Source organism: Boleophthalmus pectinirostris, unplaced genomic scaffold (genome assembly GCF_026225935.1).
Source record: "Boleophthalmus pectinirostris isolate CB_2022bp ecotype Guang Dong unplaced genomic scaffold, ASM2622593v1 HiC_scaffold_14, whole genome shotgun sequence".
Lineage (NCBI taxonomy): Eukaryota > Metazoa > Chordata > Actinopteri > Gobiiformes > Gobiidae > Boleophthalmus > Boleophthalmus pectinirostris.
The window spans coordinates 7505082-7793439 of record NW_026571047.1 but is presented as its reverse complement, the minus strand read 5'-3'; the positions used below and the strand labels follow the sequence as shown (position 1 = coordinate 7793439).

At 39.7% G+C, this 288358-nt stretch overlaps 3 protein-coding genes across 3 annotated transcripts; 2 read left to right on the top strand and 1 right to left on the bottom strand.

The window, feature by feature from the left end:
- Window positions 1–25340: 25340 nt before the first annotated feature.
- Window positions 25341–51065, top strand: LOC129407905 (uncharacterized). The gene is made up of 4 exons (XM_055150513.1): window positions 25341–25717; window positions 25919–25996; window positions 26267–26369; window positions 50715–51065. Exons 1-4 carry the CDS (start codon window positions 25512–25514, stop codon window positions 51063–51065), a joined length of 738 nt encoding a protein of 245 aa, XP_055006488.1. The 5' UTR covers window positions 25341–25511.
- Window positions 51066–65673: 14608 nt separating this feature from the next.
- Window positions 65674–273170, bottom strand: LOC110173688 (ras-related protein Rab-26). The gene is made up of 9 exons (XM_020939708.2): window positions 272789–273170; window positions 270166–270276; window positions 210170–210211; window positions 199982–200048; window positions 149481–149533; window positions 91437–91502; window positions 85144–85197; window positions 77808–77884; window positions 65674–65787 (listed from the first exon to the last, which is right to left on the bottom strand). The coding sequence occupies exons 1-9, from the start codon at window positions 272969–272971 to the stop codon at window positions 65685–65687; spliced, it is 756 nt and encodes a 251-aa protein (XP_020795367.1). The 5' UTR covers window positions 272972–273170; the 3' UTR covers window positions 65674–65684.
- On the top strand, window positions 113300–121568 carry LOC110173687 (uncharacterized). The gene is made up of 2 exons (XM_020939707.2): window positions 113300–114258; window positions 116161–121568. The coding sequence occupies exons 1-2, from the start codon at window positions 113421–113423 to the stop codon at window positions 116178–116180; spliced, it is 858 nt and encodes a 285-aa protein (XP_020795366.1). The 5' UTR covers window positions 113300–113420; the 3' UTR covers window positions 116181–121568.
- Window positions 273171–288358: the final 15188 nt, after the last annotated feature.

Below are 288358 nucleotides of genomic sequence, written 5' to 3'. Positions count from 1 at the left end.
AATCCTTTGCCATGGATTATACCTGGATGATGGAGGGACTTTACAAACAAACAGGAAAACTGTTAGGAAAAGCTAGGAAAACAGCTATGATCAACTTAACTGTAAAAAATCACCCACCCATCACCCACTTTGTCACTTGTTTTGAAAGACCATTTCCTGTTCATTTTCTTTTTGTTTCATGTGCAGACGAAGAGGAGAAGGAGGGGAAGGAAGAAAAGGGTACTGCATCATCTTGAGATAAGTTTTTGATGAAGACTTGAAGTATGGCTACTTTTCTTGGAGATGCTATGTGAGGTGCTGCCTATTTTCTGCAGAAAAGTGACGATGGATATTCTGTCAGCAACTTTTGGGATGTACTTTGCCAGGTCATGGTTAGTCATTAATGGAATGACAGTTTCGTCAATCTGAAAAAAAGAATAAAGAGAATGTATTAAATCATATAATCAAGCATACAAATGAACACACCAAGGCTTGACATTTGTGGCACCCTGGACATATTTGCTATAAAAAGACACCCCCCTCAATAAATTTTAATTTGGTAATGTTCTGACTATATTTTGGTTCATTTATGTGTGTTACTAATTCTCATTAAACTACTCTAATAATTAAAATACCAAATATAATTAATACCAAGTTAATCCAGTAAGGTGTTCGTAATGCACACTGACCTTTATTGTTTATATTATTGTATATATTAAAGTTTATTAATGTATAACTCTTGTTTATATTGCATATGTAATTTCAAGTGCAGGTGGTACACAGTATTAATAGCAGTATGGGGTTGCTTTTTCTAGGGTTACTTTTGTCTCATTAATATTCACAAATGCACAGATGGTGATCTACAAATAGTCATTGATTTGTACATGTGTTATCCACAAATGCCAATTTAGTATTTGTAACTTGTATTTTTGGTGTTTACAAATAGATGTGTATTTGTAAATATATAGATATTTTTTTTAATTTGCATTTATAAAACTGAAAATTCTGTTTGTAAAATGTGATTCGCATTTGTTACCAGTTACATGAATCCACCCGATTCCCGGTATGACATCATTTTGAGACGCTCAAACTCAAAACAGATCCATAAATACAGACACGTTCTTGACCAGCAGGTGGCAGCAGCTGGCACGTGAAACATTTGACTCTGCTGAAATGGAAGCGTCTCTTGCTAACTTAACGTCACTTAGGCTAATGTTTACCTTTATCAAACGCCTCAACAGCTGAGGACTAAACCAGAACTGAACCAGGACCGAGTGTCTGAACGACCGGAGTTGTGCCCGCGGAAGCGGTGGGTGGACCGGCTCAGAGCTCCGCGCCCCGCGGAGCTAAACGCTACCGTCACCGGAACGCGCTCCGCGGACTCGGGGTCCTCTTTCTCTCTCTCTCGTTCTTTCTTTCAAGTCCTGGACTAATCATTGTGGAGAGAGAGAGAGAGAGAGAGGACGGGGGTCCTGGTTTAGTTTGGTTTAGTCCTGTTTTAGTCTAGTTCAGTTCTGGTTTAGTCCTCAGCTGTTGAGGCGTTTGATAAAGGTAAACATTAGCCTAAGTGAGATAAGTTTGCAAGAGACTCTTCCATTTCACATGTTTCCATTTCGCATGTGTTACACACTGTATCATGGTAATAGCATAACCATGTATAAAGGTATGCATTAAATATATACTCAGGACAATAAATGTAAAGTTTTATCAGGTCCTGACACAAAGTGCCAGTTATTCCAGGAGTGAGGTGCTTAATGCTGAGGACACACTCTACTTATATGTGTGTCAATCAGCACTATTCTTTAAAGTTACTGTATGCAGGATTTATGTGGCTCTGGATGAAATAAATCGAGGGGTTTCTTGTCAAACTGTTGTGACCCTCTTTATTTTTAGTGTATCATTGTCCAGCATAGCGTTAGATTTACGAAATGTTTATTACGTGGTTGTTAGCATATAACTTCATTTCGATGCTAATCGCTACGTCAATGAACAATGCAAAAACAATTCTACATGTGGCAATGATTTCTATCAGGCTCTGGTGTTACTCATGTGTAGTTGAGTGGTTGTTAAGTCTTCAAAACAGTCCTGGTATTTCATAGTTTGTGGTGATAGATGGCTAACGCTAAGATGAAATTGGGGCTAACACTGGGTCTATACAGGTCTATTCGCATTTCATCCAAATCGGTATCTTATATTTTACATGGATGTGTGTTTGGCACTTGTATTGTAGGCTATAGATGTTACGAGATCAATGTTCTGAGGTGGAAAAACAGAGAAACTTACATTTTCATCCTTCAGTGTCTGGATGACTCCCTCCTCTGTGTTACGCTCCCTCAAAAAAGCAGCAGTTGAGCATCCATTGCTACATGAACACACGGTAAACAATTAGGACAATTTTACTGTCACTTTACTCCATAACATTTCCACTATAAGCAAGCAGCATTAGCTCGCTAATATTTAAACTAGCATTTTGTTTAGTTTTTTTATTTAGCTATAGCATGCACACTATGCCACGCTACTACACGATCCTGGATTTTATATAAGCCTACATTTACATAAGCATACATTTGAGTAGGGAACAATATACGTTGTCAAAAATGGGGGGGGGAAACATATAAATAATTATATATCTTACCTTTATTTGTGTCTGCTGAAGTCCGAGGTCCAGCTAGCCATGCAAGAAGGACTTGCCAAATCAACCGAACACCACGCCCTGTTTTGTTTAATTGGCGGCATTTTCTTAATTCGTGGGAACGATTTAGTTAAAATGTGGGAACGATTATAATCAAAACGTGCGAACGATATATCTAAAACGTGCGAAACGATATAGCTAAAACGTGCGAACGATATAGCTAAAACGTGCGAAACGATTTAGCTAAAGTGTGGGAACGAATTATATATTGTGGGAACGAAATAGTAATTTGAGGCCACGATTTAATATCTTTTTTCGCGTACGTGATCGGGATGTCATCGGCGGGCTCCCGTAGTAATGAAATATGATCACACTTGTTGAGTGTCAGACCTTGAGTGAGAGACAAGACTGAGTCCAAACGCGATCGAGTCCGAGACGAGTACTAAGACATGGCGATCTACCCACACGACCTTGGTGATCGACTGGTAGATCGCGATCGACCTATTGAGCACCCCTGCTATAGAGCATATGAAAAGTGAACACTACAGCGCCCCCTGGGATGGACATGAAACATTAACATTATCAGATTTGGACCAAATTTGGGAATTGAATTCTCTGAACGACTAGAAGGAAAAACAAATATTACAGACATGCAGATCTTTTATGGTTGGCCAGCAGGGGGTGCAGAGACTCTTGAAAAAATATTAAAGGTGCACTATGCAATTTATTTGGTGGAGGATGTGCTGGCCTGGGCGGGTTAGTTTAGGTTAGGGGTAAGTTAGGGGTTAGGCTTAGGGTAAGGGCTTGGATAGGGCAACGGTTAGGGTTGGAGCTAAGGTTTGAGTTACTGTTATGGTTAAGGTTGGGGCTAGGCATGCGGTTAGGGTTGGGGTTACGGTTAAGAGTTAAAATACAGAAGGTTAAAGTACAAAAAATGGGTGCAATAGTGCCCCTTTGCAATTTGCCCAAACTTTGCTTGATTTCACTCAAAATGTAGTCGCGGGGGCACACCCTGACCCTGAACAGATTGCTGTAGGTTAGGATTAAGGTTAGAGCTAGGGTTAGGGTTGGAGTTGGGGCTATGATTTGGGTTACGACCAGTTTTAGGATTAAGTTTAGGGTTAAGTTTAGGGTTTGGACTAGCCTTACGGTTGTGGCTAGGGGTTAGAGTCATGCTTGGGGTTTACATTTGTTAGGGTTGGTGTGGGGCGTGGCGTTTGCGGGGCGCAGGGTGTGCGACGGGCGAGGGCCGTCTGTATCCTGAAGCCAAAGCAAGTTGAACCCATAATAATCTACTCTACCTCAGCCTCTGCAGCTCAGTGAGTCAGTCACTCTCACCTTTTGGTTGAAAATCGAACACCTAAACAGGACCATGCACGTTCCTCCTGAAAATGTGTTGTTTAAATCCATTTTGTATTTTTTGTTGAGTTTTCAGACTATCTTAAAACTTTCTTGGCTATGTTTGCTAATGCGTGTATTGTGTCACCATGGTAACTGTTGAACATTTCGCCATTAACATTCCCAACGTGATGTGATTGCAAACTATCAACATCTGCAGGTTTAATCACTGGTATCCCAAGTTCAGTTGAGATTGTAGTACTTTTTATACTGTAAGACTGCAGGCTACACACAGTCCCTTACACTGAAGACTTTGTTGTTTTTGAGCTCTCCAAAAGCAGAGAAGAGTACACAGTGAATCTGTCAGCAGCAGCACGTCACACAAAATCCTGGTACAGCGAGATCCGGCATCATCTGAACCAACATCGCCGTCAAAAACTACTACTTTCTTCAGAACTAAGAGACAGGTCAGAGTTGTGTCAAGGAAAAATACATTCATACAGCGTGTAGACGTGGACGCTAATAGGAAGTATATCATTATTCTATATCAGGAGAAAGTGTTGAAAAAAGTTGTTCCAGGTGAAATGTGACACTTTCATAAAAAGGTCAGTGTTACGTGAGTAAGAGATTAATAGAACGTGCTGACAGACTGATGGACAGAAGCTCAGATACATTTGTGGGTAAGAAGTTCATTCTCTGGAACTAAGCAGAACTAATTTAATTGTAGGAAAATGTAAACGTTAAATAATGGGACAAACTTTTTCCATTAAAAGGTGCACTGTGTAACATTTCTGGTGAAGGGTCCGCCACCTGCGTGTCTCCATGGAGATGTTATTGCTACATCATGGGGATACACTTGGTTATCACAATGGAGACAAGTGACTGGTCAGATCTATGGAGAGGCAAACATGCACATAGTAACACTTCATGTCTTTAAATATGTTTTTGAGTTGTATAACACTTGTAATTGAATACATGCAAGGCAGATAAGTGTACTGCCATATTCAGGCAAAGAAATAACATCTCCATGAAGAAAAGCAAGTAGCCAACCCTTCACCTTAGAAGTTACACAGTGCACCTTTAAAAGTCATCTTTTTCATTCAGCCATGTTTATTTTCTCATGTGATAAAGATGGATAATAATATTAATCTAATTACTTAAATGTCCCTTACCTGATTGTCTTGCCCATTACAGATAGACTGTATAAGCAGCTCTTGAGCTCACAATAGACCTTTTTCACAGTGGCTGGAAGTGTTGCGCTGTAGGACTGCGGAACTTATTCATTACCATAATGTTAGTTTTGCTCAGAAGTTCACTAGTGCGTCGTTGTTGTTCGCCTTTAAACTTTCATCTTTCTTGCCTTGATAGTTAAGAATAAATTCTTCAAGAAAGAATTCATGTCCTTTGTGGACTTTGTTGATTGAAGATTTGGAGATGGGACAGATTCATGAAGCTGATGAAGAATATGCGAAACATTTCCAGAGACATTTTGCCATTGAAAACCATTACGTTCGGAAGTTCCACAACCATACTGGGCAGGACTTCAGACCGTTGTGTAAAAAGTCTGTAAGTCCACTGTTTGCTGTCTGCATAATGCTAAATAAAAAATATTTTATTGTTAGGTCATCAGAAAGTGTATGTTTGCATGCTAGTGACATTAAAATCACAGCAAAATAAACTTATCTTACAAACTCATTGTGGCAAATGATTAGGCTGCTCAGAATGCATCCAGGTACAGCGCTTCTAACATGGAAATAGATGAGCAGTGAAATTAACAAGGGTGACTATAGGTTTAGAGGTGCTTTTTTTTTTTCTTCTTTTAAAAAACTTAAAATGAGTTCCCTGGCCTTATATCTTATAATCTTATCTTATCTTATAAGATAGCCTTGTAGACGTTACACAAACTATGTGGAAGCAAACTCAAACTCCACTGAATGCACCAGATGTCAGATGGAAAAAGCTGCTCAGGGTTAAAGACACTAAAAGTACTGGTGGATTTTGCATGTCTAGTCCACAGTTTGAAGGATGAGTTTAGTTTAGCTCATGCTTTATTTGTTAGAGCCAGAAGGCACGATGCATAAAAAGACCAGTCCTGTACAAAGTCGAGGCAGGACTGGAGCAGGGGCGGAGGGCCACAGACAGTCATGACCAGACATTGGGCTAAAAGCTGTTTTAAACTACCACATTGAGGGAGGATAACCTGCAAGCTGAGAAATAGGCAACACTGATTTCTTAAAACCTTGCCAGACGATATGGTGACATGGAAACACACCATCAATATTTAAAGTTGCATTGTGTAACTTTTCTCCACCAAATGCTTTTCTCTGTGAAGATGTTATTGCTTTGTCTGAAATGTTTCACAGTATGGTATTAAACCTTTCTATCTTCATGGAGACCAAACCAGACCAAGTTACAGGTCAGATCTGTGGAGAGGCGACCTCGCTCACAGAACACCTGTTATTTTTTAGCTATAAAACCACCTGTAATTGAATAAATGTAAAGTAGAATTGTTTAATGTCATACTGTGGAGTGTGGAACATTCCAGGTAGAGAAAAGACATATCCATAGAAACAAGAAGGTGAAACCCTCCACCAGAAAAGTTACATAATGCACCTTTAAAGTTACAGTATGTAGCCTGCACTTTACTGTTCTGCATTACACCACTACAACTGAACCTGTGTTGCCTTCACCTGCAGAAAGTTTCTCTCATTCTCAGTATATAAACAGAATAGGCCTCATGTAAAAGCTCAGAACCTCCAGAATTCCCTCCCTGAGCTGCAGAGGCTGCACTAGCACTGACTCAGGATTGTCTGGATGTGCGGGTGTTTAGGTAGTGACCATTCAGATCCAAATAAACAACTGGATTTCAGCACTGAAACTTGTCCATCTTGCCCAGTGTTTTGTAATTAAGAACAGCATTACATCAGTAACAGCTATATTTGATTTGAACAGGTTTACCTGGTGATATCTGTTTGTGAAATTTAACATCTAAATCTTCCATACTGTCCCTTTAAAAATGAGTATTATGCAAAATGTATTGTTTTTAGCATTTTATCATGTTATAACATTCCCTCATCTAAAACATGCCAGAAGAAGTTTTAGATGTCATCTGTGCATGTTTGAGTAATTTAGCAATCTTTCCTGGACACTATTTGAATCCTCCTTAAGATTCTACCCAATGCTCCACCCACAAGTCGACATCTCCCACGCTCCCACATGACAATTCTCCATAAATATACAAAACACATAATGATTCAAAACTAAACACCAGGGGTCACCGTACTTTTTTCTCTGGGGGCCACATCATCGCTTCTGACTGTGATGGGGGTCGGGGTCAGGTAGGTGTATAACAGAATTGTATGACCCTCACAATGCAGATTATATTCTTTGAAAACTGCCACACTTTCTTTACATATCAGACAAACTGCACTGTCCTTACACTGAACAAAAAAATAACTGGTCGTCCACTCTTCTCTGAAAACTCTGCACTCTCTGTCAACTTTTCGTACTTTAACACTAGACATTTTGTAAATATGTCATATCATTATTTAAATATAATACTTCATATAAATATAATTTTTTAATTAGAAAAAAATCAACAAAATACAAGGTGCAGATATGGTATTATTAGCCAAAAAGTAATTTTAAAAAATAGGCCATGACAACTTTTGAGGATTGCTTCATCACTGAAACGAATTACTGTATCACCGTATCACCATATTGGAAACGATTTGCGTCCAGACATGTCGTTTCTGCGTCCGCAGTCCTTCCCTATCCATGCAGCTTTGAGCATATTTGTTTACATTTTACAGAAAAGAAACTTAAAACCACATGGCTAATTTGCATAAACTAAGCGCTCAAAACAGCTCACAATTGTGCACTGATGTGGTTCAGCTTTTGTTTTTTATTAAAAAGAACACGACTCAGTGGATTATCTGTGTTCTTTCTGTGACAGAGGAGTGTTCTGCTGATGGTGAGTCTGTTCTGTGCTTCTGTCATGTTGGAGATGGTTCATGTTAAACTTTTCAGAGATTATATGTCTGCAGGTCATACACAGAGACCGTATATATGAATGGACATATATTCTAGCCTCTTAGCATTTTGGTGGTGAATTACTTTGCGGTGCATAGACCTACATCAGTGTATCAGCGTTTTCAGGCGTCCACTCAGTGCCGGATCAGATCTGTACTCAGATGAATTCGTGGGAGCTGGCGGCACCAGATCATTCCGTCTCTGGAGCTGTTTTCAGTCGGATTAGTGTGGACGAACACTGCATCCACAACGAAAACAATATGAATACATACTAGAGTGGACGGGGCCATAGAATCAGTTCAAGTGGTGGAGGGCTGGGGGGGCGGTCACAGGGGCATGGAGAGCTGTAGTTAGTTTGATGATCCCGGATGTACACATTAAACAACCTGACAAACGTGATGCAATGTGCGGTAGTTTCATTAGCAGGATGCACTTTGATTGTGTTGTCATAGAGCTCTGAAGGTGGAGTGACTTACAGCAAAGGAAATTAGAACTTAACTTAAAACTTAGCTTAACTTATCTTAAAAATGTAAGTGAAACATGTTAATCCGTTGTTTTTGGTGAATTTCAAAACAACAAAGGTAACATGGTGATCAAGATATTTTAAGTGTAAGCAGTTAATACCTCATAAAAATAAAATACCTTCTCTTTTACGCTATTTTCTGATCTCCTATCATGTTGTTTCCTCATCGCAAACAAACTCGGAGTTGTGTTTTGTTTCATTCACACAATTTTAACACATAAATACCCTGTTCTTTGTAATGTAAGAGGCAGGTAACAGCAAAATACCATGGATAAAACCTCACAGTCAGTCAATTTGGCCTAACATAGGATCTTTTGATTAAAAAATTATGATATAGTCCTATGAATATTGGGCCCAAACAGTCAAATAAATCATCTGAATCATCATCATCTTAAAAATTCCTCACTCACTGGACCATCCCTGTTTCGAAATTGATGTATCGTCATGACCTCGGTGATCCTCCGTAACCTGAGTCAGTCTGGATTACCTGGTAAGAACACGCAAACCTGTTAACCTACTGAGCGGCCCAGTGGTGATTCATGTGTCCATCCAGAGTTGAATATAAAGCACGCGTCTGGTGGAGTTTCCAGCTGGGGCCCCATTGCATCATGGGAGAGTCGGGTTAGGGATCACTGAGTTGAAAGCACTTGACGAGACGCTGACCCGGGGGCATGCGTGCTTCTGTCCCTGCCTCATCTGTTGCTTTTTGAATATGGCCAACATGAACCCTGGTGCCCTGTGGCTGCCTCACGTATACATGTCCCTGTAGGTGAAAGAATTTTGACACTCAACTGTGTGTATGTTGTTTCAGTGATTGCATAGTTTACGGTTACTAAGTTGCGTTTTGCTTTGTATTTTTATCAATTTTAGTGCAAACTATGTAAATTTGCTGTTGACAGATCTACCCTCCAGTTCTCCAGATGCAACCCCACCTTTGACTGACTCCCCTTTAGTCCTCGAGATGCAACCCCACCTTCAACTGACTATTTTTTTGTCCTCCAGATGCAACCCAACCTTTGACTGACTCCCTTTTAGTCCTCCAGACACCACCCCTCCTCTTCTCTCACTCTCCTCTTTAGCCCTCCAGGCCTCACTCCTTCTCCCCTCTCACTCTCCCCTTTAGTTCTCCAGATGCAACCCCACCTATGACTGACTTTCCCCTTTAGCCCCCCTCCTCTTTTCTCCTCTTTATTACTCCAGGCCTCACGCCTCCTCCCTCTCCCTTTTAGTCTTTCAGACCCCGCCCCTCCTCCTTTCTCACTATCCTCTTTAGTCCTTGAGACCTCACTCCTAGTCTGCAACCCCATGTTCGACTGACTCTCCCTTTTAGTCATTCAGAGTCTGCCCCTCCTCTTCTCGCAGTCTCTTCTTTAGTCCTCCAGACCTCACTCTTTTTCCCACTCACTCTCCCCTTTAGTCCCCCAGATGCCACCCTTCTCTTCCATCACTCTCCCCTCTTTCCCCTCAGTCCAGACCCCCCTTTTCTTTCCTCTCACTCTCCCCTTTAGTCCTCCAGACCCCACTCCTCCTCACTCTCACACTCCCTTTGATTCCCCACATCGCACTTCCTTTCCTCTCACTCTCCCCTTTAGTCCTCCAGACCTTGCCTTTCCTCTCCTTCACTCTCCCTTTCATTCGTCACATCACACTTACTTTGTCCTCAGTCTCCCCTTTAGTCCTCCAGACCCTGTACCTCTTTCTCCTCAGCTTTACTCCTCTAGACCCTGTCTCTCTTTCTCCTCACTCTCCCCTTTAGTCCCTTAGACGTCACCCTTCCTTTCCTCTCACTCTCACCTTTATTCCTTCAAACAATGTCCCACTTTCTCCTTACTCTCCCCTTAAATCCTACAGACCGCATCTCTCTTTCTCCTCACTCTCCCATTTAGTCCTCCATACCCTGTTCTTCCTTTCCTCTCACTCTTCCCTTTATTCCTCCAAACCACATCCCTCTTTCTCCTCACTGTCCCCTTTAATCCTCCAGACTGCATCCCTCTTTCTCCTCACTCTCCCCTTTAGTCCCTTAGACCCCACCCTTCCTTTCCTCTCACTCTCCCCTTTATTCCTCCAAACCGTGTCCCTCTTTATCATCACTTTCCCCTTTAATCCTCCAACCCGCGTCCCTCTTCCTTGTCACTTTCCCCTTTAATCCTCCAGACCGCATCCCTCTTTCTCCTCACACCCCCCTTTAGTCCCTTAGACCCCGCCCTTCCTTTCCTCTCACTCTTCCCTTTATTCCTCCAAACCGTGTCCCTCTTTATTGTCACTTTCCCCTTTAATCCTCCAACCCGCGTCCCTCTTCCTCCTCACTTTACCCTGTCCTTCCTTTCCCCTCACTCTCCCATTTAGTCCTCTAGACCGCAATTCTCCTTCTACTCACTCTCCCCTTTAGCCCACCAGACCCCACCCTCCCTTTACTCTCACCCAAAAACATAGTGGAGTAGAAAGTACAGATACCTTCTCTCAAAAGTAGCGAAGTAAAAGTATTAGTAAAAGTACTTCTTTACATTCCATCACAGCTCGTTTCCTTCCCAAGAGCTTCTCTCACAATATATTTGCGCTAGAACAAAACCAACTTTCTTTTATTACGTGAAAAAAAAGAAACGCGTACAGACACTTAAAGGTAAATCATAACTTAGCGTTTGAATTACAGCAACACACACAAAGGATTTCATGTATGCAACAAGAATCCATGCAGAAGTACGTGTTCGGGGAGGGTGACTCAGAGTCTAAGTGACTTGTGGAAAGACATAAAATGGCAGGTGGAGAAAAGGAACGCCGCATGAATAGAGGCTCCCGTCAAAGAAGAGTTCACTGTAATTATCTCCATTTGTCTGATTGCTGGATTGACAAACAGGACATTGGTAGGTACCTGTGCAGCGGTTGCCATGGCCACCGTCTATATTTACGGCCGAGGTCTGAGCCGGGAGCGATGCGGGCTGCCCACGGGGTTAGCTGCCGATGCGTCTGTGCGAGGACCTACGTGACACATCCGCGAAGGAAACAAGGAAACAACACGGCAAAACTATTCGGAATATTTGAAACAGTTTGCAGTGGTCCAAAATGATTCCTCGCTTACCTGATGCATTCTGAACATCCTATTCACCATGATGAGTTTATAGGTGCTTTTCATAACTTTCACAAACCTAAGCCGAGTTTGACGTCACGGTAATGCTAAAAACTAGTATGCTAAGTGCGCACTTCCACAATATCGGACAATAATTCAGTCCAAAGTTATTCTTCACTTCCCTTATGCATTGCGAGCATTCTACTGCATTTTTCGGACTTTTCATGGTTTGGATGGTCCTGTGACTTACTCCGGTGCAACTTATATGTTAAAATTCAAATTTTCACACTGACAGCCATGAGAGGGCGCTCTAGGCTTGTGTACTCCTGTACCACTGTCACTTCTGCTACACTCTACTGCACATGTCGGCTGCAGAAGAAAGAGAGAGAGCCACTGTCCTGTCTGGTGTCATGTCAGCCTGTCGCACATTACATCTGTATGACTGACCATTTAAAGTTTAAACAAACATAAAGACAAGATTCAGAAAGGCGGGAATAATTCTAACTGGAACTGATGCTGAGTCTGACGACAGCTACACAGAAGAGGAAGCGACGCTCTGTTTACTTCCAGAGGTCACAGAGTTGCTCAGAAGTGACACTGAGGATGAAGAATTGAATATATTTAGTGATTTGGAGTGAGATGAAGAGTTTGGTAAACTTGTTCTGTTCTGTTGTTTATGCTGTAGTTATCTGAAGAACTGTTCATATGTGACATTAACAGTCTGTTGTTTAATTCAGTTCAAGTTTATTTATATAGCACATTTAGAACAACTTCAGCTGACCAAAGTGCTTCACATACAAGTCAACATAACAGAAGAAACAGTCACATATACATATATACAGATAACAAGTGAAAACTACAATAAAAACACCAAGATAACCTGACTAGCTCGTACTAAATGCCAGGGAGAAGAGGTGAGTTTTCAGTCTAGTCTTAAACTGTATTACAGACTGAGAGGATCTGACAGGAGGAGGAAGGTTGTTCCACAGTCCGGGCGCTGCCACAGAAAAGCCTCTGTCACCTCTCGTCTTGAGCCGAGTTTTGGGCGCGACCAACAGGAGCTGGTCAGCTGATCTCAGGGCTCTGGGCGGATACAGGGCTGCAGTAACTCCCTCAAATAGACTGGACCCATAGAGTGTAAACATTTGAAAACAATAACATTTGAAATTGCACACTATATGAGACAGGGAGCCAGTGTTGGGGAGTAACGGATTACATGTAACGGAGTTACGTAATCAGAGTACAAATTATGAGTAACTGTATTCAGTTACAGATACTGTTTCAATGAGTGGTAATCAGATTACAGTTTGTTGAAATAAATGGATTACATGACGGTATTTTCTTGTTTTCACTTTTTTTTTTCTCCACGGTATTACACGGTATTTGAACCAGGTCTAAACCAGGTCTAAAACCAGGTCTAAAACTAGGTCTAAACTAGGTCTAAACCAGGACTAAAACAGGTCTAAAACAGGATTTAACAGGACTAAATCATGCTGCATGGACTGTGTCTCCTCCTCTTCTATCAATAATATTTTTAATTTGGTTCAGTAAAGTCTGTTTTTTTAATTTTCTTTTATCAGACAAAACATCTTATGTGAAGATTTCCTAGTCTTTGCTTCTCTACAGCAAATCAAGTAATCCAATGTATTCAGATTACGTTACTCACTTTAAGTAATTTAATGGATTATGTTACAAACTACATTTTGGGGTATGTAATCTGTAATCTGTAGGGGAATACATTTTAAAAGTAACCTTCCCAACTCTGCAGGTCACACAGAACAGGTGTGATGTGTTCACGTTGCTTAGTATTTGTCAGCGGACGAGCTGCAGAGTTCTGGACATGTTGTAAGTGTTGCAGGGAGCCCTGATCTAACTCTACATACAAAGAATTGCAATAGTCCAGGCGTGACGTTACGAAAGCGTTCTCTCTGTTCTATTGTTATTACTAGAACTTGACTTTCAAGATTAAATGTCAGTTCCTGGTTTCTGATTTTATAAAATAAATTTCCCTCAAAAAGTGTGACTTATATATGTTTTTTCTTCTCCATTACGCATTTTTTTGGCTGGTGCGACTTATACTCCGGAGCGACTTATAATCTGAAAAATACAGTAATTATTCACCACGATGAGTCTTAAGTGTTTTTCACATCTTTCAGAGACCAAAGGGGTGAATAAAAAGTGGTGTAGAGTTTGAGAAGATGAAGAACTGCGTCATGATCATCCAACCTCTCCACAGAATATCCCTCTGTAATACGCTTAATAAATGTAGGCATATTTTCACATCAAAGAAGCAGTGAGAGCGCACTGTGCTGGAGAAGCGCCGGTGATTGTGTCCATGAAAATATAATAGGATGATTTTATTGTAGATCCACCATTGTATCTGATCAGATGAGCAAAGCCTGTCGCCAACACGAAGAAAAGCATCCCACTCAAAGCTGTCAATTTCCCTGACATTTTGGCATGATTTAGATATTCCTCCCGGACGACTTTTTTGGGTCCCAAAAGGAGGTCATGTCCGGGAAAAAGAGGACATCTGGTCACCTTTATTTAGATTCTAGATAATTCCAGTGGGTTAACACATTCCCACACTCACTTTGAACCATTTGAAACTAATCTCAACCTCTCTCTTATTAGTTTTGAGATAAAATTTGTTATAAAATTGTAAATAAGTGTAAAAAGATCCAGTCTCTTTGAAAGGAGCTGATCCAAAACATTCGGATTCAAAGAAAGAGCCGAAAGTGCCATCATTACATTTTACCTGCATGACTCCAGGGAAATAAAAATGCATCAACCTTACTTAAAAATATTTCTGTGTATAGATGACTTTTTTTATTTCTACGCTGGAATAAACCATTAGCGATGAGTTTAAACGAGGATGCATTTTGTTTTTCAGATAGACACGGCTTTAAAACTTCAAATCATGCTGACTAGAAAGAAATACTCCAAACACATTAGTGAACTATATGTACTCCCAACGCACTCGCTACCTCCTATCCATCCTTATTTTTATCTTTTAGTAAAAAAAAACGACACATTTCTATTTTTTCCCGCACAGATTTTAGCTTTCACGTTGAGTTCACATGGGGACTTTATACCTTTGGCTAATATTCACACCGGCTGACCCCAGTTCGCCTCTTGTGTAATGCTCGGATACTGTGAAATTGTGGATATGCATGAACCCGAAGACCAGATCGACGGCTGATATAGTCCGTTTTAATGGCTTTAATTTCACAGTCATTCCAGGACACCATCATTTCTACCTCAGCTCTTGGACTTTTACAGCCCAGGACCATAGCTGAACCAGGTGTCGTTTTGGGGTTAAGAATGACGCACAAACGATATAATTATACTGAAGAGCTTGTTGTTTTCCACTAAGCAAAAGTTTCTCGCTGTGTTCAGATAAAGCAAATTAAAAGATAGTTTTTCGGAAAGGTTCATTTGCAATTACAGAAACAGAATGACAAAGGAGTTCTTTTTACTTTAGAGCCCGAGTCATGGTCCATATTTGCTTTTGTGTTCTTTCTTTGATTTTTTTATTTATTTTTTATTCAATTTGCAACATACAGACATTAGACAGGACAGGACAATACAACGAGTACAATACGCGATACAAACGCATACAATGCCACAGCAGATGAGGTGTAAAGTGTGTGTTTGTGCGTGTGTATAGAGGGATTATCAGACTACGTCATTTCCCGCTCGCGTCTCCTGCAGTCCTGCCTCTTATCATGTCAGTGTCTTGTAGGATTTCAGCAGATTCCAGGCTCTTCCCAAGCACATCCGCTGCACTGATAAACAAATAACATGTGTCAGAGTGTGTATGTGTGAGCAAGAGTGTGAGTAAATATAAATGACTAATCTGTGTATATTAAGACATAGATTTTAACAGTATATATAGTCGTGACTTAGACTCGAGTCAGACTTGAGTCACTATACAGACTTGACTTGATAAAATGGACAAAGACTTGGGACTCGACTTGGAATTGAAGGTCAGTGACTTGGGGCTTGGCTCAGACTTGAGGCCTGTGATCTGAAAAGACTTGATGCTTCTCCTAAAAAAATATATGTTTTTAGAAAATACTTTTTACAGTTGGTACATGCAGTGTTTAAATTTTTAAAGGAACAAACTGAAACATGTCCCTCCCACTTCTCTATTTGTTACTATGGCAACAGTAACTGAAGTACTGGAATATGGTATCCTCAAATTTACTACAGTGATATACAATACAATACAGTACAATACAGTACAATACAGTAATATACAGTACAATACAGTACAGTACAATACAGTGATACAGTAATATACAGTAATATACAGTACAGTACAATACAGTAATATACAGTAATATACAGTACAGTACAATACAGTAATATACAGTACAATACAGTAAAACATAGAACATGATTCTTCCATTTCAGTGCAGACAAAAAACCTGTTAGTTATGACTTTTGAATCTGAATTCTTTCTATTCTGACCGTAATGATTCACACTAAGATTTTGTCAAGACATTTAAAAAGGAAAAAATAGCATTTCTACAACTCTTACATAAATACTCATATATAAATACATTGTGACTTTTTAAGTGCAATGTAGTTTAAAATTCATTTGGTACTTTGGTTTAAAGACTTGAAATGACTCGAAACTCAAAGCAGACAACTTGGACTTACAGGACAGTGGCTCAAGACTCAACTTGGACTTGCCTGACTTTGACTTAGAACTTGACTTTAGGTCAAAGACTTGAGACTTACTTGAGACTTACAAAACAACAACTTGGTCCCACCTCTAGTAATGAGTTGTTCGGATTAGTGTTTAAGGGTGTTTTCACACCGACAGCAGTTGATGCACACCAAACGTTCCACTTAAACCAAAAGCTCTTACTTCGGTTGGTTTTCGTAGGTGTGAAAGCATCGATCACACTCAGATCTGCACGAAATCAAGCAAACCGAGACGTCAAAAAAGGGGTCATCCTGGTACATTGACTCTGCACCAGATGCCAAACTCTAGTCTAGTCCGTCTGGTGAAAACTCAAATTCTGGTCCAAATCATAAACAGTAGGTTCAAACAAACTATACGATATGCAACATGGGAGGGCCAAATTGAGCTCACCAACCTCCCCACCCTCGGTTCTCAATTTCCACCGTGTCCCAGTTAAGTGGTGTGACGGGAGCCAGGGAACAGGCAGCACCGTCGTTACACCACGGAGGAAATCCACAGGAAGGCCACTGGGCGAGACAGCCTCAGTGTCCCCAAGTCACGTGCAGTCGAACCCGCAGTGAGCAGGAGCCTTGAATAAACGCAGGTGTGAACCGGACCACACTGGAGACTATATGCTACATAATAACAATTTTATTGCCTGGCTTGGACCAAAAAATCAAACTAGCGGTGTGAAAGCGCCCTGTGCTTCCCAATACACGTGTGCCCAAAAAGCCTTACCTTAAATGACAGAGTAAAAATAAAAATGTCCTCAGTTTGTAGGGTATGTGTGCCTAGCTTTGTGAAGTGCATTAAAACAGTGTTGTGCATTAAAAACGAGAGCTTTGGGGCTCATGAGAAGTGGAATAGGTCCTTGTTTTCTTTTCTTTCCTTTTTTATTGATTTATGATTAGTCCAATGAAGTTCATTTGGTCTTCCGATAATTGATGTTATTAGGTTCTTTTTTCAGACCATAGGTTTGTTTTCATACCTGACAGTCTGGACTGCTCCCTGCGGTCTTCCTCAGAGTGGTCACGTGATGTTGCTGTGACGTGTTCAGTCAGCTGATTTAAACAGGTTTTGGCGCTGTCTTCCTACCGGTGGTGGCAGGACGACAGCGCCATCTGCAGTCCGACTTCCTCAAGACAGTATCCCAGGTGTGTGAGAATAAAAAAGCCCCCTCGTCCCGGTTTATAGTCCCGTGGGCATGTTTCCGTATTTCGATTGCCTCTTTAATCCAGCGAAGATGTGTGTTTTCCTCTGTCCCGTGGAAACTGTCAGGTATGAAAACAAACCTATGGTCTGAAAAAAGAACCTAATAACATATGATTTATTATTGTTTTATTTGTTGATCCATAAACTTTAATTGTTATTGCATTAATTTTATTATTATTTTATATATATTTTTTGTAATTCATTTGTTTATGTATTTTATGCGGTTTACCAGGTTTATTATTATTCCTCCTCCCATCCCTGTCAGCTCCCCAAGAGCAACAAATCATTATTATGATCATAACTCCTATGGAAATATATGTTATATGTATATGAGATAATATCATATCTAGGGAGAAAAGGGAAAAAAAAAAGAAAAAAAAAGGAAGCTGTGTGAGGGAAGTTTATGGTTCTATCTTCGTTAGTTTGGAGAAATAACATGAGTGGAGTTCAGACAATGACTGATTTGCAGTATTTTGGAGAGATTCTGTTGAGATATGATTCATGAGTATTTTTCCCAATGTGCAATGCTTAAAGGTTGTATGGAGGATTTTTTTTGGGTTTCAAATTGTCAATGATAGCATTATAGAGATGCAGTAGCCTTGTAATTATGATGACCAAAAAAAAGAGAATAAAAATTCATCAACTCTGGACGTGGTGGGGCTAAACATTTGCCAATAGATAACGACACTGCCTCGTTATCTGTTAGCTGACAGGCTGTCAATCAATCTCCCTACGTTTCTAGTGTAACTGACTTGCCTGCGCGCCGCCGGTACGTGGTTTACGTACGACTGTCACGCAGTCCACAGACGCAAGACGCACAGACGCTGTTTACTCCACCAACGCAACAGTTCTTAGCGGCTTTTTTTGACCTATATCTTCCTCGCAGTTCAGCACAAAGTTTGTTGCAATGGCGACAAGAATCCAGGAGCAGTTAGCCGCAAAAGAAAGTCCGTTTTTGAGGTCGCTGAAAGAAGAAGACAAGGGGAAAAGCAGCGAAGCCAAACTAAGGTGATTCTTGAAGATTCATTCCAGCGATGGCGCGACTGAAGCAGACGCAGGGTCTAAAGACTGACGCATTGGTCACCAAATTACTCCTGGACAGGTCACTTCTGCTTATTATGAAAACGTACTTTATTTCCAAGAGCTAGACAAACGTTTTTCAGGACACGAAAGCGATATCCTATGTCTGAAAACGTAATTTTCAAGGCAAAGAAAGAGTCCGCTTGCTGCTGCGTGTTGTAGCTAGTTCATTCGCACTGAATCTCCGCGCAACCTTCTCTGCACCCCTTTCCCTGTCCCCGCTGCCCGATCCGCTCTTCCCCCTGCTCCTCACTTCTCCGGGCACGGAATCTCCGCGCACCGCTCTCCTCTCTCCTCTCCCTGCTCCCTGCTCCGCTCTTCTCCCTGCTCCTCACTTCTCGTCCGCGCACGAAATGTCCGCACACCCGCTCCCCCCGCTCCTCACTTCTCCGTCTTGCCTAACCAACACTGTAGTTAGTTGTTTACAAGTCATGTGCAGCACCGGCTGTAAACAAACCTGTTTCTGGCGTAAGGAGGAGGGAGGAGGCGTTTCTACGTAGGGAGCTGTAGGGAGGGGGGGGTGGTTTCACGCATGCGCAACATTTGAAAAAGGACAAACAGTCGCTGGATTTCTTCGTTCCTTGGAAAATCCTCTATACAACCTTTAAGTGCTTTTGTGTTCTTAAAAATATGTGTTTTTTGTTTTTTTCATTCAAGCTTTCAATCACCTCACATATCCGGTCTTATGTGGAACGATTTCTCACTGCAGTTCTCGTCATGCTCAAGAGTTCAGTTAGTGGCTTATTCTAACATACATAACAAAAGGTTTTAGATGTCGTCCATGCATATTTGAGTAATTTAGTGATCTCTCCCAGGTCCTATTCGAACCCTTCTCACAGTTAGCTGCGAAATTCTGTCCAGTGATTTGCCCACAAGCTTACATCACCCACGCTCCCACACAACATTCTCCAGAAATATACAAAAAAATGACACAAAACGACTTCACAAACCTGATTCGATGTGCAGTAGTTTCATTAGCAGGATGCAAGAATAAGGTTGACCAGACGTCCCAATGGACCCAGGACAGTCACAGCTTTGAGGCCTGTGTCCCCTGTCCCAGCAGATTTATCCAAAACCACTGATTTGTCCCAGTTTTACAGAGAAATGCACCAGATGTCTCTATTTTTTTTACCAATCTGGTACACGCCAACAATAAAACAGAGAATATATTTTCATTTGTTTAGCTAAAATACAGAAAACTGTGCTTGAAAATAACCATAAAGCAAAAGCATGTACAGAATGGGCAATGTTACGCACTCTTTTCTCAACATTATTTATGTTCCCAGCAGTCTCCCACCCAAGTACCAGACACAGACTTTAAACGAACTTTATTGATTCACAAGGGAAATGGACTTGGACACAGCAGCTTACACACATCACATTATATTACAGTAAACAGTAAGAATAAATTCGAGATAAGTAGCAACAATAGAACGAAACTGGTGTCAAAAGGCAAAATTATATTGAATTATAGAAATGTGCGTACATGTACTTGTAAATAGAAATAAATTAATAAAAATATATGTTACATAAGGGTGAGTTGTACAGTTGTAGGGAGTATTATCTGTTACATTAGTGTGAGTTTTTAAACAGTTGTAGAAAGTATTATTTATGACATAACAGTGAGTTGTTGTACAGTTGTAGGGAGTATTATCTGCTACATAAGGATGAGTTGTTGTACAGTTGTAGGGAGTATTATCTGTTCCATAATGATGAGTTGTTGTATAGTTGTAAGGAGTATTATCTGTTACGTAATGTTGAGTTATTCCGTTGTAGGGAATATTATCTGCTACATTAGGATGAGTTGTTGAACAATTGTTATCTGTTACATAAGAGTAAGCAGTTGTACAGTTGTAGGGAGTATTATCTGTTACATAAGGGTGAGTTGTTGTACAGTTGTAGGGAGTATTATCTGTTACATAAGGGTGGGTTGTACAGTTAGGAGTATTATTGTTACATAAGGTGAGTTGTTGTACAGTTGTAGGGAGTATTATCTGTTACATAAGGTGAGTGTTGTACAGTTGTAGGGAGTATTATCTGTTACATAAGGTGAGTTGTTGTACAGTTGTAGGGAGTATTATCTGTTACATAAGGGTGAGTTGTTGTACAGTTGTAGGGAGTATTATCTGCTACATAAGGGTGAGTTGTTGTACAGTTGTAGGGAGTATTTTCTGCTCAGTAAGGGTGAGGTATTTTACAGTTGTAGGGAGTATTACCTGCTACATAAGGGTTAGTTGTTGCACAGTTGTAGGGAATATTATCTGTTACATAAGGATGGGTTGTTGTACAGATGTAAGGAGTATTATCTGCTACATAAGGGTGAGTTATTGCACAGTTGTAGGGAGTATTATATATATTCTAACAGCAGATCTATATCACAAAAAATAAACAATATACAGTATATTCCATCTGTGTTTTGTTTTGTTTTTATTGCAGGCGTTTCTTAAAAAGCTGTGGCCCTTCCAGGATATTTCTCAAGAGGCCATAAAACCGAATTTGACTGAGCACATAAAAACATGACGTACAAATCTTGGCACCCAAACCTGCTGATGACGGCCGTCTGGTGCAGGTCTGAACATTGTGACCCAAGGGTGCCCATCTGCTGCCTCATCGTAAAGGTGCACAGAGTAAATTTTTGGGTGGAGGGTCCGTCACTGTGGAGATGTTGTTGCATTACCTGGAATTTTTCACATTACGACATTCAACTTATCTGTTTCCATGGAGACAAGCGCCAAGCCAGTTTACAGGTCCGGTTTGTGGAGAGGCGCATGCATACAGCACAATGCATATTTTTCAGGGTATTGTTTTACTTTGGTACATTTCAAGGAAAGCAATCTCCAACCAGGTGCTGGACTCGTACCAGAAAAGTTACACAGTGAACCTTTAACTATTCTGTACAAGTCATGACTGGAACCATGGCTAAAGTTAGACTAAGCATAGCCTCGGGAATATGACTCATGCAGCAGAATACACCACTCGCTCAAACTTGGACTAATCAGGAGTTTTCACTAAGTCCCTCATGGGTTTTCAACTTTTTTAACGAAGTTCGAAGGAATTCCTCAGAAACATTTGTGAATTCTGTGTAAATGTTGTGAATACAGGACATACAGATAAACTGGTGTTTGTAGGTCGTTTTATGGACTTCGTTAGAATGGCGAACTTGACCTCAGTGAGAGTTTTAAGTGGAACGCTAAAGCAGGATTTCTTTAAAGGTTCTGTAATTACACAAAAACAACTCTTGTGAACTTTAAGTCATGTTATAATGTTACTTCCTCAGAACCATATCTGGAGTTGTGTTTGTTTCATTCACACGAGCAATGCATCTCCAAAATGCAAAATGCTCTGCTCCACCTTGTGACGTGATGTGGTCATACAAGTGTTTTTAAACTCCATACACCTTCATTCTTTCAATAATTTGGATTATTTATTTTCTTTCTTTCTTTTCTTTCTTCTTTTTTTTTCTTTTTTATAATTTTATTTGCAAACTACTTACATTACAGAACCAAACTCTAGGTAGCTCTTAAGTCTTAAAAAGGTCTTAAATTTCATGTTCCTGAATTAAGGCCTTAAAAAGTCTTAAATTCTGTTGTCGAAGTCTTATTTTTTTTCCAAAGATCTTAAATTTCATTAGCCTATTTTTTTTTTTTGTATACTCAACCAGGCTGCAGTGCAATGTTAAATGGAGGGAGGAAAAACAAACAATGTGAAATCACATAACCTGAATGAACGTATGCTCAAACAATACTTAGTTTGTCTTGTTAGAATGTTATAAATGATTTTTTGGCCATTTTACAAGCAATGCATACTATTATAATGAGTTCTGAATGAGATTTTATAGTAAAAGTATGTTTTTGTTGTTTAAAGCAGTGAGTATTGGTCACTATTAGAATTGGATCTGGTATTTTTTGCCTGCATAATGGCTGTGATATTGGTCTTAATTTTCATTTAAGTGGTCGTAAAAAGGTCTTTAAAACGTCTTCAATTTGGGGTAGTCAAACCTGGGGATACCGTGCAAACAACATACAAGATACAAGACAAACATTACGATCGAAAATGACAGACAAATAAGGACAAAGGTGACAGGAGCTGGTGACAGTGTGGACATTATGTGTGTGTGTGTGTGTGTGCACAGGGAGTGTAGTGTAGACAGGCTATTCAGATGATTTACTGCTGACCTGTATTATTACTATTTAATTTGAGTATTAAAGTAAGTTAAGTATGTAATGGAGTATTGTCTCAGATCCCCACTCAAGTACAAGGAGCAGGCCGAGCCACGCCCACGCCCTCCATGGCAGATGCGGGGGCCACCCCCTAGGGTCTTGCACGTGACCACCTGCCAACCAGGCCAGCTATCCTCTTGACTAACCTCCTTTGGATGACTTCATATCTGGTATAGCCAATCTCTACTGGTCTAAAGTTAAAAGGTAAAGCTGCTAACTTGAAAACTACTACTACATGACATCAAAAATTGGAACAGAGCTTTTTGAGCTTTGGAGATGTACAAACTAATGATAAATCTTCACTCAAACGTGTGAATGAAACAAAACACAACTCCAGGTCTGTTTTTGAGGAGGTAACATTATATCATGGCTTAAAGCTCACAAGAGTCCATTTCGTGACAATAATAATAATAAAAAACATGTTCTTTTCCAGATGACTGCTAAAATGCTGACTGTTCAAAACAGTTCCCTAGAAAAGGTTTCCATTTGCTTTTGTAAGTGTCTTCTAGAGAAACTGCTGATTGGCACTGAGCAAATATTGGTGCAGGATTCACGTGAGATTTAACTAGGCAGAAACAATCACATGACGCTGTATATGGTGCACCTCCACTCTGCTCTACTTAGTGGTGTGTTTTGATTTTGCTTTAGGCCACTTTGAAAGGATTATTTTACTTAAAGGTCATGTGTTACACAAAATTAAGTCTTGTGGGCTCTAAGTCATTACACCTTGTGATGTCATGTAGTGGTCGTTTTCAAGTTAACAGCTAGCTTTCACCTTTTGTTCAGTACAGACGTGCATTTCCAGGGCTAAAATTATCCAAATGATTCTAGTATAGAGTTGGTTGTACACATTTTTGTCCATGTCATTGAGCAAAACCGGTCAAAATGAGACCATTGTGCGTTGTCTGCATCTAATTACTGTCTGCCTGTCTGTTTTATTGTTTTGAGGATCAGGATATACGCTGTTTGCATGCTAATTGTTACCAGAAAAAAAAGAAAAAAAAAACGCTTATAAAGTCATTGCAGTGAATAATTAGGAAGCTATGTGTTAAAGGCCTTTTTTCTGATGTTATAATGTTGTTTCCTTATCACAAACGCACAAACCATGCATTTAGACCGAGTTCTTCAAACAGAAAATACTCTCTTCCACCTTGTGATGTCATGCGGTAATACAGGAAGTGCTCCGTTGTGTTTTTAAACTCCATACACCTTCTCTAGAGTCATTTATGATTTGAATGGCGGCGTGTGCAGACGTAGCGGCCTCTTTCTCTTCCAATAGTGCAGTGTTTTGTTTGTCTGAATGTTTTTCTCGTCAATCTACGCTTGAATATCAGTACAGTTGACAGGCGCTGTTAGAGATTCAGAAAAGCAAAATCTGCAATGACGCTGGAAGAACTTGGATTACTTCGGCGGTCTGCTGCTACTACTTCTGCACCGGACTCGCCTGCCACCCCCAGGAAGGAGGCATTGGAAGCGATGCGCGAGGACAAGGAAGAAAGGTAAACGTGGAGGTATCTGGGCGAGACTAGCGGCTAATCCAACTCGCCCAGCCATACCATCTACCCTCCTGGCTAACGTAAGATCACTAGACAAATGGATCACATTCGACTGCTAAGATTGATTAGGTTCTTTTTTCAGACCAAGAGTTTGTTTTCATACCTGACAGTTTGGACTGCTCACTGCGCTTTTCCTCAGAGTGGTCACGTGATGCTGCTGTGACGTGTCATCTGATTTAAACAGGTTTTGGCGCTGTCTTCCTACTGGTGGAGGCCACCTGCAGTCCGACTTCCTCAGGAAAGAATCACAGGTGTTTGAGAGTTTAACCTGATAAGGATTTGACGGCCCGCCGGCATATGAATCTCCGTCATCCACACTAACAATATACATATCAAATTAAAGCTACGAGTCTCGTCTTTTTGAATATCCAAATCATTTTCCACAGTAACCACAACAGCACTGACAAGACAGCCGTTTTACAGAAAAGCACGTGCAAAGGATTTGGACTGTTCTTACCTTTTGAGGGCTCTCATTCTGTCAAACATCCACATATCCCCAGAAAGTTGGTCTCATTTGGTCCGTACAGGTCCAGAGAATATAATCCAGTGAAGAAAATATGTCCACAAAATGAATTAGTTCCTCTATGCCGGAAAGTATTCCAAAGTATTCCAAACGTGAAAAGTGATCCGTCACTTTTTTTTGCATTTCTTCTGGCGATTTCAGGGCTAAGATATTTACTGAGCACGATAACGCTACTGTCTATGCTAAACGAAAGAGTTAGCATTTAATTGGCACTTTGGTCAGCCAATAGAGTGCAAGTTTTCGGTTACTAAAGCCCCACATCGCCAATCAGTGGTACAGAACTCAGAAAGTTTACTCCCCACTTCCCCTCGTGCACAATCACCCAAACTTGATTACAGGTGCGGAGTGATATTTTCCCTTACAGTCAACGAGCCAATGAACACAATGACATATCACAAGCCATGGTTTTCTGTATACCTGCGCCGCGTGGATCATGCGTACCGCCGGCACAAACACAAAGGGACTGTGTGCGTAAAGCGTGCGTCTTTTACGCAGCCAATGGTTACGCGTTACGCACTAGTGACGCTTTACCTAATAGCCAATGGGCAGTCAAAAAAAGAGTTTATATATACAGTTTGAGGTGTTTACTGTACACAGTACATCAGTACAGTATAGTACAGTATAGTACAGTACATACTCCAGTACATACTCCGTGCATGTTGGTGCTTTGCCTTTGTTTCGAAGTTATGGCTAAACGAACAGAGAAGACGCGGTTTTCAGCCTTGGAAGCTGCGGAAATATGTACGAGAAGGCTGAGTGACACCTCGGACCAGGAGCTGTCGGAACCGGAGAGCGATGTGTCCGCGGTGGACTCAGTGGAAGAAGAAATGTTTTTTGAGGGATTGGATGCCATTTTGGATCGGTAAGTGTATTTATTTTCCCGCTATAAATATAAATGTAAAATATTGTAAAATGTAATAAAATATCAGATACCTAAACAGCATTTATGTACACCGCCCAGAGTAAAACAAGTATACACATAATAAATGGTGAAACAATAAGTTGCAGCATCTTATAATATGGCATACATAGTGGCAAATAAACACTATTCTTTCTTTTACAGGCAAAATGACTCTGACCCTGATTGGGAACCAGACACTGAAGTTTTGGCTGAGGTGCATGTGGAAATTGATGACCCTGAGTAAGTTACTTTATTTGATCAATAAATGCAATGTATTTTGAGTGCATTTGTTACAGTATGAGACTATTTCAGGTGTATACAATGTTGGAATGAAGTTGCAAGGTGTAAATATGTTGTGAATGTTTGTGGGGGAGGGAGGCAAGTGTAAGTAGTGGTTGAATATTATACAGTAGTAGAATAATAGTGTCTGTAGAGCAATCTGTATAGTAGCATTTACTGTTTACAAATCATTTATAGTATTATAATATGTTTTTGTTGTTTTCATTTTAGACTGACTTCAGTGCCTGCAGCCGAACCAGAGCCGGGCCCTTCCTCAAAGATTCCCCGGGTTGAGAAAACAGCAAAAAGAGGCAGAGGACGGAGTTTGAAGTGTGTTTGTTTACAGTTTGAAATGTGTTTGTTTACAGTTTGCATTGTTATACATTTGTAAATATACATTTATTTTGACCCATAACCTTGTTTTGACTATATTTATATATATAATATACATTTTATATTGTGTTTTGATATGCTATATATATTTCATAAGGAATAGAGCAGCTTGGTGTGTAGATAAAGATTCCTCTAAGTGTAAGCTTTCAGTAGAGCCCTCATTGATGTTTGTGGGTTGAAGCATTCAAAAGTTATTGCATTTTTTTCCAAACGTTCTCCAAATGTCTCCATTTGGAGAGGTTTGGATAGGTTTGGATAAATTTGGATAAAGCAAAAGTCCCTCTGGAAAACGCCTAAATATACTAGCAATAAAAGTAGTCTAAAATCCTCATTTGTATAGATATTCTCATCAAATTTGAAATGTAAGAGGTCAACATGGTTTTCAATAGAAATATAGAGTGTTTCAGTCCCCAGCTACCTCCTGCAGCTTTCTACACCTTAATTTTAACAAAAAAATTTGGGCGAGGATGAGAAAAATAATTTTTTAGGTGTGTGCCAAAGTGTATAAATACCTACCAGACATACTTAGAGTGATTCTTACACCTGTGGGTGAAACTATTGGGTGTTACCTTACAAAAAAAAACCAAACTTGTGTATATGCAACTGAGGGTTCACTCATGGCAATCATTTTAGTTTGGAGAGGTCAGAACAAGAGTGATTTCACAAAAATGGCCTGGAATTCTAAGAGTTTTAAAAAAAAAACTCGTCCTGGTTTATAGTCCCATGGGCAAGTTTCCTTATTTTGATTGCCTCTTTAATCCAGCGTTTGTTTGTTTTGCTCCGTCCCAGTTCATACTGTGGTTCAATCTTTTACGAGTATGAAAACAAACTCTTGGTCTGAAAAAAGAACCTAATAACATAAAATATCTGAAGACCAAATGAACCTCATTGGACTGCTAAGATTGAACTTAAACTTGATTTAGATACATTCAGTCCTGGAATTGCCAATCTCTATTAAACTTGAGTGATTCATGACATCACAAGGTGGAACAGAGCATTCTGTGCTTTGGACACATAGACAGGCTAATCACAAAGAGTTTCTCAAACGTGTGAATGAAGTAAAACACAACTCCAGGTCTGTTTTTAATGGGGTAAAAACATTATAACATGACTTAAAGCTCACAAGAATCAATGTAGTATAAAATAGGACCTTTAAAAAAAATTGGGAATACCCTTGGATCTCTGCAAACAATTTGAAATGAACTAACTCTATTTTTCACATTTTAAAATATAAAGCAATAAAATCTCATGGTGCAGTGTTTGTACTTTGTTTACGTGCCCATCTCTACTCCGACGTCTGAGTGTGTTATTATCATTTTTAATAGCCTCCTCATACATGTATTCATCAGACGCACATCAAAACAAACTCACGCTTTTCATATTTCATTATTAACACGACTCGCGGAGCTGAATAATCTAGTCCAATTGTTACAACCTCGTATCTGTTTGAATGTAAACAGAGCCCGGACACATGTGGCGTAAGCGAGACGGGGCTATGCCGGCGCTTTGTTGACGCTGGCTCTTTGTTGACGCTCGAGAGGAGGCTTATCTTAATGGGACCACATACCAGGCGGGCAGCTCGTGTCCATAACACAGAAGGTCCGTGCGCGCTCCTCGTGCACGCTCCCAGACCAAAACATCAACATTGGCACGTGAGATGGCGGGTTCACGCGGGTACGGTCAGGTAGATCGAATGCCAGGCAAGATAAAATAGATGAAATAGATACAGCATGTGTTTCCAATGTTGATCTATGGCTAATTACGGAAATTGGTCAGGGGTGGTTAGGGTCATTTACCGTAATTTTACTGTTCAAATCAAAACAATGATGGCCACACTGGAACCAATAATATTTGCAGTTCACCTGAGATCACCTTCTGTTATATCCAAAAATCAATAAACTTTAATTGTTGGTCGTTTTTTAGTGGGAAATACACACTTGAACTCTACATGACTCTTTGGGGAATTTCCCTTATTGATCCTGTAATCGAGTAAAACAGGCTGGCACACGTACATGGGTAATAAAGGTGGGCGTCGGGGTGGCCTGGCTCAGCTGGTAGTGTTTGTCCAAAGATACAAACCAGGAAGACGTTTGGACACATGCGATGACAACTTCCGTGTAGTTCCCGACACTGGGCTCGCCGACCGACTGATAAAACCCACTGAAGTAAATATGATCAGCGGTAAAATGAAGACTGCAGACGTATGTGCTGTTTGGAATCATCTCGAATTTGGTGCCTCATCTCTTCTAATCGCATGTACCCAGTGCGTCAGTCGGAGTTGTTTGTCAGTGGGGAAATGATGAAAACTGAGGTATGGTTGTAATGGTTGATTAGCCGAACATAACAGAACTCTTCAATGACATAGAGATGGAAAAAACTGGGACATTTTCTTTTTTTTCCCTAAATTTTGTCAGACTTACTACCGTGAACAGAAGGGTCAGCCCTGTGTTCCCTCATTTCTAAGATTTTTCTCAAAATGAAACTCTAATTCAAGCCATTTTTATTGCTCTACTGCATTTAAAGCTTCAGGTGCATTTAAACCTCAGGTCCTCTGCACATCTTACATCTGTAGTCAACTGCTGCTGGATAATAGGTTAGGTGTAATCAACGACCAAATTGGGAGAAATGGGGATAAAATTTGATGAAAATTAATGATAAAGGAAATGTGGAAACATAGGACCAAAAAAATAATAATAAAAACTTAGAAATGAGGGAACATAGGGCTCGCTCCTGAACAGAGCCCTCCGGAAGTTGTCGTCACATCTTTCCAAACGTCTTCCTGGTTTGTGATGTAAGCGTGACTAGAGACTATAAAAACAATTGAAAATACATTTTGAACATTTCTAAACAAATTAATTTGTATTTGTTAAATTACAGGTGTTTTTATTTCTCAGTTACCGCACTACCACAGAAATAAGGTATTATTTCTGTGAGCAGGTCTACTTCCCCATTGATCTGACCTGTAACTTGGCCTGGTGATGTGGCTTGCTTGTAAAATGAAAGGGACAGTCCGGAATTTTGGACCTCAATTCCTAGTGAGCCAGAGTGTTGGAGACGTGTGGAGACACTTTTTGAAATATTCATCCAGTCCTTGTATTTGCAGAGGTCACTGGTGCTAGGCTAGTGCATGTCAATGGCCATAGTTATCCTGCCACTAAAAACAGTCTTATCCACTCCACAAAACACCCGAAGCAAATCTATTATTAATCCAGACTGTCCATGTAATTATCTGTATTGATACAATACTGTTTGAAATAAAACTAACCTTGCATCACATGAATCATTGCATGTTGAGGAACTATTTTCATGTATCAGTCACTGCCAAGCTTTTCTTCAGGAAGTACAACACGCTGCTGCTTCTCAGACATAAATCCTTCAAATGCAAGGTTGGTTTTACTTCTAAAATTATTCTATCGACACAGATATTTACATCAATAGTCTGACATAATAATGGATTTTCTTCGGGTGCACTAGTCTAGCACCAGTGACCTCTGCAAATACAAGGACTGGATGGAATATTTTAAAAAGTGTCTCCACACGTCTCCAACACTCTGGCTCACTAGGAAATGAGGTTCTATGTCCAAAATTCTGGACTGTTACTTTAAATGTCATACTGTAGAACATTCCAGGAAAAATTAGAAAAGTTATATAGTGCACCTGTAAGGCTTTGTCTGGCATTAAATGTAACCATCGTGCATATACATAATAACATGGGTTTTTATTAGGGCTGTAACAATATCCAAGTCTCACGGTACAATATCATCATGGTATGAACCTCACAGTACGATATTTATTGAGATATCGTGGGACAGCTCACGATATGGTGGGGAGTATGGAGTAAGAAAGCTGTCAAAAATATTTGTGCACATAAAATAGAAATCCGTGCGTATTTGGGAAATCTGTGCATATTTGGCTGTAGTTGGTCATAAAATAAATATTTGTAAACTCTCAAATGAGTCCAGTCGTACATAAAATATATTGTGTGTATTTTATCCATCAGAATACGAATTGAAAAATTACGACGTCAAGAATTACAATCACGAAATGAAAATTTACGATTACGCTTTCATCAGTACGACTACGAATTCACAGACGGAACTTTACTGTCAAAAATACGTCATCACTTCACAGACATTATTCATCGAGCAGAAGAAACATCGATCAAGATCAAGACTGCGCAGCTCAAGTTTGTAGCAGAGGGTAAAAACACAGAGTAATAGCACAAGAAGCTACAACAGCGACCAACACATGGGTTAATTAAAATCTATTGTAAAAATGTCTTGAATTCGGGAACCGAACGCTGCTGTATAATATTGTGTAGAAACACCTCCTATGAATGGGAAATTGCACCTATATGTTAGATAACATAGTGGAGCCAGTTGGCTAACATCCGACGTAACGTTCTCCCAGGGCTAATTAGCAAATATCAGGTTCTCTGTAGGTTTAGATTAAAACATTCACGGCTACAGCCACAGCGAGCATCAGTCAGTCTTCACTTCAGCTGCATTTCAGACAATGGGTTATACATGAGTTATAATGGGTTATAATGAGCAAATCCATCCACCTCACGGTGACGTTAAACTTACCGGTAAATACTGTAAACATACCAAGGTGTTGCCTGTAAACACGAACATTAATTGTTGCTGGAAGCTGCATTAAACTGTAATGTGTAACATTTCATTGGCTGTGACGTCTGTAACCAGGACAGTTTGGTAGTGTTTGGTGTAAACTGGGACATTTCAGCGTCCGGAGGAACTTTTGGTGGCATTTCATGCGAGAAATGCAGCTGAAGTGAAGACTGACTGATGCTCGCTGTGGCTGTAGCCGTGAATGTTTTAATCTAAATCTACAGAGAACCTGATATTTGCTAATTAGCCCTGGGAGAACGTTACGTCTGATGTTGCCAACTGGCTCCACTATGTTTTCTAACATATAGGTGCAATTTCCCATTCATAGGAGGTGTTTCTACACAATATTATACAGCAGCGTTCAGTTGCCGAATTCAAGACATTTTTACAATAGATTTTAATGAACCCACTTGTTGGTCGCTGTTGTAGCTTCTTGTGCTATTACTCTGTTTTTACCCCCTCTGCTACAAACTTGAGCTGCGCAGTCTTGAGCTTGATCGATGTTTCTTCTGCTCGATGAATAATGTCTGTGAAGTGATGACGTATTTTTGACAGTAAAGTTCCGTCTGTGAATTCGTAGTCGTACTGATGAAAGCGTAATCGTAAATTTTCATTTCGTGATTGTAATTCTTGACGTCGTAATTTTTCAATTCGTATTCTGATGGATAAAATACACACAATATATTTTATGTACGACTGGACTCATTTGAGAGTTTACAAATATTTATTTTATGACCAACTACAGCCAAATATGCACGGATTTCTATTTTATGCGCACAAATATTTTTGACAGCTTTCTTACTCCATAGGGGAGGCTCATGATATTATACATAATAACAAGACTGACATAAAATCCTTTGAGCAGTCATTTGGTCCAACATTTATCATATTCTAAGGATGTAACAATATCCAAATCTCACAGTACGATATTATCACAGTATGCAGCTCAAGGTATGATATTTATTGCGATATTTTGAAGAGGCTAATAATTAAAGATGGGACACTTTTTGCTTTTAAAATACCTTGACAAGATTTTGGTGTTAATTATTTCCGTCATAATCCCAAGAATTCAAGTAAAAAACATATTTCTTCATGTTGTCTGTGCTGAAATGAATCATGGGATATGTAGTTCCCGATGTTCATTAACTGTTACTACTATAAAAGCATGCATTTAAGCAAAGGAACTTGTGATTCAATATTGTGACAGCCCACGATATTATTGTGAGACTTTTGACGGTACAACATCACAATATTTTGGTTATTGTTACATCCCTAGCTTTTATTGATTAGTGTAGTTCTGGTTTAGTCCCATGTTTAGTCATATTTTATTCTTAAGTAGGGTAGAGCACCAGGTCCTGTTACTGGTGTCTTGATCTGAACAGAATAATATATACCTAAATTTAATGACTGTCCTATATTACACAAAAATGTACTCATGTGAGCTTTAAGTCATGTTGCTATGTCCTCAAAAACATACTTAGAGTTGTGTTTTGTTTCACTCACACGCTCGAGTAATCCTTTATTATTAGTCTGTTCACATTTCCAAAACTCAAAATGTTCTGTTCCACGCACTGTTTAAACCCGCCCTGGAGACTGTGACTTACTGTGTGGAGGTGTTTAACTCCTGGAGAGGAGAAACAAGGTTCTGTGAGGGCAGTACAAACAGGTTTAGACCTAGTCCATTTTGATGTGATGTGAACAAAACCGTAAACAAGGCCTGATGTTTACCTTGAAGCTAATGAAAAACCATTCATATCTATCACTTGCACTTCATTGAATACAGCAGGTCTTAGGCTACGATCAGACTGCAGCCTGAAGTGACTCCAATCCGATTTTTTTCCACCCCTATGCGACCTGTATCTGATCTTTTAATGATCTGATGTTTTTTCAAATGCAACCCAGGCCACTTGGATATGTGCTCCTAAAACCGATACATATCCGATCTTTTGACATGCGACTTCAGTCTGAACGGCCAGGTCGCATTCATCCCACCTACACGTCAATCTTGGAGTCTAGTCAATGGAGGGAAAGCGAGGTTAGATAGTTTATTAATATCTGGGAGGATTGCTGTATTCAAGCCAAATTGGAGGAGTCTTATCGGAACCGAGCGGTTTCTGAAAGGATTGCCAAAGAAATGTCCGAGCGCGGCTGCAGACTGTCCTGGCTCCAATGTCAACAAAAAACAAAGAGCCTGCGAGCCAAATACAAGGAGGCTAAAGACTCAAACAAACGAAGCGGCAGTGGACGTGTAATCTGTCCATTTTACCAAGAACTGGGCCGTATTTTGGGAAGCAAGCCCAGCGTCTTTAGGCGACTTCGTAAACACTGAGCACCCTCGCTGTGTGTGATGTCATCGTGTCCTCCCATGCACACGCGGGACACTTTTGGGGAGTTTAAAGTTCACACTGGAGATCACACATGAGTCACATTTAACTGGAAATGTGAACGACCTTGCAAAAAAATCGATTCCACCAAAAAAATCCAAACTGAGCATCAAGCCCTGCAGTCTAGCCTTATTGTATTCTTGATCTAACTGAATAAAATACATTTACATTTTTCTAATAGGACAAGACTGTTGTGAGCAAAACACTACTGCATCTTAATCAGCGTGCTCTCGAGAGAAACAATGCCTCCGTGTGTAATCTGGCGTAACCAAAACATCACGACTCACGGTGAAGGCCCATCTATCCATCTGGTGGCTCCCCGTCCCCACAGACCATCTCCACAACTCGTCTGACATTCAAATGAGAACGCGAGCGATTGTTGAATTGTAAATCACAACATTAAGTGGAGCGCTAAGTACCACTCGAAATATGCTAAATCGATGGATGTACTTACTGCAGCGTGTCTTTTCAAAACATGGAGAAGAAAACACCAGTGAAAGTACTAATGAGCAGTGTTGGGAAGGTCACTTTTAAAATGTATTCCCCTACAGATTACAGATTACATACCCCAAAATGTAGTTTGTAACATAATCCATGAAGTTATTTAAAGTGAGTAATGTAATCTGAATACTTTGGATTACTTGGTTTGTTGTAGGGAAGCAAAGATGAGGATGGTTTAGTCCTGGTTTAGACCTGGTTTTAGACCTGTTTTAGATCTGGTTTAGATCTAGTTTAGACCTGATTTTAGTCCTGGTTTAGATCTAGTTCAGTCCTGGTTTTAGTCCTGGTTTAGACCTGGTTTAGATCTAGTTTAGACCTGGTTTTAGTCCTGGTTTAGTAATGGTTTAGACCTGGTTTAGATCTAGTTTAGTCCTGGTTTTAGTCCTGGTTTAGACCTGGTTTAGATCTAGTTTAGACCTGGTTTTAGTCCTGGTTTAGATCTAGTTTAGTCCTGGTTTTAGTCCTGGTTTAGACCTGGTTTAGATCTAGTTTAGACCTGGTTTAGTCCTGGTTTAGACCTGGTTTAGATCTAGTTTAGTCCTGGTTTTAGTCCTGGTTTAGACCTGGTTTAGATCTAGTTTAGTCCTGGTTTAGTCCTGGTTTTAGTCCTGGTTTAGACCTGGTTTAGATCTAGTTTAGACCTGGTTTTAGTCCTGGTTTAGTCCTGGTTTAGACCTGGTTTAGATCTAGTTTAGTCCTGGTTTTAGTCCTGGTTTAGACCTGGTTTAGATCTAGTTTAGTCCTGGTTTTAGTCCTGGTTTAGACCTGGTTTAGATCTAGTTTATCCTGGTTTTAATCCTGGTTTAGTCCTGGTTTAGATCTAGTTTAGTCCTGGTTTAGACCTGGTTTAGATCTAGTTTAGTCCTGGTTTTAGTCCTGGTTTAGACCTGGTTTAGTCCTGGTTTAGATCTAGTTTAGTTTCCTGCAATGAGTGGAATTACCGGGAAAAAAAAGAAAAAAGAAAAGAAAAGAGCAATTTAGCCCAAAATGTGAAAACAGGAAAATACCTGCCATGTAATCCATTTATTTCAACAAAGTAACTGTAATCCAATTACCACTCACTGAAACAGTAACTGTAGCTGAATACAGTTACTCATAATTTGTACTCTGATTACGTAACTCCAGTACATGTAATCTGTTACTCCCCAACACTGCTAATGAGCTAAAATGAAATTGTCTTATGATTCCAGTGAGAAGAAAAAAAAAGAAATTGGGAAGAGAAGAAAAATGTGTGTTTCTTAAAGCTTGACTCGCTCTCATAGAAACACATGACAAGTCTCTAGTTAATCCTGGCATATTTATTTTGCAATGATGATTAAAGGGCTTATACTACGCTATTTTCTGATCTGTGTTATAATGTCCTCATCACAAACATGCCTGGAGTTGTGTTTTGTTTCATTCACTCATGTTTAACACACAAATCCTGCATATTTAGACTGAGACATTCACTTTGTCATGTCATGTGGTACAGGGTGGCCCAAAAAATTTGACAATAATTTTGCAGGCCTGTAATTTTGGCAGTTCTTGTTGAAATAACCTCAAATTTTCACAGAATGTATAAAAACAGAGCAAGATTCTATAGTCAATGTTTTATTTATTTATTTATGTTATTTTTTGACTGTTTGTCCTTTTTCAAATGTTGCGCATGCGTGAAACCACCCCCCTCCCCCACAGCTCCCTACGTAGAAACGCCTCCTCCCGCCTCCTCCTTACGCCAGAAACAGGTTTGTTTACAGCCGGTGCGCTGCACATGACTTGTAAACAACTAACTACAGTGTTGGTTAGGCAAGGTGGAGAAGTGAGGAGCGGGGGAGCGGGTGTGCGGACATTTCGTTCGCGGACGAGAAGTGAGGAGCAGGGAGAAGAGCGGAGCAGGGAGAGGGGAGAGGAGAGGGAGCGGTGCGCGGAGATTCCGTGCCCGGAGAAGTGAGGAGCAGGGGGAAGAGCGGAATCGGGCAGCGGGGACAGAAGCAGGAAAGGGGTGCAGAGAAGGTGCGCGGAGATTCAGTGCGAATGAACTAGCTACAACACGCAGCAGCAAGCGGACTCTTTCTTTGCCTTGAAAATGACGTTTTCAGACATAGGATATCGCTTTCGTGTCCTGAAAAACGTTTGACTAGCTCTTGGAAATAAAGTACGTTTTCATAATAAGCAGAAGTTTCCTGTCCAGGAGTAATTTGGCGACCAATGCGTCAGTCTTTAGACCCTGCGTCTGCTTCAGTCGCGCCATCGCTGGAATGAATCTTCAAGAATCACCTTAGTTTGGCTTCGCTGCTTTTCCCCTTGTCTTCTTCTTTCAGCAATCTCAAAAACGGACTTTCTTTTGCGGCGAACTGCTCCTGGATTCTTGTCGCCATTGCAACAAACTTTGTGCTAACTGCGAGGAAGATATAGATCAAAAAAAGACCCTAAGAACTGTTGCGTTGGTGGAGTAAACAGCGTCTGTGCGGCTTGCGTCTGTGGACTGCGTGATGTACGTAAACCACGTACCGGCGGCGCGCAGGCAAGTCAGTTACGCTAGAAACATAGGGAGATTGATTGACAGCCTGTCAGCTAACAGATAACGAGGCAGTGTCGTTATCTATTGGCAAATGTTTAGCCCCACCACGTCCAGAGTTGATAAATTTTTATTCTCTTTTTTTGGTCATCATAATTACAAGGCTACTGCATCTCTATAATGCTATCACTGACAATTTGAAACAAAAAAAAATCCTCCATACATCCTTTAAGGGCTGGCAACCATTTTGTATACTGTGGTCCGAGGCAGGAAAGGTGATCTGATGGGGATTTTTTTTCCCGAAATGTTATTTAGAAATGGAAGATGCTTTTGGACATCGGCCATCGGAGTGTGCTGTGCATTTTTTATTTTTATTTAGCTGTTTTCAGGTTGAGCCATGCCGTTCACTAGCCAGGCTGGTACAACCTAGTGCCTTCTCCTCTCAGTTTCATTTCTCTCTAGTGACTAGGTCAGGAATCGGAATACACTAGACGGTTTGCAAGAACTCCGGAAGTTGTAGACGGCGCACCGGCCAATCAGCGAAGAGCTGTTAAGAAACAACGTCAAACTCAAGCGCCTGTCTGGGTCCCTTTTGTGGAACAGCACAACAGCAAACAAAGCGGTCGAGATGAATGTAGATGAAGGAAGCGTTCTGTGTTGGTAACGATTCCTGAGATTGAGGATTTAAAGCTGGAACAAAGAGAATGTTTGGTGAATTTTATCAAGGGGAAAGATGTTATACCTACATCACGACCAAATAGCAGCGATTGGTTAAATAAAAAAGTACCCACCTATCCTCGAGCGAACGAATCCTATTGCTGCGAGGTCAGACGGTTTCCACAAAGTGAAAACGACTGATGAATCAGGCTAGGAGTTTACTCCCAAAGAGAAGTCATTTTGCATCTTGGAATATGCTCGCACAGTCACCCAAGTCTGTGCAGCGTGATTTCAATGCAAAATTTGGAAAAACGTCTCCAACTGGCAAACAAAGTCCCATAATAAACATGATCTTCAACACCTAAACTGTTCAATTTCACTGAGCTAGACTTAGTTTTCAAGATAACTGCTTTTAAAATGATGTCAAATTTTTTGGGACACCCTGTACAAGAAGAGCTCCACTGTGTTTTTAAACTCCATACACTTTCACTGGAATCATTTGGACGATTTCAGACCTGGAATTGCCGATCTCTACTGAACTAAAGATAAAAAGTAGCTGTTAATTTGAAAACTGTCACAAACTGAGCATTTTTAACTTTGGAGATACACGGACTAATAATGAAGAGTTACTCAAGTGTGTGAATGAAACAAAACACAACTCCAGGTCTGTTTTTGAGGAGATAACAAGATTATAACACAACTTAGAGCTCACGTTGTAGAGTAATTGTTATGTCTCAGGATAAGACAACTCACTCATAATGTTAAGTGAGGAAAGGCATCTGACCTACAAACCCGTATCGACCTGACAAACCTCAGCAAGACTCCACAACATGTTTACATCAAATATAGCTACAAAGGCTCCGTAACCCACTCTGTATATATATAGTATGTCTTGCAAACTGACCCGCGTGTGATGGATCTCTGTATTGTCCACAGTTACTGTAAAGCCCATAATAAAATCAAGGCTATAATGATTCTCTGTGTGTCACCGGCTCATGGGTGAGTGAGTCAGTGTGTACACAGACGCAGAGACAGTCCACAACAAACCCAGAAAGAAGAACAAAGCTCTACTCATTCTCATCAGAGTCTAGGTCTAAAAATACTACTGCTCCAGGCCAGTACAGGAGCAAGTGCAGGCAAGCGGTGGATGAAGTACTCAGTTTTGTTACTTAAGGAAAAGTACGTATACAAATATATAGAAGTATTGTATGAAAAAATCTACTTAAAACTACTTTAAACATTGTGTAGCATTTCTGGTGGAGGGTTTGTCCAATGCTTTTCTCCATGGATATGTTGTTCCTTTGTCTGGAATGTTTCATAGTATGAGATTAAACCTTTCTATCTTCATGGAGACCAAACTAGGCCAAAGTTACAGGTCAGATCTGTGGAGAGGTGACTTTGCTCACAGTCAGAATGCTTTTCTAAGTATTTTTGAGCTATAAACCCAGTTGTGCTTAAATAAATGTAAAGTAAGTAAGTAGTTTATATAGGGCTTTTCACAGACATATGTCACAAAGACGCTTTACAGAGCATTTATAGATTCATTATTGTTTTTTCTCCACACCCGGTGATGGTAAACTATCACTGTAGCCACAGCTGCCCTGGGGCACACTGACGGAAGCGCGGCTGCCATTCCAATCGGTACCATTGGTCCCTCCGACCACCACCATCACTCACGCACACACCACTTTCATACTAGGCAATGTGGGTGAAGTGCCATGCCTAAGGACACAACAACAGTTTTTTGTGACTGGCGCCCCACTGTGGCACCTGATTTTCCCAGTGGTCTCCCATCCAAGTACTAACCAGGCCAGACATTGCTTGTCTTGGATTTGAAGGGATCAGGCTTTGACAAGTTGGTATGGCTGTAAAGTAGAGCTGTTTTAATGTAAAAAAAAAAAAAAAATATATATATATATATATATATATATATATATATATATATATATATAATAATAAAAACATATATAACTGAGAGAGTGTGTCCAAATTACATCTTCCACTCATATCTTATACTACTGTCCACTCCTCCTGACAGCTTATACTTCAAAATACAATAAAATGGGAAAACAGTATTTTGCTTTAGTGCCAAACAAAAAAACAGATTTTGACCTCTATTTCCAATATTTAATTTAAAGTTTATGTCAAATAACACCAATTTTATTCTCTCTGGTTTATTTGTCCTGGAAGTTCTGCTGCTAGATGGACTAACCTGAAAAAATTTTGCAATTTTGTGGACAATCAAGGTCTGTGTACCATTCCTTCTTTTGAATTTCAATAAAGAATGAAAAACAATAAAATGGGAAAATAGTTTGTTATTTCATTATTTTGCCTTAGTGTCAAACAAAAAATTTATTTCGAGCTCTATTTCCAATATTTAATCTAAAATGTATTTCAACAGGCAGTCACCGTGCCTATTTCAATTTTGATATTGTATTCTCTCTGGTTTATTTGTCCTGGAAGTTCTGCTCTTGAAGGACTTACCTGAAAAACTGTTGCAATTCTGTGGACAATCAAGGTCCGTGTGCCATTCTTTCTTCTGAATTTCAATTAAGAACGAAAAACAATCAAATGGGAAAATAGTTTGTTATTTCATTATTTAGTTTTAGTGTCAAGCAAAAAACAGATTTCGACCTCTATTTCCAATATTTAATCTAAAATGTATTTCAAATAATACCAATCAAAATACAGTCGACGTGCCTATTTCAATTTTGATATTTTATTCTCTCTGGTTTATTTGCCCTGGAAGTTCTGCTGCTGAAGGACTAACCTGAAAAATCGTTGCAGTTTTGTAGAGAAACATGAAACACCATTTGTTCTTTTGAATTTCAATTAAGAACCAAGAACAGTAAAATGGGAAAAGAGATTGTTATTTAATTTTTCTGCTTTAGTGTCAAAAAAAAAAAAAAAAAAAAGAAAAGAAAAGAAAAGAAAACTCAATTTGACCTCTATTTCCAATATTTAATTTGCAATTCAGTTCAGCTAACACCACTCTAAAAATACTCTCGGTGACTATTGTAATTTGGATATTTCAATCTCTCTGATTTATATGAAGTTCTGCTGCTTGAAGGACTTAACTGAAAAATCGTTGCAGTTTTGTGAACAAAGATGTCCTCTTCTTTTATAGCGACGCGTTTACTTTCACGTCCTAGAAAGTAACTGTTGAACTCCATGACGAGAAACAAGAATCAGCGAGGCGATAAACTTTGTTCACTTGACATCATAGAACTATAATAGAAATATTTTTTTCTTATAGATCCATGGTTGAAACTGTAGCAGAACTTTCAGGGCAAATATACAAGAGAGAGTAAGAGTAAGGAATAATGATTGAAAACATTGAAATTCAAAAGAACGAACGGTACACAGACCAAGGACTTACCTGATAAATCGTTGCAGTTTTGTGGGCAAACATGTCGTCTTCTTTTATAGCGACACGTTTACTTGTGCATCTTAGAAAGTCATTGTTGAACTCCATGAAACAGGAGGCAGCGAGGATATCAATCAATCAATCAATCAAACTTTATTTATAAAGCGCTTTTCATACAAAAACGTAACACAAAGTGCTTTACAGTGATTAAAAACAATCCCACATTTCCATCCACCCACCCACTTATCCAACCCCACACCTGCCCAACTCCACACAACCAAACAACCCAGACACACACACCCACTCGCACACATACGCACACACACAAGCACACACGCACGCACGCGCACACACACACACACACACACACACACACGCACGCGCGCACACACACCCTAAGATAGTAAAATACATAAAATCCCCTATAGTAAAATGTGAGGCTGAATACAGGCAAACCAGTTGAGAAAGCACCATCAGAGGAGCCGTCTACACCAGGAGCAGAGAGACGTCCACCACCACCAGGAACCACCACCGGAGCCAGGGGAGAGATGAAGCCTAAGCACCAACTCTCCACCAGGAGCCCACGGGACAGAACCCGGCAGCCACAGCCGACCTCCGCTCCCGATGCAGAGGGCTCCTACAGAGGAAACACTGGAAATCCTAAAAAATATGCCTAAAATAAATAAATATACTAAAATGTGTAGAATAGAAACAGGTAAAAGTATAAGAATTTAATCAAAAGCTAAGCTAAAAAAGTGGGTCTTGAGCCTGCTCTTAAAAACATGAACGTTCTCTGCAGCCCTGAGCTCCTCCGGCAGGCAGTTCCATAGACGGGGACCATAATACTGAAAAGACGCCTCTCCGTGAGTGTGTGTCCTGACTTTGGGAATGAGCAGGAGCCTGCTGCCGGAGGAGCGCAGGGTCCGCGAGGGTTCGTAGGGTAAAAGCAGTTCTGAAAGATAAGAAGGCCCAAGACCATTAAGACATTTAAAAACCAGTAAAAGAACTTTAAAATCGATCCTGAAACACACAGGGAGCCAATGCAGTGATTTTAAAACCGGTGTAATGTGGTCCCGCCCTCTGGTCCTCGTCAGGACACGTGCTGCTGAATTTTGTAATAATTGCAAACCCGAAATACTCTTTTTGGGAAGACCAGAGAGCAGGGCATTACAGTAGTCTATTCGACTGGTGATAAAAGCATGCATCAGCGTCTCTGTGTTGGCCAGAGAGAGAATGAGGCGGACTCTGGCTATGTTTTATATAAACTTCTTTGTTCAGTTGAAAGTATAAACTTTAAAATAAATATTGGAAATAAAGGTTGAAATCTGTTTTGTTTTTTTTTGGTTTGACACTAAAACGGAATAATGAAATAATAACCTGTTTTCCTATTTTATTGATTTTCATTCTTAACTGAAATTCAAAAAAACAATTTTGTGAGCAAACATGTCCTCTTCTTTTATAGTGACACGTTTCCTATGTTCAGACTGCAGGGCTTAATGCTCAATTTGGATTTTTTTGCGAAATCCGATGTTTTTGCGAGGTCGTTCACATTTCCAATTAAATGCGACTTGTATGTGATCTCCAGTGTGAACATTAAACGGTCCAAAAGTGTCCCACATGCGCACTGGAAAACACGATGACGTCAACCGCAGTGAGCGTGCTCTGTGTTTACGGAAGTTGTCCAAACATGGACGTGAGCATTGAGCACCTGGAGATTTTAAAGTTCCTCTCGTACCGGAGCCAGAACATGAACAACTTACTTGTTTTAAGGAGGAGATTGAGAAGGAGAAGGACGAAGTTTTTGGCCTGTGGTGTTTTGTGGGGCAGTGGCAGCGACGTCCGTTGAAAGGAACGTGTGGATGTGGAGATGTAACCAAGAGCGGTGAGTGGTGATGTGCTTCGCTTCAGTGACACGGAGTTCATTAACAATTTTCACCTACTTCAGTGCAGAATAGTGACGTGTTTGTGGCTTGTTGATAACGTGTAGGTGGATGAATGCACTTTGGCCATTCAGACTGAAGTCGCGTGTCAAAAGATTGGATATGTATCGGTTTTAGGAGCACATATCCAAGTGTCCTGGGTCACATTTGAAAAATGGGTAAAAATGTGTCGTTCGGACTGTCATTAAAAGATCAGATACAGGAGCATAGGGGCCATTTGGGTCACTTCAGGCTGCAGTCTGAACGTAGCCTTAGAAAGTAATTGTTGAACTCCATGAAACAAGGAGCAGTGAGGCAATAAACTCTTCAGTTGAATATATAAACTTTAAATTGCATATTGGAAATAGAGGTTGAAATCTGTTTTTTTGTTTGACACTAAAACGGAAAAATGAAATAAACTGTTTTCCATTTTGTTGCTTTTCATTATTAACTGAAATTCAAAAGAACTAATGGTACACGGGCTTACACCAAACTGAAGAATGGGTGAAATGCAAAAAACAAATCTTTCCTTCTCAAACATGACTTCCAGATTTGTGAATAACCAACAGCACCACCCCAAAACACCGTCCATTCATGAGACCCGCAGCTCACAGTCGCTCACAATCCCCACTGCCCGGCAACTGTGAAAGGCGCGCACACACAGCCCACCACTCTATGGCGGGGCATCAGGGTTAAGGTGCCCTCAGCTCGGGCTAATGACACTCACACAGAGCAACAGATGGTGCGAGTGGAGTCATATGAGGCCCTCCACTGTCAGACAGCTCTCTATAGCCTGCATTGTTTACTTATTCACACCATCACACACACTTACACATGTTCAGACCCCGGGAGAGCACCGCAGTTCAGCCATACTCCTCCTTTTTTCCATCGGCCATTTGTTTAACAACATGAAGGATCGAGGCATGAGGGCCATTAGCGGGGAAGCTGGCGGGGTTGGGGTTTAGATGAGGTGCGTGGTTGGGGGTTGGTCTCTAAAGCAGGTGAATCTGACAAAGTGTATTTTAGAAAAAGATGCGCTTACTCTTTTTGGCTGGGAGTCCGTCGACTGCTTATCTCCATGGGCAAAAAATATTTATTTTTCAGTCCTGTTCAAAAAAGTAGTGATGTAGAAAGTACAGATGCCTGCTCTCAAATGTAGTGAAGTAAAAGTAAAAAATATCCACTGCAAAATGTACTTAAAGGTGCACTATGTAACTTCTATTTTGGAGGGTCTGCTACTTGTTTTTCTTCATGAAGACGTCATTGCTTTGTCTGGAATGTTTCACAGTATGGCATTAAACCTTTCTATCTTCAAGGAGACCAAACAAGGCCCAAGTTACAGGTCAGATCTGTGGCGAGGCGACCCCACTCCCTCAGAAGGTATTTTTGAGCTATAAAACCACCTGTAATTGAATAAATGTAAGGTAGAGCTGTTTAATGTCACACTGTGGAACATTCCAGGCAGAGCAATGGCATCTCCATAGAAACAAGCAAGTGACCAACCAGACTATTGTCATCTAGTGCCTCTGCTCAATTTCATTTCTCTCCAGAGACTAGGTCAGGAATCAGAATACACTAGACCAGGGGTGGGAAAACTACGGCCCTTTCAACCATTTAATCCGGCCGCCGAACTTGAATAAATTACAATAATAAAGCTTGTTGATGTTTTATTTTTCCTGCATTTCCGGCATTTCCCAGTAGATGGCACACTATATATACATTGAGGCTTTATGGGAAAGTAACAGGAGTCATTTTCGGGTGGCGTAGTCGGACCATGAGTGAGGTAGAAGTGTTCAAGACGTAAGGCTGCACTGTTTCCATTTTGAGTTGGTTTACAGTAAAGCCAAAAGACTTATAGACGGTGTTTTACAACTCTTAACACATGGAACGTCTTACAGGTCTGGTTATATTGCTTGCATAGGTGTTTACACGTGTAATCTCGGGGCGTGAGCTTTGTTACTCAACGAGATCTAAGCGCTTAGGACTCATGCTCGCTTGTGGTGTGCAGTGGAGCAGACCTCATTCACTTTTCACGTATTCTGAAACTTACGCATCCAAAAGTTGCAGAGCGTAGTGCAGAATACGTTGTACATAGGAGGGTTTCAGTCACGTGATTACGATGACGCGCGAATTTCAGGTGGAGGGCAGGAAGTGAAGACAAACACGGCTCTGGAGAACACAGATATGGAGAACAGTTCTTATTGTAAGGATTTAGAGCCAGTAGCAAGGCAAAAGTACAAGCAGTTAGTTGACAAATATATTGGACGTGACCCCATCTTATTGAAAATGAGAGAATTTTCGACCGAAGTAAAAGATTTGCCGACAATCGAGGCAGAGGATATCACGAACTATCTAGTTCTCCAGACATCGTTCTACACCAGACAACAGATGAAGGCGTACAAAAGTTTGGAGGCATAGAACTTTTTTTGTCAGTGGATGGGTCCTCAACCTTGGTGCAAAACGCCTAAATGATGATTATTGTTTGGTCTTCGCCACGGTGAGTGTTTCTCTTATTTTATGTGTATAGACTGTTATAGAAAAACTGCAGTGTATTGGCAGTAACCTGTCTATCCAAACTATTTAATGTCAACAAACGTCGTTAGCCGTTAGTCCTTAATGATTCGTTTATGTTTAGGTAATATACAAAAAACAATTTAGCTTTGTAACAAACCTTTGTCAAAGTGGTCACTGCAGACACGAGCATTTGCGGATTCTGCTCCTCCTGACACCACAAACAGGCTTTGTGTACCTATTCACAGCTTTTTAACACGTCACCTGTCCGGCCCTTCAAGTTATGTGGCCCCGAGCTTTTCTAGACCTGATGGACCCTTGCCATCATGCAGAGGTCATGTCTCACTCTGGACACTAGGATGCTCAGTGTGTTGAATCCTCCTGACTGTGTTTCATACTCTGGAACAGTGAGCGAATTCAAGGAGCTCCTGTGAGCAAACTTGCAAATTTCCCTTTTGAATGAGAGGGGGATGGAAGGGTTTAAAACGATTTTCCAACGGTCATAAGACTCTTGTTTTAATTGCAATTTTTGTATTTATTAAAGGAAAGAAGAAAAAAAGTGCGAGTTCAGGCACCAGCCAATCAGCAAAGAGCCAGACATTCTGTGTTGGCAACGATTCCCGAGATCGAGGATTTAAAGCCGGAACAAAGAGAATGTTTGGTGAATTTTATCAAGGGGAAAGACGTTATTATCCTTCTTCTTATGGGATTCTGCACATTACATACATCACGACTAAACAGCAGCGATTGGTTAAATTAAAAAAAGTACCCGCCGATTCAAATGCTGCGAGGTCAGACAGTTTCCACAAAGTGAAACCGGCTGATGAATCAGACTAGCAGGTGACAGACCCCCAACCAAAAAGTTACATAGTGCACCTTTTAAATGTATCCATCTTGCATTTACACAGTAACTTTTCATAAAAACTGTGAGTGGGCTCGCCTCGCCACAGATCTGACATGTAACTCGGCCCTATGGCGTCACCTGCTGTCTCTGTACAGATAAATAAGTGTCATGCCGTACTGTGGAACATTCCAGGCGACATTTCCAGGGAGAGAAGCAGGAAAATAACACAGTGCTCTTTTAAATTTGAGGTGTCGGTACTTTACTGAAACGTGCACTGTCTAACTTTTCTGGAGGAGGGTCCGTCGCTGGCTTGTTTCCATGGAGATATCACTGTTTTGCCTTGGCACAGTATGGAAATAAACATGGTAATCACAATGGAGATAGGTCAATGGTCAGATCTATGGAGAAGCGAGCCTGCACGTGTTACAAATTCATGTTTTTTAAGATATTTTTGAGCTATAAAACACCTGTAATTGAACAAATGCATGGAGATATGTTTAATGCCCTACTGTGGAACATTCTAGACAAAGAAATAACAGCTTCATGGAGACAAGCAAGTACCAGACCCTCCGAAATAGAAGTTACAGAACACAGTGCACCTTTAAGTACATTTTAGAGTGGATACTTTTTACTTTTACTTTTACATTTGAGAGCAGGTATCCGTACATTCAACTGTACTGCATTTTTGAAAAGAACTGAAAAGTAAAAGCGTTTTTAATTATAATTTGAGACCTGTTGAAAAGAAAAACATCTAGAAAAAATGGCTGAGTCACTTGATTTGTTTGTTTTCTTGAACCAAATTCAGCACGACTCTTCATCAAGTTGAAACTTTATTAGATCTCAAAATCTGTGCTAAATATTTTTACTTTTTACTCTTTAAGTACATTTTTAAACAAGTACTTTGATACTTTTACTGAACTTTTTCATGTGATACTTTTGCTTTTACATAACCAAACTGAGTACTTCTTAGATCACTGCTGTTATCCAACCGAAAGCACTTCTCTGTTCAGGTTTTTACGAGGAACAGTGCACTTAGCAACAGGGTAAAAATAGAGAACAATGTTATTTCAAAAATAAACCAATTACCTGACCAACTTGTAAATGTACTGTAAGTTAATGTTTTGGTAATTTCACTACAAATGGAAAAGTTTAGAGCGTAAAAAAACCCACGTACGTGTTCAGTTTAAATATAGCAAACGTTAATAAACGTAATACATGAAGTAGTGCAAATAAATAGTCAATTGGAGCCAGAGTTGATGGAGCCAGATTTGTATGCCCATTTATATTTACAGCCTATGGTCTAAACTATGGCCCGGGGTCCAAATCCGGCCCAATGACCAATCTTTTTCTGGCCCCAAATAAATGTAAACAAGACTTTCTTACTGCGAGTTTAAAAAATATGTTCATTTGTAAACCAAATTTGAAACATTTAGTGTCAGATCCACTCACTGACAGGTTGGCGGTGTGATTCCAGTTCCTGCAGATGGTGAATGGTGTTGTTGTTGTGTACTTGGGCAAGACACTTAACCCACCTCACCCCAAATGTCTGGTGGATTTGTGGTTTTGTGACGTAAAGTGTTGTATAAATGCGACAATTTACCGTTAAATTTCATGATAATGACAGTGTATTTAACTTAAACTCTTTATTTTCAAGTAAATTAGGTCAAATTGTGCATTAAACATCTCAAATAAATGCAATTAAAGGAGGCTTATTATGCAAAATCCACTTTCTACCATGTTATAACGTTGTTCACTCATCAAACTACATCTTTAAAGAGGTTTTATAACTCATCCATGCGTTTGAGTCATTTAGTGATCTCTACCGGGCTCTATTCAAACTCTTCTTATGGTTCACTCTAAGATTCTGTCCAATGCTCCACCCACAAGCCCACATCACCCACGTAAGCACATGACAATTCTCATTAAATATACAAAAACATGATACAAAACTGTACACTACAACTTCACAAACCTGATGCGATGTGCGGTTGTTTCATTAGTGGGATGCACGCTGATTGTGTTGTGATATTGAATTGAATTAAAAAATAAAAAAAAAAGCCAAATGAAATCAATTGTGTTGACACTACAAAATATAACTTATTTTGTTTTGGGTTGCATTGTTCACATTTATTTTGGGGCCCCTGTTTGAAAAGTTTGAATGATTCTCTGCACTGACCCCAGTCTAAGGCCCCTGCATCGTCCTTCTGTTTTGTCTGTGTTTCCATAAGGGCCCTTGATTAAGAACGTTTGGACTCATCTGGTCGATCACGTCTTAGCTTTAACAGTGGTGCTTTGTTGCCCCCTGATGGCACTGTAACATACTGCAGCTAAAAAGTCTATACAAACCTAAAGAGTAGACAATCGCACACAATCAAAGACTATGCAAATACTAAACAGATATTTTATAGTGTGCTTTGCAAAAAAGTGCAAAAGTCCTATTCAGCTGTTACTATTGACCGTTACTATAACTTCTGTAACTTGGATAGTAACAAATAAAATGCACATTTTCCAACTCTTTCTGCAGGATTCTTGTTAATTTTAGCAGTGATGGAACATAAGAAAGTACAAGTAGTAAAGTACTATAATTAAGTAGTATTTTTAGGTATCTATACTTTTTTATTTTTACTTTACTACATTTGAAAGCAGGTATCTGTACATTTTACTCCATTACATTTTTGAACTGGACTGAAAAGTAAAAAGTACTTTTGCATGATTTTAGGATTATTTTACAATGTTTGTGGTAATGTCCTGACAAATTAAAAACACTTATATAGAAATACTTTACTCTTATGTACTTACACAACAATTTTTACTCTTAAAGAACACTTTTAAAAGGGACTTAAACAGGTATCAGATCTGTGGAGAGTTGAACCCGCTCACAGTCAGATTGCCTGTTTTTCTTGGTATTTTTGAGCTATAAAACCACCTGCAATTTAATAAATGTAAAGTAGAGCTGTTTAATGTCATATTGTGGAACATTCCAGGCAGAGTCATGGTAAATCCATAGAAATAAGCAGGTGACCGACCCCCAACCAAAAAGTTGTATAGAGCACTATCTTGGATTTGAACAATAGCACAGGTTTTTATTGACTTAAAAACTTTTACTACAAGTGTCTATGTAGAGATAAATAAGTGTAATGTCGTACTGTGGAACATTCCGGGTTTCATAGAGATGTGGAGATATAACTGTTTTGCTTTGCCACAGTATGGAAATGATTTTGGTAATCACAATGGAGACAGGGCAATGGTCAGATCTATGGAAAAGCAAGCCTGCACATGGTAAGAATTCATGTTTTTAAGGTATTTTTGAGCTATAAAACACCTGTAACCTGTAACATATCCATCTTGCATTCTTACTGTGAGTGGGGTCGCCTCTCCACAGGTCTGACATGTTACTTACAAAGAGAAATTTGTGGGCTTCGTTATGGATTGAAAAGCTAAATGTCAGTAGTATTTGTACCTGATTCCATTATAACTACTGTCTAAACTTCAGGGTTCTCCTTTGTGACTATCACACAGGTTTAAACTTTACAGGAGGGAGGATGGGGTCCACTATCTGCTTGTCTCCATGGAGATGTTGTTGCTTTGTCTGGAATATTCTCTTGTGGCATTAAACACATCCATCTTGCCTTTACTCAATAACATGTTTTTTATTGACCTAAAAACTTCATTCTTACTGTGAGTGGGCTCGCCTCTCCACAGATCTGACATGTAACTTGGCCCTGTGGTGTCACCTGCTGTTCCTGTAATGCCATACTGTGGAACATTCCTGGCAGTGTCTTCAAGCAGGTGACAGACCCTCCTCCAGAAGTTACACAGAACACCTTTAAATAGACTTTTTCTTGTGATACTTTTACTTCTACTCAAGTAACTTTTTACCTTTGTGTGTGTACTTTTACTTAAGTAACAAAGTTGAGTCCTTCATCCACCACTGTTTTTTAGATATATATCAGTGAGCGCTGTGCAAACAGGAAGTCGGGCTTCACAGCATTCACACACTGGAGTGATGGTGCTGTCAAAAACAAGCACCAATAAATAATTCAAGAGTTATAATTTCCTGGTCTTTTGACGCAAACGACTATGACTATGACTCTGGTAAAAACATACAATTTAGTTTGGAGGTTGACGCAAAAGCCTGCATTATCACGCGGAGAACTTGAAATATCTCAAAACTTAGGGCTGGAAAGTAACTGATTACAAATACTCACATTGTCATTGAGTAGATTTTTTGCTCTTTTTAAAAAAAAGTTTTTTAAATATGTGCTTGTAATTGAGTATAATTCTAGTCATGTAATTGTACAAGTTCAGGGAATATCCTAAAATGTTTCTGTAAGAGTGTTAATAAGTCGGGATGGGTGATATATCGGTTGCAACATTAGTATTGACCAATAATGATATGAAGTACTTATATTCAATACAAGGGGTGTAACGATATTTAAGTCTCACGATACGATATCATCATGGTATGAACCTCATGATATGATATTTATAGCGATATCGTGGGAAAACGCACAATATGGGGGAGGCTCACGATTAGGGATGTAACAATATCCAAATCTTACGGTACGATATTTCCACAATATACATCTCACGGTACGATATTTATTGCGAAATTTTGTGGAGGTTAATATGCTCCTTTTTTCTTGACAAGACTTAATCCAAAGAACTAAGACTTTCAAGTGCTTAGAATTGTTATTTCTTCTTGTAGTTTACACTGAAATGGAGCGAAGGATCATGGTCTATGTAGTTACCTCTGTTTTTTTTTTATCTAATGCTGCACCATAACTCTTAATTTATGCAAAGAGACTTGTAATTCGATATATTGTGATGGTCCACGATATTATTGTGAGACGATATAATATCACGGTATTTCAGTTATTGTTACATCCCTATTCAGTACTTTTTTTTCTTTTCTTTTGTGCTGTCCCTGTCCTCGAGTGTCCTTTTTAAACAGATTAATGACTCAAAATGGACATAGAAGAGCATTATCCGGCTGTATGTTTACACGAACATCATCAGCACGCTGAGGCCAGACGTCTTGCTGGTCTCAGAGAGCACCAAAAACATCGTAATCATGGAGCTGACAGAGCCGTGGGAGGAACGCTTGGAAGAGGCCCCTGAAAGAAAGAGGTCCAAGTATGAACAGCTGACATCGACTGCCGAGCTCAGGCCTGGAAGGCAAAATGTATGCCCATCGAGGTTGGCTGCAGAGGATTTGTGGGCCACTCACTCCACAGAGCCCTCACTCAATGCATCGGGCATAGCAGGAACAGCAAGGGCCAGAGACATCAAAAACACTATCAAAGGAGCCGAGAAAGCGTTGAGATGATTCTGGATCCATGGGGGCAAGTGGGTGGTACATGAACACAAGTCGAGGCCTGATCAGCCGGAGCTGGGTCGTCTGGGCGAGGGTGTCTGATGTTGAAAGACCCGAAACACCCGATGATCACTGATGATGTGTTCAGGTTTATCTCTAGAAAACATATTTAAGAACTGGAACACATGATTTTATATGCCAGGTTTTACAAAAGTGAAAATTTTAAGTAACTATCACAAATTATTAACATTTACAAAGAGAAATTTGTGGGCCTTGTCACTGACTGAAACACCAAATGTCAGTAGTACTTGTAAGTGAACCCATTATTATAACTGTACTTTACACGGTGTAAACTTCAGGGATCTTTTTTTATCACTATCACACAAGTTTGAACTTTACAGGAGAGAAGATTGGGACAGATAAGGGGGTCAGACGATGAGGTAGACAATGAGGTGAGATCATTGGGGTTCAGAGAAAGATGATAGGGTCAGAGGATGCAGTAAAATGATGGGCTCAGAGGATGGGGTCAGGTGATGTGTTCAGGTGATGGGGTCAAAGGATGTGGTGGGCTGATGGGATAAGAGGATAGGGTCAGATGATGGAGGTCAGATGATGGAGGTCAGAGGATAGGGTCAGATGATGGAGGTCAAAGGATGGAGGTCAGATGATGGAGGTCAGAGGATGGGGTCAGCTGATGGAGGTAAAAGGATGGAGGTCAGATCATGGAGGTCAGAGGATAGGGTCAGATGATGGAGGTCAGATGATGGGGTCAGAGTATGGAGGTCAGATGATGAGGCCAGATAATGTAGTGAGAGGATGGGGTCAAAGGATGAGGTAAGATGATGGAGGTCAGAGCCTGTGGTCAGAGGATGGAGGTCAGAAAATGAGGTCAGATAATGTAGTGAGAGGATGGGGTCAGATGATGGAGGTCAGAGAATGAGGTCAGATAATGTAGTCAGAGAATGGGGTCAGAAGATGAGGTCAGATGATGGAGGTCAGATGATGGGGTCAAATGATGGAGGTCAGAGGACAGGGTCAGCTGATGGAGGTCAGATGACGGAGGTCAGATGATGAGGTCAGATAATGTAGACAGAGGACAGGGCCAGAGGATTAGGTCAGATGATGGAGGTCAGAGGATGTGGTCAGATTATGGAGGTTAGAGGATGGAGGTCGGAGAATGAGGTCAGATGATGGAGGACGGAATGGGGTCAGAGGATGAGGTCAGATAATGTAGTCAGAGGATGGGGTCAGAGGGTAGGGTCAGAGGATGGGGTCAGATGAGAGTGTCAAATGATGGGGGACAGAGGATAGGGTCAGGTAATGGAGATCAGAGGATGGGGGTCAGAGGGTAGGGTCGGAGGATGGGGGTCAGATGATGGGGTCAGAGGATGATCTTAATTGATGGGGTCAGACAATGGAGGTCAAAGGATGTGGTTGAATTATGCGGTCAGAAGATTTGGTCAGATGATGGAGGTCAGATGATTTGGTCAGAGGATTTGGTTGGCTCAGGGGGAAAGAGGATGTGGTCAGATAACGTGGTCATAGGATGGGGTTAGAGAATATGGCGAGATGATTGGGGACCAGAACATGGGGTCAGAGGTCAGGGAGGGTCAGAGGAGCAGAAGGACAGAAGGGGAAAATGTGTGCGGTTATCGTCCGGTTGCCCGGGCGACGTGTTGTGAAGACTTAGGAATAACTATTAGTCACAGAATGAGTCACAGACTGCGTTTATGCATGTCCATGTGTTTTCCACTGACACACAGGACACAGGGATGAGGAGGGAGGGAGAGAGAACGATAGAGGAGGGAGGGAGAGATAGAGCGGTAGAGAAACAGTGTTAAAGACAGAGAAAGAGAGAGACATTGTGTTAGAGAGAAAGGAAGGGAGACTAGGGTAGAGAGTGAGATTGAGAGGAGTAGAGAAAAAAGTTACAGAAAGGAAGGTAGACAAACAGTGAGAGAGAAAGAGAGAGAGATTGAAAGTGAGGGGGTAGTGAGAGATGGAGAGAGGTGGAGAGAGGTAAAGAAACTGTTAGAATGTGAGAGAGAGAGGGAAAGAAACATTGAGAGGGAGAGAAATAGTGTTAAAGAGAAAGAGAGTGGGAGAGAAAGAAAGACAGAGTGACAGAGAAGGAGATAAAGAAAAGACGAGAGGAAGAGAGAGAGTGAAAGAAAGAGGGGGAGAAGGGGGAAAGAGAAATATTGAAATAAGGAGAGAGGTAGAGAAATAGTGTTACTGTGAGAGAGTAAGAAAGAAAGAAAGATAGAGAGAAGAGGGGTAGAGAAACAATGAGAGTGAAAGAAACATTGAGAGGGAGAGAAATAGTGTTAGAGAGAGAGAGTGGAGAAAGAGAGAGAGTGGGAGAGAAAGAAAGACCGAGAGAGAAGGGAGTAAAGAAACAATGAGAGGGAGCGAGAGGGAGAAAGAGTGTTAGAGAGAAAGAGAGAAAATAGACAGAGAGAAGAAGAAGAAGCAATGAGAGAGAAAGAAACACTGAGAGGGAGAAAGAGGGAGAGAAATAGTATTGGACAGAGAGAGAGTGAGAGAGGGAAGGGAGTAAAGAAACAACGAGAGAGAGGGAGAAAAATCTGGAGAGTGAGAGTGAGAAAGAGAGTGAAGGGGGTAAGGAAACAACGAGAGGGAGAGAGAGAGATTGAAAGAAAAAAGAGAGAAGGAGAAGGGGCAAGAGAATTGTTGAAAGAAGGAAAGAGGTAGAGAAATGTTGTTACATGGGGGAGGGAGTGAGAAAGAAAGAGAGAGAGAAGGGGGAAGAGAAATAATGAGAGGGAAAGAAACATTGAGAGGGAGAGAGTGTTGGAGAGAAAGAGAGACAGTGTGAGAAAAAGAAATAGTCTTAAGAGAGTCTTAATAGTCTTGAGAGAGAGAGAGTGACACAAAGAGAGACATAAGGAGAAAGGGGAGAGAAATATTGCAGAGAGTGAGAGAGAAAAAAATAAATAGAGAGAGAGAATGGCGATAGAGAAACAATAAGAAGAAAAGAACCATTGAGAGGGAGAGAAATAGTGTTGGAGAGAAAAAGAGAGTGGGAGAGAAAGAAAGAGAGTGAAAGAAAGAGAGAGAGAGGAGGGGGGGGGTATTGAAAGATGGAGAGAGGTACAAAAATGGTGTTAGAGAGAGAGAGAGAAATCCAGAGAGAGAAGGGGGTAGAGAAACAATGAGAGGGAAAGAGAGGGATAGAAATAGTGTTAGAGAGAGAGAGAGTTAGAAAGAAAAACAGACAGAGAGAAGGGGGTAAAGAAACGACAAGAGGGAGTTTTAAATGAAGAAGGAGAAGGGGAAAGAGAAATATTAAACGATAGAGAGAGGTAGAAAAATAGTATTACGGAGAGAGAGAAAAAGAGAGAGAAGGAGGTAGAGAGAGAGAGAGAGAGAGAGTGGGGGAGGCTGGGTCAGGACAGAGAGAGACAGATCATCATAACCGACACAGTGTAACCTTCTCTTCAGCGTCAGCCAATCATTTGTCATTTTACTAACAGAGGTCAACTTAACCCTTCATCCAGAGGGCGTCCGAGTTAATAGGCTGTTATTGTTCGGCCTCCGTCCCTGATTTAAGCACTTTCCAATCAGCCACCACAGCTTTTCCTGTTTTTTCCGCTGCTTTAATTTCCATTTAATTACCTTGACACGCTGTCCACACGGGCAAATATTCTCTAGTTACGAACACAACTGGCAACGGCGATTTGAATAACTTATGTCATGTTCAAAAACTCAAAGACCTCTGAATCACAGGCTCCATCAAAGTCGTTTTTTGGATGAAGCTGTAGCTCTAGCTTCTCCTTCAACTCACACCTCTCTTCTCACGTCTCACATCTTTGCTGCTGCTCTCGTTTGTCCAGAGACACAATAAGAACTTTTGCTTTGCTCAGACTCATGGTTTACACTGATTTTTACTGAGTTTTCGTCCGCTCTTCTTCTCAGCTCACTCCGACACAAAGGTGCACGACGCAAGTTTTCAGGTAGAGGGTCCGCTACCTTCTTGTCTCCATGGAGATTCCGTCAGTCTTCCGGGTAGAATCCTAACCCTAGCCCTTGCAAGAACCTCAGAAGTTGTAGACTGTGCACTGGCCAATCAGTGAAGAGCTGTGAAGTCATGATGTCAAACTCATCACGTCCCTTTTGTGGTACATCACAACAGTAAACAAAGCGGTCGAGATAGACGAAGACAGACATTCTGTGTTGGCAACGATTCCCGGGATCGAGGATTTAAAGCCGGCGCAAAGAGAATGTTTGGTGAATTTTATCAAGGGGAAAGACGTTATTGCCCTTCTTCCTACAGGATTTGGAGCATTACATACATCACGACCAAATAGCAGCGTTTGGTTAAATAAAAAAGTACCCGCCTACCTTCATGCAAACAAATCCTAATGCTGCGAGGTCAGACGGTTTCCACGAAGTGAAACCGGCTGATGAATCAGGCTAGTCGAATCCATGGCAAAAGAAAAAATTTCAATTTGTCAACTGGACAAATGTTTATTTTGGTGGAGTATATGTCACAGCTCATCCAAGCTGCTTTTTCAGTTCTGGTCTGACACTGGTGGATACTGCCTTATATCTGCCTGCAGGGAGGAGCTATCTACACTGAAACTACTCTGAAACTAACACACCTACTTGTTTATAGTTTTTGTTAGTTAGCTAGGCCTATTGAACTTGCACTGGGTGTGGGGTCATATTTGCAGAATCATTCAGGGCCATAAAGGCAGCTTTCACACCTCTGGGTCTGACCTGGCTGTCCCTATTGTTTTAATTTAGGTTTTTACATTTTACATTTTTACAACTCCACCCTCAAATCTAAACCGAAATAGCTATATATGAGCCACAAAATGTATTTGACCAAAATAAACTTTTGTGCAGTTGACAAATTGAATTTCTTCTTTTGCCAGAGTATAACATTAAACAGCTCTTACTGGTCCAATGAGTTCCCAGTGAGGTTCCAATAATTTATGTTATTAGGTTTTTTTCAGACCAGGAGTTTATTTTCATACCTGACAGCTTGGACTGCTCACTAGCAGTCTTCCTCAGAGTCACATGATGTTGTCGTGACGTGTCTGGTTAGCTGATTTATACAGGTTTTGGCGCTGTCTTTCTACCGGCGGAGGCAGGACGACAGCGCCATCTGCAGTCCAACTTCTTCAAGTATCCCAGGAGCAAACATCTCAGCAAACTTCGTTGCTGGATTTAAGAGGCAATCGAAATACGGAAACATGCCCACAGGACTATAAACCGGGACGAGGGGGCTTTTTTACTCTCACACACCTGGGAAACTGTCCTGAGGAAGTCGGACTGCAGATGGCGCTGTCGTCCTGCCTCCACCGGTAGGAAGACAACACCAAAACATGTTTAAATCATCTGACCGAACACGTCACAGCAACATCACGTGACCACTGTGAGGAAGACCACAGTGAGCAGTCCAAACTGTCAGGTCTGAAAACAAACTCTTGGTCTGAAAAAAGAACCTAATAACATAGTTCTACCTTACATTTATTGTATTTATTGTATAAATAACTGGTATCTGTATCGACATCTGCAATAATGTAACTACTCTGCTCCGTTATCTGGTTTGTAGTAAAAGCAGGTCGTGAATAAGTATGTACTAAATTCATATTAGATCATTTAGGTTAAAATGACCAAAACTGGCCCTACATCTACTACAAATTCGGCCAACATTTTTTATGGATCCTAAACAATCAGTATCGGCATCAGCAAAACATAACAACAAAAACATATCAATCAACCTCTGGGGTAAACAGACATTTGTGAAAGTTCTAAAATCTCACGGGGCCTTTGTCTCATCTTTATGCATTGCTTGCGCTTGCTTACGTGTGCACTTCACTGCTCCTCACCTGTCCTGATCCACCTCTGATCTTCTGTGTTTCCCGTGGTGGATCTTCAGCGCGTGAGGAGGAGTGTGGAGGTTCAGAGGGTTCATGGATCAGACGGGCTCAAAGCTCAGCGCGCTCAAACAGAAACTGATGCACTCGGGTCAAAGTGTTGTTCTCTCGTGTGGAATAGTGTTATCAGACCTGTTTCTCTGTTCCAGCCCTCCAGCTCAAACGTGTCTGCTTTGATACCGACAAAATGATGGAGAGTGTTCAGTGAAAGAGGAGGTATTACTCCTCTCTGGGGTATTAACTGCAAACACAAACCATATTTAGATCACTGTGTTCATTTTTATTGTTTTTGAAAATGCCACATTTGCCAAAAAAACAAACAAAACAAAATAAAACTGTGTATTAGCATGTTTGATAAGTTTCATTTTCATTTTGAATACTCTGAGCAGTGGTGGAGTTATCAGTTTGGGGGCCCTAGGAGAACTTGATCCTCACTGTAATGCACAGGGTTTTTTTTATTTTGCTTTTTGAAATATATTTATTGTTTTTCCCCACTGTTCTTTAGACATGCACATCTCTATTTATTTATTTATTTATGAATTTATTTATTATATCTATATTATTATATCTCTATTTATTATTAATTATGGTGGAATGGAAACTTGTCTTATTAGTTCAGTTGCCTACTAGATAACCAGAACTGAAAGTAGTTTAAATTTTTTTTCTAGTACAATTACATTTTTGTTTACATCCATTAAATATGATGATTTTTTTTTTTCTTCATATGATTATTTAAAAGTAAACTACTCTCATTTAATGAAATTGCTCTGAGGCCTCGGACATTAGTGGCACTGAGGGGAAATTGTTTAGGGGCCCCTTCAGGTTTGGGGGCCATAGGCAGCTACATACTTTTGCCTAATGGTAGCGCCGCCTCTGACTCTGAGTCTCCTCTCCCTTTGCTCAGTTACTCCCCCATCAGAGCGCTATCACATTACAAACGGTGTGGATACTGCACATGGCATCATGTTGCTGTGTACAGGTTTGTATTATGTTTTTGTATATATATGGAGGAATTGTCATGTGGGATTATGGGTGATGTAGGCTTGTGGGCGGAGCACTGGACAGAATCTTACAAGTAATCGTAAGGAGGGTCAAGGAGAGATCACAAAATTACTCAAACATGTAAATGCATGTTTTTGATGAGTGAACTGTAACATGGTAAAGAGCTTAAAAATGTTTCAAAACTCATTCAAAACAAGATGACAACTCTTGTGCATTTTTACTTTGCAGGATTTATTTGTTATCACTCTCCATTTGAATACTCAGGGTCACCTCTCCACAGATCTGATTTGTAACTTTGCTTGACTTTGCTCCATGGAAATAGACATACTTAAAGCCATGGTGGAACATTGTAAAGCAATAACATCTCCATGGAGACAAGCAGGTAGTGGACTCTCTACCACCAATGAACCTTTCATTTCTTGAATGAACTAATGCATTTCCTCACATGCCACTATATATTTGGAACTATAAAATGGACTTTTATAAACAGAGCATTCATAAACATTGAAGGCAAATTGGATTTAGTGTCTTGCCCATAGACACAACCACATTATGCCTTAATGTGGAAGCATGGATTAAACTGCTGACTTTTGATAAATGGGCAAACACTCTAACCATGTATATAATAATAATAATAATAATAATATTTATTATTATTACTATATTAGTAGTATATTAGTCTAATCCAGTCTGAAAAATTAAATTATCAACTTATTTTTTTTGTATATAAATCATAAATATATACTGAATGTACTAAAATGTTATATTGAATGCATTGACTACATCTCCATTCTAGTCAAATGATGTTGTAATACAAGCTTATCACCACATGATGGAGCTATAGATCCACTGGTTTACCTCACAGTCTCTTATTGAGGACAGAATAGCACGTTCCAATATAGACTCTTTATTGAGAACAGTTAGCAGATACATTGCAAATAGTTTATAAGATGTAATACATAGATTACAGCAGACGGTTCAAGACTTCAATCTGAAAACATGAGGCGACCAAAAATACAGTAACATCAAATAACCATCGTGTGCAGTACATTCAACTCATTATGAAGTCATTTGGTATTAGAAATAAGTAACATTAAAAACATATTTCTTACGATTTATAGCAAAGTAACATGTCATTTACTCGCACATGCTGGTATCTTCTGCTATTCCCGTGCACCCACCTCCTTTAAAGTGGGACTAAACACTTAGCTCCGCCCACAATCGCATTTCAAATAAAGCTGCTGAACGGATTAAAGAGGAGAGTGAGGGGGGAAGAGGGGGTGTAAGGAACAGTGTGATTGGTCGAGCAGGAATCCACACTTCAAGCTCCGCCCCTGCAGCCCGACGTTTGTGATCAGAAACCCCTGGCTGTAATCAGGGCAGTCTTGTGTGATGTCAAGTAGTACTTCAAATTACATTGGCAATTGGAGACAGTGTCTACCTTGACTTTTTGATTGTTTTTGACTGGAAAGCTGCAAAATTGACCTACATTACAAGAAAACTGCCACAGAAAAATGACAATAGACAATCTTTGCAATCAGAACCACTTGGCCGTAATCAGGGCAGTCATGTGTAATGTCACATAGTACTTGAAATTACCCTGGCAATTTGGGATGGTGCACTCTCTCACTTTTTAACTGTTTTTGACTAGAAAGCTGCAACATTGACCTACTTTACACTATTGCCAGAGAAAAATGACAATAATGTTTGCAATCAAAAACACGTGGACATAATCAGGGCAGTTGTGTGTGACGTTACGTAGTACGTGAAATTACAGTGGCTATAGGAGACAGCGCTCACTCTCATTTTTGACTCTTTTTGACTTGAAAGCTGCAACATTGACCTACTTTACACTACTGTCAGAGAAAAATGACAACAATGTTTGTAATCAAAAACACTTGGCCGTAATCAGGCCAGTCATGTGTCATGTCACATAGTACTTAAAATTACACTGGCAAGTTGAGACAGCGCCTACTTTGACTTTTGGATTGTTTTTGATTAGAAAGCTGCAAACTGACCTACTTCACACTAAAACTGCCAGAGAAATATGACAGTTGACAATGTTTGTAATCAGAAACACTTGGCCGTAATTAGGGCAGTCATGTGTGATGTCACGTAGTACTTGGAATTTCAGTAGTAATTGGAGACAGCGTGCACTTTCACTTTTTTACAGTTTTTGACTAGAAAGCTGCAAAATTTACCTACTTTACGCTAGCGCCAAAGAAAAATTACAATAATGTTTGTAATCAAAAACACTTGGCTGTAATCAGGGCAGTCATGTGTGATGTCACGTAGTACTTGAAATTATAGCAGCTATAGGAGACAGCACCCATTTTCACTTTTTGACTGTTTTTGACTAGAAAGCTGCAAAATTTGCCTACCTTACCCTAAAACTGAAAAATCACAGTAGACAATGTTTGTAATCAGAAACACTTGGTCATAATCAGGGAAATGCTGCTTGATGTCACATAGTACTTGAAATTGGAGTGGCCAGTGGAGGCAGCTTGCAATGTTTTTGTCCGTTTTTGACAAGAAAGCTGGAAATTGACCACAACTGGCAAAGAAAATTGACAACACAAACACCAAATACACAGTTACGTAGCAAAACAGCTGATTTAGTCTTTAGTTCTGCTTTAAATTGGCACTAAACACCTAACTCCTCCCACTACCACATTTCAAATAGAGCTGCTAAACTGGGCAGTACCTGGAGGACTAAAGGGGAGAGTGAGACTGATTGGTCTAACAGGTATCCAAACGTCAAACTCCGCCCCTGCAGCTCAGTGTTTGCAATCAGAAACACCGGAGCAGTCTTGCGTGATGTCACATAGTACTTGAAATACCACGAACCACAAGAGGCAGCACACACCGACGGTTTTTGAAAACAAAGCTGTAAATTGGCTTATACTTATACACAAATTTGCCAAAAAATATTAGGAACAAAGCTATTAAAACACCATTCACAGTTAAGTAGCAAAAACAGTTGATTTTGTGTTTAGTTCCACTTTAAATTCCGCAGAGATGGATTACAGCTCGTATGTAAGTGATCATTAAAGGCGTCTACAAGTCTAAACAAAAAAAAGAATTCCACGAAATACACAAACTCTCAAGTCTGCATTCTGCATTAGATTGTAAAAGAACAACTGCTTGCATATCTGCTTTGTCGTTGTTAAAAATATTTCAGGAGAATTTCATGTGTGTGTGTGTGTGTGTGTAAAAACATGTAATAATACAAAACGAATAGTCCTCTCTGAGCTCCGATGGCTTTTGAACACAACTGCTTTTGTGGAAATATAGTTGTGCTGTGTGTAGTCCTCTCTCCCACAAATTGAGTTGGTTATTTTTTGCTTTTTGACACAGCGTAACATAACAGACCGTGGCCTTCACTTGGTGCTATGGAACTTTTCTGGTGAAAGGTTCTGCCGCCTCCTCGTTTCCATGGAAATGTTATTGTATTGCTTGAAATGTTACTCAGTACGCTATTAAACGAGATGCGTTTAATAGAAATATTTCAATTTCAGGACTTCTATTGCCAAAAAAAAAATTAAAATGCCTGTATAGTGTGAGCACTGTTGCCACTCCACAGATCTTGGCTTGATGGTGTCACCTTCTTGTCTCCTTAAAGCTACACTCCCAGTCAAAAGTTTGGACGCACCCTCACATTTGATGTTTTTTTGTCTGCACTTTTACTGCTTTCTACATTTTGCTGTAAACACACAGAGAAAACATCAAATATATGAAGTAAGATATGTGAAATTATGTAGCAAAAAAGTTAAACAACTCCACTATTTTTTTAATTTTATATTCAAATCCTCTAAGTAGCCACACTTTCCTTTATTGAAAAATATTAGTTATTTTGCTTTTTTCTTTACTACAGAAGTCTTCAACATGGGAGGTACTGCAGGGGAGTCGCGAAATATTTGGTTGATGAAGATTTTTTTTAAATTATCTATATATTTTTTGAAAGTTGAGGATGAACTGGTTTTCAGTGGGTTCTGGCTGTGTGCTCCTTCATCATGTCTGTCTCTTTCTCATCATTCTCTCGTCTATCGCTTCGTCAAACTGTAAACACGTCGTTAAGAGTTCCATTACAGCTTTACTTTTACACGCAGCGGAACTTAAGCTCCAAACGTACTACCGTGCATCGGGAAGGGGTAGGCAACTTCATTCCCCGGGCGCATTAACCAGGCTCCGGAGTCTGCACTCCGCAGTCAGCCTCCTCTCTGTCCACTATCAGGAGAGAGGGGGAGTCGTGTCTTTCCTCTCGCTCCTCAGCTCAGAATGACCGGAAAAGTTCAGTGTCATATATCAAACTCTTGTCCATGTGCGCTGTGGCTCTTCTCTCATTTAATCAGATTGTTTAAAACGTCATACTCAGAGCCCTTTTCCCGTGATGTCGTTCCATTGCTCTGGTCTTCTCAGAGTCAACGCGAGTGTACAGAGCTCAGCTTAAGATTCAAACCTGAATTAGTTTTGGTCAGACTCAGGCTAATTTCTGTCATGGAAGGAGTTGAGACTTAAACTGGAGATGGAGCTAGTTTCAGCTCAAGATTTTAGGATAAGTTTAGACTTGTTACGCGACTTCGATGGAAAGCCCCCAGTACTGAATGTACAATAACAGAGTAGTTCTGTTTATACACAACACTAGGCCCAATTTAATATAATACAACACAATTGTATGCCACATATATAGAAGGGGGTCCCTGCTCCAGCTCTCCATAAATTTGGGGGTCCCTGGCCTGAAAAACATTGCAGACCCCTGTTTTACTGCATAATTCCATATATCTTACTTCAAATGTGATGTCTTCAGTATGTTTCTAAAATGCAGACAGTAGTAAAAATAAAGAGAAATGGGTTAATGCGTTCGATGCTGCTTGCGGTTTTAATTGTCTTTTTTCCCTTTTTTCCCAGTAAGTGGACCATGTGTGTCTGACTGACTAATCCACCTGTCAATCACACCCATCTGAACTCAAGGAGATTCAACCAGTGACAAGACTCACATATTTGTAAAGAATTGAAGAAATGTCTATTCTCGATCCCGGGCGATGGAGGCGATGGACTCTCCAGCAGAAAAGTTACACAGTGCACCTTTAAGTCAAACTAAACTCATTGAAACACACAGTATAGAGTATAAAAGGACACTATATCATATTTCATAGACGCATGGTGTAATATCATAATCACAAATACAGCAAATGTCTATCTATAAACAAGACTGTGAGCCTTGAAGAGCGCACAGATGAGCTGCAAGATTCTCTCTGTACAAACGAGTCCTATACTTCAACATAAATAACATTATATAACACTTTAATAAGACAAAGATTCAGAGCACAAAATTAGTATGGAGGTGAACACTCTGTACATGATAGAGGAGTTAAGAGCTGTGCAGGCCGTTCACACACACGACGCCGAGCTGTGTGGACATGCACCTGTATGCACGAGCGTGGACACACAGATTACATTCACATTTGCAGAAGGAAGGTGGGTCTGAAATAAAGAAGACAACAGTGTTCTGTGTCCACCAGCTGCACAGGCTTCAGTCATATACAGTGTGTAGAGGCAAAAACACTTGAGTTTAGGGAGCACGTATCAATGGCTGACTATAACAGGCATAAAACGTAGTCATAATGTTGTTGTTGATAAAGTACATACTGTAGTAATGTTCTTTATTCTGTAGTGAGTGTATGATAATATATACAACTTTAATCATTTTTTTTTTGCATCATATGGATAATATTGGGCATTGTCTTAACTGTTACCGAGACAATACATGAAGAACCAATAACTAACAGACCAGGTACCACTTAGTTATGGATGTGGTCCCTAAACGTAAGTGTTTGTGTGATGTTATTTTTTAAATCTGTGTCCAGTTGGTTTGATTTCAACCTTTTTTTTGCGCTGGATCCCATCAGGTCTGCTGAGGGATTATACAGACGTGTGTGTATATTAGGGATGCACCAATACCAGCTTAACACCACGTGCATGTACTCATCAATATGGTGCCGATATCAAGAACCGATCCCACTTAACTGCACCACTTCTAGAGCCAGGACTCTCCTCTGAGCTGAGCAGTGAGGTGTGGACAATAAAGAGTGCGCATGAACTGTTCTGCACATTAAGCATTAAGCAATGATCATCACATTAGATATTTCACAGGAACATTTGGGACTCCAAATGTTTTCAGAGTTCACCAATAATAGCAACGCTAATGGAGTATCTAGTATCTGAAGAGGATCTACGCTTTGATGAAGGTATTAAAAGGCATAATGTACAGGTCAAAGGGCCTGGGTAGGTAGCACTCCCAGAGTCCCAGAGAGTCCCAGAGAGACTTTCAGAGTTAGTTTGGAGTGTGTATTCTGTAAAGAAAAAGTAGTAAATCACAATCATAATAGGTTTTATTGCCACTCTTAGTGAGTAAAATTCATACACTACAAATTTCCCTCAGCATTATGGTTCATAAAACAATGAATATTATAGTAAATGGAAAGTATGATAATAAAAGAAGGGCATGCAAACAATAAGGTTTAAAACAGCTCCACAAATAAGGTGAAAAAGTGGGTCGTATTATAAAAATCCAATTAAATGAATTAGATTCACGACTGTATTAATAGCCCTATAAAAATAATGCCTGGTATCGGTACTCAATATCGATGAGTATTCAAAAGTAAGCACTTGTACTCCTCAGTTTGGGAAAAGTGGTATTGGTGCATCCCTAGTAAATATTTCCTAGACCTTGTATACCGCTTTTTGAAACATACCATATTTTTCAGACTAGAAGTCACACTTTTTTCATGGTTTGAGTAATCCTGCGACATATATTAAAATTTTCACACTGACAGCCGCGAGAGGCTCTGGTCTTGTGTGTCAGTATCTGCTGCTCCTATTACTCCTGCACCACTGTCACTTTGCCCTCTTCTGCACATGTCTCCTGCAGAAAGAGCCTCTGTCCTGCTGCAAGTAGTCAAATATTCAACCGAAAACGGTAGTCGAGCAGCAGAAAAAAGTTTGGAGTGAGCGAAAAACTTGAGAGGGACTGACGGAAAGCGGGGATGGAGAACACAGCTTCATGGTAACCGGGAGGGTGCACCATGCAACTTTCCTGGAAGTCAGTGAATGGATTGACAAAGCATCCACTTCAATGACAACCAAAACCATCCTCTCGGGATTCAGAAAGGCCCAGAATAATTCTAACTGGAACTGATGCTGAGTCTGATGACAGGTAAGGAAGAGGAAAAGTTCAATGGATTTAGTGATTTGGAGTGAGATGGAGAGTTTGGTAAAATTGTTCTGTTCTGTTGTTTATGTTATAGTTTATCTGAAGAACTGTTCATATGTGACGTTAACAGTCTGTTGTTCTCTGTTCTGTTGTTATTACTAGAACTTGACTTTCGAGATGAAATGTCTGTTCCTGGCCTCTGATTTTATAAAATAAATTTCCCCCCATTTCACCGACTTATAGTCCGATGCAACTTATATATGTTTTTTTTCTTCTTCATTACACATTTTTTTGGCTGGTGTGACTTATACTCGGGAGCGACTTATAGTCCAAAAAATACGGTAATCTTCAGTTTCCATACTGAGTCTAACCACAGTTCTTATAGCCAGGTGAATCTTGTGCTGTGCGTATGTGATCCCTCTCCCTCATACACGCACATGTAGTAGTATATACAGACAGGTGGGTGCTGGGTGGTGGGTGGTGGGTGCTGGGTGGTGTGGGAGTTGCCTACGAGCGACAGCACCCCACCGTCCTCATCTCCCGGTCCACGTACTGCTGCAGCTGGAACTTGGGCTCGTCAGGCTCCTTCATGGTCCTGTGCTTCAGCTCCCTGCACACACACACACACACACACACACAAACACACAGACACACAAACACACACAAAAACACAAGCTTCACAACAGCTCTTTGCCATGGCGATGAAGTTGACTCAGAAAGCCCTTGATTTGCATATTCATAACTATTTGGCAGAACTAATGCGTAATAGTTTGCGCTGGAAAGGGGACGGATGTTTTGTGCTATTAACGTGTTCAGAGCTGACAGTTTTTAGAGCAAAACACTCACGAAAAGAGCTCACGGCAACAGTAAGAAGGAAATTCTATTCCAATCATCAACACATTGTCCGCTGTTAGACTCATATTAAGTGAAATCATTTGACAGACTCAAACTTGCATGTCATAAGCTTAAAGTGCTTATGACAGATTAGACGAGCCATAATTATAATTATATTTAAGATTTGACTCATAATTGCACCTAGTTTTCTCGATTTCATGGTGGAGATGTTATTGCATGTCTGGAATGTTACACAGTATGGCATTAAACCTTTCTATCTTCATAGAGAGCAAACCAGACCAAGTTACAAGTCAGATCTGTGGACCAAGCTCACAGTCAGAATCTTTGTTTTTCTTGGTATTTTTGAGCTATAAATCATCTGTAACTGAACAAATGAAAGGTAGAACTGTTTAATGTCACACTGTGGAACATTCCAGGCAGAGTAATGACATCGCCATAGAAAAAAGCAGGCTTATATTACTGTTTTGTCAAATTAAATTCATTCAAGTTCATTCATAGTGTCCTAAATCCTACTGAAGTATACATTTGAAACATTTGACATTGCATAAGTCTGTGCTGGGTGTTGCGTTTGCTCGTTTCCATGGTGCGTCTCGAGTGTTCACGTGGTGTTTGAGCGTTGATGCCCTAGCTGAAAAATCTGAACTTTTGTCAAAATTTGCATCACATCTACCTGAATATACCCTATGTACGTATAAAACTGAAAATATAACTCAAAAAAGAATAATGTGCAGCGCAAGATGTCCAACGCTCAGAACAGAAGTCTTCGTGAAGATGTGAGACAGTCTCTACTTTGACAATGTTTAAATCCAGACTCAAAATAGTTCTGCTTAGCTGCATGTGATAATGATGATACGACACTCTTCTTTTTTACTGTTAATTTTATGATACTTATGTTTAGATTGGTTTGTATTGTGATTTTAATGTCATTCTTATTTGGTAAAGAATTACTTTGACTCTGAATTGTGCTATTCAGATAAATTTGAACTTAAACAGTGCACTCTAGGAAGGTTCAAACCAACGACCTCGCAGTTGTGGTCACAAGTTTGAACGCAAACCATAGACTAACCCGCTAGCTGTTGCGTTTCAAATTGGAAGTGAGCATTGGTGCGCTTCAGGCTCCATCGAATCTGGCTCCAATTGACTTTACGTTTAAAAAAATCTCTGTTACCCCTCTCTCTGTAACTGCTGCTCGTCATTTTAAAATTCTTCATTCTTAAAATGTTCGTATTAACCCGCTCTACATGATCCTGGTGTTCTCATTTCGCTATTTTGTCCATAATTTAATTCCGATTCCTAGTACTCGGCTCTAAATCTGCCTCTATAACTGCTAGCTAGGGATGTAAAAATAACCGAAATATCGCGATATTACATTGTCAAAAGTCTCACAATAATATCATGGGCTGACAATATAATGAACTACAAGTTTCTTTGCTTAAATGCATGGTTTTATAGAAGCAACAGCTTATAAACATTGGAAACTACATATCCCATGATTCATTTCAGTCAAGACAACATGAAGAGGTATGTTTTTTATGTGAATTCTTGGGATTATGATGGAAATAATTCACGCCAAAATCTTGTCAAAGCATTTTAAAAACAACACATTTACAGTTATATTAGCCTTTTCAAAATATCGCAATAAATGCCATACTGTGAGATGCATATTGTGATAATATCGTACTGTGAGATTTGGATATTGTTACATCCCTACTGCTAACCTTATTGAGCTTTATTAGGCTGGAGCCGAATGCTATGGGTGACGTCACACTCCCTTAAGGCCGCCACACACTGCAGAGTTTTTCAGTCTTAAACGATTTTTATACATGCAAAACTCCACACCCCATACATAAGGAGAATCTTTTGAGATTTTAAATATCCAATCACAAAGACTGCAGCGGGATATTGACTGCAGACAACAGGATATAAAGTTGTAAGTGCACATCGCGGCAGCTGTTTCCTGTCTAGAGTAAAATTACTCACTTTGAGACTCTTAAGTGTTCTAAAGATCAGAGCACTGCACTTCTAGATTAGCACTGTTGGGCAAGTTACTTTGAAACTGTAATGCGTTATTTATTACCTATTACTGTCATTTCAAAGTAATTCGTTACATTACAATATTACTGCATTTAAAATGTAAGGCATTACATTACTATTGCATTACTTTAAGTTACTCTCACCAAAATAACTTTTGCGCTGTATATGGACTGAACCAGGTCTAAACCAGGACTAAACCAGAAGTGAACTAGGACTAAACCAGAACTGAACTAGGACTAAAACAGGACTCACTGTCAGGACGGGCTCGAAGGTGACGCAGGAGAAAGGAGCGGCTCTGCTCCGCACCTCACGGAGGTAAGAGCGTCTGTCACCCGATCGCTCTTTATGGACACCCTGCTGCTCGGGCTCGCTGCCCTGATTTCAGCAACTATTTGCAGGTACCCGAGCCGGTGCAAGAGTCTGTTACAGCGCGTAACTTCTACCTTCCTTCAGCGTGTCCAGAAGTCCAACTTTCTGTGTGATGGTTACATCTTCCTCTGCCTTTTGGGTGCGAGTGCAGGAGCCTTTGTCGGTGCAGAATGTTTCGTCGACGTTGTGGGTTTCGTCAGGGAGAAAACTTGCAACCGTACAGCACTTCAGAATCACACTGCTAGAGATTGAACATGTATTTAAATTTGGCAGCTGAACACATTCTGTACTGTACAGGAGACAGGAGTCCCTTGGCCAGTCAGGACGCAGCAGGAGGAATGCAATACGCATTCATACAATGTGAAAAAAGGGCATACAAAATTGCACAAAAACCCCCCAAAAAACTGCGAAACAGCGAGACCGCGAAAAGTGAACTGCGATAGAGGGCGGGACGAGTGTAAACCAGGTCTAAACCAAAACTGACCCAGGTCTAAACCAGGTCTAAACAGCGTGGAGTTCTTTGTCAGTCCTTCCTTTTTACCTGAAGGTCTATGAGGGCGCATCACCGCTGCTGATATCAAGGTGATTTTAGCGAATTTGTATGAAGAAAAACCCACCACTTCAATCCAGGTTAAAAAAAAAACATTGTAACGCGCGTTACTCACATTTGTACCTAGTAAAATATTGCAATTTTTTCCCCTGTAATGCCTTACATTACTGCGTTACAGCAAAAAGTAATGCATTACTGTAATTCGTTACTTTTATAACGCGTTACTCCCAACACTGTAGATTAGATACAAGACAAAATTGTGTTATTATTATTTGTGAAATGTGGTGCAATGTTTCAGATATATGATATTTAAAGGGCCCATCTCATGCAAAATAACTCTTTTCACATTGTATCTTCTGCACATACACAAGCACAGTTTGGGTTTTGGAACATCCATTACACAATAGTTATGAAATCTTACTGATTTCTTGGAGGCGTCACAGACCAGGAACTATGAAAGGTCAGCTATTGGTTCATCCCCCGCCCGTCCTGAGAAAGCACAGGCTCCGCCCTCCAAACATGACGTAGGCTCTAAGTGAGCCGCCCTTCCTCCGCCCATCTCAGGGAGGGAGGGGGAGACAGGCGTGCACCCTGATAGCGGTAGGAATAAACTTTTATTCATCATGGCAATACAGCGCGTTATGTGTCGGACCCGGAATCAGACGAGGACTTGGGGGAGCACGAAGCTCAAGCACAGAGTCAACATCAGCTGAACATTACTGATTGGTAAAGCATTAATATTAACTTATTATATCGTGTACACTGCAGTGTAGAACAATGAGTTTATGCTGTCGCTTTTGTTTAGGTGTTCATGTGGGAATTGTCAGCAGATGTGGGGCGGAGGCGGTGAAGCAGGGGGCAGGTGCGAGGCGCTTTCTGCTACATCAAACGCGTCATTGGTGTATCTGCCGCATTATCTTTGTAGCAGCTTTAGTTCGTAGTCACGTGGGAGGGTGACAGAAATACGCTGCAATTTGTTAAAAAAAAAACGCAGAATCAATCTAAAAACCACTTCGGCGACATATACAAGGCCCACACATCACTCTAAGAAGGTAGAAAGCTCTGAAAAGTTGATTTTGCATGAGATGGGCCCTTTAATGCACAGAAGGTTGGCGATAAAGTACACAGCGCTGCGTGGATGTAAATACACACATGTGAGGAGCTACTCTCACCTTTTTCCCTTTAAAGAATGTGTTAAACTTGATTAATAGCGCTGTTTTGTGTTTTTGGTGTCATTTGCGGGGGACAAATTCTATGGATAATATCGATAAGACGCTGCAGTTTAACTTTACAACTTTGCGAGAGGTGAGTACTCTCTGCGTCTGTCACTCCTCTGCCCCTCACGTTCTGTTTTATTGGCTGTTGCTGATGTTTGGTCGTTTCGATTTATAGACTGAGATCTGACAGTACAGCTCAGAGTCACAGTGACACCACACACGAGGAGCGCAGCGGCTTCAAAATCACATCCGAGGACACAAAGTCGGGTCACGGCTCCCTGAACTCCGGGAAAAGCAAATCGCTGCATAAATTGGGCCGTATGTATTCCCCTGTAGCGCGTGACGGCCTTTAGTCCACTTCTTTATTCAGTCTATGATGCTTCCACGCCGCACCGCTGTTGCCTCACAAAGGGTATTCGTTTTCATTTTTAACCGTATTGCAAATATACGTTGAATTCTTTTTGCCGTGAGCCTGACTGCAGGGTGGATCATGGACGATTGCTCTAAGTTATGTCTCAATAAAACTCTGAAGCTAATATTAAGCTCATTAACTATTGAGATAACGGTAGCCAGATTTAAAATGTCTAGCTTATGAATGTATAATTAATGACGGCCGCCCAAAACTTCTAATTATCAGCTTTGGCTCACACTTACTTCAAACTCTTCTAGAAGTTTTGAAAATGCCAGGAGGGACTAAAATGCTATGAATTTACAAAAGATTTCCCAGCGTGTCCGTAAATTATACCGCCACCGTATTGATGAAACTGCACAGGATAATTAGGTTACGTCTGTCCTTGGGGGAACGCATTGATGTGCTGTTATTTCCAAGTGATATTAATTAGCAGAAGCAAGCCAAAAAAATAAAGTAAAGTGACTAAAATGGTCAAAACAAAAAGAAAAACGGTCTGATTTCTAACATTCGTGGAGCGTTCAAATCCAGTCTGTCTTTCTATTCTTGGAAACAGCGCACAGTGCCAGCAGCCTGTAGCCATAATGAGCTATAAATGGAGAAATGGGCCCACGCACTGTCCAATACTTCGCAGCTAGGTGAGATACACAGATACTACGCCGTCATTTAAAGAGCCCATGTCACGCTGTTTTCTGTGTTATAATGTTTCCTCTGCAAAAACAGACCTGGAGCTGTGTTTTGTTTTACTCACAAATGTTAAATTAACGCACAAATCCTGCATATTTAGGCTGAGTTCTTCTCTCAAAACGGAAAACAATCTGTTCTAATCTGGGTCAAATCTGTGTTTTTAACCCTTGCGCACCGTTTTAAAAAATTATTACACCTGTGGTCCTTTGAGACAAAAATGTACATTGAAAAAGAATACAGCAATATTTTTATGCAGTACAGATTTTTGTCCAACTTTTTAACATCAATGTCTTTATTTACTTCTGCTCTAATCAGGCATACCAAATATTATGTCATATTTTGAAGTTTTAACCCTTTAACTGCGAGCCAAAGATGTTCATTTTGTTTTCTTGTGTACTTTTTTTTTTTTACTTATTAAGGACAACAGACTATAACATTTTAAAAATACAACAATCGACATTTAACAATTACAATAATCAGCATATAACAAAGGACAAAAAAAACAACAAATGCAAAACAACAACAACAACAAAAAGCCCCCATTTCCCCTCCAACCACACACACCAACACAAATTTGGCTAAATTAAACAAAAGTAATATGGTAGTGCAACATAAACACACCTTAAAGGTGTAAAGGGTAAAGGTGTAAAAGGCCACCTTACACTGGCATACTGCAGCCAATTCATAACTGAAATTCCTTTTCTCTCTTTTTCTTCCTTTTTCTTTTTTTAACCCCTCTCCCATCCAAAAAATGTCCCTATACTTATATATAATATCCCTATACTAATATTATTCTTGCTATGTACTTGTAACTTCTTGGGTTCTTTTAAAGACATTACAGTAAAGTGTATTTTCCTTGTTTACATGTTTCGTCTGCTTGCTGCAAGCCATCTTCAGAACTGTCACCGGTGTTGGTGGAGATGTGTCACACCACATATCCACATTATGGATTGGGGCGGGGCTCGGGTCATTGGATCGGAAAACAAGCTAAAACGCTGGATCAGGGAGGAGAGTGAAATCAAGTAACGAGGGCACGGACAGCATTAACCGTGATGACGGTGTGTTCGTCCTTTCACACATCTGGGACACCCTCCTCCAGAGAACACCGGGCGACGGGAGGCGTGGTCAGTCAGAGCGACATGTCAGGTCCATCAGGCTGACCACACCTACAGGAAGTAACGACAACTGAAAAAAGACACGTCACCACCAACACCGGTGACAGTTCAGAAGATGGCTTGCAGCTAACAGCCAAAACATGTCAACAAGGTAAATACACTTTACTGTATTGTTTTTAAATGCCATTTTTGACAGCAAAAGTCTAAAACTTTTGTACATGAAAAAAATTAAAGAAATTGATTATTTCTGTATTTTTCAAATCATTTTAATTTGTGTGTATTGGGATTATCAAAGGTTGGGGATGTCATAAAATAGTGCCAACACTGATTTTTACATTCTTTTAGTTTTTGCACAAACTCAAATAGTTACACCTGTGGTCCTTCATGACAAAAATCGAAAAAGAAAACCACAATGTTTTTTGCGGTACAGATTTGTGTGCAACTTTTTAATATCATTGTCTTCATTTACTTCTGCCCTAATCATACAAACCAAATACAAATGTCTTTCTATTGATATAACCTTGCAAAGAAGATACACAGTAAAAAGAAAAATATCAAAAAATTCAAAAAGACAATAAAATTAAACATTTTGAAGGGTTTTCAACACCAAAGAATGAAAAATAAATCAAAAAGTAAAAATACACAGGCAAAGTTATGCCAGTAAAAAAAGTCATTTTGAACAGAAGTCAATGGGACAAAAATCTACCGAAGGACCACAGGTGTGACTATTTTGATTCTAGACTGTTCAGTTAATGTGATCTTGAAATAAAACACAGAAATTAAAAATACATCACAAAATACACAAACTGGCCAATTTTGCTATTTGGTGTAATACAGCCAAAATTATGCAAAAAAGAAAAGTTGAGATGTACAAAAATGTACCTAAAGGGTGTTGGAGGTTTAAAAGTACACTATGTAACTTTTCTGGTGAACGGTCTGTCACCTGGCGTTTTCATGACTTTCTGATGAATATTCCACAATATGGCATTACACTTATTTACACGAGGGTCAGGAGAGTTACAGGAGAGGCAAGTCCACTCACCGAAAGACATTTGTGAAATGTGTAGTTGAATAAATGCTAAAGTTTAATGCCATATTGTTGAACATTCCTGGTTAAACAATAGAAAAAATGGATTGCTCTACCAGAAAAGTTACACAGTGCACCTTTAAAAATCACAGACCTTCACTAGAATCATTTGGTTCTTTTCAGCCTTGGAATTGCCAAGGATAGAAAGTAGCTGTTTACTCGAAAAGGTCTGTTTGTGATGAGAAAACAAAGTTCTAACTAAGTTATAATGTTGTTTCCTCATCAAAAACATATCTGGAGTTTTGTTTTGTTCAATTCACACATGTTTAGTACACAAGAACAAATGAAAAACACTGTTCCACCTTGTGATGTCATGTGGTCATACAGGAAGTGCTCCAATATATTTTTAATCTCTATACTAGAGATCGACTGATGTGTTTTTTTCATAGTTGATGCTGATGCCAGTTGTTAAGAATCCATAGAAATCGATGACTAATAAACTCTACTGATGCAAGTATTCAGTCAAAGCTTTATATCGGTCAACCAAAATATCGGCCAATCTTTATTCCACACACCTTCACTAGAATCACTGGGATTATTTTAACACTAGAATTTCCAATTTCTACTAAACTAAAGGTAAGAAGGTAGCTGTTAACTTGAAAACTACCGCTTCATGACATCACAAGGTGGAACGGCGCATTTTACGCTTTGGAGATGTAGACAAACTAATAATAAAGGGTTACTCAAACATGTGAATGAAACAAAACAACTCCAGCTCTGTTTTTGATGTGGAAACAACCTTCGAACATGGTTTCAAAGGCCCATATTACACTATTTTCTGATCTGTTATAATGTTGTTTCTTCATCATTAAACATAAGAGTTATGTTTTGTTTCATTTACTCACAAACTCATATTTAGTCTGAGTTCTTCACTCAAACCAAAAACACTCTGTTCCACCTTGTGATGTCATGTGGTCATACAGGAAGTGCTCAAGTGTGCTTTTAAACTGATTTCGGGCAGCAGTAGCTCAGTTGATAGAGCGTTTGTCCACTGATCTGAATGGTTGAATGGTCAGATCCACTCACCCACAGGTTGGCGATGCAATTCCAGCTCCCACAGATGAATGCCGTCGTTGTGTCCTTGGGCAAGACACTTAACCCACCTTGTCTGCGTACGCTGGTGCATGAATGTGTGTGTGAATGGGTGAGTAGTTCCTTGTTGGTGGAAAAGTGCTGAATAAAAATGTGATCATGACTATTTGTGAACATTCCAGCTCAGGAATTTCCCATCTCTACTTGAACACTACCCCTTCATGACATCACAAGTTGAAACGGTGCACTATGAGCTTTGGAGATGTAAACAGACTAACAATAATAAAGGATTAGTCAAACGTGTGTGAATGAAACAAAACACAACTCTAGGTGTGTTTTTGATGATGCAACAACATTCTAACATGACTTAAAGCTCACATGAGTCCATTTTGCGTAACATAGACCCTTTAAATAGCAAGAAAACCAACATAACGGCCCACAGGAGAAACTTGGAACCTCCTGCTGTAATGTGGAAAACTAATGCGGTTTAATTTTGTTTTCTTTTATCTTCAAGTTACCATCTGGAATAGCATATGCAAATGGATATGTGTGTCCCCTAAGAGAAAAAATACAGCTACTTTAATGGTGTAAACTGCATTTGCATCTCCTTTCATCTAGTAAATGTGCCCTAATGCGTCCACTCGGCTTTACTTTTTCATCAGAGCATCATTTTCCATCATCTTTCAGGAAGAGAAACAGGAGACTTTTCACTTCTGGAACGCAGTGTTCTGAAGTCAGTTTGGGTTGCTTTATCTGAGTGATCATGGCGTCATTTAGAAGTATAGACGAGGAGTAGAAGTGTTAAAGTTATGATGAGTTTTTGGAATTTTGATGATGCACAAGGATATTTAAAGTCCTATATTGTGCAAAATTTACTCTGAAATGAAGGGCTGAAATGATCCATATGATTCTAGTGAAGTTTCAAAGCACAGTGAAGCACTTCCTGCATGACCACATGACATCACAAGGATCAGAGTGTTTACTATTTGAGAGAAGAACTCTAAATTAGCAGGAATAAACACGTGTGAATGAAACAAAACACAACTCCAGGTCTGTTTATGATGAGGAAACTCTAGTGATGGGCAAATGAGACGGATCTCAGGAGCACGTCTCGTTCTTTCTGAAACAAATTGCTCTGAAGCACTGCCTCGGAGCTCGTCTCGCAGCAGCCGCTCACGTGACCAAAGTGTCCAAGTGTCGGTCCCTCCCCCTACTGCTTCGCTCTGCGTGTCAATCGCTTCAGTGTATCGAAGCTTTTCATTGGCTCAGCGAATGTTCCGCTCTGCGATTGGTTCAGAGTGCTTCAGAGTGTTCAGCGCACTTCTGTGGTTTAACGAGCGCTAAACTGCTACTGTATAAAAGACGCACCAATATTTCTTACAAATGTTGGGTAGTGAGGAGTATTGTGTGACGTTAGTGGTGATTTTGGCGACTTTTGGCATTTGTTTCATTTTCGATGGCATCTACAAGTGGAAAAAAGCGATCCATGGTTTGGGATCACTTTGATCTAATTCCACCTAACAAGGTCACACCTATTCTCTTATTTAGGCAAGGCAAGTTTATTTGTATAGCACAATTCGTACACAAAGTAATTCAAAGTGCTTTACAGAATAAGAAATACATTAAAATCATAATAAAAACAAATCAAAACATAAATAATCATAAAGATTAAAATTAAAAAAGAGAGACATAGCATTTACAGCAGCTATTTATGTTGCTCTTTACATATTATTTTAAATCATCATTATTATTGTTGTTGTTAGTTAATAAGTTGTTAATAAGTATTGTCTTATTGTTAAATTTGTCCACTAGAGGTCAGTGTTTCTCCGAGGCCTCAGACACGTCGAACCATTTGAGACAATATTGCGACTGAGGTGTGAATGCTTCACGAGGCTCCATTCACCCGTCACTAGGAAACTCCATTCTAACATAGATCATAAAATAGCACAATATGGGCCCTTGAGTAGTGATGACATGATATAAAGAAATGCAATATTTATCTAAAAAGAATGAATACACTACAATGGTACTATTTCCTCTAACTGTTGTATATTGTGAAAGAAATGGTTTTGCAGCATTAGGGATATTGTGGTTATGATATTAAATAAGTCTCTGTTTTGTGTTGGGATTCTGTCACTGCTCACAGGTATTATCATCAGCAACCAATATAAACAACTATTCAGATGTTCAAATCTGGATTTTGTTGAGGGCCATGGACTGTGAGCTGGATGGGTGCTGGACGCTCTATTACATTTATGTGAAAAATAAAATACAAAAAGCTTTACCAACATTGTTCTGCCAAATAGCCAATCCTGCACTGAGCCAGAATAAAGCAGTTAACAAAGGGAGAAATATGCTTTTAGTATTGGAGAAAGTGGCCTTGGCCCTTGGGCTGTTGAATAGGTCTGGCACGTTGTAAAAGCAGAGCTTAATTACAAAATCAGACTGTTGTATACAGTCAATACTGAATTATGAAACATTTTATTGACCATGAACCCAGAAGAAAAAGTTTCTCTGCATTAGGGCTATTGCGAATATGATAACACATACTTCTGTTTGTTTAAAAAGCATCATATTTCTGTTCTGATTGTGTGGCTGTGACAGGTTTTCTTATGAGGAGATAAACAGTGTGTGTGAAACATGTCTAACCTATCATTTTCACCTGTGTCCAACAGAACGTGCAGGCCTCACACGCTGTGCACTGCCCACTATTGGATGAGAGTGCAGACGGCTCCTTGATTACAGACTGTGGTGCAAATTGATGTTTACACAAACACACAGATTGCTTTTTCCATCGTGTTCTATGATTCTTTTGTAATGGCTCAATACTGGTTATCTTCCTCAGTCAGATGAATTCTCTGTGTGTTCACCGACTTACATCATCCTCTTCAACCTTTCACACTGAGAAAAACATCCTTTTTTTGTTTTTGTTTTTTTTTCCATACATGGAACAAGTTTGAACTTAAGACCTCACCAACTCAAGTGTGGTTGTGTAACATTGCAACAAGTGACATAACTTCCCCTCCTTATAAGCCTTTCTTTTTGGTTTCTGTCCAAACTGACATATTTTAAGTGTACTTGTTTCCTGCACAGCGTGAACCCAACCTCTCCAAAACTCGACACAAGTTCTCGCTCCTGTTTTTGCTCCTGTACAGCTTTCTTTACTGTGCTCCTGCCTGTGCCTGCCTGTGCTCCTGCCTGTGCCCCTGCCTGTGCCCCTGCCTGTGCCCCTGCCTGTGCACCTGCCTGTTCTCCTGTTGTAGTGTGTGACTCACCTGGCCACAGCAGTGAAGGCCAGCTCCACGTTGAGTCCAGATTTAGCACTCGTCTCCATGAAGGGCACTCCAAACTCCTGCACACACACACACACACACACACACACACACAAATACATTAACACACACATACAGAAACACACACAAACATCTGTTAGAGCGGTGCAGGTGCGTGTTGGCGTCAAGGCCTGGCAACTCTTCTCTTGTGGAGAATAGAAAAGAGCGCACAGACAGACACGGTAATGTTTCAAAGGAGGAAATATAAGGAAAAAGAATGAGCATGCTTGCTGAACAACTCAAATGGATGTTTATCTGCGAATAAAAGGTAAACAAATAAATAAAAAAAAGTTCTTGGTCAGTTAAAGTCATGTCCTGTCAATTGTTTAGTCGACTAAAAAGGTGGTGCAACAAAAGCTCTCAAAACTATCGCTTATCTCTATGCATCTGGTACAAATTATAGTGTAAATAACATAAAAAAAGATACATGGACTAATACACACTTTGACAACTAATAAATAAATAAATTAATCTTTAATTAACTAAAGCCCTACAGCACTACTGCACAACTTTGGTTAAAACACACAAAAACAGCATAGGTAGTTTTACTTTGTACATTAATGCTATAAAGTAAAGTCCCTATAAACTATTTCAAATGCATAACAGAACATTTTCAATTAGCCTAAGGTTAAACCAATGAAGCTTTTAAGATGCTGAATACCACAATAAAGTGTTCATTTAAAGGTATTCTGACAGTATGAAAAAAACTAAACAAAACAGTAGTGACCCAGCAGCTTATTGAGATGATCTTTTTAACTTTTGAATCACATCTCTCTAACTTTAGCACGTCTGGCCACAAATGTAAAGATTTGGACGTCCCAAGCACGATGGGAGATCTCTTTGACTTAAAGGTCCCATATTACCAGGGATGTAGCGATATCAAAATTTCTCAATTCAATATTTTCACGATAAGCACCTCTCGGTACGATATTCATTGCGACATTTAGTGGAGGTTGACTGAATTGTGAATATACTACTTTTTCCTTTAAAGATGACTTGGCAAGTCTTTAATTCTGTCATAACCCAAAGAATTAAGATTTAAAAGTGCTTAATAACAGTTATTTGAGTTGGAGGATGTGTCTGGGGTGAGGGAAGTCTGGGAGTCCCTGCTTAGACTGATGCCCCCCGCGACCCGGCCCCGGATAAGAGGAAGAAAATGGATGGATGGAAATTGGACTGAAACAGAGCAAAGGATCATGGTCTATGACTATGTAATTCAATCCGTGTATTATTCATTGTTCAAAATAAAATCAAAAATAAGAAAATGTAAAAACAACAATTTTCTTCATTATTTGTCTCCAAAACCAAAGTGAAAAAAAAAAAAGGACAATGATTTATTCTTTCAGTCAATGATTCATTCTTTCAGTTTTCGATTTTGTGTTTAAATGAATAATGGAAAAAACAGATACGGACTGAACCAGGACTAAAACAAGACTAAACCAGGACTAAACCAGGTCTAAACCAGGACTGAAACAGGACTAAACCAGGACTGAACCAGGACTGAACCAGGACTAAACCAGGACTAAACCAGGTCTAAACCAGGACTAAACCAGGTCTAAACCAGGACTGGACCAGGACTGAACCAGGACTAAACCAGGTCTAAACCAGGTCTAAACCAGGACTAAACCAGGACTGAACCAGGACTGAACCAGGTCTAAACCAGGACTGAACCAGGACTGAACCAGGACTAAACCAGGACTAAACCAGGTCTAAACCAGGACTAAACCAGGACTAACCAGGACTGAACCAGGACTGAACCAGGTCTAAACCAGGACTGAACCAGGTCTAAACCAGGACTGAACCAGGTCTAAACCAGGTCTAAACCAGGACTGAACCAGGACTGAACCAGGACTAAACCAGGTCTAAACCAGGACTAAACCAGGACTGAACCAGGTCTAAACCAGGACTGAATCAGGTCTAAACCAGGACTAAACCAGGACTGAACCAAGTCTAAACCAGGTCTAAACCAGGAAGGACTAAACCAGGACTGAACCAATACTGAACCATGTCTAAACCAGGTCTAAACCAGGACTAAACGAGGACTGAACCAGGTCTAAGCCAGGACTGAACCAGGACTGTCAGGATGGGCCCGGAGGTGTGCCTGCGTAGAGGGTCTCAGGACTCAGACCAAGACCAGACCAGGACTGGGACTGAAATCAGTTTAGTCCTGGTAGCCATGATTTAGACCTGGTTCAGTCCCGGTTCAGTCCGTATGCTGCACAAAAGTCCAGCATCGCACTTTGAGTCACGGAAACGCGAAACTGACCTTATCCATTTTTTCCATTATTCATTTAAACACTTTTTTTTTTAATTTTGGTTTTAGAGACAAATAATGAAAATATATATTTTTTTTTTTTTCCTTTTCTTATTTTCCCCTGCTTTTCTTCTAGCTATTGCCGCACCATAACTATGAATTTAAGCAAAGAAACTTGAGATTTGATATACTGTGATGGCCCACGATATTACTGAGACTTTTGATGATACGATATCATCATCATCATCATCATCTATCTTCAGATCTATGTCCTAATGTTGTTTCTTCATCACAAACATATCTGGAGTAGGGATGGGCATTCGATGAAATGTTCTTAATCGATCGTCGGAAGAATTAACGATCGATTATCGATTAATCATTAACGTTTTCATATTAAAATGATCATCATTATTATTACTATCTGCACTACTAATCTGCATAAATAAATTCAACTTTACGACATATAAACCGTAACGACTCTAGAGCCACATCAGCCCGTTTGACATTATAATGTGTTTAATTCAGTTTTGCGCAACTCTCACAGAAACGAAACTTAAAACCACATCGCTAATTTGCATAAACTCAGCGAAGATAAAACTACAGCTCTTGTGTCGCTGATGTGGTTCAGTTTCTGTCGGAGATTAAAAGACATGACTCAGTGGAATACAGGTTAGTGTGACCAGATTTGCGTTTGTCAAAACCAGGACACTGTACGGGGGGAGGGAGGTGGGGACTCGTCATCGACACATTGAGCGACTCTCACCTGGCAAAACTTTTTCCCACTGGACACTGAAACATATGTGCTGCTTTATACACTGTGCACATGGACTCACACTTGTCCCGAACGCAACGGAAAGCGTGGAATTTCTTGTACAAATCATCGTTAAATACACATTTGTGCTTCGGTACGTTGCAGACTGACCAAATGTTTGTGTCTCGCTCCTTCTGAGTGCAGAGAGACACATGTACCGACCCTGTCTGGTCAAGCTACGTACAGCAACCTACATTTGGTTTAATGCTAGTATTGCACCTGTGAGCCTATAAATGTTTTGGTTAAATGGTTAAATGTTAAAAATGAGTTAAGAATAAGACTGCGCAACCTTCTGAATCCATAAGAGCCACTTGAAAAGGCTACATTTGCATCTGAGAAGAGAGACAGCCATCTTTAATGCGCTAAGTGGTACATCTAGGCATTGACAGTCATTCACGCTCAAAAGGCCTGTTTTCTAAGGGGATGTTATTTGAAATAGTTAAGCAACTGTTGGTAGATGTGAAGCGCGTGTCTGCTTATTTCTTCATGGTGTAACATAATTAGCTGGACAAAGAGCTGTGCATAGAAAACCATGATTGCAGGTGAATTAAAAACCTAACCACCCTATTATTGCAGAGTTAATGACTTTATAGAACTTTCTCTAATAGAATGTATCCCTTCAGCAGTTAGACCTGGTTTAATTATGGTTTCTATTCAAATATATCAGCGGGACAATCACGATATTTAGCAAATGTGACTTTTTTGAGGTTTTAATCACGTAATACCAATGTCCCCTTGTCAAAATCATACCTGGAGTTGTTGTTATTATTATAATTATTTTTTTTATTATTTAATTCACACGTTTCATTAATCCATTAAACCAAAGTCATCTTCTCTGAGCACTCAAGAATAAATAAAATACATTTATTTAAGTTTATATTTTGCCAAGATTGTTGCGTCGCAGGTAAAAATATGGACTTATCCTATTGTGCTTGTGTCTGCTAGAAAGTTATAATCTGTGACCGTGGTCCCCAACCTTTTTGCGTCACAGACAATAAAAGCTTTGATTGGTTTTATATCCGGCAATATTTTGCGGACTGAAGGGGGTTGGGGGGGCGTATGGGAGGAGGTGCAGTGCGTTGTCCGTGTGGCATGAAGTCCTGGCTAAATCCTGTTTTAGTTCTGGTTTAGACCTGGTTTAGTCCTGGTTTAGACCTGGTTTAGTCCTGGTTTAGACCTGGCTTAATCCTGGTTTTTGTTCTGGTTTAGACCTGGTTTAGTCCTGGTTTTTGTTCTGGTTTAGAGGAGCGGTCCGGATGGGGGGATATTCCACGCAGCGCATGGGACGGCGGGGACGGTCCACGTGGCGTATGGGGAAACAACCCATGGCCTGGTACCGGTCCCTGGCCCGGGGGTTGGGGACCCCTGATTTATGACACCCCTCAAAACTAACCATTTCACGCAATAAAAAGTTTGGGACCTAAAATAAATAGCTCCACATAATGCTAGTGTTTATTTATTTTTTCATTTGTACCAAAATGACAACATGATGTTGCCGAGTCCTGTGCATATCACAGAATAAAAAATAAAACTGAAGAACAAAGTACAGAGTAGTGGAAGTGGAAGTGATTAAAGATGCCCAAACACGCACAAATCACTCCAAATACAACTTAGGGTGAGTAAATGGCGAGGGGAAACAACTATAACATGGTAAAAAGATTTGAAAAGTTTTGCAGAATAGGTCTAAGCCCATAAACCAGCACCAGACTCGTCCTGTGGTCAGACTGTGTTCACAACTAATGCACGACTCTATTAGCACAGCTGTCATGTTGTCTGATATATTCATGAGTTTATATTGTCATTGTTCATTCATTTATATGCGTGATTGGAAATTAAGGTACAGTTTATAACATTGTTTCCCAAAGACTGGGTCGTGACCCTCAGGTGGGTTGCAAGAGTTTTTTTGGGGGGGGAGCACAACACTCATATCAAGCGCATATCACTCAGGCAAAAATAAAATATCCTCATTAATGTTCAAAAATGATCAAATCCACCTTTATTTTGTGATTTACGAATAATGTCTATTGTTTTGGGTCGCAAAGGTTTGTGACTTTTAAAATATGGGGAAAAAAAGTCTGGGAAACACTGGTTTATAAAGGGTGTTTTCCAAACGTAGACAGTATTTTAAATGACTGAACTGTCTGAAATGAAGTGTATGTATAGTGAGTGTGCTGGCATATACTCATGTACTTTTGTGTGATTGTTGCTGTACTTTTCCATTTCACATCAACCTGCCGAGGGACTGAAAATGGAAATTAGTCACGTATGTGCTGTCCCTTTACAAATAAATAAGAAAGAAATATTGTGTATGTCACTTAAATATGTCACTTATAAATGTAGCTGCTGCAGAGTCTTTAGGTTGGAACCGTAATTTTTTTTGTGAAAAGTAGGCAGATATTTAAAATTTATTGCTGGGTTACAGATGACATCACAACATTCTATTGGCCAATATTAATTAAAACAAATGTTAAAATGTAGAACTATGTTGTAACACAGTGAATTCTTGGGTTTAATCACTCATTCAAAATATCAGGATTAACATTTGTGCACTTACATTTTGGATATTTCATGGCAAAGTCTAATGTAATCAAGAGGGAAATCTGGCCCTTGCCCCCATTTTGGAGTAGCCAGGCTGACGTCACCTAGTCCCTCCGCTCAATTTTATTTCTCTCCAGGGACTAAGTCAAGAATCAGAATACACTAGACTGTTTGCAAGAACCCCGGAAGCTGTAGACCGCGCACCAGCCAATCGGCGAAGAGCTAAACCAACCTGAGTTGTGATAGCAGACTGCATAACCTATCCTCCTTTGGACTTCCTTTGTCAAATACAAACTTCACATTTTTTATTACACCTTTAAATCGCAAGTTCATCTCGCAGAAACGACAATGATCCTTGACAGACACGTTCACTCTCTGCTTTGTTTGTCTGTTTGTTTTGTTGTGCTGACCATTACTTGGACACCACTGAGTGTTCCAGCTCCTTATATAGGTCACTACCAAATAGCAGCAATTGGTTTAATAAAAAAAGTACCCACCGACCATCGAGCGAACGAATCCTAATGCTGCGAGGTCAGACGGTTTCCATGAAGTGAAACCGGCTGATTAATCAGACTAATTTTGGAGTATACCATCTGTGGTGGCTACCTCTGCCCCCAGTATAATTTCATTTCATTTACATTCAGTTAATTACATTACACATAATTTAATTCCTTTATTTAGACTTATATTCTAATTTGAGTGCACACATTTTAGTTAATATAAGTCTGATTTACTTACACTTGTTCTTTTTGGGGTTTTTTGAGCACCGGACGGAGACGGAGGACCCTTGGAAGAGACCATCGTGACTCAACAAGAAGGGGAGGATCACTATTTAGTTAGTTTTATTAAGTTAGTTTGTGTTGAGGTCACTTTATTATCACTATTTTTTGTCTTATAATTATTTCTTTTTTTGTTACTTTGATTAAGTTAGTAGTTTAGTTAATTATTTGGTGTAATTCCTCCCTCTTGTGTTCAGCTTTAGTTGGTCCTCAGGTATTTAAACACCTCTGTTTCTTTGTCTGATTGGTTTAGTTTTGTTCTGTTCAGTTTGATTTGAGTTTCCCCAATTGGGCCTGGCTTTTTTGTTAATAATTTGCCTAATTTGAGCCTTTGTTAAATTATATCTTTTTTTGACTTTATTCAATTTACACTTATTTTTATACCTTGTCTTTGGCTTTCTGTTTGGTCCACTACACCATCATCACATTCTTGAATCTGAAAACCACCCGTACTTCTGTCAGCTCCTTATCATCCACACTGACACATGTAACATTATTTTACATTATGAAATAAACAAACAAAAAAAATGACATGACATGAAGTAGACCTCTGTCACAGGATTCTAATTCTGTTTGCTCTGTCACTTCTCCTTCTGTGTCTACGACTTGACAGCTGTTGTTCTTCCCAAACGCCCGTGTTCAGATTGACTCCGAACACGCCTCTCGGAGCACATCCAAGCGAAGCGGCTTGGAAAATTGAGTTAGCAACCCTTCCTCCCCTACTCGCTCCCCCTCCGCTGTCACTTACTCCAAAAACAATAACACAACCCCCCCCCGCGCATGCATAATTACGCTGCGCTAATCAAGACAACAGCGAGGGCTCGGCGGCGCGTGCGGGAGCATCGTAAATCGGCTGCGTTTTCCGTCACTTTGCATGTAAAAGGATGTTTGCATCACCTTGGCCAGCCTCTCGCCCTCCTCCCTCTTCACGGCTCTGTGCGACGAGTCAGCCTGCAACACACAAGAATATGCTGTTATTGTGTACAGATATATGACCTTTGGGAATGCACAGGTGTGGGGTGTGTGCGTATTCTGACATGCGGCCGCTGCTTTAGACTGTTTTTCTAGTATAAAGCCATAAATAGGGTCCATTGTCAGTCCAGTGTTCCTTAGGGAGCGCTGAAAAAAGGGATATCACAGCTGTTTTCACACATTTAAAAGATGTTTTTTGAAGTAAATCCATAAATCCTAACCTCATCCTGGTCTTAACCTTAATCAGAATCTCAAAACCATGCAGGCCCCAGTCTTAAAAGGCCCATATTGTGTGATTTTCTTGTTCATGTTCTAATGTTGTTTGCTCATAAAAAAAAATAAAAAAAAACATACCTGGAGTTGTGTTTTGTTTCATTCATGTTTAACACATACATCATGAATATTTTGTCTGTATTCTTCTCTCAAATAAAAACATGCTGTTCGTCCTTGTGATGTCATATGGTAATACATGACGTGCTTCACTGTGTTTTTAAACTCCATACACCTTCACTACAAGCACTTGGATGATTTCAGACCTGAAATTGCCAGTCTCTACTGAACTAAAGTTAAAACGTGCTGTTATAAATACCACTTCATGGCATCAATACATGGAACAGAGCATTTTGAGCTTTGGAGATATATACAGATTAAAAATACAGGATTAGTCAAACATGCATGAATGAAACAAAACACAGCTCTGGTATGTTTTTGAGGAGGTCACAACATTCTAATATGACTTATAGCTCACGTGAGTTGTATCTTTAAGAAACTGCTGATATAATATACACTTCGATACATCAGCCACCATATGTATCTCGATATAGTGAGATTTTCAATTCGGTGTATTCGTTGTATTTAAATCGATGCAGTTCAATACAAAATAATGTCTAAATCATGGCTGTGATACTTAGGCTACATTCAGACTGCAGCTTGAAGTGACCCAAATCCAATTTTTTTGCCCCTATGCAACTTATATCTGATCTTTGAATGACAGTGATGGTAAACTACTATTGTAGCCACAGCTACCCTGGGGCAGACCGATGAAAGTGAGGCTGCTGATCTGTGCCATTGGTCCCTCCAACCACCACCATCACTCACGCACACTCCACTTTCATACTAGACAATGTGGGTGAAGTGTCTTGCACAACCACAGTTTTTGTGACTGCTGACCGGCACCTGATTTTCCCAGTGTCTCCCATCCAAGTACTAACCAGGCCCGGCCCTGCTTCACTTCTGAAATCTGACGGGATCAGGCTTTGACAAGTCAGTATGGCCACACACTGGCTTGTCAAATGATTGCCAAAGAAATGGCCAAGCGCGGCTACAGGTGGTCCTGGCTCTATTGTCAACAAAAAAAAAAAAGAGCCTGCGAGCCAAATACAAGGAGGCTAAAGACGCCAAGAACACTTTGTGTGCCAAGTGAATATGAAACACGCCCATTTTACTCATCAAACAAATGTCAAATGTTGTTGCATAAATGAGTGTCCTTCCACCAATCAAGCAACAAAACTGTAGCACTGTAACTAATTGCAGTAAATAATGTAAATAAGTTAGTAAAATATACCAAAAAATATTCTTGGCGATATAGCAGCCCACAATAATGATACTGTGTCATCACAATAAACAATACGATATATCGATATTTTACCCCAGTTATTGCTCAAAAAGGCCCTAAACTTAACCTGTGTTTCAGATGACATCAAAACATTCTATAGGTCAATGAAATTTAATACAATTGGGGAATAGCTAAAATTTATATTGTTAAAATGCAGATTTGTGTTGTAATGCAGCAGGTTCTTGGGTCTAGGCACTAATACAAATGATCAGGTTCAGCATTTGTGCATTTACCTTTTGGATAATTGATGGCAAAGTACACTCTATATCTCTAGACTCCCTCCTCCCTCGCTCATAAACGCACCTCACTTAACATTTTATAACTTTACAGAATACAGAAATATTATTACACCTCACCTGGAACACATTAAAACAGGAAAAATGCCAATAATATTAAAAGTCTCCTCACTTCACTGGGTAATACAGATACATGTAGTACACTGGCTTTGGAGATCATCACATTTTAGAATCTGAAAACCACCGATTGATACTTTGCAGTGACGTCATGCTGGGGAGTCCTACGTGTATCTTTAATGGTGGAATGTTCAGCAGTTACCAAGGTGACAAAACACACAATAGCAAAGACTATCAAAAAAGTTTTAAGATAGTCTGAAAACACACAGAAAAAACACAAAATGGATTTCATCAACGCATTTTCAAGAGTCTGTGATCAATACGAGCGTTCATGGTCCTGTTTAGGAGTTTGATTTTCAACAAAAAGGTGAGAGTGACTAACTGAAAAACTGTTTGTGGCTGTTATTTTATGTGTGAGCGTCTTTTTAACAGCACAAATCATCTCGCCTGTTGTAGTTCCAAACAGGTCGGCTTTTTCTGCTCAGATTGTGTTCAAATAAAGCTCACATTGAAGTCTGACTCGAGTAACAGAGCTTTCCCCAGGGAATGTTGATGTCAGTTGTATTAATTGTCAGCGAGGTTATCTTAAGAAATCTCTCCTACACAAGTCTACAGAAAAACTCACAGAACTAAAGTAAATCAGGTTAACCAATTAGGGGTTTTAAAATTCATATTTTCGTATACCTAGTGCCTCCACTCAGTTCCATTACTCTCCAGCGACTAGGTCAGGAGTCGCAATTCACTAGGTGTTTTGCAAATCCCCCGGAAGTGCAAGTATGGGCACTAGGAATGGGCATTTGATTAAATTTTCTTAATCAATTGTCGGGAGAATTAACGATTGATTATCGATTAATCATTAACGTTTTTATATTAAAATTTATCATCATTATTATTACTATCTGCACTACTAATCTGCATAAATAAATTCAACTTTAAGACATATAAACCGTAACCACTCTAGAGCCACATCAGCCTGTTTGAGATTATAATGTGTTTAATTCAGTTTCAACTCTCATAGAAACAAAACTTAAAACCACATGGCTAATTTGCATAAACTAAGCGAAGAAAAAAAAAAACAGCTCTTGTGCTCTGATGCGGTCAACTTTTGCCGGATTAAAGAACATGACTCAGTGAAATAGAGGTTAGTGTGACCATATTTGCGTTTGTCAAAACCAGGACACTGTAAGGAGGGACATTGCACTACTCTCACCTGGCAAAGCTTTTTCCCACTGGACACCGAAACATATGTGCTGCTTTGTGCACATGGCCTCACACTTGTCCTGACCGGAACGGAAAGTGTGGAATTTCTTGTACAAGTCATCGTTAAATGTGCATTTGCGCTTCGACACAGGCTGACTGACTGTTTGTGTCTGCTCGCTCCTTCTGAGTGCAGAGAGCTACATGTACAAACCCGTTTGTCCCCGGACATGGACGTTTGGTCACCCTACGCTACGCACAGCAACCTACATTCGGTTTGTTGATTAAAATGAATGAAATCGATGAAATTCTTAATGATCAATTACCGATTAATCGACTAATCAGCCAATCAGTGAAGAGTCATATATTCAGTATTGTCAACGATTCCCGGGATCGAGGATTTAAAGCCAGAACAAAGAGAATGTTCTGTGAATTTTATCAAAAGGAAAGATGTTATTGCTCTTCTTCCTACGGGATTTGAAAAAAGCTTAATATACCAGTTAGCCCCGTTAGCACTGCATTACATACATCATGACGAAATAGCAGCGACGGTTAAAATTTTAAAAAGTACCCGTCTACTGTCGAGCGAACGAATCCTAATGCTGCGAGGTCAGACAGTTTCCACGAAGTGAAACCGGCTGATGAATCAGGCTAGTGTTTTGACCCGTGTTATACATTTTTAGTGTGACCACGCCAAAAACATTTCCCCTTCTAGTTGACTTTATATATCTGTCATGAGAAAGAACTTCCTCTTGGGGATAAAAAAAACAAAACAAGCTATTCTGGAGCTGTTCCATATTCTATAGTTGGCTCAGTGATGTGTCCTGCCCGAGACCTTTTCACATACAAGGTTGTGGGCTAGATGTCTTTGTTACTTATGACGCACGATATTTCTCTGTAACAAATGTTGAAGGTCTATATAACTGTGTCATATGTGTTTTCATGTGTGGCTGAATGTTTATTTTTACAGTTTATTTTTATATTCACCAAGGCCCTCATTTTACATTTCATACATATATATATTTGTGTCCCCAGATATGTCAGCATCATAAAATCAACTGGAATGTTTCACGGTATGGCATTAAAACTTTTTATCTTCATGGAGACCAAACCAGACCAAGCTACAGGTGAGGCGACCCCGCTCACAGTCAAAATGTTTGTTTTTCTAAGTATTTTTGAGCTATAAAACGACCTGTAATTGAATAAATGTAAAGTAGAGCTGTTTAATGTGGGACACTGGGATGCAGGGACACGAGGAAACAGGGACGCATGGACACATTCACACAGGGGCACAGGGTCACAGGGACACGAGGGACACAAGTCACAGGGAAACAGGGACACAAGTCACAGGGACACGGAGTCACAGGGACACGGAGTCACAGGGACACGGAGTCACAGGGTCACAGGGACATAAGGACACAGGGACACATTGGGTACAGGGACACAGGGACACAAGTCACAGGGTCACGGGGTTACAGGGGCACAGAGACACATCGTCACAGGGGCACAGGGGCACAGGGTCACAGGGACACAGAGACACAGGGGCACAGGGTCACAGGGTCACAGGGGCAGAGTAACAGAGTAACAGGGTCACAGGGACACAGAGACACAGAGACACAGGGACACAGGGACACGGGCTCACAGGGACACGGGGTCACAGGGGCACAGGGTCACAGGGGCAGAGTAACAGAGTAACAGGGTCACAGGGACACAGAGACACAGAGACACAGGGACACAGGGACACGGGCTCACAGGGACACGGGGTCACAGAGACATAGGGACACAGGGGCAGAGTAACAGGGTCACAGGGGCACAGGGACACAGGGACACAGGGGCACAGGGGCACAGGGGCACAGGGGCACAGGGACACAGGGGCACAGGGGCACAGGGGCAGAGTAACAGGGACACAGGGGCACAGGGACAGAGGGACACAGGGTCACAGGGGCACAGGGTCACAGGGACACAGGGACACAGGGGCACAGGGGCACAGGGGCAGAGTAACAGGGTCACAGGGACACAGGGGCACATGGGCAGAGTAACAGGGTCACAGGGTCACAGGGGCACAGGTACATAAGGTCACAGGGTCACAGAGACACAGGGGCACAGGGGCACATGGCCACACGGACAGAGGGTCACAGAGTATCAGGGACACAGTGACGCAGAGACCCAGGGAAACAGAGACACAGAGTCTCTGGGCCTCTGGGACACAGGGACACAGGGGCACAGAGTAACAAGGACACAGAATAATAGGGACACAGGGACACAAAGTAATAGGTACACAGGTACACAGGTGCACAGGGACACAGAGACACAGAGCCTCTGGGCCACAGGGCCACAGGGCCACAGGGCCACAGGGCCACAGGGTCACTGGGACACTGGGACACTGGGACACAGGGCGATGCAGCGCTGATGTTGTGAAATCAGTGAAATCAATTGAAATGTTTGGTCTGTGTTTAATATCATAGTTTGTTTTCATTCATTAAAGATTTTCCTCAGTGGCCAATGGGTTCAATATGACAATAGTATCACCAAATACATTCTTTTTTCAGTTTTGACTATTTTCTGTAGTTTGCAGAACATTTTTAGTGGAGAAGAGAAAAAAAGTACTATTTTGGTCACTGTTGATTATAATGATATATGGTCTTTTGGTTCTCCAGTCACTTATTGTCCAATCACAAAACAGAAAAAGTCTCACACGAGTCTCTCATTTGTGTTGCCAGTTTCAGTGCTGTAATCCAGTAGGTTTAAACTTAAAATGCTTCTCTGATCTGAACTCCCTAAACCTCAGAACCTCCAGATAATCATGAGACAGTGCTACTTTCACATGAGGCCTCTCCTTAAACGGAGACAGATATTGTATTGTCAGGTTCAGTTGTGTACCTTTTTAAACCAGTTAGACAGCAGGTCACATGGGTGTTGTTTTTTTATGTCTCACGACGCACGTTGAGCTACTCCACCATTAAATAATAACAAGAGATGCCATTTTGACATCTGACCAGTGAACAGAGCTCTTCAAAAAATGAATTTAATGTCACCGTGACATGTCCTCTCACCTTGTTCCCCAGAAGCATGACCACCACATCTTGCTGGGCGTACTCGTGGATTTCTGTGAGCCACGCCTGGAGCCCGCCATCCACGCCAGCCCCGAGACGGATTAGAAGAGATGGATGGAACAAAGAGAAGAAAGAAAGAGAGAGAAAGCAGAGTCATTTAGTGTGCACCCATTTGATTTGAGCGGAGCCTGGTGCTTTGTGCTCCTCTCCTCTTCACCTTTCACTGCTGCTCTATCTGTCTTGAGCCAATTAAAGGCCCCGGCACTCTCTCCCTCTCTCTGCTACCTCCGCTGGATCAAAAGAGGGTACAGTCTCTGGAGGCCAAACGCACAAACACACAAACAAACACACAAGAGTCATAGGAGACGCTCTGGCCATCCTCAGTCCTTAATGATGAGTGGTGACAATAGCAGTACTCAAGGAAAGTACACGATAATTCCAGCTGGGGAAGTACACATTCTACGATACAAGCGCCCGACAGCTGACTTCATTTAAAGGTGCATTGGGTAACTTGCCGTCAAATGCGTCAAATGCTTTTCTCCGTGGAGATTTTGTTGCTTCGTCTGGAATGTTTCACAGCATGGCATCAAAGCTTTCTGTTTTTCATGAGACCAAACCAGACCACGTTACAGGTTAGATCTGTTGAGAGGCGACCGCACTCACAGTCAGAATGTTGTTTTTCTAGGTATTTTTGAGCTATAAAACCACCTGTAATTGAATAAATGTAATGCAGAGCTGTTTAATGTCACACTGTGGAACATTCCAATCAGAGCAATGACATATCCATGGACAGAAGCAACAGAAAAGTTACATAGTGCACCGTTAAGATAATTTAAAGGTCTAGAAAGCAGTTATTAAAAGACATGCAAACTGCAGTTATGACGTTTGTAATCAGAGGGACCAGGGTCAGAAAGAAGAGTGATTCCAAAAACTTAGAAGCTAGTGTAATATTAGATCTATCCATCCATCTGTATATGAGTATAGTATAGATCAACAATGTTTTGTGATGTATGCGGCATTACAGTTGATACTGCATGATACAGAAATGTGAAATTAAAATTAATATAACTGACTCTTGCAATTTTCCACCAAAAAGTCTTACAAATTAAAGTTTTACAAGTACAAATAATTGCAAGAAATGTATTCAGATTTTTTTTATTGTTCCTAGTACTAAAAATAATGACAAAATTTATAGTGTGCTTTTTTCAGATCTATGTTATAATGTTGTTTTCTCATCGCAAACAGACCTGGAGTTGTGTTTTGTTTCATTCACATGCATATTTAGTAAGAAGTTGCCAATACAATACAAGCCTTGATACATAGGCCACAGTATAATACATATATTAATACAGTGAGCTTTCGATTTGATACAATTTATTTCAAATCGATTCAATTCAATAAAAAATAATGTCTAAATCATGACTGACACTAAAAGTCTTTGGTTAAACCACTTCTTGTGTAAAGTTGATATAAAACACACCCATTTTAATCACCAAAACAGTGAATGTGTCAAATGTGTTGCATGAATGAGTTTCCTTCCTCTAAACTAGGCATGTCCAAACTATGGCCCGGGGGCCAAATGCGGCCCTCAGACAATTTTTTTCTTGGCCCTCAGACTTCCAGGTGAAATGGCCCAAATTACCTTACATCAAATATTTTTTATTTTTTTTTTTTACTGCAAGTTTTCTGAAAATCTACCTTGCTAAAAGCTAATATTTAATATTTAGTGTGTGATTTTAAGGATCTTAGCATGAATAAAGACTGATGGTTTGTTCTAATGTGTTAAACATGCACAAATTTCATTTATTCACTGTACTGAGCTCCAGTCTACGGCCCTCTGCTTCATCTGTGTTTAGATATGTGGCCCTTGATGAAAAAAGTTTGAACACCCCTGCTCTAAATAAACAACAATACTGTAGCACTGTGACAAAATAATTTAGTAACATATAAAAAAAAATACTCATGGCGACATATCGATACAGAAGCCCACGATATTTATACTGTATCATCACATTAAACGATACAATATATGTCTACTGATATTGTCATATTTTTGCACACCCCTAATATTTATGGTGAGTTCTTTTCTCAAATGGAAAATGCTCAACTCCACCTTGTGATGTCATGCAGTAATACAGAAAGTGCTCCACTGTGTTTTTAAACTCCATACACCTTCATTAGTATCATTTGGATCATTTCAGCTGTGGCATTTCCAATCTCTACTAAACAAAAGCTAAAAATGTACGGTAGATGTTAACTTGAAAATGACCACTACATGACATCATAAAGTGGAACACTCAAACATGTGAAAGAAACAAAATACAACTCCAGTTCTGTTTTTGAGGAGGTAACAACATTCTAACATGACTTAAAGCTCACAAGAGTAAATTTTGAGTGATATAGGATCTTTGAAAGACTATAAATATAGTCTATAGAACAAATTATAGGCTTTGTTAGCAGCCAGATTTGAAAAACCTCTCACAAACGCCAAAATCGCTCCACTCTTAGGTCAAACATCATTACTAAAATATCAAAAGCAGGAACTGTTCTCTTCAAAGGATGTTCCAACCTGGCTTTGGACTGAAAAAAGTCTTATGAAACACTCCCATTTAACATGCTCTTTGTAGACAAAAGTTCAGCGCCTTCGCAGTCCTTAAAAGTTCAAGGAAGTTTGCGAGAGATGAACCGAACGAGGACACAGTGACCAATCACAGGCTCAGTGCAGCTGGCAATCGTCGCCGAGAGACTGAGGGAGAATGGGGAGGTGCAATGACCCAAGATACAAAAGTGAAAGGGTGTAATTTCAGTGGAGGTCTACACTGCTTTGGAATAGCTGGTTCTGCTTTCAGGTGTAGTGTTGTCACGATACTAAAGGTTCAAACTCGATACTCAATAATGATACAGATACTGCAATGATAATAATAATAATCATTTTAAAAACACTCTTTCTTTAGACTATAGAACAGGATTTCAACATTAAAGAAGAACTATGTAATGTATTGGTTGGGGGTCCATCACCTGCTTGTTTCTATGGATATTAGGGCTGGGTGATATGGAGCAAAACATATATCTCGATAAACGATATATATCTCGATATATGTACAGGAAAAAAAACAAAAATCTCGAAACTACTGCAAAAAAAATATGCCAAATTCCAATTCTTTTTCTAGAGGTAGGCAGTTCATGTAGAAACAAAGTGCTTCTGCGACATTTAAAAAAATCCCTGTATACAAAAATAATAATTTAACTCTAAAATAAAGGAAGAAATAATACATATTGCCTTCTTGTCATTCAAAAATAAAACAACTCAACTCAAGCTCATCTTTCCATTAACCATTAACCATTGTTAACTGTACAATAACCAGAACCATGAGCTCCTTTAGCAGAGGAAGTTCGGGAGGTTCCTTATTTGAATAGATCCATGCTCCTCACCAGTGTAATGAGCTGTGAGGTCTCCCACAATCCACTGCCTATCAAACCAAACATTTCCACACACTATTGTACAAGTTCTACACTGCAGCAGATTATTAATTTAAATCTTCTACATAAATAAACTTTACATTACTAAACTTTACAACATATAAACATCACCACTATAGAACAACACCAGCCCGTTTGACATTATAATGTGTTTAATGCAGCTTTGTGCACATTTGTTTACATTTTACACAAACAAAACTTAAAACCACATGGCTTATTTGCATAAACTGTAAGTGCTGAAAAAAAACAACAAAAAAACAGCTCTTTCCTTGTGCGCTGATGCGGTTCAGCTTCAGTCGGACTACAGGGCACGACTCAGTGGAATATGAGTGTTCTCTCTGTAACAGAGGGTGTGCTGCTGGTGGTGAGTCTGTAAATGGTGGAAAAGGTTTGTGGTGCTAGAAGCTTTTGATTGGCACCAGCTTTTAGCATTCAGGGCAGTAGAAAGAAGTGAATAAGACACACGTGAGGGGAGGGGTCACAAAATCAAAGAGGCGGGGGCGAGCGAGCGCAGCAAAGAGAAGTCAAACGAGCAAAGTGGCGAAATCAGAATTAACTATCAGCAATATATTGATATATACAATATGTCAGAATCTATTCCGTGTTCAAAAAATATCTAAATATATATTTAAAATATTGAGATATCGATCACCCCTATGTCTGTGCTCTGCCTGGAATGTTCCACAGTATGACATTAAACAGCTCTACTTTACATTTATAATATTATAAGTGGTTTTAAGGCTCAAAAATAACTAGAAAAACAGGCATTCTGACTGTGAGTAGGGACGCCTCTCCACAGATCTGACCTTGTAACTTAGTCTGGTTTGATCTCCATGAAGATACAGCTCAAGATCATTCTAAAACTATTCAGGAATGCGTCATCTTTAGGCTTTTGGTCTTTTTGGTGCTAAATGTGTTTAAAGAGCCAGTATTACACACTATTTTCTGATCTATGTTGTTTCCTCATCATAAACATACCAGGAATCATGTTTTGTTTCATTCACATATGTTTAACACATGAATCCTGCATATTTAAAGTTCTTCTCTCTGAAAACACTCTATTTGACCTTGTGATGTCATGCGGTAATACAGGAAGTGCTCCATTGTGTTCCACTCAGCCCTGGAATTTCCAATCTCCGCTGAACTAAAGATAAAAGTTAGCTGTTAACTTGAAAACTACTGCTTCATGACATCACCAGGTGGAACACAGCATTTTGAGCTTTGGAGATGTAAACAGACTAATAATGCAGGATTACTCAAAATAAATAAAACAAAACTCCAGGTACGTTTTTGATGAAGTAACAACAGTCTAACACGTCTTAAAGCTCACAAGAGTCTGTTTTGCATAATATAAGACTTTTAAGATGTACTTTTGTCATACCTGTTTCGCAATTTTCTTCATTTTTCTTTATTTTTTTAGCTTCTTGTATCCTTAACCAACCCAAAGTGACTACACAGCCAATCTGCCATTAACAGCTACTTGTGTGAAATAAAAGACTAAAACAATACAGCATTGACTGAAGCAGCTCCACAATGAAAACAACAGTGTGACTATTAAGATTTGTGAAGGCTTTTTGTGCTTGGCAATGTTCCTTTAAAGCAGCTCTCATCGTTGGTTGTATAAGCCCGCCAAAGTGCTCTCCATCCTGCTATTTTTAAGTATCCATGGCTGTAGACTAGAAGAGTATAACAGAAACGCTCTATAATTGTTATGTTGTAATGATGAACTGTACATAATGCAGCGTACAAGCATTTACATTACAGCAAAGCCTCTGTTCTGCTTTTAGTTAATTATGTTTGATCATTGAAATGTCCATGTCATTGTAAATACATTGTGGATATCTTGTGGTATGTTAGTACTGTGTTAATTGTGATTTTTGAAGTAAGCATTGTCACTGTGATTAGATCTGTGATTTAGAATTAAGGCTGCCACATGCTACAGGATTTTTCTGTCTTAAATGATTTTTAAACAGGCAACAAAAGCACACACCACAGACACAAGGAGAATCTTATGAGATTTAAAATCTCCAAGCAAAGACTGCAGCAGGATATGTCTGCGGACCACAGGATATTAAGTCGTAAGTGCACATTATGTCAGCTGTTTCCTGTCCAGAGTAAAACCACTCGCTTTGAGACTCTTAAGTGTTCAAAAGATCAGAGCTCTGCACTTCTAGGTTAGATACAAGTCAAAACTCTGTTATTATTATTTGTGAAATGTCTGCAGCTTCACCTTGATCCATGCGCTGTGTGGATATAAACAGACACACTCAGGAACTACTCTCACATTTTTAACTTTTAAAGAATACTGCAAACTGGATAAATACTGTGGTTTTGTGGATTGGCTGTCATTTGTGACCATACCAGCTTGTCAAAGCCTGATCTCGTCAAATCTCAGAAGCTCAGCAGGGCCTAGACTGAGTAGTACTTGGATGGGAGACCACTGGGAAAATCAGGTGCCACAGTGGGGCGCCAGTCACAAAAACTGTTGTTGTGTCCTTAGGCAAGACACTTCACCCACATTGCCTAGTGAATAAAGTGGAGTGTGTGAGTGATGGTGGTGGTCAGAGGGGCTGATAGCACAGATTAACAGTCTCGCTTTTGTCATAGTTTTGTATAGTAGTGTACCACCACTGAGTGTGGAGTGAATGAATAATGAACTGTAAAGCCCTTTGGGTATCTTGAAAGGTGTTATATAAATGCAATGATTAATTAGAAATTAATTATTTAAGGAGAACAATCTCTATGGATAATCCAGATGAGATGCTGCAGTTTAAATGTACAACTTTTACAAGTGGTGAGTAATAATGTCTTCTATTTATTTTCGCTGTTTCCTGAGCTCTGTTTTATTGTCTGTTGCCATGGCGTTGCTGATGTTTGCTGATAACGATCGATCACACACAATGATTAAAGGGTATAATTATACAGTATTATATTATGCTATTTTCTGATCTATATTATAATGTTACCTCATTAAAAACATACCTTGGAGCAGTTTTTTGTTTCATCACATGTTTATTTAGGTTGTGTTCTTCTCTCAAACAGAAAACACTCCACCTTGTGATGTCATGTGTTAATACAGGAAGTGCTCCACTGTGTTTTTAAACTCCATGTACATCTTTACTAGAATCATTTGGATCATTTTAGACATGGAATTGCCAATGTCTTCTGAACAAAAGATAAAAGGTAGTTTTTAACTTTCAGGACATCACAAGGTGGAACAGAGCATTTTGAGCTTTGGCGATATAAACAGACTAATAATAAAGTATTACTCAAATATGTGTGAATGAAACAAAACACAGCTCCGAGTCTGTTTTTAGGACTTAGTCTAACTTAAATCTCACAAGAGACAGTGGTTTTAGAACAAAAAATTACCCTTACAGGAAAATGTAAAAATGGGTAAGATACAAACCCGAGGCTGAATATATTAAAAGTCCTTTATTACATGAAGGGACGCCAGTGCATTTCGACCAGCAAGATGGTCTTCATCAGGGCAAAGTATTAAAAAGAAGACACACCGGGTGTCAATAATTACAATCAATCACATGACAACATCACATGACATCATCACATGACAGCAGGAAAAAGACAACAAGCAAACCCCAAAACAAGAAAAGGTTGGCCAACCATCTCATAAGAGACAATTTTGTGTTAATTAGCAGGGGTCCCCAATCCCTAGGCTAGGGACCGGTATTGGGCCACGAAAGTGTGAACCCCCCCTATACACCATGTGGACCCCCCCACTCCCAAATACAGTGCAGACCTAAACCAGGTTTAAACCAGGTCTAAACCAGGACTAAACCACGTCTAAACCACGTCTAAACCAGGTCTAAACCAGCTCTAAACCAGGTCTAAACCAGGTCTAAACCAGGTCTAACCCAGGTCTAAAACAAGACTAAAACAGGATTTAGCCAGGACTTAACCATGCCGCATGGACCGTTACCCCTCCCGTACACCACAGAACTAAACCAGAACTAAAACCAGGACTAAACCAGGTTTAAACCAGGACCAAAACAAGTTTAAAACAAGATTTAGCCAGGACTTAACCATGCTGAGCGAACATGAGCTGTTGAAGAGTTTATGAACTCACAAAAATTGTGAAAATTCATCTTACTGGTGAAAAAATTTCAAAAATGTTTCAGCCTTAGATGTGAGTGATAATCTCAGAAGCAATAGCCTATGTGAAATGTTTTTCATTTGACACCTGTGTACTTTATAGACTAATAGAGACAAATTTCATGCATATATTTTGAGAAGGTTACATTTTATTTCCATTAAAATGAGAATCTGTATTGGAAAAGAATTTGTATTAAGAAAGTGTGAAGGATTTGCCGCTCTGCAAGGTTGAGTCAATATTCACGGGAGTGGAGAAATGTGTGCATTTGAAAATGAGCGATGGCCTTGGAATGAGATTTTCACCCAAAGTTGAGTCGTTTGGTTGAGTTTATTTCTTTTTTGTTTGGCTAGTAAATTAGGGCTCATCATTAAACATTAAACTGTGATCTGATCCCCATGGCAACATGCTATTTTGGTCAAACTGTCACGTAATATATCAGTGTTTTTCTTCGCCGACTGGTCAGCCAAACACAATAGTCGAGGTACACGGTAGGGTTGTCAAAAATATTGAAAATTAGATACTTGTTTCAATATCGTGTAGTATCAAAACTAGATACTCATTTGAGTAACATTTGAGAGTAAAAAAGTCACACTCACAGGACAGAAATTTAAACAGAACCTTTCCTGAATGTCTTTAGAATGATCTTGAGCTGTATCAGAACAAGTGAGAATAGAAAAGAAAGTCCTATGATTTCATTTGTTAGACCAAAGTTGAATCATGATAAAACTGAAATTGTGATCTTGGCTTTAAAAAACAGTGATATTATTTTTTGCATTAATCACATATACTGTAGTCTGGAGTTCTCAAAACATACTGTATGACAAGTTAGCCACATAGACTGTATATATACATGGACATAGATACCCTGTTAGCCGCTGCTTTCCAAATAGGGCGTGCTTCCGGCTCCATCAGTTCACTTAATATTGAAAAAACGTTGCCCCTCTCTCTGTAACTGCTGATGTCAGGTTCATCATTTTGGCCTTAAAACTGTTTATATTACCCCGGTCTACACGATCCTGGTGTTTTTATTTCACTATTTTATGACATAGTGGTAAATCAAGAGATGAACATTAATAACAGACAAATCAGGTGCAGGCTGCTCCTGCTAGGAGTAATGCTGTCAATCACATTTGATTGACGGCATTACTCCCATCTGCCAAACTAACAGCCTCACTCCTGTATGGCTCTTTGGTTGCTAGGATACTCGTGGTCAAAATTCCAAATATGAAACCCTGGCTCCAAATTTGCCCCTGCAACTACCAGCTCCAGTGAGCTTCATTGGACTGAAGCCGGACGCTATGGATGACGCCGCACTCCCATCCTCCACTTCTTTATACAGTCAATGGTTAGCCAGCGTAAACACAGTACATCTACCGTTCAATTTATCTTCAACCAAAAGAACTCCATTGGAACAACAACTAAAGACTAGGTACAATAAACTCAAATATATCAGAATATACCTGTGACCGAAATCAATCAACTCATTAACTTGATAAACAACATTTTTAGTTGAACAGTTCAATATTACGCAACACTGACTCCTGTGTAGGGGTGTTCAAAGATACTGAAATAGTGATATATCGTATTGTTTAATGTTATGATACAGTGGGCTGCTGTACCAATATATCGCCAAGAGTATTTTTTGGTATAGGTTCCTAAATTATTTACTTACAATGCTACAGTTTTGTAGCTTGTTTAGAGGAAGGAAACTCGTTTATGCAACACAATTGACATTTTCACTGTTTTAAGGATTAAAATGTTTGTGTTTCATATGAACTTTGTACAAGAAGTGGTAAAGACTTTTAGCATCACAGACATGATTTAGCCTTTATTTTTCGATTTGAAATATATTGTATCAAATCGAAAGTGCACTGTATCGAGATATGTATCATATCATGACCTATGTATCGAGATATGTATCGTATCATGACCTATGTATCGAGATATGTATCGTATCGTGACCTATGTATCGAGATATGTATCGTATCGTGACCTATGTATCGAGGTATGTATCGTATCGTGACCTATGTATCGAGATATGTATCGTATCGTGACCTATGTATCGAGATATGTATCGTATCGTGACCTATGTATCGAGGTATGTATCGTATCGTGGCCTATGTATCGAGGTATGTATCGTATCGTGACCTATGTATCGAGATATGTATCGTATCGTGGCCTATGTATCGAGTATGTATCGTATCGTGTGGCTATGTATCGAGGTATGTATCGTATCGTGGCCTATGTATCGAGGTATGTATCGTATCGTGGCCTATGTATGGAGGTATGTATCGTATCGTGGCCTATGTATGGAGGTATGTATCGTATCGTGACCTATGTATCGAGGTATGTATCGTATCGTGGCCTATGTATGGAGGTATGTATCGTATCGTGGCCTATGTATGGTATGTATCGTATCGTGGCCTATGTATGGAGGTATGTATCGTATCGTGGCCTATGTATCGAGGTATGTATCGTATCGTGGCCTATGTATCGAGGTATGTATCGTATCGTGGCCTATGTATGAGGTATGTATCGTATCATGACCTATGTATCGAGGTATGTATCGTATCATGACCAATGTATCGAGGTATGTATCGTATCATGACCAATGTATCGAGATATGTATCATATCGTGGCCTATGTATCGAGGTATGTATCGTAGGTGAAGGTGTATAGAGTTTAAAAACACTTTCTGTATTAACACATGACATCACAAGGTGGAGCAGAACGTTTTCTATTTGAGAGAAAAACTCGTAAATTGTCTTTGATGAGGGACCAGCATTATAACATACTGAAGATCAGAAAACAGTGCAATAGAGACCCTTGAAATTCTGTTCTGTTGTCAGGGAATTAACATCAGGCATCTGACGTCAAAATGCTAATGAGACTTCTGAACCTCATTAGTGTGTTAATCATCTATATTATCTTGTATTCTGTTGTGGCAGTCGTTGCGTTAAAGAATGTTGTTTATTCCCGGCTCGTGCTTTCAATTTTCAGAAGAGAAAGTGTGGCTAATTTTACTGTTGGCAAGAGAATAACTTATCTTTAATTTGTTTGCGAGATCTTAATTAAAGTAAAACAAAATAAAAGACTGGAATGCTTTTGATTCCATGTGTTGTTCTGTAATAATCTGAAAGTTAGAATCGAGTAAATGAAAAACAAACTTCTAGACTCCTAATCAGTTCAGACTTTGTCATCAGCATTTGCTAACTGCAGGCCCTGCTCTGTCTGAAGTTCTGTTACTGTAGTTTTAACACGATCTGACCAAAAATGACTAACTTAGCTGGAAGTACAACTAGTGAGCTGCTTTTGTGCTGTTAAACAAAAGTCTCTCACACATAAAATAACTTTCACAAGCTACTCTAGCATTAACCAACAGTTTTTCATTTAGTCACTCTCACCTTGTAGTTGAAAATCAAACACCTAAACAAAACAGCGAATGCTCGTATTGATGAAAATGTGTTGTTTAAATTCATTGTGTATTGTTTTTTGAGGTTTCAGACTATCTAAATACTTTTTTGGCTGTGTTTGCATTGTGTCTAAGGTGAAAAGATGTCCCTATTTACCTGGGACTGTCACAGTTTTGAGCCCTGTGTCCCCTGTCCCAGCAGATTTATATAAAACCAGTGATTTGTCCCAGTTTTATACAAGAAATGTCCTTATTTTTGCCCCATTTGACACCTGCCAACAGTAAAGAGAGGCATAAATTGTCGTTTGTTTAGGTAAAATGCAGTAAAGTTGCTTAAAACTGGCCAAAACACAAAGAAAATGTGATTATACTGACAGGATGCAGTTTTAGTTGTAAAATTGCATCCCAGTATTTGTACCTATGAGCATCCATCTCCACAAACCTGACTTTTATTTGGCCTTCTCCTGCTTGCTTCCACTGAAATGTTGTTCCATTGGCTATAATTTTTCACAGTATGGCATAAAATGTTAACCAGGCTGGTGCCACCTAGTGCCTCCCCTCAATTTCATTTCTCTTCAGCGACTAAGTCAGGAATCACAATACACTAGACGGTTTGCAAAAACCCTGAAAGTGTGAGTTTGGGCATCAGCCAATCAGTGAAGAGCCATATAATCTGTGTTGGCAACGATTCCCGAGATCGAGGATTCAAAGCCGGAACAAAGAGAATGTTTGGTGAATTTTATGAAGGGGAAAGACGTTATTGCCCTTCTTCCTATGGGATTTGGGAAAAGCAGTTAGCCTTGTTAGCGGCACATTACACATGTCACAACTAAATAGCAGAGATTGGTTAAATGATAAAAAGTACCCGCCTACCATCGAGCAAACAAACTGTGAACGAACACTGCGAGGTCAGACGGTTTCTACGAAGTGAAACAGGCTAATAAAATGTATAAATCATCATGGAGAGTGTTTTAAAATATGGCTTTACTAGTATTTTTTTCAGGAAATCATGCAGGTGACATGTCACCTCTAGATAGTTACGTAGTGTTACATTATTTTGGGGGGAAAAGTGATTTAATTTTTAAAATCTGGTCCTTAATTGTGTCTCCATGGTAACTGCCGAACATTCCACTATCCACGTTATTCTGCCCCGCCCACTTTTGTCTCTAACCAGTCCTTTAGTTTATTAGTTTATTTATTTAATGAGACAGGGACTGTGCACAATCTACATGAACCTTAACAGGAGAGATGCATTGTTCCAGGTTGTAGCACCAGTGCTCATTTCCACGTGTGGTCTTTGGGCAGGTTCATTGATTGATTGTATTTAATTGACCTTATCTATCAGCTATTCTTCCTGGAGACCTGTGTAGCATGTTTTAGGTCCTAAACTGAGCTTTTTTTATGGTGGCACTTCCGGTTAATCAGGAATCCCATTCATGTGAGTGGGGAATGTGGGAAGCAAGTTAAATTTAATAGACTTACTTTCATGATACACGTACGATTCATTGGCGGTGTGTTGTCGTTTTGGTACAAATGAAAAAATAAATAAATCGTCTAATCACTAACATGATCTGCAACTACCCATTGGAGGGGCCAAAAACTACACAGCTCTTTGTTGTGATGACATTTCCAACTTTTTACAGTTTCTTTTAGATAAATTTAATGGTGCACTGAGTAACTTTCCAGGTGGAGAGGCCGCTACAATGGAGATGTTGTTTCTTTGCCTGGAATTTTTCACAATATGATATAAAAGGGACAGTCCGGAATTTTGGACGTAGGACCTCATTTCCTAGTTAGTCTAAAATATTATATTTAAATATTCCATCCAGTCCTTGTATTTGCAGAGGTCGCTGGTGCGAGGCTAGTGCATGTCAATGACCATAGTTATCCTGCCACTGAAAACAGTCTTACCCACTCCACAAAACACCCGAAGCAAATCTATTATTACACCAGACTGTCAATGGGAATGTCTGTGTTTATAGAATAATTTTAGAAAAAAACAACCTTGCAGTGAGTTGTACTTCCTAATAGAAAGCTTGGCAGCGGCGGACTGATATATGAGAAAATAGTCCCTCAACATGCAAGGTTAGTTTTATTTCAAACATTATTCTATCAACACAGACATTTACATCGACAGTTTGGTGTAATAACAGATTTGTTTCGGGTGTTTTGTGGAGTGGGTAAGACTGTTTTTAGTGACAGGCTAACTATGGCCATTGACATGCGCTAGCCTAGCACCAGCATTGTCTGCAAATACAAGGACTGGATATAAATAAATAAAAAATAAAAAAATCTCCATCCAGTCTCCAACACTCTGGCTAACTAGGAAATAAGACTCTCTGTCCAAAATTCCGAACTGTCCCTTTAAACACATCTATTTCCATGGAAACAAGCACTAAGTCTATTTATAGCTCAGATTTGTGGAGAGATGGACTGCATACAGTAGAATACATATTTTTTGAGGTATTGTTTTGTTGTAAAATAAACACCTATATTTAAATAATAAGCAAGTTTAATGCCGTACATTCCAGGGAAAGCAGATCTCGAACACAACCAGGTGCTGGACTCTTACAAGAAAAGTTACATAGAGTAGTTCTATAGAGCAGACACAAGGACAATACGTCTTCTTTAAATAAAATAGTACACCTGTCGAACCTTCCATATGTACTCTAAGGTTGCTTTTATGTTTTTGGTCGTATTTTACCACAAGGTCAATGCAATGCTTGGCACACAGTTTGTCCTGACCGCTGAGTGCCTACTGCCTACAGGAGAAATATAGTCACCATAAAAGCTAAGTCGTGATGACCGGCTGAGCGCGGAGCTGCTGTTAACATTTCAAGCATCAATAAGCATGTATCGACTGTCTGCGACTTGTAACTCCCCACAGCTAAATATCCTTCAGCGGTATTGAACAGCGGGACAAAGGTCAGCTCTGTGCGCACGTATCCAGGTTACGCTTAAACGTGCATTGTGTAACTTTTTGGTTGGGGGTCCGGCACCTGCTTGTTCCACAGTATAATGTTAAACAGCTCTACCTTACTTTTATTCAGTTGCAGGTGGTTTTATACTTTAAAAATACCTAGAAAAACTGGAAACAGATATGACCTGTAACCATGAAGATAGAAAGGTTTGATATCACACTGGTCACGTTTACATGATGTTTTTGAATTCCGAATTAAATGTTCAGAATTAAATAGTTCTAAATTTAAATATTCTCCTTCAAGTTTACATGGAAGTAATAATTCCGAATTGAGGTTTACATGGAAAACACTTTAAATCATCTTTATTTAATTCCGCTCAATGTCTGGGGGTCGGGAAGGGCTCTGATTAGACAGGGACACAAATGTATTTACGTCGACCAGAAGAAAACACACACACACTAATTCGATGGAAAATGGCTCCAGAGATCGTGCCGCCAGCTCCCATGGATTAATCTGAGTATGGCACTGATCCGGCACTGTGTCGATGCATTGACATAAGAGCTCTAGTTGTTCCTGATTTGCTGGGTTCATGGCATCAAACATACGGGAAACAGAAAAGCTAGAACAGACTCACCATCAGCAGAACACCCCACTGTCACAGAAAGCACACATATAATCCATTGAGTCGTGTCCTTTTCAAGTCTGACAGAAGCTGAACACAAGGGGCAAGCTGTTTTTTTTAAGTCCTTAGTTCATGCAAATGAGCCATGTAGTTTTAAGTTTTGTTTCTGTAAAACGTAAACAAATATACTCAAAACAGTGTGGATAGGGAAGGCTTGCGGACACAGAAACGACATATCTGAACGCAAATAGTTTTCGATACGGTGATACAGTGATTCGTTTCAGTGTAAACGTAACCTTAGTATCACAGCCACGATTTGGCCATTATTTTTTTATTGAACCATATCGAATCAATTTGAAATATATCGTATCACATTGAAAGCTCCCTGTATCGAGATATGTATCATATCATGGCCTATGTATCGAGGTATGTATCATGTTGACAGTTGCCAATGCAGTACATACTTCAATATCATTTGCTGACACAGTGCACTTTCGATTCAATATGATTCAATACGATATATTTCAAATCGATTCAATATGTAATCGAATCAGTAAAAAAACAAAGGCTAAATCATGGCTGTGATACTGAAAGTCTTAATTAAACCACTAAGTTTGTGCAAAGCTAATATTAAAAACATTCTTATTTATCAGCTGGTTTCACTTCGTGGAATCCGTCTGAGCTCGCTGCATAAGGATTCGGTCACTCGAAGGTTGGCAGGTACTTTTTAAATTTAACCAATCGCTGCTATTTGGTCGTGACGTATGTAATGCGCTGCTAACGGGGCCAACTGGTATATTAAGATTTTCTCAAATCCTGTAGGAAGAAGGGCAATAACGTCTTCACCCTTGATAAAATTCACCAAATATTCTCTTTGTTCCGGCTTAAAATCCTCAATCTCAGGAATCATTGGTAACACAATGTATGGTTCTTCACTGATTGGCTGGTGCTCGGACTCGCACTTCGGGGTTCTTGCAAATCACCTAGAGTATTCTGATTTCTGACCTAGTTGCTGGAGAGAAATGAAATTGAGCAGAGGCATTAGGTGGCACCAGCCTGGCTATGAAAAACACCCTTTTTACTCATCAAAACAGTGAAAACATTAAATGTACTGCATAAGCAAGTCAACTTTCTCCAAACAAGTAACACAACTGTAGTTCTTTCACAAAATTATTTAGTAAAATATATAAAAAAAAATACTCTTGGCAATGTATCGATACAGCAGCCCAGGATAACAACACTTTACCATCCAATTTATTGATTTTTGCAGACTCCTAGATGTCATAAGTCAATACTACATGACCCAAAGTAGCACAATATGTCCCCTTTAAATTCAGTCAAACCCACTTGAATTAGCGTTAATCCCTCTTTTCGCCTGCAGATTTACACTTCCCCTGGCCTATCCCGTGGGCTTTACGCTGCTTCATTACACACAGATTAATGTAACGGCCTCACCTAGCAGCCTGCGTCTCCACAACACAGCGCTCTGCCAATTACCACCAGCCTTGAAAGCTCCTGCGCTCTGTGGGTGGATTACGGCGAAGTGAGAGGAGCGGAGAAAGTAAGTGATGGAACTTCAAAAGACTGGTGCAGCGTGTGGGCAGGGCACGCGTAGGCTTCACACGTGCTACGCTCCGTCACCCTGAACATGCTAGTGCTGCTTTCGCTTTTATCTGACTAATGAGGAAGAGGAGGAGAGATACAAAGGTCCTGAGTTAAAAGCAGTGGGGTCAGCTGGATCGTGTTAGGCCAGGTGGTTTTTTTGGGACTTTTTTGAGTTGCGCCAGGGTGAAAAAGTGAATCGAAACGGACTGAGGTGATCGGTTGTGGAGTATGGCAGTATTTTAGTCAGTATTTTTGGTTAGGGTCCGTCACCTGCTTGTTTCTGTGGAGATGTCATTGCTCTACCTGGAATTTTCTAAAATATGTCATTAAACAGCTCCACCTCATGTTCAGATGGTTTTATAGCTCAAAAATACCTAGAAAAACAGACGTTCTGACTGTGAGCGAGGTTGTGGTGTTGCCTCTCCACAGATCTGACCTGTAACTTGGTCTGGTTTGGTCGCCATGAAGATAAAAAGGTTAAATACCATACATGAAACATTCCGGACAAAACAATAACATCTCCATGGAGAAAAGAAATCGACAGACCCTCCACCAGAAAAGTTACACAATGCACCTTTAAAGCAGTACTTTTTAATGCAAGTTTTTGAAAATCGACCTTGATAAAGCCAAAATCAAATATGTTGTGTATCCCATTGAGGATCTAAGCATGAATAAAGATCTAATGGCTTATTTTAACCCTTTATAAATACCGTATTTTTTTGGACTATAAGTCGGTCTGGCATATAAGTCACACCAGCCAAAAAATACATAATGAAGAAAAAAAAAACCATATATTAGTCACACTGGACTATAAGTCACACTTTTTGTGAGGAAATCTATTCTAAAAAATCAGAGATCAGGAACTGACATTTCATCTTGAAAGACAAGTTATATTAATAACAATAGAAGAGAGAACAACAGACTAATGTTAATGTCACATAAGAACAGTTCTTCAGATAAACTATAACATAAACAACAGAACAGAACAAGTTTAACAAACTCTCCATCTCACTCCAAATCACTAAGTCCATTCAATTCTTCATCCTCGGTGTCACTTCTGAGCAAATCCACAACCTCCAGAGGTAAAATAAGTGCCTCTTTCTCTTCTGTGTAGCTGTCGTCAGACTCAGCATCAGTTCCAGTTGGAATTATTCCGGCCTTTCTGGATGAACAGGATGGTTTCAGTCGTCACTGAAGTCCAGGCTTTCGCTACTTGCAGTTAGTAATCTGCAAAATATGATTTTCTTTTTGGGGGCATTTGTGTTCAGTCTTCTCATTTGTCTTTATGAGTTTGTTTAAATCTTAAATTTTCAGTGGTACAGAAGTAATGGTTCGACTGACATGATACAGACAGGACAGAGGCAAGTGACAGTGGTACAGGAGTAAAAGGAGCAACAAACACTGGCACAGAAGCCTAGAGCACCCGCTCACCCTGAGAGCTTGAAAATTTTCATATACAAGACGCAGGACCACCCAGACCATGAATAAAAGTGCGACTCATAGTCCAAAAAATATGGTATGCATATTTTGATTATTCGCTGTATTGAGCCCCAGTCTGGCCCTCGATTTGCCCTCGGCTTTGTCTGTGTTTTGATACGTAGCATTTGATGAAAAATGTTTGGAGACCCCTGCTTTACAAGAATTATTTGGATTCTGAATTGAAAAGCCACCTTTAAAGTGGAACTAAACATTAAAACCACTTTCTTTGTCACTAAACCATACATGCTTTTAAAAGTATTGTCTGCTGTCTCTTGCCTTTTTATCCATTTTAGTATAAACTAGGTCAATTTGCATCTTTCTGTTCAAAAACATATTGGTGGTTTGCAGATTCTAGAAAGTGATGCTGGCATACTCTCAGATGGGGGGCAAGAGCCAGTTTTTCCTATTGATTACTTTGTACTTTGTGATGAAATATCCAAAATGTTAATCCAGGTATTTTCAATAATTGACTAAACCCAAGAACTCACCGCATCTTTTTGCATTTTAACAATTTTAATTAGTATTGTCCGAGAGAATGCTGTGATGTCTGAAACCATTGAAGATAGAAACTACTACTACTACTTCTACTACTAGTCTGTTTTAGCATTATCTACAGTTCCTAGTCATATTTGACAACTTTAATGCAGACTACAGTAGGTCAATTTGCAGCTTTCCGGTCAAAAACACCTAAATCTACGTTTGTGCTGCTTTTGGTGGCCTATGCAAAGTAGTTGGTGACATCACAAATGACTGCCCTGATTACAAACAACTGGCTGCAGGGGCAGAATTGAGTAAATATTAGAACAATCACGGTGTAGCTCCAACCCTCAAAACCCTCAGTTGGTTTTTAGTCCTATTTAGCAGCTCTGTTTGAAATGTTGCTCTGGGCGGAGTTTAAATGTTCGGTCGGAGAATGCCGTGATGTCATTCGAAATCCTGCAATAAAACTGCAATTTCAAGTACTATGTGACATCACATACAGCAAGGTGTTTTTGATATTAACACCTGACTGCAGGGGCTGAGTCTGAAGTACGAATGCCTCTTAGGTTACGTTTACACTGAAACGAATCACTGTATCACCCTATCAGAAACGATTTGCATCCAGACACGTCATTTCTGTGTCCACAAGTCTTCCCTATCCACACAACGTTGCACATATTTGTTTACATTTTACAGAAACATAACTTAAAACCACATGGCTCATTTGCATAAACTAAGAGCTCAAAAAACTACTCGCCCCTTGTGCCCTGACATCATCGACTTCTGTCGGACTTTAGGAGATGACTCAGTGGAATATATATGTTCTTTTTGTGACAGAAGCACAGAACAGACTCACCATCAGCAGAACACCCTTCTATCGTGTTGGAGGTGGTTCATGTTAAACTTTTCAGAGATTATACGCCTGCAGGTCATACGCATAGACCTATAGAACTATACTTCACCCTGGAACGCTAGTAAGTTGAAGCAGCTGACTTCGAGCCGAGGAAGATGGCAACCGTAACAGTCTTTTCGTGGACTGTGTACTAGCAGTTCTAGAAGTAGTTCTAGCTATGCTATTTCCTGTTTCTCTCTGGTTTGTTTAAACTGTTTTCCACAATAGCGTCACATGACCAATGTCACAAACCCAGCGAATCAGGAAGGCGCAAGTCACAGTGACGTGGTCCAATAAGGACGGCAAATAGAGCTCCTACATCAGTGTATCAGGGTTTTCAGGCGTCCACACAGTGCCGGATCAGATCTGTACTCCGATGAATTCGTGGGAGTTGGCGGCACCAGATCGTTCCATCTCTGGAGCTGTTTTCCATCGGATTAGTGTGGACAAACACTGCAACGAAAACGAACTAGTGTGGATGGGGACTTAGACCAATCACAGTGTTTCTTATAACTCTAGACCCCGTGCCCTCCTCCTCCCTCACTCCCCTTTAGTCCTCCAGGCCCCGCCCAGTTTAGCAGCTGTATTTGAAATGTGATTGTAGGCGGAGTTAAGCGTTTAGTCTCACTTTATATAATAATAGCACCGTGCTTATTTTTTTATTTTTTATTTTTTGTCTAAGTAACTGATTACAACAAATTTATACTTTTATTGTCTATCTGGTATGATGAAGATTGGTTTAACACTGAGACTATGAATAAAAAATAAAAAATAAATAACCATGTTTTTCTAACTAAAAAAAAACAAAAAAACCACTATTAAATTAATTGTACCACTGTGATTCTAATACTCCACCCACTAATTGAAATATGTGTTTGTCTGTTTTTTATATATATACTTATTTCTCAACCTCTTCTGTGCGTGAGCTTTCTTGCTTTTGTTTCATCGGTAAAACCTTGGGAGAGAAAACATGCTGAGAAATACAAGAAAAAAGAAAAAAAAACAGCTGCTTTTTAAGATGCTTTTGAAGGAAACTGCTAGAAGAAAAACAGAGAGTCATCAGTGCAACTTTGTGCAGCTCTGAGCATTTAAGTGTACATCGAGCTTGTTTTTGTGTGAGTGTTTAAGAGAAGCACTATATCTGACCAGAATTAAGGAAGTTGTGGTTTTGAGGGCAGAGGGGTGGTGGAGGATTCCGAGAAAGAAAACACAGTGTCACACAGTTTTTGGTACTTTAAAGAGGCACTGTGTAACTTTGCTGGTGGAGGATCCATCAAATGCTTATTTTTATTTTAAATTTTTTGTTATTGCTTTGTCTGGAATGTTTCACAGTACGGCATTAAACCTTTCTATCTTCAGGGAGACCAAACCAGACCAAGTTACAGGTCAGATCTGTGGAGAGGCGACCCCGCTCACAGTCAGAATGTCTGTTTTTCTAGTTTTTTTTAGCTTTAAAACCACCTGTAATTGAATAAATGTAAGGCAGAACTGTTTAATGTCATACAGTGGAACATATCAGGCAGAACAATGACATCACCATAGAAACAAGCAGGTGACGGACCCCCACCTGCTTGTTTTACTGCAATAGTACTGCAGTACTGCAATATTTAAGTAGATGTTTTTTGTTTTGTTTTTTTTGGTCTCACTTACCATTTACGTCAGATGCACAGTAAAAGATAAAACAAAAAAAAAACAACTAAAGAATATGTGTGCCATTTGAGCTTACAGCTTTTAAAAGTCCTGAATTAGCTTTAGTTGCATTGGGTAACTGGGTCCATCACCTACTTGTTGAGATGTCATTGCTCTGTCTGGTATGTTATAAGACCAATATGCAATATGACATTAAACAGCTCTACTTTACATTTATTCATTGACAGGTGGTTTTATAGCAGAAAAATACCTGGAAAAACAGACATTGTGACTGTGAGTGGGGTCGCCTCGCCATAGAACTGACCTGTAACTCGGTCTGTTTTGGTATGCTTTCTGTGCACTATTTTTATGCTTTCTGTATTGTTCATTGCTGCTTGTGCAGCACTTTGTAAACCTTGTTTTAAACGAATATTGCATCAGCCAATATTGCGATATTGATACTTTTGCAATGTATTATGCAGCCCTATTGTCAACAACAACTGGAGCATTAACATTTGAGAGAAGACTGAAATCTGAACTGATAAACCGATCCAAGAATCCAATGTATTTCAGAACATGTTTGTAGAGGTGTGCTTTATAAATAAAGATTTATTATGATGATGGTAATGATGATCATTAACATCTCATCTCATCATTACCATACTGTGAAACATTCTGCACAAACCAATAACATCTCCATGGAAACAAGCATTTGACAAACCCTCCACCAGAAAAGTTACACAATGCACATTTAAGCCATGTTATAATGTTAATGTTTGTTACATTCAGACATATTTGTGTGAACTTGTTTTTAGTCGAATTCACCAAAGCTCAAAATGCTCTGTTCTACCTTGTGATGTCATGATGTGCTGGTGTTCAAGTTAACAGCTCCTTTTACCTTGAATCCAAATGATTCTAGTAGAGATGTGTGGAGTTTAAAAACACAGCAGAGCCCTTTTTGTAGTATTACCACGTGACATCACAAGGTGGTACAGAGTATTTTCTGTTTGAGAGCAAAACGCAGCAGGGTTTGAGTTAAAAATGTGTGTCCAGGTCTGTTTCTGATATGGAAACAGCAGAAAAAAGTAACATGGGCCCTTTAAGCATATGACTACTATTCAACAACATCGCACAAAACACCATTGTTGTCATGGTTACTAAAGCAACACTTGCGAAATCTAACAAGAAATGTTGCAAATAAAAGTCAGTCAGGGGTTTAGTTCCTCATATTAAAACTGCCAACTGTCATTCTCTTTCTGCAGTCCTCCAACTCAGAAGCACTTCACCTCTTGGCTTTTAAAAGAACTGAACATAGATTTTTATTAATTGTTCAATCGCTCGAAGATCTCGATGGAAAAATCCAAAACCAATCGTACAGGAAGAGGAGAGGATGCACGACCACATTCTAAACAACGGCCTCTTTCAGACATGGGATTGTATAGCCAGAGTTCTCATGATCATCAGTGGTCCACAGACTTCGTCCAGCCTTCAACTTCTGCTGTTATAACTGTGAAGAAAAATAAAAGCCAGCCCGAACCTCCAAAGCGAAGCATCTCTCTGCCAAGACCTCAAACTGCCATAAGGTCAACCAGCAAATGCTACTCATGTCCAGTTTTCGAGATAACACCCCAGATCGTCCCTCCATTTCCAATCATCACAGCTCGTCCGTCCGCGCCTCTCATCCAGACCTCCACGATTACAGGTCCTGACCCCCTCGGCTGGAAGATCCGACGCAAACCTGGCAACGAATCATCGCAACCTCGAGCTGGTCGGCTTTCGCTTCAGATCCCTCTTTCAGATATGTACCGCGAACGAGAATACCAAGGCCGTTCTAACCCCAATTTCCTCGAGTACGAAGGCGGAAAAACATCTCGACATCTGAGACACAACTCGGACTCTTTGGCTTTTCTTAGATCGTCCGGAACTGCTTTGCCGGTGACCAAAGAGGACTTGGGTACAGTTGAATTGCGTCCTACTAATAGTACATCCTTTTCTGTTGCCGCGTTCGGGGAGAACGTAGAGAAGTCTGAGCAAATGACCAAACAACCTCCGCCGGTTCCAGTGAAAACCGAAGTTGCAGTCCAGCTAGCAAAATTGCTCGCTTTTTCACAAGAGATATCGAACTGTTCAGAGTATGCACCATCGAGAACAATGCAGATGACCAACGAGGAAATGTGCATGCAAGAAGGTAAGAACTATAGACTCTGTATAAATGGAGATTGCCAACCTGCTAGATTCTAAATAGGAAGTGAGCATGGGCACACTTCCGGCTCCATCGACTCTAATTGATTTAACATTGAAAAATTATCGCTGTCTCTGTGATTTTCTGATCTGTTCTAATGTTGTTTCCTCATCACAAACAGACCTGGAGTTGTGTTTTGTTTCATTCACATGTTTAACACACAAACTCAAACTGAAAATGTTCTCTTCCACCTTGTGATGTCATGTGGAAGTGTGTTCATAAACTCTCTTTAAACTCATACATCTGCACTAGAATCATTTGGAGAATTTCAGCCCTGGAATTGTCAGTCTCTCCTGAACAAAAGGTAAAAGGAGCTGTTAACTTAAAAACACCGTTTCATCAGGGGTGTAGTGGGCGTGGTACTCGGGGGTACGCCGTCCACCCACTTCTCCTGACGTGAGATTTAAAAAATAAAATAAAATAAAAAATAACAAATATAAAATAGATTCAACTTAAATGTCAAAGTGGAGCTACTGCCAATGGTGAAAACAACCTGCATAAGCTCATGATATCTGCACGACTGTTCTATAGTGACCTGAGACATGAGGGACCAGGACTGAACCAGGACTAAACCAGGAGGACCCAATCCCACTTTGCAGACACCCTCCTCTGCGAGGTCGGGGTTCTCTCTCTCTCAAGCCCAAGATTAGTCCTGGTTTAGACCTGGTTTAGTCCTAGTATAGTGCTGGTGTAGTCTTGGTGTCGTCCTGGATCAGTCCTGGTTCAGTTGTAGTTTAGTCCTGTTTCAGTCCCGGTTCAGTCCTGGTTTAGTCCTCCTAGTTTAGTCCTGGTTCAGTTCTGGTTTCGTCCTAGTTTAGTCCTGGTTCAGTCCTGGTTTAGTCCTGCTTTAGTCCTGGTTCAATTCTGGGTCAGTCCTGATTTAGTCCTGGTTCAGTTCTGGTTTAGTCCTCCTGGTTTAATCCTCGTTCAGTCCTGATTTTAGTCCTGGTTCAGTCCTGGTTTAGACCTCCTGGTTTAGTCCTGGTTCAGTTCTGGGTCAGTCCTGATTTAGTCCTGATTCAGTCCTGGTTCAGTCCTGGTTTAGTCCTGTTTAATCCTCATTCAGTCCTGGTTTAGTCCTGATTCAGTCCTGGCTTAGTCCAATTTTAGTCCTGGTTCAGTTCTGGGTCAGTCCTGATTTAGTTCTGGTTTAGTCCTGGTTCAGTTCTGGTTTAGTCCTCCTGGTTTAATCCTGGTTCAGTCCTGATTTAGTTCTGGTTCAGTCCTGGTTTAGCCCTGGTTTAGTCCTGATTCAGTCCTGGTTTAGTCCTATTTTAGTCCTGGTTGAGTTCTGGTTTAGTTCTGTTTTAGTCCTGGTTCAGTCCGGGTTTAGTCCTGGTTCAGTTCTGCTTTAGTCCTGGTTTAGACCTGTTTTAGTCCTGGTTCATGTGTTGTAGTCTATGATTTAAGTTCTGTAGGTGATTATAAACAGAGTTAATGTTAATAACATGACTCCACATGTTCCCCCCACTTAAAAAATCCCCATTACACCACTGCATTTCATGACATCACAAGGTGGAACTGAGCATTTTGAACGTGTGAATGAAACAAAACCCAATTCCAGGTATGTTTTTGATGAAGTAACAAGATTATAACACGGCTTAAAGCTCATGAGAGTCAATTTAGATATAAAACGTTCATATTAACTCGCTTTTGATATTTTGCCCGTAAATAAATTCAAACTCCAATAGTCCACTTCTTTATACAGTCTGTGCTAGGAACACACTTTATTTTCCAATTGTCTCGAAGCTAATTTGCGGTTTTGCTGCGGAGTTGATTGATTGAGCGGAGTTGGTAGGTGGGCTTTCATTGTGTCAGTCAATGGTAACAAGATTAACTGTGTTTCAGAGTTTGAAGAGAGGCGGTGACAGGGAGACGGCTGCTACTCACTCCCCGCGCCGAGAAGACCAAAAGTGGGTTTGACAGATTGTAGGCCTGCCAAAGATACACCTGGCTCTCGATTGTGATTTGAGTTCCAGAATAAAGCAGTAGGTGCAGATGTTGTTTTTCTTTTTCTATCATTTTGTGGCTATGAATCTGCACATTTCCAGACGTTTCGTGGATTAAAATACACACTGTTTGCTTTGTGTCTGATAAAATTGTACTGTTTTCTAAATGTACATAACTATAACGTAACTAATATTTTATCTTTTGTTAAAGGAACTCTATGAAGAATGTGCTCTTACAGTTTTAAAAAAGGTATACAACAGTCACAACCATTTTTTTTTCAAGATATGCCTCATGTGAAAGCTCATAACCTCCAGAATTTCCTCAATTTCTGGCTCCATCGACTTTCTATTGAAAAACTGTCACCCCTCTCTCTGTAACTGCTGCTGTCAGGCTTTTTCAGGCTCGTAAAATGTTTGTATTAAACCGCTCTACGTGATCCTGTTTTTTTTTTTTTTTTTTATATATTGTGTCAGTAAATCAGGATCTGAGGGTTAAAAGACGTGGTCATTTCAACAGGCTCACTACTGATTGGCTCTTTGGTTGCTATGGTACTCCTGTCGGAATACCGACAACCTCGGTGAGCTTCATTTGACTGGAGCTAAACATCATGGGCAGGGGTGTAGTGGGCGTGGTACTCGGGGGTACGCCGTCCACCCACTTCTCCTGATGTGAGATATAAAAAAATAACACATATAAAATAACCAACTTAAATGTCAAACCGGAGATACTGTCAACGGAGAAAACAACCTGCATAGGCTCATGATGTCTGCAGTAAAAGTGACCTGAGACATGAGGGAACCAGGGCTGAACCAGGTCTAAACATGGACTAAACCAGGACTGAACCAGGACTAAACGAGAACTAAACCAGGTCTAAATCAGCACTGAACCAGGTCTAAACCAGGATTGAACCAGGACTAAACCAAGATTAAACTGGGACTAAACCAGGACTAAACCAGGATTAAAACAGGACTAAACCAAGACTGAACCAGGTCTAAACTAGGAATAAACCACAACTGAACCAGGACTGAACTAGGTCTAAACCAGGACTGAACCAAGTCTAAACTAGGACTACACCAGGACTAAACTGAGGACTGAACCCAGGACTAAACCAGGACTAAAGTAGGACTAAACCAGGACTAAACCAGTATTAAACCAGGACTGAACCAGGACTGAACCAGGACTAAACTGAGAACTGAACCCCAGGACTAAACTAGAAAAGCACTCAGAGAGCGCAGACCTCCGCCAAGGACTACCCCCATTTTTTATATAAATTGCGATAAAATCAGTCTTCTGGATCAGATCTGGATCAGCCTTTGGAATATGAAAGAGGATCCCATTGTCCATCCCTGAGTCAAATTTCATGGGGTTTGGTCAATAATTAACCAAGATATTGAGAAACAAAATTTTTGGCCCCATTTACCACAATGTTAATTCAAATTTAAAAGTGATCCAGAATCCAGGATTTCTTCCAGATCACCCTCAAAATGAAATTAGTTCTTCCTTTTCACATTTCCAACAAATCCTGAAAATTTCATCAAAATTGGTCCATAACTTTTTGAGTTATGTTGCTAACAGACAAACAAACAAACAAACAGACAAACGCCGGCAAAAACATAACCTCCTTGGCGGAGGTAACCAGGTCTAAACATGGACTAAACCAGGCCTGAACCAGGACTAAACGAGAACTAAACCAGGTCTAAATCAGCACTGAACCAGGTCTAAACCAGGATTGAACCAGGTCTAAACCAGGAATAAACCAGAACTGAACCAGGACTGAGTGTCGGTACGCGTAGACCGTCAGGTGACCGCAGGTGAAAGGACTGGTGCAGAGAACCTCAAGCCCGACTGTGGGCTTGAGGTTCTCTCTCTCGCTCCAAGTCCAAGATTAATCCTGGTTTAGTCCTGGTTTAGTTCTGGTTTAGACTAGGCCTGTAACGATAATCAATAAATCAACCTGGAACAGTCTTCCTGAACATGTGAGACAGACTCTTCTGTGACGCTGTTTAAATCCAGGCTCAAAACATTTCTGTTGACTGTGCATATAACTGAAACATTCTGCACTCTTCTCTCCAATTTATGTGTCTCTTTTTTAATTTTAATCTTCATGATTATTTATGTTTTGATTTGTTTTTATTATGATTTTAATGTATTTCTTATTCTGTAAAGCACTTTGAATTACTTTGTGTACGAATTGTGCTATACAAATAAACTTGCCTTGCCTTGCCAATTAATCATATGATAACTTTTAACGAGCTTGATAACTTTTTTTTTTTTAAATTTGTTTGTTTTCCTCGCTCTCAAAGAGAGTGAATGTTAGAAGGCTTCTCTGGCTCTCTGACTCCTTTTGTTTAACAAGTGTAATGACGTTTGAACCAACGTGCGCTGTGTTTATCATCACGCCGCTGTCAGAGTGACAAAACAGTTCATCTCCGTGTGCCAAAACAAGTCACGATGCCGAATCAACACTGACGAGTGGGACACGTCTCAACAGCCACGTGCGTCAAATGCAGTGAGCGCAATGCAAACGACGAGAAGAAATGTCTCAAACCGCAGCAGCCCATAAACCCAAACCCGAAGCGACACAACTAGCCCCGCCCCCGGACAGTGGTTCCCTCATAGCAAAACAGCATCCTGTGTCGCGGGTTAATACGAACATTTACAATGACCAAATGACGAGGCAACAGCAGCAACCATAAAGAGAGTGGCCATTATGTACCAATCTAAGTCAATCACTAAAATCACTTTTAAGGACAATTTTGTTACAGAGACTTAATAATCCATTTTATTTACTGCTTTGGTTGTATTTGTTTCAGCAATGGTTTATTCAAGTGCAGTTTTGTTAACAAGTCCTCGCTGTAAGCCAGACTACATCAGGCGAGTCCTATGTTAACAAGTCTGTTTTATTTAGGTCTGTTGTTTTTGGTTGTTTTACAGTTCTTGTGTTAAATGTTCTTAAGAAAGTAAGGTTTATTGATCTTTGAAAGGGTGTGTTTGCATTTTTATTCCATGGTTATTATAATAATAATAATTATTATAATAATTGAAATTGGTCTCAAAATGTCATCATGATCGTTTATCGCAATAAATTCTTGGTCAATTAATCGTCCAGCAAAATCTGTTATCGTTACAGGCCTAGTTTAGACCTGGTTTAGATCTGGTTCAGTCCTAGTTCAGTTCTGGTTTAGACCTGGTTTAGTTCTGGTGTAGTTCTCGTTTAGACCTGGTTTAGTCCTGATTTAGACCTGGTTTAGTCCTGGCTCAGTCCTAGTTCAGTTCTGTTTTAGTCCCAGTTCAATCCTGTTTTAGTCCTCCTGGTTCAGTCCTGGTTTAATCCTAGTTCAGTCCTGGTTTTGTCCCGGTTTAGTCTTGGTTCAGTTCTGGTTTAGTCCTGGTTCAAGTCCCGGTTTAGTCCTGTTTTATTCCTTCTGGTTTAGTCATGGTTTAGACCTGGTTTAGTCCTGGTTTAGTCCTGGTTCAGTCCTTGTTCATGTGTTCTATGATTTATGTTCTGTAGATGATTAAGAATGGCGTTAATGTTAATAACATGATTCCACATTATTTTGAGTAAAATAAATAATAATAAACATGAAATATTACCGATTTTGACTGAGCTGGCACCTTTACATTCACTTTGTCCACTTCCAGAATTGGAACTTGTCACTAGAGATAAATAAAGTGATAAAAATGAGTGATTGACTAGTTTATATGATCAGTTAAAGCTACATTTGATTTGAACATGTTTACTTTGTATATAGGTCATACAGGTCAAAATGTCACATCCTGTTCCTTTAAGCTGCATGGAGTCCAACATTTTGCCAGATTTGATCACGTGCCAGTCTCAAACCTCAAGACAGCACACAAGACAAAGTGTACAATCGGAGAAGAGCAGCTGCTTTGAGGGTGGATGTGTTATGATTATCACAAAGTCCACATGGTGTCTTTAAAGCAATGACAGCAAGGACATATCTGCAATTAGCCACAAAGGGAGACCACAAAAGAGAATGAATATGAGACAGATTCTCCATTATGCTCAGTACAAAAGAACGGCATTGGACTTCATGTTTTTACTTTTTGGGTTAGAGAAGTACTTCTATGTTATACTGCTATATCTGTATTGTTATCTTAAAGGTGCGTTGTGTGTGTGTTGTGTTGTGTGTTGTGTTGTTTCTATGGAGATGTCATTGCTCTGCTTGGAATGTTTCACAGTATGACAGCTCTACCTTACATTTATTCAATTCCAGGTGGTTTTATGGCTCTAAAATACCAAGAAAAACAGGAATTATGACTCTGATCTGACCTCTAACCTCTAACTTGGGCCCCATCCACACTAGTACATATTCGAGTTGTTTTCGTTGTGGATGCAGTGTTCGTCCACTCTAATTTGATTGAAAACGGCTCCAGAGATGGAACGATCTGGTGCCGCCAGCCCCAACGAATTTGTTTGTGTACAGATCTGATCTGGCACTGTGTGGACGTAGCTATTTCAGTGCCAAAACGTTAAGAAGCTAGAATATATGTCCATTCATATATACGGTCTGTGTGTATGACCTGCAGACGTATAATCTCTGAAAAGTTTAACATGAACCATCTCCAACGCAATAGAAGAACAGAACAGACTCACCATTAGCAGAACACCCCTCTGTCACAGAAAGAACACATATAATCCACCGAGTCGTGTCCTTTAGTCCAACAGAAACTGAACCACATCAGCGCACAATAGCGAGCTGTTTTTTGAGTGCTTAGTTTATGCAAATTAGCCATGCAGTTTTAAGTTTCGTTTCTGTAAATCATAAACAAATATGTTCAAAGTTGTGTGGATAGGGAAGGCTTGCCGACACAGAAACGAGTCAGTCCTACTCTGAGCCGCCATGCTCATCTTAAAATCCAGTCTTACTCTAAGTAACAACTCATTGTCGGTCCGCAAAAAGACTGTTTTTACACTTGCCATCTCCCTCGGCTCAAAATCAGCTGCTGCAACTTCAGACTTCCTTGTTTTTACCGCTCACGTGACGTCGGGATGTTGTGACGACGTGACACCAGCCTATCACGTGACTAGCGTTTCAGGTGGTTTTGCGTTACTGTGTGGACAGGAAACGCTTTGATTGCGAACACAGAAACGACAAGTCTGGACGCGTTTCCGATACACTGATACGGTGATACACGGATTCATTTTAGTGTAAACAGGGTCTTGGTCTGATTTGGTTTTCATGAAGATAGAAAGGCCAAGCTTAATGCCATACTGTGAAACATTCCAGACAAAGTAATAATGTCTCCATAAAGAAAAGTATTTGACGAAGTTACACAGTGCACCTTTAATACATACTTTCTAGGTAATCTTGTTGTATATTTTACTTTTATTGTGAATTTCTTTCACTGAAAATGACAATAAAGCCTTTTCTGACTCCTACTTTTAATTAATTTTAATTAATCTTTTCAGATAATTATTAAAAATATTCAGCATCAGTTGTTTGTGCCTTCTGAAAATGAGCTTTCCTAAAAACTGAAGTGTAAGGCTGATTCATGGCTACAGTGAATCAACCTGCCACTGGACACCCACAGTGGGAAAACTTTGGAATGACCCAAAGACAGAAACAAAACCAGCTGCAGCAGATGAACTTTAAAGGTGCATTGTGTAGCTTTTCTGGTGGTGGGTCTGTCAAACGCTTTGAGATGTTATTGCTTTGTCTGGGATGTTTCACAGTGTGACAAGTTAGTTCAGCTACAGGGACATCAAAGACACAGACATACAACAACATACAGGGGTGATATGCGGTCAATTATTAGCCTCATTCATCAGAAGGTTTCATTTTGTGGAAACCGTCTGCATTAGGATTTGTTCGCTCAACGGTAGGCAGGTACTTTTTGCATTTAACCAATCGCTCCAATCCTCGTGACATATGTATCGGGGCTATCTGGTATATTAAGCTTTTCTCAAATCCCGTAGGAAGAATTGCAATAACGTCTTTCCCCTTGATAAAATTCACCAAACATTCTCTTTGTTCCGGCTTTAAATCCTCGATCTCGGGAATCGTTGCCAACACAGAATGTATGACTCTTCGCTGATTGGCTGGTGCCCGAACTCGCACTTCTGAGGTTTTTGTGAACCGTCTAGTGTATTCTGATTCCTGACTCAGTCGCTGGAGAGAAATGAAATTGAACAGAGGTACTAGGTGTGTGAGGGTTTCTCCCTGCTCCTCCTTTCCCTGCTCCCTCCCTCTGTATATCCTTACCTTGTTTGGCATTTCCTGGGCGGGCCCCAGTCATGCACCTGCTGAGCTCCACTCCTGTTCTTCATCAAGTAATCATCTCCTACAATAAAAGACCTGCTGACCTGCTCTCCAGTGCCAGATCGTTCCGTCATCCCAGTGCACTTCGTTTGGAGCCAGCCTCATCCCGTTGCCACCAGTTTCTGTAAGCCTCCGGTCAGCCTCCATCTCCAGCCAACCCGGACCCGTCGTGCCTCCCCTGGAATCTAACCCCCCGCCAAGACTATTTTTGTGAATAAAATACTTTTTTTCCCTCTGCATATTTGGGTCCGACCAGTGATTCCTTAACAAGGTGGCGCCAGCCTGGCTAGTGAATTATACAGGGGAGCAAAAAAAAAAAAAAAAACAGAAAGAAAAACAGCAACAAAACCAGACAAGACCACAAAACCAAGTACACTTAACCAAATAAGAGGAGTTGTAACATAAGATGCAGGGGAGAGTGGTACTGTTAGAAGTATTTCCTATAGCTATTGTATGTTTTAATAGCTTTTTTGTTTTTGACCTGCTTTATTGTTTGGAAATATTGTTGTATTTCATTATTATAATGGTGCCCATGTGGTTTATTTTGAGTCCATTTTGTTTTGTGTATATGATATTTGGCCAGCATGATCAGAGTCTTAATGAGGAAACAGAGATCTTTAGGGATGGAGGAGCTGCTGAAAAACAGCAGGACGTCACTTCCCGGGAGGCTGATCACATGTTTTGGTTTGGATGAGCTGCTGTACGTTGGTCCAGATGTTTCTGCTGCGTGTACAATGGTGGAACAGGTGAGTGATTGTTTCAATTTTGTTTTGACAGAAATCAAAGCTGTAATCAATATCTAATTTGAATCTTTCTAAGGTCTTTTTGACTGACTTATTTGACCAAGTTACAAGTTACAGGTCAGATCTGTGGAGAGGCAACCCTGCTCACAGTCAGTCAGAATACCAGTTTTTCTAGGTATTTTTGAGCTATAAAAACATCTGTTATATAATAAATGTAAGGTAGAGCTGTTTAATGTCTTAATACTGTGGAACATTCCAGGCAGAGCAATAACATATCCATAGAAACAAGCAGGTGACGGACCCCCAACCAGAAAGTTACATAGTGCACCTTTAGTGTGGTCTATCAGTGCTTACCTATAAATAAATGAAAGTAAATGATAAAATTCCATGTCTGAGCAGTATATTATTCACAACTAGAAGTGCAAGACTTCCACTTTACTATTAATAGGACTCTTAACCCAGAGTTACAATTTATTGCAGTTGTACAACTTGTATAATTCAATCCAAGATAATCCTGAGTGAGCCCAAATAATCCCCCAGATTTAACAACTATCAAAACACACAAAACTTTCTCAGACGCTTAAAGAAACACTAAAGAGTCTGAAACTTATTTTTTCCCTTGTATTTGAGCTAAATGTGTCTTGTGTAAGCTGATTTTGAGGTCAAAACAAGTGTACTGTGGGCCGTCTGCGACTAATTAGAAAGAAATGAATTAAGATGCTGGAAATGCACAAGGTAAATGAGGAATCTTCAGACTTTTGGACCACTGCAAATGTTTAAAATGAACTAGTTTTGTTTTTGTTAAATGGTCACATTATTATACAGTGCTTTTTCACCTTCAAGGCACTCAAAGCACTTTACATCAAGGTATTCTCATCCTATTCAAACACGCACTCATACACCAGTGTACACAGACATTGGGGGCACAAGGAGTTAAGTGTACAATGGCAGCATTCATCTGTGGGACCAGGAAGTGCATCGCAGTGGATGTGACCACTCAACTGATGTTTTTGTGTCAAGAGCAGGATTCCAAAGCAACCTTCAGATCAGTGGACAAACAAACACCAACTGAGCCAGAGTCCTGCACGGGTCCATTTTTTGGAGACCCGCACCTGTGCAGTACAGCAGCGCGCCAGCCCGTTAACCCATGATTATATCAAAATTAAACCAGACGCGTTAAGATTCCACCCGTTACCCGCCCGTGCCTGTGATAAATCACACACGAATTACAATCATTCTAACTGAAGCATCCATCAGAATACGGATTGAAAAGTTACGACTTCAAGAATTACAATCACGAAAGACTAAAACAAGATTAAACTAGGACTAAACCAGGGCTAAATCACGACTAAGTGTCAGGACGGGCTCGGAGGCGCACCGGCGTAGACCGTCAGGTGACCACAGGTGAAAGGAGCTCCGACTGCTCCACGAGCTCAGGGTTCCTCTCTCTTAAGTCCAGAATAAGTCCTGGTTTAGTCCTCCTGGTTTAGTCCTCAATTAAGTCCTGGTTCAGTCCTGGTTCAGTCCTCAATTCAGTCCTGCTTTAGTCCTGGTTTAGACCTGGTTTAGTCCCAGATCAGTTCTAATTTAGACCTGGTCCAGTCCTGGTTCAGCTCTGGTTTAGTCCTGGTCTAGGTCTGGTTTAGTCCTCCTGGTTCAGTCCTCAATCCAGTCCTGGTTCAGTCCTGGTTCAGTCCTCAGTGCAGTCCACATATGGTGCAAAAGTTTGTCATCTTCGGTGGCTGATTGTCAAATAACAATCAGCGACAGCTATTTTGGTGAGAGTAACTTGAAAGTACTGCAGTAGTCATGTACTGCCTTACATTTTAAATACAGTAATATTGATATGTAACAAATTACTTGTGAAATGACAGTAACAAGTCATAAATACCACATTACAGTTTTGAAGTAACTTGCCCAACAGATCAGATTTTCACAACAAAATTCAGATAACAGTGCAAAGCTGACCAAAGTCTGATAAATGAGCCCATTCTCAACCACGAACTCATAGTGTGGCCCAAACTATAGAAGTAAATGCCTGACAGAGCACTCCACTTAAGTCCAGTGACTAATAAGTGAAAGTGGAAGCCCGAGCAGAAGCCTGTAGAGACTAAATGAGACGCTTGGATAGCCCTGTCTGAGGAATGAGACTGAAACGAAACAGAGGAGAGAGCGAGACAGTTTCATCTTTCAAAGTGAGCCGAGGAGAGGGGGGGACGGCAGACTCCTATTAGCCCGAGTAAATTAAAAGTGTAGAGGTGTGAATGAGAAGATCTTGGTTTGTGGCCGGCTGAGAATGGAGTGATAATACTTAATAACGTTTCTAAATAGGAATGAAAAGGAGCGTGCTTCTACCTTTGAGTGAAATTGTTAAAGAAAAAAAATAGGACTCTTTTGTTTGCTGTGTTTGTTATTCACACAAAAAATGTTGTTACAAATGAATTTTAATTTGAAAGATTTTGTCTCTCTGTGAAGTATACGCTACGGCTTATATATAAAAGGCCCATATCACGCTATTTTCTTATCAGTTATAATGTTGTTACCGCTTCAAAATAACATGTTTCAATAATCCAGCATTATTCATCTATCTGTATGTCCAAAGCTCAAAGTGCTCTGTTTTATCTTGTGATGTCATGAAGCAGTATTTTCAAGTTAACAGCGACATTTTATTTTTAGTTCCATAGAGATTGGCAATTTCAGAGTTGAAATGAACCAAATGATTCTAGTGATGGTGTATGGAGTTTAAAAACACAGTGGAGCACTTCCTGTATCACCAACAACATGACAAGGTGGAAGACAATGTTTTCAGTTTGAGAGAAGAACGTGAGAAGAATATGCAGGATTTGTCTGAAACAAAACACAACTCCAGGTGCCCTGACAAAGACCATTTTGGTGGGCGAAACGCGCTGGTGTCCGTCCATGTACTGTATTTTTCGGACTATAAGTTTTTTCATGGTTTGGGTGAAAATTTGAATATATAAGTCGCACTGGAGTATAATTTATACTACAGTGCGACTTATATATTAAAATTTTCACCCTGAGAGGCTCTAGTCTTGTGTCTGTCTCTAGTCTCTGCTGCTGTTCCTCCTGTACCACTGTCACTCGCTCTACTGCACATGTCTACTGCAGAAAGAGCATCTGTCCTGTCTGTATGATGTCAGTCGATCGCACCGTTACTTCTGTACCACTGAAAATTTAAATAAACTTATAAAGACGACTGAGAAGACTGAACACAAATGACAAAGAACACAGATTACAAACTGCAAGTAGCGAAATATGCAGCTGGAAATGGTAATCGAGCAGCAGAAAGAAAGTTTGGAGTGAGTGAGAAACTTGTGACACCGGGAGGATGCACCATGAATCTTTCCTGGACGTCACTGGATGGATGGACAAAGCCTGGACTTCAGTGACACCGAAACCATCCTGTTAAGATTCAGAAAGGCCAGAATAATTCTAACTGGAACTGATGCTGAGTCTGACGACAGCGACACAGAAGAGGAAGTGGAGTTCTGGATGAAAGATGAAGAATTTAATGGATTTAGTGATTTGGAGTGAGATGGAGAGTTTGGTAAAGTTGTTCAGTTCTGTTGTTTATGCTATAGTTATCTGAAGAACTGTTCATATGTTACTTTAACAGCCTGTTGTTCTCTGTTCTGTTGTTGTTACTAGAACTTGACTTTCAACATGAAATGTCTGTTCCTGGTCTCTGATTTTATAAAATAAATTTCCCCCAAAAAGTTACAGTCCGGTGCGACTTATGTTTTTTCTTCTTCATTTCGCATTTTTTAAAATATTTTCAGTCGATGTGCCTTGGGTTTGTACCTTTCCCATTTTTACATTTTCCAATAACAGCTACATTCTGTTGAAATTTCAAAATTTAACCCACCTGTACTGCTACTGCAACTTTTTTATGACCCATTGAAGCGCTCTACCTCGTCTTTTCGTAGCTCTTCACAACTCCAGGTCTGTTTGTGATGAGGAAACTACATTATAGATCAGAAAAATACACCATATGGGCCCTTTAACACACAAATCCTGCTTATTTAGTTCTTCTCTCAAACAGAACCCTGTGATGTTCAAAGTTCAAAGTCATCTTTATTGTCAATTCTTCACACGTATTCATGAATCAAAATTATATTTCTCTCTATCCCATGAGTAATAAATAAATAACAAAGGATAAATAGTGTCAGTGTAGTAATAAAGAAAGTGCTCCACTGTGTTACGCCTTCACTGGAATCATTTAGATCATTTCAATCCTGGAATTGCCAATCTCTTCTGAACTAAAGGTAAAGTAAAAAGTAACTGTTCACTTGCAAACTACTGCTTCATGACATCACAAGGTGGAACAGAGCATTTCGAGCTTTGGAGATGTAGACAGACTAATAATAAAAGGATTACGGCATCACAACATGGCTTAAAGCTCACAAGAATGCCAATGTGATTATGTGGGGCCACTGTAAGATTACGTATTTGCTAATTCAGATGCAGATGTCTTTTTTAATCCCACCAGAGGCAATTCATTAAAAAAACAACAACACAGTAACAGCTAACCAGACACAGTGGAGCAAGACTGAACAAAGAGGAGCTCCAAGGTCAGTGAAGCACAAAATAGAATACATTACATTTGCAAAGAATTTCTGTTTGAAATGGAAGTAGGAATAAAATATTTCAAATAAATAATATATTGTTTTTTGAATCAGGAACAAAATGGCAAAGGTAGTAAATTCACTTTTTAAATGATGATTCTGTGAGCTTATTTTGATGATGACATTGGCTCTTTTAAAAATGTGTGCACTGCAAAAGGAAGTCAGTCTGCTGCACTTCTGTGACTTTAGAACAGACTTTAACCTGGAGTCGTGTTTTGTTTCATTCACATGTTTAACACACAAACCCTTAATATTTATGGCCTGTTTACACGAGAACGCTTGCGGGTAAAAACAACAAAATATTTTATCGGAAGTGCCTTTTGTTTAGACAATGACGGTGTTTTTGGGGTTTAAAATTGCAAAAATCTGAAATCACCCTCCAGAGTGGAAAAGTTGAAAACGCTCCGCCGTAGTGTTTCCGTCTACACTGCCCAAGACACAAACTCTGGTCAGATCTGTTCACGTTGCGTACGCGTTTACGTCACATACATACAGTACACAGAAACAAACATGTCGGATCATTTCCATTCGTCAGACCTTCAAGCTGCTCTAATAAACTTACAGGAGGCTCCCAACAAATGTACAGAATCTGCAGAGATACTATTAGGGAACAGAGAAGGATCTGCAATCACCTCTGTCAAATTCTGGATGCACCAGTTGGTCGCAGGCGAGTCAGACGGATATGGACGAGACCTGGAGAACCAGTCGATGGTGGGACAACTTTGTGAATGAGGAGCTGATGAACATGTGTGGCGTGAAAACTTCCGTTTGTACTTAAAGCAACAAGGGCGTCTTTGGACAAACATACCCAGTCGAATTCCACACACTTTTGCGTCACCATATGCACGCAGATTTCCTCCTGAAAATACTCATTTAAAAGCTGAATATAAAGTGAATACACAACAGCACTTTTGCATCTTCTGTTAAGACCATCATCATATAAATGTAGCTTTAACCTGAGTTCTTCTCACAAACAAAAGATTTTGTCACTAAAGGTGCTATATTATTCAAAATGGACTTGTGCGCTTTAAGCCATGTTAGAATGTTGTTACTTCTTCAAATACATACATGGAGTTGTGTGTTTGATTAACCCTTTTTTTTTGGTCTGTCTACATCTCCAAAGCTCAAAATCCTCTGTTCCTCCTTGTGATGTCATGAAGAAGTAGTTTAGTTAACAGATACTTTTTACCTTATCATAATAATTCTAGTGAAGGTGTGTGGCATTTAAAACACAGTGGAGCACTTCCTGCATTACCGCATGACATCACAAGGTGGAGTGTTTTCAGTTTGGGAGAAGAACTCAGCCTAAATATGCAGGATTTCTGCATTAAACCTAAGTGAAGGAAACAAAACAAAAGTCCAGGTCTGTTTGTGATGAAGAAACATTATAACGTATATCAGAAAATAGCGTAAGATGGACCCTTTAATGGGAAAAAGTACTTCCAACTACTTATTACTACTTTTTAGGTTCTTTTTTCAGACAAAGAGTTTGTTTTCATACCTGACAGTTTGGACTGCTCCCTGCGGTCTTCCTCAGAGTGGTCACGTGATGTTGCTGTGACATGTCCGGTCAGCTGATTTAAACAGGTTTTGGCGCTGTCTTCCTACCAGATGAGGCAGGACGACAGCGCCATCTGCAGTCCGACTTCCTCAGGACAGTATCCCTGGTGCGTGAGAGTAAAACAGCTCCCTCGTCCCGATTTCTAGTCCCGTGGGCACGTTTCTGTATTTCGATTGCCTCTTTAATCCAGCGACGGTGTTTGTTGTCCTCTGTTCTGATCATGTTTGCTCCGTCTCAGTCCAGAAAGTGGTTCTCTTTCACAGTGTCAGAAATGGCCGATTTGAGTTGTTCCTGTTCTACTTTGCGTTTTGTTGCTCGTGTGCACGCCTTTGCTGTTTCCTTCTCGCATTCTGTTCTATGTTCCTTTTTTGTGTCGTGAATGCACTCCCTGTTTCCCCGATGTATGTTTTATTGCAGGACACGTAGGATATTTCGTAAACTAGTATTCTTATTTATTTATTATTATTCAATGATTTTTCTACTACGATTAATTATTACTCATTATTCATTATTATTATTACTACACTGTATGTTGATTGTCTTTGCTTTTTGAATTATGGTGTTTTGGGTATACTGTTTCTTTACGACCTGTCACCCTTGGGTGCTTGCCACACCCTGTTTAAGATGGCCACCTGAGCTCTCATTCTGTTTACCTGATAATGGCCTAGTGCCGAAACGTTGCAATGTTTGTCCTAATAAATCTCACAATTTGCAAGTAAGATGGTGTGCAAGATTTTTCTCTGTGTTCTTGGGCTGCTCCCTCTCCTCCAACGCACCCGTCTCAAGTAATTGGTGTGCGAAGTTCTCATCCTTTTGTAAACTAGTACTCGGAAACTGTCAGCTATGAAAACAAACTCTTGGTCTGAATAAGAACCTAATAACATAAATTATCGGAAGACCAAATGAACCTCGTTGGACTAGTAATTCCAACTTCCTATGTGGTGATACTAGATAAAAGAATCACTAGAACTTCAACCAAAAGACAAACTGCCACTCAGTGCTTTGATACACTGCAGGAAACTGAAAATTGAAACATCATTCGAATTAATAAAAAGCCGACCTTATTGGGCAATTTGAATATTTGACTGAAAAATCAGAAGCGAGGCACAGGCATTATGTAAATGAAAGTGGTAAACAAGCTGAGAGCCCGAGAGTAATTTGGTGTCATTAATTTTTTTTGTCTGGCTAAAGCAAAGACCTTGTAGAACAATCGTCTCCCTCCATTCAAATGTTCTGTTTGTTTATCTCACAGCCTTTTATTCTGCAGCCGCCCCATTAGGAAAATTGGCTTGGAGAGCTTTTCGATGGGAATCCAAAAGTGTGTGAGGACGATATCGCTGTATCACAGTTGTGTGTTGTTCCAGATGTTAGATGTTCAGTAAACGTGTCATGATACTAACATTTCAAACCCGATTTCGATACTACTATTTGTACACTATGCAACTTTTCATCCAGAATTTTTCATTTCTCTATTTTGTCCCTAAATCAAGATATGAACATGAATAATGGACCAATCAGATGACTTCATTCCCCGAGGTGGTGTCATCTCGTTTTGAATGACATTTACATCAGGGGTGTTCAAACTTTTTTCATCAAGGGCCACATATCTGAACACAGAAGAAAGCAGAGGACCGATCGAGGACCGCAGACTGGTGCTCAATACAGTGAATAACTAAAATATGTGCATGTTTAAACACGTTACAATGAACCATCAGTCTTTATTCATGCTGAGATCGTTAAAACCACACACCAAATATTAAAAATTATCTTTATCAAGGTAGATTTTCACAAAACTTGCAGTAAAAAGTAGAGCCCGACCGATATGGATTTTGTTATGGCCGATATAAAACCGATATTATGGGAGTTGAAGCTGCCGATAGCCGATATAATCACCGATATATTTAGTGATGTAAAAATTCACTGTAAATCTTGAATTGATTAAAAAACTTAGGTTTGGCTCTAGTGAATTCTAAATTGGGTTTATTTAGGCAACATTTATTGTTATTTTGACTCTTTACATCATATTTACATACAGTAGATTGGCCTAATGGCATTTTTGCATCACATTCTAGCTACTAGTGATGGGTATTCCAGTTTTTTTTTTTTTTTTGGAGAACCGGCTCTTTTGGCTCGACTCACTAAAGCAGCTGGCTCTTTCGGCTCCCAGGCGACTCTTGAGATTGTTTTGTTGCAAGCAGGACTAAACCAGAACTGAACCAGGACTGAGTGACGGGACTCGGTTTCTATCTCTCTCCTGCACTCGAGCCCAAGTTTAGTCCTGGTTTATTCATTTTATGCTGAACTGCAGCCAAATATGCACTTTTTTTTTTTTTTTATCCTATGCACACGCAGATTTCAGAAAGTTTTGTTTTCAGAGGCTGCTGCTGTCAAACTACGGGTCTACATGTGGCATGAAGAGAAAAAGTGAGAAAAAGAGAAAACACGGCTCCCTATAAGAAACATGCTCCCGTTGTTCGCTCTAAGAGCCGCTTCGATCGCGACCGACCCATAACTCCTAGCTAGTAAACTATCGCTATTAGCCTTTAGCCGTAAATGCTGCGCACCGCGGTAGTTAATTATATGCATAAATGTGGATCATTTACACATGTATTCACAGCTCATTTACATATCAGTGCTGGTCCAGTAACAAATATACGGCCAATGTAAACACTTTACAATAGACCAATAGAAAACAGCCTGTTTATGTGCGGGAGCTACAGCAGCTAATCGCTAACAAAACCTTAACTAGCTTCAAAGTCGATGTATTTCCAACACTCACCGCTCACACAGGCTCCTCCTCACATCACAAGTCTGCACTAATAAATGTCCTTTTAATCCAGACTCAAACCGATTGTCCGAAAAAGAAAATAATCTCAATGTTGCGCACGGCTGCGGGTGTAAACAAACACACGCGAGTGAAGTGACGTCACTCTGGTGGTGTGTTCAGGGACAGTACGGACACAGACAAATTAGACTGCAGATAAATACTGATGCGGAGTCACATATTAGGACATTTATCTGTCTGTAAATTGGATTAAATGAACATAATGTAGAGAGTCTAAGCTTTATAACGAGGTATAACATGCCCACGTGAAATATCGGCCCCTATCAGCAAGCATATCGGCAGATAGCCGATATGTCTCCAGGTGCCCGTATTAGCCGATAGTATTGGCCAGCCGATATATCGGTCGGGCTCTAGTAAAAAGTTCATTTTTAATTGATGCAGGGTAATTTGGGTCAATTCACTTGGAAGCCTGAGAGCCAAGAAAAATTGGTCTGAGGGGAGCATTTGGACATGCCTGATTTACATTTATCCAGTGACAGCACGACTTTTCCACGATATTAACAAGCGGATCAAGGCATTTAATAAAACTATCACTGGACCCCTGTCATTCTGTTTGTGGGTTTAACTGTGTTGGTTGACTGTTCGTCAAGGAGTGTATCTAACAAATTTAACTTGTTAAGACAACTTTTTTACAGTGTTGTAGTTTTTATTTTGTTTTGTGTCCGGTTTTTCCGCTAAGTAAAATAAATAAAATATGGTACTATGACGGTACTTGATTTATTAGTTGAATAACCTGTTCGGATGTGTAGTGGTATAATTTCCAATGTATGAGTGTGTTTTAATCCAGCGACGGTGTTTGTTTTCCTCTGTCCCAGTGATGTTTGTTATGTCCTAGTCCATAATGTTGTTCTCTCTTTTAAAGTGGTCACAAATGGCCGATTTGAGTTGCTCCTGTTCTGCTTTGTGTTTTGTTGCTCGTGCTTCGCCTTCGCTGTTTCCTTCTCGCATTCGGTCCTATGTTCCTTTTTTCGTGTCCTGAACGCCCTCCCTGTTTCCCCGATGTATGTTTTATTGCAGGATATGTCGTAAACTAGAACTCGAGGCTGTCAGGTATGAAAACAAACTCTTCATTTGAAAAAATAACTGAAAATTAATAACCCGAATGGGCGTGTAGTAGTAGAATTACCAATGTAACTACCACATCTGTATTCAGATGAAAAAAACAAAAAAAACACCGAACTACTGCGGTCCGAGCAGAAGAGAAGTTGCTGCTCTCCAGTGAGAAAGACAGGCACATTTAGCAAGCCTTAATCATGATTGGCTCTTGTGGTTGCTATAATACTCATGGGCGGATTTCCAAATATGGAGCCTGACTCCAAATTCACTCCTGTAAAGATTGGCAGGGAGTTTCATTTAAGTGGAACTGAACGGTGCAGGTGAGGTCACACTCGCTTAGTCCACTTCTTTATACACTCTCTGTTTCTACCTTACATTTATTCAGTTACAGGTGATTTTACAGCTCAAACATACTTAGAAAAACAAACATTCTGACTGTGAGCGGGGTCGCCTCTCCACAGATCTGACCTGTAACTTCCTCTGGCTTGGTCTCCATGAAGATAGAAAGGTCAAATACCATACTGTGAAACATTTCAGTATGGAAAAACAGAACATCTCCATGGAGAAAAGCATTCGACAGACCCTTCACCAGAAAATTTACACAATGCACCTTTAAATCACATTGTCTAAAACACGAAAAAAGTCTTAACTTCGAAAACTGTGGTGTCCAGTGGGAGCTGACGCCGACATAAATATCATCACAACAGTCAGCAACTCCGGAGGACAGCTGCAGATCAGATTTGTTTTTCATTTGTACCAAAATGACAACGCGACACTGCAGAATCCTACACATATCACTGATTAAGAAAATAAAATCGGAGAAAGAAGTAAGTACAGAGCAGTGGGTGTGTACCAGCGGTGGGGAAACGAGGGTTGATCGTCAAAACAGCATCTTAAAAATAAGTGATTAAAGTGACTCAAACATGCACAAATCACTCCAAATACAAGTTCAGGTGAGTAAAAGGTGAGGGGGAAACAACTATAACATTTTCAGCTCAACATAATAGTGTTTGTTTATTACACCATGTGGTTTTACACTAGTTCTGAGAAAACTCACAATGCAGTCCCACTTCCTCAGGACAGTATCCCAAGTGTGTGAGAGTAAAAAAAAAAAACAACCTCATCCTGGTTTATAGTCCCGTTGGCGCGTTTCCCTATTTCGATTGCCTCTTTAATCCAGCGACGATGTTTGTTTTCCTCTGTCCCGATGACGTTTGCTAAGTCCCAGTTCTTAATGTGGTTTTCTCTTTTATAGTGGTCAAATTTGAGTTGAGTTTTGCTTTGTGTTTTGTTGCTCGTGTTTCGCCTTCGCTGTTTCCTTCTCGCATTCTGTCCTATGTTCCTTTTTTCATGTACTGAATGCCTTCCCTGTTTCAGTTATATATGTTTTATTGCAGGACACGCAGGATATTTTATAAACTAGTATTCGAAACGGTCAGGTATGAAAACAAACTCTTGGTCTGAAAAAAGAATAATATAAATTATCAGAAGACCAAATGAACCTCGTTGGACTAGTAATTCCAACTTCCTATGTGGTGATAAAAGAAGATAAAAGAATCACTAGAACTTCAACCAAAAGGGAAACTGCACTTATTTTCAAAATGGCATCTTGAAAATAAGTGATTAAAGTGACTCAAACATGCACAAATCACTCCAAATACAACTTCAGGTTATGCCAGACGTACACTGTGCAATATTTTCGGTCGTGTCACTCAGCCCCAGCTTAAACTGTACGACCAAATCGCAGGGTTTAAAGTTCACAGCTCGCGAATCATGTTCTCACACTATATGAACCGATGCTCAGATGCGACCTGCCTGCGCACACTGTACGTTCACATAACGACCGGAGTTGTTGTTCCAGAAGTAGAAAACCACGAAGAAGAAAACCACGGAATTAGAAAATCACAGGCGTGCAGAGACACAATGCTGATCCAGGCAAAAAACAGACCTTGGCAGTATGTGCCATTCTCAAGCCCAAAAAGAAGAGGCGACGAATATGGTCAAAGAAATGGCTGTGTAGATGTGGGCAGTACAGGTTGTCAGTTCTTCAAAAGGAACTGGTGGAAAGTAGTATCAAGTTTTTCACCAAACTCCTGTTCTGTGTTGCTTGATTAGCTGCACCTCCATGTTCTGTGTCCAAAACACTCACCGGCTCCATCGTCCTCCACAACCTCTTATCCTCATTCCACTTCTGTGTCCGCACATGTGCAGTCTGGCAGATACTGGCAAATCGGCTCGTGGAACTACTTCAACAGAGCAAAACCCTCACGAGAGGCGACTGGATTTCAAACAAAATCAAAGTTTGCCGATCAGGAGCTGGTCGTGAGGTATTAATTGGTTCTCATTACCTCATGTTTACAACACGAAGCACGACACACAATGAAGACAAAACTCGGCCCGATCCCCAAAACAGTCACACAGGTGAAAAATCGTCTCAAAAAGTGTCAAAAATCACACAGTGTACGCCCGGCTTTAGTAAAAGGTGAGGGGAAACAACTGTAACATTTGCTTTTATGGCCCATATTGTAATTTTCAGCGCAACATAATAGTGTTTGTTTATTACACCATGTGGTTTTACACTAGCTCTGAGGAAACTCACGATGAAACGGTTCAGGAAAGGTCCATTTTTATCCAGTTGTGATTTCTATTCAGTATCGATACTTGCTTAAATGAGTAACTAGTTTCAATACTTGTTCTGGCATTTATCACTCTTTGATTTTTGACAACTCAAGTTCAGTATTTTTCGCTATTTCACCTCTTAGATTGAAAATGTTTTATTAAAAGTTGGTCATTTATATTTTAATACCTTGCAAACGGGTGAAACAGAACTTTTCTTGTATTTCGCTTCTGAAATTAATCTGAATGATATGAATATTTCTGTGAATGATAAATGGTTAAATAAATTCATAGAGATTCTGGCAGCCTTGGAAGTGTTGACTCATGAGTAGAGAATGAGCTTCTAGAATGTTCAGCGCGTTCAGAAAAATGTTGAAACTTATCACTTTTATCGAATGCTGTATGCTTTGGCACAAACTCAGATATTGATTGTTCAGATTTTGTGTACTTTTTATGTAAATTTTTTACTGCAGAACATTTCTTCTTCAGTGCATTGTGTAACTTTTTTCAGTTTTTCAGCATTCTAACACGACTTCAAGCTCGCAAAAGTCAATTCTGAATAATACGGGCCCTTTAAAGGAGATTTATGCTTCCGCCTCAGTACTCATGTTTCTCGAATTCCCTCATGGGGCCTTTCATTTCTCCGCCATGAGCCCCTGACACGCCGACTTCATCCCCATTGATTTTTGCTTGACTGTGGACGGATGCTGTAACGGGACAACGCCAGGCTCCAGTGAGAATCCTTTAGTGATGTTATGATTTAAAGATTTTTCGTGGTCTGGGGTCTGGTGATCGATAAAAGAGACCGCTGTGAGCACGTCTGTACATCCGGGTGTCACTGCACATTCATCCTCATCTTTTTACGCACATGGAAATCAGTACTTAGAGAGCATCTGTTTGGTGTCTTATTAAAGTGCTCATATGACGCTATTTTCTGATGTGTTATAATGTGGTTTCCTCATCGCAAACCGACCTGATAATATTTCATTTAATCCGCTTGCCTCTACAGAGTTTTTTGAGGCATTGTAATACATGCATCGCGAATTTCGGTTTTCCAGTCATCGCGCAATGCATACTGGGAAGGATCCTCAGAAAAAGTGATTTTCCAGTGGGATGCGTCTATTGTCAAAGCCGGTCTTTTCAAGTCTTTTGAACCATAGGTGAAGGCGATGAGCAGTATTGATACACAGGAAGGATGAAAAAGGTAAGCTCTGGCTGCCTAAGAAATCATCCCGAGTTTGCGGCGAACATTTTGTATGTGGAGCGCCAACAAACAAAATTCCTGATTCCTCCCTCAACCTTAGTTACGGATTTAAAAAGTCAACGCCAAAGCGAAAGGCACCAGCTGTTCTCCAAGAAACACCTTCCACTGCAAAACGACCAAGACGTGATGTTGCTGTAAAGTCAGTAGAACAAGAAAGTGCCAGCTCGGCCTGTTCGTCTTCTGTACCTCTCGCTTAACAAACGGGATCCCGCTTTAGATGTAGCTCCACATACAAAATATTCGCTGCAAACTCTGGATAATTTCTTAGGCAAGCAAAGTTTACCTTTTTCGTCCTTCCTGTGGATCAATCCGGCCCATCGCCTTCGCCTTTCACTATTTTTCAATTCCGTTGGGAAGGGAAACAGTTTGAACAGTGGTTTGCGGTCACACAGATCTGATTCCCTTTTGCAGTTATGGAGTTTGCAAACTTCCGAAGCTTGTTTTCCGGTGTTAGGACATCCAACAACCACACAATTGCGATGTCTGAATCCCATAAATAAAATATGACAATGTCAGAACCAGAAACAAAAGTGATATGGTTCAAAAGACTAGAAAAGATCAGCTTTGTCAATAGACGCATCCCACTGGGAAATCAAACATGGCGGTTTGATGCTCACTTTTTCGGAAAATCCTTCCCAGTATGCATTGTGCGATGACCGGAAGTCCGAAATTCGCGATGCATGTATTTCAACAGCTGTTTTTTCATAATGTATATCCCCCCATATTGACATAAAAGAGCCCTTAAAATAGCACCAACACACACCAAACTTTACATTATTGTTAGGAATGTAATGATATCCAAATCTCTCAGTACGATATTATCACAATATGCATCTCACGGTACGATATTTATTGCAATATTTTGAAGAGGCTAATATAATTGTAGATATTGTTGACACTTTTTTGCTTTTAAAATACCCTGACAAGATTTTGGTGTGAATTATTTCCGCCATAATCCCAAGAATACAAGTAAAAAACATATCTTTTCATGTTGTCTGCACTGAAATTAATCATGGGATATGTAGTTCCCTATGTTTATTATTATCTGTTGCTACTATAAAACCATGCATTTAAGCAAAGGAACTTGTAATTTGATATACTGTGACAGTCCATGATATTATTGTGAGACTTTTGATGATTCGATATCACGATATTTCGGTTATTGTTGCATCCCTAATTATTGTACTTAACAAGATTTTGACAAAATGAACTGGGGTATTTTTTAAAAAACATCTAATTCTAAATTTCATGCATTTAAGTTTTAACTTTTCAGGCAGTTTTTCAGTCAGATCTAGTGTTACGACCCAGCTCTGCTAGGGACAGGGAAGTAACAAAAATAAAACCAAGCTGTAAAATGGAATAAATTAAATAATGTTTAATTAACAGGAGTGTAAAAGGTAAAGTAACAAATACTAAAATATACACAAAAAAACCTAAACTAAGAAACAGAACAACAGAATAAACTGAGTTTTGTGCCACAAAAGGGGTCACGCAGGCTTACACAAAAGGAGTGGTTAACAAAGGGACACACACAAAACCAAAACACAAGTTCCCCAAATTAAACCACATAAGACCACAAACAGAATCGAGTGACCAAATCAAAAAAAAGGCACAAAACAGAACTAAACTAAACTACACATAAAATGGCATACTGGCCACCAAGGCCAGCAGCCCCGATCAGGTGCAGGCAATCTTCTTAAATAGGGGGATGTGGCTGCAGGTGAGGTGGGCGTCAACATCCCCCACCAATCACAAACCAGGGCTCCCACAGCAGGAATCAAGGAGAATCATTTAGAACAAACAAAGCAAATACATTATCCAAAATCCCCTCTGCATATTTTATTAAACCTGGCTCCATCTATTTTAGAAATTCAGGTAAATTTGAGACATTTTTATGGTAGATGGTCACATTTTCCTACAGCGCTTTTCCACCTTCAAGGCACTCAAAGAACTTTTCAACAAGAAACCACTCAACCATTCACACACACATTCATACACCAGTGTACACAGACACTTCAGGCGAGGCGGTTAAGTGTCTGGTCCAAGGACACAACAACAGTATTCATCTGTGGGAGCTGGAATCGCACGGCCAACCTGTGGGTCACTCAACCAATCATGTTTATGTCAAGAGCGGGATTCAAACCGGCAACCTTCAGATCAGTGGACAAACACTCCAACACTAACAAAGCCACTGTCACCCCATTTTACTTATAAAACGCCTTATTTCTATACGAAAACACAACAGGATTATTAAAAAAAAGTGTTATTTAAAAGTGAAAAAATAGCACCCTCAAATGGCCGATGTCCAAAAGCTTTTTTATTTTTGAATAATGCTTCGTCAGATTATTTTTCTTGCTTTGTTTCACAGTATAGAAAATGGTTGCCAGCCCAGGAGCTCATGAGTGCATTTTTTCACTTTTAAATTGCTGCTCCTTGCATTTGCACCTCTACAAGTACTTTGGTGCGCGTTTTCTCTTTCATTGAAATATATATTTATAATTTATAACTCTACAGGAGAAGTTTCAAATTGACTTATCTTAATATAAAGGTGCACTGTATAACAAACGCTTTTCTCTATGGAGATGATACTGCTTTGTCTGGAATGTTTCACAGTATGCCATTAAATCTTTCTGTTTGCATGGAGACCAAACCAGACAGAGTTACAGGTCAGATCTGTGGAGAAGCAACCCCGCTCACAGTCAGAATGTCGTTTCTCTAGGTATTTTTGAGCTAGACAACCAACTGTAATTGAATAGATGTAAAGTAGAGCTGTTTAATGTCATACTGTGGAACATTCCAGGCAGAAAAGTGACAAACCAAAAATTTGCATAGTGCATTTTGAAGATTTTTTCCTCTTCACCTGCTGTGTCTCGCCTTAAGCACAGAGCTGAGGTGGTTTTCTTGTAAATCCTGCGTCTTCAGGGGATTTGAATGTTGTTTACCTGTTTGCAGCATAATGATGTTTCCATATTCAGGTCTTGATTAGTATCATTGTTCCATGAAAGTACTTGCAGTGCAGGTAGAATAATAATATAGTGAAACAATAGGATTTCAAGATGCTGAAGGAGCCATAAGATCGTGCTGAGAGTGTATCAGGACTAATGCTAAATACATGTTTCACATTATACAAGAAACACACGGAGCTGACTGTGTGCTATTATGGAATCTGTCTGCTTTCACTGGTGGCATGCCGTTGAGGTTAAAGACTATAACATTCATTTAAATGTACTAAATAAATGTGGAGTTGTTGTTATTGTCAGTGGAGATGATCTCTCAGGGAGATCAGTCGAGTCACCACGCCCTCTGTCACACCTCCAGTCAGACTCACACAGGACTGTGTATGTGTAATCACATTCATTTATTTCAGTGACGCATGTGAAACTAAAGAGCTCATTAATCATAGATCATCAGAATTCTCTCACCTCAGATGAGCAGTTTAGTGCTTTGCTCAGTGATTCTGCATACATCTGCCATGTTTTTCACTCCCCTGTCATTTTTTTCCCTTCCTATTTTTTCCTCATAAACAGCCTTATTTGTTTTGATACGGATCGTGTCCCTGATTAACTAATCCACCTGTCAATCACGCCCATCTGATCTCTGGGAGATTCACTGGTGACTAGACTCAAATCTTTGCAAAGCTTTAGAGAAGTGTGTATTCTGGATTCCAGGCAAATGTTGTATAATTTATACATTTGTCTGAAAATATAATTGAAGGTAATGTGAAACACTGCGTAACAAAAAGGGGTTAAGATTAAAAATGAACTTGTGTAATAGAGACGTGTGTTTTGAGTTGAGTTTTGAGTTGACTCGGGCTCCCTCTCCCTCTGCAGCTGCTGTCAGCCTCAGGGTGGGCGCCTAATGGATTCACAGTGGACTACACTTCCCATGTGTCCACAGGGCCAGCCTCAGGGGCTACGTGACTATGTATAACTGTTTTATTTTCAGTTTGTCTGCAGGTTTCAAAACACCCCCTCATATGTATGAGGTGGAACAGCAGAGCAAATAGGAACAGGCCATGTTATTGGACTTGTTGGCTCTCAGGAGAGAAGCAGAAGCACAGTGTGAAAGTGACACATGATGTGAGCGTGCTGTGTGTGGACAGCCCACAGGCTGCGGGTCTAACCTCATCAGCATATGAATGGAGAGGTGCCTCCTGTGGAGCTGAGGAGAATTACAGCTGATGTGAAGTGGTCCAAGCTGCAGTCAGACACTGCTGTGATGGACAGCTCAGTCACAGGGAGCTGGCTATTAGCGCAGACAGCCAACTGGACTGGCAAAAAATATCAAATACTCATGATCCACAGGTGTCAGAGTGTAACAATATAGCAGTCAAAAGCACATTTCTTTTTCAGATTTTCTTAACCGGTTATGTGCTGTGAGACCTGCAGACATAATGAAGTACATAAAGTAAAAAAATAATACTCCAATGTTAATACGTTGTTTTGGATGTATATAGTATTTTCACAAGGTAACATAATGATCTAAATATGTTATGTGTTAGCAATTAATACCCCATAGAAAAAAACTAAGCAAAAAGACAAGCTAAATATACACAGTGAGACTAATGAGCAGAACAAATGAGAGCAGCTTTTGCGTCGGTGAGTCACGGGTTGAGCCTTGGTGGAGTGAACAGCAGGTGTGACCTTTGGCCTCTTGGCGGGGTCCACTGCCCACACTGTCCGTCCACGCGCTGGTACCGTCCGCCCGGCCCCCCCTGTGAGCGGGCATCTGGTGCTAATCCGCGCGACCGACCAATGAAGTCAAGAGGAGAGCGAGCACCTGGTGCACAATACACGATCTCCACGGTGACGCACGCCGAGGCTTTTAGCAGGTACACGGCAACTAGCAAAGACATGGAATCATTGTTGGAAGCTAAAATGCTGCTTATTACATTGCACTTGCTCAAGAGCTAAAGGGCCTATATTACACAAAAAGGACTCTCATGAGCTTTAAGCCATGTTAGAATCTTGTTACCTCCTCAAAAACAAACCCGGAGTTGTGTTTTGTTTTATTCAGACATTTTTGAGCAAGCTTTTATTACTCGTCTGTCTACATCTCCAAAGCTCAAAATGCTAGTGTTGTAGTCAATACCGCACTGATCGAGGCCAAGACCTGTCCGAGACCACAGGATCCCAAGACCGGGTCAAGACCAAGACTTTTAAAGGCAGAGGCCAAGACAAGACCAAGACCAAGACCACAGCCCATCGAGACCACATCAAGAGACCATCTTTGTAATTTTCGACATTTATTTTTATTTTACAGTTATTTTGGCACATATTTATCCATGTTTTTATAAATCTATCTCCATTTTATCTGATAGATGTTAATTTAAGCTTAAAATATGCCAAGCAAACTGTTCTGCACTTAAACACTTTGCGCTCCTTTTTTCAACCCTCACCCACAGTTTGAGAACCCCTTCTTTAAGAGAATTTCCACTGGCACTTTACAGAAAACTGTGAAGAAGGTCAAGAAAGTGGATAGCATTTTTAAACCTACCTTGAGTTACATTCTCTTACTGGTTTTGCAGTGTGATTTAGCCCCTGCACATTTACCAAACCAAACGCACGTCATGATAAATACAGACATGTTTGTACACTTTTATTAGGCAAACTTCAACCACATCTTGGTAGGCCTGCTTTGCATGGACACTGTAACATAAATTTAGATTCGTTTTAGCTTTGTGTTTCGTCTTGCCCTTCTGATCAGTGCACATTGAGGAGGGAGACTGCGTGTGCTGTACGCAGGGAGGAGTGAGAACGTGAAAAGGTGAGGAGGGGCGAGTCAGATGAACAGGTAGGATGTTTTAAAAAGTGTAACCTGCCCTGTGATATATGCTGGTACACAAGGGCACAAATTGTAGTGGACAAGACGCGCCGGGGACACATGTGGTGACGTGCCACGCAGTGTCCGCGGGCTCTAGATGAGCACACAGAAGCCTCGCACACTCCCGCACAATGGTACAAGTTTATTGCCGATAGCAGCAGCCGTAATGAAATACACACTCACTGAGAGACAGGCCTTGAGTCCGGAACAAGACCGAGTCTAAATGTTGTCGAGCCCGAGACGAGACCAGGACTGTGTTTTGTTGCCAGTCTTGAGACCTAAACTGGTCTCGAGTACTACGACAGTTTTCAAGTTACCTTTTTGCCTTCTGTTCAGTACAGATTGTCAATTCCAGAGCTGAAATTGTCCAAAAATGTCCAGATAATTCTAGTGAAGATGTGTGGAGTTTAAAAACAGTAGTAAGAGTAGTACGTCCTGTATTTCCACATAACATCACACGGTGGAACAGAGTTTTCCGTTTGAGAGAAGAGCTCAGCCTAAATATGCAGGAGTTATGTCTTAAAGAAGACATTTTGTGCTTGTGTCTGCTGTATAATTATAATCCATGACACCCGTGGTTCATTGTGTTATAATTTGCACATTTTTAAATCTCAAAATTCATCTAAAACGACTTAACAAAAGAAACAAGAGGAGAACAATGGGAGTTGATAGACAATATGGCGTCTTGAAAATAAGTGATTAAAAATTGCCCAAACATGCACGAAACCCTCCAAATACAACATCGAGAGAGTAACTGGTGCGGAGAAACAACTATAACAGTCAACTTTGCAGAATAGATTTGCTTTAAACATGTGTGAATGAAACAAATACAACTCCAGAGGAAACAACATTAGAACATAGATCAGAAAATAGAATAAAATGGACTCTTTAAATTGGCATGCAAGCTCTACCGGTAAGTTGTGCCAGTAATGCTAGCTTTCAGACTCGTCTAAGACTTTTAATCACAACCATCTGACGAACAGAGAATCACCAAATGGACCATGAAGCTGGAGCCAGACAATTAAATAAAGCCTAGACGGTACTTCTGTTTCTACTGTTTACTTACCACACAAGCTGGGCTGGATTTGTGGCTCGCTAACAAATGCGCACTTTGTTCAGGATCACGCGATATCGAGGCAGTAGTACAAATAAGTCTACCATGTGCTCACGTCAAGCCTTTTTATTGATACTTTGGGGTGGCATCATGCTGGTGGTGTTCTACATGTATCTCTTTAATGGGATGTTCAGCAGTTACCATGGAGACACAGCACACTAAAACATAAAAAAATAAATAAATACGAAATGGGTCTAAGCAGCACATTTTCAGGAGCTTGTGAACAATTCAAGCGTTCGTGGTTCTGTTTAGGAGTTTGATTTTCTACAAATAGTTGAGACTGACTAATTGAAAAAATGTTTGCGAGCTTGTTACTGTCATTTTCCAGATTCAGAACCAAGGCCATGGAGCGAAGCATCGGTGTGAAAGAAGATCATTTATAGACTAGTCTTGACAAAGATATATAAAAAAATAATCACGTACAATCCAGTGGAATTTGTATGTGTGAAAGGAAGGAAAGTTGTTGTGCATAATAGTGAAGATTTCTGTTTGCAGTTGATTTATAATCGTAGCTGAACTGAAATGTACTGATTTGAAATGTTTTAAAGTGACTATCGGTGTTGATGTATTGTCTGGAAAAGGGAAAAGGGGGCAGATAACACAAGATGACTCTTCTTTCTGCTCCATTTCATTCATTTCAACATGTTTGATGTTGTGACACTGTTAATGTCTTTTTATACTTTATGAATGAAATTTTATGTGTGAGAAATTAAATGTGTTTTATCAGCACTCATCGGCTCGCCTGCTGTAGTTCCAACTAAGTCTCAGTGGACTACGTTTATATGATGACGGTCTGAACAGAAGATGCAAAAGTGGCGTAGCGCCTTCACTTTTTTTTCCCACGTTTAGACAAGTGTTTTTGATAGGAAATCTGCGTGCATACGGTGACGCAAAAATTGTGTGGAATTTAATTGTGTATGCATGCCAGGCGGCTAGGTGTTGACACTAGGTGGTGATGTATGTGACGTAAATGTGTACATGATGTGAGCAGATCTGACCAGAGTTTTGCATCTTGGGCAGTGTAGACGGAAACTTTTCCACTCTGGAGGGTGGATTTTTGTGTTTTTAAGCCCCAAAAATCGCCGTCATCGTCTAAACAAAAGGCACTTCCGATAAAACAGTTTGTCACTTTTACCCGCAAGACTTGGCCCTCAGACTTGAACTTAGCAGCCACATCAAATCAATAACAACTGCAGGATTTTACCATCTAAAAATATAGCAAAAATCACAGCTGCACTGTCTAAAGCAGACTTGGAGAGACTTATCCATGTGTTTGTCTCCAGTTGATTAGATACTGTAATGGTCTGCTCATTAGCCTGTCCAAACGAGCTGTGAGACGCTGCAGTACATCCAGAACGCTGCAGCTCAGGTCCTGACTCGAATCAGGAAGTCCTGTGCTCAGGTCTCTGCACTGCCCCCTGTGGTTCAGAGAATAGACTTTAAAGCGGCTCTGCTTGTACAAGTTTCTCCATGGCCCAGCACTAAAGTACATCTGTGACATGTTAGTGCCATTTTAACCATCTCACACTCTGAGGAGCTCAGGGGCCGACCTCCTGCTGGTGCCCAGAGTCAGGACTAAACACGGGGAGTCAGCGTTTCAGATTCATGCAGCTAAAACCTGGAACAGCCTGGACATGTGAGACAGACTCTACTTTACTCTGTTTAAGTCCGGGCTTACGGCATACGACTGAAAGGTTTTCATTCTGCACTCTTCTCTCTCTTTCAATGCCTCTCTCTCTTTTTTATTTTATGGTGATTGATGATGATGTTTTGATTTGTTTGTATTGTGATTTTAATGTATTTCTTATTCTGTAAAGCACTTTGAATTACTTTGTGTATGAATTGTGCTATACAAATAAACTTGCCTTGCCTTGCTTAGGTCAGCTCTTTCTGGCCAGTATTAAAATAAAGCTCAGATTAAAGCCTAATAAAAATTCTGACAGAGTAGTGCCTTAAGTTAGCATCACACCTCCAGGAAATATTGACGACATCAGCCACAAAGTATCAACTGCAACACATTCGACATTTAAATGCAAAACATTCATAGTCAAAGGCAAAAAGTCAAAAAGTGCTGCGGTTAGACTTCTAATAAATTTTTATTTTTTTTGCAGAGTCTGACTGTGAGTAGGCCTGTAACGATAACAGATTTTGCTGGACGATTAACTGACCAAGAATTTATTCCGATAAATGATAATTGACATTTTGAGACCAATTTCAACTAATATAATGACAATGGAATAAAAATGCAAATACATCCTCTCAATGATCAATAAACCTTACTTTCTAAAGAACATATAACAAAGAAAGTGTAAGACAACCAAAAACAACAGGCCTAAATAAAACAGACTTAACATAGGACTAGCCTAATGTACTCTGATTTACAGCAAGGACTTGTTAAGAAAAATGCAGTTGAGTAAACCATTTCTGAACCAAATACAACCAAAACATTAAATAAAATGTATTATTAAGTCTCTGTAACAAAATTGTCCTTAAAAGTGATTTTAGTCACTGACTTACATTGGAATATTGTGTCTCGTCTCTCTGTGGCTGCTGCTGTGAGACTCGTCATTTTGGTCATTTAAGTGTTCGTTTTAACCCGCAACACAGGATCTTATTTTACTATGAGGGAGCCTCTGTCCTGTCTGGTATTGTGTCGGTGTCTTGTGGGATTTCAGTGGATTTCGGGCTCTCCCGGGGGCTAGGCTAGTTCTGTCGCTCGGGTTTGGGTTTATCGGCTGTTCGGGTTTGAGACATTTCTTCTCATTGTTTGCGTTTTGCTCGCTGCATTTGACGTATGTGGCTGTTGAGATGTGTCCCGCTTACCACTGTTGATTCGGCATTGTGACGTGTTTTGACACATGGAAATGAACAGTTCTGTCTCTCTGACAGCGGCGCTTGTGTTGCGGCTTCATGTTAAACAACACAGACAGAGACGATTTCTGCTCTCAGGCCACGCATGTTGATACACACAGTGTACATTGGTTCAAGCGTCATTACGCTTGTTAAACGAGTCAGAGAGCGATAGATGCCTTCTTGAAAGTGAGAGAGAGAGGGAGGAAAACAAACAAGCATGCAAATAGAATTTAGTGTGGGCAGAAAAGTTATCGAGCTTGTTAAAAGTTCTCATACGATTAACTGATTTACTGATTATCGTTACAGGCCTAACTGTTGCCTGATCTGTAATTTGGACTGGTTTGGTTTCCATGAAGATAGAACCCGTTAATACCATACTGTGAAACATTCCAAAAGCAAAGCAATAACATCTCCATGGAGAAAAGCATCTGGAGAAAAGTTAGACGATGCCCATAAAGTCTGTCTGATCTCGCAGTAGCCGTGTAAATTCAGTTCTATATATTATACGATTATTTTCAGATTATCTTTCTTTTTTCTAGTGGTAGTGGGTGGTACAAAAACACAGTCTTCCTCTGGGTTCAGTTGACAAAGGTCCAGCAGAGTTCGCAGACTTTGAAGGCTATATATTCTTTGTGATGATGTTCTTTGATTCTAAACGGCTCCATAATCAAAGGAACCAGGATGGAGCGAAAATGTAAGGAAAATGACAGTGGGAGCGGAGCGAGCTTTAAAGATACAGGCCGAGTGGGGAAAATGAGGAAAATGAGCTCCTATCTTCTATATTCACATTATCTCGCTTCTCATATGTCCACTTCATTTACACACTGATGGTTTCCAGGGAATAGGAGCAAGTTTAGGAAAATATTACACATCAACAGAACGAATACTAGAACAAGTACTCAGTTTTGTTACTCAAGTAAAAGTACGAATACTATAGCCAAAAAAAAAAAAAAAAAAAAAAGAGTCACATGAAAAAATCTACTATTGAAGTACCAATTTAAAAATATGCTTAAAGAGTAAAAAGTAAAAGTATTTTGCACAGATTTTGAATCAAACAAAGCTTCAAATGTAGTGATTCTGATACAGATTTGTGCTGCATTTTGTTCAATGGAAACAACTAAACTGTTTTTTTTCTACCTGTTTTTATTTGCTCAAACTGTGAACATGTTTAAAATAAGACATCAGCCTTTTCAGCAGGACTCAGACTATTATAGAAAAAATACTTTTACTTTTCAGTAGGGATGGGCATGATTAGTCAACTAATTGATAATTGATCATTAAGAATTTAGTTGATCACGTTCTTTTTTAATCGACAAACTGAATATAGGTTGTTGTTTGTAGTGTAGCGTAAGGAAACGAGGCTGCGTTTGACAGGGCGAAAACACTGGAGTCGCGGCCTCACAGTCGTCACGTTTGGGCTCTGGCTCCTTGGAGATCACTGCACCACTCAGTGAGTGTGTTTACAGCACATTAGTGTCCCGGGTATGATCGGGTTTTTTGGAGTATCCCGGTTTTGTCATGGTGCATGTACACGCAGTATCCCAGTTACTGCAACATAAAGTTCATAGAGTGCAAAATGTGTCCAAAAGACAAACACTCTTCAGTCTTTTCATCACAACAGTAATCAACAGTATCCAAATCAAATCAACAGTAGCCAAAATAAATAAAGTGACCAACATAAATAAAGTGAATGAAATGACAGTTAAATAAAGAGCTGCACTAAACTTGCACACGTCTGATCTCTGAAAACATGAATCATCTCCAACACGACACACACAGAACACTCACTCATATTCCAGTCATGTCCTTTAGTCTGACAGAAGCTGAACCGCATCAGGGCACAAGGAAAGAGCTGTTTTTTTTCAGGCTTACAGTTTATCCAAATGAGCCATGTAGTTTTAAGTTTTGCTTCTGTAAGATGTAAACAAATGTGTCAAAGCTGCATTAAACACATTATAATCTCAAACAGGCTGATGTGGCTCTAGAGTGTTTATGGTTTATATGTTGTAAAGTTGAGTTTACTTATGCAGATCAGTAATAATAATAATGATGATGAGAATTTTAATATAAAAACGTTAATGATTAATCAAAAATCAATCGTTAATTATCCCAACGATCGATTAAGAAACTTTAATCTAATTATTTTATGCAGAACTTTAATGGTGATTGAAGTACTGCTTTTTGGAACTACAGCTTCTCATCAGCTCTTAACTCTTTCCTCCAAGCCAACGGGAAATAATCAATCTCACAAGATCATTTTTCTTATGTGTGCTCAATCCTGTGGCAGTTTTGTCTCACGAGATCTTGTGATACGAGAATTTGTCTCCTCCCTAATCACGATATATTGATATTCTGGCACACCGCTATCAGTAAATGAGTTTAATATCAAATACTGTAAAAAGAGTCTTACCCGGATGTTGTCAAAAGATCTTTTGTTGGTGACGTCGTACAGCAGGAGGAGAGCTGGGGGCACAAACAAAGCTCAAGTTAGGGCTGGATCATATGGACAAAAGATCATAGCACAATTTTCTTAGAATCACAAACAAACAATTTCGATTTTCTACATTTTAGTTTTTATTTGTCTCATTAAAAGCATATACTAATGGCTTTCAATAACTTCAACATAAACAATGCAGACTTCTAAACATTCCCGTTGTTAAAAAAATAAATAAATAAATGTAACAGAGAAAAAAGTGATTTAATTGGATGTAATTTCCCCCAAATTATGTCACTTTATTCCACGGCAAACACACCGACAGTCACTTTTTAGCACAAACATTCAAGAGGGTTACATTTAAGCAGTTATCTGTTTGTATTAAAGCGTTCAAATAAAGCTTTGTGTGTTCTCTTTAGGCAGCACGTCAACCAAAATAAAGTCCAAATATCGTTACTTGGCCAGCCAGAACCAACACGCTTTGACAAAACTTTACAAAAACTGATTTCGAACGCTGTGGCTGACAGGTGGATTAACCAATCAGAAAGACACATACTCCGTTCACATGGCTGCTTACACAAAAAGGAATGAGGAACAGTGCAGATTTTTACTGAGTCATCAATCAAAGCTCCCAACTATGACTTATTTCACGTAAAAGAAGTTACATTTCTGGTTCTGAACGTTACAACATTTTTGAGAGGAGATGTCTTCTGCATTTGAGGGACACGTGAGACAAATGAGCGGCTGTGGTTTGATGGTTTCATGTTTGGATGTGTTTGGAGGTTTTTCACGCTCTATTGCGGTTCCAGTCCCTTCTGGATTCAAACAGAACGTAGAAGGGACTGGCAGGTCAGGCAGCAAATACTGGGCTGCTCCAAACCACATGCTTTTACAGGTCGAGTATTGGCTTTGGACACCTCGATTTAAAAGACCCAAACTGACACTAACGAATCTCCATCTTGATTAAATAAGCATTAAACAACGAGGAGCCGTGTGTTATGGAGTCGTTCCTCCGCGGCGTGCGTTAAAACTGCACAGCATGTGTCTCCAAGTTCTTTAATGTGCTTAAATCACAGCTACAAACTGAAATGTTTCCCCATGAATCTGAAAAAGCTTTTCACTGCCTATAATGCTGCATTCTATTGAATGTTGTTAGTGGATAAATTCGAGTCATTTCTCCCGACATCTGTTGTAAATACGTTCCATTGCAGAAGTTGGGGAAACTATGGATGCCTGAGGAAGTTTAATGTGACATCACTAGTTCCTGCTAATATATAGAGAATATATTAGGTGTCGGCAACTCAGTTATGGCAGTTTGACTTTTACATGTTCAGAAAAAAACTTGTCTACTGTCAAATGATGTGTAAGAAAGTCTAAATGTCACTACAAAGTTTTCAGAACACACTTTCTCTTAGGGGTGGGCGATATCTCGATATTTTTAATATATTCGAGATTTTTTTTAACTTGATATGGATTCTGACATATCGTATATATATCAATATAATGCTTATATTCAATTCTGATTTCGCCGCTTCGCTTGTTTGTCTTCTCTGTCGTCGCGTCCGCGCACCCCCACCTCCCTGATTTTGCTGCTTGTGTCTCATTCACTCGTGGAAAAACTTCTAGCACCATGAACCTTTTCCATCATTTATAGACAAGACCATCAGCAGCACATCCTCTGTCACAGAGAGAACACTCATATTCCACTGAGTCGTGATCTTTAGTCCGACAGAAGCTGAACCGCATTAGCGGCATGAGGAGTGCACTGTTTATGCAAATTAGCCATGCTTCTTTTAAGTTTTGTTTCTGTAAAGCGTAAACACACGTGCGCAAAGCTGCATTAAACACATTATAATCTCAAATGGGCTGATGTGTCTCTATAGTCGTTATGCTTTATATGTTGTAAAGTTTAGTAATGTAAAATTGATTTATGGAGAAGATTTTAATTAATAATCTGCTGCAGTGTCACTTGTACAATAGTGTTTGGAAATCCATTGGGTTTGATCTGCAGTGGATTGTGGGAGACCTCACAGCTCCTTACTGCTGGATAGGAACATGGGTCTGTTAAAATAAGGAACCTCCCGAGCTTCCTCTGCTAAAGGAGCTCAAGGTTCTCATCATATGGTTAACAAAGTTGATGTAAAGATGAGTTTGAGTTGAGTTGTTTTATTTATGAATGAAAAGAAGGCAATATGTATTATTTCTTTTATTTTACAGTTCAATTATTATTTATGTAATCAATCAATTTTTTGTAATCTTAAATGTGGCAGAAGCACTTAGTTCCTACATGAACTGCCAAACTCTTGCAGTTCACTTTGTGGAATTTGGCATATTTCTTTTTGCAGTAGTTTTTGGGGAGTTACTTTTCTTGTACAGATATCGAAATATATATTGTATATCGAGATATAACAATATATATCGAGATATATTTTTTGCTCCATAACGCCCAACCCTACTTTCTCTACACATACACAACTTAACATATCAACGTGATGAAAAGACAATTCCTCCCATTTACTGCATGTGCTGACATTTTTGACTGTGACGTAAATTCAACGGACTCGGTCTGCACTGAACTATCCCGAATTTGTGTTTCAGAACCCAGATTTGATAGGCCTTTTCATCGGAATGGCGGCATCGAAAAATGACGGAATGGGAGCATGTAAGGTGTCCGAATGGCAGCATCAACAAGTGTCGCAATGGGGATCTGCCGGGGTGGCGGTATGTCGGATGAAGGGTTGTATCCCACTTTCAAGGTGAACTGATGGTTTTCCCCGAGTCTTGAGCACAACAGAATGCTGCATTAATCTCAGATATTAGTTATTTCAGTGTTTAAATGAAGCTACATTCTACTCCAGGCTGTTGTGGCGATGGCAGCAGAACGGTGATGTGCAAAAGCATTAAACAACGAGGAGCAGTGAGTTAAAACTGCATAACACACAGCTCCAAGTTGGATAATGTGCTCATACCACAACTCCAAGCTGAAATGTCTCACTTGGAAATGTGAAACGTCTGTCCACTGTCTGTAAATGTCCAAAATATCAGTTACCGTATTTTCCGGGCTGTTAGACGCGCTCTTAAGCCTCTAACCCCATCAAAAAACAACAGCGCGCCCCACAATCCAGAGCACCCTATACACGAATCCACTCCATGACTTCAGTAAAATACAAAGCCGCACCACCCGCAGCGCACGCAAACACACACGGAGCAGACAGCGAGCGTGCAGGAAACACACCCGGAGCCACACTCATCACTCCACACCGACGAGCAACAAACCGAAAAAGCGAGTCCAATGTGCCGCTTCTAGACACAACTGAACGACTGAGTCACTGCGAACACGCCGACAATCCAGCGGTCCCAGACAGCACCCTCCCTACACGCCACAACTGAACAAAGCCCAGAGTCACCGTGAACGCCAAACAAACAAAGTCCCACTGACCCAACTGTTGTGTTTCGTTTAAAGTCCGGTGAGGTTTATATGTGCGTCTTATAATCCAGAGCGCCTAATAGCCCGGAAAATACGGTATTTCAATGTTTTAAATGATGCTAGTTACCACATTCTTCGCACAGCAGTTAGCCATTGGAATTCACAGTGACCGTGGCATGCAGCATACTTAGTGGAAATTTGATGGAGCTCTCAAGGATACTGTCATTTCCTGAGTCATTAGTGCTGTCTTTCAATGGCCAGGCTTTGACAACAAAATGGAAAAAGAAAAAAAAAAACATAGTCCATTACTTTGATATTTTTGCAACATTAAACGTGTCCTTGGAAATGTTATTGCTTTGTCTAGAATGTTCCACAGTACTGATCAAATATATCTATCATGAGAAAGACAAGCAGGTTACAGCACTATGCTACATGACAGGTCAGATCTGTGAAGAGTCGCCCCTATTCACAGAATTAATGATTGTATTTTTGAGAAAGTCATACCATGGAAACAAGCAAATGATGGATCCTACTCCAGAAAAGTTGCACAGTGCACTTTTTAACTAACTGTCTGAACTAAATGTTGTATTTCTCATGTACAAGAATCAGAAAGAGAAGAAAGAGGACGATCAAAGAAGGCAAAACAGAAGTGTGGATAGAACGTCCTTGACACGTAGAAGAATAAAGTCTAAGGCGATGATGAATCATTGTGAGCACAAAGAAGAGGTTTTGTCCGGCACAGTTCTTGTAGCAGCGGTTTACAGAATGGACTCGTGAATCATCTCCCTTTGAGTCTGTGATAAAGGTGTAACAGGAAGTACATGAGAAGAACGAACGGATCATTGGTAACGCCGTTAAAGGTACATTGTGCAACTTTTCTAGTGGAGAGGCGACCCCGCTCACAGTCAGAATGTCTCTTTTTCTCGCCATGTTTGAGCTATAAAACCACCAGTAATTGAATAAATGTACGGTAAGGTAGAGCTATTTAATTAGATACTGCGGAACATTCCAGGCTGAGCAATGATGTATCCAAAGAAACAAGCAGGTGACCAACCAAAAAAGTATACAGTGCACGTTTAATGATCATAAAACATTTGTACATTTATTGTAGCTTATGAATTTATTGATTTCCATAACAATTCTTATTTATTATTATTATATCAATTTATTATTATTTCTTTATACGCTTGGGAGTGAGAAACATAATTTTGATTCTTCATGTTTCGTATGAAGAACTGACAATAAACTTTTTTTAACAGAATTTTTGAATTTGTAATTAAACACTTATGAATGTTTTATAAGTTACCGTATTTCTTGGACTATAAGGCGCACCAGATTATAAGGCACAATATCAATAATGTTGAATTCTCTAGTCTGTTTTCATACATAAGGTGCACTGGATTATAAGGCGCATTAAGCAAAACAAACAGACGACACTTAAGATTGATCCCTTAGCCCAGGCGTCCACGATCCATTGGCAGATTGTGGCGTGCCTCCCTGTCTTAGTGAATGTGTATTATGGCTGGATAATTTAAGGTGTTTTTTTTTTCCTACGAGGAAGACTCAAATATACTTTGAGTAATAATGTGTTAATTGCAGCTTTGTGCACATTTGTTTTACGTTTTACAGAAACAAAACTTAAAACCGCATGGCTCATTTGCATAAACTATAACCACTGGAAAAAAACGGACTAAAGGACAAGACTCAGTGAACTGTGAGTGTTCTTTCTGTGACAGAGGATGTGCTGCTGATGGTGAGTTTGTGCTGTGCATATATCGTGTTGCAGATGGTACAAAAACATTTTGATAGTTTTTTGAGTGTTGTGTACCACATAACCAAGCACAACCAGAAGTAATACATAAGGCGCACTGTCAATTTTATTTTGTATAGTTTTGTGATGTATGACTTCTCCAAAACTGCCTTATTTTCCCCAAGTATTTTTAGAATTTGATAATATTTTAGATTGTTACAGATCCTTTATGGCCTTATATTTATTTCAGTTTTACAAAGCACATCCAAATAGTCTTTTAAACCTTTAAGATGACTTTTATGCTAACCTTTGCAGTCATTTGTTTACCCATTTGTCCTAAAACATTTATGCATGTTATAGGACAAACATTTTCGAGAGAAAATTAAAGGATTTAAATTTTCTCTCGATTTTTGAGAAAATTAAAGGATTTTAAGTGTGCCCTATAATCCGAAAAATACGGTAGCAATAATGCTTTTTGTCCAAAGTCATACATTTTTATTAAACACTTTAGAAATTCGCAAAAAGGATTTCTCTTGTTGTTTCCATGTTCTACAGATATTCTCAATGACATTAATGTACTGTGGATGGAATATTCTATATAAAGCCTAAGATCACGTTTTATAATTGCACTTATCTGTTTTAACACTTTTTAATGGGTATTTTTTGTCATTCTTACTTAATGGCTGAATTACCGAATCATTTTGTACAGACATCGTACTCCTGCCACTACTGTCACTGGTAAATGGAGAAGTTATGATTACGTCTGAGTATGGCTGAGGATACATTTACCGAGGTGAAAGACGAAAATGGAAGAAAGTGGAGGAAGAAGGCAGGAATACTTTTTTTTTTTTTGCTTTTTAAGAGATCCTATATTACGAAAAATTGCCTCTTGGGAGCTTTTAGCCACGTTAGAACATTGTTACATCAAGTCATCAAGTTCTCCGCTGTGATTTCAGCCCTGGAACTGTCAATCTCGACTGAACAAAAAGGTAAAAAGTAGCTGTTAACTTGAAAACTATCGCTTCAACAGAGCGTTTTGAGCGTCGAAGATGTAGACAGACTAATAACAAAGCATTACTCAAACATGTGTGAATACAAGAAAACACAACTCCGGGTCTGTTTTCGGGGACGTAACAACATTCTAACACGTCTTAAAGCTCACAAGAGTCTGTTTTGTGTCATCTAGGACCTTTAAGATGCTGATTGTGACATCTGTTCCCCTTTCTTTTTGTGTGTTTGCGCTTTTGCTCTCATCTTTCTGTTTAAAACACCAAGGCCATGTAAACATATTGGCTGTATAATTAAATGAGGAAATTTAAACTCCATTAGTCACCCAAAGTCCTTGCGTCTGCTCGGAGTGATTCACACAAGCTGTAATCACAGGCGACACCGGCTACTTGACGCACAATATAATAACGAAAGTAAAAAAAACGCACTGTGTAATTTTTCTGGTGAAGGGTCCGTCACCTGCTTGTCTCCATGGAAATATTACTGTTTTGTTTTGCCACAGTATGGAAATAAACTTAGTAATCATAATGGGGACAGGTTAATGGTCAGATCTATGGAGAAGCAAGCCTGCATACCCACATGTTAAAAAAATGGGAAAAAAAATATAAGAATTTACCACTATCTTTGTAGTAAATCTTTATATAAGGTTAATATGTGCCATGTGTGGTTTACTCCTTAAAGTGTCCCCCTTTTGCATTTTTCTCATACAACTATATTATGAAAAACTAGTATAAAGTGAACATTTTGCATGACATTTACAGGTAATGTGCATGATAAACTACATTTTTCTTTGTATGTTCCATGTAATGTTTGTATTCTTTAATTATATGTTGCAGAAAAAATAATCAGTCTGAAGGGGAATTTGAAGGCATGTGAAAAAAACATAAGTGTATAGCTGTTTTTTTGAATATTACACACACACAGACAAACACACCCCGTGATAATTTTCTTTCTCACTCTCATATACACACAACACAGCAATCAAGTTTAAAGAAACAATCATCATTTCATTTGTTTTTCTATGTTTCTGTGGTAAAAATGACCTTTGTCCAACACCTGTAAGGATATTATATGTGGGATTAGTGTCATATTCAGCCCTTGCAGGTTACAAAGTTTTATATGTTTCATGCTGCACATATTTACCAAAGATCTTGTAACTGTTTTCACTGTCATATACAAATCTTTTAGGATTCAGATAAAACATGTTAAAATGGTATATGATTTGTCTATACCTTTTCCATATGGGCATGGTAAGAATTCATGTTTTTTAAGGTATTTTTGAGCTATAAAACACCTGCAGTTGAACAAATGCAAGGCGATATGTTTAATGCTCTACTGTGGAACATTCCAGGCAAAGAAATAACATCTCCATGGCAAGTAGTGAACCCTCCACCACAGAAGTTAGATCTTTTAAAAGTGCATTGTGTAACTTTTTTGGTGAATGGTCTGTCAAATACTTTTCTCCACGGAGAGTGAAATCTTTAAAAAACATGGCATTCAATATCACTTCTACGCAGATGATTGCCACATTTACCTGACACTTAAAAAACTTGCTTCTGCCCCCCTGACGCCTCTCCTTGATCATCTTAGTGATGTCAAGGATTGGTTGGCCCGCAACTTTTTAAGGCTAAATGAGGGCAAAACAGATGTCACTGTGTTTGACAAAGAAGTGAATGTGGTTGTAAAATCTGGCTTTTTTCATTTGCGGCTTTTATCTAAAATTAAACCTTTTTTTATCTTTTAAATCATTTGAACCAAGGGTGTGTTATTAATAGAATTTTGATTGCGATTTAAATTTGTGTGTCAAATGATCTCAAAACTCATATAATCGAGTTGGAACGATTTAGGGTGCACTCACACTAGGACTTTAGATCAGCACCAAAGCACGGATCTCCCCGTAAAGTGTGGTACATTTGTCCAGTGTGAGCACAATCAAACCCGGTACGGTTAGGACTTTGGCCTGATTGGAGGAGATGGGCCAAAGTTCAGCACGAATGCTCATGTATGCACACACGACTTTACAAGCCCTGTGTGTGCTGATGTCACTCATATGATCAAAACAGTGAATAAAGTCGGCTCTAAAACACACTGTGAATCCGTGCTGACCTTCAAAAAGGACTACAAAAGTTTTGCAGCTTCATCTCCTTCTGTCTTCACTCCTCGCGCTGTTTTTATTTCCATAAACTCACAGAGAAGTGTTTATCGCAGCAGGACTCAATCTGCCTCATTATTTCATCGATATTTCTGCAGCTGGACTTACTTTCTCCGCTAAAGTGTTAGCTCTGCTGCGCCACGCAAAACAAAAACAGCGTTGTGTTATGACATCATCAGCCGTGGCCGGGTGCATTTCTGCAGGTGTAAGTGTGAGATACATATTTGTAGCCTATATTTATTTTCAATTTGAAAGGTTTGCATAAAATATCAATAACAAAGTGTTTTGTTTTGTTTTTTAAAATGAGAAATATCTCATAAATGCATCATGTAACTAAAAAATAATTATTTGAATAATTGTGATTTCAATATTGATCAAAATAATGGTGATAATGATTTTTTTCCATAATCGAGCAGAACTAATTTGAACAGCTCACACACACTTTTATCTCCTCTCAATTAGACGACTGTAATGCACTTTTCTCTGGCATCAGTCACCACGAACTTTCTCGCTTAAAGGTGCACATTACCCCGATTTCAGCATCATTCCACTGGCTCTGAGTTCGTTTTATAGTTGATTTTAAGATTGTATTGTTTGTTTTTAAAGCTTTGAATGGACTGGCCCCACAGTACGTCTTGGACCTACTCCAAATTTACACCCCCATGGGTGATCTGAGGTCTGAGGACCATATTTAGGCTCATGGTGCCTAAGACGAGACTTAAAACCAGGGAGGCCAGGGCCTTCTCTGTGGTCGGCCCCAAATTCTGGAACACTCTGCCCCCCCACGTCCCAACAGTGTTTTAAGTCTCATCTTAAGACCCACTTTTATTGTCTTGCTTTTAACACTGCATGAGTTGTGTGGTCCTGTGTCTTCATTTATTTTACTTATTTACTGCTATTTTATGATTTTTATGGTTTTGCATTTATTTGATATGACTAGTTTTATTGTTTTAGGACAGGACAAATGATAACATTTTAGCAATTTACCTTTTCTTGTCTTCATTTTATGCTCTCTGTGCAGCACTTTGGAAACTGCTCTTGTTATGTAAAATGTGTAATAGAAATAAAGTGGATTTGAATTTGGAAGGAGATGTTATTGCTTTGTGTGGAATGTTTTACACTATGGTATTAAAACTATCTATCATCATGGAGACCAAACTAGGCCCAGTTACAGGTCAGGTCTCTGCAGAGGCGACGCCGCTCACAGTCAGAATATCTGTTTTGTCTTGGCATTTTTGAGCTTTAAAACTACCTGTAACTGAATAAATGTAAGGTAGAGCTGTTTAATGTCATACTGTGGAACATTCCAGGCAGAGCAATGACATATCCGTAGAAACAAGAAGGTGACAGACCCCCAACCGAAAAGTTCCACAGTGCACCTTGAAGATTTTTGCCTATTCACCCGCAGTGTCTCAAAGTTCCAAAATTTGACTCCGGTATTTTCGCTGATGCCTAGATTTTGGCAGACGGCGTATTTCGTAACTTTTCAAACTCAATTGTAGAAGCGCTGAGCCATCATGCTAATTATCCAAATGTTTCTGTTAGCCCTGACAACACCAGCACGCAGGAGTGTTGTAATTAGCTTTACAGTGCTAGGAGAATCACCTCAGGTATTTTTAGCCCACATCGAGGCTGGCCATTAGAAAGATAATTAAACCTGCGTTGACAATTCCAAGTCATTTTCTCAGCTGGACCTAACGTCAACTAATAACCTAAAGCTAATTATGAGCGCATAGTCAATCTCTGTAATTATTATCTTTCATATTTCATTTTGCCCGACTTTTCTGGTGGAGGATCTGTCAAATGCTTTTCTCCATGATTAAGTTATTACTTCACAGGGTGGCTTTCAACCTTTCTATCGTCATGGAGACCAAACTAGACCAAATTACAAGTTACAGGTCAGATTTGTGGAGCGGCAACCCCACCTACAGTCAGAATTCCAGTTTTTCATGTATTTTTGAGCTATAAAACCACCTGTATTTAGTCGTAGTACAGTATTTTTCAGCCCACCGGATTATAAAGTGCAATATCAATAATGTTGAATTCTCTCATCTATTTTCATACATAAGGTTTGGATTATAAGGAGCATTAAGCAAAACAAACAGATGACACTTGAGACTGATCCCTTAGCCCAGGCATCCATGATCCATTGGCAAACAAGTTTCGTCCGGCGTTGTCTCCCTGTCTTGGTGAATGTGTATTATGAATGTGAATGTGGGTGGATAATTTACAGTAAGTTTGTTTTTTTATTTTCTACAATTAGGACTCAAATATACAATAAGCAATATTGTGTTTAATGCAGCTTTGTGCACATTTGTTTACGTGTTACAGAAGCGAAACTTAAAACCACATGGCTCATTTACATAAACTATAAGCGCTGAAAAAACAGCTTGCTTTTTGAGATTTTTGAGCACCGTGTACCACATAAAATCGGGTCGAGGCCAGTAAGTACAACCAGAATTATTACATAAGGTGCACCGGATTATAACTGTTGATTGTTTGAGAAAATTAAAGGATTTTAATGTGCCTTATAGCCTGAAAAATACAGTAGTTTATGCGGTCATTTTGCAGCACTACAAAACAAAACAGACTACAACCCCATGGATCATGACCAAAAGGGTTTAGGCTGAAGTAAAACGTACTTCTAATGCCTAACTCTGTCAAACAATGACAGTATTCCAAGAAAGAAAGCAGCGTATGAACAGCAAGTCTGCACTTACGAGTTACTATACAGTATATAAGAGTCAAAATATAAATTAAAAGAAACAAAACTGAATGCATTATTAATTTATTCCAGAGCTCTATATCTTTCAAAATGCTTTATACTCTTTTTAAAAGGCTTCTACCGTGTTAGACTTTTTTTTTTAATTGTTTGTTCCATATACTAACCCCCCCAACAGAAATACAATCACTTTTTTTCTTAGTTCTTACAACATTCAAGGTAAAGCAGTGACATATCCATAGAAACAAGCAAGTGATGGACCTCCAATCTATGTTATAATGTTGTTTCTTCATCACAGACAGACCTGGAGTTGTGTTTTGTTTCATTCGCACATGTTTAACACACAAACCCTGCATATTTAGGCTCAAACTGAAAGCACTCTGTTCCGCCTTGTGATGTCATATGTCAATACAGGAAGTTCTCCCAAGTGTTTTTAAACTCCACACACCTTCACTAAAATCATTTGGATCATTTCAACACTAGAATCGCCAGTCTCCACTGGACAAAAGGTCTGGGAACCTGCCTATGTTCCCTCATTTCTAAGTTTTTTTTTTTATTTTTCTTTCCAAAATTAGGTACTATGTTCCCACATTTCCTTTATCATCAATTTGCATCAGTTTTTATCCCCATTTCACCCAATTTGATCGTCAACTACACCTAACCTATTCTCCAGCAGCAGTTGACTAGAGATGTAATGTAGAGATCATGGTGCAAAGACTCTAGGTTGAAGTTACTCTGAATCATCTGAATCATCCTTTAAATGCAATAGAAAAATAAAAATGACTTGAGATTCATTTTGAGAAAGAATCTTAGAAATAAGGAAACATAGGACTGGGGGAACATAGGGTTGATCACAAAGGTCTAATGTAGCTGTTAACTTAAAAACTACTGTTACATGACATCACAAGGTGGACCAGAGCATTTTGAGATCTAGATACACTGAAAACACAACTCCAGGTCTGTTTTTGAGAAGGTAACAACATTTCAACATGGCTTAAATCTCACAAGAGTCAATTTTGCATAATGTAAAACCTTTAAAAGAAACTGTCACGATAACACTAGAGATGTGGTCGATATTTGCACTTTTTAGCAAATTAGTTATTGGCCTTAAATCTCCAGCAGGGGGCCGATATTGCCTCCTTAAAGAATTTGTATCATGCTTTATTTGAACACTTAAAGATGCATTGCGTAACTGTACTGGTAGAGGATTCACCACCTGCTTGTACGGGCTGGTTCTACTTCAGTATGGCCAAGTTACAGGTCAGATCTGTGAAAAGACGACCCCAGTAACAGTAAGAACGCATGTTTCTATGATATTAAAGACTAGTTACTAAAATGTTTATACTGTGTAACATTCCAGGCAAACTAGTAATATCTCCATGGAGACAAGTGACAGACAAGAGAAAAAATAAATAAAAATCAGTCGATCTCTAGGCAACACATTTTGACGCATGATATGTTGTTGAAGAAAATATAGATGATAAATGACACTGAAACTAAATTACATCAGTGACACAATGACCCTCAAGCAATATTATACATAAAAAAAATATTCTAAATGCAAAATACGGATACAAAAACACAAACTACAATAAATACACGGTAGAATGAACCACTTTAGAAGTCATTTTATAACTATAATGAGTCACAGATGAGTCATTATTTATTCAACCTGCTCCAGCTCAAATCAAACCACAGAAGCCGAAGGTTGGAGGTGCAATCCCAGCTCCCACAGATGAATGCTGTTGTTGGACAATCCAATCCAATCCAACTTTATTTGTATCGCACCTTTTACCAACACAAAGTCTCTAAATTGCTGCACAGAGTAGGCTCAATATAAATAAATGTATGTAAAAAATATGCAAGTCAATAAAAAACATAAAAAAATACTAAAATTACCAAAATATAACAAATAAAATAAATGAAAAACAGTTAGAGGACCACACAATTCTCACGCCATGGTAAAAGCCAGTGAGTAAAGGTGTGTTTTTAACCGAGACTACAAAGAATCGACTGAAGGAACGGTTTTAATGTGAACAGAGCGTTCCAAAAATTGGGGCCAACCACAGAAAAGGCCCGGTCACCCCAAGGTCCCTCCGGCTTTTGAGTCTCGACGACAAGCTGGACCTGGACCTCAGACCTCAAAGCGTGCGAAGGAGTGTACGAACAATGAGGTCTGAGATGTACCTTAGGGCCAGTCCATGAAATGCTTTAAAAACAAACAATAAGATCTATAAATTCAGCTTTAAAATGAATTTGGAGCCAGTGCAGTGAGGATAAAATAGATGTGATGCGTTCTTTACGACATGTGCAGGTTAAAAAACGTGCTGAAGAATTTTTTAAGTGTGACAGGTTTGCTTGGCTGACACTGGTGTACAAAGCATTACAGTAGTCACGACATGTAGAGATAAAAGCATGGATCTATGTTGCCCTCAGTGTCACCGGCGTATGAGTGTGTCTTGGATGTAAAGAGCTTTGAAGAGGGAATAGCGCCGTATAAATATGTGACCATTTACTGCTGTACGTATTGAACGGCAAGTCGATATAGTAAATGGTCACATTTTTATGTAGCGCTTTTCCTCCTTCAAGGCACTCAAAGCTCTTTACATCAAGGAAACCCTCACCCGTTTACACACACATTCACACACCAGTTTACGCAGACACTGGCGGTGAGGTGGGTTAAGCGTCTTTCCTAAGGACTACGGTTGGGCAGTTGATGATGTTTACAGTTAATGATCGTGATGGATGATGATAAATGTAACAAATTTAACAGTTTATTTTATTCAATTGTAATACTATATACCCTTTTCTACTTAAAATGTATAATTTCATTATTTTACTAACCTAATTACTCATCCGAGGTTTTGGTACGTAAGGGAAAAAAGGCTTCCATTTAAGAGTTGGTACAGTGGTGCAGCAGTTGGTTGTTAACAAAGGCACTACTTCTGACTGACATATGCTTAAGGTTACGTTTACACTGAAACAAATCACCATATCATCGTATCGGAAATGATTTGTGTCCAGATACATCGTTCCTGTGTCCGCAATCAAAGCCTTCCCTCCACACAGTAACACCAAACTGCCTGAAACACTAGTCACATGACTAGGCTGGCATCATGTCATCACAACCTCACGACGTCATGTGGGTGATTAAAAACAAGGAAGTGGAGCACCGTGTCTGAAGTTGCAGCAGTCGATTTCAAGCCAAGGAAGATGGCAAGCGTAAACGGTCTTTTCGTGGACCGACGACGAGGTTTGTTTAAACTGTTTTCCGCAAAAGCGTCACATGAACCAATGTCACGAACCCAGCAAATCAGGAAGGCGCAAGTCACAGTGACGTGGTCCAACTAGAGCTCCTATGTCAGCGTATCAAAGTTTTCAGGCGTCCACACAGTGCCGGATCAGATCTGTACTCAGATGAATTTGTGGGAGCTGGCGGCACCAGATCGTTCTGTCTTTGGAGCCGTTTTCCATCAGATTAGTGTGGACGAACACTGCACCCATAACAACTCGAATATGTACCAATGTGGATGGGGCCTAGGTTTCATTTTTGTTTCTTGTATTCGACACTTTATATCAGAGGCAGCGCATGACGCACATGCTCTTATTTTGATGAATAACTTTACGCGGACTTGTTTGGATACATCTTCATGCACACACGCTCCATGCTGGATATATTTACCAATGAGGAGCATGATTTTGGCAAAGTTTTGGTTGATATTACCTGTTTGGCTTAAAATTTGACACGGACACTGCAGCCTGTGACTGGATGTGGATTTATTATTACACACTTTGGTTCTGAGACATTGTAAAGGCCCCGCACTGAAGGCTGGATGTTTTCGGGTGGATATAAGTTTCACCCTACACGTTGTTTCTTCAGCTCTTCTGTTTTACCAGTAAGATGACACACTGCACTTTGTTTGGACACCTGTGGCATCGGAACAACCCTACGAAAGATACAATAACAACATTCATCTGTAGGAGCCGGTACCTGGACCTGAGCGCTCTACCAATGTGAACAGTGAGAGCAAGATTCGAACCGCCAACAAACACTCTGCTACTGTCGTCCCACTGTCGCCCCGAGAGTAATTATCGTGACAGGCCTAGTAGCAGCTTTTCTAGTTTGGGATGAAGTTCATAGCTTGTTTATTTCCTCCAGACAAGTCAGTGAAGGGTGCTTAATGAGTAGTAATCACTGCCAGTGCTTCTGCTTTTGTCACCCAGAGAACATTAAGAAGAAGTGAGGAAGTGTGGAGAGACAGAGGGAGTTAGATGTTAGTCCATCAGCCAGCGTGCCAAGCTCTTCTCATACAATTATAGCCACAAAGATCCAAGACAGTGGACTGTGAAATGAAGCTAAATCAAGTTTGTGGCTTGGTGAACGGGAAGAGTGAGATTGTATTGGAGTTTTATGTCTGTCTAAAAGTTAAGTTTAAATTTACCCCTCTGTTTATGCAGATTCTGTACTTTTTTTTTGGTTTGCATAGGGACGGTGGGGACATGTCACAACCAATATAATGGGGAAGACAAAATAGTCCCTACCAGTGACCACTTTGCCCTGACGAAGACCTTCTTGCTGGTCGAAACGTGTTGGCATGCCTCGGGTTTGTACCTTGCCTATTTTTATATTTTCCAGTAAGGGCATCTTTCTGTTTCTAGTCCCTACCAGTATTTGCCATTTCATTTTAATAAACAAAAATATACATTTATTCAGATATGTCACTGGCTGCAACAGAGCGATGTCATTAGTGGAGCCAGGAGCCTAAACTGGGGAAGCGGCAGGACAGGGTCAGCGGCTGAAGATGTCAGCTTGAGCAGGCGTGAGTGAAGACCCTGCGCACCAAACTTTGAAAAACCTTTACTTCATCTTCAATTAAACTTGCCTTATAATGAGTCGCCGCGAAAAAAGAGCGAATATCACCACAAGTGCACTTCCCAAACTGAGCCGTACTCGTGCCCTGTTGAGCAGCCCGACTCTACTGACAATATTCCATGGAAAAATGTACACAATACAAATCACAAATATCTCATCACCAACAAGCAAAGGGAAATCTGACACAAACTTCTACATCGCTGTTATCCACTAAACAATCATCTTAGAAGAGCAATGAACACAAACTTTACATTTTGCAAACTGAACAATGAAACCACCTCTCACTTATTTTGGACCTGCCCAGACTCTGTGTGTTTTTGGAAAGAATTCATCAAACATATACCCAACTTCTTATCCCATGTTATTGTTTCTTATAAAGATGTGCTGTTTGGTTTTTGCACTGTGCATCAGACGAAAAATTAACAATATTATATAATTAACCTGTTAATGGAGTAACCTATCAGTTGGTTTCATGGGGGGTGTACTGTTGACACATTTAATACTTTGTGATCAAATTGATTGCCGCCCTCTAGTGGACGCCTTTGGTTTTGAGTTTGTTTTTCTGCTGCATGTGCTCACTTTCAAGCGTGATCGGTTCGCAGTGCAGTCTGACAGAATATGTCTCTGTTTTCGGCTTTGGGGCATCTTTGTCTATAAGTTCGGCTTGTTTTGTGTTGTAATATTGTTTTCTTGTATTGTTATATATATCTTAATGTTGGAACAGTAGTTTCGACACATTCACGGTGTTGCCTATTGCTAGTTTCTGTTGCTAGCTCTGTTCTGTAGTGGGGCTTTTATTTTGCTGTAACATGTACAATTTGTTAATACACATTTTTTGTGTGTTTTGGTACAGTTTTACAAAAAAAAAAAGATAAAGAGACAAATGTGGGAATAAACGTCATTAACGACAAATCTTCTCCATATGGTCGTGTGGACTCTCTTTTGTACGTTCGCTACCTGTCCAGCCCTGGTAGTAACACCATCGTGAGGACAGGGGGGTTTAGTTGATAATGTCCACACCAAAGCTGAGACCAAACCTACGCCCTTGGGTTGTGCGTTTAAAGATGCACTGTGCAACTTGTGCAACTGGAGGGTCCATCAAATGCTTTTCTCCGTGGAACTGTTAGTGCTTGGTTAGAAACGTTTCATAGTGTGGATTTAAATATTTCTATCTTCATGGAGACCAAACTAGACCAAGTTACAGGTCAGATCTGTGGGGAGGCGACCTCGCTCAGTCAGAATGCATGTATTTTTTTGAGCTATAAAAACACCTGTAATTGAATAAATGGAAGGCAGAGCCGTTTAATGTCAAACTGTGAAACATTTGAAGCAGAGCAAGGACATACCCATAGAAACAAGCAGGAGGCAGACCCCTAAAAAGTTACATAATACACCTAAGTACAATTTTGGCTGGAGAACTTTTAATTACGATTGCCGTTCATTCAAGAGGATAAGCATCCACTGTGCCGAATATAAAAGCCAACTCTGTTGCCAGAAAACCCAATGGTGAGGCGAGGAGTGAAGTTAGGAGGTGTGAATGGGCTCATTATTTTTCCTTGGTTAAAGCCTCCGAAATAATGTGTCATATTGCAGAAATCAGGTGGTGAGGAGAGACTCTGCACGACTGAGTTTAAACTTCTGAAAAAGCCAAAAAGTTACACCAAAAATAAATTCTAGTTAAGCATGAACCCTATTACCCTTCACACTAGAAGATTTGTCCAGTTTAAAAGAGGTGGTCAAAATAAGCAAACTGCAAAAACGGCAATCATTTAAAGATCCTACATTACACAAAATGGACTCTTGTGAGCTTTAAGTCATGTTAGAATGTTGTTACCTCCTCAAAAACAAACCTGGAGTTTTGTTTTGTTTCATTCACACATGTTTGAGTAATCCTTTATTATTAGTCTGTCTACATCTACATCTCATTTATCAGTAGATATTGGCAATTCCAGGGCTGCGATCATCCAAATCTCTACCTTTCTAAACACAGAAGTTTCCTCCAGTATTGGTTTTACTTGTGTATTTTTTTAACATGTTGTCAGCCACATCAATTATCTTTAAATATTTCTTAATTTTAGCACAACTTGGCAGAACCTTCATAGAGATAAAACTGGACAGGAAGGCAAGGCAAGTTTATTTGTCCAGCACAATTCATACACAAAGTAATTCAAAGTGCTTTACAGAATAAGAAATGCATTAAAACCATAATAAAAACAAATCAAAACATAAATAATCATCATAAAATAAAAAAGAGAGACATTAAATGAGAAAGAAGAGTGTGGAATGAAAACCTTGCAGTCATATGCAGCTGAACAGAACTGTTTTGAGCCTGGATTTAAACAGAGTCAAAGTAGAGTCTGTCTCACATGTTCAGACTGTTCCAGGTTTTAGTTGCATGAATCTGAAACTCTGACTCCCCGTGTTTAGTCCTGACTCTGGGCACCAGCAGGAGGCCGGTCCCTGAGCTCCTCAGAGTGCGAGATGGTTCATGTGGCACTAAAATGTCAGAGATGTACTTTAATGCTGGGCCATGGAGAGACTTGTACACAAGCAGAGCCACAGGGGTCAGTGCAGAGACCTGAGCACAGGACTTATGTGCTCGTACGTCCTGGTTCGAGTCAGGACCCGAGTTGCAGTGTTCTGGATGTTCTGCAGCGTCTCAGAGTTCGTTTGGAGAGGCCAGTGAGAGGCCATTACAGTATCTAACCTACTGGAGATAAATGCATAGATAAGTCTTTCCAAGTCTGCTTTAGACAGTAAACCTTTGATTTTTGCTGTTTTTTTAGATGGTAAAAGGCTGTAGAGATTATTGATTTGACGTGACTCTTAAAGTTCAAGTCTGAGTCCATTATTACCCAGAGATTTCCTGCCTGATTTGAAGGTTTTATAGAGAGAAACTGGAGGTGACTGCTGACACTGTCTCTTTGTCTCTGTGGGCCAAACACTATGACTTGTGTCTTGTCTGAGTTTAGCTGGAGAAAGTTGTTTTGCATCCACACACTGATCTGATGGATGCAGTGGCAGATCGAGTCCACTGGTCCATAGTCCCCATAGTCCCCTGATGCTAATAGTGAGGTTTCTGGTGGCTGTTCTGCACAGAGCCTATTCTATTGTCAACATAGAAAGTGTTCATTAGTTCATTCTGGTTTCAGAATCAGTATTGAGTATCTAGAGTCTAGAGAGAGAGTCTATTTTTAGCCCTATAAAGCCATTTGTATCATATTTGATACACAACATTCTGAGATCTCTGCCCACCCACATAATCAATATTTTTTCCTGAAAAACCTGTTGTATATAAGTAAATACTGCTGTCCCTAGTGAGCTTTCCATGGTTGTCAGTAAATAACAGGCTCAGAGGAGACATTTTCAAAATGGCCTCGTTGGTGGGCGTGACTTTCTCCGTTTTTGGAGGAACAACCTGGCAAATTTTGAAACGTTTAGTGTAAGAATTGCCTACATATTGTTAGTGATTCTCCAATATGAACATTTACTTTCTTAGATTAACCTATGAAGTCTTCATATTTTTATTTTAAGTTTGTAGGAAAATCTAGTTAAAATTGTATGTATCAAATTTGATACAGCAGGTATTTTTGATTATGTACCTCATCCATTGCTATAATGCATTTTATTTGTTTCATAACTAAGATGTCACCTTAAAAAATATATTTTCAATTGTTATGATTATTATTATTGCATAATGTTGGAATTTTGATCTTTACAGGACTTGTATATAAATGAAAGGTGCAATGGTCTGTTTGGTGTAACTGTCCTGTCTCTTCAATTTTCACACACAAAATCACTAATAAGCTATATTTTACTGGTTCAGAGGATATAAAGGATTCACTCATTTATTTTTTTAACATATATTTATAATAATTTCACACACATGTATGGTGGGAAATGTAATGTACATATGTGCTTGAACAACGACTGAAACAGTTTTTTCGCCTACCACATGGCAAAATAAAATTTAAATTATTATTATTTTTTATTATTATTATTTTGTTCAAAGGTCCAATAATGAGTTAAATATAAAAAAAATCTGAATTTTCTGTCAATTATTTCATGTGTCAGGCTTTATAAGGTTAGTATCGAAATCGAATTTGAAATGTTTGTATGTTGACAGCACTACTACAAACCACAGACAGGTGAATGGTTTCCAGAGAGCACTCATTATGGCTACACTTAATGCTTTTATCATCCACTTCATTAGCATAACAACATTTACCACAAGGCTAAGTACACGTGACCCCTGTAATTAGCTGCATACTGATACACTAACTCTATTACCTCTGTCCCACCTTGAGCGCGTACACACTTTTGAACCGTGATGGAGCGATGTCAGGCCCAAAGAGCATTCCCATCCATCATTTCTGAGACACTAATCACACATGCATCAATAATTACACACTGACCTTGTGAGAATAAACAGCATCAACAGATAATGCGACACACAAGTACACGGTATTAAGTGTAGAGCATCATGAAGATAAGTTATTACTGGTGGCATTTAGATGTGGCATGATATTGTGATAAATATTGTAATTTTGACAATGGATAAAGCGATAATTCCGTTTTGTATGATGATTGTTTATGCGGCACATTTGGTTCCGTACAGTAATATTCACCATTGGGTCGTAGAAAAACAGCAGCACAGAATTTAAATGAACACTGAGCAGCTACAATAAGCACTTATGACTTATTAATGGTGCAATATATTCACCACACCCATTTCAATATTACATTATTTCAAGTACAAATGTTAGACACAGAGTTCAGCTTCAGTGTGGATAACTTTTTTAGCCCGAGATGATCTTTGAGGGCCACTTATAAAAATCAGGAAACTATTGTGTTACTTTTTTTTCTGATTATACTTCTCTTTGCTTCTTTTTGTAGAGTGGTTTTGTTGTGGTGTGACACTTGTGGTCAGTGCCTTCGAAGCTGCACATGTCAGACCACGTGCTCATACTGTTATAACAATAATAATAATAATGCCTTACACTTAATAATGTGATGTGCTTTTAGAGCCTTCTCGAAGCCCCTCGGTGGTGGTAAGTGAGCAATCTGCCTCTCTAACCAACACTCACACACACATTGTTTTCATCCTAGGCAATGCGGGTGAAGTGTCTTGGCTAAGGACACAAAGACAGAACTTGGCCTGAGCAGGAATCGATCCTTTGAGCCACAGTCGCCCCAACTAACTAAGCATTTATTAAGAGAAAAGGCTCTGGCATCTATTCCGCTGGGAGAAAAGACAATCGAAATCGACAATCGTCCGAAAAGAGAATCCACTGGCACCGCTGTAAGTGTTCAGTGTGCGGTCTGAACTCCTCTGGTTACTTTGAATTATTTTAAATCAGGAGTTTCCAACCTTTTTCCTCGGTTGAGCAACCTTTACAAAAAGAAAATTCCAGAGAGCTACTAATTTTAGCGGTCACAGGAAATAAAGTGTACATAAGAGCCATGGCAAGACATAGATGGGGTACATTTCGATAAAACATAAACCATTATTTATTTATGAATGATAGATTTACAATAATAGACATTTAATCCATCAAATTTTGAGTTATTCAGGACAATATGTCCTTGGTGAGCTACTTGGAAGGTTGTGGAGAGCTACTGGTAGCTCCCGAGCTACAGGTTGGAGACCCCTGTTCTACATATTTGTAGCCACTCCCCCACGCTCAGTCTAAATCCGTGTTTAGACGACCAGTCAACAATTATTTCCACTGTACATACAGTGGATGTACAGTGGAAAAAATACAAAAACACATTTTAACCAATAAAGGTTGAATATTCTGACTGAAGGTTTCTAGATACAGATATTTTAAAATTTTAAATTTTGTGTTCTTTTTTAGGATGTTTGATTAAATAATGTCCCTGTTCAGTGTTTCCCATACATAGACCAATCTGTGATGCAGCACAGGATGAAAACCGGCAGCAACAAATGGATTCCGCCTCTTTTTTTTTTTCAACGCCTGTCATTCTTGCTCACACACACAGAGAGAGAAACAGTCGGTGGACCAGGGTGCCCGCAAAGTGCGATTGGGCGACGGCTGCCCCTAGCCCCATGTGGCATGGAGCTCTGTGCCAGTCCTTTCACCTAACCTACGCGGGCGCACCTCCAGACCCGTTCAAACACACAGAACTGTAACGAAGCCCGGCACGGTCCTGGGATAGCCTGGCCCGAGCTCCCCCTAGTACAATAAATGGGCCAGAACCCCAAGGAGGTCTCTTATGGTCAGACACTTGAGTTATTTTTCAGAAAGCCATGTAAAATGAGTTGTTCTTGCATGCAAGCTATGCACCAGATAGACTCATGCTTTTTCAGTATTTCATCCAGGTGCCTTGTTGTACCTTTAGTAGTTTCTCATGTCTAATTATAGTATTTTATTTGTTTAATTTGTGTTGTTATATAATTGTTAAATGATTTTGTTTTACCAAAAAAGTAAAATACAAGAACAAGTTAATATTCGTTGAGCTAGGTCTTAGGAGTTAAGTATCTGAAATAAAAGCCTCAAGATTTAGTTGGGTTTATTTGCAATTCATTCCTTGAATCTCAAAGAATCTAAAGTTCAGGTAAAAACTAAACTTTAACATGAATTTTGTTAAGTAATTCTCAACTTAAAACTTAAAATACAGGTCTTCCTCTAACATAATTTGTATGAGCAACTGTACTGGCGCCTTACAGTCCGACAGAGGTTGATTAAAATTATGTTATGATTAATTTTTGCAGCCCTACTCACAATCTCATGATACTACTATATGATGTGAATGTCATATTGTGTTTATAGACAGTAAGAGTTAATAGTATACTGGGCAACAAAAAAGAAGTTTGTGCTGGTAATCATATTAACTTTTATGCCACAGATTAAACCTTCTGGGCGTAATTCGTTTAGAAGTGGCGCTTACGGCCATAAATAAATTGGGAACATTTCAAATCTTTAAGAGCGGCGCGGTCTGTCACTGTAGCTCCATTAGTGCCTGGGACTTGAAAAGCAAGACGTTGTGATGTGCTCGCTCTGACATCGTGCTAATGAGAAGCGATGCAGGGAATTTCTGCCATTTTCTGCCTAATGATTTTTACTTATTTTTACTTCATCCCTCCCGAAGCCACGGTACCGCCACAGATGTAGCGCGCGACGAAATGAGCGCGAGCCTCTGAAATAGCCACGGGCTTCTTTTCATTCTGTCAGCATCATCATTATCTTGACACTCCGAGCAGCAGTTATCATTTAGAACTCCACTCGGCGCTAAGCTGGGCCCATTTGGAGGTGTCCATTCTGAGGACGGCCCGATCGATATAAACGGTTACGGAACTTATTCTCCGTCGATCTTTTAAACCATCGGGAGATTAACTGGTGCGGCTGGTGGAATGCGATAAAAGGGTGGATACCTGCTGGGAATTGATTCTTTGCGGTGACGTCGTGCTGGGGGCGTGTACTGTATCGCTAATGAAGGAATTGTTAGGCGTTACCATGGTGACACAATGCACAAAATTTCAAAACGCTGTAAAAAAAAGCAGTGGAACGTAAAAGTCATAAAGTAATGAATTTAACCCATTTTTGTACATCTCAACGTTTCTTTTTTGCATAATTTTGGCTATAATGCACCAAATAGCACCAAAATTGTCCAGTTTGTGTATTTTGTGATGTATTTTTAATTTCTGTGTTTTTTTCAAGATCACATTAACTGAACAGTCTAGAATCAAAATACTCACACCCGTGGTCCTTCAGTAGATTTTTGTCCCATTGACTTCCGTTCAAAATGGCTTTGTTTACTGGCATAACTTTGCCAGTATATTTTCTTTTTTAATTTATTTTTCATTCTTTGATGTTGGAAAACTTTCAATTTTTATTTTATTTTTTTTGTGCTGTGTCTTTTTGAATTTTTATTTATTTCTTTATTTTACTGTGTATCTTCCATTACATGGTTTTATCAGTAGAAAGACATTTATACATATGAGTCCACACGGAAGGCCAGAGACAGATATTTGAGTTTAAAATAATCTGGATGTGTTCTAGAGGAGCCCCCAGCCTCTGATAATCCCACCACAAACAAATGAAAATTACTTGAAAGATATAGAAAAAAAATATTTTTTTTTTTTCCCATGCGCATAACTTGATACTTTTGTTGTCAAAAAACGGCATTTAAGGGATTAAACTTCCAAAATATGATATAATATTTGGTATGTATGATTAGAGCAGAGGTAAATGAAGACACTGATATAAAAAAAAAACTCTATACTGTGTAAAAAATATTGTGGTATTCTTTTCCAGTGTACATTTTTGTCACCAAGAACCATGGGTGTGATTATTTTAAAGGGCTGTACGAGGGTTAAGTATCTGTACTTTACGTAAAGGTTCACTATATAACTTTTTGGTTGGGGATCCGTCATGTGCTTGTCTCTATGGAGATGTCATTGCACCTCCTAGAATGTTCCACAGTATGACATTAAACACCTCTATCTTACATTTGTTCAATTACAGATGGTTTTATAGCTCAATGTTACCTATGAAACAGGCATTCTGACTGAGCAGAGTCACCTCTCCACAGATCTGACCTGTAACTTGGTCTGGTTGGTCTCCATGAGGATAGAAAGGTTGAATGCCATAACATGAAACATTTCAGATAAAATCAATAACATCTCCACGGAGAAAAGCATTTGACGGTCCCTCCACCCGAAAAGTTACACAATGCATCTTTAAGTAGATTTTAAAGTGGATACTTTTTTACTTTTTCTGTACTTTCTACTCAACTACATTTTTAAACAAGACTGAGAGGTAAAAGTTTTTTTTTTTTTTTTATTATAGTTTAAAACCTGCTGAAAAGGCTGGGGGGTTTATGTGTAATGCATCTGTAGTGTGAGCAAACAAAAACATAAAAAGGCAAATAATTAGAGAAAACTATTCATTCAATAATTTCTTTTGAACAAAATTCTGCACAGCATTTTTTTTTAATCAACTTTTTTTTTTTTCAATTTGAAGCTTTATTAGAACTCAAAATCTGTGCATAATACTTTTCTTTTTGCTCTTTAAGTACATTTTTAAACAGGTACTTTAACTTAAGTAGATTTTCATGTGATACTTCTATCTGAATACTTTTTTGCTCTAGTATCTGCACTTTTACTTAAGTAACAAAGTTAGTACTTCTTCCAACACTGCAAAAAAGATATAAGATAAGATCTGAAAACTCAAGAAAAAAATACAAAATGGATTTGAACAAGACATTTTCAGGAACCTGTGATCAATACGAGCGTTCATGGTCCTGTTCAAGTTTATGATCAAAAAAGGTAAGAGTGACTGTAATTTTATATGTGAGAGAGGGAAGTGAAAGGTGAACGTGGTGAATTTGAATGTGCTAAAGTAATGGAAAACAAGAAAAGGATGGTAATGGAACCTGACTCACACATGTCAGTTCTGTGCACGTGAAATGTTCAGAATCATCATGAGGTGGTGAAGTCTTTACACCAAGAACTTGTTGAAGTGAAATCTGTTCAATTAACGCACGGTGGAAGGGTGATTTTCGACTCTATTCACGCTTACATCACAAACCAGGAAGACGTTTGGAAACATGCGATGACAACTCCTGGCAGACTCTGTTCGTGGTACTAAGTCTGACAAACTCTAGGATGTGAAAAGGATAAAACGTCCCAGTTTTTTTCATCTCCATGTCATTGTAGTGTTCTATTATGTTCGGCTAGACAACAATTACAACCACACCTCAGTTTTCATCATTTCCCCGCTGACACACAACTCCGAGCGCACTGGGTACATGCGATTAGAAAAGATGAGGTGCCAAATTCAAGATGATTCCAAATAATCACTTTGCCGCTGATCACATTTACTTCAATGAGTTTTGTCAGAGTCGGTCGGCGAGCCCAGTGTCGGGAACTACACCGGAAGTTGTCATTGCGTATTTCCAAACGTCTTCCTGGTTTGTGACGTAAGTGTGAATAAATCCTATAGGCGAGTTTCATTGTTGACAAAAGCGCGCGTTGCATGCTGGGAATTATTTTGGTCGGCAGCAATAAACACTAATTCAACATGATGGACGGAGCGAGAAAGCACGTAAAGGGTATTGATCCCGGTTATTTATCCACTCTAACGGCAGAGGACCGAAGATGATTTGACCAGGAATTGGGCATAAGCATCGACGGAGCCAAATCACCCTTTTCAACCCCTACAAAAGGTGGACCAAACCAAATTTCTGGTCGGAATCACCAATTACCTGGACAAATATTCACTTTGGCGATATCCACAATGACTTGGTGGAAACTCCTGGGCCATTCACAGCAGAAAAGATGAAAGTCTACAAGAGTCTCGATGCGTTGTTGAACTTGTTGGAGTCCACGGTTTGTTAGGATCTTCTACGTTTGCTCTGCGGATGTTTGAAAGCCGTTTAATTCACCGTTAGAGATTCTTTTCACTCAGAATACGAAAAAGACATTTTCCTTCTTCCGTGCTTCTATTTGTGCATCCGATAATGCAGCAGGAATTTACCATTATCGGGGATAAATACGTGTTTGACCGCTACCGTGTTTCTTGCCTCTGACCAAAATATTTCCCAGCATGCAACGCAGGCTTTTAATAACAATGATGTCAGCTGAAACTCGCTTATTGAGAGCTCTTCAATGACAGTGGAGATTGAGCATTTCAGCATGAATTGTGTTAAATGTTTTGCATGTGATTGCAATGAGAGATATTTGGGCTTCATCAGTCGAGTCTCAGTTTCATTTGAGGTAGTGGATGTTTGTGAAATTCCTCAATCGTCCAGGTACGATCCATAGCAAAAGAGAAATTCAGCTCTGTCTGGACAAAAGTTTTTGATTGAATGAAAAAAACTTTTGCCCAGTTGACTGAATTGAATTTCTCCTTGGGGTGGATGTCCAGATTTAGAGATGGGAAAAAGGAACTGATTGCGTGTGAGTTCTCAGGAGAGCCCCCAGAGCGAGTCTTATTGGACTATGTTATTTATCGAGTGTGTCCTTTTGAACAGGCCCCTCTCGGGTGTTTTGTTTGTCATGAATATGGACATGTGTTGTCAGTGTGTAAAAGAGAAATGATCTGTGCCACATGGGGAAGAGAAAAGTGTGATAAAGCTTGTGAGATGGGAATTGTTATTGTTGGATGTCTACACTGCCCACAGAGAATCCAGGGAGACAGAGTATCTCAGATCTCTAATGAGGACAAGATATCTCATGCTGATGTGGGTAAAAGAGAAGATATGTGATGTTCTACAACCAAAGCAAGCTTCCGATCAAGGTGTAGAATTTTTGTTACTTTGGACAAAAGGAATATTCTTGCCTTAATTTCGATTGATATAAACTGTACATTTATCCTCAAAGCAAGGTAGTCTTAAAAGTCTTAAAGGTGTTGAATTTAACTTTTTTTTTTTTTTATTAAGGCCTTAAAAAGTCTTAAATTATGTTGTCTAAGTCTTATTTTTTTCACAAAGGTCAGGTTAAATTTCATTAGCCTATTTCTGTACACTCAACCAGGCTGCAGTGCAATGTTAAACAGAGGGAGGAAAAAAAGAAAACAACATGAAATCATGTAACATGAATGAACGTCTAAGTTGGAGTATGTACAAACAATTGCTTTGGTTTCAAGCACCGGCGGCAATGAGTAAACAATCAGTAAAGTGGAGGAAGACGTTGGATGGATCATGGGGAAGTGTAGGTTTAATCCACAGTGGCTCTTAGGCTACGTTCAGACTGCAGGGCTTAATGCTCAATTCTGAATTTTGTGAGATCCGATTTTTTTGCGAGGTCATTCACATTTCCAATTAAATGCGACTTGTATGTGATTTCCAGTGTGAACATTAAACGGCCTGAAAGTGTCCTGCATGCACACTGGAGGACACAATGACGTCAACCGCAGTGAGCGTGCTCTTTGTTTACCAAAGTGGTCCAAACATGCACGCGAGCATTGATCACCTGGAGATTTTAAAGTTCCTCTCGTACCAGAGCCAGAACATGAACAACTTACTTGTTTTAAGGAGGAGATTGAGAAGGAGAAGGACGAGGTTTTTGGTCGTGGTGTTTTGTGGGGCAGTGGTAGCGACGTCCGTTGAAAGGAACGTGTGGATGTGGAGACGGAGCCAAGAGTGGTGAGTGGTGATGTGCTTCACTTCAGTGACATGGAGTTCATTAAAAATTTTCGCCTACTTCAGCGCAGAATAGTGACGTTTGTGGCTTGTTGATAATGTGTAGGTCGGATGAATGCGCTTTGACCGTTCAGACTGAAGTCGAATGTCAAAAGATCAGATATGTATCGTTTCAGGAGCACATATCCAAGTGTCCTGGGTCACATTTGAAAAAATCAGATCTCAGTCGTTCAGCCTGTCATTAAAAGATCAGATACAGGTCACATAGGGGCCAAAAAATTGGATTTGGGTCACTTCAGGCTGCAGTCTGAACGTAGCCTTAGATTCTAGATAAAGTACCGTAGTTGGTTGGTCATTATTAGATTTGGATCTGGAGTTTTTCACCCGCATAATGGGTGCGATGTTGGTCTTAATTTTCATTTAAGTAGTCTTAAAAAAGTCTTCAATTTGGGGTAGTCAAACCTGAGGATACCCTGTCAAAGAGCAGTATGAGTGGATCAAAATGGGTTTGAATGCGGCTAAAAGGTTCCTTAATATGAGCCACATTTCTAGGGAGTCAGTCATTACTTACTGTAACGACTGAATCCCACTTTTATTTTCTGGCTTTTATAAAGACCCACTTTTATTCTCTGGTTTTTAACACCGCGTGAGTTGTGTGGTCCTCTGTGTTTTTTATTTATTTTTATGTGTTTTTATTGGTTGTACTGATTTAATTTATTTATTGTTTTTTTCATTTCTATGCTATGATTTTGTTTTTATTTAATTTTACAGTTTTTATTTTATTTTACAGTTTTTTATTATTTTAAGACTACTATTATTTTAGTAGTTTATTTTATCATTTTATTATTGTTGTTATTTTTATGTATTTGTGCAGCACTTTGGAAACTGTTTGTGAAATGTGCTATAGAAATAAAGTGGATTGGATTAGATTGAATAGGGAAGACCTTGAAGTGCCAGTGGAGGAAAAATATGCAGATGAGATGGAATAACTGGACACTTACTACGCCAAATGTCATGATGATTTATAAGTGAGCCCATTTTTATTGTTACTGAAGACTTTACACTTACAAAGAAGCAACACAAAATAGACAGTGGCCACATTTAATCACCTGAACTGTAGAGGGCGAACAAAGATATCCAGGAACAAAGACATGCCAGATATCAAGAAGAACGAGACTTTTTAAGAGCACAAATCATCTCCAATTAAACCAGCTCTTTCTGCTCAGATTCTGTTAAAACAAAACTCAGCATCACACCTCTAGGGAACGTTGATGACATCAGCTGTAAAATAATATAAACTTTTACGGAACCGAAGACAGAACTTGGTCGATGTTTAACAGGTGCGGCTGGAGCGGTGTGATAAAGGGGTCGATACCTGCTGAGAATATTGACAGTGATACCCGGGCTTCATTAGAATGGAGGGATGGGATGTCTGAACACATGAAAGAGGGCTTAAAATACCTCTGAATGTGACCTTGGAGCATGTGTTCACTATGCAGACAGCTGGTGCCATGTGCGAAGACAACACAACAAGAAGATAATAATGACTGACGCTTGAGCAACATTAAAATTAAACATGTCTCACAAAACACTTGCTGTATTTGATTTTTTACCGTCTTAAAATGTGAAAAACAGAACTAGTATTTATAATTGAATAGGGGTGAAACGATATCCAAGTCTCACAATACGATATTGTCACAGTACGATATTTATTGCGATATCATGGAAAAGCTCACGATATGGTGGGGAAGATTACGATTAGGGATGCAACAATATTCAAATCCCTCGGTACAATATTTTCACGATATACATCTCACGGTTCGATATTAATTGCGATATTTTGTGAAGGCTAAAGAGCTTAAACTGTTAATATGCTACTTTTTTTTATCTTAAAATGCCTTGACAAGACTTAATCCAAAGAACTAAGACTTAAAACTGTTATTTCTTCTTGTAGTTTACACTGAAATGGAGCAAAGGATCATGGTCTATGTAGTTCCCCCTGTTTTTTTTTAAGCTATTACTGCATCATAACTCTTATTTTAAGCAAAGATATTTCTAAATTTGATATATTGTGATGGTCAATACAATATCACAATATTTCGGTTGTTGTTACATCCCTTTAATTACTGAAGTGTTCCAAAGTTATTCCTCACTGATCTTATAAATTTCGATAGCCAAGCTGACGCCACCTAGTGCCTCTGCTCAGTTTAATTTCTCTCCAGCAACTAGGTCAGGAATCAAAATACAATAGACGGTTCACAAAAACCTGGGAAGTGCAAGTTCGGGCATCGGCGAAGAGTCATATATTCAGTGTTGTCAACGATTCCCGAGATCAAGGATTTAAAACCGGAACAAAGAGAATGTTTGGTGAATTTTATCAAGGGGTAAGACGTTATTGCCCTTCTTCCTACGGGGATTTGGGAAAAGCTTAATATACTAGTTAGCCCCGTTAGCGGTGCATTATAAAAAAAGTACCTGCCTACCGTCAAGCGAACCAAATCTAAGGCTGCGAGGTCAGACGGTTTGTACAAGGTGAAACGAAGTAAAACCAGCTGATTCATCATTGCAGACCTACACACTATCAATATTCTTAGAGCTACTTTTACTGTATAAATTGGAAAGCAGTTACTTGTGGCTGTCCAATTAATGATGATAAAAAGAGCTGTCTCCTAAACTTACACAGCGAAATGGATTCACGCTATATCCATGAGGTCACAAACTCACGAGAAGTCATCTTGGCGTGTGCCCGCTGTACGGTTAATTGGGCGAGCAGACTGAACACGCAGCATTGAGGTTTGTGCGGAAGCCAAAGGCGAATCACTCAAGCGAACCAAAACAAACATGGTGACGTCAACAGCCTATTTTAGAGTCAGTTTGGACTGTGTAGTTTGTGAAAAAACATGCAGGAGGTAAGAGCTTTGTGCATTTGTGGACAAGGATGACGTCTGTGCTTTTCTCTCAACTGGAGGTAACAAAAGTTTGGTCGAAGTGCCACAACAGGCAAAAATCAGAGTGATAATGAGGCCAGTGCAGATTTTTGCCATTCAGGTAATGGTAACAACAAGCATGCTAACCGTGCACTTCCTGATGACTGAACAATACACTTAATAATGCAGACAGTACACAGCTGACATATGAGCTGATTATATATCTGTCGTGGGCAAATTGTTTGAATTACATGGAACTGTCACTCATCAAAACTGACCTTTTTTTTCTGAGCCAAATGTGAAAAAAAAAAGATCATGTACACTCTTGAGTCAGTTTGATCTTTATAATGAAGAGATAATTAAGTAATAAGTGTAATATTAAAAAAAGAGAAGTTTAAACTTCTATTAGCCCTTTTCACGTTCACTTTCCACTCTAGAAAAACACTGGCCCCACCGCTGATGCTGATTGCAACCGGAGTCAAGTACAGCCCCAATCACTGACCGACCAAAACAACCAACCCGGACGTTGTGTGGTACTTCTGCTGCAATCAGTTCAAGCTCCCTCAGCTGAACAGGACTGGCATCTAGGCTTGGCTATTACAGCTAGTCTCAAGATGAAAAAACATATAGAAAATGAATGCACGATTGTAAACAAATACAGTGCACTGACAGTTAAAATGGATAGAGCTACATCAAGATTAGTTATGATATGAAAGATGTAAGTAAAATAGTCAGTTTTACTTTCAGAGACTAAGATTAATGAGATGCAATGCAGAAAGACAGATGCATAACAGCGATATTGTCATGGTTCATGTCTGTAGTGGTTGTATTTGGTGTTTTATTTTGACATTTGTTTTGTCTGCTTGTAATTTTTAGTTTTACTTCCTGTCTTGATTGTTTGCCCCGCCCTAATGTGTCTCACCTGTGTGTCATTCATGTGTGTGCATATTTACCCTGTGTACTCCCCTGCCTGTTGTTGGTTCATTGTCATTATGACTCTCACGTCTGTTTTGGATTTGTGTTTGTTCATTAAACAACTTTGGAAATGCAGTTTTGCATTTTGGGTCCTACTTCTGCTCCAGACGTGACAGATATTGGCAGCAGGTCTAATGAGGTTTATGGTTTGTCCACTTCTTTTGGAAATTCGACAGATTCTATGGGAAATTTAGAAGTTTTGTTATTTTATATGACAAGGACAATAAAGGAACTGAATTGAAGTTTCACACCAATAGCACAACGGCAACCACTGCATTACCATTTCTACAACTTAAAGGTGCACTATGCACCTTTTCTGCACATGGTTGTGTCCATGGAGATATGCTATGGAGATTATTTTCCATGGAATGTACCACAGTATGATATTAAATGTGCTTATTATTCAATTATAGTTTTTTTATTTTTTTATTTTTTTTATTTATTTTTTGCAATATAGCAATACCTTGAAAAATACGCATTCTACTGTAAGTGGCCCTCTCTCCACAAATCTGACCTGTAAATTGGCTTGTTGCTTGTCTCCATGTAAACAGACGATAGGGTAAAAAAATCCAGGCAAAGCAAAAAGATCTCCATGGTGGCAGACCCTCCACACAGAAAGTTGCACAGTACACCTTTAACTTAAAACCTCTCACTGGTATCTATTAGTGCTCAAACCAATAGAAAATAACATTTCAATTTTGCACTTGATTTCAATACTAAGGAGTAGACTCGATATTCAATACTGAATCCGATACCACAATGATAATTAAAAACACTCTTTATTTCGAAAATACAATTTTCAACCATAGGCTGTAAATGGACATAGCTAACGGTGCATTCCAAATAGGAAGTTTGCATGTGGCTCCTTCTGACTCTGGCTCCACATTAGAATACTGTGGCCCCTCTCTCTCTAACTGCTGCAGTGAACCTCAAGTCAGGCTGGGGCCACTTAGTGCCTCTGCTCAATTTCATTTCTCTTCAGCGACTAGGTCAAGAATCAGAATACACTAGACAGTTTGCAAGAACCCCAGAAGTTGTAGACCGCACACCGGCCAATCAGTCAGGAGCTGTGAAGCCATGACGTCAAACTCAAGCATACGTCTGGGTAAGTAAACTGTAAACAATGTGGTCAAGATGGATGTAAACGAAGCCAGACATTCTGTGTTGGCAACGATTCCTGAGGTAGAGGATTTACAGCTGGAACAAAGAGAATATTTGGTGAATTTTATCAAGAGGAAATACATTATTGCCCTTCTTCCTACGGGATTTAGCACATTGCATATGTCAGAGCAAATAGCAGCGATTGGTTAAATTTTAAAAAGTACCCGTCTACCATCGAGCAAACAAATCCTGATGCTGCGAGGTCAGACGGTTTCTACAAAGTGAAAGTGGCTGATGAATCAGGCTAGTGAACCTCATGATTATCATCTTAAAATGTTCATATTAACCCGCTCTACATGATCCTGGTGTTTTTATTTTGCTATTTGTCCATTAAAAGCTTGGCTCCAAATTCACCCTTGTAACCATTAGCACTGTAAGCTTCATTTGAGTGGAGTCGAACGCTGTGGGTGACGTCGCACTCGCTTAGTCCACTTCTTTATACAGTCTAAAATTGTAATACTCCATTATATTACCATGTGGCCTTATATCTGTGTACCCTCAGTCATCCAGGAATGTTCCATAGTGGTTCATGGGTGTATACTAGATCTAGGTGGTCTGGTATTTACATTTTTAGTACTCTGAAAAGCACAATTTTATTAAAAAGTTTCTTAAGTAAATGTAACTGAGCACTGCCCACGTCTGTCTAACAAATAAATATGACAAGAATGCTTTCCGAAGGTTTCAAAATGATGAAAATTTAAATTGTTGCTGTGGCTACAGTTAAGACACAACATCGTATCTTTTCAATGGTAAACAGCTCTGAAAATGTCACAAATAACAGGAAGCTGAAGCCCACAAAAGAGGCAATCTGCACAGTCAGGAGTGTATCTTTGCTGCCCTTTTCAGCTCCTCTACAGGGTAAGGCCTATTACAGCAAACCGAAGCCATCACAGAGACTGACTTTGAATAGAAAAGGACAGAAGAATCATTCTATAGGGCCTACCTTAGCTCCGTATATATTGGCTTCATACTTTACTGCACATCTATTACCAGAGAGCATTCTATTCTATATTCTATGCATTCATTCCAGTTGATACTTTGCAGTGACATAACGCTTTGGAGGTTCTACACGTGTGCCTATGCTAGAGGTTCAGGAGATGGGTGCGTTGTGTAACTCTTTCCGGTGGAGCGTCCGTCAAATGCTTTTCTCCGCAGGGATCTTAGTGCTTTGTCTGGAAGGTTTCACAGTATGGTATTAAACTTTTCTAATCTTAATGGGGACCAAACCAGAGCAAGTTACAGGTCAGATTTGTGGAGAGGCAAAATTCCTGTATTTGTGAGCTATAAAACCACCTGTAATCGAGTAAATTTAAGGTAGAACTGTTTAATGTATAAAGCTGCGATCGTGTATCCATCTGTCTCCCACTTGGATCTCGGATATGCCATCACATGCGCGTTTCAACCGTTTTATTATGTTTTGTGTGTCCGACTTGAAAAACATGGACTCTAACCGGAAAACTGTTGTTGCTTTCAGTGTAAATAGTATAATTCAGTATATTAGTGAAGTGTAAGTGTTGGTGTCGATCATTTTGGCACGTTAGATAGCAGGAAATGAGCTAAAAACATGAGCGAAACAGACTACCAAAACCATAGATAGTGATCCCCACTTGTAGATCGGGAACAACCAGTAACTCTCCACCCCCTTTCAAGTAGCTTGCCAAGACGTCTCTGAATTATATGCAGTGTGCTGAATAACACAATTTTGGTTAATTAAATGGCTATTACCGTTGTAAATGTATAATTTTGTTGCCTAACTTTGTGCAGTAATAAATGGTTTAGGTTTTTAAAGTATCAAACTGTATCCCATCTAAGGCCGTGGTTCTTGTATATACTCAGTTTCCCGCGACCGCTAAAATGAGTAGCTCTCTGGTGTTTTTGTTTTGTAAAGGTAGCTCAGTGGAGGAAAAAGGTTGGAAACCCCTGCAGTAAGGTATTGCAGTAATACTATCATACCCATAGGCAGTGATCCGGACGCAGTAAGGCATTGCAGAAATATGAGTGACTGAAATAGTTAGGTATTGCAGAAATGCGAGTGACTGAAATTGTCATTTAAACCACCAAAGCTTCCAAACACAATGAAAATAGTGCATACAAGTGAAGTGAAGTGACAAGGTGACACTGAGCGCAGCCTTCTTGGATTCTATCTCGGAATCCTTGCTCGGTCTCCTCTGAGTTCTTCTGAGTTCCGCCGTTCGAGGAAAAAGAGCGTGTCAGTGCATGTCCCTCTTCTTCACTTCTTCACGTGGCGTCTCTTCTTCACTTTTTATTCTGCGTTCAGACGAGAGTTTTCGGGAGGAAATCTGCATGCATATGGTGACGCAAAAGTGTGTGAAATTCGATTGGCTATGCATGCCAGGTTTCTGTGTACTGTATGTATGTGACGTAAATGCGTACGTAACGTGAGCAGATCTGACCAGAGTTTTGCGTCTTGGGCAGTGTAGATGGAAACACTACAGCAGAGCGGATTCAACTTTTCCACTCTGGAGGGTGGTTTCAGATTTTTGCGTTTTTAAGCCCCAAAAACACTGTCACCGTCTAAACGAAAGGCACTTCTGATAAAAGATTTTGTCGTTTTTACCCACAAACGTTCTCGTGTAAACAGGCCCTTAGACAGAGCTGTGCCTACAGTTAGCATCACATGCCCAGGGAATGTTGATGACATCAGTTGTAAAGTTTGAAAAACAACAGCTTGAAAAACATGCAAAAACTGTGAAATCATGTTCTCTTATTAACAGAAATTGGTCAGACTGGAGTTTCTTTTTGGCGCATACATGATATGTTCAAATCCAGAAATAAAGTGTTCTTATTACTGCTGGAACACACTTGACAGTCTGGGCTTTTTTAACTTGAATCACCCCACTCTTTCTGTAAGCTGACTTCACTTGAACTTTCCTGTCATTTTCTTTTCTACCTCGGTTTGCAAAGGGATTGTCTACATGATTTTCTTAATTAGGCGTTTCTCTTATGAAAGATAATAACACGAAAGCTCATTTTTACTCTCGTCAAGCTGTAATGGAACAGGATGTTGCCTGCGCTTTTACTGTTTTATAAAAGGTACAAACACGACTGAACCTGGGTTGCCAGTGTTTAACCTGCAGATAGAGAACAAATCCAAGTCTGTCTCATTCACAGTATATGGACAGGCTACAGGTGCTGGGGTTTAGATAGTGACCATTCAGATCAGAGAGAAGCATTTTAGGTTTAAACCAACTGATTTCAGCTTTGAAATTGGCAACACAAATGAGAGACTGATGTGAGGCTCATTCTGCTTTCAGATTGGATTGAGTTGAGAACCAAAACACCAAACTATAACAATCTTTTTTTCATTTGTTCATTTATTTTTTGAAATAAAACCAAAAATAAGAAAAACTATTTTCTTCATTATTTGTCTCCAAAACCAAAATGAAAAAAAAAAAAACAGATGATGATTCATTTTTTCAGTTTTTGATTTTGTGTTTAAATGAAGAATGGAAAAAAACGGATAACGGATGTTTCCCGTTTCTGTGACTTAAACTGCAATGCCAGACTGAACCAGGACTGAACCAGGACTAATACAGGTCTAAACCAGGTCTAAACCAGGTCTAAACCAGGACTAAACCAGGTCTAAACCAGGTCTAAACCAGGACTAAACCAGGTCTAAACCAGGTCTAAACCAGGACTAAACAGGTCTAAACCAGGTCTAAACCAGGACTAAACCAGGTCTAAACCAGGACTAAACCAGGACTAAACCAGGTCTAAACCAGGTCTAAACCAGGTCTAAACCAGTCTCAGTTCTGGTTTCAGTCCTGGTCTGGTCCCGCTCTCAGTTCTGATCACCCAACAGTCTATGCGGGCACACCTCCGGGCATGTCTGTATGCGGCGTAAAAGTCCGGTATCGCAGTTTAAGTCACAGAAACGGGGGAAAGGCAGTTATTCATTTTTTTCATTATTCATTTAAACACAAAATCAAAAGACAAGTCGTTATCCATTTTTTCCATTTTTCACATAATGAAGAAAATATTAGTTTGGTTTTTTTTGTTTTTATTTTGAAAAACAAATAAACAAATGAACTATTGTGTTACAGCTGTAGTGTAAAATTGACTCTTGAGCTTTAAGTCATGTTATAATGTTTCCTCTTCAAAAACAGAGCTGGAGTTGTGTTTTGTTTCATTCACACATGTTTGAGTAACCCTTTGTTATTAGTCTGTCTACATTTTTCCCCTGGTGAAAAGACTTATTTATTTTAGTGTGCAATAAACTTGTCCTGAAACAAGAACTGCAGACAAAACATTGGTTTAAATTTATAGTACAACCTTCCAGGCAAACATACAGATTTTGTGGCAATAGTTCAGTTGGAAAGCTAACCCATCAGTATATATTCAAGTTTAGACAGAAAATAGTACAAACAGCTCAGATCAAAACACCGGGTGAGGGAATGCATGTTATAAAATGCATATTTCAAAAAAACAACACCATATATTTTCTGTGACATAAGTTTTGGATAAATGAAAGAGATCCAAATTAAAATTGATGCAAGTTTCAACATCTCCAAAACTCAAAATGCTCTGTTCTACCTTGTGATGTCATGAAGTGGTCATTCTCAAGTTGACAGCTACCTTTTTTGCTTTAGTTCAGTAATTGCCTAGCCAGTTTGGCGCCACCTAGTGCCTCTGCTCAATTTCATTTCTGTAAAGCGACTGGGTCAGGAATAAAATAATCTAAATCAAAATATACTAGACGGTTTGCAAGAATCCCGGAAGTTGTAGACCGCACACCAGCCAATCAGTTAAGAGCTGCGAAGCCATGACGTCAAACTCAAGCACCTGTCTGAACAGCACAACAGTAAACAAAGCGTCGAGATCGATGTAGACGAAGCCATACATTCTGTGTTGGCAACCATTCCCAAGATCGAGGATTTCAAGCCAGAACAAAGAGAATGTTTGGTGAATTTTATCAAGAGGAAAGACATTATTGCCCTTCTTCCTACGGGATTTGGCTCATTACATATGTCACGACCAAATAGCAGCGGTTGGTTAAATAAAAAAAGTACCCACCTACCGTCGAGCAAATAAATCCTAATTCTGCAAGGTCAAGTTCCAGGTCTGAAATGATCCAAATGATTCTAGTGAAGGTGTATGCAATTAAAAACACAGTGGAGCACTTCCTGTATTACCACATGACATCACAACAGAGTGTATTTGAGAGAACTCATCCTAAATATGCAGGGTCTGTGTGATGAACATTTGTGAATGAAACAAAACAAAAATAGTTTAAGATGTGTGTTGTAAAATCATAATATCACATAAGGTTCCTTCTAATATTGTCCGGGCCATGATAAAAGACTAAAAGCTTTATAGTGGATAAATTGCAAAGCAGTTACTTACGGTTGTCCAATTAGTGCCAGAGATAAAAAGAGCTGTTTCTACCCTGGGGTGTAAGATTTTTCAGAAAGACCTTTAATCTTTCCAGTTCGATCATTTCTGAGAAGTGACATTGGTAATAGTATGAATTTCATCACTAAAAGCCTGTGTCTCTGGAGAGCTGTTAAATCTTGCTGAATCCCATCTCCCTTTTCTGTAATTACACTGTCCTCCATGTTCAGTTAGCCTCATTCATGTATGTAGACTCAGAGTGTGTAGTCCTGGATAGACTACTCATTTCTGTTCTAGTCTATTCTTCATCCGGTGAAGTATTTACATCGTAGTAAAGGTCCTGGATTATGTTTCTGTAACCTGCTCTCCTCTGTCTAATTTAAATATGGATTTATTTTAGCACAACTCAGCTAATTCCTAATAAATAATGAATGGAGCAGGAAGTGTGGCGCCGTATTTTTTTGGCTGAAATGAAAGTTGCCAGGCGGCAGCTTGAAGAGGGCCTACTGTATAGTTTAGTTTAGCAAAGTGTGCAACCATGACTGGGCACTGTATGTCAAGAGACAGATGTGTATACAATCATATGTACTATCAGTCAAAATGTAGTATTACCGTATTTTTCGGACTATAAATTCCACTGGATTATAAGGTGTATTATATATAATATTAAATTCTATCGTCTATTTTCATACATAAGGAGCACCGGATTATAAAATGCATTAAGCAAAACAAACGGACGACACTTGAGACTGATCCCTTAGTCCAGGCATCTACGATCCATTGGCAGATCATGGTGTAATTTGCCAGGCGTTGCCTCTCTGTCTTGGCGAATGTGGATTATGAATGTGAATGTGGGTGGATCATTGGCCCGGCGAGGGGTATTGTTCTTGCTCGGTTTCTTATAATTCTTATTTTTTTTCCTTGCAAACAATCGCGATTTTGAGGGCCTGAACGTCGACAAAAAGTCCCCAAACCGGGGTCCAGATCGACCGGTCCGGTGAAAACCAGGACTGGTGGAGCCGAATCGTCCGGATCACGACAGAAGGGCGACCCAACGAGCATGCTCTGAACCACTGGAATTATTTTTAAGAAGAATAAACGTTTACATGATCGAAGAATAAATTAATTCAGCTTCAAAATCGGAATAAACCACCCACCCACTTCGGAAGTAAGTTTAATTTCAAATAATAATTTTCATTAAGAATTAAGTGTTTACATGGTCTTTTTAAAGTGGAGTTAAATAATTTTTATTAGAAATTAAAGCTCTCATATAAACGTGGCAATGTGGTAACTAATGAATCTGAAACGACACATTGAAATCAGGTTTAGGGTCTCGTGGGACGGCCCAGATCCGCTCGGGGTAAGAGTTGGTCCTCATGCTGCCTATTGGAGACCCAGGTCATATATTATATAGCAGGCTCAAGCACAATGGCTCTTCTTTAAATCCGGTCTCTTTTTCCACCTTGGTCCCCTGGTCTTATCACGCCTCCGGTCCGGCTCTGTTCGGGGTAAATGACATACGCTCTGCTCCAGCGAGGAGGGGGTGTGAAAGGATCAGAATGCTACCTGTTATCGGAGCCTTCACGGGGGCCCTGGCTCCAGATGGATGGGGCAGATTGCAGGGAGCGGGTGCAGCCAGATGCTTATGTGCTCTGATTGTGTGCATCTCTGTGGTCTCATTAAAGGCCTAATGACCGCAGCAGTGACCCAGGCCAGCCGTGAATAAAACAAACACATGGCAGAGTTTGGGGACTGCCACGGTTCCTTTGCTGCTCCTGTATTTTTGCACTTTTTACACTTTTTAGTGAGAGATCAACTGTCTTTTCATGGCAATGGAGAGACCGGTATTTTTAATCAAGTGTAGCTGATGTTCAATAAGCTTTGTCAATATTCTGAGGCAGATATATAGGGCCATTTTTAATTTACTATATGCGATGTAATTAGGGATCCGATCCAGCTTTTTCACATCTGAAACAAATTCCAATAGTAAGGATTTAAGTATCTGCAAACAGTATTTATGTCCTTTAAACAAAAATAAAATACAACTAAGCTGATCCTTATGTGTTATGTAACTGTTATTTATCGCTCACAGCTTTAAGTAAATAAAAATTCAAACATCCTGAGACTTTCTAAGCCGACTAAAACCTCTAAATCAAGGGTGGGCACTTATTTTTTCCATGGGATTACATGAAACACAGAAAATATTGTGGAGGATTGGGCCAAAATGTCTAAATCAATTCTGCATAATATTAATTGTATTTCTTTATAAAAAGCAGTAAGTATCATTGTTTTGACGAGCTAATAAGAGTTTATGTTATGACTAAGCAATGAAAAAGTGAGGTTACCTTACAAAAAATGTAATTAAAATAAAAGCAGTGCAGCTTTAGTCCATGCATGAGATAAAATGATAAAATATTTTATTTTGTAATTCCAAATTAGGTTAAATGGGCTGGTCAGACTGATCTGGGAGCTGTACAATGTCCAGGTCTGTTCTAAAAAGTCAAATTACATACCGTGTTTTTTTGGACTACAATTAACACTTTTCATGATTTGGGTGGTACTGTGACTTCAGCAAGAGGGTGCTCTGGGCTTGTGTGCCAGTATCTGCTACTCCTATTCCTCTTGTAACACTGTCACTGTCTACTGCGCATGTCTCCTGCAGAAAGAGCCTCTGTTCTGTCTGTATCATGTCAGTCGATCACACCATTACTTCTGTATCACTGACAATTTTACATTTAAACAAACTTATAAAGACGACTAAGACTGAACACAAATGCCCCCAAAAAGAAAACCATATTTTGCAGATTACAAACTGCAAGTCGCGAAATCTGCAAACGATATGCATCTGAAAATGGTAATTGAGCAGCAGAAAGAAAGTCTGGGGAGAAACTTGTGACACCAGGAGGATGCACCATGCAACTTTCCTGGAAGTCACTGGATGGATGGACAAAGCCTGGACTTCAGTGACACCGAAACCATCCTGTCAGGATTCAGAAAGACCAGAATAATTGTAACTGGAACTGATGCTGAGTCTGACGACAGCGACACAGAAGAGGAAGCGGCGCACTGTTTACTTCTGGAGGTGATGGAGTTACTCAGAAGTCACACTAAGGATGAAGGATTTAATGGATTTAGTGATTTGGAGTGAGATGGAGAGTTTGGTAAACTTGTTCTGTTCTGTTGTTTATGCTATAGTTTATCTGAAGAACTGTTCATATGTGACATTAACAGTCTGTTGTTCTCTCTTCTATTGTTTTAACTAGAACTTGTCTTTCAAGATGAAATGTTGGTTCCCTCAAAAAGTGTGACTTACAGTTTAGTGCAACTTATGTTTTTTTTTTTCTTCATCATTACGCATTTTTTTGACTGGTGCGACTCTGGAACAACTTATAGTCCGAAAAATACAGTCAATTTATAAGTCCAACCAGGATATCGGCTGAACTGATATTTGGAAGCCAATATCCTATAACAGTATTGGATCGGTGCATCCCTATATGTAATAACTATAACTCAGTTTACTACAGGACAATACTGTACATGTACTGTACTGTACAGTGGGGTGTCAGTGGCAAAAACTGTTGTTGTGTCTTTAAACAAGGCACTTCACCCATATGGCCAGGTATGAATATGGTGTGTGTGAATGTTGATGGTTTCAGTGTGTCCCAGGGCAGCTGTGGCTACAACATTAGTTTACCACCACAGGGCGACATGGACTGAATAAACAATGCACCAAATTGTAAAGTGACTTTGAGCATCTGGGAAAGCGCTATACAAGACTAATGGAGTATTATTATTGGCCTGGCATGGTAATTGCCTGAAATCGACTTCTCACTCAATACATGATCGATATATCATTTTGGGAGGTCAAGTTTTTACCTCCATTATGCAAAATCAACCATCAGCTTTATCTATCCATTCTATTTTTATCCCCATGCCACTGACGACATCATCTGAAAGAATGACACCAGGCTTTTCAACGTTCAACAATATCAAAAATTTGAAGCTCAGTGAGAGAAAAGACAGGAAAAAAAAAAAAAAACTAGAATGTTGTTACTGTACCTGCAGACTACAGCTCTGACACCTCTTTCAAACTATTTTTATCCATGGCAAAATACAGACCTCATTTCTTTTAATTCAAAAGTTAGCCAAGAAATTTTTATATTACCACAACAGTCGTTAGCTGATAATGAGGTCGTAACGCCGCAGACATTTGTACTACTCTACTGACAGCGTTGTGTGAGATTTTATGTACATTGTTAAGTTTTAATTGTTGTTTATCCTGACTTTGATTGTGTAATTTCCAATTTCTGTTCTTGAACTTGAACACTGTAATTCCCCACTGTGGGACAAATCAAGGTTATGTTTTCTGGAACAGTACAGATAACTTAAGATGTATTTTTGTTGCTACCCTCAAAAGAGATGTTTTTTCAAAGTCACACAGTTGCAGTCGTGCTGTGTGGGTTTAAAGTAGTGACTGACAGTGGATAAACACAACCTGAAGAGTGAGAGCAAGAGAGGACTTACAGAAATGACTAATGTTGTGTATATTTGTACTTTTATATTCATTTGTTAAACAGACTGGAGACCTTTCTACTCTATGACAAATACAAGCGGGCTACTCACCTGACAGTTTCATTAGAAGTAAAGAATGCTTCGGTTTAGCACTGTGTCCTTACTGGATTAACAGTGGATGGTGACAGAATACTGCCGTGGCGCAAAGAAAGTGAAAAGGTAATGGGAATGTCAGTGTCAGTGGAAGATAAAGGCTGGCAAGGAATGATTTATGCTCCTATATCATACTATATTTCAAGCTCTGTGAATGCTCACCTTTGCATAGGTATTTTATATTCTAAAGAAGACATCTTGTGCTTGTGTCTGGAATATAGTTATATTCTAGGATACTTGTGGATGCTTATGTTATCATTTGCACATTTTTAATCACAATATTCATCTAAAAGACTTAATAAAAGAAATGAGCCAGTCGACATCCGCTTTAGAAAACTAAACACCACAACGAGAGGGTAAATGAGAAAAGGAAACACCTATAACATGGTTAAAAGCTCAGAAAAGACAATTTTATATATTGTATTTTTTGGACTGAAGAAAAAACATAATAAGTCACACCGAACTATAAGATGCACTTTTTGGGGGAAATGACATTTCATCTTGAAAGGCAAGCTACAGTAACAACAATAGAAGAGAGAACAACAGACTGTTAATGTCACATATGAACAGTTCTTCAGATAAACTATAACATAAACAACAGAACAGAACAAGTTTACCAAACTCTCCATCTTACTCCAAATCACTAAATCCATTGAATTCTTCATCCTCGGTGTCACTTCTGAGCAACTCTGTGACCTCCGGAGGTAAACGGAGCCCCTCTTCCTCTTCCTTAGCTCTCATCAGACTCAGCACCAGTTCCAGTATGAATTATTCAAGTTTCTTGCTCACTCCAAACTTTATTTCTGCTGCTTGATTACCGTTTTCAGCTGCATATTTCACTTCTTGCAGCAGGACACATGCAGGAGACATGCGCAGTACTGTGAAGTGACAGTGGTACAGGAGTAATAGGAGTAGCAGATCCTATCACACAAGCCTAGAGCGCCCTCTCGCGGTTGTCAGTGTGAACATTTTAATATATAAGTAGCACTGAAGTATAAGTCATAGGACAACCCAAACCATAAAAAAGGGCAACTTACATATTCCGAAAAATACGGTAATAGGTCTGTTTTAAAAATGATGAATAAATAGAAAATATCTTCTGGAAGAGGTGGGACTTGCAAGTCACGACTTGGACTCAAGTCAGACTTGAGTCACTACTTTTAGGACTTGAAACTTGACTTGATAAAATGGACGAAGATTTGGGACTTTACTTGGACTTTAACCCTCTCAGGCTCAAATTAAATTTTATTAACAGGAAAAAATCTGATATTTTGGGGAAAAAGATCATATGGGGTAGTAATATACAATCCTGACTTTTTGTTTGAGAGACCTTCACGTGTAGTGTGTTCTGGATTGTTTCAGATTTGCAGCATTGGTGCAGTGTGGTAAATTAACACTGAAGACTGAAAATTATATGAACACTAACTTTATGTGTATATCACTTTTAATAACAATGAAAACATAAAGCACAGTGTAACAGCTTTACAGTGGCAGAACAACATCACTTTTTTGTGTGGTTCTCCAACAAACAATTTTTATTCTTTGTAAACAACAAAAGTACTTTGCACTTCTGGCAGGCCGTTTGTGTGGAGCCGTTCTTACACAGTCTGCATCGTCCACGTTTATCAGCATGGATGTGAAAAAAGGCTCCTGAGTAAAAAAAAAGCTCATAAAATATGGATTTGGAGTAAGTAGGCAATTGGCATTTAGCTGTTGCAAATTTGCAACACCTGCCTGGAGAGGGTTAAGGTCAGTGAATTGGGACTTGACTTGGACTTGAGGCCTATGACTTGAGGAGACTTGAGATGCACTTTTAAATCTGAATTCTTTCTGTCTAATTTTCTACAACCCTTATATACTCTACAAATGCTCATATACAAATATACTATGATTTTGAGGAATCAAAATTATGAAGTACAATTTATCTTAAAAGTCAAATAAATTGCTAAAATCTAAGCTATATTTGGTACTTTGGTTTTAAGACTTGAAATGACTTGAAGCTCAAAGCAGACAACTTGGACTTGACTTGGACTTGACTTGGACTTTTGGGCCAGTGACTCAAGATGCGACTTGAATTTGCCTGTATTTGATTTGGGGCTTGACTCGGACTTGAGGTCAAAGACTTGAGACATACTTGAGCCTTGTCAAACAAAGACTTGGTCCCACCTCTGTGCTCTGGGATGCTGGTTTTGGGTCTTTGAAGTAATAGTACACAACAACCCCATTCTCTATGAAACACAGAAACCGACACCAGTGTAGAAACAGAGGACGTGGTTGTGTACTACTGCAACAAATGGAATGGAATTTTACCAACACAGAACCAACTACGTTTAAGTGAAATAGACCAGTATTCATGAGCAAAAGAGTTTCTTGTCTTAAGCCTAGCAGTCAATATTAAACTTCCTTCATGTCAGTCGATGGACATGTTCGGAGACAGCTGTGCTCTGTCTGGATCTTCTGCCCTGGCCGCCTGTCATCTTCACTCTGCTTTATTTAACAGTTTGTAACAGATGGAGAACGCTGTGAAGAATGGACTCTGACTCTGGACTCATTTAACAGGGAAGAGCTAAACACAAACACTGGGTAAGTTTCCAAGAAGTCTTCATTTCATTCTTCATTCATTTTCAGTTTTTTGGCAAACATCAATATTTACAACATGAAGTGCATATTTACAAGAGAGACGAACATTAAGTGGATATACAAAAGAGAGGGAAATGCAAGACAACTTTGTAGTTATGTACTAGTCAAAGTAAGTGGGAATCATGGAAAAAAAAAAAGTCAAATCTCATTGTATTCAAATTTTTTATCCTGGTCCCCGTCCTTGTTCACTGCTTGATTTTTGCCTGTTTTCGAGCTCTGGGATTGTGGAATGAATCTAGCTGAGGGAGATTACATCGCCTTCTGGCTCATCACCAAAAAAAAAAAAAAAAAAAAAAAGGCAGAATTTGATGGGGGAGTCCAGAGAGGTGACCAGGCACAGGGCTGTGACAGAGGCCCATATGGAGAGCACTGTGAAAGTCTGTTAGACCCAATAGACACATGCTCTATAAAACTCCTCATACATTTTTTTGGATCACGGAGTAATATGTTTATAGGAAATAATTTTTTTAAAATATATAACTTACAGTCAAGGAGGAATTAGAATTTTTTGTTGCATTATCAGAGTAATAATATTCTAAAACTGTAGATTTTTTGTTTTTACGAGTGCACTTGACTGTAGGATTTGGTCTTCCAGAAGAACATTTTCAGTTAAGAAAAAGTTTAGTGAATGCAAAAAATGTTCGTAAGACGGCCTTGAGTACAAATTTGTTCATAATGTTGTGATAATGTTGTTTGCTCATCACAAACATATCTGGAGTTGTGTTTTGTTTCATTCAAACACAAACCCTGCATATTTAGGTTCTTCTCTAAGACACTTTATTCCACCTTGTGATGTCATGTGGTAGTACAGGAATTGCTCCACTGTGTTTTCAAACGCCAATCTCTACTGAACTAAAGGCAAAAGATAATTGTTAAAATGAAAACTACCACTTCATGAGGTCACCAGATGGAACAGAGCATTTCTGAGCTTTGGAAATATAGACAGACTAATAAAAAAGGATTATTGTATTTTTCAGACTAAGACGCACTTTGTTTCATGGGTTTGGGTGTTTCCTGCGACTTATACTCCGGTGCGACTTATACATTAAAATTTTCACACTGATAGCCACAAGAGGCTCGAGTCTTGTGTGTCAGTATCTGCTGCTACTATTAGTCCTGTACCACTCTCACTTCACTCTACTGCGCATGTCTCCAGCAGAAAGAGCTGCTGTCTTGCTGCAAGTAGTGAAATATTGAGCTGAAAATGGTAATCGAGCAGCAGAAAGTTTAGAGTGAGCGAGAAACTTGTGAGGGACTGGCGGAAAGCGGGGATGGAGAACAAAGCTTCACGGCAACCAGGAGGGTGTGCCATGTAACTTTCCTGGAAGTCACTGGATGGCTCAAAGCACGGACTTTAGTGACAACCGAAACCATCCTGTCGGGATTCAGAAAGGCCGGAATAATTCTAACTGGAACTGATGCAGAGTCTGATGACAGCTACACAGAAGAGGAAGCGGCGCTCCGTTTACCTCCGGAGGTCCTGGAGTTGCTCAGAAGTGACACCGAGGATGAAGAATTGAATGGATTTAGTGATTTGGAGTGAGATGGAGAGTTTGGTAAACTTGTTCTGTTCTGTTGTTTATGTTATAGTTTATCTGAAGAACTGTTCATATGTGACATTAACAGTCTGTTGTTCTCTGTTCTGTTGGTATTACTAGAACTTGACTTTCAAGATGAAATGTCAGTTCCTGGTCTCTGTTTTTGTCAAATAAATTTCCTCCAAAAAGTGCGACTTATACTCCTGAGCGACTTACAGTCCAAAAAATACAGTACTCAAACAAATAAAACACAACTCTAGGTATGCTTTTGAGGAGGTAACAACACTGCAACAAGGCTTATATCTCACAAGTCAACTGCAAAGGGCAAATAAGATAACCTAACCTTAAAATTGTGTCTAGAATTTGAGTATTGCAGTATTTTAGTACACTGATAATTGCTGTGACTGCTGCTACCTGTACTTTCATTCTGCTGAGTTAGTAGCAGCTCCACACTCTCTGGGGCATCACACAGCACATAATGGGCAGGATTGTGACCTTAAGTAACAATGCTAACAACCAATAGGGAATACTGCACAAGGTATACACATATCTACGGAAAGGAAACAAGTATTCAGCAGTTGCACAATTGACACTTTGCACTGACATCTCACTGGGGGATTCTACATGTGTCTCTGTGATAAAACGTTCAACAGGGTGACACAATGCACACATTCGCAAACGCTGGCGAAAAAGTTTTAAGATAGTCTGACAACTCAAGAAAAAAAATACAATATGGACGTAAATAAACACATCATTTCAGAAGCCTGTGACCAATACAAGTGTTTATGACCCTGTTTAGGAGTTTGATAGAAATTTGTTTAACAGCACAAATCAGCTCATCTGTTGTAGTAAGTCAGTTCTTTTTTATCAAATTGTGTTAAAATATGGTAAAGCTCAGATTAAAGTTTAATTTGAGTAACAGATCTTCAGGCAGAGCAGTGCCTTAAGTTTACCAGATTTTCGTCCACCTTCGGTTTGGGGTGGTTGGTTATAATAAAACTGTGAAACAAGTCTGTAATTAAAGAAAACTGTTTAGCACTTGGCCCATTCATGACAAATATGAGTCTGTATAGTCACATTTTCTTTGTGTTTTGGTCATTTCTAAACATCGAAACAAATTAAAATGTATGGCCCTCTTTACTGTTGGCACGGATCAAATTGGTCAAAACAGTTTGTGCAGATTCATTCTCCACTGTCCCTTCAGAACGCCCCACTGTGTGATGTTCCACCCACTGTCCTGCTCATTCTGTCCTCCCGATGTCAACTTAATTGATTATTATTTATCTTGAAATGCATTAATCTCAGTTATCTTAAATATTTTAAACAGTATTTAATTCCATTCAGATCCTCTTACAGATTACGTCATGTAGATCAGATATTTTTTTGTTATCCCCAAGAGTCAAAAAACAAATAGGAAAACACTCATATAAATATAAAGCTCTCTGATTAAAACAATCTTCCCACATCAATTCACACATTAACTTCTGTCCCTTCATTTAAAAATGCTCTGGTGCAATACTTACATAACCTGTGGAATTGTTTGTGATCATCTTGTTGAATTTTGTTGTTCACCTTGTTGTATTTTGTGACTATATTTGAACTCTGTCTTAGTTTTGTTGTTCAAATTTGATTTATTACGTGTCTAACTGTCAAGTGTGTGTGAGTGTGTGTGTGGTTGTGTAGATGTTGTTTTGTTTTTTTCTGTGTTTTTTTGAAAACGGGATGGCGACACATCTCCAGGGCTTGTCCTCCAAATAAATAAATACATAAACAAATAAATAAATAAAACTAGGGACACCTGGGGTATTTCTTGTATAAAACTGGGATAAATCTCAGGTTTTGGATAAATCTGCTGGGACATCGGACACAGGGCTTAAAACTGGGACTGTCCCGAGTAAATAGGGACGTCTGGTCACTCTACTCTAGTTAGCATCCAGGCAGGTTCATGTTCTCCCTAACAGCCAATGGGGAATTCTGTGTAAGTTATACAGACATCTAGACAAGACCTAGCCTGATTCATCAGCCGGTTTTACTTTGTTTTACTTCATTTCACTTCGTACAAACCATCTGACCTCACAGCATTAAGATTCGTTTGATAGTAGGCGGGTACTTTTTATCCATTTAACCAATCGCTGCTATTTGGTCGTGACATATGTAATGCGCCGCTAACTGGTATATTAAGCTTTTCCCAAACCCCATAGGAAGAAGGGCAATAACGTCTTTCTCCTTGATAAAATTCACCAAACATTCTCTTTGTTCCGGCTTTAAATCCTCGATCTCGGGAATCATTGTCAACACAGATTGGCTGGTGCTCAAACTCGCACTTCTGGGGTTTTTGCGAACCGTCTAGTGCATTTTGATTCCTGACCTAGTTGCTGGAGAGAAATTAAACTGAGCGGAGGCACTAGGTGGGGTCAGCCTGGCTAGACAATATCAGGCTGACTCACTTAGTTTGGCTAAGTGACTGACTAATCATAAAGGATTTCCAGGGTTCCCACTCTTTTTCACTGATAAAATTTAAAAACTTTTCCATGACTTTTTCATGACCTAAAGTGAATTTTCCATGACTTTACGGCACCAACATGTGTAGAACTGATCAGAATTTTAGGGCTAAATCTGAAATGTGAACCCTTCCCACTCACCTTATGGTTTGAGATTATAGTTTTTTAACATTCATAATCCTGTCTGTGCATTTATTATCATCTCTTCTAAACAAAAGGCACAGATGTTCAGAAATAAACAATAGCCTCATGAGAACTTGTAGCTGCGTGAAAGAGATACTAAAATTGGATGACTTTTCAAGGCCTAGAACATGACATTTTCAGTTTCCATGACTTTTCCAGGATTTCCATGACTGTGGGATCTCTGAGTTTCTCAAACACATGTGAATGAAACAAACCACAACACCAGGCATGTTTTTGAGGGGTTCACAGCATTATAACATGACTTACAGCTCACAAGAGTCAATTTTGCGTAATATAGCATCATTAAAGTCAAACACGCATCAGACAGAACAGTGCCTACAGCTAGCACCACACCCCCGGTAACGTTGAAGACACCAGCTGCAAAGTGCCAACAGCAAAACTCAACTGCTGACTCACGGGTTCGGTTGCATCATGCACCGTTTCAAAATGCCGGTCACGTTCAAACTAGATTAAAGATAAACCGTGCGGCCTTACCGTGAGCGTCTCGGTAGTAGGCATGGGTGACGCTGCGGAATCGCTCCTGTCCGGCCGTGTCCCAGATCTGTAACACAATCACAAGACACAATTACATACAGAAAACAGCACATCTAAAAGGGCACTATGTCGCTTTTCGTTTAGGGGTCCGTCACCTGCTTCTTTCTATGGATATGTCATTGCTCTGCCTTGGTGTCAACAAAATCTCCATAAAGGAAAGTAACTGACGGACCCTCCACCAGAAAAGTTACACGATGCGTCTTTAATTATTGCATACTAATGACTTCCAGACACGTTGAAATGGAGAACGCTCATAATTATACAGAGAAAGCAACGGTGGTCTAAAGTAATTACAAAAAACATCATTAAGAGTGTAATAAAACAGAAAGCTATTAGCGAGCTGGTGTTCGTCATGCCAGGAAGTGTTGGAAGAATTACTCTGTTTTTTTTTACTTATGGGTCTGGTCAAGCGGTAATGGAGGGAAACGGGCAGATTTTTTACATTCAAATAGCTCTTATTCAGAAACTAGAGGGACTATTGAAATAAGTAAAGTATCAGAATGTAGGAAAGAGTTACACTTCAACAGGGTCAAGTTAAACCTGTGATATTCTTTCAAGTTGCTGACAAAAAATTTTAAAACTCATGTCGGTAACAGAGGGAATGAAATATGCAGCACTTTTTGGTGATAACTCTTGGTTCTCACTTACATATCCTTAACAAACTGGTTTGAATATTTGCTTCATATAGTTTTCTACCATATGGTACAAGATTAGGTCAGTCCTTCCAAGCAAATTTTTATCATTTTAAATACTTTTTTCATGTACCTTCATCAACAGTTCAAAGATGGAATAACACAAGATATGATGAAATACATCCATTTATTTACATGATTTGCAGGTCTTTGAAATTTGGGAAATAATTTTTGTTCCATGTTTCATACATGGTCTGTTTAAAACATATGTAATTTTAGAACCAAAAATGGTACAGAAAAAAGGTCAACAGTTTCATAAACTAGAGTACATATGTATCTGTTCAATACATTTTTATATCAGATGCATTAACTTGAATTTTTGGCCTTGTTGTTTACTTCTGCTTGACCGGGCAATTAAGTAAAAATACAGATACTGAAGCAAAAATATACTCCAGTTTAAATCTCCTCAAGTAAAAAGTCTAAATATTTTGTGATTTTGATGAAGGTTTGTGCTGAATTTTGTCCAAAAGAAACAATAGAATTTGCAATTGTTTTCTTCCTAGCTCTTTTTATTTGTATATTTTTCTTTGCTCAAACTATGAACTTGATCCAAAAAATAAAAAATAAAAACTGCAGGCTTTACATCAGGTGTCACACAATAATAAAAATCATGTTCAAAATATGGTGGAGTAGAAAATACACATTCATGGTGTCAAATGCAGTGAAATAAAACAAAAAAGTACCCACTTTAAAATGTATTTAAGTAAAATACAGATGCCTACATTTTTTACTTAAGTACAGTTCTCTGTTGCTTTTACTTCATTCAGGGTGACCAAATGTCCCTGTTTACCCAAGACAGTCCCAGTTTTGAGTCCCGTGTCCCCTGTCCCATCAGATTTATCCAAAATCAGTGATTTGTCCCAGTTTTATACAAGAAATGTCCCAGTGTAAAGGTAATTACATGGCATTTGATTCCACTTGTCATTGCTCTTATGAGGCTAATGCAGTTTGGTTGAATAGTGTTCTTTTGTGATGACCAGTAGTGATAAGTGCCCCAGCACCGAGAGCATGTTGCCAGTTCAGAGATGGGCACGAGGTGGGTCACTGATGTTAGATGTGTCAGTGTACTTTTCTGGGCTATTAGACGCGCTCTTAAGCCTCCAACCCCATCAAAAAATGACAGCGCACCTACAATCCAGAGCGCCCTATACACAAATCCACTCGGGTGTCCCAGCACGACTTCAGTAAACTACAAAGCCGCACCACCCGCAGCGCACGCAAACACACACGGAGCAGACAGCGACCGCGCAGTGAAACACACCCACAGACACACTCATCACTCCATGCCGACGAGGAATGGAACGGAGGAACAAACCGAAAACGCGAGTGCAATGTGCCACTTCTAGACACAACTGAACAACTGAGTCACTGCGAACACGCCGACAATCCGTTGGTCCCAGACAGCATCCTCCCTACACGCCACAACTGAACAAAGCCCAGAGTCACCGTGAACGCCAAAAACAAAGTCCCACTGAGCCATCCAACTGTTGTGTTTCTTTTAAAGTCCGGTGCGGTTTATTTGTGAAAAAATTTCGAAAATAGACCATTCAATGACAGTGCGCCTTATAATCCAGAGCGCCTAATAGCCCGGAAAATACGGTAAATTGTGTATTTCTGTTTAATTATTCATTATTTGATCATAGCCTAATTGTAAATCTTATTTACGTCATTTCGAACATTTCTGAACTAATATTATACTATATATATTGTACAAGGTATGAGTTATTACACAGTAATGGATTTTTAGAGTTGTCAGAAGCTAACTTTTAGATGCTCATGTGACTTGCTCTCCTTGTAGAGCTGCTCACTGTGTTGAGCCGAGATATCCTGACCTGTCCTGAGTACATATTTTGTTTCATGCAGATTAAAACCACAAAAGACAGCACCGTGTTCTGGCCATTTGTTCACAACACAGATAAACTATACGACAGTCAAAGGGAAACACAGACACGGGTTATTCCTGCAACCAAGATGGGCTTTTGCACGGCCAAGTTCAGCGCGGTTACACCAGGTGTCCCTATTTTTAACCAATTTAATCCCTGTCAGCAATAAAGAGAGGCATAAATTGTCATTTGTTTAGGTAAAATACAGAAAAGCTGCTTAAAAACGACCAAAACACAAAGAAAATGTGACTATACTGACTCACATTAGTGCCGAGTGCTTAACAATTTTCCTTAAAGGTTGTATGGAGGATTTTTTTGTTTCAAATTGTCAATGATAGCATTATAGAGGTGCAGTAGCCTTGTAATTATGATGACCAAAAAAAAGAGAATAAAAATTCATCAACTCTGGACGTGGTGGGGCTAAACATTTGCCAATAGATAACGACACTGCCTCGTTATCTGTGAGCTGACAGGCTGTCAATCAATCTCCCTACGTTTCTAGTGTAACTGACTTGCCTGCGCGCCGCCGGTACGTGGTTTACGTACGCCTGTCACGCAGTCCACAGACGCAAGACGCACAGACGCTGTTTACTCCACCAACGCAACAGTTCTTAGCGGCTTTTTTGATCTATATCTTCCTCGCAGTTAGCACAAAGTTTGTTGCAATGGCAGACAAGAATCCAGGAGCAGTTAGCCGCAAAAGAAAGTCCGTTTTTGAGATTGCTGAAAGAAGAAGACAAGGGGAAATGCAGCGAAGCCAAACTAAGGTGATTCTTGAAGATTCATTCCAGCGATGGGCGCAACTGCAAGCGAAGGGTCTAAAGACTGATGCACTGGTCGCCAAATTACTCCTGGACAGGTCACTTCTGCTTATTATGAAAACGTACTTTATTTCTAGACAAACGTTTTTCAGGACACGAATGTGATATCCTATGTCTGAAAACGTAATTTTCAATGCAAAGAAAGAGTCCGCTTGCTGCTGCGTGTTGTAGTAGTAGCTTCATTCGCACGGAATCTCCGCGCACCCTAGTTGTTTACAAGTCATTTGCAGCGATGAGTACTTGTTTTCTAGAAACAAACCTGTTTCTGGCGTAAGGAGGAGGAGGGAGGAGGCGTTTCTACGTAGGGAGCTGTAGGGGAGGGGGGGTGGTTTCACGCATGCGCAACATTTGAAAAACAACAAACAGTCGCTGGATTTCTCATTCCTTGGAAAATCAACACTCAATCAATCAACAATACAACCTTTAATTATGCACTCGTTTGACAATTTTATTATTACCAACCACCACAAACTGAGAGTGTCCCAGATTTTTAAAATCTGGTCACTCTAACTTTGTTACATTCTGCCAATGATGCTGAAGTTATTACGCTCAGTATTGTGATCTAAAGTTTGCAGCAGAGGTGGGGCCAAGTCGTTGTTCTCCAAGTCTCAAGTAAGTCTCAAGTCTTTGACCTCAAGTCAGAGTCAAGTCCCAAGTCAAATACAGGCAAGTTCAAGTTGAGTCCCAAGTCACTGGCCCATAAGTCCAAGTCAAGTCCAAGTCGTCTACTTTGAGTGTCAAGTCATTTCAAGTTTTTAAACCAAAGAACCAAAATATAGCTTAGATTTTTGCAATTTATATGAATTTTAAACTAAACTGTACTTAAAAGGTCATGGTATGTGTATTTATATAAGAGTTGTAGCAATGTTAATTTTTCCTTTTTATTTTTTTTCCATTTTATAAAAATAGTGACTCAAGTCTGACCAAGCCATGACTTGCAAGTCCACAACATTGGTTTGTAGCAAGAGGTGTACCTTATTTTTTCCCATTTCGTTTTATAGACTCTATTTATTATATCATTAATACTTGCTGCTTGGGGTGTTCTACATGTATCTCTAATGGTGGAATGTTTAGTGTTACTAGAGGTTTTAAGATCCAAGTCTGAAAGCTGAAGAAACAAAACAAAATGGATTTAAGCAACACATTTTCAGGAGTCTGATCAATACGAGCGTTCATCGTCCTGTTTAGGAGTTCGATTTTCTTGTTGTAGTTCCAGCTAAGCCAGTTCGTTATGTTCAAACAAAGCTCAAAGATTAAAGTCTAAAAGAGCTTTTAATAGAGCTGTGCCTTCAGTATCAACAACATTCTGAATTGTCCAGAGTTTAAAATGAAGGTGGATTGCTGAAACGGTCTTCTAATTACGTAACAGATTGCAGAGGTTTAGACATGGTTTATTTTTGTTTATCTCTGAACACACTGGGGCCTATTCTTGTGCATTTTCTGTAGTTAATCACATTCAAAAGGGGCGCTCCCTCTAGTGTCTTCACTCAGGCAGAGCTGCCCTAATTGACTGATAGAGATTAACGGAGGCCTCATTAAGTCATCGACGGAGCCTGGACCCCCCTCTCACTGCAGAAGGTTATGAAGACGTATGGGAGACTGATGCACCATGGGAACGCAGTGTCAGGGATTCGGTTAAGGGCCCATATTACTCTATTTTCTGATGTATGTTATAATGTTATTTCCTGATCACAAACAGACCTGGAGTTGTGTTTTGTTTCATTCACGCATGTTTAAAGATGCATTGTGTAACTTTACTCCATCAAATGCTTTCCATGGAGATGTTATTGCTTCGTCTGGAATATTTCACAGTAGAGGTCTACACATTTGAGTCCCGCGCCTGCCCGCTCCCGCAAAAAATTTTAATTTTCAGTCCTGCTCCCGACTGCATTTGCATTATTTTGCCCCGTGCCCGCCCACAAGTCCCGCAGGATGGGAACCTTTGCTTTCTTAAACTCTATCAACCACAGAGAGGCGAAAGAAATTGGGCTGCCCAGCGCGGTGGGCGATCCAGCGGCATGGTTAAGTCCTGGCTAAATCCTGCTTTAGTCCTGGTTTTAGAGCTGTTTTTAGACCTGGTTTAGACCTTAGTCCTGGTTTGAGTCCTGGTTTTGTTGCGCAGGCAGCACGACGTACGGAAGGAGGGACTATTCGCCCGCTGTACAGGACGCGGGGGAACTGTTCACGCGCTGTACGGAAGGAACGAGTGTCCTCGCGGTGTAAGGGACGGGTGGGTCAGTCTGCGCGGCGTACGGGAAAGGGAGACGGTCTGCTGCTTAAAATGTTTTTATTAATGCCAAATAAAATCTCCAGCACAAATTATGCATGATATTCTTACATTCACCTTTTTTATATTTTACTTTATACTCATATTTAGTTTGCGGGACTGCAGTTTATCATCCCTCCCACCCACTCCCACGTTGTTTAGCCCTACTCCCGCCCGCACCCGCAGCGAGCTTTCAAAATGTGTCCCGCGTCACTCTATTTCACAGTATGGTATTAAGCCTTTCTATCATCGTGGAGAATAAACCAGCCCAAGTTACAGGTCAGATCTCACAGTAAGAATGCCTGTTTTTTTCAATCTTTTTTTGAGCTGTAACTGAATAAACGTAAGCTAGACGTAGTTTAATGTCATACTGTGGAACATTCTGAGCAGAGCAGTGAAATATCCATAGAAACAAGCAAGTGATGAACTCCCAACCTGCTGCTATAAAGTTATAATCTCTGACACCTGTGGATCATTATGTTATCATTTGCACATTTTAAATCTTAATATTCATCTTAAACGACTTAATAAAAGAAATAAGTCCGCCGGGTTCCACGTTAAGGCCTGTTCATACTTCATAAGAACATAACTTGGTGATGTTTCCCTGTGTCTGATGAAGGAGTCCAGCCACTGCAGGGAGGTATATCGCGAGGGGATTTCTTTTCGTCCTGCCGCCTGACCACTCTTTTTTTTTTTTTTGGTGACCTGCGCGTATCGAGGCTCGCTTCATTTAGGGGAGGAGCTGAAAATGATGACGTCCGAAGCCTCGCTGCCCGGCTGTACCACGTGACTGATTCAGGAAATGGTTCGGATTTTGCTGCGATTTCTATTTTCATCATTTTGTTGGGAAGGTGACTTTTAAAATGTATTCCCCTACAGATTACAGATTACAGACCTCAAAATGTAGTTTGTAACCTAATCCATTAAATTACTTAAAGTGAGTAACGTAATCTGAATACTTTGGATTACTTGATATTGTCATGCTTTGTAAAACTACATGAATGCACCAACCACTTCCTGAAAATTCTTGTTTGTTCTCTGTTGAGCCCAAGTCTCCATGAACAGACTTTTGTTTACTGTAGAGAAGCAAAGACTAGAATCTTAACATAAGATGTTTTGTTTTATCTGCTAAAAGAAAATAAAAAGTCCAGTCTTTCCTTAACCAGATAAAAAATATTATTGATAGAGAAATGATTTTTATATGAGAAATTAGAAATTTATATGAGTATGTCCACCTACTGTTAGGTCTCATACTCTTTAGACCTGGTTTAGTCCTAGATTAGTTCTGGTTTAGTTCTGGTTTAGTCCTGGTTTTAGTTCTGGTTTTAGTCCTGGTTTAGCCCAAAATGTGAAAACAGGAAAATACCGTCCTGTAATCCATTTATTTCAACAAAGTAACATGAACTTGTGTGCAAATAGAAATAAGTCAATTTTTCTTGAAAAATCCTGCACTCGGCTCCACTTTTCTCATTTTTGACATTTTGTTGATGAGGGTGTCACGGTCAACAGTCAAAACGATCGTCCTTTAAGAGCGTTTGGAAAGAGACAAGTCTTCATTTGTGCTGCTCTGGTGGGAGGGGCCACGTACAGAGACGCTGGAGACGCTGCTGTGATAAACACCACAGAAAATTACCAAGATTTTAATAGAAAATATAATTAAAATATTTTAGTAGAAAATCAGCCGAGGGCCAGATTAAAGGACTTGGAGGGCCGGATCTGGTCCCCGGGCCTTATGTTTGACACTTGTGTTTTAGGGTTTTTATGTATATAGTTGGTGGTTTTAATAGTTATCTGGGTTTTGGGTTGTTTTATGGAGGTTTAGGTTATGATTTTAAGCTAATGATAATTTTACCATCCCTATTTTAGCAATAGTAGTTTTATCCAATCAGTAAGACCAGCATAAAAGGCGCCTCCAAACTAGTGATGGTGAGATGAAGCCCCATGAAGCACTGAAGCGTTCCAGCCATTTGCTCGACTCTTGAGCCAATGCTTCAAGGTGCTTTATTTGCTCCACTGCGCCATCAAGTGTCCCAAAAAATGTATAACAGGCAGAGTGAAAATAGAACAATCAACATGATCATCGAGGTTCTGATGGAAAGATTTATACTGAGTAAATGAACGATGAAATATATGTACTATGTACTATGTAAATATATATACTTTATGTCTGTGCTTATGCCACAATAAAGACGGCAAGATAGGGTCATTTTATTCATTTTTATTTAAAAAATATCAATTTCTCCACAGTATTTGCACTCAGACGGTTTCTTTTTTACGGAGAATTTCCCCTGCTTTAAAAAAATAAATAAATAAATAAAAATCTCAAATAGAATGCACCAAACTCGCAATAACCCAAAACCACAAAATGTTTTGGGGGAATCCGTTGCGTTTCACTTGCCGCTGTTTCGAATCGCGAACCACTTCCTGAAGCGATCACGTGGTAGAGCCGGGCAGCGAGGCTTCGGATGTCATCATTTTTGGCACCTCCCCCAAATGAAACAAGCCTCGATACTCGCTTCGCGGAAACACCCCCTTCTTTACTCGACACAGGCCTCGAAGCCTCGGCACATCTCATAACATCACTCCTCCAAACATCAGTCTGGGTTCTGCTGCTGGAGAGGAAACTGCTGCCTGCCTCCATTTTGCACCCTGCACTTTTTTTGCACTTGCACTTTTTGTAATCATTGGAAAACAAAAAGTAAACCGTGGACCACTGCTTCCTGTCTGTGTCTGGATTTTTTTTAACCTTACTCACTGAACCCCAAGCCGCTCACGGTCAACCTACGTCACAGGCGTCTTTATAATCATTGAATGTCATGTCGTATAGAGAGTATTTTCTCACCATTGAGCTGTGACTCAAAACTATCCTTTTTTTTTTTCTTGCTCCACACCGGCAAAGAAGCAGATAAACCTCGGCCACGTAAATAACCGATGAGTGGGAAGATCTCGCACAGCACTCCCCAAAAGTTCTGCTCAGCTGAGATGTCGAGAACAAGCCGCAAGAATTACCCAACAGGAGCTGACCCAACAAAATGACGTCATTTGGTTCGTCATTTTATCCAGCCCTGGGTGCAAGTTCTTATGTAGTATGAATAGGCGAGTTTCATTGTTGACAAAAGCGCGCGTTGCATGCTGGGAATTATTTTGGTCGGGGGCAATAAACACTAATTCAACATGACGGACGGAGCGAGAAAGCACGTAAAGGGTATTGATCCCGGTTATTTATCCACTCTAACGGCAGAGGACCCAAGACCATTTGACCAGAAATTGGTCATAAGCATCGACGGAGCCAAATCACCCTTTTCAACCCCTACAAAAGGTGGACCAAACCAAATTTCTGGTCAAAATCGCCAACTACCTGGCTAAATATTCACATCGGCGATATCCACAATGACTTGGTGGAAACTCCTGGGCCATTCACAGCAGAAAAGATGAAAACCTCCAAGAGTCTCGATGTGTTGTTGAACTTGTTGGAGTCCACGGTTTGTTAGGATCTTCTACGTTTGCTCTGCGAATGTTTGAAAGCCATTTAATTCACGTTAGCGGTTCTTTTCACTCAGAATACGAAAAAGACATTTTCCTTCTTCCGTGCTTCTATTTGTGCATCCGATAATGCAGCAGGAATTTACCATTATCGGGGATAAATACACGAGGTGACGCACTGTGTTTGACGCTATCGTGTTTCTTGCCTCCGACCAAAATATTTCCCAGCATGCAACGCGGGCTTTTAATAACAATGACGTCAGCTGAAACTCGCCTATAGGCCTTTAGAAAACTGTGGTGCCCAGTGGGAGCTGACGTCGCCGTAAACGTCATCACATCAAAGAGTCTATATAACTATAATGGACAGCTGCACGTCACAGTAGCAAGTAGCAGATTTTTTTTTCATTTACACCAAAATGACAACAAAATGCTTCCGAATCCTACTCGTAACACCGATGAGAGAAAATTGGAGAAAATTAGAGAACGAAGTAGGTAGAGAGCAATGGCGGTGAAAATGGGAGTTGAATGGCAAAATGGTGCGATTAAGATTTTAAGATTGCTCAAACATCCACGAATCACTCCAAATACAACTTCGTAAATGAGAAGGAGAAATCGCTATAACATAATTAAACCCTCTGGAAAGTCGATTTTGCATAATAGACCTGCTTTAACACACAAACGCTGCATATTTAGGCTGAGTTCTTCTCTCAAACAGAAAACACTCTGTTCCATTTTGTGACGTCATGCGCTAATACAGGTATTTTGAGTATTTTGAGTTGTGGAGATGTAGACTAATAACGTGTGAATGAAACAAAACACAACTCCAGGTCTGTTTGTGAGGAGGTAACAACATTAAAACAGTTTTACGTAATATTTTTGCATTAATAAAACCACACTCAAACACTTTACGCAGGTTTGATCGACGTGAGCGTGCACAGACAACATTTACATAAGCTCCGGAACAATTCCATTAAAATTCTTACCTGCAGTTTGACCTTCACTGCGTCGATGGTCAGGACTTTATTCTGAAAGACAAAAGAAACAGGGCTGTAAACATCGGCATAAACAGGATTTCAATGAGAAGGTTAATGCAGTGAAAGATTAAGGGGATTAAAGTTCTCCTTACTCTGTTTTCTTCAAACAACTCAACAAGCTAAAAAATGGATTTTAAAAGGTTAATGGGGTTACAGTTTAACACATATTTTGTCCTGTCCAGAGTAGTGTTTCAAACTCGATAATAAGGAAGAGTCTTGATACTCAATACTGATTCTGATAGCACAATGAAAACAAAAAAAGTTTTCTTTAGACAACATGTGATTTTCAACAGTAAATTGTAGTACTGTATTTTTCGGACTATAAGTCACTTTTTTTCATGGTTTGGGTGTTTCCTGCGACTTATACTACGGTGCGATTTATATATTAAAACTTTCACCCTGACAGCCATGAGAGGGCGCTCTAGGCTTGTGTGCCAGTATCTGCTACTCCTATTACTCCTGTACCACTGTCATTTCACTCTACTGCACATGTCTCCTACAGAAAGAGCCTCTGTCCTGTCTCCATCATGTCAGTCGATCGCACCATTACTTTTGTACCACTGAAAATTTTAAATTTAAATAAACTTATAAAGACGACTGAGGAGACTGAACACAAATGCCCCCAAAAGAAATTGATATATTGCAGATTAAAAGCTGAAAGTAGCAAAATATGCAGCTGAAAACGGTAATCAAGCAGCAGAAAGAAAGTTTGGAGAGAGCAAGAAACTTGTGACATCAGGAGGATGCAGCATGCAACTCTCCTGGAAGTCAGTGGATGGATGGACAAAGTCTGGACTTCAGTGACAACCAAAACCATCCTGTCAGGATTCAGAAAGGCCAGAATAATTCTAACTGGAACTGATGCTGAGTCTGACGACAGCTACACAGAAGAGGAAGCAGAGATCCCTTTACCTCTGGAGGTCACCGAGTTGCTCAGAAGTGACACCGAGGACGAAGAATTCAAGTGATGTGGAGTGAGATGCAGAGTTTGGTAACTTGCTGAAGAACTGATGTTATGTGACTGTCAGGAGATTATTTTGACTGACTGTTTTACCTTACAGGAATCTCTCTGTTCTATACTACTTTGTATGTTACTTATCTGTTCTACTGTTTACTACTTACTATTATTATTACTATTACTATGTTACTACCCTGATTTTATAAAATAAATTTCTCCCAAAAAAGTGTGACTTATACCCTGGAGTGACTTATAGTCCAAAAAATACGGTACTTTCTTTTATATTATCACGTGGTGTTATTTCTGTGTAATCCTTCAGGGGTCCAGATAAGTTCCAGAGTGGTCCATGGGCTTATACTAGACTAATCTGCTCTTATACTTTTTTCTGATACAGCTCAAGATCAGGAAAGGACAGGTTCATTTCTGTCCAGTGAATTGGACTTTTTTAGTATCAATACCTGCTCAAATTATTATCTAGTTTCAAGAGTAGTTTTGCTTATGATTACTATCTGATTTTCAATACTTTTAGCAACCTAAATGCGGGCGTACACATTTTTGGCCCTTTCTGAGCTGATTTTTCACTTGTTCGACAGTTTCTTTTGGGGGGGGATTGGGCCAAGTTTTGGCTTAATTGTGTGCCATGCTTGGTGTAGTAAATATGGGGTAACGAGAACCAATTAATACCTCATAACCAGCTCCCGATCAGCAATCGTAGGTCACAAAAATGTCAAACTTGTTTGAAATCCAGTCACTTCTTGTGAGGGTTTCACACTGTAGAAGCAGTTCATATAGTAATAGTTCATAATAGTTCATACGAATCATGAGCTGTGAACTCTTAAACCCTGTCATATGGCCGTACAGTTTGAGCTGAAGCTGAGTAATATCGCACAGTGTACGTCCAGCATTATTTCAGAGTGAGCCATGAGGAGATATGAAAAAATAGCTGTGAAATCATGTGCCTATACTTCATTGTTAAGTGTAAGTTTTGGTGCTATATATTCTGTAATCTTTTCCCAACACAAAAGTGAAACACATTAAATTCATTTAGTTGATTCATTGGTTAATTGTTGTCGATTCATTGGTTAATTGTCATGAGTTAGCTGAAGGTTTAATATTTTTGATATTTATATGTAGAAAGTCAGATGTTTTTTCATAAACAGTTTTTGCATGAACTCGTGTGCAGGTGTAGTCTTGTGAGTACAGTTGGGGGTCAGATACACAGAGATAAGTAATAGTTTTGAGAGCTTTTTCCATGCCCCTTTTTTATGGCGACCAATCAATCTGCAGGACGTCTTTTGTCCACCAAGAATTCCTTTAGCTGACTACAGCTCCATAAACATGCATTCTTTCAGTTTCTTGGTGTTTTTTTGTAAACCCACAGTTCAGAATCGTGTCCCTTGTGCAGCTGAAAGGAAAGGAAAATGGTCTAAAAGCAATGGCGGCTTTCAAGGTCTGGTAATAGGAAGCACTCCTTTAGAGCACAAAAATGAGTCTGTTAAGGCAGGCCCGAGTTTTCTTGTGAGGCAGAGGCATTTGTTGGTTTTTGGTGAGCTCAGCGGTACAGTGGGTGGAATAAGGAAGCCAGTCTCCTTAAGTCTGTCCTTTATCAACACGATGTAGACAGAGTTTGTGTTTGCACTTCTGTACAAACTTTATGGAAACAGTTGCAAGAACACTCATAAGTCTGAAGTAAAAATGACCTTCTAAAACTACATACTGAAAGCTGTAATCACACATTTGTACAAAGTATTTGAAAGCAAAACCTCTTTAAAGATACACCATGTAACTTTTTGCTTGTTTCTATGGATATGGCATTGTTCTGACCTTAATGTTCCACAGTATGACATTAAACAGCAGGGTGTCAGGATCACTACAGTTTTATTTCATGTTAATAGGTCCAATAATTCTGGAGAAATTCATATTTAAAAATTGGAATGCACAATATATTAAACCTAAAGCGTTTTAAGGACTTTAAGGGTGACAAAACCCACTTTATTTCTATAGCACATTTCATAAACAAACAGTTTCCAAAGTGCTGCACAAATACATAGTTATAACAAACATAATATAATATAATGATAAAGTAAACACTCAGATTTACTCTTAGTCTTAAAACAATAAAACAAGTAAAATAAAATAAGAGCAAAACCATAAAATAAATTACAAATAAATAAAAGACACAGAGCAGTACACAACTCACGCAGTGTTAAAAGCCGGAGAATAAAAGTAGCCAGAGAATAAATAGTTGTTTACTTTCAATAGCTTGGATTATAAAGATGAGAAGCACAAGAGGAGAGAAAGAGCAGAGAAGGTGAGGAGCTGGATCAGTGAGGGAGGGGGGAAGTGGTCAGACGGCAGCACACACAGAGAAAGACAAAGAACACACGGGTCTTTTAGTCAAATTGTGTGTGTAATTGAGTTAAATTAAAACACGTCAACACGTGAGGAGACAAAGGACCACACAGTGGCTCAGGTGCTTTTCCTAAACAAGAGCATAAATCTTCGTCAGCTCTACGTGCTCTTAAAGCCACACAGCTGGCTGTAGCCCTGTCCATTAAAATATGATTGCCTTATTATCGAGACAGGACAGTTACAACCCTTTTCGCATCCTTCTTAAAACTTATTGCTGCTGTCATCCTTATGTTATTTTCGTCCTTTATGTAATGAACCGAAGATTAATTTATTCTGTAATGGAGCCCTACAGAGCAGAGTCCTGCACAGGTCCATTTTTGGAGACCCGCAGTACAACATCGCAGCCGCCCGTTAACCCGTTAAAACTATTATGATCATTTGAAACTGCAGTGAAATTGGGGGGGGTTGTGATTGTAAGAGAATTTAAGTAATTTATCTTCCTCCACGTACATCTCAGTTTAACACTGACTCACAAAAGCTATATTTACACCATCATCTTCCTTTGGCACACCATGATCTAAATTGTGGCATATTGCCATCTTCCTGGTGCTTACTGGCCTTCGCAGTCTCACTAAATACTGACTAACCTGGAGTCTACTGGCCTTTATAATCTCACCACTTGCTTTATAAACCTCCTTGTCTGGAAACGTAGTAAAGCAGCTTGAACACTAAAAGATCACACTATGTTCACTTCTGAAATCATACTATGTTGACTTTTCAAATCCCTCCTGTATTATTGATGGTAAATAAACTTCTCCTGCTTAAGACATCCAGTTGGTCTCTAGCCTTTTACTTCCCCCCCTTCTTGGACAAGCTGAAAACTTCTACAGCAGTGAGTGTGTTTAAATTGTCCTTTTTAATGATACCTAGAGAAACACAATTTCACCTTGCCTGAACTACAGTTTTATGTACAGCAATATGACAATAAAGACTGATTTGATTTGATTCGTGGTATGTATCAGACTCAAGGTGATGAGCTCCCCTAATACAGATGTATATGTACAAAAAAAAAAAAAACAAACTCCCACACTCCACCCCTCTGTCCACACTCGGATACTAAAACCATTTCTGACACAGCACATGCATCTGTCCCGTTGCGCAGCACAACTGAACACAATCACCCTTTTCAGCACCCATGTTGTTTTCCAGCGTCTCTCCTCAAATTGCCAGCAGATCCGAGGTGCCCATCCATCATTACGCCCGATGTGATGCTACTGGCAAATAAGATGGATGAGCAGCCAGCCATGGTCGGGTCCCAGCGGGAATATCAGCAGTCCCTCTTAATAGGACTCACACTGTACGGCGGGTGGCAGGGTCCGGAGCCCGTGCCTCTCCCCATCAGCATCTTAAACACACCTCGTTATAAAGTCTAATGTCTGGGCTTTGTTGGTGGCGCTGGGTCCGGCTGTGAGACTGCCGCTGGTTTCCATTCCGAACACATTTCTTGAATCTTACCTTCTTTCTGGGGGAATTCTACTCCCCAAACAGGAGGGGACCGCACACAGACGCCAGACAGACACACTGAAGTGAAAACAAAGCTCGGTGTTTTGTATTCATTGACTGGATCTCAGGTTTTTTGCTCGGTCAAAGAGAAAAACTTGAAGACGCTCCCGGAAAGGAAATCTATGCTACCAGTCAAAAGTTTGGGCACACCATCTCGTTCAGTGTTTTATTTTGTTTTTGAGGACGTAACAATATTCTAACACGTCTTAACACTCACAAGAGTCAGTTTAGAGCTTCAGTATGGCTACAAATATTAGTAAAATGCTGCTCCTTACAGTTTTGCGTGTGTGCAGTTTTTAAAATCCATTACAACTTATACAAAACTACTTTACAGCAGATAATGCCCAAACTGCAATTTTCTACCACCCAGGAGGCTACAAGCTGGCTTACAATAGCGGTGATCCTTTCTCAGTCCAATACAGAAGTTGGAAAATGGGAAGAAAACTTTGCTGAACAGTGTAAAAGTCTGTGAGAGGTTACAATTAGGGCCCGACTGATATGGATTTTTTTTTTTTTTTGTGGCCAATATTTAGTGATGTAAAAAGTCTTCAACTGATTATTAAAACTTAGGTCTGGCTCTACTGGATTTTAAATTATTATTATTTATTGTTACTCTGCCTCTTTACTGTCATATGTAAAGACAGTAGGTCAGCCTAATGGCACTTTTGCATGACATTCTCATCAGTAAAGTAAGTAAACTACCGCTATCAGCTTTTAGCGGTAAATGCGTGCATGCCGTGGTAATTAATACGGAAATCATTCATACCTCTATTGACAGCTCATTTGCATATCAATGCAGGTCCAAAATATATGTACAGCCATTACAGTCACTTTACACTAGGCCAGTGTCAGAGAAAACAGGCTGTTTATGTGTGGAAGCTACTGCAGCTAAACGAGAAAGAACCAAAAGTAGCTTTACAACGGACACATTTGCAACACTCACTGCTCACACAGGCACCTTTCAGATCACAGGTCTTCACAAATAAGTTTGATAAAAACAAGCAGTTTTGTTTCTGGACTAAACTGCGCTGAAGTTCACTTTTATTTATAGTCAGTCAGTATCGTGGATCAGACACAAGAGTTTAAAGCAGAGCCTCAGTGTTGCACACATGGATCTTGTAAACAAATGGATGTGAGTGATGTGACTCTTGGGGTGTGTTCAGGGGCAGTACGGCCTCACAGATAAATTACTCTGCAGATAAATACTGATGCGGGGCAGCATATTAGGACATTTATCTGTCTGTAAATTGGATTAAATGGACATAATATAGAGAGTGTAAGCGTTATAATGAGGCATAACATGCCCACGTGGACCATCGACCCAGATCTACAAGATTTAGGCTGATAGCTGATGTGTCTCCAAGTGCCCATATTGGCCGATAATATCAGCCATGCCCTAGTTACAATATGGCACAGTAGTGTGGAACCTTTAACTAGATAATTGTTTGAGCAGGTATCAATACTGAAAAAAAAATCACTTTAACAGGACAAATGTTGAGTTTTCCTGAACTGTTTTTGCATCATTTTGAGCTTTATCAGAACAAATATAAGACTCATGGTAACAGAAAACAGTAATATTAATTTTGTGAATGAACTTTTTATTCTGTTTTTAAAAAGGGAGCTTGTTTTATCTTCATTATGGTATCATCATCAGTACTGAGCATCAGATCTATTCCTTAGTATTGAAATCAAATTTGAAGTTTTACTACTGTGAAACACATTCCGCTGTGCCAAAGCTGCTAATGCTGCTACGGCCTGTGTCTATCCTTAGGATGGAGTTCATCTCAATATTTCTGAAGTACATTTTTGGAGAGCTGTAGCATTCTTTTATTGAAAGTAATAACATTCTTGTGAAAACTGTTTAGAAAACAAGTATTTCAATCATTTTGGCAGCAGTTCCCCAGATAATTTATCCTAACGCAATTTGTAGTAATAAACAGAATAGCTGATATTAAAAATGTCAAAATATTTGCAATAAAACTAATAAAACTAAGAATAATCAGCTGGGAGAGTGTTTCAGTTCACTCACACTGCAGCTGCAGCTCAGCGTGGGACACTTCTTATTGTGACACACGAGGACATGAGCTCTGCTGTGCTGCTGTAGTGGTCAGCATCTTTGAAGGCTGCACGCCTTCATGAGACTGTGTGTTCATGAGAACTATTTATTTATGAAGGGAAAAAGGCTGCGCCCGACAAAACTAGAATCCAACTGAATTGATCCACAGCGCCTCCACCAGACTGCACAGCCCACGCTCTGAGCTCCTCTCACTGTTTTTAATGAACGAATCCTGCTCTCGACATAAAACATCATCGGTAGAGCTGTCAGATTCACTGACCAACAGGTTGGCGGTGCCATTCCAGCTCCCACAGATTAAGTTAGGTGTCTTTACTTGTACCCTTATGTACTTTGGTTTGCAGTGGTTAAGAGGCATGAAACCCACAACTGCACAGGAACACAAACCATCCATCCATCTTCTTCTGTTTATCTGGGGCCAGGTCATGGGAGCAGCAGTCTAAGCAGACTCTCAGACTTCCTTCACCCCAGACACGTCCTCCAGCTCCTCTGAGGGGACCTCAAGGTGTTTCTAGGCCAGTCCCTCCAGCATGTCCTGAGTCAACCCCGGGGCCTCTTTCTGCCCGGAACAGATGCCCAAGCCACCTCTGCTGGCTCCTCTCAACGTGGAGTAGCAGTGGCTCTACTCCGAGCTCCTCCCATGTGACAGAGCTCTTCAGCCTATCACTAAGGAGCGCCCAGCCACTCTGTGGAGGAAACTCATTTCGACCACTTGTATCCACGATCTCGTCCTTTTGGTCATTACCCAGAGCTCAAGACCATAGGTGAGAGCTCACAATCACCAAACGAAATGGATCAAAACTATTAGATATGTCGAGTGACCTCATTAAAAAGTACAATGGCTGCTGTTGTGACCTTGGGCAAGACACTTAACCTATCTCGGCCCCTTACACTGATGTGTGAATGAGTGAAGAAAAAGTGCCCATTTACCATTTGGTGTGAATCTGTGGGAACATTGGAGAACTGTGGCGTCCACTGCTCATGAGTGGTGGCATTGAAGGATGGGTCAAATGCAGAGGACAAATGTTCCTACGGTGAAATTGTACCTTAACCTTAATCAACCTTGGAGTTTCAGAGGAAGGAAGCTGACAGTGGCTTTAAACTGATCTGGTCCTAAAAAGCAGAGAACGGCAGATACAAGAGGCTTTTCCACAGGCTACCTTTCCTCATGACCCTCCAATAAACGCACTGAGCAGGTTTACAGTGTCAGGCACCGGAGCACAACTGCAGCAGAATAATGAATGAAACCCGTTAGAATAGCCCACAGACACATTCATGTTTTACAAAGACTATCCACAATCTCTCATTTAACAGTGTCAGTAATGCTAATGCACACGGCTTCCTCTCTTCAATTACATAACAGTCTCACAATGACACTAATGAGAGGAGATAAACTATTCCTCAGCTGTTGGACTTGAATGCTTCATTACCTGCACAAAAGTCCATTTCTCTTACACTTGGAGCAAAGCAGAGGATTCTGGGAGAGCTACAGCCTTGGATCGTTCAACAAATCTCGTCGTGCCTCATGTCTAAAGCTTTTCAGGCATTTTCCATTACCATAAACGGTGTTATTTCCTCACACAAGATGCATCGTGTGCTCATTTACACAGGGTTTCAGAGTAAAACATCTGCCAAAAATTCTACGGTGAGTTCTTCCCCCATGCTCAAGATTCATATAAATATTGATGTAACAATACTATTAAATCTGAAGAGTTTAATAGGCCTTATTACACTATTTTTCTGATCTAGGTTGTAATGATGTTTCCTTGTCAAAAACATGCCTGGAGTTTTTGTTTCATTCGTACGTTTAACACACAAAACAAAATATGGCTCCAGCAGGTTCATATTTAAAGTTTTTCTCTCAAACGGAAACGCTCTGTTCCACCTTGTGATGTCATGTGGTAATACAGGAAGTGCTCCTCTGCATAAACCTTATCTAGAATAACCCTGCGTATCTTCGGATTCCCACTTGGACCTCGGATTTGACGTCACATCCGAGTTTGAAGCGTATTATTATATTTCGCGTATCGGACTACGTGGATTATGATTATGACTATTCCTTTATTTTATGAAAATGCTGCCTCTTTAATTTAATTGTTTAAATTAGCACTTCATTTTATGTTATGATTTCTCTTCTGTTGCAACCTTAGGGCCATTACATTAAGTATTTGTTCAATATTGGCCTCACCACAACACTGACTATCAAACCCACAGGCAGTGATAGGGAGTGATAAGGTATTGCAGTAATACGAGTGACTGACATTGCCATTTAAACCACCAAAGTGTTCAAACTAGGGATGAGCATTTGATGAAATTGTATTAATCAATCAATGGGAGAATTAATGATTGATTTTTTTTTACGTTTTTATATGATATGAAGTATCATCATTATTATTTATTACTTTTATTAATCTGCATAAATAGACTCAACTTTATAACATATAAACCATAACCACTCTAGAGCCACATCAGCCCGTTTGACATTATAATGTGTTTAATGCAGTTTTGCGCAAGTCTTACAGAAACAAAACTTAAAACAGCATGGCTAATTTGCATAAACTAAGCAAAGGGAAACAAAAACAGCTCTTGTGCTCTGAAGTGGTTCAGCTTCTGTCGGACTAAAGGACATGACTCATTGGAATATAGGTGTTCTTTCTGTGACAGAGGGATGTGAGTCTGTTCTGTGTGCATGTTGCAATGTTTTCAAAGATTGTACATGTGCAGGTTTAGCACAGCTCTTTATGTTGCAGTAAACATGCACCATGACAAAACTGGGATACAGATGTGCATGTAAACGCACTCACTGAACGGTACAGTCATCTCCAAGGAGGTGCCAGAGCCGAAACATGGGACTGTGAGACCACAACTCCAGTGTTTGTGCTGTCAGACACAGCTTTGTATCGAGACACAGCAACCTACAATCGGTTTGTTGATTAGAAATGAACATAATCAACAAAATTCTTAATGATCAATTATCGATTGGTCGACTAATCATGCCCATCCCTAGTCCAAACACAATGAAAACAGTTCATATTTACAAGTCAGAGTGAGTGTAGCCATCTTGGATTCTGACTTGGAATCCTTTCTCGGTCTACTTTTTTGGCCACCGAGGTCCGAGTAGCGCTGTCCCAGGAAATGGGGCATGTCACGCGTCACTAGGCAACTTCCTCGGAAAACAATTTCAGAAGGATAATCAAAAGCAGGGTGATCATTTCAGCCCTGAAATTAGCAATCTACTGAAAAAAGTGGAAAACTTAGCTGTTCATTTGAAAACTATCGCCTCATGGAACAGATAATTTTGACATTTGGAGTAGAGAGACTAATGAAACAAAACACAACAACTCCAGGTCAAAATGCAAATGTAAAATGTAGCCCTGAAAAATGCAAAAGTCGGCAAGGTACAAACCCGAGGCACAACGACTGAATATATTAAAAGTCCTTTATTACATGGAGGGATGCCAACGTGCAAATTTGGGTTTGTACTTTACATTTATTCATTTTTCACCTGGAGTTGTTGTGTTTTGTTTCATTAGTCTCTCTGCTACTCCAAAGCTCAAAATGTTCTGTTCCAAGATTTCAAGTTAACCCTCGTAGAGCACCTGCACTGCTATGTTTTAAATTTTTTATGGCCCAGTGAACCGCTCTACCTCTTCCCTTCATCTGATAACTCCAGGTCTGTTTTTGATGAGGTAACAACATTCTAACATGGCATAAAGCTCACAAGAGAGATGGGAAAACAATGCAGTAAATGACATCAGCACAATACTATTTTGTTTTTTTGCAGTTAGAATACAAGTGTAACCGAGACAGATGTAACGACGTCAAATCCATCTGTGTCGGGAACGAGGCTTACCCCATGCCACGCTTTAGTGACTAGCCCCAGTACAGCTGTGAGCACGCTGGTGTCGAAGTCTATTTACAGAGCTTAATGACGAAACATTCAAACATTATGATGCACGTTAACTGCAAGAAATGAGAATAAACCACGGAAAGACAACTGTACAATTCATTTCTTTAATTGTGTACACTGAAAAAGTACAAAAGTCTTTCACTGATGCTCATGAGATAAGCCAAACATTAAAGACATATATTACACTTCTATAGGGTGTTACCTTTTAATGTTTTGTAAATGCTATACCGTAAATTCCGGACTATAAGCTGGTGAGACGGTATGAGATGGTGAGACTTTGGCACTTTGGCAGCGTGACAAACTGACTCAATGCAAAAAGACGACAAAATCTTTCAGAGGCGATAAAAGCAGATGACCCGAACTTGAAAACGTTCTTGAAGACGTGGACACCTGCAGCTTATATTCAGGTGCGGCTTATATATGTGCAATTTTATCATTTTTATTTTTTTATTTTGTTGATGCAACATATACTCAGGAGTGCTCAATACTCCGGAAATATAGTATTTGCTAAAAACAGTATGTTATTAACATTAGGGGTGTAATGGTACATGTATTCATGCCAAACCGTTTCAGTACGGGACATTACCGCCACTACATGTGCAGCTACATGAATAATTGGTGTGGCAGTGTTTCCTACAGCGCGTTATAGTTAGAGCGGTCGCCTTGACAAAAATTGCCCCCCGCCTTGTCTACGTCCCTCTGAATCACGTGAATCCTTGCAAAACAGTTACACCCTTATCATCAGAAGGCCCCCTAGTCAGAAAGCCCACTAGTCAGAAAGCCCACTAGTCAGAAGGCCCTGTAGTGAGAAGGTCCACTAGTCAGAAAATCATTCCCTCTTCTATTGGTTTGTCAGCAACATTTCTCTTGAACAATTGAATGTATATTTGATGAAAGCAACAGGGAATAATCCCTGGATATCAGGGAAGAATGAGTAAACTTTTGGATGTATACCAATTAAAAATGGCTGCAACATCAACATTTTTAGAGATATTGACAGGAAAACACATAATCATGCGTAACAGCATTAGCTAAGGCAGCATTACTTAATTTGTTGGTTTACAAACCCACCAATGCTATATTAAAAGAAAAAGATTTAAAATAAAATTGAAATGAAGGTTGTAGAGCTCGAATTACTGAACATTTTGCAAGTTGTTGCCTGAAAATCAGACAATTATTAACCCTGTTACACTTAAGACAGACATTTCCACCCAAATAATTATTTCCTCAAACATTTTAGCTTTATTTTAAGGGTTTAATATATTTATTACTTTTAATATTTACTTTTTAAAATATTTAAAACTTGAAATACAATTTGTAACACTACCTGAACATGGATTTTCTGACTAGAGGGTCTTCTGATGATAAGGCTGACCCCGGATGTTACCGCCACTACATGTGCAGCTACACGAAAGGCTCGGCTCTTTAATAATCACAAAGGAACTTGTCCGTGATTGAGTATCAATGTTTCCCACAGCACTTTATAGTTAGGGCGGTCGCCTTGACAAAAATTGCCCCCCGCCTTGGTTACGTCCTTCTGAATCACGTGAATCCTCGAAAAACTACAGTTGTCGCACCCTGGTCCTCACTTTTGCCTTTCGCCAGCACGGAATACCCGCAACTTCTGTCCCTAACAAAAGTGTATTTTGAACCACTGAGGGCATTGTAACTGCAGCAGATCTGCACTTAAGTGGACAAGTTGGTTTTCTGGCCAAAAAGATGAAGATTGAGTAAAACATAATCTCGAACTGTTAGGAATAATTTTTTTTATAATATTTCAAACATTTGTTGCTTACTTGCGAATATTTTATTTAACTTAGTATTACCATTATTTTACCGTTTGTATAATATTAAAAGAAATTGCTGGTTTAATAAACACACAAATAGACAACCAGCAAATGATTTTTATTTGGTTCCCAAACTGTACCAAAAATGAACCGAACCATGACCTCAAAACCGAGGTACTTACTGAACCATGATTTTTGTGTACTGTTACACACCTAATTAACATGTTTAGTAAATTTCACTTTTGCTTTTGATGCTCTGAGTCCCTCCCTTTCTCTTTGCTCCCTGTGTTAAGTCATTCCCCCTTCAGAGCACTATCGGAACAGAATTGGCGCGCGTTTCGCCAATGAAACACACATTGCACATTGCATCAGGATTCAAATTTGTTGTGTACAGTTTTGTATCATGCTTGTGTATTCATGGAGAATTGTCATGTGGAAGCGTGGGTGATGTAGGGAGAGATCACTAGATTACTCAAACATGCATGGATGCATGGATAAAACAACTTCAGGCATGTTTTTGATGAGGGACCAACATTATAACATGGCAGAAATCCCCAAAAGTTGCATAATACACTCTCTTTAAGCTGTTTGTTCACTTATCCAAACAGGATGGACATACTGATTCAACTTTAAGCACTACAATCGAGTCAATAGGAGATGTAATTTCATGAAAACAGTTATACGGAGAGCCTACATGGCCGGAATTTTGACTCTAATATGGTGTAATGAAATCTATTAGAGGTCCACACCAGAGGAGGGCTACCAGACCTGAGTGGAGACCAGACCTAAAGCAGATTTTGACCAGGGCAGACCAAGGGTAATTGGACTGAAATGTAATCTAGAGCTCGCAATGGTCTGGAAAATAGGCTTATGCTGTTGAAGAGAAAGGCCTTTTGATTTCTCTGAACTATGAAGCCAGTGAGTTTGAACTTTGAACTGATATAGGGCTGAAAAAAATATCAAATTGTGTTTTGTTTAGTTTTTTTCTGACCAGTATTGCAATTTGCGATTAGATTTGTGAAGTTTTAATAAAGTGATTCTATTCAAAATTGACAGAAAGACTGAAATATGGCTCCACAAACTAATACAAGAATCATATTTCAGAACATGTTTTTACAGACTACGGGGTTAGCAGTTTTATGCAAAATAAGATGAGATTTAGTTTTTTGTGGACTAAATGATGGCACTTAAATCAAACCTATTATGCAAAATCAGCTTTTCAAAGCTTTTAACCATATTATAGTGGTTTCCCCTTCTCATTTCCCCCCTTGAACAATCTTAAATCAGTCAGTTTCAAGATGCCATTTTCATGATCAACCACCAAACACCCACTACTTACTTCGTTCTCCAATTTTATTTTCTTAATCAGTGATACACGTAGGATTCAGCAGGGTTATTTTGATACAAATGAAAAAAAAATCTGCTGCAGTTTCTACATTTTCTTTTATTAAGTAGTTTTAGACTAATATTGCAATTTATAATCTACAAATTCTAACATAATGACCCGCGGGTCTGATTGATTATAACGATATAGCGAACACAAACACAATAGGCCTTTAAAAAATTTGAACCTTTGTGATTTGCCATTCAAATTGGAATTTCTTTTTGATCACGATTAAAGGCAAACTATGCAAGATTTCTGGTTGAGGTGTAATTGCTTTGTCTAAAATGTTCCACAATATAGATTAAAACTATTTATAATGAGAGAGACAAGCAGGTTATAGCACTACGCTACATCACAATTCAGATCTGTGGAGACTCGCCCCTGTTTTTGAACAATAGAAACATCTGTAATGAATGAATGCTAGATGGATATGTTTAAAGTCATACCATAGAACATTCCAGACACCTTTACTCCCGGTGTACAATGACTGCAGGTGCGGTGCGGTTTGGGACTCGCAAGGGTCCCACAAGAATTAGAACATCATTAAAATCAGTAACACCCTGCGACACTAACCTCTGACCTCTGCAACACTGACCGATGACCTCTGCCACACTGACCTCGGTACTGGTGCTGGTGGGTCGCGGGTTTGTGGAAAGAATCTAAGAACTCTATTTTTGCCAGACACTGCTACGGTCTCTGACATCAAGCTGACAAAATTACATGAGCAAAACAGGAAATCAGATGCACAGAACTGACCGATGTGGTGTATTTTCAGAATAAAATATCCGTGCACACTCCTGGTACTTCGCAAATGTTCTTACCCATTGTAGATAGCCACGGTATGCAAAAGCATGAGAACATGATTTCCAAAAGCACAATAAAGTGGTACCAAAAAGCACGAGAAAAGGGTACCCAAAAACACGACAAAGTGGTGTCCAAAATCACGGAAACTGGTTCCCAAAAGCACGAGAAAGTGGTACCCAAAAGCACAATAAAGTGGTATCCAAAAGAACGATAAAGTGGCACCCAAAAATACGATAAAGTGGTACCCAAAAACACGAGAAAGTGGTACCCAAAAGCACGATAAAGTGGTATCCAAAAGCACAATAAAGTGGTACCCAAAAGCATGAGAAAGTGGTATCCAAAAGGACGATAAAGTGGCACCCAAAAACACGATAAAGTGGCACCCAAAAACACGATAAAGTGGTACCCAAAAGCATGAGAAAGTGGTACCCAAAAGTACGATAAAGTGGTACCAAAAAGCACCAGAAAGTGATACCAAAAGCACGAGAAAGTGGTACCCAAAAGCACAATAAAGTGGTACACAAAAGCATGAGAAAGTGGTATCCAAAAGGACGATAAAGTGGCCCCAAAAACACGATAAAGTGGTACCCAAAAACACGATAAATTGGTACCAAAAAGCATGATAAAGTGGTATCCAAAAGCATGATAAAGTGGTACTCAAAAGCACAAGAAAGTGGTATCCAAAAACACAAGAAAGTGGTACCCAAAAGCATGATAAAGTGGCACCCAAAAGCACAAGAAAGTGGTACCCAAAAGCAAGATAAAGTGGTATCCAAAAGGACGATAAAGTAGCACCCAAAAATGTGATAAAGTGGTATCCAAAAGCACCAGAAAAGGCTTCTTGTACATGCTAATCTATCGTGTGAATCCCCACGAATCCTTTGTCTCTGGAGCCCAGAGTACAGCAGCAGAGACCGCAGTTAGTGGGGCTTACAAGTCGCAATAAAACCACACCGAACCTGAACTGAACCATACCTATTAATCTTGCAGCTCTAGCATCCATACCACAAAAGTACTGTGTAACAACAAGCCATATTCACTTCCTGAAATCCTTACTTTGGAGCTGCACTTAGCCTTTGAGACATAAACAACACAGCAACAATTTTGGGAGTTAATAATTTCTGTTTGCTAACTTGTCAGGTACCCAGAAAATAGGGCTCATGTAGCGGTTTAAATTATAAAACAGTACGCTCCTAAAATGACCATAGCTCCTTTTCCTTTTATGACAGTGACAAATGCACTTGGTTGAAAATTTCGAAGCTAGCAAATAAAAAATCTAATTTCCTTTTAGTAGACCTTGAGTTCACTTTATGCCCCATAGCATGAACTCCATAATGCCCCTGTGACAGAAAAAAAATATCCTCAAATGCAGGTATGTTAAGAGCTGCTAATCTGAATAGAGGAATCCATCGCTCAGTGAATATTTGGACTGTATTTAACCAGCACAGTTTAAAGCTGCACTGTGTAACTTTTAGGTGAAGGGTCCATTACCTGCTTGTTGTGTGACAGTATGACATTAAACAGCTCTACTTTACATTTATTCAAATAAAGGTGGTTAAAACATCTAGAAAAACAGGCATTCTGACTGTGAGCGTGGTCGCCTCTCCACAGATCTGACCTGTAACTTGGTCTGGTTTGGTCTCCTTTTGAAAATAAGGGGGCGATGACTTTATTAAAATTGACTCTTGTGTGAGTTTTAAGCCATGTTATAAAGTTGTTACCTCATCAAAAACATATCTTGAGTTGTGCTGTTTGAGTAATCCTTGTGATGTCATGTAGTGGTAGTTTTCAAGTTAACATAAACCTTTTGCCTTTTGTTCAGTAGAGATCGGCAGCTCCAGGACTGAAATCACAGTGGGGTCAGTGGAGCACTTCCTGTATTACCACATGATCATCAAAAGGTGGAACAGTGTGTTTCACTTTGAGAGAAGAACTCAGCGTAAATATCCAGGTTTAATGTACTGAGCATGTGTGAATGAAACAGAACACAACTCCGGGTATTCTGACTGAGTATTATTATTATAGTCCTTTATTACATGGAGGGACACACATGCGTTTCGACCAACATTTTTCCTATAGTCATGTGATGGGGTTATGTGATTGATAATTATTTGTATTTAATGGTGTGTCCTGTTCTTCCATTATGCCCTGACCAAGACCATCTTGTTGGTCGAAACACGTTGGCTATGTAATAAAGGACTTTAAAAGGGCCCATCTTATGCAAAATAACTCTGTCACATTGCATATTCTGCACATATACAAACACAATTTGGGTTTTGGAACATCCATTACACAATAGTGCGCGTTCAATCTTATGTGTTGGACCCAGAATCTGACGAGAACTTGGAGGTGCATGAAGCACAAACACCATGTCGGCATCAGCTGAACATTACTGATTTGTAAAGTATTAATAAACGCTAGTACATAAACTTATTATATCGTGTACACTGCAGTGTAGAACAATGAGCTTATGCTGTCGCTTTTGTTTAGGTGTTCATGTGGGAACTGTCAGCCGATGCAGGGTGGAGGCGGCGGAGCGGGGGATGGGGGCGGGTGTGAAGTGTTGTCACAGGTGTAGCTGCCGCGTCATCGTTGTAGCAGCTTTAGTTCGTTGTCACGCGGGAGGGTGGCAGAAATACACTGTATTTTTTTTTTTTTTAAAACACCGAATCAATCTAAATTCCACTTCGGCGACATATACAAGGCCCACACATCACTCTTAGAAGGTAGAAAGCTCTGAAAACTTGATTTTGCATGAGATGGGACTTTTAATATTTTCAGTCAGTGTACCTCGGGTTTTTTTGCACTGAAATGAATCATGGGATATGTAGTTCCCTATGTTCATAAGCTGTTGCTATTATAAAACAAGGCATTTAAGCAAAGAAACTTGTAACTTGTGTCTTATTATTCTGAGACTTTTGACGATACAATATCTCCATATTTCGGTTATTGTTACATCCCTATCAAGCACTCTACCTCTTCTGACAACTCCAGGGCTGTTTTTGAGGAGGAAAAAACATTCTAATATGGCTTAAAGCTCACAAGAGTCAATTTTCCATAATATAGGATGTTTAACTTTTTGCAGTGCTATCCAAAACAATCTACTCCAAAGATGTTCATCTTTGAGACAGCCTGCAGCAAATGTAAACAAGTCTATAATTTAACAGTCAAAAATTTATGTTTTTCTGTATGCTATATACTGAAAAACATAGTATCAAGGCTGAAAATTGTACTCTGGTTTAGCATTAATATCATTGGTGAAAAAGCACTCAAAATGAATAGTGCCGCGAGTCTGTATCTCACTCCACTGACACTTTTAATGCTGCACAAGCCAGGGCTGCGAAGATTTGAGGAGGTCTTCCAAGAAATCACCTGCTGTCACTGATAAAGATGCTGATCGTGGTTGTATTTTCCCCCTTGGAGCGCGGAGTGTGTGAGTGCGGGTGTGCGTCGGGGTGGCGGCACTCACTTTATTATCTAGATTTAGATAGGGTGACTTTCCTGAAAATTATTAATTTATTTTCAAAGTTCAGAATATTAATCTTTCAAGGTGAAGAGATTGTAGATACTGGTTTCCAAGGACAAAGCTGTCTGTGTGTCAGATAGGCAAAGCTCAAAACATTGTATCACTGCTGATTATTTTAGGCTGACGCAATCTTGTTTTACATTTTAAGAACTATGGAGCGCAGTCTATTTTCTTTAAAGTGGGACTGAAGACCTAAACTCCGCCCACAACCACATTTCAAACACAGCTGTTAAACTGGGGGGCAATGTCTGGACATATGAGGAACAGTGATTAGTCAAACACATAACACATAATCTAACACATGGCAAAAAATGAGCATGGACGTGCTTCTGGCTCTGTCAACTCTGGCTCCAATTCACTTTGTATTGAAAAAAAGTTGCAAATCCTCTCTCTAAACTGCTGCTGTCAGGCATTTTGGTCTTAAAATATTTGTTGTAACCCTCTCTACGTGATCCTGGTGTTTTTAATTTCACAATTTTTTTCCATACATTAAGATATGAACATTAATAACTGACAAATCAGCGATGTGATCAGAAGATAAGTGTTTATTTATCTTATTTTTTGGACTATAAGTTGTGCTTTTTTTCATGGTTTGGGCGTTTCCTGCGACTTATACTTCGGTGCGACTTATATATTAAAATTTTCAGACTGACAGCCACAAGAGGGCGCTCTAGGTTTGTCTGTCAGTATCTACTACCACTATTACTCCTGTACCACTGTCACCTCACTGTACTGCGCATGTCTCCTGTAGAAAAAGCCACTGTCTTGCCGCAAATAGTGAAATATGCATCCGAAAACAGGAATCGAGCAGCAGAAAGAAAGTTTGGAGTGAGCAAGAAACTTGAGATTGACTGGTGGAAAGTGGGGATGGAGAACACAGCTTCATGGCAACCGGGCAGGTGCACCACGCAACTTTCCTGGAAGTCATTGGATGAATCGACAAAACCTGAACTTCAGTGACAACCGAAACCATCCTGTCGGGATTCAGAAATGCCGGAATAATTTTAACTGGAACTGATGCTGAGTCTGACAAAAGCTACGCAGAAGAGGAAGCGGTGGTCCGTTTACCTCATGGATCTATGGTTTATGTCCGGAGGTCGCGCAGAAGTGACACCGAGGATGAAGAATTCAATGGATTTAGTGATTTGGAGTGAGATTGTGAGTTTGCTAAACTTATAATCTGTTGTTTATGCTATAATTATCTGAATAACTGTTAATATGTTACGTTAACATATTAACATCTATTCAGTCAGTTGTTCTCTATTCTGTTGTTATTACTATACTTGCCTTTCAAGATGAAATATCACATCATAACCAGGAAGACGTTTGGAAACATGCTATGAGAACTTATGGCGAGCTCTGTTTGCATTAGTAAGTCTGACTAAATTTAGGAAAAATAAGAAAATGTTCCAGTTTTCTTCATCATCTGTCATCATAGTGTTCCATTATATTCGGCTAATCAACAATTACAACCATACCTCAGTTTTCATCATTTACCCACTGACGCACAACTCTGAGCCAAATTCAAGATGATTCCAAACAGCACATACATATCCAGTCTTCATTTTACCGCTGATCAATTTACTTTAGTGGGTTTTATCACAGTCAGTCGGCGAGCCCAGTGTCGGGAACTACACCGGAAGTTGTCATCGCATGTTTCTTAACGTCTTCCATGTAAGCGTGAATAGAGCCTATTAAGCACGTGGCAAACCCTCTACCAGAAAAGTTACACAATGCACCCTGAAAATGAACACCACAGACCACCTTGCATCCAAAACAGCAAAATCTTGAAATAAAATCCACCCTTGTCCTCCTCTTGTAGCTCCATACTCGCTGCATGACTTGTTTTTACTTTCAGCTGTCAGTGCAAAGGTAGAGTTGTCGCACATGCAGCGCACGACTACCGATGTGACTCAACATTTCTGCCGTGGAAAAAAACGTCAAACTGAAAACTGATCTGTTTGGACTTTTTGAGGACCAGTTTAGGTGTTGACACTGTGGATTCAATGTATTTTCTGAACAAAAACAAGACGAATTGTTTGATCTGTTCCAATTCTCTGTAAGCACTAGGGCTGCAAGATCGAAATCACTATTTGAGAGGATGGAAGGAGGAAGGAGTTCAATTTTTTAAGTACAGTCCTTTCCTCCACAAACAACAAAATCTCCTGTCTTGCTCTAGCACGAGAAACTGTTAATGCTGTAGTTTAAATATGTGTTGTGAAATGTCACTTCATACTTCTTTTTGGCAATTATCCTGGACGTGTTTACAGTAAAAGGCCAATATTATGATATTTTTTGTTTATAATGTCGTTTCCTCTTCACAAATAGACCTGAAGTATTGTTTTCTTTCATTCGCACTTTTAACACAAAAACCCTGCATATTTATGCTCAAGCAGAAAACACTTTTCCACCTTGTGATGTCATGTGGTAATACAGGGAGTACTCCACCGTGTTTTTAATCTCTATACACCTTCACTATGGTACATGGTCACATTTTTCTATAGCGCTTTTCTACCTTCAAGGCACTCCAAAGCGCTTTACAACAGGGAACCACTCATCCATTCACTCACATGTTCATACACCAGTGTACGCAAACACTGGGGGTGAGGTGGGTTAAGTGTCTTGCCCAAGGACACAACAGCATTCATCTGTGGGAGCTGGAATCACACCGGCAAACCTGTGGGTCACTGGATCTGACCGTGGATCTGAATGATGTTTTTAATGTCAAGAGAAAGGTTCGAACCACCAACCTTCAGATCAGTGGACGAACGCTCCAACCAACTGAGCTACTGCCTGTTTTTTCACTAGAATCATTTGGATGATTTCAACCTTGTGTTATGGTCCTTGGTCCATTTGTACTAAATTAATTTGTTATTATTTGTCTCTTTTGTTTTTGCTCTTTTTTTGTATGCAAATCCCGTCCACGAGCCCTGGATTCACTGTGGGTGGGCTGTGACTGTCTCAGAGCTGGACTGGCCAGGCACCTTCCCGCCAATAAAAGTGCCTGTATCTTCCCATCACAGCTTGCCATCTTCAACTCGATTTGGTTAATTAAATTGTTGATTAATTTTGTTATAAAACCTTCACTTTATTTGGCATATTTTTCACCACCATTTGTTTTCTCTGTCACTTCATAATAGTTTTCATTATAATTTTAATTAACTTTATACATCTGTTTTCTCCCGAGCAGAGCTGGTCAGAACAACCTGGAATTGCCAACCTCTACTGAACTAAAGGGTAAAAGGTAGTTGTTGACCAAGGGTGGAAGTAACCAATTACATTTACTCATGTTACTGTAACTGAAGAGTTTTTATGAGTAATTTGTCATTTTTTAAGTAGTTTTTGAAATAGGTCATTTTACTTTTACTTAAGTACATTTTGACCCAAGTATCTTATTTCATTACATTGGAACCCACTAGTCTGACTCATCAGCTGGTTTCACTTAGTAGAAACCGTCTGACCTCGCTGCTATTTGGTCGTGACGTATGTAATGCACCACTAACAGGGCAAACTGGTATATTAAGCTTTTCTGAAATCCCATAGGAAGAAGGGCAATAGTATCTTCCCCCTTGATAAAATTCACCAAACATTCTCCTTGTTCCAGCTTTAAATTCTTGATCTTGGGAATCGTTGCCAAAACAGAACGTATGGATCTTCGGTGATTGGCTTTTGCCCAAACTTGCACTTCCGGGGTTTTTGTGAAAAGTCTAGTGTATTCTGATTCCTGATCTAGTTGCTGGAGAGAAATGAAACTGAGCGGAAGCACTAGGTGAACACACCCTTGTGACTGAGTAAAATCAGATTGATGGAGAAAAAAATTTAATGTGGAAAATAAAGTGCAATGTGTCAGAAATGAAAGGAAATTGCATGTGCTCGAGGTATTTTCACTCTAGAATGTAAAGGCATTGTACAGAACCATCAGTCTGTCTTGGATCAACTTGGATGACGCCTAGCCACAGAGAAAGGTCCTCATGGACGATATTCAAAAAGAAGGGGCATTAAATTTCATTGAACTTCTCGAGATGAAAGTGAAAGAAAAGCTTGGCCAAACCTCAGACAGCTATTTGTGTTCAAACAAAAAATAGGGAATAACATAATAATGCAAAAGTTAAAATAGTAAGTGTTCGTGAGCTCAAAATGTACAGTTTGCAGTGAACAAAGTTTGCACTGTATCAATTAAAAGCTGATTAAAACAACTTGTGCTCAATTTGTGACTCGTCCTTTTTTACATCAAATAATTGAAAGTAACTAAGTCACTTTTACTCAAATTATATTTTAAATGAAGTACTTTGTTACTTTTACTCAAGTAGATTTTTAGATGGTTACTTTTATTTGTGTAGGAATCAAGCAAAGTAAAGATATGTTTACTTAATTAAAATTTAGCAGTACTTTTTCCAACCTCTGCTTTTCACCTGGAAACTACAACTTCGTGACATCACACGGTGGAAGAGAGCATTTTGAGCGTTGGAGATGTAGACAGACTAATAATAAAGGGTTACTAAAATGTGTGAATGAAACAAAACACAACTCCGGGGCTGTTTTTGAGGAGGTATCAACATTCTAATATGGCTTAGAGCTCAAAAGAGTCAATTTTGTGCAATATAGAGCCTTTAAGTACTGTAATTTCTGTCAGGAACAACAAAATATTTTCATTTGTACAAGAAACTGTTAACCCTGTAGTTTAGATACGTGTTAGATACAAGTAAGCACAGTACTCTTTACAGTAGAAACAAGCAGTAAAGAGAAATGGGATAAAGACACACTGTTGGAATTGGATTTGTCACTGTTGATAATTATTCTTTTCCATCCTGTTGCACTCTGGCCACTTCCTTCCTTCTTCTCCATTGGTTTTCTTCGACATCTGTTTCTCCACTGAGCCAAGATCGACCCCTGCGAATTACTCCACAGTTCCATCTGTCCATCAACGCTAGAACTTTCTAACCTCCTGTGATTTTCTAGTTTTCAAATTGTTGCCCTTCAGCGATCCATAGTCTTCCCCATTTTCTTTAGATATCAGGGGTCATGTGCTTCCACTTATAAGATCGGCGGCGTGGAGCAGCGCCGGGTGAAATAAAGTTAGGAAAAAGCTTTGCCTCCTTCACTTTTTCTTCCCTCTCCTGACTGTCACAAATCTCAGCGCAGATTTAGGTGCGGTGAACCACGGCGATTCTGACATGTCCACTTAGAGCTCGGTTTGCTTCGCTTGTCTTCTCTCAATCTCAAGAGGGAGTATTTGTCTTAAACCAGGAGACATTTTTTGAGCTGTTCTAGCGCTGCGGGAGCAAGAAAAAAGCACTCAACAGCCGTGGATACCCAAATGAATCAGCTACAGTTAGCCCAAAACTCAGTCACGATAAAACGTAAAAAAAAATAAAAAAATGTTAAAGCAGGCCTGTTCTGCAAAATTGACTTTTCAGAGCTTTGATAGTTATAGTTTAGTTCATAGTTGTTTCCCCTCACAATGTACTCACCCGAAGTTGTATTTGGTGTGATTCCTGCATGTTTGAGCCATCTTTAATCTTTCATTTTCAAGATTTACCACTATTTGTTGTAATGACGTTCATGGTGTTATCGGTTCTCACTGGGCACTGGCATTTTCTAAAGCAGAAGTCAGCACATTTGTTTCTTTTATTAAGTCGTTTAGATCTATATTGCGATTTAAAATGCAATTTTAACAAAGATCCAACAGTTACATTATTGATATTGCGCCTTATAGTCCGAAAAAACAGTAACTTTGCACAAACGTCAGCTGCGTTCAGACTGCAGCCTGAAGTGACCCAAATCCGATTTTTTGGCCCCTATGCTCCTGTATCTGATCTTTTATTGACAGTCTGAATGACACAGATCCGATTTTTTCAAATGCGACCCAGGACACTTGGATATGTGGTCCTGAAACCGATACATATCCGATCTTTTGACATGCGACTTCAGTGTGAACAGCCAAAGCGCATTCATCCGACCTACACGTTATCAACAAGCCACAAACGTCACTATTCTGCACTGAAGTTGGCGAAAATTGTTAACGAACTCCGTGTCACTGAAGTGAAGCACATCGCCACTCACCACTCCTGGCTACGTCTCCACATCCACACGTTCCTTTCAACGGACGTTGCTGCCACTGTCCCACAAAACACCACAGCCAAAAACCTCGTCCTTCTCCTTAAAACAAGTAAGTTGTTCATGTTCTGGCTCTGGTTTGGACAACTTCCGTAAACACAGAGCACGCTCGCTGCGGTTGACGTCACTGTGTCCTCCATTGCGTATGCGGGACACTTTTGGGCCATTTAATGTTCACACAGGAGATCACATACAAGTCGCTTTAAATTGGAAATGTGAACGACCTCGCAAAAACATCGGAATTCACAAAAAAATCGGAATTGAGCATTAAGCCCTGCAGTCTGAACGTAGCCTTAGTAGACTTTTAGTATCACAACCATGATTTAGTCTTTGTTTTTTACAGAACCGTATCGAAATCAATTTGAAATATATATTGCATCAAAAGTGCACTGTTTTGAAAAACTTATCAGTATTGGTATTGTATATCCATAAGCTTAAGTTACAACCTGCTTCATAAACTGACAAAGCAGCTGCCAGAAACAATAGTCAGTACATACTATTGGCATATCATATCTAATTAAATCTTTCTATCTAATACAAATACACCAATATATATTCACACCTAAACTTTCAGTCTGTCCAACAAAATTCAGCAGACTAGAGTGCACTTCAATTGATTACATTTAATGAAGACATATTGTGCTTGGGTCTGCGATATAGTTACAATCTATGACACTTGTGGATCATTATGTTATAATTTACACATTTTAAATCTCAGTATTGCTCTAAAACGACATAATAAAAGAAACAAGCCCTCTGAAGTGGTGTCCAATGGGAGGTGATGACCCTGTAAACGTCATCACAACAAAGAGTACGCAACTGCGCAGCACAATGAGGATTGAATTTGTTTTCATTTGTACACAGCAAAAACTGGAGCGTTAAAATTTCAGGGTGAATTATTTCAGAGGTGTTTATATCACAAAGAGTGTTATGTTAACTATTTGAAAGTTAAATGGAGCTTCGAGTTGGGAATATTTGCCAGAGTTGATATGGCTGAACTTAATTCAACTTCCCTTAGTGTTAATTTGGCACGTCCCACCCACCACTTCAAACTCCCTCGAGAGAAGACCAGTGCGAACCAGTTTTGTACGTAATTTCATCTTAAATCAACTAAAATAAAGTGTAAAAATAAAACACCGGGATCTGGATAATCCTCCAAAGTGTTAAAGTGTTATTCTTTTACTCTCAAAATGTTAATATAACTCTTGATTTCAGGCTTTAACAAGAACTTTGGTTCAGTGTTACTTAATTAACATTTCCAAAAATGTTAAAATTAACTAGAACAGATTTGACTCATATAAACCCTGAGAAAATGTTAAAATTGAGTTCATTATAACACTCCACTTTTTGCCGTCTACCAAAATGAGGCGACACTGCTGAATCCTACATCTATTATCGAGTAATAAAATTAAATTGGAGTACAGAGCAGTGGGTTTAAGCCATTGAAAAGTGGTTGATCGCAATATGGCCTCTTGAAAATAAGCAATTAAAAATGACAAAATGAATGCTAAGTTCCATACATGTATAATAACCATTTTTCAAAAAGTTGTACAGGTACAGAAACGATTTTTGAAGACTTTTAGAGAGGATATTCTAAAAGAGCCGTCTGCTTCAGGATACACTAAGCAGCCCCTCTAAAGTGTGCACCATGTAATGCCCCAGTAAACCATTGGCTCGTTGCTTAGCCGTGATAACATTATCCCAACAAAAGCTAGAAATCCTATTAGGGGCTGTCGCTTCCCTCCACTAAGTCCCCCAAACCTCCCCTTAAGTCCCACCAATATCTCTCAATATTTAAATGAGAGGAAAGGGCTTCGGCTTAGTATTCCACGAGCGTCTACAATGATACTGCAGCCTTCTGTTGATGTTTAAAAGTGGCAGTTTGATGGATAGTCTTTGAAAAAAACGCTCGTAGACTGTTTTCTAGATATAATCCTACACGGTTTGTTTTGTGTAGGAAGACGCGGTGAGGCTGATGAACTAACTTAGCTTTGCTTGTCATGGTTTTTGTCTTGTTTCTGGAAAGTAAGTCAAAGAAAATAGTTGCATCTCTGTGGAGCAGAAAAGAAAACTTTGGAGGTAGTAAACAAAAATGACAAATGGGTTTTAGAGAGGATATATGAAGTGTTCGGGGTATACAGCGTGTCAGGACTTTGTGAAATGTATTCTTCTGTATTTAGACTTACTTCAGAGTGTGTGCGTTACAGCTCAGTGGCCCATCCTTGATCTCTATAGAGTAGCATAAACTGTATAAATAAGCGTACACCACTCGCAGCGTTCCACTCATAAACTATATATGGACATAGCTAACCCACCAAACAGGAAGTGAGTTTCTGGCTCCATCGACTCTGGCTCCAGTTGACTTTACATTGAAAAATTGTTACCGCTTTCTCTGTAACCGCTGCAGAGAGATTCATCATTTTGGTCTTAAAGGGCCCTATTACCATATTTTCTGCACTATAGGGCGCTCTGGATTATAAGGCGCACTATCATTGAATGGTCTATTTTCGAACTTTTTTCACATATAAACCGCACCGGACTCTAAGGCACATTAAACGAAACACAACAGTTAGATAAGTCAGACAAACTATTAAAAGGAATTACAGTACATATTACTCCGCAATTCTCCTGACTACGGTAGCCATAATGCTGTAAGTGGTTTACTAAAGTCGTACTAAGACACCCAAATAAATTCATATATCAGGTGCTCTGGTTTATGAGGCGCGCAGTCGTTTATTGTTGAAATTAAAGGCTTTTAAGTGCGTCCTATAGTGCGGAAAATACGGTACGCTGTTTTCTGATCTATGTTATAATGTTGTTTCCTCATCTACTGTAGCGTTGTGTTTTGTTTCATTCACACATGTTTAACACACAAATCCTGCATATTTAGGCCATGTTCTTCGGACGAACTGAAAACACACACCGTACACCTTCACTGGAATTATTTGGATGATTTCAGACCTGGAATTGCCAATTTCTACTAAACAAAAGGTAAAAGGTAGCTGTTAACAACTCGTGCTTCATGACATCACAAGGTGAAACAGAGCATCTTGAGGTGCAGACACACTAGTCCAATAAGGTTAATTTGGTCTTCCGATAATTTATGTTATTAGGTTCTTTTTCCGGATCAAGAGTTTGTTTTCATACCTGGCAGTTTGTTTGAACTGCTCCCTGCTGTTTTCCTCAGAGGGATCACATGATGTTGCTTTGACAAGTCCGTTCAGCTGATTTAAACAGGTTTTGGTGCTGTCTTCCAACTGGAGGAGAGAGGATGACATCGCCATCTGCAGTCCGACATCCTCAGGAGAGTATCCCGGGTGTGTGAGTGTGTAAAAAAGCCCCCTTGTCCCGGTTTATAGTTTACACGTTTACAGGACGCAAACATCTTTGGGACAGAGGACAACAAGCATCGTTGCTGGATTAAAGAGGCACTTGAAATACGGAAATGTGCCCACGAGACTATAAATCAGGACAAGGGGACTTTTTTCTATCACACACCTGGGGAAGTGGGACTGCAGATGGCGCTGTAAATCAACTAACCGGACATGTCACAGCAACATCACGAAGACCACTAGTGAGCAGTCCACACTGTCAGGTCTGAAAACAAACTCTTGGTCTGGAAGCACCTAATAATGTAGACAGACTAATAATAAAGGATTACTCAGATATCTGTGAATGAAACAAAACACAACTCCCAGTATGTTTTTGATGAGGTAACAACATTATAACATTTCACAAACAGTTGACAAGATACAATTTTGTGTATTATTTAAAATATTCATATTAACCCACTCAACATGATTCTGGAGTTTATATTTCATTATTTTGTCCATAAATCAAGCTATGAATATTAACAGACCAATGAGCGGCCCTCTTTCGACCACAACCGCACACCAAAGAGCCAATCCGGAGCGAGGGTTTTAAAGGTAACACCCCTTCTCACACGACTGTCAATCAAACCTATTGTGAACACTAGCCAGCGCAATCTACTAATTTTTCTGTTATTAATATTCATATCTTGATTTACGGACAAAATAGTGAAATAAAAACACAAAGATCATGTAGACCGGGTTAATATGAACAATTTAAAATCAGCAGCAGTTACAGAGAGAGAGGTGACAGTTTTGCAATAGAAAGCAAATTGGAGCCAGAGTCGATGGAGCCAGAAGTGCGTCCCTGAACACTTCCTTTTTGGAACGCAATTTATGGTCAGTAATTTAAGTCAGTGAAATGCATTTTGTATATAAATAAACCAAATTTTCTTAATAAATTATTAACAATCTTGTACTATATTCAGTCAAAAAAAAATATAGTCTAAATAAAAGATTTCGACATGAAACAATAAATGATTCAAGCTTAAAGGTTGTATAGAGGATTTTTTAAGGGAAGTGAAATACAGCGACAGTTCTTTGTCAAATGTTGCGCATGCGTGACACGACCTTCCTCCTCCGTCAGTAGAAACACCTCGTCCCGCCTCCTTACTCTAGAAATCACGCTTGTTTACATCCAGTGCGCGTTCAGAATTACTGTTGAAGTGACCTGTCTAGAAATATTTTAGCGACCAACGCATCAGTTTTTAGACCCTTCGTCTGCTTCAGTCGCGCAATCGCAGGAAGGAATCTCCAAGAATCACCTTAGTTTGTCTTCGCTCCTTTTCCCCTTCTCTTCTTCTTTCAGCGACATCAAAAACGGACTTTCTTTTGCGACGAACTGGTCGTGGATTCTTGTCCGCCATCGCAACAAACTTTGTGCGAATTGCGAGGAAGCAACACTTTGAAAAAGCCTCTAAGAACAGCTGCATAAACCATGTAGTACTCATGAGCCGGCGAGTCAGTTACACTAGAAACGTAGAGAGTTTGATTGACAACATAACAGCCAATAGATAAAGAGGGAGCCTCGTTATCTATTGGCTCATATTTATCTGGCCTCACTACGTCCACAGTTCATAGATTTTCATTCTTGTTTTTTTTTTTGGTCATCATAATTACAAGGCTGCTGAGTCTCTGTAATGCTATTTTAAACTTTCAATGACAATTTGAAACAAAAAAATAAATAAATCCCCTATACAACCTTTAAGAGGTCCTACATTACATAAAATTGAGCTTTAAAACAAGGGATTACTCAAACATGTGTGAATGAAAACACAATTCTTAATTCCAGTTATGTTTTTAGATAAAAAAAAATAGCATGACATGGATCCTTCAATTTGAAAAGTAGCATGCAGCCTTATTTTTACCATCACTGGTTGATAAACTAACCGGTTAGAAACTCCGTCAGAGCTTTCTTCAGTTGTCCGTCTAGCTCTTTATGTGCATGTCCTTGTTCAGTTGCTCATGATAGTTACAAGAAGTACACGGTGTCGCACAGATGAATATTGTTTTGTCCTTGGGCAAGACACTTAGCCTGCATTGCCCCCGGTGTTTGCGTACGCCGGTGTGTGAGTGCGTGTGTGAATGGGTGGGTGCTTGCGGATGTAAAGAGCTTTGAGTGCCTCGGAGATAGAAAAGCGCTATATAAAGGCGACCATTTACAATAGTGTGTGGTGACTCATCTGAGAATCTTTGTAGCAGATCTATTCAACAATCTGGACAAACACATCCACATTCTTCATTACAAAACGATGTCATGAAAATAGCTCATTAATATAGAGAAAATTGAAAGACCTGATTCACAAGTGAAAGTCCAATCCAAGGTCTGAACTTCAACATACAAAGTGTTTTATTAGTTTTATTCGTTTCCTGGACTTTTGTTTTCACACTACCTCCCTCAAATCCGAACTATCGGAGCAAAGAGGAATTACTAAGTATTTTTGCTGGTTTTGGCAAGTAAACATGAGCAAGACGAAGCTTTTGTGACTAAAATACAGATCGACAGGGATTAGGTTTAGCACTGGTACAGGCTTTTGTGGATTATATATGGGTATATATAATTTTTGGCTGTGTGTGTCACTTCCTGGATTTTGCCCAAAAATCTAATCCTTCTCATTCACACTGTAGAGGATCTGGACTATGGATCAAACCAGAAAGTCCAAAGGTCCAGTCCAAACGTTGCAAGTGTGAAAGCCCATCCATACATCCTTTCATTTTCTTCCGCTTATCCAGGGCTGGGTTGCAGGGGCAGCAGTCTAAGCAAGGACTCCCAGACTTCCTTCACCCCAGACACTTCCTCCAGCTCCAGCAGGAGGTGCTCCAAAGCGTTCCCAAGGCCAGCCCAGAGACATAATCCCTCAAGCATGTCCTGGGTCTCCTTCCTGTGGAACATGCCCAGAACACCTCACAATGGAGGCACCCAAGAGGCATCCGGAACAGATTCCCGAGCCACCTCAGCTGGCTTCTCTCGATGTAGAGGAGCAGTGGCTCTACTCCAAGCTCCTCCCGTGTGACTGAGCTCCTCACCCTATCTCTAAGGGAGCACCCAGCCACCCTGCAGAGGAAACTCATTTTGACCACTTGCATCTGCGATCTTGTCCTTTCAGCCATTACCTAAAGCTCATGACCATAGGTGAGGGTAGGAACGTAGACTGACTGGTAGTGTGGGAGTGCGAGTGTGAAAGCACCCTAAATAAAAATGGGTGAACCAGTACCGTCCATTTGTTTTCAGACTGATTCCTACAGATGATGTCTTTCAACAAAATCCATGTACATCTTTGTCCCCATTCATATATAAACGGTAAACGGTCACATTTCTATACAACGTTTTTCCACCTTCAAGGCACTTAAAGAGCTTTACATCAAGAAACCACTCACCCATTTACACGCACATTCATACACCAGTGTACGCAGATGCTGGGAGTGGGTCAAATGTCTTGCCCAAGGACACAACAACAGCATTCATCTGTGGGAGCTAGAACTGCACCGCCCACCTGTGGATCAATGTATCTGACCGCTCTACCCACGATGTTTATGTCGATAGCTGGATTCATACTGCCATCCTTCAGATCAGAGGACAAACACTCTACTAATTGAGCTACAGTCGCCCCATTTATCTATATAATATTGTTGGAAGAAAAGACGCAGAGCTCAATAGTCAAACACAAGGCTACAGTCCAGAACTGATGGAAAAAAAAAAAGTGTGAAGTTTGTGTGGTAACCTTAAGCAGGCTTGAGGAGGACAAATAGAAGAGAGTAGCTCATTGCCAGAGCCTGTCCACGGTTGATGATTTGTGAATATGAGTGCGCTACAATCAGCTTTGATTCATTGTCTCTGCAACGAGGGGGAGAAGATATTTCTGCTTCATTATTTCACACAAGATACAGCGACGTAAACTGTTCGGCAAACCACCTCCTCCTCACTACTACTACAGCTCAGATTTACTACGGATTACAATTCTGAACTCAATCTTCAGTCATTTCATTCTTTTGAGGTCCATATTACACTACTTTCCAGATGGTAATAAAAAAGAAAGTACTATGATTTAATGTTGAAAATGACATTCTTTTATTATCTTTTATTATCCTTGTGGTATCAGGATTGGTATTGAGCATTGAGTTTATTCCTTAGTATCGAAATTGAGTTCAAAATTTTAGTATCGTGAAAACAGTACTGTTCAGGGCAAGTTTTTAGACACACAATCCGTCATTGGAAAAATAAAAATGATTTGTTATTATGCCGTTTATGCAAAAGCAGAAAAACAGTCGTAGAACAGTGCTCGGAATCAGAATATTTTGAATCATTGCATGAAGCAGACGGAGAGAACAGAAGTGAATACAGCTGTGTTTTGATTCTCCACCACTGTGACAAATTAGAAACAGACTCTCCTTTTTTTGCAACACAATTTACAATGAAGGAGTTTGTTAACAGCCCCCTTCTGTCCATTCATCTTGCACTAATGTAGTCACAGTCAGGCCCTCTCTCGAACACAAACTAATGCTGCAAACCTAAACATACTCAGTCATCTTCCAACAGCACTGCACAATGGATTTAAGTGGGTTTAAAAGCTGTACAAGTCTCAGATTTACAGACAGTGTCATTCATCACTCTATAAAACCTGTCACTTTAAGGTGCACTATGTAACTTTTCTTTTGGGGTTTGTCTTTTAGATCTACTTCACACTTATTCAATTACAGGAGGATTCATAGCTCAAAAATATGTAGAAAAACAGACATTCTGACTGAGTGGACACTTGCCTCTCCACAGATCTGGCATGTAACTTAGTATGGTTTGGTCTCCATGAAGATAGAAAGGTTTAATGCCAAACTGTGAAAGGCATTTGACGGACCCTCCACCAGAAAAGTTACATCATGCACTAGAGCCCGATGATATATCGGTCAGCCAATATTATCGGTTGATATGAAGGTCTGGGGTGATATCGGGTATAGGCCAAAATTCCGCTGGTATGATATGCCTTTTATTTGAACAACAATACATTAACCAAGACAGAAGTGAAAGGAAAGATGCTGGTGTAGGTTAGAGCGTGAATGCTCATTTACACCTGGAGTCCCTGAGCAGGTCTGTGGAAATACTAAAAATACAGATTCAGCGTACTGTATATAGATACATTTACCAAAAATAAATTAAAAGAGTTATTACTGAGGGTTACGGATAGGCACTAATAGGATCAATATTTTTCACTTTTCTTTTTCACAGCCCTGTAACAAGTCCTGCTAATGAAGCAACTGCGTAACTTGTTCAGCAGATGGCGCATTATTTGTTATCATGTAGCACTTGCTTTCTTAGCTCTAGGCAGGGGTCATTATTATTTAATGCGCATGAAGAGTACACGCGCACCCCAAAACTGAAACACAGGAGAAGACCAGAGAAGAGGCATGAGAGGTGTGGAGAGAGCAGTTGAGTAGAGCTCCGGGACGTGTGTGGAATGATTGTTTTTCGTCAATTGGTAAATATGGTCTGAAATAAATGATCACAATGTTTTCACTCTTGAATTGCTTATCATTGAGTGGCTCATGGTCACGCTAGGTAATAAATTGCAATACATGTGATTGCACACAACAATTATATTGATGTGTTCAATGAAACATACAGCCCAAGTAACTGCATGTTTAAGTATCCTTCTCCAAATATGTCCAAATGATCAGATAACTTAAATGGCCTATCGCTTGAACAACCGCACACTTAAGCAGCGTCATTTAACATAAAGAACGATGGTTTCTCAGTCTGCTTGAGATAAAATGTCCAATTCAAGATTATGTAAAAAGCAGCTAAAAAAGACCTCCAACCTGTCGGCACAGTCATTGTGTGGTGCTTTAGAAAACGGTGTGTAAGTGCGGTGTCTAACGCTTAGGTGAACGGGAGGAGTAGGAACAATAATGACACTAATGCAACAATATTGCTTTAATAATAAATGATTTTAGACAATGTAGAAGAATGATCATTAGCTTTCACATGAAAGTCACTTAATATAATAAAAATATGTATTTTAAATATTTGTTATTATGTGTGTATGTTTGTGTATGTGTTTGTTTTACAGGCAAACGAAGGCCGTAGTCTGATGTGGGACTACTACACCAAGGATGCCTCAGGTGGTGCCATTTGTAACATTTGTTTTTCTTCAGTGGGACAAGGGTCCAGCAAATTGAAGTCAAACAACACTACCAACCTATAGCATCATTTAAAAACAAAACACAAGGAAACTTATGTGAATGCACAAGCTCAACAATCACACAAAACACAAAAGCAGCACTCACTCCAACAAGTAACAGAGAGAAGTACTAAGTATAGACATACTACCTAATGTTTTTCTGGAGAGGGATGGGTTTAAACAGCAAAGCTGGAGCAAAAGTATAAGTTGTGGACAGAGTGAGAGAGCTCCTTTCCCCAGCAAATGCTGGACCCCTACTCATCACAACAGACTGTTGGTCCGGAGCCCATAAGTCACTCATGAGCTTAACAGCACATGTCAGTGATAGGAACTGGACGAGAGTTCAACATGTGCTAAATGTAAGGATGATGTTTGGGTCATACACTGGGGAGTTTATCGGAGAGACTTTCCTAAATGTATTGAATGAATAGGACATTGAGCAACAAAGAGCACATTTGGTATGAAGAAACAGTAGAGCAAATATGACAAAAAGCATGAAAGTTGTGGAGATGCCTGGCCTGAGTTGTAGTGCCCACACTCTTCAGCTTGTCACCAATGATGGCCTCAATGTACAGTGAGCTGTAGGTGACATGACTGCAAAGGTCTTGCAGTGATACAGAAAGAGAAGTGCTTTCCTCCTTTTCCATTCAATCATTTAGTCAGTACCTCCCAGATGGAACTCTGCCTTGTACATGATGGAAGGATGCTGGAGCAGAAGAGCTCCATTACTGCCTACTCCAGTGACCATGGACATATTGTTTGTCCAACACCAAATAAATGGGACCTGGAAGGAAAGTTGGTCAAGACCCTGATGCCACTGGAGGAAATAACACTTGAAATGAGCAAGGGAGCAAGGCAGACTCATCTGCCCCCGACATAATACCTTCAGTATGTGTTGAAGAATCAGGGGATACAAATACTGGGATTGGAAGAGCTGGAATTCAGTCAGGAAAACAATGCTCAAAAGTCTAGACAAAAGGTTTCACAAAATCACTGAAACTAAAGAAGTTGTTCTTGCCTGCCCCTTGGATCCACACTATAAGCAGCACCCCTTGACACAGGATGCACTTTTTAGTGCAAAAAGGTGGCTCCAAGAGGAAACACAGGATGATCCAAGTGAGAGAAAGGGGGAGATAGAAGAAGGAACTGCAGAAGAAGAGGGAGACCCCAAAACACAAACAGTGGACCTTGCAGCCAGTGTGCTTGACAGTCGTTTTGACAGCATGCTTGCTTTAACCAGCCAGGAGGACCAGCCCCCTGAAGATATCACAGAGGAACTGAGTAAGTACATGAGGGAGACTGTGATTGACAGGAAAAACGGTAATCCATCGGAATGATGAACACATAACTGCTGTCCACTCTGGTCACTTCCCAGTGAAAGAGTATTCAGCACCATCAGGAACAATTTATGGTGAAAAGCAGATCACTCAAAGGGAAAAAAATGCTTTTTACACTACAACTTGCCCCTCTTAAACTGAACATACTAACAATGACCCAAACAAGTGCAGTTTGATTCTATTTTCAGATGCTTCTCTGCTTTAATTCTTTGAGATATTTATTTTTCTGTTGATTTAAGTAAGAAAACTGGCACTGTAGTTGATTTAGTTTAGTAATGATGTTTACACGGTTAAATGGTTATTGCCTAACATTTTGTAAACGTTTTAAAGTTTAAATATGGTCTTCTAGCTGACAATGGAAGCAAATAATAAGTGCAGTTGTTTCTCTGCCTTTTATTTTATATAGAGATATTTTTTGTTATTTTGTTTTCAAAGATTATATTCTGGTTAAATTTGGTTGCATGTGCTAAGAAGTAAAACATTGCACCTGACTGTTACTAATAAAACTGTCTGGAAAAAGGTGAAAGTTTTGTGATTATGAAATGAATGATTATGAAACTTGTATAACTCATCCAAAGCAGTGAATTTTTTTTTATTTTTATTTTTTTCAAGAGTTATCAACCATTATATCAGCTATTGGCCTGGCTTGATGCCATTATATCGGTATCGCAATGGTTTCACAAAAATCCATATCGGTCTGGCTCTACCATACACCTTTAAGCATAATTGGTAAAACATGCAAACACATGGTTGGTCAGTGCTGATGAGTGTGGCTATAGCCCGAGCGCATCTCTGTTCCAGTAGCACAGAACAGTGTCCAGGCAGTATTTTGTTCTGCTTAGTTTAGTTCAGTTGTATTTATTTTTATACAGTTAAAAATACAAACCAAGATACTTTACACAATAGAATGTGAAGGATGGTTACCAAAAACCATCAGGAGGCGTATAATGTAGTAACCAATGCATAAGGCTCTAATCATTCATATGTGTAGTTTATGAGGGATAAGGGGGTGTTCAACATGTATTCCTATGGTGGAATGCTTCTGCTGTTACCATGGAGACACAATGCACACATTAGCAAACATAGCAACTTCAAAAATCAAGAAAAATACAAAACGTACCTGGAGTTGTGTTTTGTCTCATTCACATGTTTGAGTAACTATTTATTATTAGTCTGTCTTGTGATGTAATGAAGCGGAGGTTTTCAAGTTGACAGCTACCTTGTTCTAGCCAGGCTTGCACCACTTCTGCCTCTGGTCAATTTCAATTCTTTCCAGCGACTAGATCAGGAATCAGAATACACTAGACGGTTTGCAAGATCCCCGGAAGTTGTAGACCACACACCGACCAATCAACGAAGAACTGCGAAGCCATGACGTCGAACTCAAGCGCCTGTCTGGGTCTCTTTTGTGGTACAGCGCAACAGTAAACAAAGAGGTCAAGAGGGATGTAGACGAAGACAGACATTCTGTGTTGGCAACGAGTCCCGAGATTGAGGATTTAAAGCCAGAACAAAGAGAATGTTTGGTGAATTTTATCAAGGGGAAAGACGTTACTGCCCTTCTTTCTACGGGATTTGGGAAAAGCTTAATATACCAGTTAGCCCCATTAGCGGCACATTACATACGTCATGATGAAATATCATCAATTGGTTAAATAAAAAAAAGTACCCGCCTACCATCGAGCGAATGAATGAGGTCAGAGCGGTTTCCATGAAGTGAAACCAGCTGATGAATCAGGCTAACCTTGTTTAGTAGTGATGGGCAATTCCGGGCTGAGATCATTCAAATGATTTGATGATTGAAGGTGTATAGACCACAGTATTTTCCATTTGAGAGAACAACTCAGCCTAAATGTGCAGGGTTTGTGTGTTAAACATGTGTGAATGAAACAAAACACAATTTTAGGCCTGTTTGTGATAAGGAAATAACATTATCGGTTAGAAAATAGTGTAATGCAGGCCCTTGAAAAGCAAATACCATATTGAAAAGAAGTTATTCAGATAAATAAAGTGTTTTTAAACTGACATGGCTCCTCGGTGGAGAAGAGCCATTAGCGATATTCAGTCCAAAACCTTCCTTTTGGACTTCTTCACATCAAAAACTAAAATCTTTATTTGGTAGAGGTTAGATCTGAGCTCAACTCAAGACCATCAACCTTGGAGCTTCAAAACTCCCGAAGCCATCTGTCTACAAAACAACTCAAATCTGGTCGATGCACTTTCCACACACACACGTACGATATGCTTGGTTGTCACGGTTACCGGTCCATAACAACAGCCGTCCGGGAACCCAGTGGGAAGTCAAGTGACAGTGAGAAAAGGTAAAACAAGACGAGAGATTGGCTGGAATTTGCATAGATTTGTTTACATTATTCTTCAGATTTATATCATAACGAATTGAAGTTAAATATAGAACAATGTCAGTGGTGAAGGGTCCATCACCTGCTTGTTTCTACAGATATGTCATTGCTCTGCCTGGAATGTTCCACAGTATGACATTAAACAGTTCTACCTTACATTTATTACATTACTGGTGGTTTTAGGGCTCAAAAATCCGCGTATTCATTTGTTCATTCGTTTTTCAATATAAAACCAAAAATAAGAAAACGAAAAAACTGCAGTTTTCTTCATTATTTGTCTCCAAAACCAAAATGAAAAAACGGATAAAGATTAAATTTTTTTCAGTTTTCGATTTTGTGTTTAAATGAAAAATGGAAAAAACGGATAACGACCATTTCCCGTTTACGTGACTTCTGTGACTGCGATGCCGGACTGCATATGGACTGAACCAGGACTGATCCAGGTCCGGGACCAGACTGGGACCAGAGCAGGACTGAGACTGAGACCAGACCAGGACCAGGCCGGTGCAAAACCGGGACCAGAGTGGGACTGAGACCGAGACCAGATCGAGACCAGACCAGGACCAGACCGGGACCAGACCGAGACGATCAGAACTGAGACCGGGACCAGACCGGGACCAGGGAGGACCAGACCGGTACTGAGACCAAGACCAGACCGGGACCAAGGAGGACCAGACCAGAAGCTCAGAGCCCACGGCAGGACCGAAGCTCGAAGCTGAGGTTTGGACCCCGCGGAAGCTCGAATTCAAAGCTTGGAGTCTGCCCTGGTCCCGCTCTGGTCTCGTTATGGTCCCACCCTGGTCCCGCCCTGGTCCCGCCCTGGTCCCGCTCTGGTCCCGCCCTGGTCCCGCCCTGGTCCTGGTTCGTTTTTTCCATTCTTCATTTAAACACAAAATCGAAAACTGAAAAAATGAATCGTTATCCACTTTTTCATTTTGGTTTTGGAGACAAATAATGAATAAAATTGTTGTTTTTTCGTTTTCTTATTTTTGGTTTTATATTGAAAAACAAATGAACGAATGACACACGGATTCTCAAAAATACCTAGAAAAACAGGCATTCTGACTGTGAGCAGGGTCGCCTCTCCACAGATCTGGGGCCTCATTTATAAAACTTGCTTACGCAAAAATCCGTGCGTGCGCGCTTCCTACGCCAACCGCGGTATTTATAAAACTCGCCTAAGGCGTGGCTCTTTGCTTAACTCTACGCCAACTCGGGACCTCCTGTAAGTTCTATGCAAAGTCTGGAGACACGGGGAAAAAGTGACACTCGTGGAGAGAAACAGAAGTGAACAGAGTTTGAGGAAGTGTTTGATCAGAAAATCCACGTATACAGAAGAATTACCTTCTGATTTGCGCATTTAAGTGTTTGGTTCGCCAAAATACGGAGAAGGGCTGTTTATTCCACTCATTATTCTCCACAATATTATACATTTGACACTCGTGCACGAGCGCGGCCACGTTCCCGGACAGTGTAGGAGTCCCACAGTCCACACCGCGACCATAGACTTCTATAGAACTCAGACTGTGACCAACACAGAGGACGAAATAATGACCCAACCTGAGAGAAAACTCTTCCCTTGGACTCTGCAGGAGCCAGACTTTGATTTAATGAATGCAACTTTAACACTTTTACTTTAGTCTTTATGCACCGAGCGCCAGAGTGACCCGAGTCTGCGGACAACACGAAGCCTACTGCCCGAACCTGACCCCAACCAAAATCTTCCCTACATTTTTGTGTAATGGGGAACTCTTGTACATGAGAGCTGCTCTCTGACTGTATGAAGAACAGAATAATGCCCGAGCCCGTCCCGACCCAGACCCACACTCACAGACCCAGACCCACACTCACAGGTGAGCAGTTTGGATGTTTCGTGTGGACTTTAACTGGCAGAATAACATCTGTATCTGATGTGTTTCATGCTAAATCTGTGTCCTCAGGTTTTCTAAATATGGAGTTTGCGTGGCGCACGCCTTGTCGTAGCTACTAGGCGTACGCACTAACTTACGACAACTCCTGCGCAGTTTTTATAAATGAGGCCCCTGGTCTATAACTTGGTCTGGTTTGGTTTCCATGACAGTAGAAAGGTTTATACCATACTGTGAAACATCTCCACCAGAAAAGTTACACAATGCACCTTTAAATGAGCCTTAATATGTTGCACAGTGTGGCATTAAACTTACTGTATGTATCTCAATAAAAACAAGCACCAGGCCAATTTACAGATCCCCTCTCTCTTTGCTCTCCAGGCTAAGTCACTCCCCCTTCAGAGCACTATCATAACACAATCAGCGCGTATCCCACTAATGAAATTACTCCACATTAAATGAAGTTTGCAAAGTTGAAGTGCACCATGTTTTTGTGCATTTCTGGAGAATTGTCATGTGGGAGTGTGGGTAACATAGGCTTGCGGGCGGAGAATTGTACAAAATCTTACATCTGACCGTAAGGAGGGTTCAAATAGCGCCCAGGAGAGATCATACAATTACTCAAACATGCATGGATGACATCTAAAAGTTCTTAAGGCATATTTTTGATAAGGGAACAATGTCATAACACGATAGAAAGCTTAAAAAAAAAAGTGGATTTTGCATAATACCCCCTTTTTAAATAAAAGAATTGAAGTGATGTACTATGCAAGAACTTGGAGAAGAGCCTGTTTTTCTGTTTGTCCTGTGGCACTCATTAGCATGTGTGTGTGTTCAATCATTCTGTTTAATCATGAATCTTCAGCTCATCTGCATTTTCTATTGGAGCGACTCAGGATACAGCAGCGGTGCAATGTCATGACAATGGGTCTCATCCATTTAACATTCTTGCAAACAAATTTGTACTTAACAACATTGTACTTATGAATATTTTTGAGATTCACAAAACTTTTTCTTAACTGAAAATATTCTTCTGGAAAAATAAATCCTACGAACAGTCAGGAGCACTTGTAAGAACAAAAATTATACTGTTATAGAATATTATCACTCTGACAATGCAACAAAAAATAGAAATTCCTCAATGATTTTAAGTTATATATTTTCTTAAATTATTTCCTATAAACATATGACTGTGAGATCCAGTAACATTTATGAAGCGTTTTATACTGTAGAGCATGTGGTCTATTGAGTCTAACAGACTTTCTCCAGGCTGCAGTTGAGCTTCAGTCTGTCCCAGCCCCAGTGCCTCCGTATGGGACACTGTTACAGCCCTGGTCACCGCGCTGGACTCAACACTCCCAACAGGCCTCTGACCACCCATGACCAGAGCACCCCTACCCCAGCCCCCCTAACTCGCTATTTACCACAAGTCTGCGATTGCAAAAAGGGCGATGAATATGATAAAGCACTCACTTATTTCAAGTATATATATTAAGTATATGACTTAAATATTCCCTCCCTAAGTGTGTTCATATGAGTTTGGACATTTAAAATTGCTGCTGTAGTCTGTAAACACACTCCACCTGACCCCCTCGGTCACACTCTCTCTGGCACTTTCACACGTCAGAATATAAAACCCATATACACCGGACTTCCGGTCATTACGCATGCTTCTGGGAAGGATTTTCTGAAAAACTGAGCATCAAACCGCTTGTTTGTTTTCTCAGTGGGATGCGTCTATTGACAAAGCCAGGCTTTTCTAGTCTTTTGAACCATATCGCTTTCGTTCCTGGTTCTAATATTGTCATAGTTTTGGGATTCGGACATCGTAATTGTGGTTGTTGGATGTCCTAACAGCGGAAAAACAGCTTGAGAAATGGGCTTTACATGATCTTTCCCAGTATGCATTGTGCAATGACCAGAAGTCTGAAATTCGTGATGCATGTATTGGACATATTTGGAAGTTCAGAGGGCATTTCTAACCAAATACATACACATTTTTCTGTAAATAAAATGTAAATGAGTATTGTGGTGTCTGTAGCTGGATGTTGGTGAATTAAGTGCAACAAGGAATGTGGCTGCTGGCTGTAACTCTCGAGACGCAACATCTGATTTATAATTTGAAGTTAATGTAATTTGAAAGACAAAACATTAAAGGTCCTATATTGCACAAAACTGACTTGTGAGTTTTAAGCTGTTAGAATGTTGTTACCTGATCAAAAACATACCCAGAGTTGTATTTTGTTTCATTCACACATGAGTCTGTCTATATTTCCAAAGCTCGAAACGCTCTGTTCCAACAGCTCCTTTTACCTTTAGGTCAGTGGAGACTGGCAATTGCAGGTCTGAAATACGGAGCACAGTGGAACACTTCCTGTATCACCACAGGACATTACAAAGTGGAACAGAGTGTTTTCTGTTTTGAGAGAAGAACTCAGCCTAAACATGGAGGATTTCTGAGTTAAAGGTTGTAGAGGATTTTTTAAGGGAAGAGAACTACAGCGACAGTCCTTTTTCAAATGTTGCGCATGCGTGACACCATCTTCCTCCTCCACAGCTCCCTCAGTGGAAACTAGGGATGGGCATTCGATGAAATTTTCTTAATTGATCGTCGGAAGAATTAACAATCGATTACCGATTAATCATTAACGTGTTTATATTAAAATGATCATCATTATTATTACTATCTGCACTACTAATCTGCATAAATAAATTCAACTTTACGACATATAAACCGTAACCACTCTAGAGCCACATCAATCCGTTTGACATTATAATGTGTTTAACGCAGTTTTGTGCAACTCTCACAAAAACGAAACTTAAAACCGCATCGCTAATTTACATAAACTCAGCGAAGATAAAACTACAGCTCTTGTGTCGCTGATGCGGTCAATTTCTGTTGGATTAAAAGACATGACTCAGTGGAATACAGGTTAGTGTGACCAGATTTGCGTTTGTCAAAACCAGGACACCGTACGGGAGGTGGGTCCTCATTGACATTGCGCGACTCTCACCTGGTAAAAGTTTTTCCCACTGGACACCGAAACATATGTGCTGCTTTATACACTGTGCACATGGACTCACACTTGTCCCGAACGCAATGGAAAGCGTGGAATTTCTTGTACAACTCATCGATAAATACACATTTGCGTTGCAGACTGACCGACTGTTTGTGTCTCGCTCCTTCTGAGTGCAGAGAGCTACATGTACGGACCTGTCTGGTCACGCTACGCACAGCAGCCTACATTCGGTTTGTCGATTAAAATGAACGTAATCGATGAAATTCTTAATGATCAATTATCGATTAATCATGCCCATCCCTAGTGGAAACATCTCCTCCCGCCTCCTTCCTCTAGAAGGAGGCTTCCTCACATGTTTACAGCCAGTGCGCGTTCAGAATTACTGTTGAAGTGACCTGTCTAGAAGTAATTTAGTGATCGATGCATCATTATTTAGACCCTTCGTCTGCTGCAGTCGCGCAATCGCTGGAAGGAATCTCCAACAATCACCTCAGTTTGGCTTTGCTCCTTTTTCCCTTCTCTTCTTCTATCGGCGACCTTGAAAACAGACTTTCTTTTGCAGCGAACTGGTCGTGAATTCTCATCCGCCATCGCAACAAACTTTGTGCGAACTGCGAGAAAGCTACAGTTTGAAAAAGCCTCTAAGAACTGCTGCATAATCCACATAATCCCCGCGCGCTGGTGAGTCAGTTGCACTAGAAACATAGGGAGTTTGATTGACAACCTAACAGCCAATAGAAAATGAGGTAGCCTTGTTATCTATTGGCTGATGTTTATCTGGCCTCACTACGTCGACACTTCATAGATTTTCATTCTTTTTGTTGTTTTATCATCATAATTACAAGGCTGCTGCATCTCTGTAATGTCATTTTAAACTTTCACTGACAATTTGAAACTAAAAAAACATCCTCCGTACAACCTTTAAACATGAGTGAATGAAACAAAACACGACTCTGGATATATTTTTGCTGAGGAAACATCACAGTAACATCAGAAAAGAGTACTACGCACCTCTGCACATATGATATTTTATTTGCTCATGTGAGGAGCACTTCTCTTTAAGTAATAACTGGAAACGATGAGCTACGCCATTCTAGTCAGGCAGCACGTGAGTGGAGTTTTTCGGAGTACGAGCCCGTAGAGTGGAAGACCATTTACTCTCATCTGCTGCGAACATAAAATCTGACAAATGGGACAAACGGCTTCCAAGGCTCATAGAAAACAGACTCATAGAAAACAGGCTCATACAGAACAGCTAATAAAGTGGAGCTCAGATGCGAATGTGCTTATAGACTATTATATCACACATCTCACCAAACTGCACCCTTTTTCATCTGGCAGTGTGTAAAGAATGCTAAACAAGTGAGTCAAATTTCAGGTTCTTATGGGTTGTATGTTCACATCACTACTGAGAGAAAGTGCAGAAATATCACTATATACTCTTGTTTGGAAGATTTTATTGTTTGTTTTTAGTGCTTTGAATGGACTGGCCCCACGGCACATCTTGGACCTGATCCAAATGTACCACCCCCGCGCGCTGTGAGGTCAGAGGGCCCGCTCGTAGTATTTAAGATGAGAGCGCTAACCACGGACGAATCGAACCCTGCTCGAGCACAGAGAGCCCCTAAAGCTTTGGTACGTTTGTCCTGTGTGAGCGCAGACGAGCTGTGCGCAAACGTACGGCTGGGCGATTTTCTCACTGATCGATCTCGATATTCAATCTTCTTCCATCTTATTGAGAACACAGACAGGCATAAGGCAGCAGTATGTCAGGATCACTACAGTTTTTGATTCCACATTGATAGGACCATTACTTAGAGAGAAATTCACAATTAATGAGTTTGGAATGAGTCTGTACAGTATATTAAACCTAATGCATACTGCTGCTATCAACGGAAACACTTGTGATGTCCGTGTGCTAAATCAGGACTTAAGTTTCACTCATAAATGGTGAGAAAATTGCTGTTTACTTTCCATAACTTGGATTATAAAGATGAGAAGCACCAGAGGAGAGACGACACAGCACATACAGAGACAAAGGGAGAGACGCTGGACATTTAATGAAACTGTGCAGCACATGAGGAGACATAAAGAGATGCACTGTGGCTATTTTGTATTAAACAAGAGTGTAATAGTAAAAGTGTGTGCCAATATCAGTGGTGTTCAGATGGAGGATTTGGCCTCTCTGTGGTAACATAAGGTGCTCCAAAAGACTAAGACCATACTGAGCCAGCCTAACCATGGACTTGCTCACTTTATGTTTGTGCAAATGCCCTCTGGGAGGCGAGATGTCACCCCATAACAAAAGACCAACCGCTACGCTAAATCTTTTATTCCTTCTGCCATAAAGCTTTTAAATGGAGAGTAAATTTGCTGTTGGGTCCCCTGAAGTACTGAGATTTAAATGTATGGCGTGTGTTGTATGTATTTAATTTTTAAAAAATTCTTTATGAATTGTGCACAACCAGAGATGTGCAAACTGAATTGCCCTTTGGGATTAATAAAGTTGTTGATTGGTAAATTCTCATCAGCACCACGCACTTTAACTTTCACATGATTGGCTGTAGACCTGTCCATTAAATGCACTCGTCTTATCATCAAGATCGACCGAAGTTGAGATCACGATCTATCCATTTTACAATATTTGGCACAGCCTTAAAAGTGAAGTATAGTTCTGTGTCGACACAACGTGCACTGCCGCCGTCGCCTTGTCGCCATCGTTTTTGATTTATGAATCTGCGTTGAGGTCTATGCACTGCGAGGTAATTCACCGGCAAAATGCTAGGGGGCTAGGATATATGTACATTCATATATACGGTCTATGCATGTGACCTGTGGACGTGTAATCTCTGAAAAGTTTAACATGAACCATCTCTAACGCAATAAAAGCACAGAACAGACTCACCATTAGTACAATGTCCCTCTGTCACAGAAAGAACACTCATATTCCACTGAGTTGTGTTCTTTTTAAGTCCGACAGAAGCTGAACCACATCAGGGCACAAGGAGCGTGCTGTTTTTTGAGCACTTAGTTTATGCAAGTTAGACATGCAGTTTAAACACATATGCACAAAGCTGCATTAAACAGATTATTTCTTAATGTATACGGAAAGAAAGGAAAGCCGAGTACAGGAAATGTCTGTAGTGCGACGGTAGGGAGGATCAATCACAGCCCTTATCGTCTGCATCACTTCCCCTGCTGTCTGCGTCGTTTTGACGCGTAGGTAGAAATTTTCGGAGGTGCACGTCGGTCGACGCAGAGGCTCTGCATAGGGGGTTCACATTGACGTAGATGATTTGACACTGGACTGGAAATTGGCCTTTTTGCACATGCACCAATTTATGTTTGCAAGCCCTTTGAATGAGACAGAAGAGGAAAAAGTGAATGAACTATGCTACAAAACTCAGGTTGAATCAGCAAGGACTGTGGACAAAGATACAAGCCTCATCTCCTGTTGTCCTCCACACTCTTGTTAAATCTGTAAACTCATAGAGGAGTGCGCATCATAAATGGCCTCATACCTGTTTTTTATAGATATTTCATGGTATTGGTCTTATTTTCTCTGTTAAAGCATTAGCACTGTTGCACAACAAACAGTGCTGTGTGAAAAAAAGTATTGGTCAGGAAATACTTTTTGAGGTCATTTTTTAATAGTTTTAATTACAGACAGTATATTCAAAATTCTGCAATAGGAGATACATTTTTCAATATCTCCACACGAGTTAATTGCCAACGATGTTTATACATGCAAAAAACTAATTACATCTAAAGGTGAAGAGGGAAATCTGCGCTACATTCTGTCTGCTTGTTGACTCTGGTGAGTGTTGTGTTCCAAATGGTCAGGCTCTGTTGATCATAGAGAGTGCAGATAGAGACAGACAGTCTACCAACAAACAGACACGTGTGCAGAGATAAACCAGAGCGGGAATGAGAGTTATGTCACTCTAATCCGAGCACACGGGGAACATGAATTCTTGATGAATTAAAGTCCATTACATTAGCGATTTTGTGTATGCGTGTGTTGCAATTAAGGTTAGATTAGATTTTTATTTAATTTTTTTCACATTTAAATTCAGTTGGACATTTAAAATCCTGTATTACCCTTAAATAAACTGACTCTTAATTCATGTTATTAAGTTATAACCTCATCAAAAACAGACCTGGAGTTGTGTTTTGTTTCATTCACGTATGTTGGACTCATCCTTTATCATTACTGGTATCGGCCAGTATTGGTATAGATTTTCCAATATCGGTATCAGCTCAGCAACATTCAATAAAGTATTTTTTGTGTTGCGCCATGCTCTGTGTGCCATTTTTGAACAGTTTAATAAGTCAAAATGGAAATAGAAGTGTTATGTGGCAGTATATTTATGGTATATTTCAGTTCATATTTCTTTTCCATTATAACACATCCCTATGTCCTTACATTGACCATCGACTGTATATATAAATGGACATAGCAAACAGGAAGTTAGCATGAGGGCACTTGACTTACATTAGAATATTGTTGTCCCTCTCTCTGTAACTGCTGCTGTGAGCCTCGTCATTTTGGTCTTATAATAATCATATTAACTGACAAAATGGCGAAATTAAAGGCGAAATAAAAACACCAGGAGTAAAAGGAAAATAAAATTCGCTCTCTTTCATACAAAACACACAGCAAACATGTATAAACAACTTTTTGGACATAAAAAATGCAAAATTTAGGGCCTTAGCTACAAAAGCGCAAAATATCAAGTCTATAAGTAAACTTAAAATGTCCTTATTGCCTCAAAAGTGCAATGGCCCCAAGACTTTCCTGGTGTCAGTCATGGAAACAGCTGGTGTCAGGTCCAGGGCACAGAGACACATCACTTCCTGCATTTCCATGGGGTTTATTACATTTGGATTTGTACATTTTGACTGAAAATAAACCTTTCAAATAAAAATAGCAAGGGATGTGCAATTGTACAGACTGAGATGCATAATTTGCCATTTATTTGAGAAATAACTGCACGTAGAGTGACTTTTTCAACTGTTACGAACACAGACAATCAGAACAGTTGACCATTTTGACTCACTACAATTTTTGGCAAAGTTTGGGCCAATCAAAATGGACGGAGCACATGTGTTTGGTGAAAAACAAAGTTCTTATTGGACACTTGTTTCCTTTACGTCATCATGCAGCGTTCGTGGCGTAGGATAATGGCAGAAATATGTTCAGAAAGCCTCAACTGTTTCTAAGGCTATGTTCAGACTGCAGGGCTTAATGCTCAATTCCGATTTTTTTGTGAAATCCAATGTTTTTGCGAGGTTGTTCACATTTCCAATTAAATGCGACTTGTGTGTGAACTCCAGTGTGAACAGTAAACGGCCCGAAAGTGTCCCGCATGCGCAATGGACTACACGACGATGTCAACCGCAGCGAGCGTGCTCTGTGTTTACGGAAGTTGTCCAAACATGGAAGCGAGCATTGAACACCTGGAGATTTTAAAGTTTCTCTCGTACCGGAGCCAGAATATGAACAACTTACTTGTTTTAAGGAGGAGATTGAGAAGGAGAAGGACAAGGTTTTTGGTCGTGGTATTTTGTAGGACAGCGGCAGCGACGTCCATTGAAAGGAACATGTGGATGCAGAGACGTAGTCAAGAGTGGTGAGTGGTGATGTGCTTCGCTTCAGTGACACGGAGTTCATTAACAATTTTCGCCTACTTCAGTGCAGAATAGTGACGTTTGTGGCTTGTTGATAACGTGTAGGTCGAATGAATGCGCTTTGGCTGTTCACACTGAAGTCGCATGTCAAAAGATCAGATATGTATCAGTTTTAGGAGCACATATCGAAATGGCCTGGGTCGCATTTGAAAAAATTGGATCTGTGTCGCTCAGACTGTCATTAAAAGATCAGATACAGGTCACATAGGGGCCAAAAAATCTGATTTGGGTCACTTCAGGCTGCAGTGTGAACGTAGCCTAAGTTTCTGTCTTTTATTGTTGGAAAGTTATGCACGGTTATATAAAACATTACCAGGTGTCGTATAAAATACCATCGGTCTGGAAGGGTTTAACTGGAGCCAGACGCTATGGGTGACATTCCTTTAGTCCACTTCTTTACACAGCCTATGCCACAGACACGTGCATTGTTTCCATGACTACCAGTGTTGTCCCCATTAAGTCAAGAGCACGTGGAGCCGATAACATAAAGATCTGATGTTAAAGAAAGCACAATGGATTTCCCTGAACTCCGCTACAGTGTTTAGTGGTAAATTAAGATTCAGTGCGACTCAAAGAAATGTCCCCGGATCGATAGGGGCCATCTGGATCCAACACTGCTCTGTCTGCTGACTGATTATTCTAAGCTCTAGAGGAAGCAGGCTCTGGGTGCACACACGTGGATCTGCAAGTGTCAAATCTATACTACTACATGTGTACAAAGACCTACAGCTGCAGCTCCTTCTAAGTTTAATGACACTGAAAATAATAACATGAACAAAACATTATTTTAAAGGTTTTATATTACACAAAATGGATTCTCATGAGCTTTAAGCCATATTAGAATGTCGTTACCTCATCAAAAATATTACCTGGAGTTGCGATTCCAAAGATTAAAATGCTCTGTCATTAAGCGGTAGTTCTCAAGTTACCAGCTCCCTTTTACCTTTAGTTTAGGAGAGACTGGCATTAACAAGGCAGTAAAGGTGTATGGAGTTTAAAAACACAGTGGAGCACTTCCTGTATTACCACATGACATTACAAGGTTGAACAGAGGGCATCCAGTTTAAGAGAAGAACTCAAACTAAATACGTGAGTGGAACAAAATACAACTCCAGGTATGTGTTATTAGGATATTTTTTCAGACCAAGAGTTTGTACTCATACCTGCCAACTAGGATCTTCCTCCGAGTGGTCACGTGATGTTACTGTGATGTGTCCGGTGAGCTGATTTAAACAGGTTTTGGCGCTGTCTTCCTACTCGTGGAGGCAGGACGACAGCGCCATCTGCAGTCCGACTTCCTCAGGACAGTATCCCAGGTGTGTGAGAGTAAAAAATCCCCATTGTCCTGGTTTATAGTAGTTTATAGTTTATAGTAAAATAGAACCAGAGGATAAATGTAATGTCATATAAAAAATACCCTGCATGTCCTGCAATAAAACATACATCGGGGAAACAGGGAGGGCATTCAGGACACGAAAAAAGGAACATAGAACAGAATGCGAGAAGGAAACAGTGAAAGCGAAACACGAGCAACAAAACACAAAGCTGAACAACTCAAATCGGCCATTTGTGACCACTGTAAAAGAGAAACCCACAGCAAACATCTTAGGGAGGCAAACAAACACCATCACTGGATTAATATCAAAATACAGAAACGGACTATAAACCAAGACGAGGGGGCTTTTTTTACTCTCACACACCTGGGATACTGTCCTGAGGAAGTCGGACTGCAGATGGCGCTGTCGTCCTGTCTCCACCTGTAGGAAAACAGTGCTAAAACCTGTTTAAATCAACTGACCCGACACATCACAACAACATCACGTGACCACTGTGAGGAAGACCGCAGGGAGCAAGTATGAAAACAAACTAGGCCTGAAAAAAGAACCTAATAAAATTAATTTTCGAACGACCAACGATAACAATAATACTTAACTTTTATATATTTTTACTATTATTTTTTAAAATATATTTCCCTTTTTTACTTTATTTTATTTTTTTATTAATTAATTTATATTTTATTTTTTATTTATCTATTTATTTATTTATTTTTCTCTACCGAATTTTCCCTTTTTAAAATTCATATGGTCACTGAATATGGATCTTTGACTTACCTGCAACTGATAAATTGTATTGTGCAAGTATTGTTTAGTGAATATGTGAATGTGCATATGTGTGTGTGTGTGTGTGTGTGCATGTGTGTATATATGTGTGTGAATTGGCCTGTTATTCTTTTTCGGTTATATGTTGACCTATGTTAACGTGGTCAATTATTTATGTGAAAATTTTTTGTCTGAAAATGAATAAAAATATTGAAGAAAAAAAAATATCGAAAGACCAAATGAACCTTACTGGACTACAACTCCAGGTCTATTTGTGATGACGAAACAACATTATAACATAGATCAGAAAATAGAGTAATATTGGCCTTTTAAAACATGTTTTAAAGAGTCAAAGCTGGAATATTAGACTTTTTCCTTCCCTTTTTTCATATATTGTATTTTTATTGTTTTCCCCAAAAGAGCAATTCAAAAGCTGCACTTAATGGCAAAATAAGACCGTTGCACATTATCTACAGCTAATAATGAATTACTGTTATTGCGTGCGCTTGAGCAGTCCACACTAGTTAACTTTACTGCCTGAAATAAGCTCTTTCTAAAGTCGTTCTAAATGCATGTGGATATTAACGATCTCATTTAGTGTTTGTGAGAGGATGATAAGAGTTAAACGGATTTAAATACCAACTTCTTACTTCGGTGGTGTGAACATACAGTAAGGCACAACAAAATCCTTGTACTTTTTAGGAAACAGTTACATACACAAGTCTAAAGTTTAGGCGCACCTTCTTTTTGAGTCATGTGCACTACTTCTTACATTTTAAATACACACGCAAGACATTAAATATATGACGCAACATTTATGGAATTATGTAGTTCTAGACGCCCATCTGTTAGTGCGGCTAGGGTGACCAGAATTTCAAAATAAAAAACTGGGACAACCTCGTATTTTTTTGGTGGCAGGCAATAATAAAATTGTGAAACACGTGCGTAATTAAACTGTTAATTGTTAGACACCACTCATGACTAACATGTGAGCCAGTATAGTTACATTTTATTTGTGTTTCGGTCATTTTTAAGGATCCTTTTCTGTATTTTACCTCAACAAATTACAAACATACATACACTACAGGTCAAAGGTTTTAGAACACTCAGTTTTTTCCAGTTATTTATTGCAGTTCAAGTCGTGCAAGTCCAATGAAGAGCTTGAAATGGTACAAAGGTAAGAACTGAACAGACAGAGGTTAAAAAAAAAGCTAAAAGTTAACAAAACACAAGGCCAAGCTCTACCAAAACTACCTCAGGAAAAAAGAACAAGATGGTAAAGCTAAAAAACATGGATCCAGCAGCACAGTGTCCAGACTTAAACCCCATCGAGCTGGTTTGGGATGAACTGGGCAGAAGAGTTTTGTTTTTTTATTGGATCATTTGCGATCAACAAAAACAAAACATAAACAACGACTACATGGGTCATGACAGGAAGAGTCTGAGCTGAAACAAAGGTACCAAACGCATGCACAACAAGTTTGCATTCACAACTCCACTCACTGTACATATAAGAGACAAAATATAAATTAAAACAAACAAAACTCAATGCACAATTCATCAACTCCAGAGCTCCATATTTTCCAAAACACAACTATAGTCTATACTCTTTTTAAAAGGTTTCTGCAGTGTTGGACTGTTTAAAGTCATTGCTCCCATTATTTTACAAATCAAAATCTCTACCAAAAATTCAGTCAGTTTCTTCCTCATTTTTATCTCTTTTTTTCCCATTTATGGGTGTACAAACTAATAATAATGTTAACAAAGGCACAAAGGTTTATCGTTTATGATCGTGCAAAACAAACAACAATGAGAATGAAAGAATGTAAGGACTTGGGAAGAACTTTCTGAAGAATATTTGATTTCTATTGTAAAAAGAACGAGCCACGAGTGTGTTCAGCTGTTATATCTGCCAAAGGTGGACACTTTCATGAATCAAAAGTTTAAAATACATTTTGACAGTAAACAGTAAAAAACTGGAAAAAGTGTGGTGTTCTCTTTACTGTTGGCAGGTATGAAATTGATAAAAAAAAATAGTGACATCGGGGACATTTCTTGTACAAAACTGGGACTGTCCTGAGTAAATAGAGGCATGAACAATATAAAATTCTAGAATCTGAAAAAACAATTTGTCTTTTAAATATGAGTTGATTTTTTGGGTCCCATTTAAAAGCCATTTTCAGTTGATGGCAATATCCAGCTGGCACTGATGTTAGCTGTAAACACTGTAGGATAAATGTCCAGTGCTTCAAACCAGTTCCATCAACTGAAAATGGATTCTGGATGGAGCTGAAATGTGTTGATGGCAAAAATAGTGTCCAGATGACCACTGATGAAACCGTCTGTACACTGAACCACTCCTGGACAAATGGAGGACTACAATGGCCACGTTTACATGATGCTTTTTAATACCAAATAGAATAGAATAGAAAGTCTTTATTGTCATTATACAGTGTAATGAAATTCAGAGCTGCTCCGTCAAAGTGCAAGAATTAATTAATTAATTTAAAAAAACAAATTAACAGTTCTCATTCAGTATGGTGACAGCTTTGGGGAAGAAGCTGTCCCTGAGTCTGTTGGTCCTAGCTTGAATTGACCTGAAGCACCTGCCAGAAGGCAACAAGTTGAAGAGGTGGAATTCAGGGTGTGTATTGTCTTTAAATATTTTCCTCGCTCTGCTGAGACAGCGGGAGTTGTTTAAATGTTCTTAAGGAAGGCAGTGGGCAGCCAATAATGTCCTGTGCAGTGTTGGTGACCCTCTGCAGATGCTTCCTGTCAGCTTCTGAGCAGCTAGAGGGCCACTGTCACAGCAGCGGTCAGCAGGCTCTCAATGGTGGAACGATAGAAGGTCACCAGCAGCTTGTGTTTAGTCGCTCCTTCCTGAGCACCTCTTTTTGACCAGTGCTGAGGTGTTGACAGACCAGGAGAGATCCGTGATGTGAACTCCAAGGAATTTAAATGAACTGTTCTGAATTAAATTGTTCGGAATTTAAATATTCTCCTTCAAGTTTACATGGAAATAATCATTCTGAATTGAGGTTTACATGGAAAACATGATAAATCGCCTTTATTTAATTCCTCTCAACGTCTGGGGGTGGCAAAGGGTTCTGATTGGACAGAGACACGAACGCATTTAAGTCGACTGTAAACACACACTTCAGCTGCTACCAGTTTTCCTGTCATCTCGGTTTGTCATTACGCCACGGACACAAACATGATACGAACTTTTTTAGCAGTCGTTCCGATGATATTGAAGCAGCAGCTGAAGAATTCTCTCATCACGCTTTATGTCTGTCAGCTGAGGAGGAGAAGGGAAGAGTGTCGGAGAAGGAGGAAAAAGACAAACTGAGTCAACGGCTGCTCTACCTCAGCCCACTCCCGCATCCTGCTCACAAATCCAAAGAGACGTGGATGAAAGTCCGAAGTTAGGACTGGTGGAGCCGGATCGTCTGGATTGCACCAGAAGGGCGACCCAATGAGAATGCACTGAACAACCTGAATTATTTTTAAGAATAAACGTTTACATGATCGAGGAATAAATTAATTCTGCTTTAAAATCGGAATAAACCACCCACTTCCTTCGGAATTAAGTTTAATTCCGAATAATCATTAAGAATTAAGTGTTTACATGGTCTTTTTAAAGCGGAATAAATTTTTATTCAGAATTAAATGACGTAAGTTAATAAAAATAAGTAATTTTCATGTAAGAGCAGGAACAGTATGTAGTTGTATATGTCCACAAGTCCAGCACAGACCAGTGCACAGAGGCTATGAGGTCAGCAGTATCCCACAGTCAGGAAACAGACCACAGTCAGAACTCTGTGGACCGGGTGCTGGTTTAATCATTATCCATGTGTGCCTGTGTGTGTGTGCATGTGTGTGAGCGTGCATGTGTGTGTGCGTGTGGGTGTGTATGTGTGTCGTGCTGTATCCTCAGAGCCCACACTGTGAGACGGAAGTGAACTCCACCTGTGGGACATTTTCTGCTGGTAAACAGCCCGTCACTAAACACAATAAGGAGGGGAAACTTATGCCAAGTGATGTGACATGTGTGATCTTGACAATACAGAGAGATACTTTATTGATCCAGAGGGAAATTCAAGTTTTGCTGCAGCAACACTTACACTCCGCTTCTCAGTCACTTTGTGTCTCAGTCAAAAGTCTCAGTGCAGTTTAACAGGAGGTCTGGTCAGGGAGGGTCAGCAGATCCTTTTTAAGATCCAAAATTGTCCCTCCTCTGTGTCCTGCAGCATCACAACAGCCTCCAGGGGGCGCCAGCTGAACACAACAGGAAAGGCCTCGCTCTTACTGCACTCCGGTGTTTCATCTGGTGATAAAATGGTTCGCTCCCTCGACGTGTTTCCTCTGGAAGGTCTTGGGAGTATTTCCCGCGGAAGGTCTTCTGCCACATTTGCTGCTACATATGGGGTAAAAAGCCTGTAGCATCTCAAATGTCCATAGCCAGCTCATTAGCTCCTTCTTGCACAGTCTCCATGGATACGGGAAAAACAAACGGTTCATTTCACACAATCAGGCGTTATTCACAAGACGTTTGGAAACATGTGATGACAGCTTCCGGCGGGTTCTGTTCGCGGTAGTAAGTCTGACAAAATCTAGGAAGAATGTGAAAATGGCCCAGTTTTCTTCATCTCCATGTCATTGTAGTGTTCCGTTATGTTCAGCTGATCAACAATTATAACCATACCTCAGTTTTCATCATTTACAAACTGACACACAACTCCGAGTGCACTGGGTACATGCGGCATATGGGAGGAGGGGTTTGCATTTTCATGGCCCAGTACCAAGCGACCCACGGCCCAGTACAGGTCTCCGGCCTGGGGGTTGGGGATCCCTGGTCTAAAATGTGCACGAGATTAGACTACACACGCAAATTTAGGCTACTTAAAATGTTTTTATTAATGCCAAATAAAATAACCAGCACAAATTATGCATGATATGCTTACATTAATCATTTGTATATTTTAATTTACACTCATTAAGTTTGCGGGACTGCAGTTTATCATCCCACCTGCCTGCTCCTGCATTGTGTAGTCCCGCTCCCGACCGCAATGAGCTTTCAAAATGTGTCCCGCGCCGCACTGTTTTACGCCGGGTCCCGCGGGTGCAGGGCTCTACTTCCTGGTTTGTAAAGTAAGTGTGAATAGAGCCTATTAAGTTGCTTTCATGTGACATTCTAGCATCCCTGTAGTTAAGATTGAGGTTGAGGACAGGTCAGATACGGTAGATTTTGTCTTTCAAAATGGTTGGATTTGCTGTCAGAATGATTTGGGTAAATATCTGTAATTACTGGGTCTATCCACGTGAAAAAAAAAAAGCAGGCACAAATGTGAATAGTCCTTCATTATAACAACATGTTTTGACAACACGCGTTTGTGAGGAGACATTGTCAGATAAATAATGATGTGTTTTTCGCCTCAATGATTTTTTAATCATAGCAATTTTGATAAACTGATTAAAATAAAGGATAAAATAAGATAGAGATTGGATATTCCCTCATGAAAGCAGAGAGTTACGGCTGCATTTCATAAACTCATGAAGATGTTTTTCCATAGTATTTGTGTGACTTAAACTTAATGATGTTGTCTTCATAAAGCTTCGAGATTTAGCTGTAACCTACACGGAAGAGGATGTGCAACCAGCAAGGTGTTCAAAGTGTGAGACAGACTTTGATTCTCAACTCTGCCCCGAGCAATAATACCGGAAAATGGGACGCCAGTTTAGTCGAGATGCAAATCAAGTGTTGGAGGCGAAATCAAACAGTATTTTTACCCAAGTATCCGAAGCAATGGAGACAAAAATAGAGCTCTGTGATGAGTTCAAACTAGCTGTGATCACATCCGAAACAAACGCCACATCCACAAGAGCTCCTGCGTCAAAAGTGTCTCAGAGGACTGACTAAGCCTGGAGAATAAACTGCATGTTTCAAAACCCCAAATATGGTGTTCAGAAGTTTTATAGGACTTAATGATCCCAAATCGGACATTTTCTAACACTTTTTGACTGATAAAAACATGCAGGATTACACAAAATTGACTTTTGTGAGCTTTAAGGCATGTTCATTCATACATGTTTGAGTAATCCTTCATTATTAGTCTGGCTACATCTCCAAAGCTCCAAATGCTCTGTTCCACCTTGTGATGTCATGTAGAGGTAGTTTTCAAGTTAACTGCAATTTTTTTTACCTTTAGTTTAGTAGTGATTGGAAATTCCAGGGCTGAAATCATCCAAATCATTCTAGTGAAGGTGTGTGGAGTTTTAAAACACAACGGAGCACTTCCTACAGTTTTTCAGTTCAGCACTCTCACATTCACCTAATCAGGCTTATATTGATCCCAGGTTCCTAAAAATGTGCTTTTTAAGTCCATTTATTTTTTTGTTTTTTTTGGTGTTTTCAGATCATCTTACAACTTCTTTTACAGCTGACCTTTTACCTTTACTTTAGCAGAGATGTAGCCAGGCTGGCGCCACCTAGTGCTTCCACTCAATTTCATTTCTCTCCAGCGACTAGGTCAGGAATCAGAATACACTAGACTGTTTGCAAGAACCCTGGAAGTGCGAGTCCGGGCACCAGCCAATCAGCAAAGAGCCATACATTTTGTGTTGTCAACGATTCCCGAGATCGAGGATTTAAAACTGGAACAAAGAGAATGTTTGGTGACGTTTATCAAGTGGAAAGACGTTATTGTCCTTCTTCCTACGGGATTTGGGAAAAGCTTAATATACCAGTTAGCCCTGTTAGCGGCGCATTACATACGTCATGACCAAATAGCAGCGATTGGTTAAATGAAAAAAAGTACCCGCCTACTGTCAAGCGAACAAATCCTACTGCTGCGAGGTCAGATGGTTTCTACAAAGTGAAACCTTCTCATGAATCAGGGTAGCAGAGATGGGCAATTGGGCTGAAATGATCCAAATGATTCTAGTGAAGGTGGACTGAGTTTGACAGATGTTTTTATTTTGCAAGTAGCTACACGATAAACTACTTGTATTGTCACTTGAGTAGATAAGGTGAAGAGCCTTGCCCGGGGACACAATTATGTTCTCAAGTGAGGTTTGAACAACCGTTGTGTAGGTTAAGAAACAGCTGCCTTTTACTTTACCAGATTATTCTAGTGAAGGTGTATGGAGTATAAAAGGAAGGTGCAGCACTGCCTGTATCAGCACATGACATCAAAGGTGGAACAGTGTTTTCTGCTTGAGAGAACTCAATCTAAATCTGCAGGGTTTGAGAATGAAATGTGTGAATGAAACAAAACACAACTCCAGGTCTGTACTTGAGTGAGGTTTGAACAACCGTTTGTTAGTTAGGAAATAGTTACTGTACACGCGCCAAGGTTCCAATTGTGATTTTGATTATTTTGAATTTTTTTACTTTAAAGGTGGGTTACTCTTTTCTGGTGGAAGGTGCGCCACATGCTTGTCACCATGGAGATGTTATTCCTGGGCCTGGTATTAAACTTTAAAATCTATCATCGAGGAGACAAGCCAGTGACTCTACAGGGCCATGCATCCATTGAAAATGTACTGTATATATTTTATCTCTATGTAACTCATGTGTCTTGTATTGTCTGTTTTTATGCATGTAGTTTATATTTTTATATGGACAGGTGTTGAAAACTAACACTTGTGCTAAAACACTCAAAGCAATGCATCTGGCTTGTCTAATGCGATTGTGATGTCCTTAATAAACATAAATAAAAAAAATTAAAATAAAAAAAGTTACAGGTCAGATCCGTGGTAGAAAAGGTCATTTAGATCATGCATTTGAAATAAAGACGTTTCATATGCCATCCGGAAGTAATTTTCTAAGAATCAAATTTTGATCGCGATTTCGAGTTGTGTGTCAAACAATCTTCAAACTCATAATCGAGTTGAAATTATTTAAAGCCCAACAAAGTTTATTTTGGGATATATATATTAGGGATGGGCATGATTAATCGATTAATCGATAATTGATCATTAAGAATTTCATCGATTACGTTCATTTTAATCGACAAACCGAATGTAGGTTGCTGTGTGTAGCGTGACCAAACAGGGGTCTGTACATGTGTCTCTCTGCATCAGAAGGAGCGAGACACAAACAGTCGGTCAGTCTGCAACGTACCGAAGCACAAATGCGTATTTCACGATGACTTGTACAAGAAATTCCACGCTTTCCGTTGCGTTCGGGACAAGTGTGAGTCCATGTGCACAGTGTACAAAGCAGGAACATATGTTTCGGTGTCCAGTGGGAAAAAGCTTTACCAGGTGAGAGTCGCGCAATGTCGATGACGAGTCCCCACCTCCCTCCCCCCGTACGGTGTCCTGGTTTTGACAAACGCAAATATGGTCACACTAACCTGTATTCCACTGAGTCATGTCTTTTAATCCAACAGAAATTGGCCGCATCAGCGACACAAGAGCTGTAGTTTTATCTTCGCTGAGTTTATGCAAATTAGCATGATGTGGTTTTAAGTTTGGTTTCTGTGAGAGTTGCACAAAACTGAATTAAACACATTATAATGTCAAACGGATTGATGTGGCTCTAGAGTCGTTACGGTTTATATGTCGTAAAGTTGAATTTATTTATGCAGATTAGTAGTGCAGATAGTAATAATAATGATGATCATTTTAATATAAAAACGTTAATGATTAATCGATAATCGATCGTTAATTCTTCCGACGATCGATTAAGAAAATTTCATCGAATGCCCATCCCTAATATATATATATATATATATTTTTTTTTATAAATAAGTATATTTATTAATTTTTTTTAAATAGAGATTGTAGAACAGCTGGACATATATTTTATTTTGGATACATTTATGTTTTTCTATGCCTTATTTGAAGTTCAAAGTATATTTTATTCATTTTATGTTTTATACATTGCACAACTGCTTTAAGGTTCAGATTTGTAGCCTATATTTATTTTCAATTTGAAAGTTTTGCATAAATTATCAATAACAAAGTGTTTTATTTGAGAGAGAAATGCTGAATAAATGCATTGTGTAACAAAAAAAAAATCATGATTTCCATAATCGAGCAGCTCTATCATTTTCAATCTGGAGGTACTGGACTGACAAACTACAAATTTATACTGCCAGAAAATTTGCATTAATTATCTCTATATGCAAATCTTGTACTTGCCTGAAATTTATGACCTACCTGAGTGTTGTTAAGGTTCTGCTGTGCAAATGTGTTATACATTTAAAGGCTCCGTACCGGACTTTTTTCCATAGATTTGAGCAAAATTTGTTATGCCTCAGCAGATGTCTATTGTATAAGCAGCTCTTGAGGTCCACTGTGTACTGCCTGCATCGAATTACAAAGTGTTTTATTGTCAGAGAAGCAGGACATGCACTGTCAGCATGCTAGTTGTCCAATCCAGGATCTGAAAGTTGCAAAAAGAGCTTGTAAACGCTTCAGGGCGATTCGTGAGGATCCTCGAAATTCATAAACACCACAAACCGTTTAAAATCAGTTCTTGTTTTTCCACTTTTTTGTTTTAAGACTGTTGAAATCAGGTAGAGCGCTTTTACCGCCCGTGTTCTTACCCTGAAGTCGATGCCCACGGTGGAGATAAAGCTCCCGGCAAGAAAGGCTCCGTCTTTGAAGCGAACCAGCAAACACGTCTTCCCCACTCCGGAATCTCCCACCAGCATCACCTGAGACCACCAGACAACACACACAGAGTTAGAAGATTTACACCGTGAAAAGTCCAGGGCTGTTTTCTTTCGGTGAGTTGTCAGCTTGCATGCCTCAGTGGGAAGTTGTCAGAAGTAGAAGGCACGGAAAATAAAAATCAAAACTTATCTGCAAAAGGTTTGAGTAAAGTCAACACGGGCTAACACAGAGGTACGGTTATAGCAGTGAGCAAACTTATGTAAGAGTTTTTTATAGAAATACAAAAGGAGACTTATTTCATCATACCGTTTGTGTTGTATTTTCATTTTTTCCACACAATGACTAAGTTTAAAGGGCCCATATTGCGCTATTTTTCAAACTATGTTATAATGTCGTCTCCTTATCACTTTTTTTTTTCCATTTACACGTTTAATGCGCAAATCCTGCCTATTTAGACTGAGTTCTTCCCTCAAACTGAAAACATTGTTCCACCTTGTGATGTCCCATGGTAATACAGGAAGTGCTCCACTGTGTTTTTAAACTCCATACACCTTGACTAGAATCATTTGGATAATTTCAGCCCTGGAATTGCCAATCTCGACTGAAATAAAGGTAAAAAGGTAATTTAACTTGAAAACTACAGCTCCATGACATCACAAGGTGGAACAGAGGATTTTGAGCTTTGGAGATGTAGACAAACTAATAATAAAGGATTATTCAAACATATATAAATGAAACACAAAACAAGTCCAGGTCTGTTTTTGAGAAAGACACATTCTAACATGCTTTAAAGCTCACAAGAGTCCATTTTGTGTAATATAGAACCTTTAAAAGTCATGACTAACTCAAAAAAAAAAAAACTAACCTATGCTGTTAGTTATTGGTATGGACAGCTTAATTAATTAATGAATTTAATTAATTAATCACTGCATTTATATAGCAATATATATATATAATATATACACCTTTCAAGACACCCAAAGCGCTTTACAGTTCATTATTCATTCACTCAACACTTGTGGTACACTACTATTGTAGCCACAGCTGCCCTGGGACACACTGACAGAAGAGAGGCTTCCAATCTGTGCCATCAGCCCCTCCGAACCACCACCACTCACACACACACCACTTTCATAATAGGCAATGTGGGTGAAGTGTCTTGCCTAAGGCGACAATGACAGTTTTTGTGACTAGTGCCCCCCTGTGGCACCTGCAATTCCCAGTGGTCTCCCATCCAAGTACTACTCAAACCCGGCCCTGCTTAGCTTCTGAGAGATTTAAATACTTGTTGTTTAACCTGCTTTTAAGAATAGGTGCTCCACTGTGTTTTCAAACTCCATACACCTTCACTAGCATCGTGTGGATGATTTCAGCCCTAGAACTGCCAATCTCTACAGACCTAAAGGTAAAAGGAACAGTTAAAACTACAGCTTCATGACATCACAAGGTGGAACAGAGCATTTTGAGCTTTGGAGACGTAGACAGACTCATAATAAAGGGTTAATCAAACATGTGTGAATGAAACAAAACAAAACATTCAACCCCAGGTATGTTTTTGATGTTTTTTCACATGGCTTAAAGCTCACAAGAATCCATTTTTAGTAATATAGGACTTTTAAGAACTATAAAAAAGAAATAAAAGCTGAATATCGGGAACAGCAAATATCAGTTATCTGCCAAAGTAGTAAGCCAAATATCAGCTATTGGTATGGGCTCAAAAAAAATAAAACATCCATATCAGCTCACAATTTGTATTTTCCCTTGTATATCCTAACCATGTGTCATATTATTATTATTAATTACTGAAATGTGACTAATTAACTGTGTCTGTATCATTACACAAGATACTAGGACTAATTATTTCTGGATCACGCTGTGGAGTTACATCTGGAGCCACAGCTGTCTGGGGGCAGAATGCCAAGATGTGTACGGTACACCCAAATAGAGTCGTCAAAAGTATCGAAAGTAGTGAAATCGAGTTTGAAATGTGACAACACTAACCAAATATCAGTTCTAGGCAGTTAGATTGTGTTGTTATTATGAACTAAATAAAACGGCTAATGATTTTTGTGCATAATTTGGCAACCTTCACACATTTTTAACACACAATTTAGGTTTTTCTCTCAGACTGAAAACAGTCTGATCCACCTTGTGATGTCATCCGGTGATACAGGAAGTGCTCCGAAGTGTTTTACAAATCCAAACACCTTCAATAGAATAATTTTGATAACTTCAGCGCTGGAATTGCGAATCACAATCGAACAAACGATCAAAATTAGGCTAGATGTTAACTTGACAACTACCACTTCTACTCCTACTGACGTCACAAGGTGGAAGAGAGCATTTTGAGCTTTGGAGATGTAAACAGAGTCATAATAAAGGGTAACTCAAACATGTTAGGTCTGTTTTTGATGAGGTAACAACTTGAAACTGAACATTTTGCGTGATATAGAACCTTTAACTGACGCAGTTACGCATTGAAACACAAATAAAAAAGTCCGTTTAACATTAAAAATCTGTTAAATTATCTGCTTTTTTTTTTTTTTTTCTTACCTTAAACGAGATGTCATAAAACTCCCCGCTGTTGCTTATGGACGGTCTGCTCGGGTAAACCACGCCGGAGGAGGGGGAGCCCGCCACGGCGAGACCCTTGGCCGCTCGCCCGCCGCTCGGAGACGCTTTGGGGCTCTTGGCGGCGCTGCTCCCCTTGCCTTTCACTGCCTTCTTCCGCGACATGGCTCCGACAAAAAGCAGTAAAGTAGCCCAAGTGCGCTTTAAAGTACGGTTTGGCGGGGTTTGTGGTTGCTGGAGGAGAGGAGAGCGCGGGAGATGGATTCACCTGTGGTTTAGAAGCATGTCGGGGGGGAAATGGCAAAGGTTCGGCGCGGAGATGAGGCAGATGAGGTCCCCGTGGGTAGGCAGCGGAGTGAAACAACTCTCTCCCTCCTCTGTCTGATCTGCTCTGGCGTGCGGAGTCGGTGGAGAGAGGGTGCGTGGAGACTGGACGGGAGAGAGGAGCGCGCAACGGTGGTGGAGCATGCCGCTTGTTGTACGCTTAAAGGAACCATGCATCTCCAGAAATAAATACGCGGAGGAAAAGTGAACTTGGAAAATGTTTTATGTCAGTTAAATTGATATTCTTTGCACTACTTTTAAAATCCTGAATATTTTCATCTATAGAAATGAAAGACTAAAGTGGCAGGTTTTCAAAATCAAAAACTGGGATAATAATAAAATTGTGAAACGAGTGCGTAATTAAGGAAAATTCTTGGCCCATTCATTACTAAAGAGTCAATATTGTCACATTTTCTTTGTGTTTTGGTCATTTTTAAGCAGCTTTTCTGTATTTTACCTAAAAATGTGAGAATTTATGCCTATTTTTACTGTTGGCATGGATCAAATTGGTCAAAAATAGAGACACCAGGGACATTTCTTTTATAAAACTGTGAATAAACAGTGGTTTTGGATAAATTTGCTGGGACAGGAGACACAGGACTCAAAACTGACGTCCGGTGACCATAAATAAGACACTTTTCAGTCAGTCAGTCCATCTGTTATGCCGATCACTCACAGTAATAAAACATAGCGAACTTGGGATATTTAGGGTATTTTAAAACTTCAAGTTGTGTTTTAGAATTGTTTACTTCAAGAATTTTGGCCATAAAGTGACACTTGTTGGTAAAAGTGCAGGTTACAATGCCATATGGTTCCAAGTACGCTATATTGTCAGTTCTATGTTGTATTGTTATTAGGCTACTATTCAATTTCACTTTTTTTTTTAAATCTGAAAATCATACACTCCCTGTTACAAGGTGCCACCTAGTGCCTCCGTTCAATTTAATTTCTCTCCAGCGACTAGGTCAGGAATCAGAATACACTAGAAAGTTCAAGTGCGAGTTCGGGCACCAGCCAATCAGTGAAGAGCCGGAACAAAGAGAATGTTTGGTGAATTTTATCAAGGGGAAATACGTCATTGCCCTTCTTCCTATGGGATTTGGGAAAAGCTTAATATACCCCGTTAGCCCTGTTAGTGGCGCATTACATACATCACAACCAAATAGCAGTGATTGGTTAAATAAAAGAAAGTACCCGCCTACCTTTGAGCAAACAAATTCTAATGCTGTGAGGTCAGACAGTTTCTATAAAGTGAAACTGGTTGATGAATCAGGCTAGTTAAAGGTCCTATATTACATAGTGTCATAGTATATTACTAGTGTCAATGCTCGAGACTGGCCTGGAGTTTTTCCACGATCATGGAGCGTCTCGTCTCGGACTTGAGCGCATTTAGACTCAGTCTTCTCTTGGTCTTGCAGGCACTTGGACTCGGTCTAGTTACGGTTTCGAGGTCTGACACTCGTCAAGTGTGATCACATTTTATTACAGCTGCTACTGTCGGCAACAAACTTATACCATTGTGCAGGACTGTGCGGGGCTTATCACTGTGGCTTGTGCGTTTGTCTGGAGTCAGCAGGCGGGAGATAAAGATAAAGACATTGATACATTAAAATAACAGTAAAATAGAAATAAATGTAGAAAATGATAAAGGTGGCCTTGATTTGGTCTTGAGGGGCCGTGGTCTCATTTCGGTCTCAACCTTTAAAAGTCTTGATTTTGTCTCGGTCTCGACCCTCAGAGGTTTTGGTCTTGTCCTGGTCGTGGGTCCCTGTGGTCTTGGTCTTAACTAGTGCGATCTTCACTACAACACGAGCTGTTACCTCATCAAAAACATACCTGGAGTTATGTTGTGTTCGGTTTCATTCACACGTTTGAGTAACAATTTGTCTGTCTACATCCCCAAAGCTTTCAAGTTAACAGCTCCTTTCACCTTGTTAGGTTTAGTAGAGATTGGTAATTCCAGGGGTGACATTATCCAAATGGCCCAAATGGTTCTAGTGAAGACTGGTACTTTAATTGGCTACTTCGGAAATTAACTTATACTTGAGGTTTTGTTTTTTTTTTGCTCCGGTGTCTGTACTTGTACTTAAGTAACACAATTGACTACTTGCTCCCTTTATAAGGCAGCCACTGACATCAGTTTGCCTGTTAATAGTCTAGACTACTGTAGTAAAGTGACATTTGCGCCAGGACACAAGGAGACTACAGATGAGTGAGGTGTGATAAATCGTTTATTGGAGCAATGTTTTGACCCTGACAGGTGCAGAGTGACAGGGAAAACATGTCCCCCTGCCCTCGGGCGTATGGTGAAAGCATACCTGACCTGCAGGAAGAAATGGTGAGTATGGCACATGCTGTTTATTTTATACACTCTATCTTTTTATGTTGCCTATAGATTCAGAATAAAAGTTAAAGTGCCTGTGTCAGGTTTTCATGTTTTTCTAATTCTGACTTGGAGGTGTAGTACCTGTGGTCAATATTTATCATAGTTTTATATCAGTTAAAGGTCCTATGTTACACAAAATTGATTCTTGTGACCTTTAAGTCATGTTATAATGTTGTTTTCTTCTCAAAAACAGACTTGGACTTGTGTTTTGTTTTATTCACATTGTTTTGCGATGCAGAAAGACTAATAATGCAGGATTACACAAAGATCAAAATGCTCTGTTCCACCTCGTGATGTCATGTAGTTGTAGTTTAAGTTAACAGCTACCATTAACTTTTTGTTCAGTAGAGATTGTCCATTCCAGGGCTGAAATTATCCAAATGATTCTAGTGAAGGTGTATGGAAACACTGGAGCACTTCCTGTATCACCACATGACATCACAAGGTGGAACAGAGCATGTTCAGCTTTGGAGACGTAGACAGACAAATAATTAAAAAAAAGTGTTTCTCAAGTATGTGCGCATGAAACTCTGAATCTTTTTCGTGAGGTAACAACACGACTTAAAGCTCACAAAAATCTATTTTGCGTAATAGAAGACCTTTACAAAAAGAAATGATTATAATTTACAGTCTTAAATATAAATACTGTATCTTTTAGTGAAATTCTGACCTGTCAAATGCACTTTTAAAACAGACAAACAAACCACAACTTCTCATATAAAAATCTTGTGTTACAAAATGATTATTAGTCTGATTAAAAGTCAGTGTCCTCTCTGCTTCTCTCCAGGAGCTGAACTGATCCATTGTTCCCTGTAACAAAGCACAGGAGCCACGCTCGGCCACTGCAGGAGTTTTAATGAGGCCGCTCCTGACTATGCTAACCTCTAATCATCACAGGCGGAATTTTAAACCACAAGGAGGCAGGTCAGGGCTGAGTTATACAAGATCTGTGGAACACATCAAACAAGGCTCAAGATGGTTTTTACATGTCAAAAGTGAATCCACAGAGATGGTGAGGTTAAAGGTAAAGTACACTTAATTGTGCCCATAGGGAAGTGTGTCCTCTGCATTTGACCCATCCTTCAAAGCTGCTGAGTCACAGCAGTACTATGCCCTGGGACACATCTCCAGATCTTGAGCTGGCTGTCAAGTCAAAAAGCCCAGCCCCTCTGCTCCTCGTCTTCACCTCCATTCCTATTTTAATTTCTGGAGATTTTTTTTTTTTAATATACATGGTTTGGGTTGATGGAAGAAACTGGAGTCTCTGGAGTATCAGCCAACCGATATAATCAGTCGGCCGATATAGATACAGGTGCATCTATATATACTGCAGATTTATCAGGCCAATGTTTTGTCATTTTTAACATATCAGCTCTCTGCCTTAAATTTCTAGCAGAGGCTGATATTTAATTTGACCAACCAGCTGCCTCCATATGCATAAAGTTTTGTTTGAAGATTTTTGTGCAAAGAGGGAACTGCAATAATCTCCTGTTATCCAGTTTGTAGTAAGAAAAGGGCACGGATGAGTTTGTGCTGAATTCAAATGAGATAATTTGGGTAAAATTACCTAAATCTACCCCACATATTGGCCCAAAAATATTGCCAAAGCTTCTTGGCCATTGGTTTCTCTGGATCCTTAACGATCTGTATCATCATCATCATCATCAGCCATGAAAAACTCATACTGGTCAATCTGTAGGGGAAACCCACCCAGACACAAGGAGAAACATGCAAACTCTACACAGAAAGGTCCAGGCAACCCGGAAATTGAAAGCAGAACCTAGTCACTCATATCCAGGCTGGCAATTTCATTTCTCTCCAGCGACTAGGTCAGGTATTGGAATACAATAGACAGTTTGCAAGAACCAGGAAGTTGTAGACCGCGCACCGCCCTTCAGTGAAGAGCTGTGAAGCCATGACATCAAACTCAAGCGCCTGTCTGTGTCCCTTTTGTGATACAACACAACAGTAAACAAAGCGGATGAAGACATACATTCTGTGCTGGCAACGATTCCCGAGATCGAGGATTTTCACTCTCTGCTTTGTTTGCTGTGTTGGCAGTTACTTGGACACCACTGAACATTCCAGTGCATTACATACATCATGACCAAATAGCAGCGACTGGTTAAATAAAAAATGTAACCACCTACCATCGAGCAAACGAATCCTAATGCTGCAACATCAGACGGTTTCCACGAAGTGAAACTGGCTGATGAATCTGGCTAAGCCACTCAGCCACCGTGCCAAAAAGTTTTATTTATTTTTATTCAAGTTTAAAGTGCATATTTGTAAGAGCAAATTTGCAAAACTCCTCTCTGAAAGGTGTGAAAAGCACTTAAACTCATTGTGGTGATTAATTAGAATGTATAATTGAGGAAAAACTTTGGACAAATGCAAACCGTTCTAGGCACTACATCCTGTACTTTATTTTTTACTTTCTTTTCAACTTTTTTTTTTTTCACAAACATTAACTGTTATTATCCCACCAAACTAAGTCATAATTAGGAAAACATGTCAGTCTCATCTGCATTTTTAAACTGCTTAGTATTCTCACATGCTTTCTCCTCATTCATTTCCGTGTAGGTAAAGGGCCACAGGTGCAGCCCGGTGTCAGCGCGTATAAAGAGTGAAATGTACTGCTCCGGGTTAGACGATATTTGCATAACGTTTTCAGGGCGTTGAGAGAAAGCACTAAAAGCAGTAAAGTTAAATTGAAGTCAGTATAGCCCAAGGATGACGTCGCCCCAATTCATCGTGAAGATGGACTGAGCCTCAAGGATACAACACGGAACAAAGTGCATATTAAAGAAGTTTGCCTGGACTTTGAAACTGACGGGCAAAAGAGAAGTTGACATTAAATAAATAAATAAGACACTGTCTGTCTGGTGTTTGGCAATGCCATGGGTCCTGGGAGTGCCTGATGTTCACTGTAGATTGTGCTGGTGGTCCTGATGGTGCAGTGGGGTCTTTAAGCCGTGTGGAGGCGGATCTCGAATGATGGAAAGTTCTGCTGCTGCCTTATTCCACTTTAAATGACTGTAAATGAAAGAACTGCTTATCAAGTGCCATATCTTCATCATGATTTTATTTGGAGTCAGATACAACAATATATTAAGTTTCAGTGTGGGGCGCCAGTGGCCAAAACTGTCGTTGTGTTCTTAGGACACTTCATCATATTTTATGAATGTGATGTGTGTGTGTTGGTGGTGGTCAGAGGGGCTGCTGGCACTGATTGGCAGCCTGTGTGTGAATGAATAATGTATTGTACTTTTACTTGTGGCCGTACCAGCTTGTTAAAGCTTGATCCCATCAGATTTCAGAAGCTAAACAAGTGCAATAAGAGATAGCAACCTGGTCTCCATGAGGCATTGGTGGAGTCAGTTCATCAGCACAGAAGCAGCTTATGAGGAGTCCAGCCCATATTACATGATCGTTATATCCACAAAGCAATGTGTGTATCTGTACAGGCCCATGAACATTTGTGTGATATTGGTCACACATGAGAATGTCTGTGTTTACTAGTGTGTAACCAAAATGTCATTTTTCATGAGTTGTGTGTATGTTAGTTGTGTGACTGTAGATCAGTGTGTTGTGTGTCACCAGAAAAAGATGAAATGGAAATTATTTTCATTCCAATTCGAATTTTAACAGCTACACTGAAAGAGAAAGGAACTTTACTATACAAATGCACAGAATTATAAATAGATAATAATTTTTCTGAGATTTTGAGGGCACTCCTGTTGCTCTAGCTCGATCCTTTCGCAGAGTTATGACCAAAAAATGCATATTTGACCTTGGTTACCTTGACCTTCAAGTGACTTTGACTGGTTTCAACCTGTAACATCCAGTGTACCCCGGTTATGTGTGTGCCAACTTGTGTGATGATTAGGTGAATATTTTAGGCCACAGATGGTTCAGAAATTGCCAAAATTGCCAAAAAATTTCTATTGACCCATGTGACCTCAAATGACCTTGGATCATCACCAAACTTTTTTGTGGCATCGAGCATGGGGGCTTGACCCATATACCAAATTTGGTGACAATCGGTCCATAAATGGCGGAATTATCGCAGGTGGACAGACACACACACACAGGGTGAATACAAAACCTGGTCAACCCTTCAGGGACCAGGTAACAAGGCCTGGTCTGGTTAGTACTTGGATGGGAGACACTGGGAATATCAGGTGCCATAGGGAGGCGCCAGTCACAAAAACTGTTGTTGTGTCCTTAGGCAAGCCACTTCACCCACTTTGCCTAGTATGAAAGTGGTGGTGTGTGCGTGTGTGTTTGGTAGTGGTCGGAGGGACCGATGGTGCAGATTGGCAGCCTCGCTTCTGTCAATCTGTCCCAGGGCACCTGTGGCTGCAATAGTAGTTTATCACCACTGAGTGTGCAGTGAATGAATGTTCTGTATAGCATCTTTCTGACATGTCTGTGAAAAGCAAAAAAAACAAAAAAAAAAACTTACTTACATACACAGTCTAATATAGTTTACAATATAAAAGTTATCGTAATAATGACGGAAATACAAGTTTTGGTTTATCTTCCCACAGTCTGTAAGTGTACAAGTGACAAAAGCTTTATGTTGACAATAAACAACATTTGTGTTTTGCACACCACCCACAATATCATCGTTATTTGTCTAATTTTTTTTTTCTTTTTTGAATATACCAGATTGTGTTGTATTTTTTTATCCTTTCAGTTACATTGAAGGTGCACTATGTTAACCATATGTCCTGTCAATCATCATGTCATTGTTGCACTGTCTTCCTATGACCTCTTGCATAAAGCTGTGATTTTATATTTTATTACTTATCTTTCAATTTTATTTTGACTTGTACATTTAAATTTACATAATTATGTCTTATTTGACATCTGTCTCTTGCTCTTTTTTGCTACTTATTTAGAATTTATTACCATTTCTATTTTTGCTCTTTGTTATTACATTGTGATGTGTGAGCCACTGTGTCCAAATCATTTCCCTTGTGGATGAATAAAATTTGTCCAAGTAACTTTCTCTTGGATGATCCACTACCTGCTTGCCTCCATAGAGATTATAGTGCAGACAGTTACGTGTGCTTAATCATTTCTATTTCACTAGTTTGTACTTCTTACTTGAGTATATTTTTGTTACTCTACCATATACCACCCATAATAATTGTACAGACATCAAAAACCATGTATGTAGCAGTTAGATACAGGAGCAGCCTTGGTCATAGTAGTAATACTTTTCCTTTTTAATATTAAAACCTAATCCTGCATAGTTTTTCTAGTCATTAATCTTTCATGCGTTCCTCTGTGACCTTGATTGGAGTGTATGAACTTCTCAAAGCCACAGCTTCCCGAAAGGCAACGCTGCTGTTTAATGATGTGGCACCCAATCTGCACGTATAGCCTCTATAACCACCTTCCCTCAGGCAGGGTGTAAAGTGCCTTGCCCAAGGACACATGGACAGGAGAAGAACTGTCAATCTTATAGACCTATTTAATCCAAGTGTACTTGAAATGTGTTTTCATTATTTTCATATGAATAGTGCATTTAATTGTCAAACTGCACACAAGTCACAGCAATTCAATGCCATACTGCGGAACTTTCTAAGTTAAAATCTCCATGGAGACAAGCAGGTAGCAGACTCCCCATCAGGAAGACCGTTAAGATCCAGAAACACACCCACTAGACTGTAAATCAGGACGAGGGAACATACCAATTTTCTCACACTTGGAAGATGGTTCTAAAGAAGTCAGACTGCAGATGGTGCTGTTGTTCTACTGCTCCAAGAAGAAATCAAAAAAATGAAAAGTAACGCAAATCCGTGCATTTGTTTTTCAATATAAAACCAAAAATAAGAAAATGAAAAAAACAACTGTTTTCGTCATTATTTTTCTATAAAATCAAAATGAAAAAAGGGATAACTGTTAAGGTTTGGCAAGAGGGACCCCAAAGCAGAGCCGGGACTCAGTCAAGTTTTAAACAGTTTATTTTCCAAACGGGAGGCAGGCTGAGAAGGCAGGGAGCTGGCCGGCTTTTCCAGAGGCTAAGGCAGACGACCAGGGAGACACCTGGGCAAAAACAGAAGCAGGTAAGTCCAAGAAGAACGTCAAAGCAGCAAGCAAAATGGATATATTTCCAAGAGCCTGACAGAGCACTACTGAACAGGACGGAATGATCTGGCAAAGTGGTGGTGAGACGACCAGGGCTAAATACAGAGGCTGATGAAGGAACAGATTGCAGGTGTGGCTCATCTGCTCCTGAAGAAGCCACGCCCCCTGCCCCACTCAAACTCTGCAACAAAAGAGGGAGGGGGAGAAAACACAAAACCAAAATCCTAACAACGATTAGTTTTTTTAATTTTCAATTTTGTGTTTAAATGAAGAATGGAAAAAAGGGATAGCAGCCGTTTCCCATTTACATGACTTAAACTACAGACTGAACCAGGACTGAACCAGGACTAAAACAGGTCTGGGACCAGTACAGGACCAGACCAGGACCAGACCAGGACTGAGACCGGGACTAAGACCGGGACTGGGACAAGGACCGGGACAAGGACCAGATGAGGACTGAGGCCGGGATTGAGACCGGGACTAGACTGGGACCAGACCAGGACCAGACCAGGACCAGATCAAGATTGAAAACGGTTTAGTCCTGATTCAGTTCTGGTTCAGTCCTGGTTCAGTTCGGCATCGCAGTTTAAGTCACGTAAACGGGAAATGGCTGTTATCCGTTTTTTTTTTTTCCATTATTCATTGAAACACAAAATCGAAAACTGAAAAAACAAATCATTATCCATTTTTTCATTTTGGTTTTGGAGACAAATACTGAAGAAATCAGTTCTTTTAAAATTGTCTTATTTTTAGTTTTATATTGAAAAACGAATGAACGAACGATACACGGATTACAACCGTTTCCCGTTTTCGTGACTTAAACTGCGATGCCGGACTTCTGCGCCGCATTCGGACTGAACCAGGACTAAACCAGGACTAAAACAGGACTAAATGATTTTCAGTCCTGGTCTCCGTCTGGTTCCGGTCTGGTCCTGGACCTGTTTTAGCCTTGGTTTAGTCCTGGTTAAATCATGGAAACGGGAAACGGCCGCTATCCATTTTTTCCATTATTCATTTAAACACAAAATCAGAAACTGAAAACACAAATCGTTGTTTTTCTCATTCTGGTTTTGGAGACAAATAATGAAGAAAAGTAAATGAAAAAACAACTTATTTTTGATTTTATATTGAAAAACGAATGAACGAATGACACACGGATTGACGCGGCGCACCTTTTTGTTGAACTGAATTATTGAGTCTTGCACACCGAATAAATTTGCGATGTTCTCTTATAGCCGGTGACGATGTATCACCGATGCATGATGCTCGAAGAGACTGTATAGATAGGCCCGTTGTGGTACGAACAGGCTTTACATCAGGGAGTGAGTCCACAAATAGCGAGTGAGCTGTTCGGAGCTGACTCATGATTCAAAGTGGCACAGTCCATTGTCTCCATCTCCTCCGCAGCTCCTGCCACTCACAAACAAGGTGGGCAAACTCCGAAAGTGGCGGAGAAATGCCTGGTAAATGCCTATGGTAAAATGTCAACAATGAATCTTTGGATTATATTTTATTTTTTAGTTATTTAGTTGTATCCATTTATCTACTCTTAATATGAAACTGAGAGCAACAGCACAACCAGTCAAACGTTTGGATTCACTTTCTTTTTCGATATATTTTTCCTTCATGTTTACTACTTTCTACATTTTACATACACACAGAAGACACCAAATATATAATGCAAGATATATGAAATTATGTAGTAAAGGATAAAACATTAAATAAACCACAATCAACTTCTTTTTTTTTAAAGTTTATATTAAAATCCTCAAACCCTTTGCTTTGTTGATAGTGCTGCAAACTTTTGGCCTGAGTCAAGAAATGCCAAAAGCAGGGTTCTCACTCTTTTTCACTGACAAAATTTCAATTTCAAATTTTCCATGACTTTTTCATGACCTAAAGTGAATTTTACATGACTTTACAGCACCCTACATGTCTAGAATTTAACATTCTTTTAGAAATGTTAACGCTTTCCTCTCACCTTATGGTTTGGGATTCTAGTTTAACATTCAAAATACTCTCAGTGCATCTATTTATTGGAAATAATCATAATAACCTAATGATAACTTGACAGAACGCTGTGGTTGCGTGAAAGAAAAACAAAAATTCATGAATTTTCCTGGCCTGAAAAATGACATTTTCTATTTTCATGAAATGGGAATCTACCCTGATTCATCAGCTGGTTTCACTTTGTAAAAACCGTCTGACCTCGCAGCATTAGATCAACAATCAGGCCTGGTACTTTTTTTCATTTAACCAATCACTGCTATTTGGTCGTGATGTATGTAATGCAACGCTAACGGGGCTAACTGGTATATTAAGCTTTTCCCAAATCCCATAGGAAGAAGGGCAATAACGTCTTTCCCCTTGCTTAAATTCAAACATTCTCTTTGTTCCGGCTTTAAATCCTCGATCTCAGGAATCGCTGCCAACAAAAAATGTATGGCTCTTTGCTGATGGCTGGTGCCTGAACTTGCACTTCTAGGGTTTTCGCAAATCATCTAGTGTATTCTGATTCCTGATCTAGTCACTGGAGAGAAATGAAACTGAGCAGAGGCCAGCCTGGCTAGTGGGAACCCTGCAAAAGTAAAAAGTAGTGACCAAAGTAAAAGGTGGCTATTTTAAAAAAGTTCTTCTGAGTTTATTTTTTGTTTGCTACATCCTACAAGTGTCATTCATAGTTTTGACATCTTTAGTGAGAATCTACAATTTAAACAATCATAGAATTAAAGAAGTAACACTGAAAAAGTATGTCCAAACCTTTGACTGTTAGTGTGTCTTTTGTTACTGTCATCTCTCCATCATCCAGACTAATCCCAAGCAATAACATCTCCATATTTGCATGCAGGTGGCAAACTCACCACCGGAAAAGATTCCTACAGTGCACCTTTAAAATGTTTACTGGCTATATTTGCGTACATTTCTATATTTGAGAAAGATGCAGAATTGTTAAGCCAGTAAATCATAAAATATAATAGTTTGTTTTGGCATGGTGGGTTTAAATTCTGAAAAGTTACTGATACTTCTTGCAGTGCTGTTGTTTGTGCAGCGAAATTAATCCTCTGCATTTTGAGTCATCCTTCAACGCTGCTGGGCCAAAAAAGAGACTAAGAGACTTTTATTGAAAACAAACATCCAGCCTTACTGTAAGAGTGAAAGGAGAAAATTCTGTAGTATGGTTAAAATTTCCATGAAATGCAGGTGATATGCCAACTCCAGAATGTGAAACACTGATCTAGGACCAGACTTTTTTCTGGGGACTCATATTTTAAAAGTCACAAACCTTCGCGACCCAAGACAATAGACATTATTTGTAAATCACAAAATAAAATGGATTGAACATTAATGTGGATATTTTATTGTTGACTGAGTGATCGTGTCTCTTTGAACAATTAGTATTATTAAAGTTTTAAACAATCATCGAATCAGCAATAAAAGGATCCATAAATCACCATTGGGACATTAAATGTTCTTTTCAACATTCAGTACATGCATCCTGAATTTCGGACTTCCAGTCATCGTGCAAAGCATACTGGGAAGGGCCCTTCAAAAAAGTGAGCATCAAATTGCCATGTTTGATTTCCCAGTGGGATGCGTCTATTGTCAAAGCCGATCTTTAAGTCTTTTGAGCCATATCACTTTTGTTTCTGGTTCTGATTGTCATATTTTAATGTTGGGATTCAGACATCGTAATTGTGTGGTTATTGGATGTCCTGACAGCGGAAAACTGCTCGAGAAATGGGCTTCGGAAGTTTGCGAACTCCATAACTGCAAAAGGGAATCAGATGTGTGTGACTGCAAACCTCTGTTCAAACTGTTTCCCTTCCCAACGGAATTGAAAAATAGTGAAAGGCGAAAGCGATGGGCAGTATTGATACACAGGAAGGACAAAAAAGGTAACCTTTGACTGCCTAAATCATCCCAAGTTTGCAGCGAACATTTTGTATGTGGAGCGGCAACAAAGCAAAATCCCAATCCCTCACTTAATCTTGGTTACAAATTTAAAAAGTCAACACCAAAGTGAAAGGCACCAGCTGTTCACCAACAAACACCTTCCACTACAAAACAACCAAGACGTGATGTTGCTGTAAAACCACAAGAACAAGAAAGTGCAGCTCAGTCTGTTTGTCTTCTGCTCCTCTCGCTTAACAAACGTGAATTTGCAAAAGGATTATCAATTATATAAAACATGTCGTAACATTTCAACCTACATGCAGATCGTGACAAGGCGACCCAATAAAAAAATCTCTTGCAACCCACCTGAGGGTCACGACCCAGTCTTTGGGAACAATGTCCTAGATTATGCAAAATTGACTTTGGCTTTAAACCACGTTACACTGTTGTTTCCTTCAAAACAGATCTGGTGTTGAGCTTTGTTTCATTCACATTTGTTTGAAGTTGTAGACAGACTAATAATAAAGGATTACTCAAAATCCTCTGATGAACCTTGTGATGTCATGCAGTGGTAGTTCAAGTTAACAGTTCCTTTTAACTTTAGTTCAGTAGAGATGGGCAATTCCAGGTCTGAAATCATCCAAATGATTCTAGTGAAGGTGTATGGCATTTAAAAACACAGGAGCACTTGTCAAAAGGGTTCTTGTAATAAATCTTTAATAATTAATACATTTAGAAGTTCCAGTTGGATCAAAAAGACCATTAAGACCCAGAAACATGCCCAATAGACTGTAAATTGGGATGAGGGTGCATGCCAACTCTCACACACCTGGAATACTAAAGAAATCGGACTGCAGATGGCGCAGTCGTCCTACCGTACCGAGTAGAAACAGTGCCAAAATCAGTTTAAATCAGCTGATCAGACCTTGATCAGGAACTCAAGACACAGGCAGAACATATAACTCCACACAGAATGACATCATAAGGTGGAACAGGGATAAAGCATTGCTCAGACATGTGGGAATGAAACAAAACTCACTCAAAACTCACCCTTATGTAATAGATAAACTGTCTTGTCAATTCGTATTTCATTTTGCACTTGTTGTTTTCCGCACAACCATTTTATTTTTACTTGTACATATAAATTTATTTGATTATGCCTTTTTTGACACCAGTCTCATTGTTCTTTATTTATTTGCTACTTATTTTGAATGTATTATTACCATTTAAATTTGTTCTCTTTATTATAGTATATTGTGATGTGTGAGCTACTGTGTCCAAGTCATTTCCCTTGTGGATCAATAAAGTTTGTCTAAATAACATTCTAACATAAACTTAAATTGAGCATAATACAGGACCTTAGCTTAATATAGGAAGTTATTTGTAGTATATGGAGATGAACAAACTATACGTGATCCGCGAAAAAGTTACGAACCCAGTGTAACTCATAAATGTGCTCCATTACCCACCCACGAGCTGTACATCAATACTGACAACCATAATGCCGAGCTGCCAGACTCACATTAGCAACCCAACACAAGCTGTGATTCAAGCTATTTTTCATCCCAGATTTCTGACCTCCCTCCTCTCTCGTTCCCTCTTTACAACTACCTCACTAACCGTTTTTTCACACGATTAAACATCACAAGTTCATCGTGCTGTTTCGTTATCAATCTTTAAAGGGCCTATATTATGCAGAATTGACTCTTATGAGCTTGATGTTAGAATGTTGTTACTTCCTCAAAAACACACCTAGAGTAGAGTTGTGTTTTGTTTCTTATTAGTCCTGCTCAAACATTTCCAATGCTCTGTTCCACCTTATGATGTCATGAAGAGGTAGTCTTGCTGCAGCAACATTTACACTGCACTTCTCAGTTGCTTTTGTGTCTCAGTCACAGTCTCAGGTACCCATCTTTTACACGCAAACGGCGAATTCTCCTCTGAAATCGAATCTTTCTAAAAACTCTTGCTAGAGTGGAGATGGAACACTGGAAAACTACGGTTTGGCATTTGCGTATAAAGTGAGATAAACTGAGTTTTAGGAGCTGAAGCACCAAAAGTGTAGCCTGATTAATCAGCTGGTTTCACTTCGTAGAAACCGTCTGACCTCGTAGCATTAGGACTCGTTCGCTCGATGGTAGGTGGGTACTTTTTTCATTTAACCAATCTTTGCTATTTGGTTGTGACATATGTATTGTGCCGCTAACGTGGCTAACTGGTATATTAAGCTTTTCCCAAATCCCGTAGGAAGAAGGACAATAACGTCTTTCCCCTTGATAAAATTCACCAAACATTCTCTTTGGTCTGGCTTTAAATCCTCGATCTCGGAATCGTTGCCAATACAGAATGTATGGCTCTTTGCTGATTGGCTGGTGCCTGAACTTGCACTTCTAGGGTTTTTGTGAACCGTCTATTGTATTCTGATTACTGACCTAGGTGTTGGAGAGAAATTTAATTGAGCGGAGGCACTAGGTGGCACCAGCCTGGCAACCAAAAGTGCAACCTTTTGCTCTGATGATGATCATGGAGCATCAGAGCAGAGTTGCATTTCTTCTGGTGCAAACACTTTTCATGTCTTTGCATTTGCACACACAGCTAATGGATCATATCCATGACCAGAGACCAGTGTGGCTTGGAGGTCAGCAATTTTACCACTTCTTTAACATATCTGTGGAGAGGTGAGCCCGCTCAGTAATGCACGTTTTTCAAGGCATTTGGGAGTAATACTTACAATGGTAATGAAATTAATGCTATAGGTTTGACTCTAATTCTGGAGCCGCCCAGAGGCTTGGCGTAGTTACGATGGCACTTAATGGCGTAGTTATGCAGGTTGATGTAAACAAAAA

What these genes read in the sequence shown, in the direction of transcription:
- LOC129407905 (XM_055150513.1), top strand. Translation starts at nt 25,512, where the DNA reads ATGTTGGTGCTTTGCCTTTGTTTCGAAGTTATGGCTAAACGAACAGAG. An exon ending in GTGGAAATTGATGACCCTGA is followed by an intron (nt 25,997 to 26,266) that starts GTAAGTTACTTT and finishes TTTTCATTTTAG; the next exon opens with ACTGACTTCAGTGCCTGCAG. An exon ending in GAGGACGGAGTTTGAAGTGT is followed by an intron (nt 26,370 to 50,714) that starts GTTTGTTTACAG and finishes AAATGGACATAG; the next exon opens with AAGAGCATTATCCGGCTGTA.
- LOC110173687 (XM_020939707.2), top strand. Translation starts at nt 113,421, where the DNA reads ATGGAAAAATCCAAAACCAATCGTACAGGAAGAGGAGAGGATGCACGA. An exon ending in GGAAATGTGCATGCAAGAAG is followed by an intron (nt 114,259 to 116,160) that starts GTAAGAACTATA and finishes ACTGTGTTTCAG; the next exon opens with AGTTTGAAGAGAGGCGGTGA.
- LOC110173688 (XM_020939708.2), bottom strand. Translation starts at nt 272,971, where the DNA reads ATGTCGCGGAAGAAGGCAGTGAAAGGCAAGGGGAGCAGCGCCGCCAAG. An exon ending in GATCTTTTGACAACATCCGG is followed by an intron (nt 91,503 to 149,480) that starts GTAAGACTCTTT and finishes GGCGGGCTCCAG; the next exon opens with GCGTGGCTCACAGAAATCCA. An exon ending in GCCTTCACTGCTGTGGCCAG is followed by an intron (nt 65,788 to 77,807) that starts GTGAGTCACACA and finishes GTGTGTGTGCAG; the next exon opens with GGAGCTGAAGCACAGGACCA.